The following is a 253,495-nucleotide window of genomic DNA, read 5'->3' on the forward strand; positions in this document are numbered from 1 at the left end:
GGAGACATCTATTTGACATCTGCATTTACATCTGCAAGACGTATTTTTAGAGTGTTTGCTCATCTGCAATACGTCTATAGGACGTTTCCTTTTAGATGTCAAAAAGATGTCTATTTGATGTCTTTACGACGTTTATGATTTAGAATGTATGAAAAACTGACATCTGAAAGACGTCTGTAGACAGCAGATGCTTTCCAGATCAAGAGATCTTTAACAGACATCTTGCAGACGTACGTGTGCTATTTGAGCGTAGGACGTGCACTCTAATGTAAACATTCACTAACATTAGCAAATAATAAATGAAAAACTGACCATGAAAACAGCATTTTCCAGTCAAGATGTTGAACGGATAATATTTTTACCAAGTTCAAGGGGATACTTATATGTTTGGAGTGTTTGGAAATGTGTTATTTAAATCATCATCGCACCACTACTCACAAACAAGGATGCCACAGTTGCACTTGCCTAAAATTTCAAAGGTAAAATGCATTGTCAACAAAAGCTTTTTGCCAAATGCATGACAGAAATGTTTGCACTGAACTATGTTCTTAGGGTTTCCACGGGTCCTTAAGTCTTCAGTTAAATCATTTAAATTTAAGGCCATGTAAACTCTAAATTGATACAGAAAGTCTTAATTATAAGAGGTCTTAAATTTGGGAACAGAAAGACAAGAATTGCAATATAGATTAGTATGTAGATTAAACTTCAAAAGGCTATGATTTCACTGAATAAACCTGAGCGCTGCACGTTTCAAAATCAGGTGCGCTGCTTTGTTCTGCGGTTACCAGGGAAAATGATAATTCCGAAAGTGAAACCTACTGACAGAGAACGAATGTGCTTTTTCAATAAGCCCGTCTGCTATTTTTGCTACATATTTTTAAATGTGAAAAAGTGTATCGACAAAAGCAAATGCATTATAAAAATAGAAATAATTAAGACACTAAGATATATTTATGTAATTTAATATAATTGACTAATAATAGCCTAATTGATTAAATTAATATAATAATTGATACTTTTGACTCTTCCCTTTTCTTAAAAACTGTTTAAAGGCTGAAATGTGAAGTGCAGGTCTTAAAAGGTCTTTAAATTTTAATTTAAAAAATCCTGTTTTTATTGAACACAAAACAATGTAATAAGGTGGGAATTACTGTGCGCCGGGTTTGATAAAGTGCTGAAGGTGCAGAGTAGATCTGTGGTTTTCCAGTGTTGGAAGAGCAGTGCTGATCGGTCAATCCTTGCTTGACTCTGAAGGAGCAGAGACAAAGAGAACATACTCTATTAGCATTTCTTGCAGTGGAGAACTAACTCACCCTTTCCTTCTCTTGCTCTGCTTATATTCTCCCTTCTTAACGAAACACAGGTGTGGCCGATTAAAAAAAAGCAAGGCCGTCAATTCTGGGTCCGAATCTTCATCCTCGGAGGATGATAGCCCATCCCCCGATGTTGCGATCGACATCCGATCATCCGGCGGTCAGAGGTGTCAAGTAACGAAGTACAAATACTTTGTTACCTTACTTAAGTAGAAATTTTGGGTATCTATACTTTACTGGAGTAATTATTTTTCAGCCGACTTTTTACTTCTACTCCTTACATTTTCACGCGATTATCTGTACTTTCTACTCCTTACATTTTAAAAATAGGTTCGTTACTGCTATTTCATTTCGCCTTGTTTTCATTCCAGCTTGTCATCAATAAAAAAAAAAAAAAAAAAACTAAAAAAACAGACAAAAAAAAACATATCCAGATAAATCGCGCTATACGGATGAAGTGAATTTGATTGTGGTTGGATGAGAAGTATAAACATACCATTCCGACACCCTATTGGTTTGTACGTGATCCATCGAGAAGTGTCTGGCTGATTTGTGTCGACTGCAAGTGACGTCGCAGGTAGCTGAGAGTGCGAGTGGCGATTGCAAGCGACTTTGTAATTTAGTTTATTTTTTCTTGTCTTCAACACCTGGCTGCTGTTGTAAAATGTTGAGAGATTCAAACAAAAAATTATAATTAAATAGAACAAAATATAAAATAAAGACTGCAAGTGATGTCACTAGCGGAAATGCAAGTGTCTGAGAGTGCAAGTCTGAGAGTGCAAGTGCAAGTCTGCAGCCAGACCCTCTTGGATCCATCGCACCTGCACATGACACAAATCACATCACACTCCAGCAAGGACATAGCCAGGGTTGGGTTCGTTTATCAAAAAATATATTTCTTAAAAGTTATTATTTCTCACTACTGGCTCGTTTATCAAATGGTAGGTACTGTAGGTAGTTCGGTAGCGAGACGTTTGAATAAATTAGCATTTGCGATTGACAATGTTGTGATAAGTAGGCTATACCAACTTTGTAACTCGTCCCCCCCCCAACACTGGACATAGCAGACGTATGTAGTGAATACAGGAAGCTATCAATCAAGAAGGTATTAGGATTATGAGTTATTTTTCATTTTTATTTTTTGATTAATCACTTGGATTAATCATACATTTTGACAGCACTAATGTTTATTGTATATATAGACAACCATACGAGGGTAATTACTAAGCCTGCCCTGGGTACACCAAATTTCTTGTCCATTGTCCTTGCAGATTCCTGCAGCTAAGCTTGGATGTACATTTACATTCCATTAAAGGTTATTGATGACATGTCTCTGAAGTTTGACTTTTTGCACCATTACAATACTTATAGGCAACTAGTCATCATATCTCTAGTTCTTTAATGTATTTGCATTGTACTAAAGTGCGTTCATTTTCAATGGGCATATATGCAGCTGAAACAGGTAGCCTAGTGCATCCCAAATTTTTCAACATGAACATTTTAATATAACATTATAGTCATTATGGCCTATGGCCTTTAGAAAAATGTTTTTTTGAGGAGGTCGGGTAGTGCACAATAGGCCCCTGTGGCGCGACTTAAGCTTTTGTTCTTAATGGCATTTTTTTCCCCTTACATTACTTTTACTTTTATACTTTGAGTAGTTTTGAAACCAGTACTTTTACACTTTTACTTGAGTAAAAAGCTTGAGTTGATACTTCAACTTCTACAAAAGTCTTTTTAACCCTAGTATCTATACTTCTAATTGAGTAATGAATGTGAATACTTTTAACACCAGTGCCGGCAGTGCACCGAATGAAATGCTGGGACCATCACGAGCCGGGCCAGTGAAATCACTCAGTAGCTGCACGGGACATTCGCTGCTGGAGGAGTGAGAGGTCCGCAGGGAATTGGCCGGCAGAGATCTTGCCTCTCTCTCCTCACGGGGAATGGAGTGGCACCTTCGGTCTCTATCCATTCCAGTTTCCCTGTCAAAAGCAGGGGACCACTGGCTAGAGCTCTGGGAGATCTGAGGGTCACAGTGAGAGCTTCCCTGCCGGGAAATTCCCTGTGGACCTCTCACTCCTCCAGCAGCGAATGTCCCTAATATATATCTATATTAGGGCTGGGTAAAAGATATCGATATCTCGATTATAATCGGTTCTCATTTTTATGAAACTATGTCGATTCTTAAATCCCAAGAATCAATTAATCTAGCCTATTGTTATTTAATGGATGGAAAATTTAAGGGCAATGTTCAAATTCTGTTCATTGTATTGCAGTATTCAAACAATAAATGCCCTTTTGGCTCTATTTATAATCGCTGTAGCGATTTATATATAAAGATATATAATGTAGATTTATATATGTAATTTTATATATAAACAGCAAAGTGTGTTCAAGCGCTAGCAAAAGACAGTGTAAAAAAATACTCTTTGAGAGAAGCAGTTAGATCAGCGGAAGTTAAAAGCAGATCGTAAGTGTATTTATGTCTTTTCCCATTTGTGTTTTGCGCAGTTGTCATTGCTAGGAAACGCTTGTTTGTTTACTGTGTTGAGACGTGCTGCGTTTGGTCTCGTTCTCTATTGCATACCTTGTCAGTGTCTAGCTTAGACCTTTGTTGTGATAAACAGTAAGCGCTAGCAAAAGACAGTGTAAAGAAATACTCTTTGAGAGAAGCAGTTAAATCAGCGGAAGTTAAAAGCAGATCATACGTGTATTTATTTCTTGTCTCATACCATTTATATCACTTTTATATCAATTCCCTCCATTTTACTCATATTTAATCTGCTTTGGATAAAAGCGACTTCCAAATGAAAAAAGCATGCTTCTAAATGTAATGTGTGTGTGTGTGTGTGTGTGTGTGTGTGTGTGTGTGTGTATATATATATATATATATATATATATATATATATATATATATATATATATATATATATATATATATATATGTGTGTGGGTGTGGGTGTGTGTGTGTGTGTGTGTGTGTATGTATGTATGTATGTGTGTGTATATATACAAGTTAAATTGCTGACAACTCTGAGAAAAGAATTCTGCCATCTGCGTGAAAAGAACCAGTCTACTTGTAAGTGAGATGGCAATGCTGGATGTGTAGAGCAGTGACAAGTCACAATTAGCTTCAGTCACATCTCACCATCACTGACAGCGATGCACCTTATGGTTTCCTGCCCTCTCTTCAGCCTGGACCTGAAGGCAAGAAAAGGAAGGCAAAAGTGACAATGACTTTAAAGAAGGAATATTTCTTACTATAACCGCTATACAATTGCAGCTGTTGGATGCTACTTATTATAGATGCTCTCATTATTTGACTAATTATTTTTCTTAAAAAATAAAAAAATAATCCCAAATCATTTCAAACTATTTGCCCGATCCAAAATTATTTCTTCTCACCACTGCACAGTACTTTCAAGGAAATGAAAACTTAATAATTCTGGAAAATGAAGGCTGTCTGATCTTCTATTATATGCTGTCTTTCATTCTCTTCCAAGTTCTCTTACTCCTGATGACTAAGGCTGAAGTGACAAAGATGTTACCGGATTACAATGAAGGGCAATGGATATCTCTTCTGAATGAATAGCTCAGTCTATTGTTCTGTATCTTAGCACCAATCCACCAGTAAGATTTATTCAATATATACAGTAGAGTGACAAAGTGGGCAAAATCCCCTCTCTTTTTTCATCCATTTAAAATTCATGCTCCATTTTCCTTTAATGTTCCATTTCTAGTTTTATGTTCAAAGCATATGGAAAACAATTTACCTTTATTCATCAACAAGCAACCAATGCTTTAATATGTTTGTGTTAACATGTTTATTGTTAAAAACACGGTGAAGTTAGTACAAACTGTATAATGTAATTTAAGTATAACAAATATAATATAACTGTATAATATAACATCAGTTTTTATTCTTTTTCATTGTATCCATTTTAACTTCCTGTGTTCATTTCCTGAGTTTGTTACAGTTACCAATTAGTTTCACCTTTGTTCTTGCTTAGTTCCTTGTTCACTATGTGTATTTATGTGGAAATGTTGTAATTACATGAATGTTCACGAATGACCATGAAAAGTGACATTGAGTTAAAATGACGGTTTAAAGTTAAAACGCTTAATAATGGATTTATTTCTTAAAGGGTGGCTCATACTGCTCATAATGCCACAAATAACAACAATATATATGTAAAGAATGATATACTGTATATATAATGTTCAAGAAGGAGAAGGTGGTAGAGAGAAGTAGTAAAAGGAAAGATAGGAAGTGGAGTGAAGTGGAGACCACAAAAGAGCCATGAAACGGACTGTAGAGTCATATCAGGAAGCACAGGGAAGTCAATAGAAGATCTTTCTGGCCATGACAGGGATCTCGGGGCAAACTCCTTGATCATGTCATAGATCTTGGTGACGACCACCTCAGTCATGTCTTGGAACTCAGAGACAACCTCTGTGGATGTGATGAGGAGTTCAGAAGCAGATTCCACCACCTCAGAGAAAGATGCAGTGACACTGCCACTTGAGGGAAAGGTAAAGAGGAGTACAGCACAGAAATGTGTGTAGAATTCTCAGGACCACCAAAGCAGTAACCACCAAACTAGGGATCTCCGGGATCACCAGATTAGGGACTACCTAGTCTTGCATAGCCAGACCTTTGCCTGACAACAAAAGGTCTGGGTGTTAACATGTTAACAAATCTAATTTAAAACCAACTACATACAAAATGCTTTTTGAAAAGTTGTGAACCTCGGGAAAAAAAATTTTACATTTTTTTTTTTTTACAGTAGTTGCTCCTCTAAAGCGCTCACTGATACAGTCCTGGAACTTGCTTTTGATTCCTGGTGGACTGTTTACCGCACAACAGGCTCCCTGAAAATCTGTAAAATTCAGCCAGTTAAATTTGTTTCCACATTAGTTTTCCATATGCATTAGATGCTCAGTAAAAAGAGTGTGGTCAGCCCATTAAAGTAACGCCTGAGACTTAGGGATCAGCAGGCTAGGAACTCCAGGACCACCAGAGCAGGGACCTCAAGACTTTTCAAAATTTAATGGTTAAAGATACTGATTTAGTTATTGCTTTGATATGACTACTGAAACTAAGGTCTGACTCCAGAATCACACCAAGATTCCTGACTTGAATTTTAGTTGTTTGACCCCTAGAGTCAAAGCATGCATTCACTTTGTGAACTTCATCTTTGTTTCCAAATGCAATGACTTCAGTTTTCTCCTTGTTTAACTGAAGAAAGTTTTGGCACATCCAACTGTTAATTTCATCAATGCATTGGCAGAGGGAGTCAATGGGTCTGTAGTCATTTGGCGATAATGCTAGGTAAACCTGGCATGCATGGTGGCGGTACTGTTGTGAATGGGCACAGAAGACTGACACGGAAGAGAAGAAATTGTTGAATAAAGTCATTATTTTTGTTTTCTTTGTGCACAAAAAGTTTTCTTGTATAGCTTCATTACATTACGGTTGAGCCACTGATGTCACATGGACAGCTTGGACATTTTGCTAAACTTCTCATTTTGTGTTCAGCTGAAGAAATAAAGTAATACTGGTTTGGAAAAACTGTAAGGAAGTGATGACAGAATTTTCCCATTTGTGGGTGAACTATCCCTTGAAAGTTTATTCATGCCAAAACTCATTGTATTCAGAACCATGGACAGCATTTGTTTAAAGCTGTCAAAATGCAAGCGCAAACAAAAGACTCCAAGATAAGTCCCCCAATGATATTAACATATAAATCAGAAAATAAATAAAGAAAATAATTAAAAGAAGTACACTTTAGCATACTTTTCAAAAGAGTGCTTATTACAGAAATTATATACTTGAACTAGATGAGGGGGTCACCAAACTTAATCTTGGAGGGCTGGTGTCCCGCAGAGTTTAACTCCAACTTGTAAGACCTTGATTAGCTAGTTCAGGTGTGTTTATTTAGGGTTGGAGCTAAACTGTGCAGGACACACAGTCAGGTGACCCCTGAACTTAGATGAACCTAAGAGTGCCTTTTTGAACCACTGATGTAGGACTTAAGTGCATCTTTATATGAATTTATTTATTTAGTTATTATTATTATTATTTTTTTACATAATTCTCTTTTCATAAATACTTATCTTTGAAATACGGCTACAAAATTCCATTTTTAAAAGTGAAAAGTGTTTTAAGAAACATATTCATGAAAGTTCATTCATTCATATTATATTATTATCTGCTAGTACAGTTATTTTTCTTTTGAAACTTTTTTTGAAATACACTATAAGAGCACATTCATTACATTTAAGCACATTTCTTTTTCACAAGGGCATGACCTAGAATGTTTTCTTTGTTCCCCACATTCTTTTGTACACCTGATTGGGTCTAGTGACATGTCAGTTGTAATTTGTCCTTGACCTCAGCCAATACAAAACATATGTTGAAAGCACCCAGGTTAAACAGGGGATGTCAAAGTTTCAGAAGAATAGAAATACATGGTTCAAGTCAAAATGTCTTCATTATCACTAAAGGTGAAGTGAATATACTGAATGATCCACTGAACTGTTTCAGACTTGGTCAGACAATTTATTTTCGGTATTAGTATAAAACCTTTTAATTTTTTTAAATGATTTAATTTAATTTAATTTAATTTAATTTAATTTAATTTAATTTAATTTAATTTAATTTAATTTAATTTAATTTGACATTTAAGATGATATCAGACATTTATGCAGATGTGTACTGTCACTGAAAGGAAAAATAAATGATTGAACAAACTACTGTGGAATACTAAATTTGATATGATAGACATGGAACAACTAATAGCTAATAAAATCCCTGCATAATTGTTGCCTATTAAGTGTCTTATCATAATGGACAGTTGTATGGCTTTTTTTTATGGTTTTTCCTTAGATGAGAAAGGCTGAAATAAACAGCACAAATGCAAATAATTATGTGATTTCAAAACATGCAGGTGCCACTGTGAACTCTATTTAAAAAATATGTTTGGTAATAGTTTTTAGAATAATAGCTTCAAAGGAATCTGAAAAATGAAAATTTGCTGAAAAATTACTGACTCTCAGATTATCCAAGATGTAGTTAGGCTATCCAAGATGTAGAGAGCTAATAAAACAGCTAATCAAAACATCACAATAATCCACGAGTAATCCACGAGTAATCCACACAACTCATCAGTCAACCTTTTGTGGAGTGAAAAGCTGTCTATTTGTAAGAAACAAAACCATTGTTAAGGTGTTTTTAACTTCAAACCATTGGTTTTTGAGGCCTACAATGTTTCTTTCTCCTGTGAAAAAGTTGTCTCATCTGAATTAGAAGAGAAACATGCACAGATCAAGCACCTTGTACTGTTCAAGAGTACTGTTCATTCTATGTATGGGGGTGAATTTTGATGTAAGAAGACAATGGTTGTTTTTTTTTTTTCACTGGAAGAAGTGTTATTTCGGATTACGGATTTGTATTGTGGCCAGAAGTAATAGCTTTTTATACTTGGGTCGCATTGTACAATACTTAATCTTTGAGAGTTCATTCTTGAGTTGCCATACTGAAGTAATTCCCATGATAACACTACTGTCTACATGATGTATTACATTCTATTTATCTGGATTCTTTCTTTTTCCAGTTTCAAAACAGTAACGTGTAGTCAATCTCTGGCTGAACTGCTGAAAATGACTGGAAGACCTCAGAAAAAGATAATCATGGATCGTGTCACTGGAAATGGAAACCTTCTCAATCAGTAAAGCATGTTTGTTTTTAGTGTTATTTAGATAAATTTTGACTCTTAAAGGGGTCATATGACATTGCTAAAAATAACATTATGTTGTGTATTTGGTGTAATGCAATGTGTTTGTGTGGTTTAAGGTTAAAAAAAAACACATTATTTTCCACGTAATGTACAATATTGTTGCCCCTCCATTCTGAAACACGTTGATTTTTACAAAGCTCATCATTCTGAAAAGTGAGGTGTACGCTGATTGGCCAGCTATCCAGTACGTTGTGATTGGCTGAATACCTTAAGAGTGTGACGGAAATGTTAAGACCTGTTAAGATAATGTTAAGATACTGTGATGCCCTATGTCTTAACGTACTGTGTGATGCCAAGACAAAAACAATAAAGCCCATTATAAACAAGGCATTTGTTGCATCCAGTGGGGACAAAATTACTGATTATAATGACTTATACTGTCTTTTTTACACGTTTTGTTGCGTATCGCGCTTTGCAAACATAAAACCATGTCTGGAGAAACGACAAACAACACGCGCTACTCTACACTGCTCAAAACTCGCGTTTGAATCATCATAATTCTTTAAATATAAAAAATGTACTTACAGGTTGTGAGTCAGAAGTGCCAGACTGTCACAAAGTTGGAAATTCCCCACTTTATAGAAACAGTCTTCATCCTCCGCAAAATGTGCTGCACATATCTAACTATTTGGGTTTAACTGTTCTGGAACAGTGTTGTAAATACAACTTAAACACTGATTTCTAGTTGTGACCTCTTTTGGAAGGCCAAACAAAGTAGTTTCACTTTCACGATGAAACACGATGATCCGGCGATTCACAGCGCAAAGTTGATATATTTCCTCAGTGACCAGCACGGATCAGCTGAGGATGAAGCAGATATCATCCTCTTTTGGAAGGCCAAACAAAGTAGTTTCGCTTTTGTAAGGGTGGTTTCCCTACAGTGGTTCAGGCTGTAGGATTGCCGAAGGACTAAAGAAACGTTATCAGCACGATGGTATAAAACTGTACATTTCTAGTCTGTTACCACCCCACTGCCACTTATACCAACGACGGAAATAAGCGCAGTTACAATAGCTAAATATGTGGGAGAGCGTTGCTATTAAGTGACTATATTGTATTGCAATAGGTAGCACTTCAAAGTTAATATTGAATCAAGATTAGTTAGCACATAATTAATAATTGAAATGGTTTAATTACAATATTTTGTTATGGTTACACTTGAATTGGTTACAAAATAGATGAAGGATAGTAAAACATATGGTTAATTGTACCTAACATGTATGTAAAATATTACCTGAGAGAGAGAGAAGAGAGAGGGGGAAGATGGAGAGAGGGAGAAAAAAGAGGGAGAGAGGGGGCAGAGGGCAGAGCCCTGAGAAGAGAGCTCCAGCAAAGGAAAGCCAGCAGAGAGAAAGAGACAGAGCAACATTTACAGTCTTCTTTTATCCCTTCCTTGACCATGTGACTGAAACCCAAATGTGAGACATTCAAACTGACCAATCAGCAGACTACAGCTTCACCCAAAAGGTGTGACAATTAGCAGACCCCCGATGTATAAACATGTTGGCCTACAGGCCTTGATCGATATCAGCAATTCTGTGCCTTCAGGAATGCCAAATGGCCCTTTTGTTACTCAAGATAGTTTGGGACAGGAAAACAGAAGTCTTTGATAATTTTTGACCCTACACTTTCAAAATGAAACACACAGCATCTCCACAATGGCAGCAGCAGCAGCAACAATACTACAGCGAGAATCAAAGTTATGCCTCCTTTCTTTGTGTGAACATTTGGGCGGTGTTCTTTGGATTTGAGACTTTAGTCTTTGCAATTTCACAGATCTTCTTTATGCACCAGCATCTTGTAACACTCCAAAGAGAAAGATTTTTTTTTTTCTACAGCAAGTAAACAGATTGTGTAAGTAGGCAGATAAAGATATGGTTCAAAACTGGTGACACTTTTCAGTTAAATCTTACACTAGAAATATGTAGCGAAGTGTTTGAAAAAAAAACAAATACAGGTCCTTCTCAAAAAATTAGCATATTGTGAAAAAGTTCATTATTTTCCATAATGTAATGATAAAAATTAAACTTTCATATGTTTTAGATTCATTGCACACCAACTGAAATATTTCAGGTCTTTTATTGTTTTAATACTGATGATTTTTGGCATACAGCTCATGAAAACCCCAAAATTCCTATCTCAAAAAATTAGCATATCATGAAAAGGTTTCTCTAAACGAGCTATTAATCTAATCATCTGAATCAACTAATTAACTCTAAACACCTGCAAAAGATTCCTGAGGCTTTTAAAAACTCCCAGCCTGGTTCATTACTCAAAACCGCAATCATGGGTAAGACTGCCGACCTGACTGCTGTCCAGAAGGCCATCATTGACACCCTCAAGCGAGAGGGTAAGACACAGAAAGAAATTTCTGAACGAATAGGCTGTTCCCAGAGTGCTGTATCAAGGCACCTCAGTGGGAAGTCTGTGGGAAGGAAAAAGTGTGGCAAAAAACGCTGCACAACGAGAAGAGGTGACCGGACCCTGAGGAAGATTGTGGAGAAGGACCGATTCCAGACCTTGGGGGACCTGCGGAAGCAGTGGACTGAGTATGGAGTAGAAACATCCAGAGCCACCGTGCACAGGCGTGTGCTTTTGAACCAGAAACAGCGGCAGAAGCCTGACCTGGGCTACAGAGAAGCAGCACTGGACTGTTGCTCAGTGGTCCAAAGTACTTTTTTCGGATGAAAGCAAATTTTGCATGTCATTCGGAAATCTAGGTGCCAGAGTCTGGAGGAAGACTGGGCAGAAGGAAATGCCAAAATGCCTGAACTCCAGTGTCAAGTACCCACAGTCAGTGATGGTCTGGGGTGCCATGTCAGCTGCTGGTGTTGGTCCACCCTGTTTTATCAAGGGCAGGGTCAATGCAGCTAGCTATCAGGAGATTTTGGAGCACTTCATGCTTCCATCTGCTGAAAAGCTTTGCTGGCACCTGCTCACAGTGCCAAAACCACTGGAAAATGGTTTACTGACCATAGTATTACTGTGCTCAATTGGCCTGCCAACTCTCCTGACCTGAACCCCATAGAGAATCTGTGGGATATTGTGAAGAGAAAGTTGAGAGACGCAAGACCCAACACTCTGGATGAGCTTAAGGCCGCTTTCGAAGCATCCTGGGCCTCCATAACACCTCAGCAGTGCCACAGGCTGATTGCCTCCATGCCACGCTGCATTGAAGCAGTCATTTCTGCAAAAGGATTCCCGACCAAGTATTGAGTGCATAATTGAACATAATTATTTGAAGGTTGACTTTTTTGTATTAAAAACCACTTTTCTTTTTATTGGTCGGATGAAATATGCTAATTTTTTTTAGATAGGAATTTTGGGGTTTTCATGAGCTGTATGCCAAAATCATCAGTATTAAAACAATAAAAGACTTGAAATATTTCAGTTGGTGTGCAATGAATCTAAAATATATGAAAGTTTAGTTTTTATCATTACATTATGGAAAATAATGAACTTTTTCACAATATGCTAATTTTTTGAGAAGGACCTGTATAACCTTTGATTACTGAACTGTGGGGGAATAAACTCAAGGACAGAGTGAATGCACCAACAAATGTTGTATTAAGAGTAAATTTATCATGAATCTCTCAGCTCTTGGTTTTCCTTTGTGGATCATTTCTCATCTGTTGGAACGAGAATCATATTGTATTAGAGCTAATGAAACATATGTGGTATAAGTTGACATGTCTCTCCATTTGAAATGACAGCTTGACATAGGCAAAAACTGTAATAACCAAGACTTCACAGCATTCTGACCATGAGGGACAAAACAACAGGTGTCACAGTATCACTCAGATTGTAGTTTTGCCAATTTAATTTATTTCAGTAATAACTGTGAAGGAACTATTTATATGTTATTCAGTTTTGAATACAGAAAAGCATTTGAATAGGCTTTTTGTGACTGACCATCTTTCTATTCTATATATATAATCACCAAGAAAAATGGTCAGTGACACACACACACACAGATTCCAAAACTGGCTTGTGCTTTTACTGAATGTATTTAAATATTAACATTAAATGCACAGTATATAAACAGTGTGATGTGACCATAATGAGAAATCTACATATATTAGCTGACTCTTAAGTATTATGAATAGGATAGGTGCTTTACAGGGACCTTCACAGAACACATTATTTTAATAACATCAATATGTCCTAGAAAAACAACAAGATAATTACAGTAATTATAATAAAAACAGGCAGCGGAACAAGAACAGGAACAAGTCAGAGATGGGGTGACAGCAGACCATCACACATTAAAGGGAAGAGTGAGTCATTTAATAAGTGTGACATTTAAAAAAATAATGCTAATTACAAAGTTTGCAGTTATTAATACTAAAACATGTCATATTAAATTGAAGTATGAAGATCTTTTTACTTTCATGTCATGAGTCATGACAAGTTATTTTGCTTAGAGCTGGTATATTTTAATATGGCCTTTTAAAGACATTTCATGGACTGAAACAACTAGTTCTCCTGCAAACTTTGATGTATTTAACTGTGTGTTGCTAATTTCCTGTTAAAGTTCCTGAGATCAGGCTGCTGGAACCAGCCTCACAACTTCTATCTGTCTGTATTCTCTCTGGTCTATTTGTCAAAACGAAGCATCCCTGACATGAATAAAAGGGTGTCTTGGTATGCACTGTCTGGTGTTTAGAATCACCACTGGGGATTCTTCAAAATGGGGCAGAACAGAAATGACACAAGATCCCACTGTACATTACAAGTACAACAGAGCAACAGGCAACCACACATTTCAAGGTGTTTAGAAAGAAACCAAAAACAATGTTTTTATAAACTAGCCTTTTACAAGCAGCACTAGTCAATTTCTCGGAATTAAACATATTTTAGGCCTATATGTGAAGTGTCATGTCCCATCTGAATATTCAGAGACCATAATGAAACAAATAAACTTTTCATAGACTGATTCCCTGATAATTATAAACACTGTGGCCCAATCAGACATCGCACTGTTTGTTTGAGCATCAATCTAGACTGACAGAGCAATATTAACTTAACCGATGGTGTGAGTTTTGGAGCAGCACTATCTTCACGAATTTCCAAACAGCAGTGACTTACTGGTTTATTGCTCATTTGCATTAGCCTGAAGCCAGGCTTCAAGGTGCAATTGGTTTAATAACAACAACAATAATAATATACTAATATGATAATTTATTCTCCAGCATTCAACTTAATTTCTTCATCCAAGTCATGATCATCATCAGGTTTTTGACCTTGAGTGTAATAGATTTTTGAAAGAGCTGAAAACAGAGCCATAGAGAATGCAAAGTTCTGCAGAGAACAAAAAAAATAACTTTTCCTGTTTTCGATCCCCTTGGCAGACAGTTTTAACCGATTTTGTTTCCAGAGCATATTTATTCCTATCCCAATCGATAGACCTCTGAAAATGGTATATGGAAATGAAAGTCAGACATCACTGCTTAAAAATGTGAAGAACACATTTTAAAATGCAAGTTGTTTTGACAGATTATACACTTCTCTCTCTGTCTATACAACTTGACCCTGAGGTCAAATAAACAAGGAATGTCATTAGAGCAGTGATATAAAAACAACATGTTTGCTTATTTTTACTTTTTTTACTTTGCTTATTTTTTTTTTTATTTCCTATTTGTTTTGCATTCATTGCATGACATTCATTCATACATTCATTTACTTATTATTTTTATTTATTTTGTTTTGTTTTGTGAATGACAGTATTATATCAGAGCTACCTATTGAGAAACACATTGAGAAACTTCAAGGATTAATACACTATTGCGGGTGTTCCCCAAATGTTTATAGACTTAACCAAAAGACAAAAATGAAGACACTGTGACAGTAGCATAGGTGATAATGTAACAACACTCTTAACTCAACATGTATAATTTCCATAAGTGTGACAGGATGTGAATGGTAAATCTTCTGTAACACATCCGTGTAATATATTTACTGTTTCCCTTAAAGTGTCCTGCAAGCTATTGTATGTTGCCCTTCAAAACAGCAAAGGCTACTCCACTCAAAGAGCAGATCAATCATGTCGGACAGCAGCAGCTCAGGGAATATCTTAGAACAAAAAAAGCAGCTGTGTCTAAGATGGTTAATACAAGGTAAAGACTCCTTGGCTGTAGTTCAGCTTGATGTAATGACAGGTAAAGAGCAAAATGAGATATTGTTGTTGATAGATCTGGATGACGGCTGGAGTAAATCTTGGGCGTTTTGTTAATAGAGAACATCGACGAGTAAGTGATGATGAACAAAGATAACCTCAGCCTTGTCAGTAAGCTCATTGTTGAGCCAGAGAGAAACCTGAATGGAGATAAATTCAAAGACATGAATTCAGATCTGAATAAAGTAAAAAAAACAAACAAAAAAAAAAAAACAAAGTCAGAATTAAATTAAAAGTACGTTTATTTTCTGACATTTATGCCATTTCAATATGCTGTTGTGTTCCACAGAAAAAAAAATTGAAGAATTTTCAAGCCTCACACAGAGGATGTGCCTTATTTAAATGTATTTATATGAACATTTAAAGAAGAAAATGAAGATTCAGCTGCATTAAAATTACAAATTTAATACAAGAGGAAGTTGTGGCTAAATGGTTAGTTACTGTATGTTTAGGGTAAATGGGGTAGGTTTAAGGGATCTAAAATATGGTTATGCAGGATAAGGCATTAATATGTGCCTTAGAAGTACTAATTAACCACCAATATGCTAGTAATATGTATGTTTATAAGCAACTAGTTAATAGTGTATAGTGTTTCCTAATCTAAAGTGTTACCTGACTGCTAAACAGCTATATGAATATGGGCTGCTTGGTAAAATATATATATATATTTGTTTGTTTTCCATCCTATATTGGAATGAAAAACAAGCAACACATTAAACAGTCTAAAGCTTTACTAGACTACACTAGACGAAAGACGGCAAGTTTAACAAATGGAAAAATCAGCTTATAAAAGTCAGCCAGCATGATTTAAAAAAAACATCCCTGACTATGGAATAAAATAAATTGGACAAAACACAGACATAGACGGTAAGAAAGTGGTACAATTTATATGTATAGACAGTGATCTTTTTCTGCTTTTAAATTGGTTTGAAATACAGTTGCTAAATCTCATAAAATAAAACAGCTCTTCACTTACTGCTTGCATAAAATAGATTGCACAGTTGTAATAGGCCTACTGTGTGAAAAAGCTCTTTTGGATTCTCCGCACAGGCCGTGGCTGGAACATCTGGCCTGGGGAACATTATCAGATACTCACTGAGCCCTCCATAATGAAAGGCATTATCTGTTGATCACAACATGTTCTGGATGGAGGGACAGCGCCTACACATACCCCATTTCTCAGGGTGTCTTAGCAACTGGGATTGCATCCAAATCACATGACAGTTTTTTTTAAAAAGGTAGTGGGGTGATGTCATTCGTCCAGACAACATCAGCTGCACAGCTTGAAAACCAGGATCTTCTTTAAATATTTAAAAAAGTTTTAGGATTATCAAAGTTTTCCTTAATTCTCTTAAGCTCCTTACTGTCAACATTAACAATATAACAGCAATGTTTACTTGGTTTTGCTCACACATTCTTGGCTTTGTTGCAAATCCTTTATATAATTTTTCACATTTTCTACCCACTATGACAAATTTGACTCCAAGTGTTTGATAACTGGAGAAGAACAAATGCAAGTTTCATGCTGACTGGGCCACAATCATGTTACCTTTTTTCACCCAGTGTTATTTGATTGGATAAAATGTTAAGACAGTTTCAGATTCTTACATATTTCTGTTTATAACATTTTTGAATGAAACCTGTAACCCCCATAAAACCGTATTGCCATAATGCAAAAAAACATCATTCCCATTACTGCAGTGTAAGAAGAAATAGTATTATATGTATTTTTTGTTGTTTATTTTTAGTGCTGTCAAATGATTAACAGCGATTAATTGCATCCAAAATAAAAGTTTTTGTTTACATGACATATGTTTGTGTACTGTGTTTATGTATATATAAATTTACACACATACTGAATATATTTTGAAAATATTTTCATGTATGTACATGTATATTATTTATATTATTATATTTGTTATTTTATATAAATATATGATCTATAAAACTAACATATTTTTTCTTAAATATATACATGCATGTGTTTGTATTTATATATACATAATAAATATACACAGCACACACTCATATATTATGTAAACTAAAAAATATTTTGGATGCGATTAATTGTGATTAATCATTTGACGGGACTAATTTAATATATATATATATATATATATATATATATATATATATATATATATATATATATATATATATATATATATATATATATATACATATATATAATAGCAGTATTTCTGTATTTATTATTCTGCCTTTAATTCATGCCGATTTTTTACTGTGATTTTACTCCTAATAATCCTAAAATTATAATTTTATTTATGCAAAATATAATTTCTTTTCACTTATTTCTATGTAATTCTTATTTTGGGGTACATTTTTATGAGGCATTTCCAGTACAATAGAGTTGCTTTTTCACTGCAAAAACATTTGAATATAAACTACTGGAGAGTTTTAGAATCTGGATAATACACAATTTGATGTTTCATATTTCACAGACAATGTGGCTTTGTGTCATTAAAAAGTTAAACTCTTATTATTATCAGTAACTGTCCACTCAGGCAAATTAACATAATGAAGTCAGCTGGAATGAGAGGTTATGACTCAGCATTAACTTTCCTACTGTTCACCTTCCATAGCATGTGTTGCCCCAACCAAAATTAACGGGAACACATCAGGACTAGGTACAGAGGTGAGAAAATGTGGAGACAGCACCAGGCCAAAGGTCATGTTATAAGCAGATAGTTTACTCCCAACTCACACAGCACAGTGTGAACATAACTTTATTAAACTACTTTAATCATTGTCATCAAAGTGATGAGTCAATATACAAGGACAGGCACCTAGGATGCATGCTAAGGATAGATGAATCAGCAGGAGCTGCATAGGGACAGCTTATTGGAGCATATTGTTCTGAAATTTTTATCATGATTGTTAACACTCTTATCTCATTTTGATTTTCATGGAATTACAAAGAGCTGCCAAACAGCTGCTGTTTTGTTTTCAATTTACTTTGCAGTCATCAAGAAAACTCTCCAGGAAACACTTTAATTGACTTAGAAGTTTGTTTTGGCTAAGGAGAGCTTATTTACTGCTTTGCAGTTGCAGATTATTCATGTTGTTCTCTCAAAGCCAAAACACAAAAGTGTCCACTGTGAATTAATGAAGATTTTTATATGATACATATCCTGGAACTCAGAGATATTCAAGCCAAGATGAATGCTGACTATAAACCAGACCAAGCAGGATAGCTACAAGAACACTGGGGTTCCCTTTCAAGGGAACTTCGAACTGCATCCTCTAGGGGTCGCTATGGGGAACACCTTCAGTGTGACTATAGTATAAATAGATGTCGGGAGAACACGTCATCCTCTTCTTCATCTTCAAACTGACCGTTTGTTTATGTTAGCGTTAAGCTAAACACGACTAGGAGTGCATGTTTCTCGCCAGAAGCTTTGCTCTAATACCTGCAGTTTCACATGGCTCGCGTGCTGTGTGTGGTGAAGAGCAGCTCTCGAGGGAGTTGGATGCTCTCAGCATTCATTGCTTATTTCTTGTGAGGGATAAGCATGAATTGAACACGCTTGTCTCACGAGGAGACAGCCTGTGCTCATTGTGACTGTCTGAAATTTCTACTGGACTACTGAGGGGGATGTGAGTATTTCACCATTTACCCAAGTTTGTAGATAGTGTTTGCATGAGTGTGTCCAGAGGTAATCTAGCAGTTGGGCGGAGCGTGTTTAGCTCCCGCGGGAGCTGAATGCATGCTGCGCGTTGCATCGTGGCCTAATGGTTAGAGAGTCGGACTCGCAATCCAAGGGTTGTGAGTTCGAGTCTTGGGCCGGCAGGAATTGTAGGTGGGGGGAGTGCATGTACAGTGCTCTCTTCACTCTAAATACCACGACTGAGGTGCCCTTGAGCAAGGCATCGAACCCCCAACTGCTCCCCGGGCGACGCAGCATAAATGGCTGCCCACTGCTCCGGGTGTGTGTTCACGCTGTGTATGTGCACTTTGGATGGGTTAAAAGCAGAGCACCAATTCCGAGTATGGGTCACCATACTTGGCTGTATGTCACGTCACTTTCACTTTTTTTTCACTTTTTTATCATGGAAAGAACCTAACAGGAAATTTCTCCCTATCAATAATTTCCTTTTGTTTATATAGGAAATGTGTAGTGTGGATATGTCTGCAGTTTTTGAACAGATGGTTCATGTCCTGCTCTGATAACCACATTATACTGCACTCTGGCTTGAAAAAGAAAAATCCATTCTTGTCCCACATTCATAGATTCCAGTATACTAGTTATGCAAACATCATGGGGATGCGTGAGAATGGTCCTGAGAAGATGTCACCTGTTGAAGAGACGCTGGCCAGTTATCTCTCCACGGCGGAGACATCATCTCTTAAGGCAGCAGCAGGTCAGGGTGCAGTCTCGTTGCACACCATGGTGGTGCTTCAGGCTTTTCAGTCTGATCTGCTGAAAGACCTGGATAAAGGCAGGGTCTATCCCCTGATGGGGTGGCTGATTCCGTCGCACCAAAAAAAAAGGCAGCCATGGTGGTTATAGAGAGACATCTGTGGGTGAGTCTGGTGGTTATTGGGTTGGGTTGGGTTCTTCTTGATGCACCGGGTTCCCCTTCTGAGCTTTTCGGCATTTCCGTCAAGACGGTGGTCATGAGGTTTAAGGAGGCCAAGATATACTCGTCAGCCTTTATATCATTCATTTCACAAGTTATCCAGGCTTCGGACTTCGCCTCCAGCCTTGCCTTCAGCCTTCGCCTCATTTGCTTGAGTCATGTGCGGGAGCCATGGTTGGTGAGTACGATCTATTTTTATCTACTCTACTGCTAGTTCTTGTGTATTTGATGCTAGCCTTTCTCTGCAGTGCTGCTCTGACCTGTTCTGTTTTTCTGACTTTAGGTTGACCCACCTGCTAAGTTAGGACCTCCTGCTGTTGACCAATTACAGTGATGATTCACCCATCAGTTCTGGTTCCGGGCTGGTGATAGCCCTCATCTTCGGCTTGGACATGCAGCCTGGGCTTCCGAGGAAGTCTCCCAGCATCAGGTCCCCAGTATAACGCTGTAACCTCAGGACCTGTGGGTCCTTCTCGTGGACGAGTACTCTTCTGAGTACATGCTTTGCGACATGCATCCTCCGGCCAGGTACAAACTACTCATTTATCACCCTTAGAGGTCTCCAGAGATTAGAATTGTTTCTTAACCTTCATGCATGTTCTCTGAGCTAGAACTCCTCTTGCTGACACGTTGAGTCTTGGGTCCTCACTGTCACACTGCCTTTACAGTCCTGATTTTTCTTCAGATTCTATCGTGTCTGGATATACAGGACCCACGCTCCCTATCAAGATGGCTGCTGGGTTACCCCTTCTAATCTAGCGAAGCCCCCCCACTGGTTGAGAAAAAAAAGTGCTCCTCTCTCTGTGATGGTTAGCTATAAGTCACTCCGTGGCAGTGACATCAGGTATTTGGGCCGCTTACTGCTTCCCTGATAATTCAATTCAATTCAAGTTTATTTGTATAGCGCTTTTCACGATACAAATCATTGCAAAGCAACTTTACAGAAAATTAAATTTCTACAATATTTAGTAGTAGCTTATCAGGGGTGACTGTTAGTTTAATTGCATATGGCAGAAATGTTCGGAAAAATCAATAAAAGACTTAAACAGACGATTAACACTATTAACAGCAATTATGCAATCAAACTTATAGCAAAATGTGGTAGTTATGTATGTTGTCTCTGGGTTAGCATCATCTGAGGTCCTCTAAGGGATTGGCATCATCTCTTCTCAGGTGTTCTGGATCCAGACTGGAGCTTGTGTAAATCCTAGTTACCATGTAAATCCCGTGGCAAAACAGAGAAACAAATAGAGACATAATTAGCATAGCCGCTGTTCCAGCCAGGTAAAATTAATTAGTTTAACCCAAGCTAAACAATAATAATGCACATTTGATCAGATATAACTGCAGTCCAAAATTATGAGATGCATTATATGAATGCTTGGCCAAAGAGGTGTGTTTTTAATCTAGATTTAAACAGAGAAAGTGTGTCTGAACCCCAAACATTATCAGGAAGGCTATTCCAGAGTTTGGGAGCTAAATGCAAAAAAGATCTCTCCTTTAGTGGACTTTGCTATCCTAGGTACTATCAAAAGTCCAGCGTTTTGTGACCTTAGGGAGTTTGATGGATTGTAGCGGGGTAGAAGACTAGTTAGATACGCAGGAGCTAAACCATTAAGGGCCTTATAAGTAAGTTATAATATTTTGTACCTGATAAGGAACTTAATAGGTAGTCAGTGCAGAGACTGTAAAATTAAGGTAATATAATCATATTTTCTTGACCTGGTAGCTTGTTTATTGAGGAAGCAGGACAACCACCTAGCAGTGCATTACAATAGTCCAGTCTAGAGGTCATGAATACATGAACTAGCTTTTCTGCATCAGAAACAGGTAACATGTTTCGTAGCTTGGCAATGTCTCTAAGATGGAAGAATGCTGTTTTTGTAACATGGGAAATATGATTTTCAAAAGACAAGTTACTGTCTAATATAACACCCAGATTTTTGACAGTATAGGAAGTAACAGTACATCCGTCTAACTGCAAATTGTAATCTATGAGATTCTGTGTAATGTTTTTTGGTCCAATAAGTAATATCTCTGTCTTATCTGAATTTAATAGGAGAAAATTATTGGTCATCCAATCTTTTACATTTTTAACACACTCTGTTAGCTTAGATAATTTAGAAGTTTCATCTGATCTCGTTGAGATGTATAGTTGAGTATCATCAGCATAACAGTGGAAACTAATCCCGTATTTTCTAATGATATTACCAAGGGGCAAATGTATATTGAAAATAGCAGAGGACCTAGGACAGATCCTTGTGGCACTCCATATTTTACTGGTGATAAATGAGATGACTCCCCATTTAAATATACAAAGTGGTAGCGATCGGACAGGTAGGATCGAAACCATCTTAAAGCCTGTCCTTGAATACCTGTATAGTTTTGTAATCTATCTATGAGTACTGTATGTTGTGATCTATGGTGTCGAACGCAGCACTAAGATCAAGTAAAACTAGCAATGAGATGCAGCCTTGGTCTGATGCAAGAAGCAAGTCATTTGTAATTTTAACAAGTGCAGTTTCTGTGCTATGATGGGGCCTGAAACCCGATATTTTTTTTGCAGGAAGGAGCACAACTGAGCAGACACAACTTTTTCTAAAATATTAGACACAAAATGGGTCTGTAATTTGCCAATTCACTAGGATCTAGTTGTGGTTTCTTAATAAGAGGCTTAATAACCGCCAGCTTGAATGGTTTTTGGATGTGACCTAAAGATAACGACGAGTTAATAATATTGAGAAGCGGTTCTATGGCTACAGGTAACAACTCTATCAGTAATTTAGTGGGTACAGGATCTAATAAACATGTTGTTGGTTTAGATGCAGTGATAAGTTTATTTAGCTCTTCCTGTCCTATAGTTGTAAAGCACTGCAGTTTATCTTTGTCTGCGATGGATAAAACTAAAGTATAAGACGCTGTAGAATTGTAACGACGAGGCCAAGGTAGTATGAGAATCCATTTGCAGGAGTTTATTAAGGGAAGATCTTACAGGCAGAGTCGTGAAACCAGGCAAATAGTCAGTACCGTAATGGCAGTCCGATCTTTCAACATACACAGGGGCAATCCAAGAGGCAGAGACGAGTAGGCAGGCAAATAGGTCGAACACAAACATCAGTATAATCAGGCAGTAAATCCAATGGGGCAACCCAAGAGATGTGAACGAGGAAACAGGCAGAATCGTAAACAAAGCTGTGGCCTAATGGTTTAAGAGTTGGACTTGTAACCAGAAGGTCGCAGGTTTGAGTCTCGGTGCTGGCAGGAGTTGTAGGTGGGAGGGAGTGAATGAACAGCACTCTCTTCCACCCTCAATACCCATGGCTGAGGGCTCCCCGGGTGCTGGATATAGCTGCCCACTGCTCCGGGTGTGTGTTCACGGTGTGTTCACTTCTCACTACTGTGTGTGTGCACTTGGATGGGTTAAATGCAGAGCACCAATTCTGAGTATGGGTTACCATACTTGGCAAATGTCGCGACTTTCACTTTCACTTTTTCACTTTCACTTTCACTTTTCACTTTTCACTTCAAACAGGCAGTCAGAATAATAACAAGGAAAACGCTCGGTAAGGCAGGTAAACTGGCAATACTTCGCAGTGAAGTAACATGCTGACTTATGTAAAATAGTCCTCAACAGGAAATGACTGTAGAAGCAGAGGGAGCGGTGAACAGTCAATACTCAGGTGATGGCTCCCTCTGCTGGCATGGCATTACAGAATGCCCCTCCCTAGGAGTGCCTCCTGGCACTCGGCGTGGACGTCCCTGTGGTCGTGGCACTGGTCGATCGGGTCTGGCTCGCTAAAAGTCCTCCATGAGAGACGGATCCAGAATGTCGCTGGCGGCTACCCATGACCTCTCCTTAAGTCCATAGCCCTCCCAGTCCACCAAATACTGGAGCTGACCCCTCTCTTTCTAGAGTCCAGTAATTCCTTGACCTTGTAGGCTGCTGCTCCATCAATGTCCAGTGGCGGTGGTGGCTCTTGAGCCTAATGATTGGGGTCAGTATCCGGGTGGACCGGTTTAAGCAGAGACACATGGAAGGAGGGAGAGATACGGTAGTTAGCAGGAAGCTCCAATTGGTAAGTGACCTCATTTATTCTTCGTAGAATTTTGAATGGACCAACATACCTTGGGCTGAGCTTCCTGCTTGGTAGCCGCAACTTGAGGTCCCATGTAGAGAGCCAGACCCGTTGTCCTGGTTGGTAGGGAGGGTGTGGCTGGCGTCGCTTGTTAGCCTGGAGTTCCTGTACTCTTACAGCTCGTTGAAGGCGGACATGAGCACTGTCCCACACCCTCTCACTACGACGAATCCAGTCATCCACAGCGGGGACTGATGATAGTTCGCCAGACCACGGGAACATAGGGGGTTGATATGCGAGGACGCACTGGAAAGGGGTCAGACCTGTTGATGAATGAGTCAGTGAGTTTTGTGCATACTCTGCCCATGGGAGGAATTCTGACCATCGATGTTGTTCTCTGCTGCAATAGAATCGTAAGTATCTGCCTAGCTCTTGATTTAATCTCTCCACCTGACCATTAGCTTGTGGATGATAACCTGATATGAGACTGACATTAATATCCAGTTGTTTGCAGAACGCTCTCCAGACCTGGGATGTGAACTGGGTTCCTCTGTCACTGACAATATCCTCCGGGATTCCATAGTTCCTGAAAACGTGGTGGAACATAGCTTGTGCAGTCTCCATGGCTGTGGGGAGTCCTTTCAAGGGGACCAACCGGCATGACTTGGAGAACCGGTCTATGATAACTAGGATTGCCGTGAAACCATTGGACAGTGGTAAGTCTGTAACAAAGTCTATTGAGAGGTGAGACCCTGGGCATTGTGGAATGGGCAGAGGTTGCAGGAGTCCGGATGGTAATTCCTTGGGGGTCTTGGATTGAGCACAGACTTGACAGGCTTTGACGTAATTAGTGACATCCTTGGACATTGAAGGCCACCAGAACGAGTTACGTAACAGGTATAGAGTGCGGGAGATACCTGGGTGGCCAGAGCTGACTGAGGTGTGGACCCAATGAATTACCCTGGGACGCAGACTTTGTGGAACGTAATGAGTGTTGGGGGGCAGTTGGTAGGAGCTGGTTCTTGGATCTGTTCCCGTTGGATCTCCTCCATAATATCCCAGGTAATTGGGGCAATGATTACTGATGGAGGAAGAGTGCATTCTGGGATATGATTGTCAATGAGAAGATCATACTGCCTGGAAAGAGCATCTGCCTTACTGTTTTTACTTTCTGGGCGATAAGTCACTGTGAATTGGAAGCGCGTGAAAAAGAGGGACCAGCGAGTTTGGCGTGGGTTGAGTCGTTTTGCACTTTTAATATATTCGAGGTTTTTGTGATCAGTAATCACCTGGAACGGGTGGACTGCTCCCTTGAGGCAGTATCTCCATTGTTCTATAGCTACTTTCATCGACAGGAGTTCCTTATTCCCTACATCATAGTTTTGTTCAGCTGCCGTTAACTTCCTTGAAAAGAATGCACAAGGATACAGTTTACCCGGTTGACCGTGGTGCTGGGAGAGTACGGCTCCAATTCCCGATGTCAAAGGTGAAGCAACCATGCTGTAGTTTCTAATAAATCGTCTGTAAAAGTTTGCAAATCCCAGGAATCTCTGAAGTTCCTTGACGGTGGATGGTTGGGGCCATTCCGTTACTGCCTTGACCTTGGCTTCGTCCATCTTGACACCCTGATGACTAATGTGATAACCCAGGAAGGAGGTCTGCTTGACGTGAAACTCACATTTCTCTGCCTTGACGTACAATTGATTCTTCAGGAGCCGAGTGAGTATGGTCTTGACATGGTTAATGTGTTCTGCTTCAGACTTGGAGTAGATGAGAATGTCATTAATGTAGGCAATTACATACTGATTCAGTAAGTCACAGAAGATCTCATTTATGAAGGACTGAAAAACAGCTGGTGCGTTTGCAAGTCCATACGGCATGACCTGATACTCATAGTTCCCTCTAGTGGTGAGGAAGGCAGTCTTCCATTCGTCGCCTTCCTTGATTCAAATTTAATTGTATGCACTTCGTAGATCGAGTTTGGTGTATATCCTTGCTTCACGGAGCTGTTCCAGAGCTGAAGGAACCAATGGCAGGGGTAGCGGAATTTTACTGTGACATTGTTTAACCCTCTGGAGTCTAAGGGTATTTTTGGGGCCTGGAGAAGTTTTGTCATGCCCTGACATTTGTGCTTTTTTCAGTTTCTTATAAATATCTAAATGGCTAAAGTCTAATCTAACTGTAATCAGCACAAACTAGGCTATAATAATATGTGAGCAGCATGTATGTACATGATTGTGTTTTTGAGAAAACAAAAATGTTATGCGTGGTTAGTGAAAAATTGAAAATGTTAAATCACTTGAATAAGGCAATAAAACACATACAGAAAATTGGTTCCCGGGACTTTTGAGAACAGGAGCTTGTAGCCTAGAATTTTTTTTTTTCTAAATGATGTGAAAATCATCTTGTTTACTCACAGAAAACAATATATTGATTTAAATTTTCTAAGACACTTTTTGTTGGTAAAAGTCATATGCGAGTAGGCGTCAACTATCATGAATTCACACCTGAGAAGACAAAGACCTGCATAATGAGCTGCATAATGAGCCATTCAGTCAGCTGTGTCACTGAGAGGGATGAGTTACAAGAAAGAATGTGAGGACAAAATAAATGTATATAAATTTTATGTTTGTAGTTTATTTAGAATATATTTAAATATCCCACAACATAATTTAATATTCACTTGTGAGTGCAGTTAAACAGTTTATTAGGAACAATCAAAAATGACTTTCAAACTGAATTTTTTGCATCATTACTCCAGTCACAGAATCCTTCAGAAATCCTTTTAACAATCTTATTTTCTACAAAAAAACATTTATTGTTATTATTATTATCATTATTATTATTATTATTATTATTATTATTATTAATGTTGAAAAGAGCTGAGAATATTTTTTTCAGGTTTTTTTAGCGGGGATAAATTGAAAGAACAGCAATCTTTGCTACATTTGTTACAGTTACATTTATTGTTACATTTATATTATTTACATCAAGCTTTTGAATGGTATGGTAGTGTATACTGTTATTGAAACTTCATAATATTTCACTTGAATATACATTTAGTCAGGAATTATAGTTTGGAAAAAGTCTAACTAGTAAAATGTTTACACGTTATGTGAAAACTAGTACAAGTATATAAATAAATAAAAAGAGATCTCTGCTGATTATGATCTCTGCTGAATAAAGTGCTTCATTCTTTTTTTCTGAGGAAATCCAAAACTCAAATACTCAACCACATCACATCTCTTTGTGCAAACAGTAAAATAAAAAAAACTTGAAGAACAGTCTCGCTGTTGTCTTCTGTTGTGTGGGCGTATTCAAAAGCCGCGCGCTTCAGCGAAACATTTGAATCTCAAAAGCGCGCTCGGCGCGAGGGCGTGGTCGCATTAGAAGATAATGAAGGGAAACGTGAAAAACGGACATCGCGTTGTTTTCATATGGATTACTTTATCAAAGAATATTTGTTTTCGGCAGCACTTGTTTAGTTTAAAAAGTAGACATGTCAGGCTTTCTATAGATATCTCTCTCATGTCTCTGTGTTGAGTATTCACTGAGTTACAGTTCATTTTAATGAAGCGTTTGTAACTGAAGATCAGCGCAGACAAAGGCTGCAGACAGCACTCCTTGTTTGTTATCTTTATTTTATAAGTGCACAAAGTTTTGTTGTTATTATGTCTGTATACAAAAAACAGTAGACCCTTTACAGATTCGATTGATGTATTGCTCTTATCTGTACTGTAAGGGAAACAGGTCAATTTAGCTCAAAGGGAATCATTTAAGATTTTAAAGGGAATTTGAACAGAATCACTGTTTCACGGCTGATCACTGAGACGGCCAGCGATTCACTGAACGAGCCGTTTAACATCAAATCTGCGCTGGATATTAATATCCAAAGTATAGTGAAAACACTATTAATTAGCACAGTAACAAGATCGGCAGTTTAAGACATTAACTTGTGAGCACAAAACACAAGATACTTCTCTTTTCAATATGAATAAGGCTTTATAAGATAAATCTAAGACATATAAACTAATCTAACACATAAGCACACGCAGTCACACATTCACACAAGTTGCAGGAAGATAGAAAGTTAGGAAAGAATGAGTTTAAGAGGATGAGAATGTGAAATCCCAAGTTTACAGCAATACGTGAAATTGCATAGACATGAACAACCATTAATCACTTAATTAACCCTCGCACTGAGTTCCTCAATGAGGTTAAAATTATATCAGATAACACCAGTACAGATGTGAGTCTGGAGGTTACTTGCGTTCCCTGTTTAACGGGGTTCCCTTTGTTGTCGCTGAAAAGGGGGTTTCCCGAAGTTGCTGATTGGCTGGAAGTTCAGTAGTCGTTGAAGTGACGTCTTGGGAAGCCCGTGGTTGGGCGTTGGCTGACGATGCGGAGTTGTGGGCTGGCTGAAGTTGAACGGGCACTCGAGGTCAGACTCGGAGACACGGCGTTACAAAACTTAACTCAGAACACGAAACTCTCAAACGGAAAAGGAAAGAAACCAAAGGCAAAGAACAGAAGTAAAGTTTGACGAGACTAGGTGGTGTTTCTTCTCATTGTGGCTAAGTAGCAGCAGGCGTGCAGGCCGAAGCACGCTGGAACGGCGCTCGAAGAACGAAAAAAATGACAAAAAATCACTAAAAGCAGGCTAAAAGCCGGCATGACTGATAGCAAAAGGTAAACGCAAGCTCAAAGCTAAAAAGCAAAATTTGATGGTGTCCTGAGTATTTAACCTGGCCTTTTGGCCACACCTCAAATGTTGTCTTGACCAATTAGATATTGTGTTTTCTCGGTGTGTTGCGATATTTGTCCCACCCATTCATAAATCATATGTTATCTTATCAAGCACGAGGTCCGAATTTTCCCGCTCTTGCAGGGTATAATTTGGACATGATTCCTATAACAAGAATATGATACATTTGACAAATAACTGATGGTCAGAAACCTTTCAAGCAAGAATATTCGAAAACACACATACTAAACATGAATATGATCCCTTAAGCTATTCAAGAGTTATTTAAAAAGACATACACAATAAGTGAGTTAGAAACATTATAATCAAATGTGTGGGTTCATGTATGATATGGAGTTGAGCAATGGACTGATATCCATTTAGAAGTCTTTTTTGAGTTCATTTTGGTGCATATATGCATTGGAAGGCATTCTCTGTGCCATTCTGGGGAGTAAAGATATGTCCTGTGAAGACCAGAGGGGTTAACAGGTCTCCTTAGGAATTTCAGTCTGGTTCTGCTAGGTGGGGGGAAGTCAATCCAACGATCTTGTTTACTCTCATGGCTTTACATGTGAGGGTCAGACTGTCCATCTCTTCGATTACTTGCCCCAAATTAGACAATCTCTTCTTCGAATTGAAATTGTCAATAATTGTTCTAATGGTGTTAATGTTGAAAGCTGTTCTGTGAAAGAGTTGGTTGGTTATCAGACTGTGGTGCTAGGAGTTGATTTACAACATCCTGCCTTTCTGTGGAATTCGGCTCATGTTTCAACCAGGCTCCCGATCGAATCTTTAATTTGTCTGGTTCACGCTACAGTATGATCAAAACTGAAAGTGTAATTTAAGTTCTTTTCGGGGTTATCAGGAGAAAATACCCCAAAACGCGTATACGCGTTAATCGACTTGAGAGGGTTAATCCTCTATAATCAATACAGGGCCTGAGTCCTCCATCCTTTTTCTCCACAAAGAAGAATCCTGCTGCCGCTGGAGAAGTAGAAGGTCGGAAGAATTCTGAACTTAGAGCTTCTTCAATGTAATCCTCCATGGCTTGGGATTCAGTTCGAGACAACGGGTAAACACGACTCTTGGGAGGCATGGCATTGGGGAGTAAATCAATACTACAGTCCTAGGGATGGTGAGGGGGTAGTTGTGTGGCCTTAGTTTTACTAAAGACCTCTGCTAGGTCATCATAACAGGGGGGAATATTGACACTTGGCACTGATGGGACTTTCCACACTAGTAGTATAGCATGGTTGGGGAACTGACGAGAAACAGTGACTTTTACAAAAGGCAGACCACTTGGTCAACTCACCCTGATGTTAAGATATGACTGGGTCGTGAACGGACAGGAAATCCTAGGATGACTTCATGCTTAGGTGAGTTAACGACGTAGAGGGATATGGACTCTTGGTGAAATAATCCCACTTGCAGTGTAAGTGTCTTGGTTTGATGAATTATTCCAGTTCCGATTGCAGTGTCGTTGATGGCCTTAATCTTAATGGGTGGGTTACATGGTTGGACGGGTAAGTTGTACTTCCTGATGATATCCGCATGGATGAGATTTAATGCAGCTCAAGAGTCGATCATTGCCGTAAATGATATGGACAGTTCTTCAGTTTTCAAGGTAAGAGGAAGTTTGAATGCTTGATTACTAGGCAATGAGAAGCAGTGATGGAGTACTCGAGTCCTGGACTCGGACTCGAGTCCGACTCGAGACTCCATTCTCTGGACTCGTGACTCGACTTGGACTCGCGGACTGATGACTCGTACTTGGACTCGGACTCGAGGATATATAAAATCGGACTTGAGCATTCATCACGTTGTTTTTGACTAAATATGTTATAAAAAATTATATAAGGTGTTACACTTTTCCTGTTTCGTGCCCAAGACCGGCCGGGATATATTTTTCGTTCTCTTTGCTTGACATCACACTCACTGACGTCACTCACTTTATGCTCGTGCATGATTCGCAGGCTAAATATTCACATTTGGAAAATGCAGAAAGATGTGCCCCGGATCGTGAAATTCGCCTTCGCGAATTTTGCATCAAATGCTGGAAAGAGCAGCGCTAAATGTTGTGTGTGTAATCGTACAATTGAAGAAAAGACTGGGACAACTTCAAACTTTAACAGACACCTGTCACGGATGCACCCAGAAAAGTAAGTAAAATGCTTTCAATTGGAACGTTAGCTTTTAAAAAAAACTATTATTGACTAATGCATATATGATAATAAACAGAAGAAGCTAGGGTTGGACGATGTTTGACAATTTGGCATCAGACGTCGACGATTTCTAATATCTGGTTCAGATTACACAATTTTTTTGTCTCTCTCTCTCTCGGCATATCGTATTGATTTTTTACGTTTTAAGTATCTTTAAAATACAGTGTCCTGTAAAATGCACGTTTCTTTTTTTCGCTGAGTGTATTTCTGTAATACAGTGTTAAAGGATTAGTTCACACAAAAATGAAAATTTCCTAATCATTTACTCCTCCCAATGCCATCCAGGATATCCATGGCTTTTTTTCTTCAGTGGAAAATAAATTATGTTTTTTAAGGAAAACATTTCAGGATGTTTTCTTCATATAATGGACTTCAATGCCCACCAACTCAGTTGGTTGCTATTGTTTCCTCAAAAAACTTAAAATCTTTTCCACTGAAGAAAGAAAGACATGGATATCTTAGATGACATCAGGGTGAGTAAATTATTAGGGAATTTTCATTTTGAGGTGAACTAATCCTTTAATGTTACTTATAAAAAAATATTTAAACAAATAAATATAATCGTGCCACAGCTAGTTAACCATGATTTGAACAAAGGTCAAAGACAATTCTAGTGATATCATACACATTTCTAGCTGCAAGAAAGAGTGCCTGAAAAAATGTTGCTTGATTTGGCTTAATTGTATATAATTTCTCCCACTAGGTACCAACAATACTGTGCCTCCGTTGCATCACATGCTTCAGGTCAGAGTGCTATTACATCATTTTTCCATGCTGGACCACAAGGGATCTATGACACTAAACATCCACGTCAAAAGGCTATAAGTGATGCCCTTGTGAAAGATGTTATCATTAGCTGTTGCTTGCCTCTCTCCATGGTTGACAATGAGGACTTCAGGCACTTCCTTCATGTCCTGGACCCTCAGTATAGGCCTATAGCAAGATCCACTATCTCGTCTGTGACCATTCCAGGAATGGTAAAAGTTCAAAAGGAATGGATAAAGTGCCAGCTGGCTGAAGCATCGAGTGTTGCTGTTACTACAGATATTTGGAGTGATTGCAAGATGCGGTCATTCCTTGGAGTGACAGCACACACAGTGACTGAGGTAAACCATGTACTCAGCCTTCAGTCATATCTTCTTACCTGCGAAAGAGTCCATGGCAAACACACCGGAGAAAAGATTGCAATGATGTTTGAATGCTGTGCTGAAGAGTATCTGATTAAGAATAAGATCAACTTTGTCATCACTGATAATGCGTCCAATATGAGGAAAGCATTCCAGGCCAGATTTCTGCCAGAGGAAGATGAGGCTGCAGAGCCAGAGCCGGAGGATGAAATCTGCCAAGATCTGACACCAGAAGATCAAGAGGCAGTCAATGCTACTTTGGATGAAAACTGTAAGATGCAGAGACTGTCGTGCTTCACACATTCACTGCAGTTGGTCATAAAAGATGGTTTGAAAGAAGCCAGTGGGCTGTCAGGCACCCTATCCAAGCTGTCCCGTGCAGCCAACCTCCTCCACAGTGGCACCTCGTTTAAAGACTACTTTGACGCAAACTTTGGTGATGCAACGATTCCAACAGCAAATGCTACGCGATGGAATTCTACTTTGAAGCAAGTGAAGGCATATGTGAATTTTGACATACAAATGCTAGCATATGTGTTGGACTCAGAGGGGCACAAAAGTCTAATCCTTTCACAGCGAGAATATGCTCAGCTTAAAGAACTGATCAAAGTAGAAGCAACCAACCTGACTCAGGGAGAGAAAACTCTCATTGTCAGTGTTGTTGTGCCCTGTGTCCTCACTCTGCACAGTCATCTGCAGGAAATAAGAGAAAGAGTCAGATACTGTGGGCCGCTGGTGAGAGCTCTGGAGAACTCCATGAAAGCAAGGTTCACAGAGATCTTCAGTGCAGTGATGATGCCAGGATGTGAGCCAGATGAAGGAAGAGGTCCCACCAAATTTCCTTTCACCATTGCCTACTTTGTAGCATCCGTGTTGGACCCAGCATTTGGTTTCCAGTGGCTAGAACATGATGTGCAGCTGGACAATAGCATTAAAGGGCAACTAAAGAGTCAAATAAAAGGTGAGAAATGTTTTTTTTTATTTATGCAGACAAGTGAGTTAAAAACCTTTATGAGTTTTATGTCCACATTTAATATGTAAGCCTATTTAATAACATATTTATAAAATACCAGCACAAAGTCAAGTTCCCTGCACTCTATCAGCTTGCCACACAGGTATTCTGTATTCCTGCCACCAGTGCACCCATTGAAAGGGTATTTAGCCATGGAGGCATTTTGATGAGGCCTCACCGTGCAAGGTTGAGCAGTACCATGCTTTCAAATCTGATGCTTTTAAAATGCAACATGAAAACGCAGCATGATTAAACATGCAGTTTGTAAATTTTCTACGGTAGTTCTCAATCACAAGTTCACAACAATGGAAGTAAACACATGCTTTTGATGGTGTCGTAAAGTTGCAAAGTGTGTTGCAAAGTGTATATGTCAAATCAGTAAATAAACTCCCTTTGCAATCGTGACAATGGTGTCATTTTTATTTAATGTAGAACCTCTTTAATACATTTTATCAGTTCTTTGAAGGTCCCAGAGTGGAGACATGTAGGCACTGGGAGCTCAAGACTCGACTCAGACTCAAATACGGGATTTGACACTCGACTTGGACTCAAATACGGGACTCGAGACTCGACTTGGACTCGAACACTGGGGACTCGAGACTCGACTCGGACTCGAACTCTGGTAATGGTGACTCGACTTGGACTCGACTCGGACTCTTCTTTGGTGACTCGGACTTGGACTCGGACTCGAACACTGGGACTTGAGACTCGACTTGGACTCGACAGTTGGTGACTCGACTACAACACTGATGAGAAGTGTTCCATATTTACCATAATGGGGTTCTGGGCTTTGTGTGGGCATCTCTGGCAGCGATGGCCTGGTTCCCGCAGTAGAGACAGAGATGAAGTTGGAGTCGCCTTGCTCGTTCAATCTCGGAGAGCTTGGTAAGGTTTACTTGCATGGGTTCTCCAAGGAACTTGACGGTATCGGTAGGTATGGCTTGAGTCATCTTTGGGGTAACAGGCGGTATCTCACTCACATACCTTCCTCGAGGAGTTTGTCTCATTAAATTATCCATCTTGATTGCAAGCATGACAAAGTTGGTAAACGATACATTTTCTCCCTTACAAACCAATTCTGCCTGAAGGTCAGTGTTGAGGCTCCTCTGGAACACAGCTTGTAGAGAAACATTCCAACCACTCTGAGCCGTGAGGGTGCGAAACAAGATGGCGTATTCAGCAGCTGTTCTGTTACCTTGGGATATTTGTAGAAGTTGAGTCGATATATCCTTGCCCCCTGCGGGATATTCGAATACTTCTTGAAGTTGTTGTATGAAGTAATCAAACGATCGTCTAAATTGCATGTCAGTGTCCCAAACAGCTGCAGCTCAGTCGATCGCCTTCCCAGACAACTATGACATCATGACGGCACTTTTCTGATCATCAGAATTAAACTTGTCGTCCTGGTTGTCTAAATAAATCTTCACTTGTCGAACAAAGCCTCTTCATCGATCAGCTGAACCATCAAACTTATGGGGTAGTGCAAAACTCACTGCTCTCTGCATGGCTGATGGAAGAGAATGGATGTAGTTCGTCAAGTGCTCGTTGACAGCTTGAAGTTTACCCAATTGATCTTGGTACCCCTTTAATACGTCACTTTGATAAGCGAATGCCGCTTGCATGTCGGTAACTTCTGCTGGATTTAGTTGATGCAAAGTATTCTGTAACGACGAGGCCGAGGCAGTATGAGAATCCATTTGCAGGAGTTTATTAAGGGAAGATCTTACAGGCAGAGTCGTGAAACCAGGCAAATAGTCAGTATCGTAATGGAACTCCGATCTTTCAACATACACAGGGGCAATCCAAGAGGCAGAGACGAGTAGGCAGGCAAATAGGTCGAACACAAACATCAGTATAATCAGGCAGTAAATCCAATGGGGCAATCCAAGAGACATGAACGAGGAAACAGACAGAATCGTAAACAAACAGGCAGTCAGAATAATAACAAGGAAACCGCTCGGTAAAGCAGGTAAACTGGCAATACTTCGCAGTGACGTAACATGCTGACTCATGTTAAATAGTCCGCAACAGGAAATGACTGTAGAAGCAGAGGGAGCGGTGAACAGTCAATACTCAGGTGATGGCTCCCTCTGCTGGCGGGGCGTTACAAGAATCTACATTTGTTATTGTATTTCTGATGTTATCTATTTTATCAGTGAAGAAATTCATAAAGTCATTACTATTTAACTGTGAGGGAATATTTAGATTGGATGGCGTCTGGATATTTGTTAATCTAGCCACTGTGCTAAATAAAAACCTTGGATTGTTTTGGTTGTTTTCTGTGAGTTTGTGGATATGCTCGGCCCTGGCAGTTTTGAGAGACGGTCTACAGCTAGACATACTGTTTTTCCACGCAATTCTAAAAACTTCCAAGTTAGTTTTTCTCCATTTGCGCTCAAGACTACGAGTTTCTTTCTTGAGAGAGTGGGTATTACTGTTGTACCATGGCACAGTACGTTTTTCTCTAACCTTTTTCAATTTGATGAGGGCAACAGCTTCTAAAGTATTAGAGAAGATAGTGCCCATATTGCCAGTCATTTTGTCTAGTTCATGTGTATTTATGGGTACACAGAGCAGTTGAGATTAATCAGGCAGGTTATTTGCGAATCAGTCTTTGGTAGCTGGAACAATAGTTCTGCCCGGACGATAACGCGAATCCATATAGTTTTTATCATCAATACGCAGAATGCATGATACAAGGAAAATGGTCAGTAACATCATCACTTTGAGGTATGATATCTATATCAGTAAGATCGATTCCATGCGATATAATTAGATCGAGCGTATGATTAAAACGATGAGTGGGCCCGGTGATATTTTGCTTTACTCCAAAAAAGTCTAATAAGTCAGTAAACGCAAGTCCTAATGCATCATTTGTACTATCAATGTGAAAATCTCCGAAAATTAGCACTTTATCAGTGGTAACCAACAGGTTTGAGAGGAACTCTCCAAATTCTTTTAGGAATTCTGTATACGGCCCTGGTGGTCTATACACAGTAGCCAGAGCAAGAGATACGATAGATTTCTTTTGGATATCTGACAGTGTAACATTAAGCAAAAGTATTTCGAATCATTTAAACCTGTATCCTGTTTTCCGGGAAACATTGAGAATATCACTATATATTGTTCCAACACCTCCCCCACGACCAGTCTGACGGGGCTCATGTTTATAACAGCAGTTTGGTGGAGTAGACTCATTTAGACCAATATAATCATTTGGTTTTAGCCAGGTTTCAGTCAAGCAGAGTACATCAAAACTATTATCTGTGATCATTTCATTTACAAAAACTGCTTTGGGTGTGAGTGATCTAATGTTTATGAGCCCAAACTTTAGAAATAGTTTTTGTTCATTTATTTTACGTTTTTCTGGTTTAATCACGATAAGATTTTTTCTAGATCCTACATTAAATTTATATTTTGACCTCACTATTCGGGGAACAGACACAGTCATAACCCTTTCGCATGTGAGTTTAAAATATTCAAGCTGAGACTCCGGCGTGAGTTCTTTTTCAGGTGACCGTTATTTAGAGTGTACCGCCTTATTGTTTCCATGTGACACACCAAAGGCAAAATAGATCTGTATGACACATGGATCGCTTTTATTTCGTTTTCCCTGTTTTATTCAAAATATTCACAAACATGCTCACTATATTATGGTATATCTGATATTCCGATTCTGAAATATGTGCAAGTAAATATATTTGGTAGTTTAAACACTTTTATATCGACCGTGTTAGTTAATCTATACCGGGTGATGGGCGCCGCCATGTTAGTTCGCGCTGAATCCGAGCTGTGGGATTTACAGCACGCAAATTCATCCTTTCCTCCAGAAAAACGTTAAAGTAGGTCTCTGCTAAACTGGGAGAAGGGCAGAGTAAACTTTATAGTTACCTACACAATCTCTATATGATATCAATAAAAACGTAGTCAGATTATATTTGTAAGGGTCATTATTGCCTTTTCCCATAGACATCAGCGTGTATTTTACAAACTGCAAATGTATTTTTTTGCTAGTACTTATGTGTTTTTTAAATATCTGAAACCTAAAATAAGCATTATATGGTTGAAAACACTGAATATTTGTGATAATATGTCCAGCGCTCAGCGCGTCTGATCTGGCTCTGCGCCAGCCAAAGCGCGAAAGCGGATTTAAATTCAGCAGTTGATGACGTGACGCACTGAAAGTTCTAATCACACCGATGTGATCGTACACTTCAGGGACCAGCCAAGACTGATCACACCGGTGTGATGGTACGCGCTAAAGGGTTAATAGATTGGACAGTGCAAGTACTTCTAACATTTAAGCGGGTAGAACAAAAGCCATCATAGCAGTTATTTGAGAATTGGCTTACTAGTCAAATGGAGTGTAGAGTCCTGGAGATGTTGTCCGACAGGAGTTCTGCTCCGACTCTGCTGGGGTGAAGGCCATCAGCGCGAAAAAGCCTAGGACACTCCCAGAAATGATTCCAATTATTAACAAAGAGCAGTTTCTGTTCTTTACACCATGACAATAACCATTCATTTAGAGCAAAAAGTCTACTGAACCTTTCGTGTCCTCATCGATACATGGGCAGTGGTCCTGACATGATGACTGTCACCGCGGGCGTCGTGCTGCGAACCATCTCGATCAGGCTCCTGAAGTCCCTCTTCAGCGTCTCCGTCTGCAGCTGCGTGGTGTTGTTAACCCCGGCGTGAAGCATGACCGCTCTGGGGCTCTCATCGGCCTTCAGGATCGTGGGTATCTGCACAGAAACATCGAGAAAACGAGCACCAGGGAAACAGTGAGTGTGAGCGTGTGGAGATCTCGAAGACCAGAGGGGGAGTGGTCGTCGCCCAGGGCCTGGCTCATGTCCTCCACTGTGGATGCACCCAGGGTCCGTGGTGTCCCGGTGCCAGAGTGAAGGACATCTGGGCAGATCGCATCCTGGGTGCACCGGGCCTGCGCAGAGAAACACAAAGGGTAGAGGTGGTGGGACTGATAGTAGCGCACTGCATACTTACCCTGGACTTGTGAGCATCAGCCCGGGAGGTTTCCAGCGCGGCTCTCCACTCTCTAAGCTGGGCCTGCCTCAGCTCCAGGACCCAAATCTGCTTGTCCATGGCCTCCAGCTCGAACGTGTCGTCACCTGCACTCAAAGGTAGACATACATCCGCCATTAAAGCAAGTAACAGTGAGTAAATCAATTGTAATGTGTGTGAATAGAGTATTAGCAATGCATGCGGGTTTAGCGACAACCACGCTGGCAATTCTAATGGGCTATAAGCTACTAGCGGACTCGGGAAATCAAAATAAAACTAGTGATAACAAGGTGCTCTGATTGTTTTTGTTGTAGAATATGATAGAAGATATATTCACACACTATAGAAATGAAAATGATGGTGTATAAAATAGATTTCAATAATAAAAAAAAATAGACGATAAAGAAATAACGTGACGGAGCTCAAACTAGAGGCATACGGCAGCAACAAACAGGAAGTGAAACAAGAGTAGCCGAGTGAATAAATGAATGGCATGCCTCTATTCGGGGTCAAGTCAGGCAATGCTCCCCTCACCTCAGAGGTTTGTCTTTGAGCCTGTCGCTCCCGATTGAGTGGCTGTGGACTTCTGAGCATCTGTGAGCAGATCTCTATAAAATCCATACTATGGTAAGTGCACACGATAAGCTTCTGTGCACTTTCTAAAATCCACATGGTTTTAAGTGTGCACGCAAAGAACTGCACATTTTCTAAAATCCACATGGTGGTAAGTGTGCATGCATAGAACTCTGTGCACTGGCTAAAATCCTGTATGGTAAGGGTTATGCGTTATTAGCCTCGTTCCCTATCTCTGAGGTGTCTTAGACCCCGGTGCTCGCCTTGGGTTCCACTCAACTAGAGTGTCTCTGTTGACACACTTTTAAAACATCGCTCCCCTCACTGTTGAGGGTTATTTATGAGCATGTTGCTTTTTTCCGAGCATTCAGGTTTTCTCCCCTTCGGAGGAGTTAAATTTCCCATTCGAGCTAGGCCCTTCTTCTGCCTCCCTGATGCTCTGAGTTTTTTGGCTAAGCTTGCAGTACGCTTACCCTTCTGATTTCTAACGAGCATGCTGTAGGTTGAGCCCCCTCTCTGCTGAGAGCTGGGTGTTATGCTCCCTCAGCTAGGTAACTTACTGCTAGCCATTCCAGCATTATACCATAGATCGAGTTGATGACTTTTCTCAAACATATTGTGCTTGGAATGCACGATTTCCATCTATGGGCTGCTCTTCCAGAGTGCCACGAGGGCCCCCTAGAATGGTATCTTTAAAATCCATGTTATGGTAAGCGTGCATGCGAAGTCCCTGTGCACTTTCTAAAATCCACACTGTGCTAAGTTCACACACTAAGCATTTGCGTTCTTTCTAAAATCCTGTATGGCAAGGGCTACGCGTGGCGGCTTCGTGCCCTTTCTTGAGTTGGTTAAACAGGGAGGATTATGTCACAATCTGTTGGTCTTTTGTTCCAATTTTCCAGCTTGTAGCCTTGTTTCTTTCTTGAGAAACAGGCCGACAGACCAACTCACAACTGGAAAATTTTGCGATTGACTTAGTTATGTTGCATACTGAAGTCTAACATTTAAAATTGACTTGTATAATAAAGTATTTAAAAAATTGTATCTATCATTCTCACCAATTTTAACCTCCTTGGACAGTCCTAAGCAAGGACAAGTCCAGATGTGAAGATGCAAAACATGGTGTCCCATGAGAAGCATTAACAGTCTCTAAATTAGAGTGACACATTAAATGACATTGACTCATCCAAAATTACCATGAACTTGTTTTCCTCTCTTGATGCCGAACAACCTTGAACAGTTTTAGCATCTGACAGGAGTCTCATTCATCTTTTAATCTGATACGATACAAGGTTAATTTTGAAGCTATTTTTCTCCACACAAAATTGCACTCAAGCTAATATTCCAGCTGCGGGCAAACTGTTACTATAGTAGAAAAGTTTGACCCTGAAGCCTGTTTTGTGACGTGAATATCATGGGTGTCATGCTGTGAATATTATTATGGTGATCTTTTCAGACCTGGCTTAATAAATAAATTAAAATGGTCTTTTGGTATATATGCCAGAGTCTCTGTATAATCTCCTTTATAATCAGCAAGCTAAAAGCGATAACAGAAAATAAAAACTTTCTGAGATGTTATGCAGATGAGCAAGAAACATCAGAGTATCTGAGACAATTAAGTAGCCTATTTACAGTAAAAAAAAAAAAAAAGGGATAATGTAATTAATTATTACCTTCTGGCAGTACTGCAGTATGTAATACTGAATAGTATTTTTCTTTTCGGATAAAAGGTTATCAGATATAGCAAGAACAAAGAACAACAATTTCAGTGATCTATGGAGTGCTTCAGGGGATGTTATATGACTTGGGTACATAATACGCACATACTATGAATTTTGCATGATAGATGGGAACACTGCATGAGCCCTGATTACATTCCGGACATACTGTGGATGAATACAATCAAAATGTATTCAGCAATCATCCTACACAATACCACATTCCATGAATGCAAAGTGCGCTCTCTCGATGTGATATAATCACCAGTGCACCTTTGTCAAAGCAGACATGGGGCTGTTTTTATGGTGTTGTCTCCAACACCCTCCTCAAAGTGCTGTACCTCCACCTGTCTGTTGATAGCTAGACCACAATATGAATGAATCACATTTTTTTTGTGTGTGCATGTTATGGAAGGTATTGACAGTATGTTATGGGTATGTTATGGAAGGTATTGATCACATGGGGGTGTACTGCTGACTGTGAGAACTGATTCACAGCCCCTTAAGTCAAAGCAATTATGTGGGTCAAGGGGAGGAAATTGTTCTAAAGGTAGGCAGTTGCACAAAGAGTGATGATGACAATAAAATGCCATCACATCATTTCAAGAAGCACTACGCACATGTACACATTCACATTTCTGCATGGAGACAGTAACACTATCCAGGCCCGGTTCTACGGTGCTAAGCACCCTCAAACGAAATCAATAGCACCTTCAGTTAAAGCTGTAATAATGGTATTTCATTGTAAATTTGGCAAACTATCCAATCAGTGTGTTATGATTTGCACTTTAGGAGAACATTTAGCAATGTTAATCACAGACATATATGCTTATTTTATATTACCTGCTTATTATCAGTTTGAATTACCGTTTAAGTTTCAATCCCCTCACCACTGAAATCGCTGGAGTTTTTGTTCACGGGGTTGTGTTCAGTACAAATCAGCACCCTCACTAATTTAAGAAGCACCCTCAGTGATTTGATTCTGGAGCCGGACCTGACTTCTGTCTGTGATCAGTGTTTAGATACCTGATGATCTGAAAATAAGTTGACTGTTACAGTTTTTTTAAACTGTTTACACTCAAAATCATTTTTGTCAAACAGTTTCTGAAACCTGACACTCCAAAACCTGCAAAACCATACACTAATTCTCAGCCTTTGACTCAGTTTTCATTATCATATAACACTTTTTGCAAAATACAACACACAATTCTATATGTAACACACAAAAATCTAACAGGAAGTATCTTTCCTTTTTGAAACACAACCAATCAAAATGCAACATTAATTCATCAGTGCCTCACACTAACTCCTCACATGTGCTTTACTTAATACTAACCAATCATGGCTTTAGAATAGGCCTATAAATACACATCTGCACAACAACATCGATTTATTTTCATTCAAAAAATGTTTGTATTCAATCTTGCTTTCATGTGTACTGTGAATTTTTCAACATCTCTAATTACTATCAATCTTGTACAGAAATGTACATAGGAGCTCATAGGTTTTGTACATACGAGCTTTAGGTTTTGAATAACTGTGTATATATGATATGAGATGTGGTGCATTTTGCATTTTGCGTGTGCAATTCTCAGATTTGTATGTAAAGTTTTGAAAAAAAGATGCAAAGTTTTGAAAATGTGTGTAAGCAGTTGAAAGAAAACTGTAAAAAATAATAGTTCATAAAATATAGTTTAAATTGTTTCTGCCTTGAGTTATTATTTTGGAATAAATGTAAAATGTAAATTTAAATGCCTAAAATGCTAACGTAATGAGATTTATACTTGATTTTAATAAATAGAACATTAAAAACATAATTACATGTAAAAATACAAAATGGAATTGTATTTGGTTTCTTTCTCTCTCTTTTCTGATAGTTTTAGTAATTGTATGTGTGTGTGTGTGCGTGTGTGTGTGTGTGTGTGTGTGTGTACTTGTTTATGGTACATTGTGGGGACCAAATGTCCCCACAAGGATAGTAAAACCTGAAATTGTTTGACATAGTGGAGACATAGTGACATAGTGACCTTTTTTTTTTTTTTTTTTTTTTTTTTTTTTTAATAGTAAATTATGTTTATCTGAAAGTGTAACAATGCAAACATGTTTTCTGTAAGGGTTTGGGGTTAGGGGATAAAATATCATTTGGTTAGTATAAAAGTAATAGAAGTCTATGGAAAGTCCCCACAATTAACAGAAACAAACATGTGTGTGTGTACCTGGTATTTATCACGTTACGGGGGCCAAATGTCCATGGACTTTTTTAGGTCCCCATGAGGAAACAAACAAACAAATCATATACATATACAGTTTTTTTTGAAAATCTAAAAACGTTTCCTGTGAGGGGTAGGTTTAGGTGTAGGGCAATAGAAAATACAGTTTGTACAATTACCCCTATGGAATGTCTCCATAAAACATGGAAACACGACGTGTGTGTGCCTTATTTGCATAAATGGTAGCGTCATTATTTCCCAGAGTGTAGAAAAGTGGGTGTGTTTGTACTATTACAACAGCTGTCACTTAGTTTGATTTGACCTAATGACATTCATGCATAGCATTTTATGTGTATCTTAGCTGTCCGAGAAATGTTGAAGGGACACTGTACAATTTACTGAATTATTTATTTATTTCCGGAACCGGGTTTGTATTGTACTTTGTGTTTGTCTGTCATTGGATAATCTGGGCATTTCTACACGCGCTCGTGTTGAGATCAGTCAACTCCGCCTCTTACCTGCCACGCGCTCGCAGTTACTGCTGGATCAGAGAGCGGCGCTGCACCCGGCATTCGCGCTCTTCTGCTGACAGCACGCACTTCATGTAACTATTGCAAACTGGCTTTTAAGTTAGATGTAAGACTAGTAATCTAATATACTTTGGCCAGTATAAGAAAGACACTCACGTTTCACGATCCACGATTCAGTCAGTGAAATTCTTTAGCATCGTGAACACTGAACGCTCTGGCACAAACGAGTATGGACAGTTTGAGACTGTGCTGGGAAAAGATGCTAAACATCAAGAAGTTGTGGATATAAACGGACAGAAGAACAGAGCTCATTCTAAATATCCTATGGCTTGAAGGTGAGGTGCATGTTTTAAACAAATTTATTCAGTTGATTTTCCTCTTAAACAAGCTCTGCTTGAATTAAATTATCAGAGAGATTAATTACCAGGTTGTTTAGCTGGTTGCCAGAAATTCAGATATTGTTATTTGGCATTTGGTGCCTGTATATTTTAAGGTTCACAATGTTACTGTTCATATTTCAACCAACTCGAACAACAAAAATTATGTTCGTATTTTAAAATACACAGTAAACACAGTAATAACAGCATAAAAATAATGTAATGAAGACCAAATTAACTTTAGAAAATGTAACAAACACCCCAATATAAAAATATTACAATTTTAATTTTCTATTTATTGTCTTTTAATCTAATGTTTCACAAACACAAACACACACACACACACACACACACACACACACACACACACACACACACACACACACACACAAAAACACAGTATTTTGTATTTAATCATGTATTATGCACATACTGTAGAAGGATGACTGAGGTGTTGAGTAAATGGATGTGTGAGAAGAGCATAGATTAAACATTGTTTAATAAACAGAGAGTTAAAGAGCAGTTTATGTGAACCCAGACATTATTCCAGAGGGAAAAACACATTCTGAAGTCTGCTGTTCATTGATTTATTCAATTACATAATCACTTGTTAATTATCTCTTGGAATAAGTCACAAACACGCAACTGAAGCACCATTTTAGTTTTTTTTTTTTTTTCACATTTTGGACCCTTTACTAGAGTACATGGAAAGACAATCAATGTGTCTTGATATCCTTCTTTTACTAATCAACCAAGTCACTTAATCTTAGACAGTTGGCAAAGTGAGTCCATTGGCTGCCCAGAATAATCTGTGCTAAATCATTAACATCCAGTCAGGAGGGATGGCGTTCATATGTTTATAGAGTGCTGTTCTGTGTACAGATCGTAATAGTGTTCTGTAGAACCTGCTGATTTTCTGTAATATTCATCTCTGCAAGAGTGGAATGTGTGAAACTGACTTGGTTTGACATGAGGAAGAAAATATGATGAATGCAATTTTTTGCCTCTGCTACAAAAATTGATCTCTCGGTTAGAAAGCCCTGCATTGTAGAATTCAGTGTAAGCATAAAGCACATGAGAAATACTGTGCTTTTATGTGGAAAAATAAAAGTGACCGAAAATATCTATGGGAGACTTTCTCCCCTGGGGCTTCTTGCGTGGAGAGGTGTGGCTCTAAGAGCATTTTCTTGACATTTTCATGGAGGAAGAGGCAGACACCACAGACTGCCCTTTTGTTATTTAACAGAGCCTGATTTAGGGGCTTGTAGAACAGGGGACAGTGTTTTACAACAGCTTTAAACAAGATCATTTTAAACCACTGAGAACAAGAAACAGGCAATGAAACCCATCAATCTGACAATTAGTTATATTGATCAAAAATGTTCCTGGCGTTGATGTAAGATTCAGCTAGAATTAAAGACACGGCAACAGATATCAGAGGCTGATGGCCATGTTGTGTATCTCCATGCCAGATGCTGGGCTCTGACAGCAACATTTAGTATTGGGTTTTAGTGCACAGACTGAAAATACACCCATGGAGGAAAGCAAATAAAATCTCTAATTTTATGTTTTTTTTCTTTGGAAGAAGTGAACTCAGACAGCCTATTGTTTAACACAGCACATTAAGGTCTAAATATATTTGGTAGCAGATGGTGGAATAGACATTAGAAATGCTGAACACAAGGCATCTCAGAAAATTGGTGTCCTGGAAATGTCACTGCTGTGATTTTGGTTATAACTGTACAGTTCAAAGTAGGTTGCAATTTAAGGACTAAAATGAACAAGGGTCACAGTGTTATGTAAGACTATATACCTTTATACTTCTGAGTATGACATCTAACTCATAGGAAAACCCATTTTAATAAGTAATTTTTGACTCAGACTAAATCATTCATGACATTTCTAGCTTTATGTTTACCTTGCTGTCTACTATGTGATTTTGTTTAATTTAGAGGGCAGGGCAGAGACCATGACTAATGTTATGGATCATAACCATGGGCAAACTTAAATTCTGTCTCTAAAATGTGCATGCTTCAGCAAGTGCAGACCCAGCTGAAGAGTCATTCAGACATTTTACAGCCATGTTAAACTTAAAACTAAGATGCACATTTCTGGAAGAAACTTCTCCACAGTTCAGGTCTAGGATAACAACTCACAAGTTGCATCGGAGGAAATTTTGAATTCAAAATAAAGTATGATTACTATTTCAATTAAAACTATAACTATTAGAAGTATTTAATAGCGTGATATATGTCATTTAAGAAAAATTGAATATGTCATTTACATAAGTGACATATGACATCAGTGCAAATTTTCAGTGAATACTGTAGCTATTGAAATGTCATGCTGTTAAGGCCCGTTCACACCAAGGATGATATCTATAAAAATAATGATAAAGATATAGTTCTAAAAATCATTCTCCGTATAAAAGAATAGCAGAGTCCACACCACAGCTATAACGATAGAGGCACAGAGAAATTATATCATAACTAGGGCTGTGCGATATGGGGAAAATATCTAATTGCGATTTTTTTGACAGATATTGCGATTGCGATTTGATTTGCGATTTTAAATTTGCAAAGTCAAGCTTCAGCTCAATATTGTCAATTACCCTGCTGAAAATAAAGCATAAATTTTTACAGTTTCCATTAAACCATTACAAAATTTCTTTTTGTTTTTGGCATTATCCCAATAGGAATTACTGTTGTTCTATTGGTTGCCATCTACCATATTACCTCCCACCAACAGAATCCATCAAATAGACACCAATATAGTTTACATTAAAACCAATACAATTCCCATTATAACCCTGAAATCCATTCAATGTCAATTGTGTTGGGGGGGGGGGGGGGTCCTATATTTTTATTTATTTATTTATTTTTAGCAGACAAGATTATAATGGTATAACTACTTTTACAGAATTAACCTAATTACTGAATTTCACTGGAAAGATTTTTTTTTGTTTATTTTTTTTTTTGTAAATAAAGAACTGTATTTCTTTAGTCAATTATTAAAGTATTACATATGTTACATTTTATTTGGGATTTTAAGAAAAAGTGGAAAATGTGCTGAATGTTTCATTTCATTTAAGTGAAATTAGCAAGTTAGACTGCATCTACATTCGTTTTAAACGCGGAGCCAGGCGCTAGTCGACGCAGATTGCGCGTGTGCGTCAAGCCTCATCCATACTGCCAGATGCGCTCGTGGAGCCGCGCGCAAATATAACCGTGCGTTACGAAACAGGCTGCGTGAGTGCGGCAAGTGTAAACGGCTCGTCCGTGACGCAGCATTCGTGCAGCGTGGGGCAGAGAGGAGCGAGTATGAGAAGCATTCAGAGACATAGATTGTGTGTGCGGTCTTCTGAATTGGGAATAGGGAACATGCAATAAGGGATGCTCTTGATATGCATTGTGACCGAGTGGCAACCTCCCGCTCTCTCTCGTGGAGCCAACAAGGAAGTGACTTAAACTGCAATTCATCGACTGGCCGCTTGAGGCTGGCTGCAAAAGAAAGTCAATCCCATAGACTCCCCATGTTAAAATGCCCAACTTTACAGCAGAAAAAAACATATTTACAGCCTGGTGCAAAAAAATGATTTTGTTCTATATAGCAAATTTTGCCCTTCATGACAACTGTGAGGGGGTAATTTTTTTTTATAACTCATCCGTTTAAATTATATTAAGCCTTAAAGGTCTGCATAATTAAGGGCGTGGCCATTTGAGTGACAGGTTGCCGCTGCTGACAATGCCGTCTCGCTAGGTGGGTGTGGCTTCAGCAACCAGCTCCCACCTTTTTGCCCATTTTCGATTATCCAGGAGAGTCGTGCGGTGATGCGCAGCCCGCTCTGCACACTTTGAGCTTCAAAAACGCTCTTCAGGAGTCTATGGGTGACGTCACGGATACTACGTCCATGTTTTTATACAGTCTATGATTGTGACGCAGCTTTTGCAAGTTACCTTTTTTGTTCGTTGTCTGTCGTTTCGAAGCTTAAGTTACATAACGTTTTTCTTTAGTTTTAATTTGCCTAACTATTGATCTGACCCTGTAGACGCCGTAATCTTACTCTGTCTCTCTCCTGCTGTCTGGTTTTTTTTTTTTTTTATGGTAGGCCTTTACGCAGTTGGCTAGAGCAGAGCTGATTGGGGAGAACGGAGGTGCGCTCACTCTATTGGTTAGTAAGACTGTCATTCAAGGCTGGCAGTCATGCATATGTTCTGGAACAGAGTAATATCGCATCCACATCGCAGGCTTTTGCGATTTGCAAATCGTAACGTCTCAACTCGCGATTTCGATTAATCGCACAGCCCTAATCATAACTATTTTTTTTTCCAGATAATGAAAGAGGGCAAACATTGACAGCCAATCAGAATCCATCCTGCTGTCACGAGCTGGAGAATTTGAAGCAAGGCTGAGTGTGCACTGAGAATAAACAGACAATATCGTCCGCTGGTGTGGACGCTAATATTGTTATCTTTATAGTTATTGTTCTTGGTGTGAATGGGGCTTTACTCACAAAAAGCTATAATATGAACTCAGATGACTCGAAATGCTGTGTATAAGTCATATTGACTACTTATATGATGCTTTTTTGTCATTTTTAAAGCTCAATAGGTACAGTCACTATGAGATGAAATTACAGAAAATAATATAGTACATTTGTATAAAGGCATTTTTATAAAATTAAAAAAATTGCAAATGTCTTGCAGTATTTAAAGATGCAGGTACTGTATGCACTGAGGCTTTTCATATTTCTGAAATTATACATTACAACTGCTATGTTCTATCTCTGAAGAGAGAAAAGATTTCCATCGTGCAACTGTACTTAACTGTACTTACTAACTTTGAACTAATTTCATGAAGTGTTTCAAGAGATTTGACAAATATGGAAAATCTAAAGAAAAAAAAAATCCTTAATTAATCTCTGAGGATTCATATTTAATGGGAATTTGGGGTAAATATCCCTTAATCCAAGACTTCATTCATCATTCTAATACAAATTTAGATATTTTAAGATAATATTCTCTCATCCCCTCTATTGTATGTAATCAACATTTTCAAACTTCCAAAAGTACACTAAGGCATCATAAAAATAATCAATTGAGCAGCTTTATTTAACTGTACTGAAGAAACAAGATCAATTTATATAATTTAAAATATTTATATTAGGATTTTGTTCACAAGAACACTGATCAACACACATACATAGAGCACATTGAATATGGTAAACAGAAGCATAAGCATGCATAACATGCAAAAATAAACCTCATTGGTTTTGACGAAACTAAAGTCATCGGAACCAAATGAGGGTGAGAAAATAATGACAGAATTTTCATTTTTTGGTGAACTATGTCTTTAAGGGTCAACTTTTTTTTATTGTTATTATTATTGTTACTCACCCTCAGGTGAAAACTGCATTTATTCCACTTTTTACTTCCTGATTTATCAATCAGGAAGTGGATGCAAATAAACAAGTTGTTTGGTCTTTTGGTAAGTCGTTAAGGAAAGCACTGATGAGATTTGAATATGACCTTTAACTAACAAGCTTGACAGAAGAAAAATGCTTCATACATATGTGTCCACTAAACACTTGATTAATGCGTCACATCTGTTACATGTTAATGGCATGTAGCTAATTACCTTAGGGTGCATTCATCATCATGTCCTCATGTTTTTAATATGGATGAACTTTACACACTGCCTGCCCTGGATGAATAAACGCTGCCTTTCGGCCTTGATAATTTAGCATGCTGTACAAAAATAGTTCCCTACCGATACTTCACTCGGAAAATTCCTTTTTCTCTGAATACTGAAGCCTTTTCAATAACGCAGAGTAACTGCATGGCCATTGGTTCGTGCAGTGAATACAAAAACAAACCATTGGCTCGGCAGTGGAGCCTATGGCAACAAAGCCCGCAAGAATGGGCGGGGCATCTGGCTATATAAGTGGGCATTTTACCATAGGATCCTCAGATTTCTTCTCCTTCAGCGATGACTGCAAGAGCTTCGCTTTACAAGACTCGAAGCCTTCATGGTGAACAAGCCTCGCAGTGGATCAAGACCCCTTCCTGCTCGGCTGACTTCGCTGCTCTTCTGCCCTCAGCGTCTGCAGCAGCTGTGGTCTTCATTTCCTCTGCTCTTATAGGAATCCAGTGATTCCTATAAGAGCAAATTTCTGAGCAAATTTCCGGCGTTGTTTCAAATGCCGCACCGCTACTGTTGCTTGTGCAGAGCTCGACAACATACAGTATTGAGCCATAAAATTACATGATTTACAGCTCAGATAAAGGTTTTCACAAAAAAAACAACAAAAAACCTTATACCTTATACAACAGCATTTTAGACCATTTTTATGAAATGGGATAAATCAAGCATATAAATTATTGTAAATTTAAAATGTATAAATATTACTGTCTTAATTGTTTAGATTTTTAGAAGGCACATTAACTTCTTTCTCATTTACAACTCTATGTGTTTGCTGCATAAAAACATGAGATGATATTTGCATTGATCTGACCATAAACAGCAAGAAAGGCTTGTTGGAAATGCAAATTGTTTTCTGCCAAAAGGTGGCGCTTTAGGAGCGCTGAAATATTGTGATTTCCCCGGTAATGGCTGTACACAAAGCACCTCCATGCTCATAAATGCTGCTTTATCAGGAATTATAGGTGAAATTAAATAAAAACGTCATGTTTCTGAAGACAGTTGGTTACCTTCAGATGTATTCAAATAAAGACATCCGCGCCGCGTTTTGACTTGAAACGTGCAGCACTCATATTTTTTTTCGAAGACATTGCTTTTTGAAGTTAATCCAGCTGTATCGCGACCCTTGTCTTTCCATCCCCGACTGTAAGACCTCTTGAAATTATAATTAAGACATTTCTTATACTCTTTAATATATTTAAATCTTTTTATGACCTTAAGTTTGATACTACTCACTTATTAAGTTATTAAGGAGACGCGGGAGATCTGCATTAGATAGCCCGTCGGGCAGAGAGGTGATAAATTTTGGTAGCCCGGCTGGAAAACACAATTGCCCTGGGACGTTGGGCTAGCGATTTTGCGAGCCCTGATATGCAAAACATGCCCGAGGACAAAGGGTCATAAACTTTCCCTCCAAAGCTACCATTCCTCATTGGCTTACTCAAGTCCTGAGGGTGTGACATTGTCAGATCACTGATCACCAGATCAGAGAAGTTTTTGAGATGCAGAAACTCCAGGGCAAGATGCAGAGCTAAGAGTGCTCAAGAACCCAACCTAAGCTTGTGCCTGGCTTTCAGCCTAGTCTTTCCACTTCAAGATCCTCTGACTCAAACTGGTTCTTTTTCATCAACCAACTTCAGCAAAGATCAGCTTAAGTCTTCAGATTGCATCAGGACTCCCTTTCAGACAGACAAGATGTGCAAGTATCAAACTCAGTCTTATTAATTGATACAATAAGTATAATTTGCACCTTTTTACAAAGGTGTGTTTGAACTAAGAAACTTATGTTTCCTTCAGGCTGTAGATCTGCTGAATATCAAATTGTACCGTAGCTTCATGTTTTTATTTCTGGGGAGCGCTGTGCGATGGCAAACCGGCTTTCGGCCATTGGTTGAAAGAGGAGAGTTGGCTTCACATCAACTGCCTGGAAATGCTGGCAGTATATTTAGGCCTTTGCACCTTTCTGCCAGACCTAAAGGGACACCATGTGCAAGTCTCTCATCAAACGCCTCTTCATTCTGGTAGAGCACCTCCTGGAATGGGCTCAGCTAAACTTGCGTTCGCTAAGAGCAGCACATGTGCCAGGCAGGAGGAGTGGATGCTCCACCCACATACGGTTCAGAGAATCTGGGAGATCTTCGGCTAGGCAGAGGTCGACCTCTTCGCCTCAGAAGGCAAATCTGCCCAATTTACTTTTCGAAGGACAGGGATGCATTTGCCCATGACTGGCTCAACCTCCACGTTTATGCTTCGTCCCCTGATGCTAAAAACTGCTCTGCTACTGGCATTAGCATTTGTAAAGCATATGGGACATCTGCAGGCGCTCTCTGTGAACCCCAACTGTCTTGAATTCAGGCCCAATGACTCCAAGGTCGTCCTGAAGCCGGGGCATGTATGTACTTAAAGTGGGACTGTGCTATATAGCTGCATTGCTGTCCATGCTATATAGCTGCACGACTCAGTCGTCGCTTCAGTCGAAGTAGCCTGAGGATATTATGGCGAAGTGCTTATATAGCCAGATGCCCCACCCATTGTGGCGAGCTCTGGCAGGCTTTGTCACCATAGGCTCGTGAACCTCCGCTGTCGAGCCATTGTTTCATTTTTTTATTCACTGCACGAACCAATGGCCGTGCAGTTACACTGCGATATTGAAAAGGCTTCTGTATTCAGAGAAAAATGAGTTTTCCCATAGCATCTTAGGAGATGCAGTACCCGTTCCCATATCTCAGGGAACCGAGGTTACATTAGTAACCAAGTACATTTTTATAAATAGATCACATTTACATTTATGCACTTAGCAGACGCTTTTATCCAAAGCAACTTACAGTGCATTCAGGCTAACATGTGTTCCCCTGGGAATCAAACCCACAACCTTTGCGCTGCTAACGCAATGCTCTACCACTGAGCCACAAGAACATCAAGTTTCTTTATCCATGAAAAAAAATAATAAAAAAAGACAAAAACCTTCCTAAAACACTGGCCAGGAAGTTGTCAGGGGGGCTCCAGCCTCATATCATCATTCGTTTCATGCTGTTTCCCATACTCTGTAGCAAGAGAGCAAGAGAGGTCTTGCTTGACCCTTGAGGCTAGAAGACACCCTCCTATATAGGAAACAGGCAGAAGCTGTTCGAGACATGGTTGTTAGGATACAGCATAGGTACACAGTCCTAATGAGCTCATCTGAGGCTTGTTATAGTGCTTTTCCACTGCTGCTCTCCAAGAAGCAGACATATCTACAGTTTCCCTAATGGTTGAATGAGTGCTGGTCAGAACTGGAACACTGGAATAATGTAGGTTTGACACACATTGATGTTATCTAACAAACACAGCATTGGTCTGTGTGTTAATTTAATTCAGATTATGCCTCCTTCGTTCTATTAAACCTTTGATTACTTGAGGGTGGTGCAGACACTGTGGCCTTTGGGATAAATTGATTTTTTCATCATGAAATGCCAAAGTAGTAATTGTAGACCAAAGCATAAAAATTAAATCACAAAACCTTGAAAGTTAATTTTCAATTATGTCCAAATATAATTGAATAAAAATAAATATAATAATTGAATAAAAATAAACATTGAGCTCTGAATTGAGTTTTTGTGTCACTATAAACCGCAAATGTTTCTTTAAATATGATTTCTTAAAGATTAAAGTAATTTATAGGATTTATCAAATTGTGTAGCATATATCAAATTGAGCCTAATTGAGTTAATCAGGGCTATAACCACTATAATTAATAGACACATACAACATGTAACTTAAAATTACTTTATCAGCCGCATCATTTAAATATCTTTTCATGTTAGTGTGTTAGAGAAAAATCTGTGTTTTAAATTGATGGTGCCCTGCTAATGTATTTTTATATATATTTTTTTTTCAATGCATGATAATATTACTGCACAATAACCATTATCATAATCTCATGCTTCCAACAGCCTGTTTAATGAAAAGACATTTATTTTAACCTCTATGTCAAGGTTTCTGGACTGAATCTGGCAAAGCACTATATTTTCTGTGCTAGTAACTTAAACCAGCTAGTACATACAGGGGGAACGGTGTGGTCAGTGTTTTTTATTTTATTTTTTCTCAGAAGCACTCTGCTGCCCATACAGTATTTATATTGAAGTTTTTAAACTCAGAAATGAAGAAAATTGTTTACTGATTTGTATTTTTCAGCATTACAGTGCATGTTTATCTAGCTTGCATGCTTTTTAAAGATAAACTGACAACATGAAGTTTAGAAGGTCAGTTGTACAGTTATAGAAATGCAGTTTAGTATGTGACTTAGCAGGGTTGTTAACAGAGAGATTAAGTAGAAATTGAAATATTATGTAAAATCACTGAGCCAACCTATATACATCAATTTTATCAGTAGTCAGCTGATCTTTAATGTATTAAATCAGGTAGCTTTTAAGGTAACAATACTACTTTTTTAGTACTTTTAACAGCGTAGTTTATTTGGGGAAAATATGTGTTTTTTAAAGTATTATTAAAACCCTTGAATAGGTGTACAGTTAAGAATTGATGGTGCCTCACTGATGTATTTATTTATTTAAATGCATGTGAATATCATGGCACGGTGCTCATTATTATAATATTATACTTCCAACAGCTTGTTAAATGAAAAATCCATTTACATTAACCTTCTGTGTTGAGGTTGCTGGGGTGTATCTGGCAATTTCTGAACCATTTAAGAAAACAATTCACCTCAAGATCCCATGAAATCAGAGAACTGGAGAGTCATTATGTCTCAGTGTAACGTGCAGGGTCAGCAGCAGAGGTGACTTCTTTTATATTGAATGAAACTGACTGGTTGCGGTTAAATGTCAAGAGATTTCCACCTTTTCACACAGGTCATTGTGCTCCATTGTAGATTCAGGTGCATCTCCTTGTTCAACAGTAGAGTGAGAGAGAGATTTGGAATATGTCTATAGGATGAATTCATCCAGCAGCTTGAATGCAGCCATACTTCTTGCACAGATGCCAATAGGTATGATCTGATGTCAGAGGTGCAGGTGGTTTTTCAAGTTTAATTTCAGTACCAATAGGCTGAAAGGAGCCATTGTCAATATCCATTTCTATTGTAGTGTGTCTCATCATATATTGCTAGTAAGGTTGCAGTATATTTTATCTTTTTCTTGAAATGTAAGACCTCTCACGTTTTCTAATTTTCTTGTTTTTGAAGTCTGTATCCATATGTTTCTTTTTTGCACACAGACTTTTGGAGTGAATTCATGTATCTTTGTACAGAATTTTTTTATATAGCTCTGTGTGTTTGTGTGTTTGAGGTACAAAGTGTATCAGCAAAACGCAGGAAAACCCATCACTCCTGATCCCTCATCAAGGTTTACCTAGTACCTGCAGATTTATCTGCGTGTCTTGAATTGAACAGTGAATTTTGCAAAGCCTTGTCATTTCAATGGGAAAGACTGTCAGTCAAGAGCCTTGGAAATTGAATGGACTGGTAACTTAATCCACCATTGGACATACAGGGAAAATAGTGCTGTCAGTTGTTTTTCAGAAATTCTACACTTACCATACACAATTTATAAGGATGGTTTTATACTCAAAGATTAAGAAAATTGCTTATTGATTTTGATTTTGTAGTACTTATAGCCCCCATTCATATCTAGCTTTATGGAAAATTTAAATTGAGATTGAAGTCATTTTGTTATGGTGTAAATAGCTTTCTTTTGTCAGAAAAACACAAAATGTGAAGTCTAGCAGAATGCTTATGCTGCTCTTTTCCATATAAAGATGGTGAACGGGGTCTGTCAAGCTTGTAATCATTATTGTCACATTATTCCATTATTATCCTGTTATACTAATCTAAATGTCTGCTGCTTTAATAACTAGCACCTGGTTATTAATTAAAAACATTTAAAACCAGATACAACGGAACCAAATAAACTCAAATTATGCGTCTTAAAACATGCAATGACAGAAAATCTGTGGCAATATCAGGGTAAAAGAAAAAGAAGTTGTTGCGTATTGTGACATATATCCGAGAGTAACGGATTATCAAAAAATAGAAAGAAATGTAGGGTGAAGACTTGGTTCTGTACACCAGTTGTTGATTGGGTGTTGACTGTAGGCAGTTCCTCTTCAGGAACTCGAGCTGCGTCGGAGACGCTTTGGGGAACGCCTCCATCGTGACATCTCTGAATCATGTGTGTAATCAGTCCAATGGATGGGCGAGACGTCATAGGCGGGTGACGTCAGAGACCAGGAAGCATAAAAGCACGAGCGGCGAAGCAGGTATCCAGCCTTCTGTCTTCAGCAAGCACTCTGTGTGTGTGTACTGTTCAACATTTACGTTTGTGAGTCTTATTTAGTGTTGTTTGTCATCCCAAAAAGTATGTCAAAAGCACCCTCCAAGACCAAACACAAAACGAGCGAAGGCAAGCAGCGTTTCAGACTGTGTGTTCCTCCCTGTCCGTGCTACATCTCAGACGAGGTTACACACAGTTTGTGCGTTTTTTGCCTGGGGGTGGAGCATGCAGAGTTGGCTCTTGAGGGGGCCGACTGCCCGCATTGCGAGCGGCTTGCCCTGCATGTTCTCCGCTCCCGGAAGGCTCTCTTCACCGAGGGGGCCTTCACTAGCATTCCTCGTGGCGCTGGTCCCACTTCCGCCGAGGCGGAGTGGCAATCTCGCTTGTGGGTTTCGCAGTTGGATTTGGCAGAGGGAATGGAGACGGGTGAGTCCCTATCTTCTTCCTCACCTGCCAGATCCAGCGCCCGCTCTCAGGGATCGGAAGCGCACTCCGGCGCTACTTCTCCCTGGGGAGCGGGAGAGACAAATCAGGGGTCCTCCTGAGTTCGGTGATATCCTCAGATCTCACGGAACTCAGGAGGACCGCTGATTTGTCTCTCCGCACTACCAAGGAGACCGCTCATGCTATTGGGCGGTCTATGGCAGGAATGGTGGCAGCAGAGAGACATTTGTGGCTCACCCTGTCCGACATGAGAGAAAAGGACAGGGTCTGTCTCATGGATGCCCTGCTTGTGTCCTTGGGCCTGTTCGGCGACGCTGGTAATTCTGTCGTCGATAGATACCAGGAGGCTCGTAAGCAGGCGGCAGCGTTCCAGCGGTTCCTCCCACATCGCTCTCTAAATCTGGAGGCTGCTGGGCGGGGGCAGCCTCCACCGAGTACCAGCTCCTCATACAGGGAGCCACAGAAACAGAGCGTCGCCTCACGTGCTCCCCCAGCTAGGCGGAGCCGTGGGTCCAGACGACGCTCTGGGTCGGGGGTTTCTAAGTCTAAGCCGGATCTGCGGACTGTACTTAAGGCTAAGAGGTCCTCGGCCAATAAGCCCTGACGCCACTGGCCTGGGGCTTATGAGGGCAGTCCCCTTTGTGGTGCAGCGGGTCACACCGCATTACACGGTGTCCGTCTCACCTCAGTGCCATCAGGAGATTGGTCTGCCAACCCTGCCGGAGTTACAGGGCGCAGCAGTCTCCTGCGAGCACCACTCTCAGTTACCGCCCAGAAACGTAGCAGTGCTGAGAGGCTTGCCACCTCCGCGGAGGTCTCTAGAACAATTAGTTCGGCCGTCTCCTGCCGGTCCGCCGTTACAGGGCACCGGTCTAGCTGATCTGATTACACCAGAGGTCAGTCTCGAGAGACTGATTCCCTTAGTAGACCATTTAGCAGCGTGGAAACTACTGCCAAATGTGTCTCAATGGGTACTGCACCCTGTAGAAAAAGGCTACAGAATCCAGTTTGGTTCTCCTCCGCCTCGGTTCAACGGGATTACTCCCACCCTGGTGGGCCTCGAGCAGGCTCTGGTTATGAAACAGGAAGTGCTCACTCTCCTGAGGAAGGAGGCCATCGAGGTTGTCCCCCTTCTCATGACAGAGGGTCCGGGTTCTACAGCCGGTATTACGGCCTTGACATGCGAGCCACTCCAGGCTCTTCTGTTCTCTCGCCATAGCTGTGCAGTTTCCCACACTAGGCAGAGATTTGTAAGTCTGGCGGCGTGGACATTCTCGTTCCCCAACGCGTCTCCAACACAGCTCGAATTCCTGAAGAGGAACATATGTAACCGTGGTTCCTCGAAGGAACGAGACGCTGCATCTCAGTGCCACACTTCCGGCATCTCTGGCCGGCGCTTGCTTCATCCTTTGAGGCTGGATACCGGCTTCACCGCTCGTGCTTTTATGCTTCCTGGTCTCTGACGCCACCCGCCTATGACGTCTCGCCCATCCATTGGACTGATTACACACATGATGGAGGGTTGCGTCCCATATTAGATCTGCGTCTGTTGAACCGCTCAGTCAAGCGGCTGAAGTTCAGGATGCTCACTCTCAAACAGGTCGTGTCTCAGATCAGGTCCGAGGACTGGTTTGTCACGATAGATCTAAAAGTCGCATACTTCCATATCTCCATCCTTCCCAATCACAGGAAGTTCCTGATGTTCGCTTTTGGGGGCAAAGCGTACCAATATCGGGTTCTTCCCTTTGGCCTTGCACTCTCACCCGGCACTTTCACGAAGTGTGTGGATGCAGCTCTGGCTCCTTTGCGACTCCAGGGCATCCGCATACTAAACTATATCGATGATTGGTTGATTTTAGCTCAGTCAGAGCAGGAGGCGGTTCGGCATCGAGATGTCGTTCTCACCCATATGAAAGAGCTGGGGTTAAGAATAAACGCCAAGAAAAGTGTGCTTTCTCCATTACCGAGGACCACTTATCTGGGCGTGGTGTGGGATTAGACCACGATGCAGGCACGTATGTCACCTGCTCGGATCGAGTAAATCCTCACCGCAGTCACGAGAGTGAGAGAAGGTCGGTCACTCACTGTCAAGCAGTTTCAAAAATTGCTGGGTCTGATGGCAGCTGCATCCAACGTGATACCTATTGGCCTGCTGTACATGAGACCCCTACAGTGGTGGCTCAAGACCAAGGGGGTCTCCCCGAGGGGAAACCCACTTCGCAAGATCAAGGTCACGCGGCGCTGCCTACGTGCCTTGGCCATGTGGAGGAAACCTTGGTTCTTGTCTCAGGGCCCGGTGCTGGGAGCTCCTTGTCGCCGCGTGATGCTAGCGATGGATGCATCCCTCACTGGCTGGGGTGCGGTCAGGAGTGGCCACCCTGCCCGCGGTCTGTGGAGTGGTCGCCATCTGACATGGCACATAAACTGCCTGGAGATGCTGGCCGTGCTTCGCGCACTAAAACATTTTCGCCCAGACCTAAGAGGTCACCATGTGTTGGTGCGCATCGACAACACAGCGGTGGTCTATTACATCAACCACCAAGGAGGTCTGCGCTCACGCCGTTTGTACAAACTAGCGTACCAGATCCTTGTGTGGTCCCAGGACGAACTTCTCTCGCTGAGAGCAGTTCACATTCCTGGGCATCTCAATATTCAATGCTACTGGTAGCCCCATTCTGGCCGGGCCGAGTATGGTTCTCAGACCTGATTTCCCTCCTCGACGGCTCTCCATGGGAGATTCCCGTCAGGAGGGATCTCCTCTCACAGTCAGAGGGCACTATAGTCCATCCCTGCCCGGAGCTGTGGAAGTTATGGGTGTGGCCTCTGAGGGGGCACAACTCGTAGCTTCTGGTCTCTCAACCGAGGTTGTTGAGACCATCTTCCAATCCAGAGCTCCCTAAACGAGGAAACTGTACGCCTTGAAGTGGAAGTTCTTCACTTCTTGGTGCGGAGACCGCCAGCTCGACCCAGTTAACTGCCCGATTGGTACAGTGCTGGAGATCCTGGAGGCCCGATTCTCCGTAGGGTTGACCCACTCCACCTCGAAGGTCTACGTGGTGGCCATTGCGGCCTACCACGCCCCTCTCGGTGGCCAGTCAGTGGGCAGACACCCCCTGGTTACACGTTTCCTCCGCAGTGCGCTGAGGCTGAGGCCTCCGGTACGTTCTCGTGTCCCCACGTGGGACCTGGCTGTGGTGTTAGAAGCTCTCTGTAATCCTCCATTCGAGCCAATTGAGGAGATTTCTGATCGCCTTCTTACTATATCTTACTAATCTGTTTTCTTGCTAGCGATATCTTCTCTCAAGAGAGTTGGGGACCTACAGGCCCTTTCCTTGGCCCCGTCCTACATTGATTTTGCGCCCGGTCTGGCCAAAGCTTTTCTTTACCCTCGAGTGGGGTAAGTCCCCAAGGTCCCCTCCTCTACACCACGACCTGTTGTACTCCAGGCCTTCAGTCCTCCTCCCTTTAGGGAGCCAGACCAGCAGAAGCTTAATCGTATGTAGAGCTGCCCTGTGGAGAAGGGCGGACCAGTTGTTTGTTTGCTGTGGTCCCCCTAAGAGAGGTCTTCCAACTACTAAACAGACCCTCAGTCAGTGGATATTAGATGCCATTGCCTTGGCTTATGAGTCCTCTGGCCTCCCCTCCCCCTTGGGGGTCAAGGCTCACTCCACCAGAGGTGTTGCGGCCTCCAAGGCCTTCCTAGCAGATGTCTCTATGCGGGACATCTGCGATGCTGCGGGTTGGTCCACGCCCTTGACCTTTGTGAGGTTTTACGGCCTTGACATGCTAGCCACTCCAGGCTCTTCTGTTCTCTCGCCATAGCTGTGCAGTTTCCCACACTAGGCAGAGATTTGTAAGTCTGGCAGCGTGGGCATTCTTGTTCCCCAAAGTGTCTCCAACGCAGCTCGAGTTCCTGAAGAGGAACATATGTAACCGTGGTTCCTCGAAGGAACGAGACGCTGCATCGCAGTGCCACACTTCCGGCATCTCTGGCCGGCGCTTGCTTCATCCTTTGAGGCTGGATACCGGCTCGCTGCTCTGATGTCACCCGCCTATGACATCTCGCCCATCCATTGGACTGATTACACACATGATTCAGAGACGTCATGCTGGAGGAGTTCCCCAAAGCGTCTCCGACGCAGCGTCTCGTTCCTTTCATTCTGTATATTCAGACTTTCATTCCATATATATTCAGACTTTCATTCTATATATTCAGACTTTCATTCTATATATATTCAGACTTTCATTCTATATATATTCAGACTTTCATTCTATATATATTCAGACTTTCATTCTATATATTCAGACTTTCATTCTATATATATTCAGACTTTCATTCTATAAATATTCAGACTTTCATTCTATATATATTCAGACTTTCATTCTATATATTCAGACTTTCATTCTATATATATTCAGACTTTCATTCTATATATTCAGACTTTCATTCTATATATTCAGACTTTCATTCCAATATATTCAGACTTCATATTATAAAATATAATTATTTCCTGAACGGCTTTGCCATAATATACACATATACATATATATATATATATATATATATATATATATATATATATATATATATATATATATATATATATATATATATATATATATATATACACACACACACACACACACATACATATATATATATATATATATATATATATATATATATATATATATATATATATATATATAAATAGTAAAATAAAAAAAAATATTACAATGGTTTTAATATGGTACCAATGTTGGTATCAACAACTGTGTAATTTTACAGGTATTTGTATTCAGATTGTACAAAACAAAGGACATATAATTTCTTAACATATACATTGAGACTATGACTAGTGAATCTGGGGTAGACTCAGTGCAGATTACTAGATATCACTAATACAGAACCTGACAATGTCAACACTGATATAACTTAAGGCACACTGAAATGGCCAGAGTCAAGGTTAATCTGTTTGGCGACCTTCTATATAAGGATACCTTCTTGATGAGGTAAAATGTTGTGTGTCGGACAAGGTGACATATACTACGGATCAATTTTTACTATTATGGGGAAATACATAAAATACATTGCTGCAGTTTTCATATGAAATGACAACTATTAGTGCTGAGGAAACTGAGAAAAACTCTTATTGAGATTATCAAGATTAAGGGAAGATTTTTAGTTTATAACTTTGTATAATAATAGAAAAAGTAAACTCTGACAATACTCAACACAAAGCTATCATATGGATTCAGAAGACCTGGAAATAGCATGCAAGTCATATGAAAAAGAGCAGCCTAAGGGTGACCAGATGATAGTGTGAACTATTCTCGTATACATATGTTGTTGTGAACCTTTAAGGGCATCCTGTAGCTTTACTAATGGAGCATAGCACTACCAACAACAAGGCCATGACTTTGACTCCCAGATCACAGAATGAACCTTAAATGCTCTGTAAGTGGCTTAAATGCATCAGAAAATGCTGTGCTCTCCTCTGATGTTGAATTTCAGACCTAAAATTAGATTTGAATCCAGGTAGGGATAGGTTTAGGGGGCCAGACCTAGATAAAAATGCATTTCTGTTGGTTGATTTAAAAGTCGATAGAAAATTATTTGGAGACAGGTTCAACTTTTTAACCTTATTAAAGCCTTATCTGTATTGCAAAAAATAAAACTAACCTGGAAACTGCAGCAATTTTTAATGGCAAAATATTTCAGGTTTTGCAAAAACATGTATGTGGTCATATTTTCCCATGATAATTTGTTGGAAAAAGCACAATAGTCTGAGATTAGTTTACAGGATTCACAGCAAGTTTCACTTTACTGATCCATCTTTTGCTGACAACTTCCAACCTAACAGTAATAGTTTTTTCTGGCTGTTAGAGCGAAAATTAAACACAGTCTGCAGAGATCGGTGGAGTGTTAGTTGAGTTGTTATATTATAGGATGGTTGTGATTCCCAGAATGTCAATCTAAACCTAATTTACAATCGAAGATTAGTTGTTTATGCTGCCCTTCAGTATTTCTCATCTGGGTCTGAACATTTTAGTGCACCTCCTGTGAAACAGGGATTGTCAGTAAATTGCCTGCCTGAATATATTTGTGCTAAATTACCTGGCTAGGTTTTAAAGGGAAAATCGCCTCTTTGGTTAAACATATAAAGTGTGATTCTTGATGGTACTTCATTACTTTAAGTTCATGTAAGACCAGCTTGCTCTGGCTTTTTGAATTCAGGCTATATAAAAGTAATTAATCAGGCTTCCTGAGGATGTGTTGTGTGAAACAACCACCAAAAAAGCCAGCAAACTCTCATTGATACCACTTATGTTCAAAACGGCTTTAGTCGTGCAGAAAAAATACACCTCAAAGAGGGACTCTTCTCTTCTCTTCTCTTCTCTTCTCTTCTCTTCTCTTCTCTTCTCTTCTCTTCTCTTCTCTTCTCTTCTCTCTCTTCTCTTCTCTTCTCTTCTCTTCTCTTCTCTTCTCTTCTCTTCTCTTCTCTTCTGGACCACATAGCAGAATTGCAACATTTGTACAAAGCAATTAAATAGTACCTAACTTTCAATAAATATTAGTAAAAAAAAAGACCTTAATGGTAATCCACCCACTCATTGTTTTATAATCCTAATAAAACATAATCAGTCTCTCCACACTAGCAGTTCCAGATTTCTCACTATTATGACGATATAGTCGGGGAAAGTCCCACCCATTTGTGACGCTCTCTGCCCTATTAGGATATACACAGCCCTGAGTGAGAAACAGCAGTCCGAGATTACTGTTTTCTTGCTGTAGCTGTTGGAGGTACAATGTCAGCGTCAAAGAGCCATTAAAAGTGTCGTGTGTTGGGATGCACCAATGAACATTGTAGTCTCCATGGAAAGCTGAGGACACAGTGGTTAAATTTCATTGTCGAAGGAAATGTCCCAGAAAAAAAAAAAAAGGAAAAGTCCTTTACATTTGTGTTAATATTTTACGCCGAACTGCCTCACAAACGAGGGTCAGTTCAGCACTGGAGTTGTGGAAAGATTGCTTCTGAAAGAGGGATCGATACCAGCGCTTTGTGCGCAAACGTCCAGACTCCAGACAAAGTAAGCATCACACCTCATATTTTGTTTTACAAAAGCTAGTGCTGGGCGGTTTGAACAAAGATTTATATCAAGGTTTTTTTTTTTCTAAATTATGCCGGTTTCCTGGTTTATGACGATTTTTTTTTTTTTTCATGCATAATCAGGTGTACAATGCATTTTCTGCTGGTTGATATTCCAAGACGTGCTTTTAGCCCGACAGCACTTGCATAAAATGGTTGTTTGGTCGACAACAACAGACCAGGCTCCTCTTTTTGGCACTAGTTCTTCTGTGTCATGTTCTACTAGTTCTGCAGCATCTTCCCTGTAACGCCTGTTTCACACATACTCCATCTGCAGTGCATATGCAGTTCCGCAGCACGTACTCATTGTGCTTTCACACAACAGACTTGCAGATCTGCGTCTGTTTAGTCCACAAACACAACATTTGTTCACTGTATTGATTTCATATCATGTTAAAAAATAAAAAGAAATAAATAAATAAAAAATTATATATATATTTTTTTTTTTCAGCATTGTGAGTCTTTTATCACAGAACAGTAACAATCTTTCATAGTTATAGACATTAGTTTAAACTGAATAAATATAAACAACGCATTATTTATGAATTTTACTTCTAGGTTTGTAATAATAAGCTGCTCAAGCAAGCAGCAAAGATTTAAACACAATAATTAGCCTACTTTTCTTGTTAAAATATTTAAAATTAAAACACCACAGACAGAAACAGTCTCGTGCCTTTTGCATTTAAATCTTTATCACAAGCAATCCCACGGGTCTTAATGAACTTTGTTTTTCTGCCTCCATAAAAGTGAATATATATATTGTTTTCCCTTGTTTATCTAAAAGTGCACTTTTTCTTGTTTTAAACCTAGCCAAAAACCCATGTGTTGCATGTGAAACAGCTTTAATTAGTATACGTTTATTGTGAAATTACTGCATTTCCATGTCAATCCATGTTAATTTTTCCCGTGAACAATGCGCTTTCACTTTAATTCAGCGCCTGCAGCACAGCAAAAATAGACTCGGTACGTAAACGATCACTGCACTGCTCCACGCAACCGCGTGAACGCTGGAATCCGTTAACATGGGGGCGTAAAAAAACAAAACGCAACGCATATGCACTGCAGACGAAGTATGTGTGAAACAGGCGTTATAACGTAACACCAGAGCACTACTGTGTTTACCCTCACCACGCCTCGCAGTCGCTGCTTAGAAGTGCAACATTGTTAAGGGTCCGTCTGAAACAGTGTCCCGCAGCCGCGGCGCAGCATAACGTTCTGAACGTTGAGTAATTAAATACATCGGTATGACGGTATATTAAAAATTAATATCGTAACTAAAATATACACAGATTATCTAAAAAAACTATAAAACCCCTCAGCACTAACAAAAGCTTCTTGGCTCTCTGTATGGCTAATGTTGCTAAAGCTAACATTGTCTCTGCCTGTTTTCACTAATGCTGCCTGCACGTGCTACCAGAATGATCGTAAATAGGAATGTGGTAGTTAAAAATTGCATTTGGAAGCAATGTGAGGATCAGTAACACGGTCACCACCAGTTAAACTGTAACACCGGTATGCTCACGAGCATGAGCTCTTGAAGCTCCACACTCATCTGAAAAGGGAGGCGGGAGCACCAGCTCATTTTCATAAAGGGGACAAACACGAAAAACTAAAAGTTTAGCGGTGAGTGTAGTAGTTGGGGATGAGAATGTTTTATCGCCGTTGCGAATGAACAACGCGGTTGTTTTGTTTGTTAAGATGATCGAACTGGCGAACTTCTTAGTGGAGAATGGTGTAGAGATTGGTGGTATTTTTACCTTTCTATGCCTTCAAAGAGAGTAACACTATCTAATGTGCCGCCATTTATTAAGAACGAGGTTCTATTTGGTATGCTCTCTAGGTATGGAAAACTGGTCTCTTCAATAAAGATGATTCCAATCGGAAGCAAGTCTTCTTTGTTGAAACGTGGTTTCTTTCAGACGTTATGTCTGTATGATACTGAAAGATAACATGGAGGAACTTGATTTGACTCTTAATTTTCATCGTGATGAATTTAATTATGTGGTTTATGCCACAACAAATACAATGAAGTGTTTTGGCTGCGGTGAAAATAGACACCTTATTTGTAGTTGTCCAAAAAGAGTGGAAAATGCAAATGCATCAATTGTTGCTTCAGAAAATGTAGCCAAAATGCAGAATGATATCACTGCAGTTGTTGAGGAGAAAATTTCTCCAAGATCAGAACGAACACCAGGTGAATCAGATTAATCATAAGGTGGCAACAGTGAAGATGAGGCTATGGTAAATCCAGAAGATGGAAGTTCTGTGTTGGAAGATAAAGGAAGGTTTTTTTTTTTTTTTTAATCCCCCAAGAAAGAAAGTTGTTGGAATGCCATGCTGATAAACAAGCAAAAAGAACAGATGGTATTAATTTGAGCCAGAGTGACACAGAGAGCGATAATGTCACTGATGGGAAACAGGTGAGGTTCAATAATGAGTTCCTAGCCAGGGGTTTATGGGAAATGAAGTCCAGGGTGTACTGTGTCATGTGAAAGTCTGTGTGGTGAACAAACGGATGTGCAGTGACCAGATCATGACAACATCCTTTGTGTTTTTTGTTTTGTTTCTTTTGGTCTTTTATCCTTAATGGGGGAAATAAATCTTACTTCCTTGAATGTTAATGGAGTAAGAGATTTTAAGAAAAGAGCTCAAGCATTTGAATTAATGAAACATAAGAAAAATTATGTATTGTTTATACAAGAGACTCATAGCGATGTATCTAATGCTGTAGTTTAGGCTAAAGAATTTGATGGTAAGTGATTTTAAGCCTTGAGTGGTGGAGTTGCTGTGTTATTTTCAAAGAAATTTACTCCATATTCCTTTAATGCAGAAGAAATAATTAAAGGAAGGGTGTTGAAATTTACAGCTGTATTTGAAAATAATTCTTTAGTTTTTATCTGTGTATATGCTCCAACTATGGCAATTGAAAAAAAAAATTTTTTTTTGAACACTTTGGATGATGTTTTAAATGATTGTAACAATGGTGATAACTTAATGCTCGGAGGAGATTTTAATTGCACTGAAAATGTTATGGACTGGAATCACGTTAAACCACACATGCAATCAAGGAAGAGGTTAATTCAAATAATAAAGTCTCATAGCATTACTGATATATGGAGGAATTTCCATGGTTTACAGAAACAGTACACTTCGGCTCATGCTCATGATAATCAGATATTGTTGGCAAGGCTTGATCGTTTTATGGTTTTAAGCATCATGTAAGTATGTTTAGAGAATGTTCAATACTTCCGGCATGTTTTTCTGATCACAGTTTGATAAAATGTGTTGTGGCAAAAAAAATATGGAAAATCAAAAAGCGCCTATTGGGATTTTATTAACAATTTACTGTGTGATTCTCTTTTTAGAGACATTTTTAAAGAGTTTTGGAAATGCTAAAGGTATGAAATCTTCTTTTTCAACATTACAGCAGTGGTGGGATTTTGTCAAGGTACAAATAAAACAATTGTGTCTGCAATATACTCACAATGCCAGAAGAGAAATTAATAGCTCAATGAGTGTGTTACAAGAAGATTTAATAAAGTTAGAAGAGTTATCAGAGTCCACAAAAGATGCAACCTATATGGAGAACATAAACAGAAAATAGTTTATTAGCTGATATGCTAGGTTTGACAACCAGAGGGGCTATAATTAGATCCCATTTTCAAAATGCAGAATTAATGGATGCTCCTTCAAAATTCTTTTTCAGTAAAAAAATAAAAATGTATTCATGGCTTGCGGTCTAAGAGGGGGTATTTTTTGACTAACCCCTTAGATATTAGAAAAGGATCTGCACAGTTTTACAAAGATTTGTACAAAAGTGAAATTTCAGGAGAACAAGATGGTAATTTTGATTTTTTTTTTTTTTTTTGAAAATTTACCACAGATAACTAAAGATGCTAATGAGAAAATTAGTAAAGCCTTGAGCTTAAGTGAACTTGAAGCCTTTAAAAAATGTCAAATGGAAGAACACCAGGTATTGATGGTTTCACTATTGAATTTTATAAATCTTTTTGGGTGGAAGTGGGTCCAGAATTAGTATCTGTTCTTAATGAAAATCTGGTAAATGGACAATTGCCCACAAGCTGCCGAAGAGCAATCATTACCTTATTGCCAAAAAAATAAAAAATAAAAGGAGATTTAAATGAAATAAAAAATTGGAGACCAGTGAGTTTATTATGCAATGATTATAAAATACTGTCTAAAGCCTTAGCAATTATACTTGTTGAAGTCCTTGAATCTATTATTCATCCAGATCAGTCATTTTGTGTGCCAGGAAGAAGATTTGATAATGTCTCTTTTATAAGAGACATTTTAGACTGTGGAAAACTTTTTGATTTAGATTTCGGGCTGATTTTAATTGATCAGATGGCTTTTGGCAGAATCGAATATATGTATTCATGGAGTGTTTTAAATGCTTTTGGATTTAATTCTGATTTCATTTCATACATTGACAATATATTAAAGATTAATGGTGACTTATGCTCTCAGTTTAGGGTGTATGGGGTGTCAGACAGGGATGTGCGCTGTCAGGCATGTTACCTTAGCCATAGAACCCCTGTTAAATAAATTAAGAAATGATGTGCGTGGATTATGTTTACCAAATTGTGTTTATACATTAAAGCTATCAGCGTATGCTGATGATGTCATCATTATAATCAGTGAATCCAATGATGTCAATGTGATTTTAACCATTTTGGATGATTTTAAAACTCTTTCTTCTGCTAAGGTATACTGGAAAAAAATGAAGCCATTTTAGTTTAAATATTGTTAAATGGTGTACCAAGGCTTCCTGATGGTCTAAAATGGACCAGGGATGGTTTTAAATATCTAAGTGTCTTTTTAGGAAATGAAAAAGTTTGTAAAAAAAATAATTTTGGAGGCACTGTTGAAAAATTAAAAGGGCGACTGGATAAGTGAACATTTTTACTTCCTAAAATGTCTTATAAAGGATGTATTCTGATCATTAATAATCTAGTAGCCTCTGCACTTTGGCACCACTTAGCCTGTATAGATCCTCCAGCTGATGATCTAATGAAAATTCAGTCAATTTTAATAGATTTTTTTTTTCTGGGACAGATTATACTGGGGCCAAAAAGTGTTTTGTGTTTGCCAAAAGATGAAGGAGGACTTGGATTGGTACACTTGCAGAGCAGAATGGCTGTGTTTAGTCTGCAATATGTTCAAAGACTTTTAAGGTGCTCTGCATGGTCAGGTTGGACCAGGGCAGCTTGTGCAATTTCTTTGATGCATTGAAGGCCTAAGACTAGACAAAGCCTTATTTTAGTTGGACCTTCAAAGATTAAAACTGTGTGATTCTCCAGTTATTATCATAAATTGTTCAAAGTCTGGTCTTTATTTAAGACAAACAGGGAAATTAATACTTACCTCTTTTGGTTATTACAAGAGTGAGTGAGATGTCTTTTGCCAAACCGGAAAGAACTTTGCGTAATGTCCACCTGACAACAATCGGTCATCTACATCAAATAGCAGGAACTGCTTTTAAAAATGTGACCGCAATTACTGAGGGGTCAGAAATTAAATCATACAGCATAGTGGCAAAAGCACTTGAAAAATGGAGATCAGCCCTTACTGGTGAAAAAAAAAAAAAAAAAAAAAAACTGAATTGTTGGATCAGTACTCGAAATGTTCTATAAATTTTTGATTGTAAAGACCCTTTTCCAAACTTGAGTATAACCCCCTTTTTGGGTGAGTGCAATGGTATGCTGTTGGATTGTAAAGAATTGATGATTGTGGGTTCAAATTCTGTATTTGGCAAAGATTTGTATAAGAGTTGTGTTAACAAGAAATCTTTGAATAATAAGTGTGATACACCATGGCGAATCTTGATATCAATGAAAAACCAGAATGGAGAGCTTTGTGCAAGTCACCATTGGTCAAAAAAATAAAAATAAATAAATAAACCCGGGATTTACAGTGGAGAGTGTTGCATGGTGCCATCGCAGTTAATGCATTTGTCTCTTTGATCAATTCTGACATTACTGAAATTTTTTTGTCTTTTTTGTTTGCATAAAGAGACTATTTTTCATGAGTTCATGCATTGTGAGAGGTTAAAGCCTGTATTTGATATCTTGAAGAAGATTTTTTATTCTTTTGATGTGACTTTTTCAATTAAAATATTTATTTTGTGGTTATAGATATGTGAAAAAAAGTCGGAAGAAGTCTGAATTGTTGAACTTCTTGTTAGGTCAAGCAAAAATAATGATTTATGCTACAAGAAAAGAAAAAAAAATTGAACAAAATGTTTGCAGTAGTTTAGAAGCTGTTTTTGTAACATTTGTAAAATCTAGGATTTTGATCGATTATCATTACTATAGATTAATGCATGATCTTGTATCTTTTGAAGTAACTTGGTGTTTAAGTGGGATTCTTTGTGAAATTGTTGAAAAAGAGTTGTATTTTTCTTTTTAATCTCAATATTTAATTAGTGTTTGGTAATTTGTTGTATTGGTTTTTGGCATAAACTGTAATAAAAGGGGTTTTGAAAATCAAAAATCTCTCCTTGTCTTTCGGCTTATTCCCTTTATCAGGGGTCATCACAGCAGAGTGATCCACACAACTGATTTGGCACGGATTTATTGATGAGGAACTGCTTGTTTTAAATTTGTTTAAAGTTTTTTGGGGGATGAGGCGGTAGTGGTATTAGTGCTCTGGCCATAGAGGCCGAGGCAGGGGCTGGGGCCGAGGCCTCGGAGGCTGCTCTGTCATGGCCTCTCGAGCCTCCTGATCCAATGATATGCAATCATGTGATCATGGGTTTGATCAAAGAGAATGCACATGCTCACGAAATGTATATGCACTGTAAATCACGATTTTGCATGATTTCTGTGAGGGTAGGCTTAGAGATGGTGTTAGGTGTGGTCATTCGTACAAATTTGTATAATTTATCCATCTAGTAAAATATGTACGAATTGCCATAAGATTGGGTTGGACCATGTAAAAGTCCACACATTGCATTTAAATAAACACGCATTTTGATTGGTGATGTAAGTCATACGTCAATTCAAACTCAACGGTGAACATCTGGAAACACACTTATCACAACTATGCAGTGTTCTTAAGCACATAATGCATATTTTAGGTTTCAGACATTTAAATACACATAAGCACTAGTAAAACAATACATTTAGAGTTTGAAAAATACACACGTCTATTGAAGCAACAATAACAATCCATTCAAATTTAATTTGCCGATGTGTTTTATTTATATCAGATACAAATAGTGTAAGTAACTATAAAGTTCACTCTATTCTTCACCCAGTTCACTGGCCACTTATTACTTGTATTCTGGGAGAAATGATGAATTCATGTGCTGTAAATCCGACTAACAGGATTGACTGGTATTTAAGTTTGTGAATATTTGAAATAAAAAATGTTAAACGAAATAAAAGCGATCCATCTGTCATACAGTTTTATTGTTTATCACATGACAAGCCTGATGCATCGCCAAACAGTAGGAGGAAATGTTCTAAAATAATGGTCGCCTTAAAAAAACACTCTGGGGGGACCACTAGAATATTTTAAACTCACCACTGAAAAGGTTAAATAATCAGGACAGGAACAGGAAGACAATAAGGACATAAACATAAAATGGAGCACGTGGGGGAAGAAAACATACACAGACACGGAACAGAGTCTGACAGTTATCACTTTGCTGATAGAAAAAAATCATCACTGCTGCAAAGTTGCATTTTCCAGTTGTCAAATATGTTAATGTAGTTAATGTAGTGATTACTTCCATTTCTGGTGCTATGGCATTTCTGCACGGTGCCGGAGATGTTAGTGCGTCTCTAAGATTGGCCATCATAATCCCTGCACAATCTTATGTGTAGTATCTTATTAACTCACTGTCATGCATTGTGTGAAACACATTTCTTCTCCCTCTTCATGTTTTGTCCATTTTCACAGAGCTGATGTATGGATGTATTGGTTTTAATGGAAACAGCAATGGTGCCTGTTGGTCTCTACTGGTAATTGGTCGCCTTCTGTTGATGGATTTGTTAAAACCACTAAATCCTAATGTGATATGTGCCAAATCACACTTCAGGAAACCATTATGTAATGGTTTAAATAGTTAAAAGTTGATGGTTTGTAATGTTTGTAAATGTATTTGTAGTGGAAATCATTAGAATTTCTGTTGTTTTTGTCTGCAGGGTCACATTGGGTTTTGTGATGTTAATTGCCATAAATGAGATAGGATTGCTGTAATATTGTGAGATAGTAGTGACTGTTTGTATTTGTGGTGGGTCTTTTTGGGAGAAAATCCAGGGCCATTTTTTACTCCCAGTCCATCCCTGGATATTCAAGATTTTAGATAGAGAATATATAAACAGCAGTGAAATGTGAGTATTATTATAAATACCTTATTATAAATGTGAGACAATTCTCAGGGGCATTGTCTTGAATGAAAGTTGCAGACTGTTTCGCAGATGAAAACAGGGAAGGAACCACATGTTGCTGAAGGAGGTACTGATAAACATTTGCATTCACCCTGCAATGTATCTGTATAAGAGGCCCAACTCCTGCTGCAGAAAATATTGCCCAAACCATGACACTTCCTTTCACTGACTTTTTTTGTGCATTCTTGGTTCAGTCTTTCCCCAGTTTGAACCAAAAAAATAAAACTTGATCTCATCACTAAATTGAACCTTGGACTAGTTCTTCTCTCTCCACACAACATGCTCTTCAGCAAAGGTGAGCTTAGCATTTAGATTTTTTTATTTATTTATTTTTTCTGATGAGAGGCTTCATCACTGCAGAGTGCACTCTTAGTCCAACTTCTCTTAAACATGATCATGAGACAGATCCATACACTGTTCATTGCTGAACTGACAAGAAATTCCAGCTGCAGTGTTGAACTGATTCCCAGTTGACTTGATACCAAGAGGACTTGAATGTACTAGTATCATTGTAAACCTACAATATTCAAGAAATCGGATTTGGAATGACCAACTTTTATTGCAGTGACTGAAAGTGTCATCCCTTTGGCCTTAAATCTGGACCACTTCAGTCATCTGGACCACCTGGTTTCAGTGCCTTTAGAGTGGCCTGCCATCTTGCAGTCTCAGTTAAAATTAGAGGAATGCTGCCAGTTAAATAGGGTTTGTCATATAATTAAGGAAATTAGCACTAGGTGCCAAATTAACACCAATAGGTATCTACTGAGTTCTTTTTCAAATATCTCATTTAAGGTTTTTATACTGTGCTTTAGAATATATTTCATTTATGAAATACACTTTAAAAACTGCCCTTCTACTACTGTTACAGCATTTTGGAGAAATTACAATGTGGAGAAATCTTCTGACTGAATGAACAACATCTTGGAGTAAAGTGTATACACCAGTTGCATACTGCATGATGACATTATTAAAAAATTAACAGCTTTCTGATATTTGAGATAAATGAACAGTAATAGTCTGACATTAATTGCAAAGTTAAATCAATTAATAATAAAAATGTATTACTCCACCACCTGCGTGTTACGTCAATAACAACAGTTCTATATTGTTGAACCAACACGGTTCCAAAAAAATAAATAAAAAATAAAAACCATGTTACTATTGTTTTGCGAAACAGTCGCAGCTAACGTTCTCCAACAATTGCACCCCAGAATGATAAGATTGCGTGTAAAGTAGTGTTACTTGTCAAATTTAGTCTTTATTTCAGTTTTCAAATTACTCTGTTTGAGAATTCTTGCTCATGCTTTGGTGGTTTGGCAAGGACTTTTAATGGGTTTTGAACAACCCATTAATTACCGGTTCACACATAATGTGTCATTTAAGATGGCACATCAAGAAGACTCTGCCTTCTTTTGAATTCATTTGCACTGCAGTTTTCCATTTGAAAAGGCTACTTTTGTAGGCTAATATTTGTTTAAAACCAAAAACATGTTATGTGTGAACAGCCCCTAAAATTATCCCACTATCGACATGATTCATACCTCAAATCGTGTAACTTGTTGAGAAGAGGTGTGCTATTACTTTTCTGACTTTACCCAGCCTTAACAAGCCTAGCAACCCACAACATCCTTGCACGTCACCATGACCTAACAAACTGGCATGTTTACATGATACATTAAGTGATAAACTGAGTGCCATTAATGCAAACAGACCCTGGGAAGCTGTCAGCTGATTCCTTCAAGTATTAAGTGTGATTTTCCCCTCATAATTATGTCAAATGAGATAAGATTCAAATGCAGGACTGCATTCTCCAGGTCTAAGTGCCATTTTGTAGTTATCTAAGATCAGCTTTTCTTCTGTGTTGACCTTAACGGTTCTGAGAAAAATATAAAAACCGCTCTCCACTGCAGATTGCACATCTTCATATACTTCTGGCACATACTATAGATCCTAAGATAAGCAAAGGTCACTGCGTCATTATACAGATTTGCCCTTTAAACAGCAAGTACAGCACTTAACAAATTGTGCTGTGAGCTTGGTTTACCATTTAAAATAAACTTAAAATAACATTTTTATACTATTTATACAATGACTAATTTTCTTCAAAAAGTTTTTTCAACTTTCAGGTTCAACTGAGTTCTCTCTCTACAATGCCAAGTGTAAATGGAGCACAACATTAGTTTTTACTGTGTACTCAAACAGAAACTCCTGAAGTTCTGATTTTTTCTTTAGAAAGTTGTATCTGGGTGTTTTACACTTCCAAATAAAATTTTGTCTACATATTCCCTAAGCAAGTTTTTCGCATTTATTACAATATTGTTATAGGCGCTTTTCAGTGAAAAACAGGTCCATTTAGTTTACTAACAATATAGATGTGTTCAAAAAACATATAGGAAATAAAGAAAATGAAATCAGTTTTATATAAAAACAATACAGTAAAAAAGTGACTTTTTTTCAGAGAAATATATTTTCAATCTGAGTATAAACAACAGTGCAAATGATTCACAAACTACACACAAAAGGAGTGAGAAATAAACAAAGTGCTACAGAAAAAAATTGTGAAAATTATCTTTATGAACTATATAAGAATTACTTACATAATATACATAATATAAATGATCGATCCGCTGGCTGTAATCTGCGTCAGAATTGTGTTTTATCCGATATGTACCACTGTTTCATCCTTGTTTTTGGTTTGTTTTATGTCAAACTACTCAGTCGTGCATTTTTCTGGGCTTTTTCAAAGAGTTCTCTCATGTAAATGTGTTATTTTGTGTTTGATTTCATGCACACACGACATACTTTACTTTCACTTTGTGTTTGTTCAAATTTACAATGAAAAATCCTAAATGGTTGTTCAAAAGACCAAAATCTGTGTTTATTGGTTGAATATGGGACAGTTTGAACCAATCTGGGCTAGGGGGTGGGACTAAGAATCAACAATCGTTCCTGTTTGGCTCAGAGGAACGAAATGCATTAGTTTCTTCTGACAAATCAACGTTGTCAAAATGTGATGACGTAATCACGTACACTATGGAGCCTCTAAAGATCCAAAAAAAGACAAACAATATCCAAATAAGACAAGAGAATCTCTGCTTTACAACACTTTTTAAAGCTTTCAAATAGGATTAGTGGTTCAAAAGTTATTAAACATTTAAGAACAATAGTTATTTTTAGCCGCGGACGGCTGTCTCAGTCTTTGAGGGTTAAGTATTTTTATATTGGTTTAACCATGGTTTCCGGTTTAAAGCTGTTTAGTTTATTTGAAACATGACAACTCTCTGAAGATTTTAGCATGTTGATGGATATGACAATGTTAATGTATTTGGTCTTGGCAGAATAGATCTGCTACGCTGCTGCTGAATTGCTGCTGCTGTTGGTTAGGGTTGGCTGAGGGTTTCAGAAAAACTCTGAAAGCGTGCTGCAGGAATCTCAAGTGAATGCTAGCCAGCCATATAAATGCAAGGCAGTAAGCTCATTGGCTGCATATGCAGCATGAACCAATCAGCTTGTGCCAAGTCGTTTTGGCTTGAGAGGTGATGTACAGAGCACATACTGGCTAGCTGTACTGTCTGCAGGAATTATTGTGGGTATTGATAATTTTGGTTCTTTTTTTTCTTCTATTTTTAGTACACAACAGGAAATGCTGTATGTCTATATTAAAGATATCACATTAAACATGGTGTTTTTGGAGTATAAAGTCTAAGTCAAATAAATTAAACATTGACTAACAATTTACTTTTTTAATCTTAAATCCAAATTCTCCTTTTATATTATAGCTAATTTGACATTTGTTTATGGTGAAGTTGTAAGATGGCAAATTACTGTATTGAATTACTTTAAGTAACGTTTGGGCTTATATCTATGCTATATACAATAAATAATCATTTTGCTTTGTATGAATGTTTTATTTATGGGAAAATAAATATTTTTGATTAAATGTTTTTTGTTGTTTTTTTTTTTTTTTTTGCAATGTATCGTTATTTTTTATTATTATTCTATTTATTTATTTTTTCATGTATTGTACAATTAATTTAGGCAATTTTTTTATGTAGTTGATTGCATTCAATCCGATTTAATTTACAGTATCAAAAACTACCCTAAATCCTTATGGTCCTCCTCTAAATCTACACATTAGCAGCATCATTTATTGTGGAGTCCTGCACAGACTTCCAAATAGCAGTCCACTGTGGAGTCAGCATCTGTGCAGGTTTGGCAAAGGATGTATCAAGGATGCCAGCAACCACAAAAGAGATTTTGAGCACCCTTCTGAAACCAGAAAGAATGAGAGTGGGATGCCCTATGGTCATCCTAGGGGCATAGACGCACACAGACAGTATACATCACAAGTCTGTACACATCACGTGCACCATGTGGGACAGGGGTTTTCAAACTGGGAGCTGCAAAGGGAATCATTACAACTATATATTCACTAAAAGTTATTTAGTTTAGGATGTTATTTTTACTGTTTTATTCTGATCTCTACAGACCAGTCGAAATCACGTTCTGTAACCTCACACACACACACACACACACACACACACATACACACACACACACACACACACAGGGACGGACTGGGAGTGAAAAACGGCCCTGGATTTTCAACCATATAGGCCCACCAAAATTACAAACAGTCGCTTCTATCTCACAATATTACAGCAATTCTGTCACATTTATGGCAAATAACATCACAATACCCATGGTGACCCTGCTGACAATCATCATCAGAAATTCTAATGATTTCCACTACAAACTACAAATACCACTACAAACCATCAACTTTTAACCATTAAAACCATTAAATAATGGTATCATATAGTGTGATATATATATATATATATATATATATATATATATATATATATATATATATATATACTCACCTAAAGGATTATTAGGAACACCTGTTCAATTTCTCATTAATGCAATTATCTAATCAACTAATCACATGGCAGTTGCTTCAATGCATTTAGGGGTGTGGTCCTGGTCAAGACAATCCCCTGAACTCCAAACTGAATGTCAGAATGGGAAAGAAAGGTGATTTCAGCAATTTTGAGCGTGGCATGGTTGTTGGTGCCAGACGGGGCGGTCTGAGTATTTCACAATCTGCTCAGTTACTGGGATTTTCACGCACAACCATTTCTAGGGTTTACAAAGAATGGTGTGAAAAGGGAAAAAACATCCAGTATGTGGCAGTCCTCTGGGCAAAAATGCCTTGTTGATGCTAGAGGTCAGATGAGAAATGGGCCGACTGATTCAAGCTGATAGAAGAGCAACTTTGACTGAAATAACCACTCGTTACAACCAAGGTTTGCAGCAAAGCATTTGTGAAGCCACAACATGCACAACCTTGAGGCGGCTGGGCTACAACAGCAGAAGACCCCACCGGGTACCACTCATCTCCACTACAAATAGGAAAAAGAGGCTACAATTTGCACGAGCTCACCAAAATTGGAAAGTTGAAGACTGGAAAAATGTTGCCTGGTCTGATGAGTCTCCATTTCTGTTGAGACATTCAGATGGTAGAACATGGATCCATCATGCCTTGTTACCACTGTGCAGGCTGGTGGTGTAATGGTGTGGGGGATGTTTTCTTGGCACACTTTAGGCCCCTTAGTGCCAATTGGGCATCGTTTAAATGCCACGGCCTACCTGAGCATTGTTTTCTGACCATGTCCATCCCTTTATGACCACCATGTACCCATCCTCTGATGGCTACTTCCAGCAGGATAATGCACCATGTCACAAAGTTTGAATCATTTCAAATTGGTTTCTTGAACATGACAATGAGTTCACTGTACTAAAATGGCCCCCACAGTCACCAGATCTCAACCCAATAGAGCATCTTTGGGATGTGGTGAAACGGGAGCTTCGTGCCCTGGATGTGCATCCCACAAATCTCCATCAACTGCAAGATGCTATCCTATCAATATGGGCCAACATTTCTAAAGAATGCTTTCAGCACCTTGTTGAATCAATGCCACGTAGAATTAAGGCAGTTCTGAAGGCGAAAGGGGATCAAACACAGTATTAGTATGGTGTTCCTAATAATCCTTTAGGTGAGTGTATATATATATATATATATATATATATATATATATATATATATATATATATATATATTATTATTATTATTATTATTATATATATATTTGGGGCCATATTACAATTAGGATTTAATGGTTTTAACAAAAGCCACCAACAAAAAGCGACCAATTAATAGTAGACAAAAAAAGGCCCCCTTTACAGTTTCCATTAAAAGCAATAGAATTTCATTATAACCAATAAAACCATTACAAATTATGTGATGGTTTCTATTTATTTATTTATTTATTTATTTATTTTCAGTAGGGGATTGAAATAAATGTATTATTGTATGAATTAAAATACTTTGAATCTATAGAAAAATAGCAGAATACAAAATGTATAATATGACATTAATATGCATAAACCTAGAATCTAGAAACCTGAAACAACAGAATTCTTCAATTTGAGTATTCACATGTCTCTCTCTCTCTCTCTCTCTGTGTGTGTGTGTGTGTGTGTGTGTGTGTGTGTGTGTGTGTGTGTGTGTGTGTCATGTTAATCTGACTTGTCACCTTATCGGCGATTTCATTTACTCTATTTTCCAACTCAATAGGCCTATCTCTCGAACGTAACCCATTGTAGAATCGCTGCTGTCTCTTTATGAATGAATGGAATATTCATGTCAGACAATGCAAAGTAATAAATAGCAGTGAACATTCAGACTAGGGGTCTCCTTGAATTTTAATATACTGCCCATAGGCTATAAGCTCTATAGCAGGGATGGGCGATTTTGATAGTGATGAGGGCCAGCATTTTTTTCTCCTTTATACCAAGGGGCCAGATTACTTATACACACCTTTTACATCGTCTTACTCAATTTCCTTTTTATTGAAGGAAATTACAGTATAATTAATGTAATTTGTTTTTAAAGATTTTATTACCTATAAAACTTGTGCAGTTAAGCTAATTCAGAAGGAAAACTTTGCTGTCAAGTGGAAAGCAATATCACCCCAGCAAATAAACATCTCAGTTTCATTGTTTGTAAATTTGCAACAAGCATCTCAATTTCATTGTCTGTAAATTTGCAACAAACAAATGTACAGAGGTCCTATTTTTTTATTACAGAACATTCTCAAAACAACATAAGAGGACAGTTAAAAAGGGCTTATTAAAAATTAATGAATAAATAAATAGTTATTCCAAATGGTTCCATAAAATAACTGGGTAACTACAGGATTTTTAAAATAAAATTTAAGAGCTTTAAAGACCTTTTAAGATCTGCACTTCACATTTCAGCCTTTAAACAATTTTTAAGAAAAGGGAACAAACAAAATAATCAATTATTATATTAATTTAAACAATTAGGCTATTATTAATCAATTATTATATTAAATTACATAAATATATCTTAGTGTCTTAATTGTTTCGATTTTTAATTTGCATTAGCTTTTTGTCAATCCGCTGGTTCACATTTAAAAATATGTTGCAAAAGTAGCAGACGGGCTTATTGAAAAAGCAAATTTGTTCTCTGCCAGTAGGTTTCACTTTCGGAACTAGCAGTTTCCCCGGTAACGGCAGTACAAAGCAGCACGCCTGACTTTGAAATGGGCAGCGCTCAAGTTTATTCAGTGAAATCATAGCCTTTTGAAGTTTAATCTACATACTAGTCTACACTGAACAAAATTATAAATGCAAGACTTTTGTTTTTGCCCCCATTTTTCATGAGCTGAACTCAAAGATCTAAGACTTCTTCTATGTACACAAAAGGCCTATTTCTCTCAAATATTGTTCACAAATCTGTCTAAATCTGTGTTAGTGAGCACTTCACCTCACAGGTGTGGGATATCAAGATGCTGATTAGACAGCATGATTATTGCACAGGTGTGCCATAGGCTGGCCACAATAAAAGGTCACTCTACGGAAGCGTCACACAACTTCCGTTCTGACTCGAAGTGTATTCTTACTTCCGCTGGCACAGTAAAGTGCTATCGCTATAAGCATGGAGTTCACCCAGACACTTATACATTTGCCACACATACGATTAGAGGATGACTGCAGCTGTGTTCTCGCCCTCATTCAAGGAGCGGCGTCTGGCATTTCAAACGAACTTATCAAATACCAATTGCCGAGACTTACTGCTTGAAGTCGAGGGAAGAGTTAAAAACGGTGCAGTCTTACTTTCTGATTGTGTGGCTCTCGCGAAGTGTTTTGCTGTCTTTATTGGAGATGAACAAAAGTTTTAGATATTTACATGTGGTAAAATAAAGCCTTTTCATTCAATAATAATCTTGAGAGTGGTTTGTAACAATATACAAACTTCATAATCACGGGAAGAAGGAGGCGGGAACCGGCGAACATTCAAATAAAACTTTAATAACCAAATGAACATTTAAATAGCGGACGACTTGCGCGCACAAACAAAAACCAAACACAAAATAAAATCCAGGCCTGGTCGTCGCTCCTCTTTTGTATCCTTCCAATCTCCTCCGTGGGACTCGAAACCGGTGAGTGGAGCAGGTGTCGCTCATTTCCCAATCTCTCCACCGGCCTCGCTCCGTTCCCACGGCTCTCGGCCCCGCCCCACTCGTCACATGGTTCTTCTTGCATTGTTTCAATATAAAGCCATTTTTTTCTTAACTGGATGATATTGGGTTTCTTTTCAAATTTATGGATGTGAAACTTGCCTTTATATGAGAGTATTTAATATTAAAAATATGACTTGTGTCCATGTAATTTTTTCCCATATTAAAAATTCACAACCTTTGACTTTTTTATTTGCAGAACAACTACACTTTCATGTAAATATAAAATAACAGAGAATTTACAGTGTGCTTAGTATTACAATCATCACAGCGACAACTGAAATAAATCAAATAAATTATCCAGGGAATGACATAAACCAACCATACAAATCTGAAAGCAAGTCTATAATATTGCTACAGTTGCAGCAAGCTAGCCTCCCAACCATCAAAAATAGACGTAAAATATTGTTTACAAAAGAACCCGACTGTATATACATTAATTTTATTATTAACTCATAATGTACACCTTTATATTTCAAGTTTTTCCTGCATTTTCCCAAGAAATCTCCAGTGTAAAGCTATAACAGAAGTACGGTACAGATACACTCCTTTGCGGAAAACCGGAAGTAAGCTGAAGTCATTGTGAAAAGGGTTTATTGACTAATTATAAAGTAAGTAAACCACTTTCCCGCTTAGATACCTCTACTTTGTGTCACGTCAAAATAAAACTTGAAATGGTCTGAAAACATGACGACTGTGTCAGTTTTTAGTGAGCATTCAGCATGAAATGAAAGATACATCTTCATGTCTGTGGCAGTGTTTACATAGCTTTTATGACGATGACCTGAAATAAGTTGACTATTAAAAAGAACAGCTGAACATCAGTTCACAAATAAAAAATATTGGTAACATTTTACAATAAGTTGTCATTTAATGTCTTAACTAATATGAACAAACAATGAACATTTATTACAGTATTTATTAATTTTTGTTTACATTAGTTAATACTAATAATGTTGTTCATTGTTAGTTTATATTACTTCACAGTGCAAAAACTAATGTTAACAAACACAACGTTTGATTTTAATAATGCATTAGTCAATGTTGAAATTAATATTAACTAAGATTAATAAATGCTGTAGAAGTAGGCTATTGGTTATTCTTAGTTCATGTTAAAGTACAGTGGTTAACTAATGTTAAGTAATGAAACATTATTGAAACTTTCCAAAATATTGTTCAAATTGTTACAGCCTTTAGTTATTATTTTGGAATAAATATAAAAATGCACAAAACACAATGAAATGTATAATTAGTGTTTAAAATATAAAAAATAAACAGTTTTAATAAAATACAAAATAGAATTATACTTGTTCTGTTTTTATGTAAAATTTATTAAAACAGGAAAATGTGCCAACATTAAGTGTAACGGACATATATAGGCCTATATATATATATATATATATATATATATATATATATATATATATATATATATATATATATATATATATATATATATATATATATATATATATATACAGGTGCTGGTCATATAATTAAAATATCATCAAAAAGTTGATTTCACTAATTTGGGATTGTAATTAAAACTCATATATAATAATCAAAAATAAAACAAAGACTGATATATTTCAAATGTTTATTTCTTTAAATTTTGATTATTATAACTGACAACTAAGGAAAATCCCAAATTCAGTATCTCAGAAAATAAGAATATTGTGAAAAGGTTCAATATTGAAGACACCTGGTGCCACATCTAAACAGCTAATTAACCCAAAACACCTGCAAAGGCATTTAAATGGTCTCTCAGTCTAGTTCTGTAGACTACACAATCATGGGGAAGTCTGCTGACTTGACAGTTGTCCAAAAGACGACCATTGACACCTTGCACAAGGAGGGCAAGACACAAGTGCTTCAAGAACCACTACGCACAGACATATGCAAGACATGGGTTTCAGCTGTCGGATTCCTTGTGTCAAGCCACTCTTGAACAACAGACAGCATGAGAAGCGTCTCGCTTCAAAAAGGACTGGACTGCTGCTGAGTGGTCCAAAGTTATGTTCTCTGATGAAAGTAAATTTTGCATTACCTTTGGAAATCAGGGTCCCAGAGTCTGGAGGAAGAGAGTAGAGGCACACAATCCACGTTGCTTGATGTCCAGTGTAAAGTTTCCACAGTCATGCATTTTTATATTTGATGGTTTGGGGTGCCATGTCATCTGCTGGTGTTGGTCCACTGTGTTTTCTGAGGTCCAAGGTCAATGCAGCCGTATACCAGGAAGTTTTAGAGCACTTCATGCTTCCTGCTGCTGTGACCAACTTTATGGAGATGCAGATTTCATTTTCCAACAGGACTTGGCACCTGCACACAGTGCCAAAGCTACCAGTACCTGGTTTAAGGACCATGGTATTCCTGTTCTTAATTGGCCTGGAAACTCACCTGACCTTAACCCCATAGAAAATCTATGGGGTATTGTGAAGAGAAAGACGCGATATGCCAGACCCAAGAATACAGAAGAGCTGAAGGCCACTATCAGAGCAACCTGGGCTCTCATAACACCTGAGCAGTGCCACAGACTGATCGACTCCATGCCATGTCGTATTGCTGCAATAATTCAGGCAAAAGGAGCCCCAACTATTGAGTGCTGTACATGCTCATACTTTTCAGTTGGCCAAGATTTCTAAATATCCTTTCTTTGAATTGGTCTTAAGTAATATTCAAATTTTCTGATATACTGAATTTGGGATTTTCCTTAGTTGTCAGTTATAATCATCAAAATTAAAAGAAAAAAAAATTTGAAATATATCAGCCTGTGTGTAATGAATGAATATAATATACAAGTTTCACTTTTTTAATGGAATTAGTGAAATAAATCAACTTTTTGATGATATTCTAATTATATGACCAGCACCTGTATATATAACTGCCTCCTCATTTTAAAACACCACCACACCACACAGAGACAAACACAGAGAGACACACACATGCAACAATTGGCCAGTTTGCTTCCTGTTTATCATTAAGTGGTGGAGAATAATTTTCTCAAGTAAATTTTAGGGCTGGGCAAGTTAACTCATTATTATCGAACGCATTATGTAAGGGATAATGTAGCGGAGGGGATGGGTCTTGATTAGCCTGAAGGTGTTTATTCTGCGAGAACAACCGGCTGGATGTACATTATCCCACTTATTACATGGCTACTTGCCACATAAGTAAATAATTAGATGTGAAATATTGATTTGAGTTGAAATATTTAAACGCAAATCTTCCGTGAAGTCAGCAGTTGCGAGCAAGCGGCAAATTCAAACTAAATGGACATTTAAGGGAAACGGTGCAGGAAAATCACGTATTACGCAACATTTCACCACAAAATAATTAAGGAAATAAAATAACTAAGACGAAAATGTTTTAAAACCTTACCAGTTTGTTAGTTCTCTTATAATCCATTACAGCGTACAAAACAATCGTAGCAAAATGGCAGCAGCTGCATTTGTAAGAAACAAGAGTGAGTCCGCGATACCAGGATGACATAATTAAACAATTGTAAACCATTTTGAATCGAGTTTTAATATTTTATTAGCTAAACAAATGGAAAGCTTCCACCAAGAACAAAAATAGTTCAAGCAAGAGTACTGCTCCGACTGCTGTTACCCGGATGAGTCTGTGTTATTAGCTTTTACAGGTTGTTATCCAGGGATAACATACCTCGGAATGTCGCAACTGACCAATTTAGAATCAAGTATTCCACAGAGCTGTGTAATAATATCATGTTAACACATTAATTAATGCATTAACACAGTTTTTATTATTATTATTATTATTATTATTATTATTATTATTATTATTATTATTATTATTTTGAAATTCCGTTGATCACTGGCTCTGCATACACCTATAGACAAAAAATGGGTCACAGGAGGGGTGGGATGTTGCTAAGTACTTGCTTGGGATGAGTGTCATCACACGTCTCAACCAATGAGAGCATTTGGGGGGGGGGGGGCTTAAGACTGCAGCAACGCTCACATAAACGCTCCCGATATAAAATAATTTAGGCTAAGCATTAACATTCACAAACCACTGTTCACTGTTATTTTTAACAGAAAAGAATGCAACATGCTCGTAATCACGACTTCATAAGTGGGAAACAGGGAGTTTCCGATAGCACATGAAGACAGCAGAGAAACGCTCACGCTCAGCAAATTGGAGTGCATCATTTTGTTAACTTTGTGGTTTATTATTTTGAGTCGTTTGGGACGCGGTAACGCACAGCCCTCTCACAATATATTGTTATTGAGTCCACCCTTATTCTCCCGCATCTCATACACTTTTTAAGTCTGACTTCACGCGTCACCGCTTCCAGGTCCAAACACTCTTTCAGATGCCACGAGAAAACAACAAACGGTGCTAATATACACTCACAATGTGATATAATACTACCAAAAAAATTATAATCCTACCCTTTAGCTCGATACCGAAATCCCAGATAGCCAGACATATAAATATAAATGAATTAATTAATTTGTGTTTGGGATGCTGAGAGCATGGAGACTGTAGTGTACACTTTAAGTTTGAAAACATTTACCTTAAATATTTAATATGAATAAACATTGCTCATAAAGGGCTGTTGAGATAGTATTCTCAAGTGAAATGAGTTGAGGCTTGGACCCAGAAACAGCATTTGTTAGACACATTATGTCACCCCTTAACAAGTGAATAATTTTATGATCAAGGCTCTGGACTCTGAGCATAACTTGTTTTTCTATAACAAACTATAAAATATTTTATATAAAAACATTAATGCCGTGGCAGTGGCAAATAGCTTTGCTTTTATATTTAATTTGATTATATGAATGTTTAAGTTGAGATTTACAATAAATATTTTATCTGCTACTATGTAAAAGGAATACTGCTGTTAAAAAAGTAGTTAACGTGTTTGCAAACCAAATGTTATTGCACTTTTGTTCATATATAGCAGTACTTTTAAATGAAAAATATGTGCAATAAACACTGCACATATTAATCGCATTGCACATATTAACAATGCGATAAGTAAATTAATCGTTCGCCAGCACTTGTAAATATATATTCCAGATGGGATTTTTAAGAATAGTAATTTATTTACAGCCTTTGTATGGTATAATTTAATTATCATAGAAGCTTGACAGGCAATATCAAGAGTAAAACATTCCCCTTGTCACAGTGTTTTCTGCTTAAAGGCTGCTTAGTAATGCTTATATTGGGTAGAAAAGACTTCTGACTGAATGCAAATGTCATATCCATTTAAACAGAAGGGGCTTTTGAATGCAGCTTTCAACAGACTAAAAAAAAAAAAATTTACTTTCAATTCCATGATTATTGCAGGTGCAAAATAGATAGTCTCCCAAAGTTGTTGTCTTTTAGAAGAGGTAAAGTTCTCCATACTTGGGTTTGGGGGATTTTTTTTTTTAGGGGGGGATTCTGTTCTCATGTAAAAAAAAAAAAAAAAAAAAAAAAAACATGGTCACATTTCACTAATTCATTTTGATTTAATTAAATGAGGGAATGAATTAATAAAACAAGATAATTAAAGGGGTCACAAGCTCTTGGTGCATAAAGAAGATCTGTTAATATGCAAAGACTAAAGTCTCAAATCCAAAGAGATATTCTTTATAAAAGTTAAGAGTCAACCACGCCTACCTAAAACGGCTCATTCTAACACCCCCCAGCATGTCTACGTCACGATGTGGGAAGATTTGCATAACACCACCCAAAGAAGTCGTAACTTTTATTCTCGCTGTTGCTGCCGGTGCCATGTCGTGGAGACGCTGTTTGTTTCCTTGTGAAAGCGAAACTACTTTGTTTGGCCTTCCAAAAGAGGACACAACACTTTACAACACTGCTCCACAACAGTTCAACCCAAATATTCAGATGTGTGGAGTGCATTTTAAGGAGGACTGTTTCCTGATCATGGGAGCAGACTACAATGCCGGCTGTTCTGACTCACAGTCTGTAAGTACGTTTACATATTTAAAGAATTTGCCACTGATAATTCAAACAAGAGTTTTGAGCAGTGTAGAGTAGCGCTTGTTGTTTCTCCGATCACAAATGCAGATATGGTTTTATGTTTACGCAGCGCGATGCAACGCAACGCGTAAAAAGACAGTATAAGTCAGCGGTTCTCAATTCCAGTCCTCACGCCCCCCTGCTCTGCACATTTTATATGTTTCTCTTATTGCTTCAGACGTTTGTTCTATTCGAACGTAAGTGCCCTGCGAAGTGGACATCACAGGATATTCCACCATGATTCCAGTTCGAAGCGAACATATATGTTCCATTCAAAGTGCATTGAAGTGTGCGAGACGTGAATTTAAATTGTATTTATTTACAGAGGTAAATGTTGTCACACTTGTCCATGTGTGAAGACGTTGTGCAGCGCAAATCTGTGAATGAATGTTCCGAAGTGAAGTAAACTTCAACAGATTTCCCCTGCTCAGGGAGTAGGGAGCAATAAAACTGTGTAGGGACTGTGTCAATCGGAACACAGTTCATGTACAGAGCTCACATCTAACAAGCTGAATATCTGAATCAGGTGTGTTAACAAAGAGAGACATGCAAAATATGAAGAGCTGGGGGGTGCGAGGACTGGATTTGAGAACCGCTGGTATTGTCATTATAATCTGCAATTATGTCCCCACTGGATGCAACAATTGCCTCGTTTATAATGGGTTTTAATGTTTTTGTCTCCACACTCCGGGACACACAGCATCACAGTATAGTCAGGGGCGTAACATTTCCATCACACGCTTAAGGCATTCAGCCAATCACAACGCACTGGATAGCTGGCCATTTAGAGCACACCTTGCTTTTCAGAATGATGAGCTTTGTAAAAATCAACGCGTTTCAGAAAGGCGGGGCATAGAGGAGAAACAATAATGTACAGTATGTAGAAAATAAAGATTTTTATTTATTTTTTTAACTTAAACCACATAAACCCATTTCATTACACCAAATACACAAAATAATGTTTTTTTTTTAGCAACATCATATGACCCCTTTAATTCTTAATTTGGGACCACAATAAATACAATTCATGTGTGGGGCTCCGAAAATCAGTCCAGAATTTTACTAAATATTATAATTATTTATTTATTTATTTGTTTGTTTTGTAAAAATTACTTTTGCCAATCTACCAAAATCACTATGTCTCTAATCTGTATCTCAGGTGTGGCACATTTCTTTGAAGGACCTCAGAGAACAGTCACTGATTCACAAAATGTCACTGTCATCTTTGTGATACCAGTATTTGTGTTATTTATTTATTTTTTTTCAATAAGCTACAAAATATGTGGAAGCCTGATTCAATGCAGGACTTTTAAGCCTAATATTCTCAATATTCTGGAATAGTGACAGTAAATGTTTTAATACTGTACTATAAGTTTATTCAAAATACTTGGATATGTTTTTGCAAAATCATGGATTAAGTAGTTTTTCAATAGGGATTTTGTTGTTATGTATTTTTTTTTTTCATATCTGCTGAGGGCTTTAGCAATAACCATCTATTAACAGCCTTGCAGCTCACAGTAGGTATGCCTTTAAAGATTGTGAAGTTATTGTTAAAAATAAACTCCCCTATAAAGAAAATGAATGCCGTTTTACTTCCCAAATGTGACTGTTGCACTCTATTGCATAAAAGAGGGATCATCATATCTTGGGGCCCTTGGCATCAAACAGTTTGAAAACCCTTGATCTAAGTAACACATAGGAACAAATCTGTAACTTCTGTGTTAGCACCTTAAAGGTGCTGTATGTAGGACTGACAACTAGTTGTTGAACTAGGTATTGCAGTCCAAATTCAAAATATTGGAGAGGGTTGTTTTTTTTTTTTTTCACCCTGCCCCTCCTCCTCAGACTTAACATACGCAGGTTGTCAGATTGATGACACCAACAGGAACAAGCGCACATGACGATGAATGAAATGAAATATGCAGTGTTTTCCGCCAACTGGCAACCCGGGTTGCTGAAATACAATTGGGTAAACCGGCAGTGGGTGGCTTACACAGACCAAAACAAAGACACTGCGTCCCGGAACGCACATTTTCAAAGGAGAATAACTGACAGTAGCATAGTTTATTTTTATTTATTTATTTTCAGATAAACAAGTATGTTAACTTAGCATGTTTTTTAAATATCTGCAAAATAGTTCAAGTGACTAAACTATATCAACACACAAAAAGATCTTCACTCTGGGGCTTTGAAAAGAAACCTTCTCGGTTAATATTCCAACCTAATATATCTCCATTCGCTACATCACTCCTGCAATATAATATCCCTCCTCCTCCCAGTGCCACAGACTGCACATATTGGTTGCTGTGAGATAGAGTTGAATGATGCTTTGCCTGCAGAAATTGCAATTCTATCTTTTCCCCCCATCATATGTTCAAGTGCGTATCACGAAAAGACCACTTTTACTGTGGGTGGGGACAGATATGAAGAAAATGACACTGAAATTGCTTTTTCTCTCTCTGTAGTTTCCACACTGTCCTATTGCCGGATCTAGTCCCACTGTGTTTTGTGGTATCTTAACATCCACTGGTTTGTCTGGGGGGGTCGGTTCTCATTTATGCGATCACAATCATGCACTGTCAGAAACAGGGCTCTCTGGCCATGAAAAAACATGTCAAATACTGTATCCAACTAGACTAAGATGTATTGGACAACTAATCAGGGAGCAACGGAATGTTAGAGATCCTCTGCTGCAGGAAACCAGCCTTCATTCAGTCAAATCAAAGTGTCACATGCTATTGATTGGTGAAAGATGTTTGAGGTTAATTGTGACCTAGCAGAAGCAGAAATCAACATTTTCTTCCCCAGCATTAAATTTGATTCAAGCTTAATCCATCTCTGCCTTCGCCTAGATTTCCCAAGAGGCAAAGTGCAGACAGGCAGTAGTCGGACCCTGATAACAGATGTACTTTAGGCCCGGAGCACTGATATACAAGGGCCAGTCAGTCATACTTTAGATAAAGGATGGATTAGCATGGATTAGCATATACATGTGTATTATTAATGTAAACAGTTGTTACATCGATAATGTGTCCATTTTTAACTGTATACATTAGATAGTTACTTTAAAAATCTGTATTTCTATTTTAAATACATACTGTTCTTTTGAACTTTCTATTCATCAAAAAATCCTGTTAGATTTATCATGGTTTTTAACATTGTTAATACAGGCATTGATATTCCATAAAGAGTGCAGAATATTGCAGAAAAGTAACACCTCTTACACCTCAACAAAATATAAAATGAAAAAAGGAATGGCAGACATTTTGGCCAAAAGTGGGCGAAGATAAAAATCCTTGTCATTATTATATCTTTGTTATTAGAAAATAAGAACACAGATAAACATAAAAATACACATAATATACAAATAAAACAAACAGTGCTTCATTTTTCAGGTACAGTGTTTAGCAGTAACATTCAAGAAATTGAATAAACAAATATTAAAATAAAACACTATATACATCAATTATACTTTTTAAAAGCAGCTGTATTAAAGTTCATCAGTCAAGTGCAGTGAGTCAGTGAGTTTTATAAACATTAAAATAATAGTTCACCCAGTATGAAAATTCTGTCAGTTCTTTCATAGTGTTTTATTTTATACCATCATTTACTCACTCTGTAGTTGTTTTAATCCTGAATTATTGTGTTATATTATTATATATATTATGGTGTATTTTATTATGTATTCGCTCAATCAAATGCAAAGCATAACTTAGTCCAGTAATCAGGCACTGTTTGACAGGCTTTAGTGTGCATGCGCTCAGAAAAAGTGCACGTCAGAACTGCATGTGAATTAAAAGTTTAACCGGCAAGGCTTTAAAGCACGTGCAAATAATGTACTTTTGTGTATAAGTGCAGTGTCCCGTGAGTATAACTCTGCTGCTGAGTTAGAACTGCAGCTGATATATGTGTGCTGTAGCACAATACTACGATATTTCTCCAAAAAGCAGATCGTGTAGACAATTTAATCATCCATGATCAAAAATCGTCATATCGCACACCCCCACCAAACAAGTCACACACACACAAACAAGCACAACAAAATCACTTCACACTATTAAGCGGCTGTGTAATGAACACACAAAAATGTATCGCACATAATATATAGGGAAGACTTTAATATAGGGATTATAGGGACCAATTCTGACAATTAACTATTTGTTTTGGTCTATTTGTCTTCTCTGCGCTTTGCTTCTTTTTGCTGTACTTTTCTCTGATTTTTCTAAGATTTTTACTTCAGCAGATCAGCACAGTGCTCAAACAACATATTTTTGGCACAAACACTAAAACAAAAAACTCTTTGGACTGGAATAATACTACAAAAAGAAGACTTTGTCTCCCACTGCCAGCAGCTTACATTCCGGAGACGGGAAAAGAACTGCCTACATTCAAACAGAAGAGAGAGAAAATGCCTCCTGTTGAATATACTCGTTGCATGAACTGCTGCAAACTTCTACAAAGGATTGTGGTTCTTGAAACAAAGTTATTGCTGGACTTCCAAAACAGGCGGAACACTCAGCAGACCGTCGTCATGGACCCTCTCAGCATACAGCTGGTGAGTCCCATGAATCTTCTGAACAGTTTATACCAAGTGTAGAGGAACAAGCCGAAACTGATCGCCACACTAATCGATAGCACAAACAAGGAGCGAGACCCAAAGGAACACGAGACATCAGATTGTCACGAGTTTCTCGTATTGCTGCCGTAGCATCCTCTACCCCAGATTCGACTATGACAAGGCTTGTGAATACTGGTATTCTACCACCCCCTATACACAATGGCGCGGGAAGGGGGGTGCTGCGGGGGCTGCAGCCCCCCCCCGTCATAGCATCAGCCCCCCCTGGTGGGGGGCTGTGGACTAACCTAATATTGTACTTAAAAACGTGAAAAAAATAAAAATAAAAAAATAAAAAACAGACATAACAATGTGTTTAATGTGGGATTAAGATATAGTGTATAAGATATAAACTAATGATTAATTATTTTAATATTTCGTTGATAAAAGACTAACCTAGCCTCCTCAGGAATGCTTCCGTCACCGTCAGAATAATTGGCTTCCGTCAGAATAATGGGCGTTTACTAGCCGCTCTCAAGCGCACGACCGCATGCATAATTTTGCCACAAAGAACCGGCTGAAGAAATGATTATGAATTTGTCAAAAAATAGCAAGGAGACATTTAATTGTTTATTAATAAAATGGTGTTTTCTTTGTCGCTGCAAAGACGATGCGGACTCGCCATGAACGCCAGAGAGAAATGCACATTTCATATGGATTAGGCCTACATATTCAGAGAGTAGCCTATTTATTTTCATTTTGAATATTTTCGTTTAAAAGTAGACATTTTTAAGCTTTCTATAATAGATAGCCTATATTTCTCAAAACTGTCTGTGAGGCACAAGCTGAGTTTCTGCGCCCTCCAGTTCACGTGCAATACAAGTGATGTGCCGGCACCTTATTACATTGTCTGCTAATATATTTGCTTGTTTATTAAATACAGGCAATGGGTTGATAAAATATTGATCAAAATTAAGATACAATTTATACAAAACGAAAATCTTTTTTAAACAGAGTCTTTCTACAAAACAAAACTCAATAAAGTGGTCAAAATCATGTCTTACCCACTCCATGTCTCATAGGCTATTGCGCATGATATGTTATATCTTTCTCATGCTGCATGCTCACTTTCATAATAAACATTGATTAAATAAATAAAAAAATTACATTAGCCTATAATATTTAAACAAATATGAAACCAAATATGTTTTCTTTAATGGCTACAACACATAGCCTAAACAGTACAGAGATTTCTTTTTTATTATTTTTTTATTTATTTATTTTTATTAAACATCAAAGTACAAGTACATCAAGTACAATTTTTGTGTATAAAACAGTAACAATCACGCCAGGGGAGAAGACTAGTTGAGAAATTTCATGTCGTCAGTCACAACATAATGACGTCACATATTTTTCCAACCCAGCCCTCAGCCCCCCCCGCATGAAACAGCTTCCAGCGCGCCTGCCTATACATCTTGAGAACAGATTTGAAGCATTAATAAATGCGGGTGAGGAATCCCCAAATGTGATTAAACATGGATCGGATCGGCCAGCAGTAAACACTGCTACTAACAGGCACTCAAGGTCGGGCAGACAGCGGCGTTCAGCTCAGAGCGCAGCCGAGCCCAGGACTCTGATAGTGCATGACTCTATTATCAGAAACATTAGTAGCAGAAATAGAACAACATGCTGCCTTCCTCAAACAATGGTCTCTGATGTAAACAAGGAACTTCAGAACATTCTGATGAAGCACAATCTAGATCTGTCTCTGTCAGAAGGAGATGCATAAACAAGAACACTAGTGTGCTGTTTATAGAGGCTATATCTTTAACACAAAGCATTTCTGCAGACTCTGTTGATATTCTCCTTTATTCCTTTAACTCAAAAGTTAAGAATGTTATTGATGATATTGCTTCAATAATAGCCAGTAAGAAAACAAATAGACAGAAATCAGTTTGGAAAAGATCAACAGCAGTTCAGACTATGAAAAGACAATGCAGAAAAGCCAAGTGGATGTGGTGGAAGACGAAACTTGAAATTCACTATAGCATCTATAAAGACAGCCTTCATGCTTTTAATGTAAAACTAGCCACAGCTAGACAGAATTTCTTCTCAAAACTTATAAACAGTAACTTACCCTTACGAAAAAGAAGTTTATTCAAGTGTGCTATTAGTATACTTCTTTTAAACGAAAAATAGGAAAGTATGCTTTTAGTTTACTTTTTATGTACTTCTCAGAAATGGGCTTTATGTACTCCTCAGAAATATACTTAAAATGACATTTAAGTATACTTACAAAAAGTCTAAATATACTTGAACTATACTTAAGTATACTTAATAAAATAAACTTGAAGTATACTACTTTTTGGTAAGGGTAAACAACACTCATACTCTTTTTGCCACTGTTGAGAGACTGACAAATCCCCCAAGTCAGATTCCCAGTGAAATGCTCTCAAACAGCATCTTTTCTGAGAAGATCATCAATATCAGGAAGGAGATTAGCACATCCTCAAGTAATGCAGAGGTCAGACAGATTTGGCCGCAATATCAAAAAGATACTATGTCTATTTTTGAAGTAATTGCAAGCAAAATTTTGGAAGAAATAGTGCAACCTGCTATCTTGACACACTTCCCACATCTTTTTTCAAAAGTGTGCTTAACTGTTTAGAAGCAGACCTCTTAGAAGTGGTGAATGCCTCACTTCTTTCTGGGACATTTCCAAATTCCCTGAAAACTGCAGTTGTTAAGCCCCTTCTGAAAAAGAGCAATCTTGATAACACCATTTTGAGCAATTATAGACCAATATCAAATCTTCCTTTTATAGGCAAAATTATAGAAAAGGTAGTCCTTAATCAGCTGAACAAATACTTAAACTCAAATGGATACCTGGACAATTTTCAATCTGGTTTCCGACCGCATCACAGCACAGAGACAGCAGTCATTAAGATAATAAATTATATTTGCTTAAATTCTGACTCTGGCAAAATATCAATGCTGGTATTGCTAGATCTCAGTGTTGCGTTTGACACTGTTGATCATAACATACCACTAGAGAGACTGGAAAACTGGGTCGGGCTTTCTGGGATGGTACTCAAATGGTTCAGGTCATACTTAGAAGGGAGAGGTTATTATGTGAGTATAGGAGAGCATAAGTCTAAGTGGACGTCCATGACATGCGGAGTCCCACAAGGCTCAATTCTTGCACCGCTCTTGTTTAGCCAGTATATGCTCCCACTAAGTCAAATAATGAGAAAGAACCAAATTGCCTATCAAAGCTATGCTGATGATACACAGATTTACCTAGCCTTATCGCCAAATGACTGCAGCCCCATTGACTCCCTCTACAAATGTATTGGATGAAATTAATAGTTGGATGTGCCAGAACTTTCTTAATTTAAACAAGGAAAAAACTGAAGTCATTGCATTTGGAAACAAAGATGAAGTTTTCAAGGTGAATGCATACCTTGACTCTAGGGGTCAAACAAGTCAGGAATCTTGGTGTGACTCTGGAGACAGACCATAGTTTCAGTAGTCATGTAAAAGCAGTAACTAAATCAGCATACTATCATCTAAAAAACATTGCAAGAATTAGATGTTTTGTTTCCAGTCAAGACTCGGAGAAACTTGTTCATGCCTTTATCACCAGCAGGGTGGACTATTGTAATGTTCCCCTCACCGGCCTTCCCAAAAAGACCATTAGACAGCTGCAGCTAATCCAGAACGCTGCTGCCAGGATTATGACTAGAACCAGGAAATCTGAGCATATCACACCAGTTCTCAGGTCCTTACACTGGCTTCCAGTTACATTTAGGATTGATTTTAAAGTACTTTTACTCGTTTATAAATCACTCAATGATCTAGGACCAAAATATATCGCAGATATGCTCACTGAATATAAACCTAACAGACCACTCAGATCATTAGGATCGAGTCAGTTAGAAATACCAAGGGTTCACACAAAACAAGGGGAGTCCGCTTTTAGTTACTATGCCGCCCGCAGTTGGAATCAGCTTCCAGAAGAGATCAGTCACATTTAAATCTAGACTCAAAACTCATCTGTTTAGCTGTGCATTTATTGAATGAGCACTGTGCGATGTCCGAACTGAACTCACTGTATCTTACATATTCACAGTATTTTATGTAAAATCATTTTCTATTTTAACTGTTTTAAATTCATTTTAAATAAGTCAACTTTTAAATCATTTTCAAAGTTTTAAAATTGCTTGTTTTTTTTTTGTTTTTTAATTATTTTTCTTCATGATTATTTTACTTTATGTAAAGCACTTTGAATTACCATTGTGTACGAAATATGCTATATAAATAAACTTGCCTTGCCTTGCCTTGCCAATAATGCAAAATGACAATAGTAAACACTAATTTTTCAGTTAAAGGCAGTTCATCATTGAATTCAGTGATGTCATAATCCAGCGCAGTTTAGTTTAAATAGTATCTGTGCAATAAGGTCAACAATATCGCTGGAAATGAAGTTTCCCCAACTAAGCAAGCCAGAGGCGACAGCTTCAAGGAACCAAAACTCCATCTGTGACAGAATGGAGAAAAAACCTTGGCAGAAACCAGGCTCAGTCGGGGGGGTTAGTTCTCCTCTGGCCAGACGAAACCAGCAGATAAATTCCAGGCTGCAGCAAAGTCACATTGTGCAGAGGCCTCAACTGGTTCCTGTAGTCTTGTCCCGGTGGCAGTCTGAGACAAGGTCTTTACGGGGAATCTGGGGCTCATCTAGTTTTCCTGCTCTCCGCTGACTTTTGGGGCTGTAGAGGTCCTCTCTTGGTGCTGATCCATCATCTGGGCTGGATACTTATTGGATCCGGGTAACTGCAGTGACCATCTGATCTGAATACATACTGGATCTGGTGGCTACGGTGACCTCGGAATAAGAGAGAAACGGAGTAATATGAGCGTAGATGCCATTTTTCTAATTATGTAGCAAGTACATCGGGTGTTATGAGAAGTGTTCCCGGTTCTGGTTGACCTAATTAATGCAGCCTAAAAATCCTGTATTGGATTTGAATATTAGAAATGTGTTAGTATGTTCTGTGTAAGCCAGGTTAAAGAGATGGGTCTTTAATTTATATTTAAACTGACAGAGTGTGTCTGCCTCCCGAACAATGTTAGGTAGGTTATTCCAGAGTTACGAGTTATTTTACGATCATTCCTTATTGTTTCACGTGCGTTTCCCAAAATTGCACTTAAAGCAATCGCACGTAGCTGTGCTTTAAGTGCAACTTAGGAGTCACTATCCATTTGTCAAGTGCTGAAATGTCACCTTATAGAATGGTTCGTAATTGTAGTACACGATGGTTTATTGAAATGTTAACCTAATGCTGCGTTCCAGACAACTCGGATATTATATTATATTATATTATATTATATTATATTATATTATAGCCTTATATTATATTATATTATACAATATTACATTATAGCCTACTTTACGTAATAATATATAATATGCTTTATGTATGTATGTATGTATATATAACAATTAATTTTAATTCTAAAACAAACAGGAAGCCAGTGAAGTGAGGCCAATACTGGTGAAATGTGTTCACGTTTTTTGGTCCCGGTTAAAAGTCAAGCTGCTGCGTTCTGCACTTACTGTAGCCGTCGGAGTGATGACTGATCCAAACCGGCATACAAAGATTTACAGTAGTCTAATCGCGACGCAATAATAAAGCATGTATGACTCTTTCAAAGTCTTTGCGTAGTATGTATTGCTTGACCTTAGCCAGAAGTCTCAAGTGGAAGAAGCTAGTTTTAACAACTGAACTAATTTGTTTGTCAAATTTAAAAGCACTGTCAAAAATTACACCCAGATTCCTGGTAAAAGGTCAAATATGGGAACAGAGTACCAAGAGCATCTGCACAATCACTTAAATGTCCCGCATGACCAAACACAACAATTTCAGTCTTTTTATCATTGAGACATAGAAAATTCTGATCCAACCAAATTTTGAGATCACTCAAGCAGTCTAACAAAGGGTTGATGATGTTCTTCTCATTGTTTTTTTACAGGCAAATAGATTTGTACATTATCTGCAAAACAGTGGAAAGAAATGTTATGTTTTTTAAAAAATGGACCCTAAGGGCAGCATGTACAAGGAAAAGAGCATGGGTCCCAGAATGGAACCTTGGGGAACCCCACAAGAAAGAGGTGCAACAGATAAAGAGCAATTCCCAAGGTGGAAAGCAAAACTCCTATCTGTCAAATATGATTTAAACCATATCAGGGCCGTACCCGTAACGCCAACACTTTGTTCGAGTCGGATAAGAGGATAGAGTGGTTGACAATGTCGAAGGCAGAAGTCAAATCTAAAAGGACTAAAACAGCTGATTTTCCTGAATCAACTGCTAAGAGAAGATCGTTATATACTCTTAGAAGGGCGGTTTCAGTACTGTTTAAAACCAGACTGGAACTTTTCATTAATGCAAAAATCATCTAGAAATGATTGCAGTTGAAGATTGAAGTCTCCAAGACTTTAGATAAAAATGGGAGTTTAGAAATGGGTCTAAAATTAGATAAAACCGAATGATCCAAAGTTTTCTTTTTTAAGAGCGGTTGCATGATTGCATGTTTAAAAGCTACGGGAACACACCCTGAGCTGAGAGATGCGTTAACCAAGCTTAAAATACTGGAACCAACAATGTTAAAAACATCTTTGAGTAATCGGGCAGGGATACTATCCAGCAGGCAGTTTGTAAGATGGAGCTGCTTAACTATGTCAAAGAGAACATGTAATGTGACTGGCTCAAACTGTTGGAGGGCAGCTTGGCATAAAGTTGGAATCGAGGGGTCACTAGTAAATGTAGGTGATGAAAAACTCAGGCCAGCAATTTTATCTATGAAATGTTTCAGAAAATTTTCACACAACAAAGTGGATGCCACAACACAATCTGTTTCACAAGGGTTAACAAGAGAGTTAAACACTTTAAAAAGAACCTGAGGCCTCTGATTATTATTAGCAACCAGGTGAGATAAAAAAAAATGTTTTTGCGGATTTAACCACTCCCTGGTATTTATGTAATGTGTTCTTTAAAATTTTAAAAATGACACTTGAAGTTTGTCCTTTATCCACTTTCTCTCAGCCATTCTACAGGCACGTCTGAGAGCGCGGGTATGGTCATTTAACCAAGGTTCAGATAGCGTTTTAGTGTGTTTTTTGCCCTTAGTGGGGCAACAAAATCTAGTATTTCAGTACAGGTAGAGTCAAAGAGGTTTGTGAGTTCATCCATATCAAAAATACAATCTTCAAGATTGTACAGCACTGAGTCTTTAAAAGCAACAGAAAACTGTGAGGCAGTTAGAGGGTTAATAGAACGCACACTGTGGGAGCAACATTCAAAGTGTCCGGGCAGGGAACAACTATAGTAAAAACAATGGGTAGATGATCCGACATACCGGTGTCACATATTTCACTAACGGCAACATCTAAGCCATATGACAGTATGACGTCCAAAGTATGACCTTTTTCGTGTGTTGGACCAGTGACAGACTGCATAAGATTAAAAGAATCAATAAGATTAATAAAATCCTTAGACATCGGTCTGGATTCACAGCATACATATATATTAAAATCACCAACAATTACAACAACATCTGTCGTTTCGAAGCTTAAGTTACATACGTTTTTCCTTTAGTTTTAATTTGCATTTTGATCTGACCCTTTTGAAGCCATAATCCCACTCTGTCTCTCTCCCGTTTTCTGTTTGTTTTTTTTGTTTTTTTTAATGGTGGGCAAACAAGAGTTGAATATAAAGGGTGACTAACGATCTAAAACAGTTGTTAACCCTAACAAGATAATAAAGTAACAAGAGGGGTGGGTTAACAATAGACAATAGAGCACATGGCAAACAAATACCAACTGACAGCCATATGCTCCAGACAGACCAGGACACGAGATAGAGTCAAGTCAAGTCAAGTCTGCTTTATTGTCAATTCTTCCACATGTACAGTACATACATACAGAGAATCGAAATTGCGTTACTCTCAGACCCACAATGCATACAGATAACACTAACAGTAGAGCCTAAAAATCTAGATCAATATAAAATATAAGATGTAAGGGAATATAAGGGAATGTAAAAAAGACATATAATAAAAAATAAAAATAATGTTAAATATGTCCTCCCTGATGGCAGCAGACTGAAGAAGCTGTGTGACGGGTGGGTGAGGTCACCTGCGATGCAGAGTGCTTTGCGAGTGAGACGCGTTCCGTAAATGTCCTGGAGGGTGGGGAGAGAGACACCAATGATCTTTTCAGCTGCTCTCACTATGCGTTGAAGAGTCTTCCAGCAGGACGCATTGCAGGCGCCATACCACACAGTGATGCAGCTAGTCAGGATGCTCTCGATGGTGCCTCTGTAGAAGGTTCACATGATGGAGGGTGGGGCTCTGGCTCTCCTCAGTTTGCGGAGGAAGTAGAGACACTATTGTGATTTCTTGGCCAGTGCTGTGGTGTTGTCTGTCCAGGAGAGGTCCTCTGTGATGTGCACACCCAGGAACTTGGTGCTGCTCACTCTCTCCACAGTCGCACCGTTGATGGTCAGAGGAAGATGCTGAGTGTGCGCTCTCCTGAAGTCAACAACAATCTCCTTCACCTTCTCCACGTTCAGAGAGAGATTGTTGTCACTGCACCACCCGGCCAGGCGGCTCACCTCGCTCCTGTAGTTTGTCTCATCTCTGTTGCTAATGAGACCCACCACAGTTGTGTCATCGCAAACTTAATGAAGAGGTTGGAGTTAAGTCACGGTGTGCAGTCGTGGGTCAGCAGAGTGAAGAGGAGGGGGCTCAGCACACATCCTTGGGGGGCCCCAGTGTTCAGTGTGATGGTGGTGGATGTGTTGCTGCCGACCCATACTGCCTGAGGTCTTCCAGTCAGAAAGTCCAACAGCCAGTTGCACAGCGAAGTGCTGAGCCCCAGCTCGATCAGTTTGTGAATGAGCTGTTGAGGGATGATTGTGTTGAATGCTGAACTAAAGTCTATGAACAGCATTCTGACGTATGACTCTTTTTTCTCTAGATGTGTTAGTGCTGAGTGGAGGGTAGTTGAGATGGCATCATCGGTCGAGCGGTTGGACCGATATGCAAACTGGAATGGGTCCGGGGGGGGGGCAGACTTGATGTGGTGCATGACTAGCCGTTCAAAGCACTTCATGAGGATGGGAGTAAGTGCAACAGGACGGTAGTCATTGAAGCAGGATGGAGATGGCTTCCTCGGGACTGGAATGATGGTGGTAGTTTTGAAATATATGGGAACAACAGACTGACTAAGTGAGATGTTGAAAATGTCTGTGAAGACATCAGTGAGTTCTGCTGCACAGTCTCTCAGTACACGCCCAGGAATGTTGTCAGGACCCGGAGCTTTGCATGCATTGATCCTGCTGAAGAATCTCCTCATGCTGTCCGGGGTCAGCATCATCGCCTGGTCACCGGGAGGAGGTGGAGTCTTCTGTGCATTGGAGCTGTTTTGTGCCTCAAAGCGAGCGAAGAAGGTGTTCAGCTCGTTCAGCAGAGAGATGTTGCTGTCACAGGTCCGTGGTGGGGGTTTGTAGTCCGTAATGGTCTGTATCCCCTGCCACAGGCTCCGAGTTTCTCTGGTGTCGCTGAATTGATGGGCTATTCTCCTGGAGTACTGTCTCTTAGCTTCTCTGATGCCGCGGGATAGGTTGGCCCTGGCTGTTCTCAGGTCCACCTCATCTCCAGCTCTGAATGCAACGTTCCGTGTCTCCAGGAGTCTGTAGACCTCCCCTGTCATCCACAGCTTCTGGTTAGCCCGAACAGTGATGGTTTTCTGTGACTGTTACATCCCCAATACACTTGTTGATGTAGGCAGTGACAGTCTCTGAGTACTCTTGGAGGTCAGTGGTGTTATTGTAAGTGGCAGCCTGCTTAAACATATTTCAGTCTGTTGTATCAAAGCAGTCTTGAAGAGTGTCTGACGACCCTCCTGGCCACACTTGAATCTGTTTCTGAACTGGTTTGGCGACTTTAACGAGCGGTCTGTATGCAGGCATTAGCATGACAGTGATGTGGTCTGAGGCACCAAGGTGGGGGAGGGGGAGGGCTTTTTAAGCTCCTATCTGTGTGGTGTAAACAAAGTCTAAAATGTTTTTACCCCCTGTTGGAAAATGAATGTGTTGGTTTATTTTTGGAAACACACTCTTTAAGTCTGCATGGTTGAAATCCCCATCCAAGATGAGAAAAGCATCAGGGTGTGCTGTCTGCTGCTCACTGATGTGCTGGTGCAGTTCATTTAGTGCATCGTTCCTGTTGCTGTTGTTGTTGTTCGGGGGAATGTAAACCGAAACGAGCAGTGCGGCAGTATATTCCCTCGGCAGATAGAACGGCCGGCACTTAATAATCATAAACTCCACCAGGGGTGAGCAGTGTTTGCAGATCACAACAGCATCATGGCACCACGCATCATTGATGTAAACACAAAGCCTGCTGCCACGGGTTTTTCCTCCCGCGACGAGAGCTCTGTCTGCTTGATAGCACGTCAGCTGGTCGAGCTGAATAGCGCAGTCTGGAACGCTGTTGCTAAGCCATGTTTCCGTGAACACAAAAACACAACAGTCTCTTACAGTCCTTTGAGTTGAACATAGGAATTTCTATGTAGTCCAGTTTACTGCCAAAGAGCGTACGTTAGCCAGTACGATGGTGGGGATAGACGGCTTGTGTGGGTTAGCCGTTAGCCTAGCCCGGATACCTCCACGCTTACTCCTCTTCTGCTTCCTCTCACGCCGCTTGTGGCGCCTCCGCTGTGGGCGAGATGCAGCAGTGGGGGTCGGTGATGATGTAGGCCTCTGGAGCAGACCGAGGGCCCGCAGCTGTTCCGCATGCATGGAGTTTAACTCTAAAAATGCGGTTTTGCCGACATCCAGCAGAAACTCACGACTGTATGCGCGCTTAAAGACAGGTAGACGCGATGACGACGTACAAAAACACTGCGACTCACTAGACAAAAAACACGAAAACACCGTTCTGTCGGAACAGTGAAAAGCCGCTGCGTGTGGACGTGCCGCCATCCTAAACAAACCCAGATCAGGCCGGCGCCTTGACACCTTTATTGGACTTTGCTATCCTAGGTACTACCAAAAGTCCAGAGTTTTGTGACATGAGGGACATGATGGATTGTAGCGTGGTAGAAGACTACTTAGGTATGCAGGAGCTAAACCATTAAGGGCCTTATAGGTAAGTAATAATATTTTGTAACTGATACAGAACTTAATAGGTAGCCAGTGCAGAGACTGTAGAATTAGGGTAATATGTTCATATTTCCGTGACCTGGTAAGGACTCTAACCACTGCATTTTGGACTACCTGTAGCTTGTTTATTGAAGATGCAGTTCAACCACCTAGCAGTGCATTACAATAGTAAAGTCTAGAGGTCATGAATGCATGAACTAGCTTTTCTGCATCAGAAACAGGTAACATGTTTCGTAGCCTGGCAGTGTTTCTGAGATGGAAGAATGCTGTTTTTGTAACATGGAAAATATGGTTTTCAAAAGACAAGTTGCTGTCTAATATAACACCCAGATTTTTGACTGTAGAGGAAGTAACAGTACATCCATCTAGTTGCAAATTTTAATCTACGAGATTCTGTGTACTGTTTTTTTGGTCTAATAAGTAATATCTCGGTCTTATCCAAATTTAATAGGAGAAAATTATTGGTCATCCAATCTTTTAAATTTTTTAACATACTCTGTTACTTTAGATAATTTAGAAGTTTCATCTGGTCTTGTTGAGATATATAGTTGAGTATCATCAGCATAACAGTGAAAACTAATCCTGCATTTTCTAATAATATTACCAAGGGGCAACATGTGTATTGAAAATAGCAGAGGACCTAGGACATATCCATGTGGCACTCCATATTTTACTGGTGATAAATGAGATGACTCCCCATTTAAATAAACAATGTGGTAGCGATTGGACAGGTAGGATCTAAACCATCTTAAAGCCTGTCCTTGAATACCTGTATAGTTTTGTAATCAATCTATGAGTATGTCATGATCTATGGTGTCGAACGCAGCACTAAGATCAAGTAAAACTAGCAATGAGATGCAGCCTTGGTCTGACGCAAGAAGCAAATCATTTGTAATTTTAACAAGTGTATTTTCTTCATAGAGATCTTTTTTTATTTTTTATTTTTTTGCAGGAAGGTGCAAAATTGAGCAGACACAACCTTTTCTAAAATTTTAGACATAAATGGAAGATTTGAAATGGGTTTGTAATTTGCCAGTTCACTAGGATCTAGTTGTGGTTTCTTAATAAGAGGCTTAATTACCGCCAGCTTGAATGGTTTTGGGACGTGACCTAAAGATAACAACGAGTTAATAATATTGAGAAGTGGATCTTCTGCTACAGGTAACAACTCTTTCAGTAATTTAGCGGGTACAGGATCTAATAAGCATGTTGTTAGTTTAGATGCAGTGATAAGTTTATTTAGCTCTTCCTGTCCTATAGTTGTAAAGCACTGCAGTTTATTTTTGGGTGCAATGAATAAAGCAGAAGTATTTGACACTGTAGAATCTACATTTGTTATTGTAACAAATGTCATTGTTTCTGATCTTATCTATTTTATCAGTGAAGAAATTTATGAAGTCATTACTATTAAACTGTGAGGGAATATTTAGATCGGTTGGCCTCTGATTATTTGTTAATCTAGCCACTGTGCTAAATAAAAACCTTGAATTGTTTTGGTTATTTTCTATGAGTTTGTGGTTTTTAGAGCCTGTCTATAGCTGGACATACTGTTTTTCCATGCAATTCTAAAAACTTCCAAGTTAGTTTTTTTCCATTTTTCTCCACTACTACAAGTTTCTTTCTTTAGAGAGTGGGTATTACTGTTGTACCATGGCACAGTACGTTTTTCTCTAATCTTTTTTCAGTTTGATGGGGGCAACAGCTTCAAATGTATTAGAGAAGATAGTGCCCATGTTGCCAGTGATTTTGTCTAGTTCATTTGTATTTATGGGTACACAGAGTAGTTGAGATAAATCAGGCAGGTTATTTGTGAATCTGTCTTTCGTGGCTGGAAAAATAGTTCTGCCTATACGATAACGCAGAGCCATATAGTTAATATCAGTAATACGCAGAATGCACGATACAAGGAAATGGTCAGAAGTATCATCACTTTGAGGTACGATATTTATATCAGTAAGATCGATTCCATGGGATATAATTAAATCTAGCATATGATTAAAACAATGAGTGGGCCCGGTGACATTTTGCTTGACTCCAAAAGAGTTTATTAGGTCGTAAACGCAAGTCATAATGCATCATTTGTATTATTAACGTGAATGTTAAAATCTCTGATAGTTAGCGCTTTATCAGCGTAACCAATAGGTCTGAGAGGAAATCTGCTAATTCTTTTAGGAATTCTGTATATGGCCTTGGTGGTCTATACACAGTAGCCAGACCAAGAGATATAATAGATTTCTTTAGCATATCTGACAGCGTAACATTATGCAGAAGTATTTCAAATGAGTTAAACCTGTATCCTGTTTTCTGGTTAACATTGAGAATATCACTATATATTGTTGCAACACCTCCAAGCAGAGTACATCAGAACTATTATCTGTGATCATTTCATTTACAATAACTGCTTTGGGTGTGAGTGATCTAATGTTTATGAGCCCAAATTTTAAATATAGTTTTTGTTCATTTATTTTACATTTTTCTGGTTTAATCACGATCAGATTTTTCTATATTTTGACCTCACTATTCGGGGAACAGACACAGTCTTAATAGATTGGACAGCGCAAGTACTTCTATCATTTAATCCCTGGTGAAAAACAAGTTAAAGAGAATAGGATAAACACACATCCTTGTTTCACCCCATTTGAAATGTCAAACAAAAGTGAAATGTTGCCATTTGAGAGGACAAATCTCTTCATCCTATCATGGAAAAGGCAGATCAGGTTTATGAACTTTCTGGGGCACCGAAACTTTGTGAGAATTGCTATTCACAGTGTCAAAGGCCTTTGTAAGGTCAATAAAAATAGCATAAAGATCCATATGCTGCTCAGTGCATTTTTCTTGAACCTGTCTGACTGTGAAGATCATATTGACAGTGCTACGGCCAGGTCTAAACCCACACTGAGCCTCTGGTAGGGACTTTTCTGAGATTAGGTCGATCAGTCTGTTGAGAATGATTCTTGCAAGAATCTTCCCAGCAACTGATAGAAGTGAGATACCTCTGTAGTTGCCACAGTCAGCCTTTCTGCCCTTTTTCTTAAAGAAGGATAACACTGTGGCATCTTTGAATTCTTGTGGCATAATTTCCTCATCCCATATGCTGGTGAGGACATTTTGAACATTGTTTTCCGTCGAATAGACAACAGCGAGCGACATCAAAGGTGCAGAATCAGACATGTACCTGCCACTCACAGCTGGGAGACAGTGGTAGCTCTCTGGCTATTGTTGCCTCCAGAAGTGGATGTGGTGCCAGAGTTGATGCTGTCAGGTGGTGTGCTGTGGTGATGTAAGCTGTAGCAAGGTGCGGGTCCTCAAGCTTGTGCAGCAGGTGTCGAGGCAGTGTCACCTGTCATCCTGAAGTGAGTTGGTATGAGTCAGATGGTTGTTTTTAGGTGTTGTTAACCAGTAGGCTATCCGTGGTACCCGCAGTGTGGAAAAGCCAGGTTAAACTCTCACTGGTAAAAGTGCAGGTGGTTCCAGGGGTCGCAGGGAATTGTTCTAGAGTTTTTTTAGTGTGAAGAGAGTTTCAGACTGACCTAGTGATGATGGCAGGAGGGCAGCAGGTGGTTGTTAGTCACCAGAAGTCTGTTGTTTGCGGTGTCACTTTGCTCTTGTGGTGGCAATGACTTGAGCTTGTCTGAGTTGTAACTCAAAAAATAGGTGTGTCCAGCTGTCCTTGTCCAGGCACCTGTGGGAAGGATGTGGACGAGGATGTTGTGGGGGACTGTCATTGGACATATCTTGGTGTTTTCGCAGGGTGAGGATGCTGTTTTCCATGGCTTCTGCCAGTGGTTGGTCTGGAACTTGGGACGGTTGCCATAGTGACAGCTCTGTCCTTTGCTGGCTAGTGTCTTACTGTAGAAGGGCCTTGCATTGTGGCAATGCTTGGTGCCTTCTGGTGCCTGCTTTGGATTCTGGGTTGTGAAGTTCAGAATCGGTGGGGTCTTAAAAACACTTTTGGTGGAGGCCTTGTGCTTGTTAAAGGCCTTCTCTGTCAGGTCTCGCCGTTGTTGAATAGGCATTGATTTGGGATAGGGCATAATGCCACATAAATGATGACTTACAGTAGGGTGGAGGTTTCGGAGAAAAAGGTTTTTGAAGCTGGTGTCCTCCTTTAGAGAGAGAGGATTACACTTATACGTATCTTGAGTGTTACTTGGATGCTAACAGCTAAATGTTTAGATGAAGGGCTTAGCTTATTTGCCTGTATGGCTGCTAAAGAGTAAGCTTTGGATACACTCAGTTGTTTATTTACACAAGGGTCTGTGACGTGTGTGCTGTTATCATATTGAACCAGAAGAGGCTGCTCTCAACTTCCAGGGTATGAAGTTGCTAAGAGACCAATGTGAGCTTACAACACATGCAAGTGCAGCAGAACTTGTGCTGCTGTAAACATGCATGCCAGTTATGACCTATCGCATACAACTTCATTCACACATCAAAACAGCACATTCACTTCACAGACAATGGCAAATTACTAGTTAGCTAGGCTAGCATTACAACATTAATTCACAATTCAATTGCATCACTTCAATGACTACAATGATATGTGATGGTTACAAGAAGGCCTTAATTCTGGGATATAACTAGTCTAAACAAACAAATGAATGAACATACACTCAACGTACATACAAAGGGGAGCTAAAGCGGATGAATGAAGCCATTATAGAAACTAGAGAATGCAGTTATGGAAAATGAGTCAGAACTACCTGAGAACCATCAATGCAATTTTACAATGGGGTCTACAGCTAAAACTAAACCTCTGTTTCATTTAGTTAAATGTACAATACTTGCATTGCTTTGTTTGTTGAATGAGTGTCCAGATGCAGTCTCGGATGAAAATATTGATGGTTTCAAGGTTTGGACTTGCTATCACATTCTTCTGGGTTTGAAGAATTATGAACACAGACTGAGCTGTGTCAAGGCCTGCCAGGAACGGCAGCTCCGGCTCTAGGACTTAGCAACCAGAACATGGGAGTGTGATGAGAGATGAGTAAAGAGACTAAAAGCTAGGTAGGTCACTGAAGTGAGGCCTTTTAAGTTCTGTGGAGGTCACACCTCTCGGGGGTCATAGAGCCAATGGTGATTTGCACTACTGGAGGAAAAGTTTACAACTTTTTGTCTCTGAACATGGTAATTTGATATGTAACTACATTAGATGTTGATGCAAAGACTACAAAAGATTCTTAGAACACTAATAAGATGCGTGGGTATAAACATATAATATACACTTTCAATTAGATCATCTGAAGCTGAATTCATGACCAAACATGGTATAGGTAAGATCACGTGAATGAGTGGTTCTATGATAAGCATGCAAAAAACAGTATACAATACAAAAGACAACATACAAGAACAGTAATAATATACTCAATGACCTGAGGATATGTGATTGGAATGTCAAAGAAAGGTTGGTCTGTGAATGAGAGTCCCTTTATATGGCATTGTGTGTCTTTCCTATGGGTAAATGAATTGAGAGTTGTTCTGCCCGCATTCCTTTGGGCAATAAAACCAGTGTTATCAGCATTGGTTGTCATGGAACCAGAGGCCTGTTCTGCCTTTCTTAGGTGTTAGATGCATTTCGGGGGAAGGGTCCATAGACCCTCATTGTTGGCTTGTTGATTGAGGGGTGTTACAGAATATTTGTTAAATATAACAAAAAATGCGTGTGTCTGATTGGTTCAGACACTACAGCTATCCTCCATACTGGCAGCTTTACCATTACTAGTCTGATTGATTGCCTTCCTTACTTCCTCCATATTTGGGGGTAGATCAAGGTTATTCATTGTAGACTTCTGTGGGATGGATTTCAATGCCAAGGGGGCAACTGTAGAGGGCCTATTGAGCAAGTCTGAGAAATGTTCCCTCCACTGATTGATAATACTTGTCTTATCTTTCAGTAGGGTGTTGCCATCGGCATAAAGTAGCAACTGGAATCCAAGGGTTTCTTTTGCTGACTTGCTCACCGTCTGCTTATACTGGTTCCACTTCTCAGTTGGATCTCCATAATCAGTAGTATGCCACTGCTTGGATTTAGGGTGCTTCCATGACGTCTTATATTTGTTAGCCATTCTGAATAGTGTGTTGGTAATTGTGAGTGAATTTTCTGTGCACAGCATCAACAGCAATAATCCATTCCTATTCATCCTGCCAAGTCCATGAGGACCAAACATGCCTTCCCAACTGCTGTGGTCATTTCCCACCCTTACATTGAAGCCACCAAGAATTACTAACTTGTCAGTCATTGGTGTAGACTTCACGATAGAACTAAAAAGAACATTATTTTGTGTATTTGGTGTAATGCAATGTGTTTATGCAGTTTAAGGTAAAAAAAAAAAAAACACATTATTTTCCACATACAGTACATTATTGTTTCTCCTCTATGCCCCGCCTTTCTGAAACACGTTGATTTTTACAAAGCTCATCATTCTGAAAAGCAATGTGTACGCTGATTGGCCAGCTATCCAGTGTGTTGTGGTTGGCTGAATGCCTCAAGCATGTGAAGGAAATGTTAAGTCTCTTACCATACTGTGAATGCCGTCTCTCAGCACGATAAGACAAAACCAATAAAACCTAGTTTTAGCTGTTTTAGGAGGGTGTGGTTGACTCTTAACTTGTTTTGAGTTTTTTTTAGTCTTTGCCAATTTACTGATCTTGTAAATCTGCCAAGAGCCTGTAACACTCCAAAGAGAAAGGAAAAATTGAAATCGCATCATATGACCCCTTTCAAATACAGTGTGACCAATATTTTTGGGGTCAGTAACTTACTCTGAGAAATATTAAAATTAACAAGAAATAACTACTCTGTAAACATCACTGACTGAAAATGACTGAATAACTTTATTTTCTTCTAATAACAGACACTATTGAAATTAAAATACAAATAACATCCTAGTCATTTAGGTTTAGTTAGACAAGCAATTCAGATAAACAATCCTGAGCAAAGGGAAGACACTCAGTCATTTGAAGTGATTCATTGATTCTTGTTGGGTCATAGCTGGATGGAGGATCCTCCCTGCTGTGTTTGACACAGACATCATTTTGTCAAACAGTTTGCATCAATCAGCAGCCCTTACTTGCTCCATTGAATCTGTGGCACCAGCGTCACAAACACATTCACAGAGGTGATGATGGGTAAGGGCGGAGGGCAACAAATATAGATTGTTGCTATAAAAGGACCAGGGAGACTGTTTCTAAAAGGCCATTTGTTTTATTCTCTGTTTTTTGTTCTTTGTTTGTAGTTTTGTCTAAATTTTTCTCTCTATGGGAATGAAAAGGATGAAGGACTAATATATATATATATATATATGTGTGTGTGTGTGTGTGTGTGTGTGTGTGTGTGTGTGTGTGTGTGTGTGTGTGTGTGTGTGTGTGTGTGTGTGTTTTTTTTTTTTTTGCCTAGATGCTTGAACATTTGTGTTTTTCTTGGTTCATTAGACTTTGCTATTGTCATTTCTGAGTGTCTTATAGTACAACATATGGTTCAACTATGCACTGACTTGACATCACAAGAAAGTGTTTATTGATTTGACTATGTTTAACAAGATAAAATTATGACTCTCTTTAGGATTCAGTGCTTTAATCAGAATCCGAATAGTCTAAAGCTCAACAGCAATATGCTAGACTTAAAGGGGGCAAATGTTAGAAAACCTGTGTAACAGAGTGGATGAGTGCGAGGAGGTTAGTGACATGCTGGATTAGATAAACTGTCATTCACAAGTCCTAAGCATTTGATTGAGGATGAACACAGATCAGACTTAATTTCCACACCAAAATACATGTCTCAGGGCTCCAAACAAAAAACAACAACAACAACAACAACAACAACAAAAAAAATGAATAAGGAGCCATTGACTCCTATAAGAAAAAAAGCAGGCACCAAATTATTTTTTAGGTGCCATGAACGTTTTATTTATTATTATTATTATTATTATTATTATTATTATTATTATTATTATAACATTTCAATCACACTATCATGTGTTTTTGCCTCATCCTTTCTTGACTTTATCAGTATTTCAATCCATCTTGTAGATGACCTGGAAACTAAGGTTCACTTAAAGTGGGAACTAAATTTTTTTTCCAATTGAATTGGAATATACAGTCACAAAGAATTGTTCATTATCTGTACCAGTATCATGGACCATAAGCATAATTTGGCCACTGAGTGTAGTTTGGGCTCCTCAATGCATCCTGTAAATGTTATCATTCACTTAAAAATAAAGGTGCTTCACGGTGCCGTAGAAGAACCTTTTTTTGTCAAAATGGTTTCATAAAGAACCTTTAACATCTGAAGAACCTTTACGTTTCACAAAATGTCCTTTGAGGCGAAAGAAGGTTCTTCAGATTATAAAAAGTTGAGAAAGAGATGATACTTTAAAGAACCTTTGACTGAATGGTTCTTTGTGGAACCTTTTAAGCACCTTTATTTTTAAGAGTGTATGTCTTTCACACATTCAGTCTGTTTTTCTTAATTAGTAAAATGCAATTTTAAAGGAGTTGAATCATGTAGACAACAGGTCAAGTAAAAATATTAAAATGTTTATATAGCAATTAAAATATTAAAATAAATATAGCAAAATGCTCCTCTTTATAGTTGTTTTTCTAGCTGACTGATGAGCTTATGGACACCAAATGGTTATTCTGAGGTAAATGTATTTTACGTTGCAATGGTAAGGCTTCAAGCTTTACACGTTTTCCACTGTTTGAAACACTGAATGAGCTTTTACATAAGACATTTTAGAAAGTTGTACTGTAGGCTCTCTTATAAAATAGCTGTTAATTGCTGTTAATTCATGATCATTATGTACTACAGTAGTAATGAAAAAGATTAAATGGGTTCAATTGCCGCTTGAACTGAGGTGCTAAAGGGACCGCGCATGCCGCATTAAAGAGTGCTAAAAAAATTATTTATTGTTTGTATTTCATTATGAATTTTGAATAATTTTAAAGCTGATAATTTGTTATTAAATAGTAAGAAATCTTTTAGCGATTACTGGACGGCAAGTTCACGCATTAACAGAACACAGCATACACCTAAGATCTTAAGAAGAAGCCATATTATTAATGATTATAAACGAGAATTGTTAACGATATTGCCAATATCCACACAGCTGACAGCTTTACCTGTTGTAGTTTTTTCAAGCTGTGCACGAAATAGATGCTGCTTTTCCTCACGTTCACTTCGCATGTCTCCGTCATTTCAATCTCTCTCGCACTGCACATCTGAGCTGTGTTTATCAGGTGTGTATCAGAGCTTCTGCGCAGCAGAGATGAGGACTGTTTGAAATGCTTTTTCCACTAAAACTTTGATGTGCGTCGTCTCAGTTTAATACGTGAACATAGCAAATGATACTATCGCAAAACAATCAGGAAAAAAAGGCATTACATACAAATTTTTAAGTTATAACATGCAAATACATAGGCCTAGTCGCCAGTGGTGACCTTAGCAAAAAATTCACTGGCAATTTAATATCTTTGGTCGCAAATGTGACCGTTTTAGTTGCAGTTTGTAGCCCTGGACTGTCTAATTCAGGAGAGTGGTGTGTGATGGTTTACACCTAAACCATTAGTGTAGTTTCATACTTTTTGTAGTCCAATGCATATTTCTCATCATTGGTCTATTTTTGAAATTCAAGAAAGAAAAAGTTAATTAAACATTCATCGACACATTCACAGTAGTGTTTTGTGTCTATATGGCGTATGGTTGGGCGTATTGATAGTCTGTTATAGGCTTTTCAGCAAAATATACAGAAATTGTGATGGAATAATTTTTCCTCATATTAGTGAAAATTGTCCTTGAACCTTTAGTTAAAATCCTTTATTATATGTGACCCTGGACCACAAAACCAGTCTTAAATCGCAGGGGTATATTTGAAGCAATAGGCAAAAATACAGTTGTATGGGTAAAAATTATGCCAAAAATCATTAGGATATTAAGTAAAGATCATGTTCCATGAAGATATTTTGTAAATTTCCTACTGTAAATATATTAAAACTTAATTTTTTATTAGTAATATGCATGGCTAAGAACTTCATTTGGACAACTTTAAAGGTAATTTTCTCAATATTTTGAGTTTTTTGTACCCTCAGATTCCAAAAATTCAAATAGTTGTATCCCGGGCCAAATTTTACTTATTTATTCAGCTTTCAGATGATGTATAAATCTCAATTTTGAACAGTTTACCCTTATGACTGGTTTTGTGGTCCATGGTCACATATAGTTGTCTCTTTTCTAATGAATACTAGTGTTTTGTTGTGTTCATGTTATTTAATTTGATAGAAAAATAAGACAATACTGTAATTTTATATTTAGATTTGAGCAAATATTTTGCCGAAATTTACTAGTGCATTTACATTTGCTAGTTTAAAAACTAGATTTTCAAAACCAACTTACAAAAGAACTGCTAGAGAAAGCAAGAATCTGTTTATTTGGATTTCTGACTTTATAAATACTTAATATAAATATAAATACTGAGATGTAAATACTTATAATAAATATGATATATTTTTAATATATATGATAATTCTCCCTAAGATTTAGTAGCTTGTATTCTCAGCCTTGCTGCTATTTCCTGTTGGTTTGAGATTATTTTTTTATTCGAGCAGGAACAGATCTTGCTGTGTAAATTCCAAATCAATAAAAGACAGCTATTATGCCACTATTCACACAGAAAAATCAATCATGTTACAGCAGCTGCCCAATGTTATGGAGCTTAGAGGAGAAATTGGAGAAAAGATAGAAGATATTTTCTGTAATGTGTGTGTCTCAAATTTTGTACATAGGAAATGAAGATGGGTGTGATTGTGTGAGTGTCAGGTTGTGCTGATTTTTCATTTACAATGCTCAGTGTCATCCACAGTGTGCAAGAGTGCTCATGATTCCCCGTTCTCATTAATTTTCTTTTCCTCAGCGTCTCGCCTCTTTTGTAACTGTATCAATTTGAATCTGTCCTCATACAGTCACAAAATATTTTGTTTGAATATGAATGACCTCTCATTAAACAAATGTTTAATCCATTAATTCTGTTAAGTTTAGTTCTGCTCTCATTCCACGATTTAAACAGAGATTCCAGTAGGGGGGTTTCATACCTCAATTATTTCTCCTATATATAGACACAGTGTGATTCAATGCAAATCAAGACTTTTGTTTCTCATTTTTGTCATGAGAAAAAGACTCCAGAAATATTATGCCTTCTTTTTTAAGGGATTTTGACAACATCACAAACTTGAAATGCTATGATGCTATTACAGATGCTATTACAAGTCTGAGATGTGTACAGTATATAAACTCAAACCTTTCTTAAATTAAGAAAGGTAATTGCAACTTTAAAAACTCAGATAAATAAATAAATGTGATAAGTAAATTCTAAATTGTGAGATAAAAAGGTGCAATTGCTATTTTTGGCAACACTTTATTTTGATTGTCCACTTTAGACATTCTACTAACAGTGCAACTTTGCAACTAGCAGTCATCAGATTATTAGTAGACTGTCTGCTTAATAGCTTCTAACACTTTATTTTGATAGGTCCACAACATACAACATACAACGACTATAAGAATCTTTGCAAGTATATAACTTATTCTACTAACCCTAAACCTAACCTAACAGTCTACTCTGAGAATTAGTTGGCATGTAGTTTCAAAGTTACTTATAGTTAGTAGAATGGACTAGTTAGTAGTGGACTATAAAAAGAAAGTGTAAACCTATTTTTTTATTCTGTGGCAGAAACTGAAAAAAGCAGACTTTCAAGATGTAAACTATTGTGAGATGTAAGTTCAGAATTGCAAATAAATAATAAATAAATAAATAAATAAATAAATAAATAAATAAATAAATAAATAAATAAATAAAAAAATAAAAATAAAAAAATAAAGAGAGAATTTTCAGTTCAATATCTCACACTTAAGACTTCAGGAGTGTTTGGGAAATCTGTTTGAAAACAATCCAAATTAAGGTTCTATTTGGTGATGAACATGGGCTATAAATTAGCAAGTACAGACATTTGCTATAAATGACACATAACCGAAAACTCTGCTGAGATATGATAGAGCAACCTCTGATTAATAACATTTTCCTTTGTGTTGGCGTACTGCTGCTTGGTTTCATTACATGTCTGCAGCTTCACTGACATTGAATTATGTCTCTCAGTTTCAGGCTTCTTCCCTGGCCACAGCTCATGGATTTCCTCACGGAGTATCCCTACAATGACACTTATTATGACAACGGGACCGGGGTTCTCAACAGCACAAGTTGTGAGGCCAAGCATCAGTATAACTACTATGCCATGCTCCTGACTCTCCTCATCTTTGTCATTGTCTTTGGCAATGTGTTGGTGTGTATAGCAGTCTCCCGAGAGAAAGCGCTGCAGACGACCACTAATTACCTCATTGTCAGCCTGGCGGTGGCAGATCTTCTTGTGGCCACATTAGTTATGCCCTGGGTGGTGTACCTTGAGGTAAGAAACATTAATTGTGTCATATGGAGCCATGTTTCTGGGTTACTGGATGTTGAAAATAACCTAAGGCTGTCAAAAAATGAGCCTCAACCTTGAATTTTAAACACTTTAAGGATATGAGGCATGATTCAAAGTGCCTCACTATTGTTTAAATATGTGCTGTTGAATTAATTTAATTGGATAACCAGGTAACAACACCTTCGGGACATGTCCCAAGGGTTTCTGTAAGCTGGTGCCTTACAGCTTTCGGGTTTATAATGCACTCGGCACCACATGGCTTCTGTGTCGGCTGTGTGATTTCCAGCTCCCAGATAGCCAATTGATCTGTCCTTTGTCCTTGAAACATATTGCACCTCAGACCATAATTTGTAGCCCCACAAAGGTTCCATAGGAACTAGAGGAGCTGAAGCAATGCATCAATAGGGTAATTTCACATTTTCTCTATTTCCTTATTCTTATGTTACAGTCTGTATAAGACCACAAATAGAACCCTGCAAGTGCTATTTTGGAATTTTGATGCAGTGAATAATATGAATGATTTTAAGGTTTGTACATATGGACACAGATTTAACTGCCGTGACATACAGTGTTGGCCAAAATTATAAAAAACAGTGATATTTTCATCAGCTAAATAATGGTTTTAAGTCAGTAATTTCTGTCTTTTGCTGTAATGTGTCAGTAGGAAATATCAGTTTACATTTCTAAACATTCAATTTGCCATTCATTTAATAATGCAGTGAGATTATTGTTTGCACAAGCCACAAGGAGTCTGACAACAGCCAGTGCTCCACACAGAGATCTGATCTCATTATCATCAAGTCTGTCTGGAATGACATGAAGAAACAGAACAAACTGAGACAGACTAAATCCAGAAGAACTGTGGCAATGTCTCCAAGATGCTTCAAGAAACCTACCTGCAAAGCTACCTGAAAAACTATGTGCAAGTGTACCTAGAGCAAAATTTGCTTCAAATGCAAAAGATGTTTACACCAAATGTTTATTTTACTTTATACATTATTTTTGACAGCATCCTTATTTTACAGCATTTTTACACAAGTGTCGAAACTTTTAACAATACTGTAGCTTTGCAGGTAGGTTTCTTGAAGCATATATAAATATTTATATGTATGTCACAGTTTGCTGGAGCAAGGGAACGAGGAAACGAGGAGAAGAGGAGTAATCTTCACAATCTTTAATGGAAAAAAAGCAGGGAACATCGAGAACACTGGAAACAAGGAATGATATAAGACACCAGATGCTAGACACAGGCAGACACAGGGTTAAGTAACCAAGAACTAATGAGGATAATTAATACACACTTGTATCTAATAGAACTCAAATGGAAACAGGAACAGGCACACCAAATATTAGCTTGGAAACACATGGGGAGCAAAACAGACACAAAACACAGAACAGAGTCTGACAATATAGTGATGACAAAGTGACAGATATATACATATATATAGTATTGAAAACTAATATTGTCTAAATATAATTTATCCATGCATGCTGGGAGCTTAACCATTAACAAATCAGTAGCATTGTTGAATATAAAAATTAGGCAAGTTGGGCCACCATCAATTAAAATAATATTGTTAGTCTACCATGCATAGATGTGATATTAGTTTTCCTCTATGACACAAAATTAGAGTCTCTGCCATGGTTTAAAGTATAAAGCAGGCATACAAAAGGTTGACTTATGGACATGTTTATGTGATGTTTGTAAGTCTAAATAGGCTAATTGCTAGCACTTTCTTGCTAAACAGTATGACGTCCGTCCCTTCCCAGATGGATTGCTACTGCAGGTCATTTGATAATGATATATTAACCTTCATTGATAGATTTATCGAATGACTTTCTGTGGCATAAAATTATAACAAATTGACAAATCTTTTGTCATTATGTTGTTTTTGTTGTTCAAGCACCCCTGTATTTGCATTTGCTTTAATCAGGCAGACAGTAGTTATTTTAGTATCATAGAGATAATATTACAGTTTTGATTGGCATTATTGTTTTTATTTTCATGTTTTCTGTTTCCATTTTAATTTTAATTATTTTTCATAATTTTGATATTTTTATTATTCAATTAATATGTCTATAAGGTTTTTATAAAATTTTATTTCAATTTAGTTTTAGTAAAATGTTGCCTTTGCAAAAAGCTTAATTTTTATTAATATTATTAATTTATTTTTATTTTATAAAGTATATTTTATTTTGACAAACACATTTTTATGATTTAAGTTTTAGGTTGGCAGAGACCTGATGGCTCTTGATGTTTGTAGCTGAAGCCAACTGTTGCATTTATTCAAATTCAGTTAGTGCTCAGGGCAATATTATCTCCAAAGCCTACAATTCCACTGCTAAAGCGCAACAGGCATTCTCTGTTGAATTGCTCTTTAGTTGCACCATTAACCAGAAATAATGATAATAGTGCTGAGAATGTAGGGAATGTGTGCTTTTGGTTGCACAAATGGAGAATTTTAATGTACTGTCTTTGAGTCCATTTCTTATTATTGAGATATCAATGAAACAAACATCAGGCATTCTGCTATACAGAAAAGACAAAAAAAAAAAAAAAAAAAACTTACAAACACTCCACAGAAATTTTCATGGGGACATGAAATATCACCCATATCAAGTTTCAGGGTAACCTCAGATGTGCAAAAACCTCATTGGTAGCGCAGCATTATTAAAGAAGCCTTATCATGGTTAAAATAAAAGCATGCTGACATTTTCATTCAGTGGTAACTTTGAAATTCTGTGGCTCTGCACAATTCATGTACGGCAGGTCAGGAGAAAAGGAGAGACCCACTTGGCGTCATTGCCATGTCTCTTGCCAATGTCCATCTCACTCCGCATCAGTCTGTGGAACTTGCCTTTGGCTGCAATTCGCAGGGTCAGCTCAGCTGCTCTTTCAAGCTCCTTGAAAAAATGTGGCCACCGTATTGCTCACGGTGAATGATTAGATGGGTTTATGCAATAAGTTCTGTTACTATAAAGTAGCTCACAACTCAGATCAGAAACATGAATGATGTTATCCACCATTCTTGAACAGAAAACTCTATTCACTTATATAAAAAAAGCTATTTAAATTATAATACACAAAGAGGACTAGAAAGGACTGTATAACATTCTGACGTGTCAGCATGTTTATTGTCTTCAGTTGTCTTAAGAGAGCCAATTTAATTATAAAACCACTTGAAATGCCCAAACTTTTGGCCCAACAGAAATTATTGAACTAGCAAACACCTTTTGTCTGTATGTTGATGATTTTGGCTGCTGTAGTAAGAGTGTCTTTAGGAGGCAGAGAGTGTTTCGTAATAATGTATTATGGTTTTTTACGATCGCTATGACAATTTTTTCAATACTTTTAAAAATTTTCCTAAACTCTTAACACAGTTAGCACAACATCCATCTGTGTAGGCTATACAGTTAACACATTTCTTGTTGCTTTAACACAAAATTCATACAGTTAACACAAATTTAAAATGCTTGAACTTATTTTACACACAAGCTCAACCAAGAACAAAACAATGTAATTGTACTGCCAAATTTTCAAATGCTTCCACACTGTATGTCAGATCAAATAACATCATGTTCTAAAACTAACTTATAGGCTAAAGTCAAAGTGAACAGCTGTTCATATTGTGAATTGAAATGAGGTTTTATTAACAAAGTTTGGGAGGAGCACGTGCAGATAATTAACACAGGTGGAGAGCACTCAGCAATCAATGGTAAGCAATCAATTCATTTGACAGTCTCGCAGCAGTTAGTAGCTTTTTGGTCTCAGCTCTGCTACCATGTCTAAATTAAGCTCTTCATCCGATGAGGACGTAAACATCACCATGGATGCACCTTTCGCAAAATGAACAAAGCGGAGCTGTATGATCTGTACGTTTCCCTACAGTCAACTCCCAAAACGACCCACAGGCAGCGCAAAGCCCGCAGAGCCCAAAATTCGCCTGCCCAGCCACCACCATCGTGTTCCCGCACAGGATCCGGCTCGCTTCGCCCATCGAGCCGCAGCAACAGGCCTTCAGCGAGCCTGGGCCGTGCCCCAGATTCCGCCATGGCAGGTCCACACCCACCTCTTGATGAGGCCCAGCCCTCCACCACGGTTTCTGCTGCCACAGTGCCGCATGCAGCCGGGCCCAGCAGCCTCCCCACAGCCACTCAGTTTTATACTCCTGCTGTTCATAACCCTTTTTCTTTTCAGTGGCCTACAACCCCCGTTGGAGACACTAGCGTGAGGCCATCGCTGCTAGCAGCACAGGCCCAAGAATATCAACAATTCTATCCACCAGGTTATAACCCCGCCCACTTCCAGTGGCCTGCAGCTCCAGTAGCTCAAACAAGCGCAGGCCTGCCTCCACTTGCAGCTCAAGCCCATACTTCATCCTATAATCCTTCCTTTTCGTCATACCCTCCAACTAACTTTCCTTTTCAAGCCACAGCGGATCATCTAAGCGTGAGGCTGCCGCCGATATTCGCAGCCCCGGATTATACCCTTCCCAGCTCTCTCATACAAACTAAATCACCATATTCTCTCAGCAACTCCGATGCCTGTTCCGTCCAACGCAGTTGCCATGGAACCACCACCAGTATCCCAAAGTATCCGTGCACAGATCCTATCAGGTGCGGATGTAGACCTTTCCTCTCTTCTCCCTCTACTCCCCGCAGCGGAACCAGACCGCCGACTAGATTGCGGTGATTTCTCAGTTACCCTGAAAAACACAAACACTCACTTATCTCGTGTTCTTTCATTTTCTGAATTTGCAATTGCTTTTTCCTGTTTCACTGAAATCATCTGTTCAGCTTTCCCCCACAGGCGGCGCAAACTGAACGATTATCAAGCAATCATAGCCGAGCTCGCACTGTCCTATGGGGGTGGGCACTTCTACACGTACCATAAACTTTTTTCAGCAAAAAGTGCAGTGCGAGTCGCACAGTGGAATCAGCACACATACTGGGGCGCACTCGACTCAGATCTCCACACCAGAGTGTTTTTAGTTTGCAAAAACATTACTTGCGCAGTTTGCAGGTCAGTGACGCACTCAACTGCATCGTTCCCGCAGGTTAACCCTTCCTCTCTTCCCTACGCGGGAACAAACACCGCTAAATCCACCAGCTACATGCCTCAGGCAGCAACCACCCACGCAAACCAGGACTCTCCTTTCGACGAAAGCCGACAGCCCTGTATTAACAATGGTAAATGTAACAGACTGCGCTGCCGGTTTATGCACATCTGTAGTTTCTGTGGCGGCGCTCATGCCCGCATCGTATGTCCAGTTTATAAATCTGTGAATAAAAAAATCAAAAAATTATTTGGCGACTCCTGTAAATATTTCGCGCATGCACTTCGAACTAGCTCATCACCCGGACGCTGAATTTACTCATTATCTGATGTCAGGCCTAAAAAATGGCTTTAAACCCGGCTTAGAATGCACACTCTCCCCCAAAACATCACATGTAATAATCTTTAATCTGCCCTCATAGAACCTGAAGTCGTAAACAAACTGATCAAAAAAGAAGTTGAGCCGGCCTTCATGATCGGCCCGTTTGACAGTCCTCCATTTGATCTGTTTCGTATTAGACCCATTGGAGTGGCTACATGAAAATTCTCGGGTAAAAAATGCCTAATAATCGATCTGTCAGCCCCGCACAATTCCCCGTTCCCAAGCATAAACAGCTTGATCCCTCTCGATGAATTTTCGCTTAAATACCACGACATAGATTAGGCTATCGACATAAACAAAATCGTAGGTCGGGTGCTTGGCTTGCAAAAATTGACATTACATCTGCTTTCAAAGTAATGCCCATCCATCCAGATTCATGGCACCTATTTGGAGTTCGCTGGCTCGGGAAATATTATTTTGCAGTGTGTTTAACTTTCGGATGCAAAAGCAGCCCTAAAATTTTCGGCATGCTATCAGAAGCCGTCTGCTGGATTTTGGCGAACAAATACGCCATTCCCCACCTCATTCACTTGCTAGACGATTTTTTAATAATCTCGCCCCCCAATGCCATCCCAGCTGCGCACATCCTCACAGTCCAAAACATTTTTTCTGAGCTAGGAATTCCTATCGCAGAGGAAAAAACCATGGGCCCTGCAACATCCATTGAGTTCCTAGGAATTCATTTGGATTCAGACAAATTCCAAGCATCCCTGCCCAAAGAGAAAATTGACCGAATAATTCTCGTCTCTTCTGCTTTCCTTGAAAAATCAAATTGTTCAAAACGCGAACTCCTATCCCTGCTCGGACATTTAAACTTCGCAATGCGCATCATTCCGCAGGGCCGCCCCTTCATATCGCATCTCCTCTCACTCGTGTCCTCCGTTCATTTGCTAGAGGAACTCATTTCCATAACTCAAGCATGTCGCGATGAACTCAGGCTATGGTTAACATTTCTAAACCAGTGGAACGGCCTATCCTTTTTCTATAACAACTTGGTTTCGTCCCCGACCGATATCCAGCTGTACACAGACGCCGCCCCCTCAATCGGTTTCGGGGGATTTTTTCAAGGTCGTTGGTTTGCGGCTCCATGGCCACCGCAGCTCCAGGACATATCTCAATCCTCAGCTCTATTCGAGCTCTACCCTCTCGTAGTAGCAGCTTTTCTGTGGGGGAAAGAATGGGCCGCTAGTAGCATTTTAGTGCATTGCGACAACGACGCAACAGTGCATTGCATTAACAAAGGCCGTTCCCATTCACCTGCTCTGATGCCACTGTTAAGGCGTCTCACCTGGATTTCAGCTTGCGACCAATTCATCATAATTGCTAAACACATCCCTGGATCAGAAAACCAAATCACTGACTCCCTGTCTCGTTTTCTGTTTCAGAAATTCAGGATGCTGGCTCCAGAGGCGGATCAATTCCCAACTATTCAGTACCTCGCTATTCAGAACTAATATTCCCATAACCCACCCATTAAAACCCCTGCTTGACGCATCGCTCGACACTATCCTCCATGCAGTTTCTCCCAGAACCCTCCAATCCTACGTGACTGCTTGGAGATGTTTCAAAACATTCCATGTCTCTTATAACATGCCTTTCCCTGATTTTTCTCTTCTTTCAGTCACCTCTTTTATTTCCTACCTTAATAGCATTAAGGGCCTTCAAATCGGGTCCATCAAAGGTTACTTGAGCGGCATCCAGTTTTTCCATAAATTGATGTACGGCGCTCCTTCCCCTGAGATAAACGACTCACAAACCTCCCTCCTGATCAAAGGGATTCAAAGATCCCAGCCCACCCAACCTTACGCTAAACAACCCATAACCCTAGACATTCTCACCAAATGTATTCACGCCCTCCGCACAGGCTACCAGCCCATCAGTACCGCTCGCACACTCGACGCTATGTTTATCCTAGCCTTTTTTGGTTTTCTCAGATGCTCGGAACTCGCCATCACTTCCAAATTCGACACAAAAATCCACCCCACCATCTCAGATTTATCAGTAATAGATGGTGAATCAATTTCATATTTGATTAAACAAAGTAAGACCGACCAAACCAAAAAAGGTCATTTCATATACATTTTTAATCTCTCATCGCCAATCCAACCATACCAGTCAATTCTGGCATATTCGCAATGAAGAAGCTCTCAGGCTAAATCTCCTCTAGAACCCCTATTCATAGACGAATCCAAAAAACCTGTGACACGTTTTGGTTCCAGAAACACCTCAAAGCCGTTCTCCAACAGTCAGGCATTCTAGTAAAGAATTTTTCAAGTCACTCATTCCGTATTGGGGCAGCAACTTCAGCAGCCCAAAAAGGCCTCTCCCAACAGCAGATCCAAGACCTTGGGAGATGGTCCTCAGATGCTTTCCATAGCTATATCAGGACCAACCGATTCCACATTAAAAAAGCTCACCAAACCCTTATTTAATGAGAAGGGGGAGAAGAAGAAGAAGAGAGGAGGAGGAGGAGAAAGAAAAAAAAACTTTCCCGGTAGAGCTCTTACGTTTTCTCTTTCGTCCAGTGAGCATTGGGTCTCACAGCGGACGCAGTGTGAGAAAATCTCCCAGTCAAGCTCTCATTTTCCTCTTTCCTGTTTTCTCTTTCTGTCCAGCGAGCATTTGGTCTCACAGCGGACGCAGCGAGAACTTTCCCGGTAGAGCACTTACATTTTCTCTTTCGTCCAGCGAGCACTGGGTCTCACAGCGGACGCAGTGTGAGGAAAATCTCCAGGTCAAGCTCTCATTTTCCTCTTTCCTGTTTTCTCTTTCGTCCAGTGAGCATTTGGTCTCACAGCGGACGCAGCGAGAACTTTCCCGGTGGAGCACTTACGTTTTCTCTTTCGTCCAGCGAGCATGGACGCAGTGTGAGAAAATCTCCCGGTCAAGCTCTCATTTATTTTATTTTTTTTCTCTCTTTCCTGTTTTCTCTTTCTGTCCAGCGAGCATTGGGTCTCACAGAGGACGCAGTGTGAAGAAAATCTCCCGGTCAAGCTCTCATTTCCCTCTTTCCTGTTTTCTCTTTCTGTCCAGCGAGCATTTGGTCTCACAGTGGACGCTGTGAGAACCTTCCCGGTAGAGCACTTACTTTTTCTCTTCCGTCCAGCGAGCATTGGGTCTCACAGCGGACGCAGTGTGAGAAAATCTCCCGGTCAAGCTCTCATTTCCCTCTTTCCCGTTTTCTCATTCTGTCCAGCGAGCATTTGGTCTCACAGCGGACGCAGTGAGAACTTTCCCGGTAGAGCACTTACATTTTCTCTTTCGTCCAGCGAGCACTGGGTCTCACAGAGGACGCAGTGTGAAGAAAATCTCCCGGTCAAGCTCTCATTTTCCTCTTTCCTGTTTTCTCTTTCTGTCCAGCGACGCGGCACTCATTTGGGGGGGTCTTTAGTTCGGCGGCTGTCCTCTGCTTTTTAGCTTTTTGGGGGGAGTACTCTGGGTTCGGGCCGAACTCTGAGCTCGGAGCCCTCCCTCCAGACAGCACGCCAAATACGCATTAAACTTTACCCCCTCAATTGTATGTAAGTGTAAACTCGTGAAATGAGGTTTTATTAACAAAGTTCGGGAGGAGCACGTGCAGATAATTAACACAGGTGGAGAGCACTCAGCAATCAATGGTAAGAGGTATATATACAGCAGTCTCACCGCAATTCATTTGACAGTCTCGCAGCATCCCCCCACCACCCCTTCTCCACACTTTTAGTCCTAAACCACTTACATAGGGGGGAGTACTCTGGGTTCGGGCCGAACTCCGAGCTCAGAGCCCTCCCTCCGGACAGCACACCAAATACGCATTAAACTTTACCCCCTCAATTGTATGTAAGTGTGAACTCGTGAAACACAAATATGTCTCCTGTATTTTATGCTAATGAGAAACAGCTGATTGAAATGATGCAAATACAAATTATGCAAATTACATCTTATTCCCATCTAGAAAACACACTCAGGTGTTGAGGTTCTTTCAATCGCATGACCAGCATGCCCCTTACTCCCCTTTCCTCAACCCCATTGAGTAGTTTTACTGAGCCTAGAGATTTGGTTTTTCACCATTGTCCCTCCAGATGTCCCTCCAGGATGCAGTGCATGCTGAATGCCAAGACATCACAGCTGAACAATACAAGGAAAGATAAGGCATACCAAAAGATTCTTCCCAAGATGCCTTGCCAGAGAGGATATCAGGTGTGATGAGGACAAGAACATGTGACCAAACGCAGAAGACCATGCAGATTAGATAACATTTATGTATTTATTTTTCTTCTTTGGCTTTTTCTGTTTGTATATTTTGTTTTTGTTTTTTTCACATTATAAATGACAGCTATATTGTATTTGTTTTCTTTTTAGTTTTTTTTTTCTTTTTTTTCCTAATGTCCTGTTGCAAATAAAGCCTTTACTACAGCAATTCTGTCTCTGTCCCCCTCCCCCCTCATGCATTTACTAAACCCAAAAAGAAATGATCAAAGTAATACATTGTCTATATTGTGTTTTTATGACTTTGTGTTATGATTGACTAAATGTTCCTGTTGGAAGAGAACATGTGTTAGTGTTTTGGAATAATAATTCGATTTTGAGACATTTTTGCAGTGTTTTGGTAGATGAAGTGTATTGTGTTAGGGTATTATTGTCATTTGAAAATTAGTGTTGGAGTTTAGTTTGCAATGTGTGATTTTGAGCAGGCAGTTAACTGTTTTGTCAATTGTGTGTTTTAGGTGTGTTTGCATTAAGAGTTTAGGAAAAATGTTAGAAGTATTGAAAAAAAAATGTCATAGCGATCATAAAACACTGTAAACCAGACAGCAACTACATACTACCCAAAAGCACCATGATACTCCTTGTCTTTTATAGACATGAATGAATATATTAATCATTCAGTATCATGGCGAAAGTACCATGTCATTACTATCTGATGCCATTATAACACTGCCTTAAAATGCACAAAGTAATGACAGTTTCAGAAGATCACAACAAAATTGTAAATAATATTGTTTCTAATACACTGAAATATGATATAGTCTAAGAATGCAGGTAAAGATGATAAATGTCAATCAAATTAATCATTCCACCTCCACTCCACTCCAATCGTATAGTATCATATTAATGTTTTTACTTAATTTATGATCCTTACAAAATTGATGTACACAGTCATAGAATTGTATGTGACATTTTAATTTTACTGAATAAGGGACGACCAATGAAATTAAAAAGTTAGCTTCTTAACTTTTAGCTTTAGTTGAAGTTAACTTAATGTTATATATTTTTTAATATAATTTAATTATATTTATATTTTTGCATTCTTTTAAAAAATAGTTTGAGAAAAAAAATTAATTGGCGGGCCCCCTGTAGTACTACCCCGGACCCCCTGTCGAAGAGCCTGAATTAGGCATGTACAATGAATGTGGTTACTGCGGCAGCTACTTTAAGACTTAAAGGCAGACAGATCTTAGATCACTGTAGAGTTTCCTGACAGTGTTGCAGACACACTGTATTGAGCTGTCGACCGAGATAGAGTCTGGCCATGTAAAAGAAGTGTTGTCTTGTCACCGTTTACCTGTAAATAAAGAATAGCTTTATAAAGATGTGCTCAGGCAGACATGCTCTCACTGTGATTTCTGCATCTAATGATGGAGAGGATAGAGAAAGGAAAGGCTGATGAATTATGCCAGCACTGATTTATAAAAAACTAAGTCAAGTTAATAGGATCTGTGTTGAGAAGAACCAAAGATATAGTGACGAGGGAAATAACATTGAGCGAATTTATGCTGAGTTATGTTGACAGTTCCAGCTGACAGGACATGATTTAGTAGGATTTGAAAATATACTGATGATATTGCACAAAGTGTTCATTGTTGGAAGTGCATTTTCATAGTAGGGATTTGTAAGTGGCTAGGCTGAAGCAGTGAGATAACACCACATCAATGACTACTCCCAAGTGAAAACCTTCATCCTTCATTTCCTTCGTGCAGAAAGGGACATTCATAACAATTAATTTTACTGAATGAGGGAGGACCAATGAAACTAAAATGATAGTTTCTTAACTTTTAGCTTTAGTTGAAGTTAACTTAATGTTATATATTTTTTTCTATTACATATTTTTGTATTCTTTTAAAAAATAGTTTGAGATCAAAAAATAATTGGCGGGCACCCTGTAGTACCACCACGGACCCCCTGTCGAAGAGCCTGAATTAGGCCAAGCATACAATCAATGTGGTTACTGCGGCAGCTACTTTAAGGCTTAAAAGTAGACAGATCTTCAGTCACTGTAGAGTTTCCTGACAGTGTTGCAGACACACTGTATTGAGCTGTCGACCGAGATAGAGTCTGGCAATGTAAAGGAAGTGTTGTCTTGTCACCGTTTACCTGTAAATAATGAAAAGCTTTATAAAGATGTGCTCAGGCAGACATGCTCTCACTGTGATTTCTGCATCTAATGATGGAGATGATGGAGAAAGGAAAGGCTGATGAATTATGCTAGCACTGATTTATAAAAAACTAAGTCAAGTTAATAGGATCTGTGTTGAGAAGAATCAAAGATATAGTGATGAGGGAAAGAATATTGAGCGAATTTGTGCTGAGTTATGTTGGCAGTTCCAGCTGACAGGACATGATTTAGTATGATTTGAAAATAGACTGATGATACTGCACAAAGTGTTCATTGTTGGAAGTGTGTTTTCATAGTAGGGATTTGTAAGTGGCTAGGCTGAAGCAGTGAGAACACCAAATCAATTACTACTCCCAAGTGAAAAATTTAATTCGCTTTGTGCAGAAAGCGACATCCATAACAGTTATTTCTCTATAGAGTTTATGAAGGTCATGAAAAATGAGTTAATATGACAATATAAGAATATTCATAGCAGTGTCAAAAAAAAAAAGGCCCATGTTTCCTGCAGCTACAGTTTTGCAAGACAATACAATGACTACAGTTTTTTCAATTGCTAGCAAGCATTTACCAATACTTAAAGTATTTTGTCTAAACTCTTAACACAGCAACACACTTACATCACACAATTAGCCAAATAGTAAATTTTCTGGCCAAAACCACAATTTGTTAAATAAAGACAAACTCTACATTTCAAAATGCTGAATACCCTTTTCTACATATACTTTTATATGTGTCAGATCTGCCCTTACAATACTATACTGTATTGATCATAAATTGTGTGTTGCAGGTTGTTTTTTTCTGTTGTTGTTGTTTTTTTTTTGGAAGCCTCCCTACATTTTTGTTTCAGTGGGTTTGGTGAATGCATGCATTTTGTTTATTTTGCTACAAAAATTCAATACACATCCCCTTTCTGGCACCAGTCATGTCTTCAAAAATCTCACATTTATGCAGGAGTGCACTTTTCCAGACAAGATCAACCCAAAGAGCTCCTCTTTTACTGTATAGTGTATGGTGATGTGATTGAAAGAACCTCCAACACCTGAGTTTGTTTCCTAGATGGGAATCAGCTGTTATTTATATATTTGCATAACATTATATATTTGCAAGCAGCTGTTTCTCATTAATGAATAAAAAATGGGATATATTTGTGTTTCAAATTCACAATTTGAACAGCTGTTCACTTTGACTTTAGCTTATAAGTTAGGTTTAGAAAATGATGTTATCTGTTCTGACATATAGTGTGAAAGCATTTGTAAATTTGGCAGTAAAATTACATTGTTTTGGTCTTTGTTGAGCTTGTGTGTAAAAGAAGTTAAAACATTTTAAATTTGTGTTAAAATTGCATTAATTGTAAAGCCTATGCAGATGGATGTTGTGCTAATTGCACTACAGTTTTTTTTTTCAATTGCTAACAAGCATTTACCAATACTTAAAGTACTTTTTCTAAACTCTTAACACAGCAACACACCTACATCACACAATTAGCCAAATAGTTAATTTTCTGGCCAAAACCACATTTTTGTTAAATAAATACAAACTCTACATTTCAAAATGCTGAATATTTTCCACATATACTGACTCTATCAAAACCAAGCAAACCTGATTCATAAAAAATTCATTCATTCGAAAAAAAAACAATAACTACCTTTCTAGGCACAGTGACTGTCAAAATACTAACAGTTGATGGCTTTACAAAAACTGCATTACTTTCTTTTACATGTTTGACATACATGTTTCAGTTCTACCTGCATATAGACAATATAAAAATCCATTGTTTAGTTTAGTTACCTTCAACTGAAAACAATTTAAAATTTTTAAGTGTTGAATGTGTTCATTCTTGGCAACATACTGTGTAAAACTGAACGAGTCAATACTTTATGGAATGTACAATAGAAAAAAATAGCGTCATCTATGTAGTAATTCAGTTGGAACCTTGATTGAAATTGCTCTCCAGTGGGTAGGGGTTGGATGTGGATGGTGCCCCTATGGTAGCTGATGCCAGTGATCAACAAAAATTACAACATACATGGCCTTTGGTTACTATGCAAGCTTGTTTCCGTCACAGGATACATTTGGAATTTGCGAGTTTACATCTTGCAATTCAGATTTTATCAGAATTGTGAGATAAATTCACAACTGCAAAAACTAAAAGTCAGAACTGTGAGGTGAAAAAAAGTCACAATTACCCTTTACCCTCTATATTCCATGGCAGAAATAAGCTTTCATAGGTTCCACATGTGAAATAGGGAAAAACAAACATAAAAATGCACAGTCCAGCACACATTCTTACCCCTCCCTTACCTCTACTTCTCCCTTACCTATCTTCTTCTGATCTAACTATTCCTCTCCCTCTCCCAGAAATTATTTTTTCTCTCTCTGATTCTTTGTGTTGTTCTGCACCCACAAAATCAATTCAAAGAGGACTTTTTTACTCTATGTTGATGTAATTGAAAGAGCATCAACACCTGACTATTCCTCCAACTGAGACTGGAATCAGCTATTTCTAAATATTTTAGTGATATGTTACTTAAAAATGCTTATCAATTGTTAAAATATTTTATATAAAGATATTTTTCAATACTTTTGAGTTGCTGTTGTTTCAGAAGTAGAGGCTTTACACTATATTTAAAGTTTGGAACATTAGGTCTAAATTTCTTTTTAGCATTTGTAAAAAAGATAAGATTTATGATTTTGGTATGGGGTAAGCTTATATGAAAAGAAAATTTAAGCATTTTAGAAACGTGTTAATTTACTGAATATTGTGTGAAAACAACATGAATTGTGTTAAAGGTATGGTCACAACAGACTGATGTTGTGCTAATTGTGTATAGTGTTTTGAAAATGTGACTACAGATTGGACAAAAGGATGTTAGCAATTGAAAAAAACTGTCATTTACAACAACAGTTGTGTCACTACTGCATGTGTGGTAGAAAAAAAAAATGTATTCACTACCGATCACAATCGGCCGATAATTGCTTTGGGATGATTGATTGGCAGTCTCTTAAAAGGGCGATCTCATAAAGCCGATCTCAAGCTGATGACACGCCTGCCGTGAGAGGTTTGGCATGGCAAGCAGCGGCACCGTCTCGGTCTCTGTCCAGCGCAGGTGAAATAATTACAACACTCTCTTTCTCTCTCAAAATGCAAATGGCTTCAAATCACATTGCGTCTGCTCTATAAGCGAGCTGCATGCTGTACATTTAACACAGGAATTGTCACAAGGCAGTGTCGCATCGTCACTAAAGTTTATAAATTGCATTTTTTTCTTTTTAATTCTTGCCAGTGTTTAAACCATTCAACGTTCACACGCTTTCCTGAAGACAGTGCACTCATGAACACTTGCAGCACACACACACAATAATGGAAGGTTCACAGTTTGCAGTGCGTATGTGGTGTGTATTTTTTCCTCGCTTATGTTAATGTATTAAAGCGTTCACACTGCAAAAACAGTTGTGGTCTGGCACTGCGTTTAGGAGCGGTGTGTCTGCAGCAGTGTAGAGATCATTTCTAGATTAGATTCGAGTCTAAAGTAACAGCGCATTGTTTGTGGCAAATATGAACATGCATTGACAAAAAATTTAGTAATTACACCATATATGCATATAATTAAAGTCTACTGTGTTTCACAGCCAACACATAGGCTATGGTTTTTTGGCTAGCTTTAAAGGAAAAGAGCACTTTAAGATAAAAAAGGCAATCATTTTAAAGTTCTTATTTAAAGTTCTTTATGAACTGAAGGATTGCTTTTAATAAAGATTTAAATGCAAAAGAAAAGGCAGTAGAGCTGACTGTTTCTGTCAATGGTACGTTTTATTTTAGAATGTTTGTGATAACGCAAGAAAAGCCACTCGCTTGAGATATTTTAGCAACTTAATATATAAATCTAAAAGTAAATGCAAAAGTAAAAACCATTGAATAATTGATGAAAGATTGTATTACTGTATACACTGTTTTACTGTGTAAAAGAACCACAATGTTGAAAAAGCATTTTAAGTAACAATGTTTGGATTTAAAATCAAAATAATGGATAAATGTTGTTTATGGTAAACAGCCATGGAGCAGGAGCAGACTCCTGTGTGAAAGCACAGTCCGTGCTGCTTCTGTACCACTACATACGCACTGCAAGAGTATGTGTGAAACTCACATACAGCTCACAAAATCAGGCCTGCGCTGTGTAAGCTATTGTGCAACAATTACACGATTGTAAAAACAAAAATATAGTGCATGATCAAACATATAGGTGAGATAAATATATATTTTTGAAAAAATGGCCCCCTCCACCCACTTAAATAAAAAACAAAACAAACAAACAAAAAAAAACCCTCCTAGTCACCTAAGAGAGGAATTAAGTTTTAAAAATTAAATTCAAGCCCAGAATAAATGTTTAAAAATCTTGATTGGATCATCATTATAAATAATTCTACATGATAAAAAGAAGACTTTAAAAAGATCAGTATCAGTGATCGGATCGCCAGATACTGCTTTCTGTGATCAGTCGATCGATGATTGGCCTCAAAAATCCTGATAGGAGCACCACTAGTATTCACTAACCACACACAAACCATGAGCTGTATGCATTTTAAGTCAGAATTGGCTCCTAAAAAATTTCAAGAAATTGTAGGATGTTCTTCCACCCTGGTCTACAAAAGTTTTTTTTTTTTTTAAATATGATGAAATGTATAAAATAAATATTTTCTAAGGCTACCAATCCATCCATCAATGGCCAATAAAACAAGGTTGTCAAGTCAACATTCAAATTTGCGTTGTCTTTGAATTTCAATTTATAAAAAAAAAAAAAAAAAAAAAAAAAACCTTAAAATTCAAATTCAACATCCTGTTTACTACCTGTATTTAAAGTTAATTCTGTTCAGTTTTGGATGCTGCACAAATTGAGGTAGTCTGCTGAATTCACTCCAAAGAGCTTTGCATGAGTTATGATCCTCTTTTCATTCATATGCATGTCTCTAAAAGTACAAAAGTTTGCAGACAAAAAGTACATGAGGACTATAATGAAGTCAACTGTCAATTCCAAAGATTCCTTTCATTTTTGCTATCTATTGTCGGTGGAAATGACAGGTAGATCAGATATGACAGGCTGCAGTGATAAGAGGTGGATAATTATTCTTTATGTCTCCTGAGATAAAGAAGAAAGCAGACCGACTTAGAGGACTCTCATTGTTACTCTATAGAGTTGTTTTGGAAAATCTTTCTACTAGCTCACTCAGTCTTGTTCCCTTGGTACCAGCTACTGCTGGCTAATGTGATGCCACATGAGTAATAATACGTTCTCAGTTGTAAAGGGCATCTAACTCTATTAAGAAAACACTTTCTGAGGAGGATAATTAATTAATATAAGAAAAAATAAATTTTTAGAATAACCTACACAATTTGATTTGTATGGCCAGATTTGTTTTATGTGACATGAGGGAAGCTAATGCTACTGTCATTTAGGGGAGCGCGGGGTTAGTTGTAACACACATGGTTTCAATATTTCCACACATTCTAGAATAACAAAATTACACTATACACAAAATTTATAAACACTATACAGAGGAAAAAGGTGCGCCAAAATTCTAAAATCTTTTGAAGATATTGCTGAACATTTATTTTACCATAGTAAATATAAATGTCTGGCTTAAGTAAATTTCGCATCGTTTTTAGTATTTATTTAAAATGGGAAATTGATGCTATTATTTTAATCTCCAATCTGTTATTTATCAGTTTAGATAACTAGCAGAAGACACTAACCAGTTTTAAATTCCAGTTGCGCAGACGGGGAATGTTGTAACACTGTGTTACAATGTGCCCCGCTATTATTACACTATTCTATTATATTATTATCACGCTATTCTATTACATTAGCTATGTAATTTACACTGTTTGCTTTAATGCATTTTAATGAGAAACTACGAGAAACAGGTGAAAAAAGACTGACAGACAATGTTAATGTTCAGAAATTATTATTTCAAGAAATGTAAAGCATTTTGGCTCATTTATGAGCCGTACCAAGCATGGTTGCAATGTGTTGACTGTCAAACTCCAAAATCAGATTATTTGTCATTCTTAAACTTAAACTCCATTATTTTATTTAAAAAGTTTTATTTAAAAAATTTATTTTATTGACAAAATAATTTAGTTTTTTTTTTTTTTTTTTTTTCGTTCGTTAGATCATATAACATTTTTAAGCTGTTATGTGGTCATGTTACAACATGCCCCTCAGATGTTACAATGTCCACCACCTACGGGGCATCACGGTCACATTTCACTTTCATTTTTGAGGGTAGATAAAGAAAAACATATACGCTGTAATTATGAAACAAAGTGACATATTTGTACTAGACAAGTGTGAAATTACTGTGGATAAATAATATATACTCTGAACCCCGTGTGGATTTACACAAACTGAGAAAGTCAAAAAGTGTTAGGTTGTTCCCCACTCTCCCCTGCTGCACTAGGTATTAGAATTGAGGAACATGTAGGCAATTTAGCATTATTCTTCATTTTATATTTCTAAGAATAAAAACCTCCAGTAGCTGATTACTCTAGGGACACAAGTCTTTGACTATATAGTTTATAGACTATATAGTTTGACTTTGATTTATAGTTCAAATAAAATGGAAAGTGAAAAGTAAAAAATAATTAAAGAAATATGCAATACACAATGAGCCCGAAAAATACACATATAGTAATTAATGTATTATCACTTTTCATTCTAAGTATACATCAAATACAGTTAAGTACCTCTTTACTTATTCATACTAAGAGCTTAAGAGCATGACTTAAAGCTTGTTGAATACACTTGAATGGAAAGATGGTGGACTTTCAAGCATATATTAAGAGATAAATTGTACAATCAAAGCTTAGCAACCATAGAATGAGTTCTTCTTTCTTTTTTATTCAAATAACTGAGTGTATGATTGAGAAAATAGCCTTTCATACATTAATAAGGCATGAATATATCTCCCACTTCTCAAATGCTATTAGCCTTTTTACATTTCTGTGAGCTATCGTTTCATCTCTTGCTTTGCAAAACTGCTAACTTGAATATTTCATAGAAATGATGCTGTTTGTCGTCACACTGATTTGTGTGTATTAATGGCTTCTCAGCAGTATTGCTAAGTCTCTGTGGGATGTTATAAATCTCTCCATAAAAAAGCGCAAGTAGGTTCTAAATGAAAGGTTTTGTGAAAAACAACTGGATATTCCTTACATAATATGAAAAAGTCAACAGTGTTTTTCAATCATGTGTAATTTTATTTGAAAAGCTTTTTAAAATACTGTTGTTTTTAGATGATCACAAACAAAGAAAAGGTTCCTCAATATTACACCACTATTACAGTTTTTCTCAGTTGCTTTGGTGCATTTCTCGAATCATCCTTAATATTTGCCAATAAATATGTGCATTTCTCAAAACAGTTTGTACAAACAGCACCACACAATGGATTACCTGCAAAAGCTTGGATTACTCAAAATCTTTAGTCAATCTCCCAAAAGCAAGTATTTATGTCAATGAACATATCAGTGCCATCAGAATGAAAAGTCCTTGTGTCATTGTTCACAAATAAGATCAAAATGCTTAGTCATGTTGTCAATATAACAGTGCAATTTGTTAGTATTACCTGATGACAGTTTCTGTATTGAACAGTATGCCATATGCTTATGTATGTCATGTATCCATTTCAAAAGTACAAATTTACACATTACTGTATGTGGGATATTGATTGAAAGAGGTTGGACAGAATTCCCAGTTACACTTTTACTAGTGGTCTGACCAAAAAAAAGAAGAAAAAAAAAACCTTTACAATGTCATTGTGATATAAAAAAGGAAAAAGAAATATGGGCACAAAGATGAAAATAAAAAATAAGTCCACTGTCAGAATTTGTAACTCTTGTGTTGTCCTCTGTCTATACAGTATATGCTTTCCAGCTGAAGATTCGTGAGATGAACCTTTGAGCTATTTCAGAGAAATGGTTTATCATTGGTTGATCTACATTCTCTTCATTAGTCAAGATTCACTTGCACAATTCATGCCAAATTTACAAAAAGACTAATAATAATGTGCAAATAAAAAAATGAACAAAAAAAATGTGCTTGGCAGTATATGACAACTAGATGAACCATTTTGCATTTAATGACTCATACGATGAACTAAAGACTACTTGTTTTGAGGGGTAAGACTATTGCACAGAAAACTATATAATACATTTTGAGCAACATGACATTAGCAACTGATAATGTTGGAAATCGCAGATAAATGTACATAATCAATTGCATGAATGTACCAAAGCAATTACAACAAGCAGTTTTGAGAAGTTCATTTCTGATTCGAGAAATGCACCAAAGTGACTGAGAAAAACTGTAATCTAAAACAGTGTAGTTATGCTCTTTTTTTTTCACTAGCAGTATACAGTACATACAGACAGACAGACAGACAGACAGACAGAGAAACTAGATAGATAGATAGATAGATAGATAGATAGATAGATAGATAGATAGATAGATAGATAGATAGATAGATAGATAGATAGATAGATAGATAGATAGACTGGGTACGGAAAGTATTCAGAACCCCTTGCATGTTTCACTCTTTGTTATATTGCAGCCATTTGCTAAAATCATTTAAGTTCATTTTTTCCTCATAAATGTACACACAGCACCCTATACTGACAGAAAAACACAGAATTGTTGACATTTTTGCAGATTTATTAAAAAAGAAAAACTGAAATATCACACGGTCCTAAGTATTCAGACCCTTTGCTGTGACACTCATATATTTAACTCAGGTGCTGTCCATTTCTTCTGATCATCCTTGAGATGGACTGCAACAGACTGAAGCCTCCGTGTGAATTCAGCGCGCCTTACATTCAGCTAATAAAAGAAATATGCTGCAATTTTCTGTTGTTTGAGTTATTTTATGATTGTTTGGGCAGTCTCAAGCTTTAGCTTAAACTTTTCAAAATACAGTCAGCTTCAGATTTTAATCTATGCAAAAAAAAAAAAAAAACCTTGTCTTTATCTAATTCTGACTGGGTGGGCAAGACAGTCATTTGGGTGGCCTCAGCCCACCCCTGCCTATGTCTGGATATTTTGTTTATATCTTTATTTGATTTAATCCATCTGATCGCACAGGCGCCTCGTGCACACACAAACAACATTAGTTCTAGCGTTGTCTGACATTTCAACCATTCATCATCAAACTAAAATGCAGTCAACCAAACATAAAATTTGCAGTGTTTAATTCAAAATGTCCACTGTAAAATCAGCATGCAGCGCCCAAACAAAAATTTTTGCACATGCAAAGATTTTACACAGATATTAAAACATGAGTGTAGTATGAATGTTTAGGCTACATAATGAATAATAGTTATGCAAAATGTTACAAATATGGCAAAAATGGAAACTTTTTTTTGATTTGAATTTGGATTCTTGTGGTATGAGACAGGCTCGTAAGCCCAATGCCATTTCAGTTTTGCTTGACATTTGTATGCTGTTATAATGAATGCCACTATAGCCTAATTTGTGTTTTATTATATAGTTTAATATATAATTTTATAACTACTTATTTTGCATTCTTCGTTCTATTCTGAATACCGTTAAATTTAAAATATTTGTTGTAGGGTGAGGGGAACTAAATAGGCTGTTTATATTTACCAGTATTTTAATACAGGCTACATATAAATTACATAAATTACTGTAGTCTAATTGTTTACAATTGCAAGGTTAATGGGTGTTTTTGGAGTAAGATCAATTTCTCTTTCATGAGAGTACTTCCTCTTTTTGGCCGGGTTTCGTTTCTCCGTGTCGTAAACTCTAGGGGTGAGGCTTCTAAACCGGGGTGTTTTTAGGGGCATGATATTCAAATGACGATTGTTTTCTGCCACCACATTTATCAACATGCGATCATTCATACGATGAGATTGGCGGCATACGAATGATTCATGAATCACATGTGAACTTCAACGTAAGTTGATTTGTGCGCACAGATCTGCGCTTATTTCTACGTTAGATTGATAAATTAGGCCCATTATGTGTTTTCCCTCCATGTGTTCCATGTCCTATGTTGATTTTATCATTCCATGCACCTGTGTTCCCCCAATTATCTTGTTCATAAACCCATGTCCATTCAGTTCAGTTTTGTTGGAGATTGTATGTCTATCTCTGTGTTTCCTGTGCTCCTTTCTGCCCCGTATATCCCTGTGGATTATTTAATTAAAAGAAGATTGTTCCGTGCATTCCTGGTTTCCTCGTTCCTCGCTCCTCGCTACACATAGGGTGACAGAATCTCTGACACCAACAGTTTAAATTGTGTGTCTACCCTCCATTTGTTTTCTGGTTTTCCTCAGTCCTTTTGTTTCCGTTGTGTTGCTATGGATCCCCTCCTTCCTGGTCCCGTCCAGCCCTCCTTTGTCCATGGTTCCCTCGTCCAGCCCTGAGGGGGCTTCCGATTCTCCAGTGCCTGCTCCTAGAAAGTATCCTCCAGTGCCTGCTCCTAGAACATACCCTCCACTGCCTGCTCCTTGAAAATGACCGCCCTCTACCCACTCCAGCCTCCTCCACCGCTGTCATCTAGCAGCCCATCTGCTCGCCCTCAGCCCACCATAATTGTGGTGCAAACCCTGCGGGATTGCCATCCTCCAGTGTCTCCCTCACTTCCGCCTACATGGATTCCGCCTCTGCCCCTTGACCCGTCGGCTCCACCATGGCTCCTAGCTCCCTCCTCTCTATTGTGGCCCGGCAGTCCACAAGCTCCGCCTCGGCTCCACCTCAGTCCTCTGTCACTCCGGCTCCACCGCGGCCTCCCGGATCCACATCTCTGCATCGGTTGGAGGACCTCCGGATCCTCCCCGTCACCCTGGCTCTTCGGCTCTCTGTCTCTGCCTCCGGCTCCTCCACCACCTGCTCCACCTCCGTTGGTTGGCCCCCTGGAGTCAGCGGCCATTCCTCCTCCATGGCTCCTCCCTCCATCGGCTTCACCGTGGGTCGAAGTCATGACTGTGGCCTGGGTCCAGCTGGGCTCCTCCTGCTCCAAGCTCCTCCGTCATCTCCTCCCTGGCTCCTCCCTCTTGGGTCTCTGTCTGCCGGCCCCCTCCGTTCTCCACCGGAACCTCCTCCTTGGTTCCCACCCATACCCCCCCCCCACCGCTGTTCCACGGTGCGAGGTCACACCTTCCGGGAGGGGGGAGTAATGTCACACCCCTGGACTCATTATGTGTTTTCCCTCCATGTGTTCCATGTCCCACATTTATATCATACCATTCAACTCACCTCCCACAATCACAAATTATCCATATTACAATCCCAATTCAATTCATCAGCATTTTCATAGAATACAGTACGTCCATATGTGTGTTTCCTGTGCTCCTGTCTGCCCCGTGTATTCCTGTGGATAATTTGAATTTAAAGAAGAATGTTCCGTGTATTCCTGGTTTCCTCATTCCTCACTCCTTGCTACACATAGTGTGACACAAACATTAACGAACAATAAGCAATATATTTTTGTAGAATTGAATAATCTTTGTTACAGTTTTTCTCAGTTGCTTTGGTGCATTTCTCAGATCAGAAATGAAATTATTAAAACTACTTGTTCAACCTCCACATCAATTAGTCATTTGTGCACATCAAAAAAGGAGTTTCTTATTCTTTTGAACAAGATGTGATTGCTTTGGTACATTCATGCAGTTGATTATGTACATTTGTCGGCAGTTTTCTACATTATCAGTTGCTAATGTCATGTAGCTCAAAATGTACTATAAAGTTCCCTATGAAACAGTCGTACACCCCAAAACATCTAGTCATCTAGTTCATCATATAAGTCATTAAATGCAAAATGGTTGATCTAGTTGTCATAAACTGTCAAACATATTTTCTATACATTTCTATTAGACTTTTTGTAAATTTGCCATGAATTATGCAGGTGAATCTTGACTTTCACTAATGAAGAGAGTGTAGATCAGCTAATGATAAACCAGTTCACTGAAATAGCTCAAAAGTGCATCTCCATGAACCTTCAATTGGAAAGCATAGGCTATATAGACAGAGGACAACACAAGAGTTACAAATTCTGACTATGGATTTTTCCTCCCCATTAACATTTCAACCACACCTTCTGCTTTTGGTCAGGTTGAAGCCTCATCCACATATATGAAGTTGTGAGATAGTTCACTTGATTCCAATTCCATGTTGCATTGCGAGGGAAGATATTCATTGTGATGTACTCTCAGCAGAATCACTCAACAGCCACACAGGACAAGTGCTGTGGAAGGGGTGAGAGGTCCGTGGGGCATGGCCTGTCGGAGAAGCTCTCACTGTGATCCTTAAATCTCCCAGAGCACTAGCCGGCGGTCCTCTGCTCTTGGCAGAGAAACTGGGATGCTTAGTGACAGAGGGGTCTGATCCTTTCCCTTAAAGAATGGAGAGACGCAATCGCAGCATTACCATGGTCACACGTGCGGTCATGGTTCAGGCATGAACCATCCACAAACACGTCTTCAGTGTGCAGAATGCCCAAACTTTTTTTGCTTTTTTAGGAAATTTTCTCTTTTAGATGAAGCGCCAAGGGAATCGCTGAAAGGGACACTGCTGTTTGTGGCATACTGCCAACAAGAACAGCTTCCCAACACACAGCCGATGAATGACTTTGTGAAGTATAACAGCTTTTGATACAACCATTCGGCTCCAAAGCAAAAATCTAATTAGTGAATGCGGGCTGCCACCTTATATACCCGTAGGCACAGGGAGTGGCTCAGCATGCAAAATCCACTAGCCAATTTTCATTGCTGTTTTATCTTAAACTCAGAGATGATTGGCCTCCCAAGTGAGACCCCATATTTTGTTCGATATTTTGTTCGATGGTGACCGTGATTTCACCAAGTACAAAATGTTCCTGGATCAACATCCTTTTTGATCCTGGAACAACATTCCAATCAACCGATCAGAATTGAGAGGATAACTTTTCAGGAAATATCTGTTTTAGGCTTATGATTGGGCTTAGGTGCTTCTACACCCTTGTTAATAAGCTATCATTTCACACTGATTTTAGGAAAAAAATTATGGGTAGTGTTAGGTTTTGGGGTAGGGATTGGGTTAAATCTGTATTTTTGGACAGTAATGTTGATCCAGGATCAACAAAAGAAAAAGTCTTTCTTGGTAAAATCATGGCGACCGTCATTCGACATAACTTGTAGTGACCGACAGATAACCAAGGTTAACGAATGAAACCTTAATATAAAGCGTTACATTTTTATATGATACTTCTTTTTCCAGAACTAATTTTGTATTCCGTTTTTATTTTATTCCTTTTATTCAGTGCATTCTATTTCTATAACCCTCATTATTTATTTATTTATTTATTTATTTATTTATTATTTAATCTGCCAGTAAAGTCTTATTTTTGCCCACAGTAAATAACTGAACTTTGTTTGTGCATGTGTTGCAGGTGGTGGGGGAGTGGCGTTTCAGTAAAATCCATTGTGACGTGTTCGTCACCCTGGACGTCATGATGTGTACAGCCAGCATTCTTAATCTGTGTGCCATTAGTATTGACAGGTAGGTTCTGCTGTCAGTTCAGGAAAAGTGTAATAATTATTTTAAATGGCAAAAATACCATAGATAAATCAATCACATTTTTGTGGGCAGTGGAACATTGAGATGTTATACCATATGAAATAAGCATCTTGTTGTTTATACAGTTGTGTTAGTATCGAAAAATAATTTAAACCCATTTGTTAGAAACAAGGAGGGAAAATTGAAAGACAAAGAAAAGGGGTAGTTAACTCAAAAATTAAAATTCTGCCTCATGTTGTTCCAAACCTATTTGACTTAATTGATTTTATCTTTCTTTCTTCTTTCTTTCTTTCATTTATTTATAAAGCACATTTTAAAACACCCACGGGTTGACCAAAATGCTGTACATAGTTAATAGGATAAAATACACAAAAACAGTCAAGTAAAAATTTAGCCCAGCACACATTTTTCAAATAAATACAATTTAAGCGTTGATTTAAAAACAAACAAAGAAGGTGCTGTTCGAATGGCGATAGGGAGATTGTAACAAAAAGGGTTGGCCCAGCAATAGCAAAAGCTCAGTCACCACGATGTGATTTTAATGAAAGTCAAAGGTCACCAAAACTTTTTGGTTACTAACATTCTTCAAAATATCATCTTTTGTGTTCTGCAGAAGAAATTAAGTCACACAGTTTTGGAATGTCATGAGGGTGAATAAATGATGTAAATAAATGATATAAATGAAATAATTTTTTGGGTGAAGGTGCAGAACCTTATTCACTAACCACATGTAATTCAGTTTAATCAGGTGCTAAATTGCCTTCTGCAATTAAAATTGCTATTCCCATCAACAGGTGGTATACTGAATATTAGTTTAAAAAGATATGTTTATCTATTTTTTTTTTTTGATCATGGCAGCAAAAGTTCATCAAATGACCATTTGATGGAGAAGAACATTATGAATGGGTAATTTTGGCATTCTGAAGAGTCCCAGTAGAGTATGTCAGATTACAATAGTCCGCTGCAAAGAACAGATAGTTCAGTCATGATTTCAGTACTAAAACAACGCAGACATCACTAAAAAAAATCACATTCAGTGCAATTCATGCTTAGTGAAGTCCCCCATAATGTAAAAGATTTTTGTGAGAGTATAAGACCCCTGACAGCTTTGGAATTGATAGTGATGATCATGACGAAGTTTAGCTTTATTACACTTACAAAAGAGAGATGATGGCACAATAATGGCAGCTGGTATCAGAGGTAGCTGGTCAGGTGTGACCATCATTGTTTCCTTCTCTGTTTGTCTGCCTGAATGCAAATCCACCCCAACCCATCCACCCCCTCTTCATCTCCTTCCCTCTGGGCTTCTCGTGCAGGTACACGGCTGTTGCTATGCCGATGTTGTACAACACACGCTACAGCTCCAAGAGACGAGTCACGGTAATGATCTCGGTGGTTTGGGTGCTTTCATTCGCTATTTCCTGCCCCTTGTTGTTTGGATTAAATAACACAGGTAAATGTCCAAGTTTTTTTCCTAATATTCATAAAGCAATAGTTCACATTATTAAAAATTAACATTAGATTATGTAAACACCATCATAGCATTCCGAAGCAATATGCTGTGTTTTTGTTATGTTTTTTTTGTTTTTATACATATATTCTTAAAGAATAAACAAAAGAGACAAAAACACCACAATGACAGATAATATTTTTATGGTATTCATGACATATCACTAGGAACTTTTCACATGTATTCCACAATAAAACAACAACATAGAGATTCACTGAAAATGGAGATTTGCCATCACAGTAAAAAAAAAAAAAAAAAAAATAATAATAATAATAATATTGAAATTAACAATTCAATAAAGAATTTTTGTATTAAAATGTATTAAATTAAAATAGACAACAATGGCCATTTTATTGTAAGCATTGTTTTTATTTAATAATTTGATGGCCAAAGTAGTCGAACACAATGCAATACAATTTCAGCAACAAGCAAATTATTATTATTAAAAATAATAATAATAATAATAATAATAATAATAATAATAATAATAATAATCTTATAATAACTAATAATTTTATCCCAAGCCTCCTTTGCTAATTTCAAAAAGAAAGAAAATGCGCTTTCCATAGATAATAAAATGTAATTTAATGGACAAATCATGTTAAGTTTGTCATTTTTATCCTGATGCTTGTTATTTAGTTGTTTGGTCAATGTCTTTGCAGGTTTTGGTCCTATTGCTGCAGTAGATTGAAAGGACCTTTGAATTAACTGAAATCATTTGGCGAAGTTGAACTGTAATGCTGTCAAGTCCTGCATTAAACTACTTTAAGCTGTGTGTTCTCTAAACAATAATTGCACTTCTTAGAACATTCATCAGCCAGTCTGACTCAAGCATTCAAAAGCTCCATAGTAAATACATAATTGCTTGAAATTAAGACTAAACATAACCTCAAACCTAAACCTATAGTAAATACGTTTTAGTTAATATTACCCAGTACTTTATGTAATTACACTGTATCAATGACATAACCAAATATAAAAAATCTTGCTATTCAAACTTTTTTAAATTTTACATTTATACATATACTTCTATGTACTAATATATACTTCATTTTCCAGTATAGCATTTGTATTAAGTTTTGAGTTCACTCAACATTGTTGTCATACTGTTATACATTTTCCAGTATGGTTCTAATGTAATTATAGTCTAGAGCTTACTTGCAATTGTTAGGGGAAATATGCCATACAAGCATTTACCAGTGTCTCAATGAACTAATTAGTTTTACAGCCATAATTAGTTGTGTAACCATATTTTACTCTCTCTCTCTCTCTCATAGCTACACGGGACGATGCCATATGTGAAATCGCCAACCCCGCTTTTGTTGTCTACTCCTCCATCATGTCATTCTACGTGCCCTTCATCATCACCCTTCTCGTGTATGTGCAGATCTATGTGGTTCTTCGTAAGCGTCGAAAACGGGTCAACACTAAACGGAGCTGCCAGAAGACAGACGCTGATGCTCAGCCCCCTCACAAGGTGATATGCATCATGTGAGACAGTAGCCTTAGGGAAAATACCCAGCATTCCCCACTGGACAAGACATGGTGTCAGTGTTGTTTTACAAAAGGAGTTGCCCTCTTTCTAGAAAATATGGGGAGTAGCTTTCAGTGTTAATTATAGAATTTGTGGGGTAATGCCAGGACCTGCAGGACACTGCTGGAAATACAGTGACCCCAAAATCTTCACTCACCCCTTTAATCAGCATTATCTTACAGTGTTGTTAGATTCATGCTTGAGTGTGGCTACTGGCAGGCAGAAGTCTTAATAATGATACTGATGACAATTAATGGTGGTTTTATCTTTAGACAGTCTGATTCCAGTATCTCCACTGTGTATTTGGTATCTTGTTATGGGGGTATTGCCTTAACCTTTGTTGAATATGCACAACCCACTGGACACTGTGAAAGTAAAGCCGTTAAAGCAAAAGAAGCCATTGCCATTTTTCCTGAGCTGTAAGGTTTTTAAACATAATTCCCTGTGCAATTTGTGTGTCAGAGCAGATTGTGAATATGATATACCGGTTACCCTTTATTCATATTCTATTTTCATCGCAATACAGAAGAGCTACAAATTATTTCTTTCTTCTGACCTTTGTGCTTGTTCATCATTGATTTCTTGAACCAGCTGTTTTTAATGGCCACTTTGGATCAATGGGTTCAGCTGTCTAGTTTTAAAGGGTCCCAAGGACTTTTTGTGGTACTTACAAATTACTGAAGCAATCTCTTTTTCATTCGGCTTTTAGTGCTAGAAAGGCTATTTTGTGTTTGGTGGATTTATTTGCATTGTGTGTCAACAAGAGACACCAAATATACCTATGAATGATTTTCAAGGCTCCATACTGTCTTTGGAATTTAATGTTGATCACATGCTAAATCAAATTCTTATTACCTTTGCCACAGGAAAAGTGCACAAATCCTGAAGATGTGAAACTGTGCACAGTTATCATTAAGACCAACGGAGGTTTACCTGCCAAAAACAAGAAAGCAGTAAGTGTGCTTTACTTATAAAACAAGTCATGAAAATGATATAAAATATGTTATTCTCTAGATTCAATATATGTATGCAGCTGCCTCTACATTTATACCATTACATCCAATATAGCTACATGTTTTTTTACCTTATTATGTGGAGAGAAGTGCTAAAACAAGTCATAAAACAAAATCTGTCCAGAAAAAGGAGCTGATTGTATGGAAGTCTACATACCACATAGCTTTTGTTTATGAATTCAGTTTACATAAAAATAAATAAATAATAATAAGTAAATAAAAATGTATCCCCGCTTAATATACAAAGACAATTAAATCAAAATACATGCCTATGTCGAACTTTTTGCAAAAATCAAACTTAATATGACTCAAATACCATAAAAACTAATTAGCAAACTTAATACAAACAAAAAACCATAAATAATCCAAATCCATATTACATTCACACACTAAACAGTATTTTATTAACAAAGTTTGGGAGGAGCACGTTCAGATAATTAACCCGGCCAATTCATCATCAGCAATTACACCATCTATTCTTCTATAAATAGCCCAAGCCATCTTACCTTCATTCTCTCTACAGTATTTCAGCATTCGGTTTGCTCCTTTTGCCATTTTTATCGCAGACCCAATTTTTCCAGTCCATCGACAAGAGACCTATGCTGGGGATTTTTCTGGAATCTCCTCCGCAATTTGCCGGCCCCAGGATCACTCCTTCTCCCACAGACACCACCGCCCAGCACCAGTCTTCATCACGGCCGCCGCTCAGTGCAACCAGCCACACGCATTCCACAATGCCGAGGCTTAACCTCGCCTCCACTGCAGAAACTTCAAACTTCTCCAGCATCCTCGTATTGTTCGGCCAAGCAAACAATTCCTCCGATCAGAAAGCGGACAGTATTTAAGCCCGAAGCAAACACTGATTAATTCCGATGCACCATTCTTGCAGAGGGTAAACAAAGTGGATCTGTACAATCTATTCGTCACCCTACAAATCAGCCTTCGGTACTCCAAAATCCAAAGTGGCCAAAGCCCCAAACTCGCCTCGCTCGACACCACTATCGTCCCGCACAAAACCCGGCTCTTCTTGAGCACCAGGTCGCAGCAGGCCTTTAACGAGCATGGGCCGCCTCTCAGTTGTCACTGCAGCAAAGCCTCACTTGCGTCCCACTTCAGCTCAGCTTTTCAGCGTGGCTCTTCTGGCTGCAGCACTGCAGCTCTCGTAGCAAACGCTAGTGCTAGGCTGCCTCCGCTAGCAGCGCAGGCCACATTGCAAATTAATACATTTTGAGGTGAAGTCGCTTAAAGCAGGTTTCGTGGCTAAAAGTTTGTTAAATGACATAATGACATAAACGGATGTTGATGCCATTTGTAACCATGATAAACCAGGCATTTTTTTTTCAGAAACTTCTGAAAGCGTTACATTCACCTTACTTTGCATGTATAAAACCTCACTGAGATTATACAAATGGAACAGACATAATAAGTTTCATGCAATTCTTCTGGCAGGATCATTTCATTTACGGGATTCTCTCTCATCATTCACTGACATGCCCACAGTGTGCTCACTTACGCTGGATCTAAAACGCAACTGCCCTGGTGTTTTGCTGCAGGACAGTAATAGTGAGTACATTTTCTGTTGTTTTTAGGACTGTAATATGAAGAGTGTGCAAAGTAAATATTTTTAGCAACAGTGTGAAAGTGAATAGCACATAACTGCACAATTAACGTTACCAGTATAACAGATGTCTATCGGTACAATATGCATTACATGACTAAACATGCGCCATCGTTTTCAAAAGCTTCGATTTTCACTGCCAATACAACAACGTGAAAAGAGCGTTTTCAAATTTTTCCTGGACTCCTTGTCTTAGTGTGGATGGAAGGCCAAAATGAGAGAGAAAGATGCGTTTTCAACAGAAACGTATTAGCGTGGACAAGGCCTGAGAAATGGCCAAATCCAGAGCTCTCTACTTCATTAAAAATCTCAATATTCTCTTTTCATTGCAACATGACTCAAGCTGGTGGCGCGTCCACATGCAGCGGCTTCTCTCGCTCCCGTTTGAACACAGTGTTTTCAGGTTTTTTGTCTTGTGAGTTGCAGTGTTTTTGTACGTATTCATCGCATCTACCTGTCTTTAAGCGTGCATACAGTCGTGAGTTTCTGCTCAATGTTGGCAAAACCACTTTTTTAGAGTTAAACTCCACGCATGCCGAAGAGCTCCATCACCAACCCCCACTGCTGTGTCTCGCCCACAGCAGAGGAGCCACAAGCGGCGTGAGAGGAAGCAGAAGAGGGGTAAGCGTGGAGGTATCCAGGCTAGGCTAACAGCTAACCCACACAAGCCAGCTATCCCCAACATCGTACTTGCTAAGGTACGCTCTTTGGACAATAAACTGGACTACATCTGATTACTACGCTCAACTCAGAGAACTGTAAGAGACTGTTGTGTTTTTGTGTTCACGGAAACATGGCTCAGCAACAGCGTTCCAGACTGTCCCATTCAGCTCGATCAGCTGACATGCTATCGAGTGGAAAGAGTCCTCATCGCGGGAGGTAAATCACGCGGCGGCGGGCTTTGTGTTTACATCAATGATGCATGGTGCCGAGATGCTGTTGTGGTCTGCAAAGACTGCTCACCCCTGGTCCTGACAACATTCCAGGGCATGTACTGAGAGACTGTGCAGTGGAACTCACTGATGTCTTCACAGACATTTTCAACATCTCACTTAGTCAGGCTGTTTTCCCACATGCTTCAAAGCTACCACCATCATTCCAGTCCTGAAGAAACCATCTCCATCCTGCTTCAATGACTACCGTCCAGTTGCACTTACCCCTATTCTCATGAAGTGCTTTTAACGGCTATTCATGCACACATCAAGTCTGCCCTCCGCCCCTCCCTGGACCCCTTCCAGTTTGCATATCAGTCCAACGGCTCGACCGATGATGCCATCGCCACTACCCTCCACTCAGCACTCACATCTAGAGAAAAAAGACTCATACGTCAGAATGCTGTTCATAGACTTCAGTTCAGCATTCAACACAATCACACAATGATCAACTTTTCAGTTTTTTTTTTTTTTTTTTTTCAGATGACCCATTCACTAAGCAGATACACAAGTCAACCAGCCGGTTGACTTGCCCATTTAGGGTAACTCGGCATGAACTAAAAATTATGATGCATTAATGGAATTTTTCATTTGTGCAACTGATGTATTTTTTATTTATTTATTTTTTTTTTTTTGTATAAAAACATTACAGACAGTAGAATATGATAACAAAACCCATGATTATATATATAAATATATATACAGTATTGTTCAAAATAATAGCAGTACAATGTGACTAACCAGAATAATCAAGGTTTTTAGTATATTTTTTATTGCTACGTGGCAAACAAGTTACCAGTAGGTTCAGTAGATTCTCAGAAAACAAACAAGACCCAGCATTCATGATATGCACGCTCTTAAGGCTGTGCAATTGGGCAATTAGTTGAAAGGGGTGTGTTCAAAAAAATAGCAGTGTCTACCTTTGACTGTACAAACTCAAAACTATTTTGTACAAACATTTTTTTTTCTAGGATTTAGCAATCCTATGAATCACTAAAATAATATTTAGTTTGTATGACCACAGTTTTTTAAAACTGCTTGACATCTGTGTGGCATGGAGTCAACCAACTTGTGGCACCTCTCAGCTGTTATTCCACTCCATGATTCTTTAACAACATTCCACAATTCATTCACATTTCTTGGTTTTGCTTCAGAAACAGCATTTTTGATATCACCCCACAAGTTCTCAATTGGATTAAGGTCTGGAGATTGGGGCTGGCCACTCCATAACATTAATTTTGTTGGTTTGGAACCAAGACTTTGCCCGTTTTACTAGTGTGTTTTGGGTCATTGTCTTGTTGAAACAACCATTTCAAGGGCATGTCCTCTTCAGCATAGGGCAACATGACCTCTTCAAGTATTTTAACATATGCAAACTGATCCATGATCCCTGGTATGCGATAAATAGGCCCAACACCATAGTAGGAGAAAACATGCCCATATCATGATGCTTGCACCCTCCATGCTTCACTGTCTTCACTGTGTACTGTGGCTTGAATTCAGAGTTTGGGGGTCGTCTCACAAACTGCCTGTGGCCCTTGGACCCAAAAAGAACAATTTTACTCTCATCAGTCCACAAAATGTTCCTCCATTTCTCTTTAGGCCAGTCGATGTGTTCTTTGGCAAATTGTAACCTCTTCTGCACATGCCTTTTTTTTTTTACAGAGGTACTTTGCGGGGGATTCTTGAAAATAGATTAGCTTCACGAAGATGTCTTCTAACTGTCACAGTACTTACAGGTAACTCCAGACTGTCTTTGATCATCCTGGAGCTGATCATTGGCTGAGCCTTTGCCATTCTGGTTATTCTTCTATCCATTTTGATGGTTGTCTTCCGTTTTCTTCCACGTCTCTCTGGTTTTGCTCTCCATTTTAAGGCATTGGAGATCATTTTAGCTGAACAGCCTATCATTCTTTTGCACCTCTTTATAGGTTTTCCCCTCTCTAATCAACTTTTTAATCAAAGTACGCTGTTCTTCTGAACAATGTCTTGAACGACCCATTTTCCTCAGCTTTCAAATGCATGTTCAACAAGTGTTGGCTTCATCCTTAAATAGGGGCCACCTGACTCACACCTGTTTCTTCACAAAATTGATGACTCAGTGATTGAATGCCACACTGCTATTTTTTTGAACACACCCCTTTCAACTAATTCAACTAATTGCCCAATTGCACAGCCTTAAGAGCGTGCATATCATGAATGCTGGGTCTCATTTGTTTTCTGAGAATCTACTGAACCTACTGGTAACTTGTTTGCCACGTAGCAATAAAAAAATATACGAAAAGTGTGTATGTTTGATTTGATTTTATTTAAAAAAAAAAATATTAGTACATGTTGCAGTATATAAAGATATATATATATATATATAATATATATATATATATATATATATATATATATAATATATAATATATATATATATATATATATATATATAATATATATATATATATATAAACCTGTTCTTATTATAACAGAAATCCACTATACAAAAAAAATATATGTATAGAAATCTAATAATTTAAAGTAAATAAGCAAATACATCAAACCAAAATAATAATACAAACAATAAATAAAAATAATAATTAAATTACATTACAACTAATAAATAATGGATCTACGTAGTAACAATCTATATAAAATGTAAGGTAAAAGGCAAATAGTCAATGTAATATAATATAAATATAATAGAATAAATTATTGATATGACGTTCTGTGATATGCAACAAAGCATTGGTTTTTGTTCAGACAAAGGAACAACTTCATCTATGATCTTGCGCAGTGCTATTCCAAGTTATGATCGCGTTGCTGAGTATAGCTTGCATTCAGTTTATTTTACCCTAACTGGGCAACTCACATTTTCTAAGGTAAAAAAAAGATAAACATTTTATCACCATGTTTCTGCCATTTAACTAAATTTACTGTTAGGAGGTCTAGAGCATGAAATCCGATTAATTGTTATAATTTAAATTTGTGACGTTACTTGCAGTTAGTGTTTGAAGAGAGGTGTCACGTCAATACATTCCGGTTTTGTCGCGGCTTTTCAGCGACAATAAATTTTTGCTGCAGTGCCACCCAGTGGATAAAATTGCCATTACACACTCTATTCAATGAGAGGTTTAAGGACAAACGGCCAAAAATGGGGTTTGGCGAGTTTTAATTACAGTAATTTGATCACAAAAAAGGTAAACCATGCGGTTACAAGGGTTAAGAAACTGGTCCAGCTGGGGCTCAACACTTCGCTGTGCAACTGGCTGTTAGACTTTCTGACTGGAAGACCTTAGGCAGTACAGGTCAGCAGCAACACATCCAGCACCATCACACTGAACACTGGAGCCCCACAAGGATGTGTGCTGACCCCCCCTCCTCTTCACTCTGCTGACCCACGACTGCACACTTTCACACAACTCCAACCTCTTTATTAAGGATGCGGATGACACGACTGTGGTGGGTCTCATTAGCAACAGAGATGAGACAAACTACAGGAGCGAGGTGAGCCGCCTGGCCGGGTGGTGCCGTGACAACAATCTCTCTCTGAACGTGGAGAAGACAAAGGAGATTGTTGTTGACTTCAGGAGAGTGCACACTCAGCATGCTCCTCCGACCATCAACGGTGCGACTGTGGAGAGAGTGAGCAGCACCAAGATCCTGGGTGTGCACATCTCAGAGCACCTCTCCTGGACCGACAACACCACAGCACTGGCCAAGAAATCACAGCAGCATCTCTACTTCCTCCGCAAACTGAGAAGAGCCAGAGCCCTGGCCCGCATCATGTGCACCTTCTACAGAGGCACCATCGAGAGCATCCTGACTAGCTGCATGACTGTGTGGTATGGCACCTGCAACACATCCTGCCGGAAGACTCTTTAACACATAGTGAGAGCAGTTGAGAAGATCGTTGGTGTCTCCCCCCCCTCCCTCCAGGACATGGAACCCGTCTTACCCGTAAAGCCCTCTGCATCGCAGGTGATTTCATTCACCCGTCACACAGCTTCTTCAGTCTGCTACCATCAGGGAGGAGACTGCGGAGTCTCCAGGCCAGGATAAGCAAACTGAAGGACAGCTTCATTCATCAGGCTGTCAGGAAGCTGAACTCCCTCCCAACCTTTCCCCCCTCCCCTCTTTTTCCCAATGCACCACTGAACTCTGAACCCCACCCCCCCCCCCCCCGTTTTACTTATCTTTCTTTTTACATGACCTATTTGTATAGTTGTATAGTTGTATTTTATATTTTATTGTCTGTATTTAATGTTCTAATGTTAGTGTTATCTGTCCGCACCAACGGTCTACTTCATTTATATTTTCAACCTCCAATAACCCAGACTCCCTTATCAAGCCCTCCTATCCTACCTTCAGCTCAGGAAATCACAGACTAAACTTTCATCCATCCCTCTTTTCACAGACAACTCCAATCGTCCCATTACTCGTTTTTAGTTTTAAAGCACTTTAAGTCTGTTTTGCTCCTATCCAGTACCCCAGCCAATAACTTTTCCAGACATTCATTCCGAATAGGCGCGGTAACCACAGCGGCCCAAAAAGGCCTCTCCCAGTACAGAAGCCACATTATCTTTCCACCGCAATGATTCTACTCAAAGCGACATCCAGCACCCCTCCAACCTTAAGCTCTGCAAGTTTTGGGGGGTTATCAACGCCCCACTCTGGCTGCTGTCCCACGCTAATTGCATCTTTTGCGGGGGGTGCTTTGGGTCCGGGCTAAATGCCGACCTCGGACCCCTCTCCCCAGACATGTGGAGTACCCCCAGGTTCGGGAGAAATTACCAAGCTCAGAGCCCTCTCCCCAGACAGACTGCCAAATACGCATACCATTCATCGTGCTTTATTATCTGTAAGGCGAACTCATGAAATTTCAGGAGGAGCATGTTCAGATAATTGACCCGGTCAATTCACCATCAGCAATTACAACATCTAGCCTATCAGAGGAACTTCTATAAATAGCCCAAGCTAAATTCTCTCTACAGTATTTCAGCATCCCTCCACCACCCTGAATCCTCACCATCAGCCCGTTCCTACCCCAGATTGGTGGGGAGCACTGGGGGGGGGGGGGGGGGGGGTGCTCTGGGTCCAGGCTAAATGCCGAGCTCGGACCCCCCTCCTGGGACAGGGAGAGTACCCCGGGTTCGGGTGGAAATACCTGCTTTATTATCTGTAAGGCGACATTTTCCACTGAGCCTGGGTTGTAAGCCAGCCTTTTGATTTCCATAAAATAAAAATAAATAAATAAATACAAATATTCCATTTTCACACCTGGTATATTAATGCAAATACCTGTTATTCACTAACTATACTTAGGTAATCAACAGCTGCACTGCATTTTTTTTTTTTTTTTTTTTGCTAAAATTGCAAACAGACCTATGTTTTATGTTTATTAGACTCATTATAGACTGCACTTCATTCACAAAAGTTACACAATTTCTATTAGCTTTTGCTACTAAATGAAAACAGGTGGTTAATAAACATAGCCTAGACTATTTATAAAAAGATGTTTGAGTGCATTTCATAGGTCAATTTTATTGCACTTATAAAATAAATTAAATTGTTAACAGTATCAATTTTTTTAACAAACCCATTTACCATTATATAATTTTTTTTTTCTGTGATTACTAAAAACTGGAAACAGTACTAATTTGCATGCATATGACAGTAAACACACATGCATGCAGATTAGTAAATGAGTGAAATATATTATTATGTTACACATCATGTTGCACTTATTTCATACTTACTAAATAATTACATGATAATTAAAATAAGTTTACTTTTATTAATCTTGTCTGTATTTAATGCATTAAAATGCATTAAAATGCACTTTATTTCTCCATCATTTACTAATTTTACATAACTAGATTTATATTTAAGGTGCTGCTCATCTTGTGTATACAGAGCCCCTAAGGGGACGTGGTGATGGGAAAAATTTGAGATGGAAGAAAAAATTATATTTCAATACATTTGCTCAGAAGTTTTATTTGAATGAATGCAGAATTTCTCTGGGGAACGTAAAACTTTTTTGAATGAATGCAAACGAATCAAAACATTTTCTCCAAACTCATATTTTTTTCCATCACCGTGTTCCCTTAGGGACTTCATACTAAAGTGCAAAAATGTATTTGTACACTTTATGTTTGAATACTTATAGCTAACATCACTCTGGTTATGCAAAGCACACATATTATTAACCACTAGATACATCCATTCTTAGTGTCAATGAAAGTCTTTAAAATTGCAGTTAAAAAGAGCATTGCTCATTACATTAGGAATGTAATGCAGAATGTAGAAATAGAATAGTAGGAACAACATGGAGAAACAAGTTTCAGCAGAAGACAACAGTTGAGTCAAGGTTGTATTTATTTCATGTTAATTGAGTTAATGTGGCATTGATATTTTCTTTTTCATTTATAATTTCATTAAATATATTTAGCTTGTTCTTTCTTTAACTATAATGATTAAAATAGGTAAATAAATGTAAGTGAATAAATACAATAGGAAAACTATGTGGATTCTTCTCTTTCACAAACTGAATTTTTATTACAGTTGGATTACTGTTAGTCATATATCACATCAGATGGATTATAGCTTGATTACTTTGTCAAACATCCATGCTGACAGCCTGCCTGTGTTAAACAAGCGTTGATTTAGCAACTACTTTAAATGTGAATAGTTAAGGTCACCATTTAATGCTCTCAGGAACTGTAAGGTTTGTGCAAATAAGCTTGAATACCCTTTTTATTTTCACACGTAACATCATTTTCACTATTGCTTTGTGTGTACTGCACTGTGTACTTTTTTCCCATGCTGGTCTAGGCTTTATCTAAAATTATAATTGAGTCTGTTAAGGTGCCTCAGGTGTCAACAACAAAATTATTGGGAGTTTGTTGACAAGAGTTTGAGTTGGAGAAAACAAACTTATTAGGTTAGCAGCAGGGGCATAAATTTTGAACAAAAAATTTCTCAAAAAAAAAACATAAAAAAGCATTTGAGAAAATTTTGAAGTGGACACAGATAATACAGCTAAAATTGTACGTGTAAGGATGTGTATACACAGAGGAAAGCCTTTCTACTATTAGTGCAGCAGGGAGACTGTGTCAATTTGGCCACGTTCACACAGCAGCAGAATACGGTTGTCAGTCCTGTTTTTGAGTCCTTAATATGGTTACGTTCACACACAGTTCGGTTATTTATGGGCGTGACAACTGAATTCTGTAACCAACCTCACACCATAAATTTTCAGGACTCACAACCACATTCTCGGAACATACGTGCTGTGTGAATGGAACAGGACTGGACAACTAGTTGTCTTTCACATCATACAGTGCAAGAGAGAGCCGCACTGCCACGCAAATGCGTGTCTACTGTGTGTTATGTGTTTTCATTATGTTTTCGGTAACTTACAGTGACGGAGAAAACAGTTGCATGTCATCTGAAAGTTTTAGATCCAGTCAGCTTTCCACCGGAGACGCTCCCGTCAGTTTTGTGTTCTGCACGCGAATCAAATGCTCCGCTCTCCACCCAAATATAAAAGCTGCTGTCAGTTAATGAAGATTTGACGAAAGAACTAGCGGCTCGATTGGACTCTTGTCATGTCAGAAAATTATAAGACTTTCAGTTTTATGCACGTCGCCATTTTTTATTTTACTTTGGTCACTGTCGCTATGGTTACTAGTAAGGAATATGGGCTTGACTCCCATTGCACATTCATACAGACAGTATTCTAAACACAACTGTAAGCTGCTGTGTGAATGGGACATTTAGAGACTGACACCTGTAAAGAAAATCCAGTTGTCAGCCCCAAAACTAACAGTGTGAACATAGCCTCAGACAACTTTAAGCTGTTGTGGTCACTCCGCGACAGTGGTTGTGCTCGATGCAAACTACTTACTATCTGTCACAGTGTTGCCAAGTCAATGCTTTTCCCATGGAATTGGGCTACTTTATCACTGTTGCAGCGGGTCAAAGCGACCCAATAATGTGATATTTATCCTCTGGAACGTGATTTTTATCGGGGGACCCTCTCGAAACATGGTTAGTTTGGGCTAGTTTTGAGTAGCAATTGGGTGGGTTTTCTTGTGAAAATTTGGCAACCCTTTCCATCAAGCAAGTAACGTTATTATTGCTATCATAGCGACTCATTGAAAAATACATTGGCTTCATCTGTATTAAAGATAAAATAATCACTTCATCTGATGTTTAAGTGAATAAAATAGCTTTGACAGCCTTGGAGTTCCACAACTATTGACTTTGTTCTCTCTCACCGGACTTTTGTGTGTGTGTAGGTGATGTAAAAGTGGAAAGTAGGCATTTGGACCGAAGCACTGTAAGGCAAGGGAGGTTGAGACTCAAAATATTTCTAAACTTAAAACTCATGTTTGCCCCGTTTGTGTTGTTTTACTACCTACACATTTATTTAAATTATAAAACGTTGTTTACAATACACAGAGTGGTTTTTAACCATATTGTGAGTGGGACAACCCTCAGATAGGGGATGTCCTGTCCCCCCCAACCAATTTAAGCAATTTAAGACTTATTTAAACTCACAGGTTAATTGTCATATACACTGTAAAAAAATATATGCCTCTCCAACATAAAAATGTCTAGTGACCCGTTGCACCTAAAATTTTTAGTTTGCCCGATTTAAGTTGCGGAAACCAACTTTTTTGTGTTGTGCTGACTACCCCTGCATGTAGACTGAACTTGAAATAGAATGTTGTGTCAATTAAATATTTCTGTTGACTAAACATAGCTTGTTGGGCCAACAAGCAGACTCAAATTGAAATAAAATGTTGTATTAAATATTTAATGTTGGCCAATAAGTCTATTTTTCATTAATGTTGACCAAAATAGTCTATTTTTCATTATTTCAAATAAATTACACACTATGCTTTGATAAAGAACATTTTTATGTATTTATTTAAGTGCATATGAACTTGCCTGTTAGGCTCAAGTAAAATATTACACAAGTATTCAACCAGTGCCGAAACAAGATCTGAGAGTTCAAGAAAGCATGACATATCACTCTTAGTCAATAGCTGTACTGGAAAAACAAATATCTGCTTTACAAAATGAAATTCAGTAAAACTTCCTCCTCCAGTACTACAGCCACATTGACCACTGTGGGATATGGTCCTGAGTTGGTAGAACTGTCAGTCACTTCCAGGATCCCCATTTTCATGGCATTTGTGTGTGGCCCCAGTGCCTCAGTATCCTGTGAAACACAATAAAAGACTTTTAGTGTCAAACTGAAAGCATAATGTCTTATGCAATCACTACTGCATCACAAACAGTAATACCATAATAAAGATATTCAAATTTATTACCTTAATAGTCTTTGAAATTGAAGCTGGCTCTCTCAAGTACAGGGGAAGACAACGAAGAACAGCAGACCTTCTATAAGTTAGATCTGTGGTCTGCCAAAAAGACAGGTCATCAATAAGACATTATTAAGTCACTTAATTAACAAAGAGGTTACACATCTACTCTACCGACAGTTTAGGATCAACTACTCTTTTCACCATCGGGCTTCATTACAACCAACTTCATGAAATAGTTACCTGAAATACATTAAGATTACAATCTGAGAGGGATAATCAGCTAACAAGTGCAGCAAGTCTGCAGATCCCTTAAAGAGATACTCCACCGAAAAATGAAAGTTCTGTCATCATATACTCACCCTCATGTTGTTTCAAACCTGTATGAATTTCTTTCTTCTGCTGAACAGAAAGTAAGATATTTAGAAGAATGTCAGTACAAAATGCAAATGGAATTTGAAAATATTGACCATTAAAAATATTAAACTGGAACATGTCATGCTTAACCGTTAGGGTCAACATTAAAATCACATGCCAGTTGGAAAGGAATGCTAAGCTATATGAGTTAAACGTGATTTTCCAGCACTGCTAATCACTGTAGGTACTCACAATAAAGCTATTTCAAACTTTGTTGACAGACAATAGATATATTCTTAACCTAAATTTGCTCATTAACCTCGCAGCACAAAGCACTCACCACTGCAATGTCGTGACTCGTGGTGGGGGAAATTCCAGGAGGCGCCTGATAGAACTCCTTTGCGCATGCTCAGATGATTGACGCTGTTCCCTCTTGCTCGGCCAACATAATATTTTTTGTGCAACGTTAAAAGTTCTGTCAACACAATTATTTATTTTCTCTTGATGAACATTTTGTAGTACAGTCATGGAAATCATGCAATCATTGACCAAACATATTTTTCTTTTTTGACACAACCATTATGTTGAGCCAACATTTATTTCCTCATTTGTACAACTTTTTGCATCAGTAATTTTTTACAGTGTACAGTAACTTGTAAATTATCTAATTTTAGGCAAACCACTAACATGCTAATAATATGCATGCTAATAAGCAACTGGCTAATAGTGAGAACTGGTCCCTAAACTAAAGTGTTGCAATATGTTCGTCTTTAATATGTTCTTAAAGATGTTTAAAAGACCTTTTCATTGTAGCCTTATGATCTCGTTTCCTTATTTTTATTAATTAATTAATTTTTTTGTTTATGTAATTCATGTATCTTGTAATGTTTGTTCATAGTTTATAGTATCTTTGGTTGTTGATTCTGTTATTCATTTTGGCACAGCAATATACATATATATATATGTATATTTGTATGTTAATTTAGGTCTTTTTTTTTCTTCATAAATTCTTTAAGTAGAGGCTTTAAATAAGCCCTTATGAGCTTTCTGCTTCTCCCTGCATTGTACATGATTTTTATTTATTTGCTTTTTGTCATATATATTTTGTACACTCTAAAAAATGCTGGGTTAAAAACAACCCAACTTAGGTTATTTGGCAACCCAGCGAGGGGTAAATATTGGACAGAACACATGCTGGGTTATTTTGACCCAGCTGGTTGGGTTAAATGTTTTTACCAAACTTACTGGGTTGTTTTATTTAAGTCGTCTATTGTTTGAAAACTGTTATATTGCTGGCTTAAAATGGACTGGAAATAAATAAATAAATCACACAGAAAATTACTAGAGGCAACAGCAAAAATCAAAAGATGAACATTTATTATTAAGCAATAACACATGGACAAATACAAGACAAATTGAATTTATTTGGGTAAATACAGCACAGTTTACAATATTACACACATTTAAACTCGTTTAACGAGCATTTTAGACATAAAAATGTAACATTCAAAAGTAGCATTTTAATTTAAGTATATACAACCATTCTCAGTAATTGCTTTTCACCAAAATACTGCTAATTCTCATGCCTGTGTGTTGCCGAAATCTGATCCGGTGAAGGGCTGCTGTTCGTGGGAGAACTGTGAACTTCAGACCACGGGCTCACTTTTCACTAGTAACTGAAAGATGCCATAACTGACTCCAAAACCTGCTCATAAACAAAAAGTACTGAGATTAGAGAAAATATTTTAACATTAGATTAACTTAAAGGCGACCTATTATGCCAAATTCACTTACAAATGTTGTTTGGACATAAAAGTGTGTTGGCAGTGTGTGTACACAACCACCCTATGATAAAAAGTAACAAGCAGTGTCTCCCAGATTAATTAAACAAATAAGTAACAAGCAGTGTCTCCCAACGACCTGTTTTCAGCATTGCTGCTAATGTGATGTCACATTAGCCACAGGCCCCGCCCACGAAAGTTGACTGACACTGCCATTTTAACATAGAACTGCCCTGAGCAAGTTCACAGTGAGCTGTATACAGTCCCTCATTGCTGCACTGACGAGAATGTCTCCCAAGCGCTTTAGGTGTTCTGTAGCTGGATGTATGAATCCACATAGCTCATTTGCTCCCAAAATCTGAGCCACTGAAGATGAGGTGGAATAATTTTGTTTTTTAAGAAAATGCTCCCTCAACTCTTCCGAAATTTGTTTATGTCTGTGCAAATCATTTACACCGGACTGCTTTGTGAACGAGGGTCAGTATAAAGCAGGTTGCTCAAAAGTTGCTCCTGAAGGATGGAGCAGTGCTAATTGTTCGTGATCCAGCTATACCTCCAGAAGAAGTAAGTATTACACGTTAGTTTTCCGAATTACCTTTCTGAAAGAGCTTCTTGGCACTCTGTAAGGCTAGTGTTGCTAAAGCTACCATTGTCTGTCTGTTTTCACTGATGCTGCCTTCATGTGCTACCAGAATGATTGTGAATAGGAAAGTGGGAGTTAAAATTGCATATGAAAGAAATGTGAAGTCAACCGCTGGAATTCATCAAACTCATAGTAACAAGTAGGGCTTATAAATTTTGTAATAGCATGAGATGGCACCATGGGTTATTTTTAATCGCACGTGTTCCCGTCTGTGTAATTCATAAAGTGCATTTTTTTATGCACAGTACAATCAGATGACTGACTTTTAAACCGATTGCGTTTTCTGTAAAGATAACAGGCTTGTACTAAAAGTGGAGTGTTTATTTGCAAAGGCTAGCGCTGTTATTGCCGGAGCTTGAGCTCTTGAAAATCTGCCCTCTTCCCCAGTGCACAAGCTCATTCGCATTTAAAGGGAAAGACATGAAAATGGTGCGTTTTGGCTCATACCCTAAAAGTGGCAATTTTAACAAACTATAAAAAATTATCTGTAAGGTATTTCGAGTTAAAACTTCACATACACACTGTGGGGACATCAGAGACTTATTTTACATCTTGTGAAAAGGGGCATAATAGGTCTACTTTAAACAGTACTATAACTAATAAAATCCATTTATTTTCCAGCTGACTGACATCTCATCCTTATGTTGTGTTACGTAAAATAATACAATTTACAGCACAGTAAAGACTTTATAAATTAAAAAATGTATACAAACCTTTATTTCACTGAAGAAGAGCACCAAATCTGTGGCGCTGAGAACCGCTCTCTCCTGTATTGGACTCAGAAAGCCCGCTCTCTGACTGTAACTCAGCAGCTGGGTTGTTTCATCGGAGACAAGCTCAACCCAGTGGTTGGGTATAAAAAATAACCCAGCATAAAAAAGGACCCAGCAATTTATTTACATAAAAACTGCCCAACACCTGGGTAAAATATTAAAAACAACCCAATAAAACGGGCTGAACCCAGCATTTTTTAGAATGTATATTTTGCAAATATAAACTAAAACTAAACATAAAAAAAAAAAACGGAACTAGTTCATGACAAAGTGTCCTTATACAACTAATGATAATGTCTTCAACAGCAATTAATAAAGGAAGTCCTGCACCAGGGTGGTGATGTGAGGGTGGACATTACGCCAGGCACAAGACCTCCAGAGAAAAAGAAACTGGCATCCACTCTGGTTGTCGACTTGCTGGCCAACCCAAGCCCCATCCATGGCTCTCCCTCCCATGGAGAATGTCAGTCAAATGGAGATGATAAAAATGGGCATGCCAAGGAGGTCCAGACCCCTAAAGAAGCCAAACCTGTTGAAACTCAGGCACTGCCGAATGGCAAAACCCGAACTACAGTGACCAAAACCATGAGCAAGAGAAAGATGTACCAGCATAAAGAAAAGAAGGCTACTCAAATGCTGGCTATTGTTCTAGGTAAGGTCACGATGCTGTCATTTTATAGAAGTATTCCTCAGCCGTATGCCGAACACAAGTTACATAAAAGTCCTAGATTGAGTTCTTGTCCTCTGAATACTTCAGCTTTATTTTCTCTGTTGCAGGTGTTTTCATTATTTGCTGGCTGCCCTTTTTTATTACTCACATTTTGAAAACTCACTGTACAAGCTGCGTGGTGCCACTGGAAATGTACAATGCCTTCACTTGGCTGGGATATGTGAACAGTGCCGTCAACCCCATCATATATACCACTTTCAATGTGGAGTTCAGAAAGGCTTTCATAAAGATATTGCACTGCTGAGGACATTATTCACTACATGCATAGAGGAGGAGAGATGGAGGATTTCACAAGAGGTTAGTGCCATCTTTCACCGCAATGTGAAATGAGGGATATACAAAGCCATGCTTTTAGGGCAGAGCAGACAAACTCATTACAGAAAATTGAGGTTCAAATGAATGTACAATAGAGTTTTATTTGTGTGTCTCCATTATTTCTGGCAGTGGAGTGCACGTGCGAACGTGTTTATTAATTGTAAAATTTGAGATGATCGGTAATTGGATCTTACCACAGAGACTTTTATGCAAGCAGGGACCTGAATGTCGTAATTACATCGTTATATCAATTTAGTGGTGAGCAACTGGTTACAAAATGCTTACATCTCTGTTTGAAGTATTTATTTAATCAACAATCTATTTATTTGTTTGAAAACTTGTTAATAAAGAGTTAGCTATTGTAAAGACAAATACATAAGGTGAAAATGCCATTTACGGTTTTATAAAGCCACAACACAAAGATACTAGAGGTGTACTCAGTAATGTTTTGTTTATGCTGCACTGGTCATTTTAAACATACACTGACACCCGGGAGCCTGGATAGCAGAATTATGCAATTTAAAAGAACAGTTCATCCAAAAATTAACATTTGCTGAAAATTTACTCACACTCAGGCTATCCAAGATGTATTTGAATTTGTTTCTTTATTGGAATAGATTTGGGGAAGTGTATTAGCATTAAATCACTAGCTCATCAATGGATCCTCTGCCGTGAATGGGTGCCATCGGAATGAGAGTATAAAAAGCTTACAAAAACTTCATGATAATCCAAAGCACTAATCCAGTTCATCAATTAATGTCTTGTGAAGTGAAAGGCATTTACAAAAGGCCAAAATACAATAATCTATGATAATACTTTGTTCAGTTAAAAAGTCTATCCCCTGTTGTCCTCTTATATCAAAATCCACTGCCTGTTTTGGACTGTTTTTGCTTGATTTGTGCATATTTCTCTCCTGATTTTTTTTTTATAACTTTTATAACTTTTTCACTGGAGAAAGCTACAGTTTTATGCAAAAATTTGGGCAAATTATCATAATTTCAATTTATAATCTGGTAGGCTTTCAAAGCTGCAACTTCATTTGTATATAATTCATACCTTATGGATACATTAACATTTCAATTCTGAAATAACATTTATTGAATCAACAGAAATGATGCAATGTTGAATCACAACAAAAACAGACAGGTGCAAAAATTTGGGCACCCAAATGGAATAATCACATCAGTATTTAGTAGAGCCACCTTTTGCTGAAATAACAGCCTGTGGATGCTTCTTATTGCCACTAATAAGTCCCTGAATTCTGACTGCAGGTATTCTGACTATTCTTCCTTGCAAAATGTCTGCCGGTTTGATGGCTGCCGAGTGTGGACAACCTGCTTTAAGTCAATCCATAGATGTTTGATGATATTCAAGTCTGGGGACTGTGATGGCCATTCTAGAACATTGTATCTGGTCCTGTGCATGAATTCCTTGGTAGATTTGGAGCAATGCTTTAGGTCATTGTCCTGCTGAAACAACCAACCCCAGCGTAACATCAACCTCTTGACTGATTCTTGAACATTGAACGTTCTTAAGAATCTGCTGATACTGGGTGGAATCCATGCAACTCTCAACTCTGATAAGGTTTCTAGTACCTGTGCCTGCCACAAAGGTTGGCCAGATGAGCCTTTGCATACCTTAAACAACTCTGCTTGTTGGCAGTACACAGAAAAGGCTTTTATTGTGTCACCCTTCCATTGAGCTGTTTCTTGTGCAAAGTCCGCTGGATTGTGGAATGATGTACAATGACATCATCAGCTGCGAGGTGTTCTTGGAACTGGAACTGGTCTGTGGTTTGTCTGTGACCATTCTAACCATTCTTCGCTGTTGCCTTTTAGATATTTTTTTCAGCCAACCACATCTTTCTTTGACGAGGACTGTTCCTGTGGCCTTTCATTTTCTAACTATATTTCTGACTGCGGAGAAAGAGATCTTAAACTTTTGTGAAAATTTTTGTATCCTTCTCCTAATTCATATTGACAAATTATCCTAGTTTTTAGTTCATTATGGAGTTCTTTTGAGTTTCCCATGTTGCTACATTCCAGTAGAGAATCAAGGAGAAGCACAACTAGCAATTAGCTATCTTAAATATCATTTCCCACAATGGGTTGCACCTTAGTTTGCAGAGCCAATCAAATCAATATTGTGTTGTAATTAATCAGCAATAAGAGACTACAGGTATTAAAATCAACACAATTTTGCATAGCCTATTTTTCACAATTGACTTTATTCCATACAACACAGTACTGCTACACTAAGAATTTCTGTCTGAAAAACATCGCATTATGCAGCGTTCTCTAGAAGCTAAATGGCATATCACTATAATATTTTCTTATAAAGAAAGAGCTAATTATTATGCAGCCTCAGAGGGGTGCCCAAACTTTTGAATAAAACTGTATATCATGGATAGAGAACTCATATTTTAGCCAGAAGCAATGGTTTAAAGTTATAACATCTTAATTATGTTTTTTTGTTTGTTTGTTTTTATCAGTAAGAATGGTCATGCACCCAGTCACTGCACAGGATCCAATGGTGAGCAAGTGATTTATTAAAATCTGTTGTGATGCAGTAACTCATCCACCATTTGGATGGCATGTGTACTGTCCTCCCTTCATGTTTAACCTTTCTGAAGTTTGACAGCAAGTTAAACTCCATCCATTATAAAGCTCAGAAGTGCAAGTTTCAAGTCCAACATTTATTACAGCTTGGATGAACTCTACAATGGGCCAGAGTGAAACTAAAGGAAAAATCACAATCTCCAATTAGTCTCATAACCAAAACATGTTTAAACAATACAAATTACAATACACAGGTTACAAGAATGTTGTCAATCCCACACACATTTGCATATCAAGCTACTTTCTATACATTTCCAAGAACATTTAAGATCTGCACTGAAAAAGCTGCAGACAACATGCCATGTATACAAATGACAACATCTTATCTATTTTACACATTAATTTCAAATATATATATATATATATATATATATATATATATATATATATATATATATATATATATATCACCCAAAACAAAGAAGAAATTTACAGCTATTGCTCTTCAAAAACTCTTCAAAGCAAGGATTAAATGAGGATTACCCAAAAAGCACCCCATCTAATGACATACATCAGCCATGCCTTCAGCTGTTCACTTCCTGATTTATACGTCATCTGCAGTTTCTCAAAGAGTCCACTAGATGGCAGTTCCACAACAAAACTAAAGTTCATTTTAAAGTTCATTAAACGGGGCACAGAACACTCCCTACCTGATGTCATTAGACATCACCGTAAATAATTACATTTTAGTCCTTTTTTTAAAGAAGCAAAATGACCTGTGAGATTGGTCTGTAAAACCTTTTGCTGTACCTTGAAAGGTTGTCTTTAAAGGGGTCATATGACGTTGTTAAAAAAAGAACATTATTTTGTGTATTTGGTGTAATGCAATGTGTTTATGCGGTTTAAGTTTCAAAAATCATTATTTTCCACATACTGTACATTATTGTTTCTCCTCTATACCCCGCCTTTCTGAAACATGTCGATTTTTAAAAAGCTCATCGTCCTGAAAAGCGAGTTGTACGCTGATTGGCAAGCTATCCAGTGCGTTATGATTGGCTGAATACTTCAAGCGTATGATGGAAATGTTACGCCCCTTACCGTATTGTGATGCCATGTCCCGTCACAACGAGACAAAAAAAAAACCTTATAAACGAGCCATTTGTTGCATCCAGTGGGGACATGATTACTGATTATAATGACTTATACTGTCTTTTTATGCATTGCGTTGCTTCGCGCCGCGTAAACATAAAACCATGTCTGCATTTGTGATCAGAGAAATGACAAACAACTAGCGCTACTCTACACTGCTCAAAACTCATGTTTGAATCATCGGTGGCAAATTCTTTAAATATGAAAACATACTTACAGGCTGTGAGTCAGAACACCCGGCATTGTAGGCTACTGTCCCAGGTTCAGGAAGAAGTCCTCCGTAAAATGCGTTGCACACACATAAATATTAGGTTTGAACTGTTCTTGAACAGTGTTGTAAATACAAGTTATAAATAACCACTGATTTCTAGTTGTGTCCTCTTTTAGAAGGCCAAACAAAGTATTTTCGCTTTCGCAACAAAACACAGCATCTCCACAACATGGTGGCGGCAGCAACAATACTACAGCGAGAATAAAAGTTATGCCTTCTTTCTTTGCGTGAACATTTGGGTGGTGTTATGCAAATCTTCCCACACAGTGATGTAGACATGTGGGGGCATGTTTAAATGAGGCGCTTTAGGAGGGCATGGATGAGTCTTAACTTTTATCAAGAATATCTCTTTGGGTTTGAGACTTTAGTCTTTGCAACTTTAGGGATCTTATCTATTCACAAACAGCTTGTAACACTTGTGGAATTTATGGTCTGTCAAGAAGAGTTATTTGCATGTGGTGACAAATTTTTTTCCACAATCGGATCTCAGAAGCAAATCCCTAACAACTTGCACCGAGTTGTATGGCAATAAAGTATTGAATCCTGAATCCAGTTGTTTGGCTGGTGCCCTTATAGCAAAGAAGCAACGTAGTGCACTCTTACAGCTGGATGTATCCATGGACTCGATCACTACCATATGTACTGCTCTAGTGCTCATGCACGTAAAAAGTTTTGCCCAACATTTACTGTTTGCAGAGCCCCCATTTGTGCATCGAGTCAAAATGGTCCATGGGCCAAATATGTCCAAACCCACATAAGAAATAGAAGGAGACATGTCAAGATGCTTTAGTGGAAGATCTGCAATTCTCTGTTGTGCAAATCTACCCCTTAGTTTTCATCAGGTAACATAGTGATACAAGATGGAGCTGATGAACCTTTTGCCATTTACAATCCACAAGCCTGCAGTCCTTATTGCTCCTTCCGTTAATTGACAACCTTGGTGTTTCACTTCTTGATGGTAGTGTTTCACCAACAGGGTTGTGACATGGTTTTTCTTGGGAATGATAATCGTATTCTTCTCATGCTGATCTAGAGAAGCATTTTCCAGATGTCCACCTATTCTCAGTAAGTCAAATCTTAAATTTGAGGATTTCGTTTCTTAAGTACACTGCTTCTTGGGATGTTCTTCTGTTCCACTAAGGCACTGATGTCATCTCTGTACGTTTCTTTCTGCACAGATTTGAGAACAACACGCTTGGCTGACAAAAGCTGTTCAGGAGTTTTGGCCCTTTTGCATAAGTGCCAGCCTTTGCATTTGTTTGAGTGAGTATTCAAGTTTGACTTAAATGAACGAACTATTTGGATTAGCAGTGCAATTGATTTCAGGAGTGCTTTCCAAGAAGAGAAACATTTAAAGTGTTCTGCAAAGCTTGTGACATGGGGCCGGATTTCTTCATCTAGTTCTCGTTACTAACTCAAATGTCTTTTGCGTCTCTTGATGAGTTTAGGGGGGTCTGTGCAGAAAGTCTGGACCAGTAAACCATTGCATGTCAGCAAGCCGAGATGTAGACACTGACCTGGTGGCAATATCAGCTGGGTTTTGGTTTGATGGTATAAAGTTCTGGAACTGTACTTTGACGAATTCGCTGCACTCTGTTATGTACTTACACAAAGAAATATCTGGTCTCATTGAATATGTAGCCCAAAACTACCTTACTGTCACAGTAGAAATTGACTGCATCTGGTTTGAAATCAGTTTCCTTGAGTATTGTTTCTGCCATTCCTTCAGCCAATACTGCAGTGCACAATTCAAGGCGTGGAATGGTGGGCTGTAGACGAGGGGCCAGTTAAGCCTTGCCAAAAACGAATCCCACATGACTTGATGACATGACATGATAACTCGAAGATAGGCCACAGCAGCTATAGTAATGTTGGATTTGTCTGAGAATAGACATAACTCTGTGTATTTCGAATTGTAAAGTGAGAATGGGACATAAATACATGCTATATGGAGATTCTCCAGACCTTGTAAGGAATTTTTCCATACTTCCCATTCCTTTTCTTTGGCTTCAGGGAGTGGTATGTCCCTGTCGCTAATGTCATGAGATATAAAGCTCTTCCTCTTATGGTCACTGGTGTTACTAAACCGAGTGGGTTATAAAGGCTGTTGACGACAGACTACACTCCATGATGAGTGAAAGGTTTCTCAGAGTTTGTGACTTATCAGACTCCATATCCCAGCATAGTCCGAGACTCCTTTGGTTTGGGAGAGTTTCTTTGGTAAGATCTAGATCTTTTATGCCTTTGGTTAGATCCACTGCAAGAAATGCATTCATCACTGTTGTTGATTTTTAAGTGATTTTGTGGAGTTTTATATTTGACTGTGCGATAGCTTTCTGGGTACATTTGAGTAGACTGACGGCGTCCACTTCATTTGAAAGAGAAATCAGACCATCATCCACGTAAAAATGTCTCTCAACAAATTGTCTGACCCATGTTCCTGTTCACCTTCCTCTGCACCACATCTCAGACCATAAATTGCACTGGCTAGGAATGGGCTGTTTCCAAAGACATAAACGTGCATCTGATACTCTGTAATCTCCTTTGACATGTCATTGTCTCTGTGCCACAAGAACCTCGGGTACTTCCTGTGATTCTCCCATACCAAAAAGCAATAGAACATTTGCTGAATGTTAGCAGTCACCGCTATTGGTTCTTTTCGGCAGCGTAACAACACTCCAAGAAGGGAATTGTTCAAGTCAGTTCCTGTGAGAAGGACACTGTTCAAAGAAATACTATGATACCGTGCATTGGAATCGAAGACTACCCTTATGTGGTTTGGTATTCATGGATGATAGACTCCAAAGGTTGGCAGATACCATGATTCCTCATTCTCTTTGAGTGAAGGAGATAGTTCAGCTGCTTGTTCTTTAACATCTTCCCCATGAACTCTAGAAAGTTTTCTCTTATCTCCGATCTTTTGACTAGAGTGCACTTCAAGGAAAGAAGCCGTGAGAGTGCTTGATCTCGTTTGTTAGGGAGAAGTTGTCAGGGTGAATTTGAAAGGTAGAGGAGCGACCCAGAAGTTTGCCTCATCTTTGTGAAAGTCTTTCTCCATGTAGGAGACTTGGTCTTCAAAGGAGAGAGCACACTTGTTGTCATCTTTAGTTCTTTCGAACACTGTGTGACCAATGTCATTAGATGACTTATGGACCTTTGTGGGTGTATTTGGTCGAAAATGTTGGTTGGACTCCCCGCTATGCTTTCCCTTTTCTCTCAAAGAAATGTGACTTGCACAAGGAGTAAGGAAGGAAGGTCTGCCATTTTCTAGCACATTTGTCCTAAAGCTGTTAATGTTAGGCTTATGTGCATTACTGAGGCAGACGTCACTGATCAGGGCCCAGCCTAGATCAAGTTTTTGGGCGAAAAGGGAATTGTGAGGACCACTAATTTGATGCCTGACTTTGTGCACTCTGACGAGATCTCTTCCCAACAGAAGCAGGATTTAAGCATTCAAATCTAATTTTGGAATAAATGTTACAATATGTTTTAAGTGAGGATGACAAAGTGCTACCCCTGGAGTTGGTATTTCCGACCTGTTGTTGAAGATTTCATTGCATTCAATGAGTGGAGAAAGATCAATGCTCACGCCTCCGCTAGATGCTTTTATCTGGAATCATTGCGCTTTCCTCCCTATCATCTCCATGATGCCTGCAAAGGTTTCTTAGTGAGTAAGGATGTGGGCTGCTTTGAATGCATTCCTCAATGGACTTTGCTCTGAATCCTCTGCAATTGGCAATGGGGTGGGGTTTGTTATGGATAGGACAGATTTTGGTTAGATCATCTCTTTTCTCTTTTTTATCAGTTTGAGATTCCAGCGAAGTGGTTATGTCTGTCTTGTGTGCAGATATGAAACCTTTCAATGTTGTGTTCCTAAGTGAGGGCTTCTCATAGCTGGGAATTTGGGATTCAGCTGGTTTTGTGACCTCACCCGTCTTTGTCTGTTCATCAGTTACAGCGAATGGAGTGGTGTCATTGTTGCGTGAATGATTCACCTGAGTGACATCGTGTTGCTGACTTCTATGGATGCTGCCTATGGTAATCCATTTGCTTTGATCCTCAACATACTAATTTGTTCACTTGTAGACAATTATAGGTGTGACAGAACTGCTTTTGGACTCGCTTTGATATTCAGCCACCTCTGCTGCAGCCTCTAGAATTTCAGCCTCAGCCTGCGCAGCTGCCGCCTCCTTTTCTGCTTGTTATGCTTCCAATGTAGCCTCCAATGTGGCTTTCTCTGCTTCCAACCTTGCTTTTTTTCTTTTCATGGCCAGCTCAATCTCTGTGAATGATGCATGTACCAAAGTATAAAAAAGTTGCGCACATCCCACAAACCCACACAGCGCTCAGGTGCAGGACAAAAAAGTCAAACTATAACAAAATAACAAACGTATTGTGCGTGTGCGGACAATACGTTTGTTCTTTTGTTATGTATACAAATGACAACATCTTATCTATTTTACACATTAATATCAAATACACCCAAAACAAATAGAAGAAAATTACACCTATTGCTCTTCAAAAACTCTTCAAAGCAAGGATTAATTGAGGATTACCCAAAAAAGCACCCCATCTAATTACATACATTGGCCATGCTTTCAGCTGCTCACTTCCTGATTTATACGTCATCTGCAGTTTCTTAAAGAGTCCAATAGATGGCAGTTCCACAACAAAATTAACTAAAGTACTATTAAACGCAGCACAGAACAGCCCGAGGGTGAGTGAATTTTAAGTAAATTTTCGTCAGTTTTGGGGTGAACTATTCTAATTTATTTAGGAAATATGTTAATGATATGATGATAACAGCCAAAATATATTGGTCAGTATTGGTCTGGTCATGTGATTTCAACATGTCTGCCCCATTAGGCATCCCACTCCACTGTAAACGGCATTTATGAGATCATATATTTCATCATTTATCAATTATTACTTTGTGTAAAGAAAAAAAAAAAAAACATTTATTTAAAAGAGCAAACAAAACTGAGAGCACCTTTAAGCAAATAGAATTGAATGCCTTTGACTTACCGACTATGAAGAACAATGTAAATATGAATTAAATAATACATTTTATTGAAGCCCATGACAAAAATGATCATGCATGGTTACATTGGTACTTCACATAACATTGCAGCCAATGTATGTCTATAGTATTTTTTGTGTACATCACCTGTACACAAACTTATCTGAGCTGTACAAAGTTGTGTATCGTATTTTTGTTTTATTTTTTTATTTTATTTTTTTGTCTAGTATGTTCACTGAAGTAGGTGTTTGATTTGAAATGTGACAGTTCATTTTTGTGGTTGGAAAAACATAAAGCAGAATTCATTTGTGGAAAAAAGAAAAATCTCCAGAAATAAAAGTGTTACATTTTAAACTTGCCCATAGATATCCACTGCTGTATCATCTCTGAATAATCAAAATTAAAAAAAAAAATAATAATAATAAACAAATAAATAAAAAATAAAAATAAATTATGCTTTTGGAAGAAAAATCTTATTTTTCACACATAGTTTCAGCACAGAGTGCTTTATTATACAGCATGAGAATGACCATTTACTATGTTGCAGGTGAAGGTAATAATTGCACTATGATTGAGTTTCCTTTTTTTCTTTCTGTTGTCAAAGATGTCATTACTGGTGTGATTTAAAATATTTTATCCAGCTTAACCCCATTTTCTTTCTCAGTGATCATTTGAGAAGCAGTCAGCAAAAAGAAAAGGATATGGTTCAAAATTTTTTTGACTTTAATAGTACAGTATTTATAGCTTGATGACCCCTTTTATAGGCCTACTTGCTTAGTTTATATTTATTTTTATTTTATTTTGTGCTTTAGTTCTATATTATTTCAGTCATTTGCTGTTCATCAAGTCACTAACAATCCCCATTTCTTTCGTGATGTGCAGTATGTTGTTTTACAGCTTTTTTTTAAAGAATGACCTCTGTTTCTGATCAGAAATGAATACTTTTATCATTTGCTCATGCAAATATAATGGAATGTAAATGCTGTACAGTTTTTAATCCCAATAACTCCTGCTGTATGTGTTTTTCAACATGGTCCAGTCCTTGTACATCAAGTCCTAGCAACTTCGGCTTTAAAAAAAAAAAAAAAGTTCATGGTATGTCAGTTATTTTGTTATAGCGATGTAAATATTGAATGAATAAAAATATATGTCAGGCATTGTGAACTGTGATCTTTTTGTTCAAAAAAGTCTGCTACATATCTTCTACACTGATATTTAAGTCAAAGGAAATGAGTGTTATTTGTAGGAGTGGGTATTAATAGGCTTCTAATAAAGTTTGAAGGGGCAATCTGTCCTACATTGATCATATGCTGGCTCTTAAATGGTGTGACATTACTTTAAAATAAAGCTAATGCAAGAAAAGGTCAATGTTTGACAGAGAGTGGGGATGAAAAGCAACTGGCATTCTGGGTAATCTGCAAACACAGTGGCAGAAAGCCTTTTATTAACCCAGTGAATTCAGGGCATCTTTGGGAAATGCACATTAGATCGTGTAAGCTGCTTCAAGGTTGGTGTTTTTTTTTTTTTTTTTTTTTTTTTTTTTTTTTTTGTTTGTTTGTTTTTGGGGTTTTTTGTCTGACTTTTTTTCTGACTTTTTTTCTTCTTCTTCTTTTTATTTTATCTAATTTTTATTTTAATTATAATCAGAACCTTATTGATTAAAAAAAAGGTTTTTAAGGATAAGGGGTTATAATTATAAATGAATGTGCAGTACAGTATAAACGTGAGTGTGGTCACAGAGTCTTGTATGAGGGCAGGTGGGAGTTTTGGAAGCTCAGCTATGATTAGATTGTGAGATGCGACAAGTCACTGAGACAGCTCATAATTACGGCCCACCATCTAAAAGTACACACTTGCTTCCATGATGGATTGAAGCTTATTACAGTGGAGGCCTTGAAACTAAAACTGCTTTCAGTCACTGATTATTCTCACTGATTACTGACCACTTTGGGACATTGGGATCAACAATGTGTATTTGCAGATCTTTGATAAATTTAATCATTGAATCAAAAGAGTCAAAGCTAACACAGAAGGGTTTAATTAGCATATAAAGTGTCAATTTGCTAATTAAATATTTTCATATTTTAGTTCTTTTGAAGGAAAAGGATGGCTCTCTTGTATTTGTTGCTTGCTAGTGGTGTTTGCAAGTATTACATTATTGTTATTAGGAACAGAACCCCATTACCCTACATATTGTTTACTCACTCTCACATCATCCAATGTTTTTTTTTTTTATTTATTTTTTTAAGAAGAATGAATGGAAAAAATGTGCAAAAATTGTACCTTTAGGGGAACAAAAGCTTGTCACTGGTACAGCACCCTCAAAATGACACCTTTGTACCTTTTTTACCCCTAATGGTTTACAATAGTACCATAAGAGAACATATTAATTCCTTTACTACCCATATTACTATTCTAAGGTTCTAATATGCACCCTTTAGGGGTATGAGTTAGGGGTTGATTTGTCTGTAACAAATTTAAAAGTATCAATTTTTAAGTGCAGTAAGTGGTTTTTCCATCTCAAATCAAACCAAATCACTGATCAACTGTATTTATAGAGCACATATCAAATATGGCTACTCATCAATAACATAAGACAACATTGATTCTCGAGTGTCATTTGACTTGACATCATGGCACAAGCACATAGACCCAAGCCATATATAGAGATCAGAATATCAATCACACAATTTATTTATTTATTTGTTTAAATCTAGGCCAGGAAGTAATGAAACCAGAAACACTTTAACAACTGCAAAGAAACATCCTGACAACCACCCACAATACCCTAGCATAATGGAGGCAAAATTTTTATTGGAAAAGTAAAACGTCTGAATATCACAATGTTGAGTACAGTATGTCCAATAATACGCCAAAACCAGATTATCCTCTTGAGCATCCAAACTGTAGTCTACCCTCACAGACTCAAGCTGAAAAATGCAGCCAGAAATAAAAGTGATTATAGTGTGCAGTTCCACATATCAAATTGTCACTGCACAGAAGACAATTAAACTCCCCCACATGCATGTCTATGGCACAACTTACACATGATGGTCTGATGAAGGTCTGAGACATATGCTTCCTGCACTTGGATTGCCAAGCTGTCCATCCCTGAACTTGTCATATCATTCAGATTAAAGCTCAGATGAATGCCTCGGAAATAGACAGATTGAGAGGTGAATAAATGGATTCTATGCACGCCCCACTGTCTAAGTATTTCCACTAAAATCTCAGTTGTACCCAAGAAAATGGATTCACTATATCTGACGTGAGGATTTTAATATCACTCTTAACACAAGAGTCTGCAGTCATCACTACAAGAGTGATGATTTGATCGAGCCATCGACTCCCGCAGGACACCGGCTACTGAAGAAAGGTGCAGTGCCCACTTTGAGTGAAACAACTAATCCACTTCAGCACCAAGGCACACCGGAGCATGGCAGAGGAGTGACGTTTCCCCTACACTGTATGAAGATTCTGTGCCTATGGACCTCCAGCATCAAGAGCATGATTATGGTTCATCTCCAATTCCTGCAGCTATCGATCTTTTTTTTAGATCAGACTGAAGATATCTAAAAGGAAGTGGAACAACTGAGGAAATGGGTGGAAGAACTGTCTGTCCTTCAGAGATTTTGCTTGGGCAGATTTGCTGCAGCAGACGATGACATATGGTTCTACACTAGGTAAGATTTAAGACTTATAAAGTGTTGGGGATAACGTATTACAAGTAACGCAAGTTATGTAATCAGATTACTTTTTTAAAGTAACTAGTAAAGTAATGTATAACTTTTTAATTTAGAAGGAAATATCTGAGTTACTTTTTCACTAGTTACTTTGTTTCCCATGTCTTTACTGACAGCTCTTGTTGATGTTGAGAGAAATCGCAAGTGCAAAGGCGTTGTGTGTGCAGTGATGTCACTATAGTTGTGGACTAAATATGAAAATTATTTACTCTTCTCAACAGATTCAGTATTCCTCAAAATGAATAAAAACAGTCAAATGCAAACTCAGAATATTATATAATTCTGCAATAATTAAATATATTAAAAAGGCGGTTCATGCTCGAAAACCCTCCCATGTGGCTGAATTACAACAATCCTGCATAGATGAGTGGACCAAAATTCCTCCACAGCGCTGTAACAGACTGATTGCAAGTTATCACAAATGCTTGATTCCAGTTGTTGCTGCGAAGGGTTGCACAACCAGTTATTAGATTTAGGGGGCAAACACTTTTTCACACAGGGCCATTTAGTTTTGGATTTTGTTTTCCCTTAATAATAAAAACCATTTTCATTTAAAAACTGCATGTTGTGTTCACTTGTGTTATCTTTTACTAATATTTAAATGTGTTTGATGATCTGAAACATTAAAGTGTGACAAACATGCAAAAAAATAAAAAATCAGGAAAGGGGCCAACAATTTTTCACACCACTGTATATATCTCTTGTATAGACACTGTCTGCCCCTTGCCTTCCAGGCCAGCTCGTACCATCTCTTCTGCCCCTTGGGTATCTGATGTTCTCTGTGAGCATCGTTCTAAGCTCAGAGCTGCAGAAAGAGTGTGGCGCAAATCACAAAATCCTACTGACCTTAATGTATATCGATCGCTCCTCTCTTCATTCTCTGCTAATGTCTCCACTGCAAAAAGGACATACTATCACAACAAAATTAACAATTCGCATAACTCTTGCATGTGCTTTAAAACATTTTTCTCCCTCCTTTGTCCTCCTTCATCAACTCTAACACAGCTGACAACTTTGCCACATTCTTCATTAATAAAATTACAAACCTCAGTGCATTGTTTGCTACACCACAAACTGTCAAACACAACTTACCAGCAAACATACACTTGCTTTCATTCTTCTCTCCACTCTCTGAGGCAGAAGTCTCTAAACTCATCCTTTCCAATCATCCTACTACTTGTGCGCTTGATCCTATTCCATCTCATCTCCTTTAAGCCATTTCTCCTGCTGTTGTACCTGCACTCACGTCATTAACACATCCCTTCACACAGGTGTTTTTCCCTGAACATTTAAACAGGCTCGTATAACCCCACTTCTTAAGAAACCTACTATTAAACAAGCTCTTTTAGAGAACTACAGACCGGTTTCCCTTCTACCTTTCATTGCAAAAACACTTGAACGAGTTGTGTTCAAACAAGTCTCTGCCTCTCTCACACAGAACAATCTAATGGACAGCAAAAAATCTGGATTCAGAAGTGGACAATCGACCGAGAGTGCCTTGCTCTCAGGTTTTGAAGCCCTAAGACTGGCAAGAGCGGCTTCCAAATCTTATATACTTATCTTGCTGGATCTGTCCGCTGCTTATGATACTGTGAACTGCCAGATTCTCCTGTCAACCCTATTGTAAAATGGCATCTCAGGAACTGCACACCAGTGTTTTGAGTCTTACCTCTTAGATAGGTCCTTCAAAGTATCTTGGAGAGGTGAGGTGTCCAAGTCACAACATCTAGCTACTGGGGTGCCTCAGGGCTCAGTTCTTGTACCACTTCTCTTCTCTGTCTACATGGCATCACTAGGTTCTGTCATTCAGAAAACATGGTTTTCATTTCACTGCTATGCTGATGACACTAAACTCTACCTGTCATTCCATCCTGATGATCTGACGTAGCTGTTTACGTCACTACTTTATGCAAGTAGCTGCTTGCATAAAATTCAAGGCATTAAAATCTGCCTACCAAACCACCACAGACTCTGCACCCTTTACCTAAATTAGTTACTTCAGAGTTATGTGCCCTCGAGAAGCTTGCTTTCTGCAAGTGAACGATGCATTATTGTGCCATCTCAAAGAGGCACAAAATCACTTTCACAGACTTTTTCATTAACAGTTCCCTCCTGTTGGAATGACCTGCCCAACTCAATCCGAGCAGCTTAGCCATCTTCAAGAAATGACTAAAAACAAATCTATTCCATCTTTATTTGTCCCTAGCACTTTCTATTTTATTTTAATTCAACTTTATCTATCTTCTTTTTTATAGAAAAAAAAAAAAAAAAACATTTATTTGTGTGTGTATATACCCTTATGAAAAAGTAGTATACTTCAAGTTTATTTTATTAAGTATACTTAATTAAAGTTTAAGAATATTTGAAGTATACTTTATGTAGCAAGAATACAAATATCAGTATTCTAGTAGTATACTTGTAAGTGTACTGTTTCAATATTCCTTGGGACTAAATTGGCCCACTTTCTAGTATATAAAAGTATACTTTTAAGTATACTTTAAGTATAACAGTAGCAAACTTTGAGTACACAAATAGTTAACCTCTGTGTTTGTAGTTTGTTCTGCAATTATACTAAAATTGAACTTTTAGGTATACTGACAGTTTACTAATTAAATACATTGAACACTTTGAAGTATAGTCTCTGTGAGGGACCGAGAAGTCAAGAACAAAGAACACCAGCTTTCCACTGAAAGATGGGACTTTTATTTGTACCCACCCAACAAAATATCTTTACAAACTCAAATCTGATCACACACAAAAAAAAAACAATAAAACAACAACAAAAAGAAAGTAAGGTTAAACATTCAGACAGAAACCAAACCAAACCAAAAAAAAAACAACTCACCCCCGAATGAACGAAGCAACAGTTTATAAAGGAGAAGAATCACATATGTGAGGGACCAAGAAGTCAAGAACAAGGAACACCAGCTTTCCACTGAAAGATGGGACTTTTATTTGTACCCACCCAACAAAACAGCTTTACAAACTCAAATCTGATCACACAAAAAAATAAACCAACAACAAAAAGAAAATAAGGTTAAACATTCACACAACAAACAAACAAAGAAAAAAAAAAAAAAAAAAAAAAAAAAAAACTCACCCCCAAATGAACGAAGCAACAGTTTATAAAGGAGAAGATAGGCCCATTACAAATTAAGAGGGAATCCAATGAAACATCACATTCAACACATAACATTAAATAAATCAAAACCAAATCAAATAGAAACATTAAATCAAAATAAAGAAAAAAATTTTTTAATTAAGTACCATAAATGTACAAACAACAAAATCAACTAATCAAAAGACATCAGCTTTTCCTCATCCTCCTGGCAACCTCAACGAATGGTATATCCGGGCAGAACCATTACTGCCTAAATTCTCTGCTCCTGGTCGGACTCTAATGATACGTAAACCAGGGAAAGATTGCGCAAATCCAGAAAATTATAGACCAATAGCTTTGACATCTAATGTCTGTAAAATAATGGAAAAAATTATAAATGAAAGGTTAATGTATTATGTGGAAAATAATAAATATTTATCCAAATATCAGAGTGGTTTTAGGAGTGGGAGAAATACCATGGATCCAGCTGTATGTTTAGAACATGATATAAGAAAAGCACAAATAAATAGAGAGAGTGTTGTGGCTGTTTTCTTTGATATAGAGAAAGCATAAGACATGATGTGGAGAGAAGGGCTGTTAATCAAATTAGGTAAGTTAGGTATTAAAGGTCAAATGTATAGATGGATTAAGGAATTTTTATTAGGGAGAGCAATAAAAGTTAGAATAGGAAACAGTTATTCAGAGAAATTTATGATAGAAAATGGAACTCCTCAAGGAAGTATAGTTAGTCCTTTATTATTTTCGATAATGATAAATGATGTGTTTGAGGATCTGGAAAATGGATTGGGGTTCTCACTTTTCGCTGATGATGGGGCAATCTGGAAAAGGGGAAGGAACATTGATTGTATTGTTAAAAAACAGGAGGCTATTAAAGTAGTTGAAGAATGGTCATATAGGTGGGGTTTTAAATTTTCAGTAGATAAGACAAAGATAATGTTTTTTACAAGGAAAAAAGTTGGAGGTGAGGTAAATCTAAAATTATATAATCAAGTACTGGAAAGAGTGAAAAGTTTTAAGTTTTTAGGGTTGTGGTTTGACGAAAGAGTTACATGGGCGATGCATATCCAGAAAATATTGGACAAATGTAAGAAAGTGTTACATATAATGAGGTGTTTAGTAGGAAGTGAATGAATAAAATATAATAAATCATTAAAACCCATAAATAATATTCTCATTAAATAAATATCATATTATTGGTTGTGTGGTGTATGGATCAGCAGCAGATACATCACTTAGAAAGTTAGACAGTATTCAGCATCAGGTATTGAGATTATGTACGGGAGCTATAAAAACTACACCAATCGTAGCACTACAGGTAGAAATTGGGGGAATGTCTTTAGAAATGAGAAGGATACAGTTATCATTGAGTTATTGGGCTAATTTATAAGGCCACAGTCAAGAGCATCCTATGACACTTTAAAGCCCTGTTGGGAAAAAGAGAGGAGAAAAACTAAAAGTTTCGGATGGACAGTAATACAGAAAGCAATAGAATTCAAAGTTAATCAATTAATAGTTAGTCCAACTATTCCGCTACCAGTAATAAAACCATGGTTACTCTCAGATGCTACAGTAGATTTTACATTGTTAGAAAAGAAAAACAGGGACAAAGAATGGAGTTCATGTAATGTGCAGAAATATATTAATGATTACCACAGCTGTGTTCAGATATATACAGACGCATCAAAGAATATAGACAATAGGATAGGAGTCGCTTTTATTGTTCCAGAGTTTCAGTTAGCAATAAGGAAAAGGATTAGTGATGAGTTATCGGTTTATACAGGGGAAATGATTGCAATATTATTAGCAATACAGTGGATAGAGGAGATAAGACCTTTAAAATCAGTTGTTTGTTCGGACTCAAGTTTTCATTGGCTAGAATACAGTACAGTCATTCGAAAAGTAGACCAGATATTTTAATAGAAATACAGCAAACATAATACAGAATACAAATGATGGGACTTACAGTGAATTTTTTATGGGTACCTGCACATATTGGTATCCAAGGAAATGAAATGGCAGATAAGGCAGCAAAGGAAGCCATTAAAAATAATGGAATTAACTTAAGTGTTAGTATAAGTAAGAATGAAATTAAGAGTATTATTAAGGAAAGGTTGAAGGTAAGGTGGCAAAAACCAATGGGATATGGAGAAGAAAGGGTCGATGGTTTTACAGAATTCAAAGGAAAGTGGGAGAGATGAGAAGTGCAGGAAAAAACAGGAGAGATGAGATAGTAATATCAAGGATGAGATTTGGACATACAAGATTAAACGGTACACTTTATAAAATGGGTAAACATGATACAGGAAGGTGTACATTTTGTGGGCAAGAAGAAACTGTGGAACATGTTATGATATACTGTCAGAAATACGAGTTTGAAAGAAGGATTTTAATAGAAAAATTAAGAAAAATAAAAATGTGATTTATACTAGGGGATATTTTACAAAATAAATCTGGAAATTAATGTTATAGTTTTATTTTTCAATATCTTAGAAAAAATAATTTGTATGAAAGGATATAAAATGTTATTTTGATCCACACTCCATACCAGTTGGTGGCGGTAATAACGTCACTGACAGGCGACTGCACTGCCCCAAAACACTAATAAGAAGAAGAAGAAGGACTCTAATGATCGTCACACCAGGATGCAGCTGCAGCAGACCATGCCGGAAGATCCTCACCACACACACACACACACACACCGCCAATAAACTTAAACTCAAAATAGAAACAAATGTGAGTAACAGATACAAAGTAAATAATTTGTGTGCACTCCAAATCAGCAACAATGTATATAAAGAGCAGTTATGAATGTAAACATATGCAAACCTAACAAAAAAGAATTAATGAATATTGTTTGTTTTGGGTGGTTATTATAAACTAAAACCAAATGAATGCAAATGACAAACAGAGACATTTAAATAAAGATTAACCTTAAATAAATAAATAAATGTTTTTCATATAGATGCGTGTGGTGTGTAAGTAAGGGATGATACATCTAGATTACCACTCTTGGTAATTACCCACCACTGGAGCCGTCACATTTCCCCCCTCTTCAGGAATCTCACCAGCAGAGCGGGAGAGATAGTCAGCAGTAATGTTGACTTTACCAGACACATACTGAATCTTAAATCTAAAGGGCTGTAGGGCGAGATACCATCTTGTAATTCTTCCATTAGAATCCTTCATTTTTTCCAACCACTGCAACGCTTTATGATCAGTCTCCAAGGTAAATTCACGGCCTAACTGATAGTATCTTAAGGAATCCAAGGCCCATTTTATGGCCAAACACTCCTTTTCTACCGTTGAATAACGTACCTCTCTTGGAAAGTTTACGACTGATATAAGCCACTGGCTGTCGGCTCTCTGGTGGTCCCTGCAATAGGACGGCTCCCACTCCCCGCTCAGAGGCATCAGTCTGTACAACGAAGGGTCGATTAAAGTCAGGATTGTGTAGCACAGTGTCAGTTGTCAATGCTCCCTGGATATCCCTGAAGGCTTTCAATCTCTCCTCGGTCCACTGCAATCGGTTTGGGCAACGTGCCCCCACCATGTCTGTTAGTGGAGCAGCCCTGCTGGAAAAGTTACGGACAAAGCGATGGTAAAAGCCAGCCATACCCAAAAAAGAGCAAAGGTCCTTGCATGTCTGAGGCACCACACACTTTTCCAACACTTGAAGTTTCTTCACCTGTGGTCGCACCACACCCTGGCCAATGACATAACCCAGGTATTCAGTCTCTTGTTTAGCTACAGCACACTTATTGGGGTTGACAGTGAGGCCGGCCCCCTGAAGACCCTGTAAGACTTCCCGGAGATGCTGCACATGTTAAAACACAGATTCTAGGAGCACAAGTATAGCTCAAATATATTTAGACTTTTTGTAAGTATAAGTCAAGTACATAAAGGAGTACATCTGAGGAGTACATAAAGCCCATTTCTGAGAAGCATATAAAAAGTAAACTAAAAGCATACTTTCCTATTTTTAGTTTAAAAGAAGTATACTAATAGCACACTTGAATAAACTAATTTTTCGTAAGGGTATGTGTGTGTGTGTGTGTGTGTGTGTGTGTGTGTGTGTGTGTGTGTGTGTGTGTTTGTATATATATGCTACGTGTACTGTGTTAGGCTAACCGAGACTTGCACTTACAAATTGTTGCACTTACTCATTTGCACTTACAAATTGTTGCTCTTTTGTTAGTTTTGATTGCTTCTGTTGTCCTCATTTGTAAGTCACTTTGGATAAAAGCGTCTGCTAAATTACTAAATGTTAATGTTAATATAATTTCACTATCTTTTAAAGTGCTAAACTTATTTACTGATAAGTAAATTACTATGTCTGCATTTCTAAACTTACTGAAAAAAAATTAATAGAAATTTAATTTTTAAAAAGTTTAGAAAATTTATAAACATTATTTTAAAATATGAAAAAATAAATCCATCCTTTATTTCTCTAGTTTTGTCTCCCTACTCTCAAACTATGTGACTTCTCAGTCTTCATCATAGATCGGAAACAAGTCGCCCTTACGCTGATCTCTCCTGTCACCTGATCCTTTTCAGAAACTGAAAAAAATTACATTTAGCTTTAAAGTGTCACACAGATCGTATTAACATAATAACATAAATGAAACTATAAAAACAGAAGATATTAAAAAGGTTAAGTAAACAACACACAAAAAAGGTTAAGTAAACAAAACACAGACTATAAGAGTATGCACTGTCACAAACTAAGCTAGCTAGTGTTAGCTTGAAAATATGCTCCTTCAAAGTTGTCAATATAACATGAAACATACAATTTGAAGCCATTCTCCTTTTTACTTGTGACCGGTGCTTATCTTACAATTTGATTGACATCGTTCACTGTAATCTGTGGAAGTTCTTGCAAGCAGCGAGTGTAAAATGCCATGCTGAGAGCTCTCACTGAGAGCTCTCAATCACTGTAGGTAAAAACCGTTTCCGCCGCAGCACCGGAAGTTGCGGATCAACTGAGACGAAATGCGGAAGTAGTCATGCATAGAGTTTATTGAGGCTTGACTGGAAGATACGCTTCTGCACCATTAAAAGATTATGTCAAGTTCAACTAATATTCCCCAGTCAATATTTCAGGGCACTAACCATTTGAGGCCACATGCTCTGATCTAATCCTTTAGTAATTCAGCCAAGCCTTCTCAAACAGCCCACAAGTCAATGGCAACAGCAGACCGTAATCTTTATAAGCCTCTTGGCAAAGAGAGACCTGAGACTCTACTAAACAGAATAGTATATTTTTAAACTTCTTTGTGAGATATGTTCTGCTTTACCACTCAGTGATTTCTCTTAAGGAAGAAAAATCACAAATGCAATATTTTTATTATCTTAATTGTGTCTCCAAGACAGCATTGAGATGGGGCACTAATGACCTTTAAGGACAAATGGCATGGTGCTAATTTTTGTCCCATTCATTCATTTAAAAATACCTTAATGTGCAATTCAAACATAAAATGTCTTGAGCATGGTTCTATGAGCATAATTTCAGAATTAAAATTCATTTTGATATTTTTAGAGGGCATGATATAAATAAGATATAAAGAAGCTAAAGTCCACATTTAAAAATAAACAAATAAATAAAAATTATTGAGAGTGAAACCCTTTTTAAGTAGTTTGGTATAATTTAGAAATAAATTCAATGTTATGTGGTATAACCAATATTCACTCACAAACAAATAAAACAATCAATAAATAAATGACTCTTTCAGGGTCAGTAAGTCATTTGAGATATTGGATAAATTGGCCTTTTAATGTAAATATAAGGTTAATTTAAGTGGTAAAATGTAAGGTGGTGCTCCCAACAACTCTATTTTAAAGATTGGTTTAAATTTAGAAAAGGCTGACATTTCAAAAAGAAATTGCCATTTTGTATAAGCAAGTTAAAATATTTCAGTGTCAGTTTTGGTGGTGAGGCTGCTGAGCACTGAGCATGCTCAGTTTGATCGCTAATTATGCATTTGCATAATTTGAGTTTTGCATTTGGACTTGTGATGGCAAATATTTGTTATTCAGAATTAATAGATGTTTTAGCTTTATGTAGTGTTTTTACTGGGGTGAGTAGTCTTCTCTTCTGTGAATTTTTTTCTTTTTCTTTTAGTTTTGGTGAACAGAAGAAACTGTTAACAATCTTTTCTCTGTTCAACAAACTCATACACAGGTTAGACAAACTAAAAAAGTTTAACATCACTACTATGTAACATTAATTCTGAGATGAACTTTGAATGCACGCTTAGTGAAATCCGATCCACAATTATTTTTAAGCTTATGTTGCAATGTTACAATACATACTCAAATTTCCCAAGGTACCAAAGTCTGCAATCAAATGCAAGATATCTCAATATAAATTCAAACATTTCTCAATAAATTCTCCTGAGACCAAACACGTACAACAGTGTCATCATTATGAAAAACAAACAAACAAATGTGTTTTTGTGAACCACCCATCTGTTCTCTCCTGGTTTGGAGGTTGTGATTCAGTTGAGCATCATAAATCTTATGATTTTGATCCTTGGGCAATCTTGTTTTGTTGATTAATTTTTTAAATTTTATTTTATTTTATTTTATTTTTTTCAAAACACCACTTGTAGTTTTTTCTTTGCTTTATAAAAGGACTATAAATTCAGGATTCAAATATTGGAGTGAAACAATTTTTATATAAAGAACTGTTTAATATCCTGCCTGCTGCTGCTGCAAGAAGAGCGATTTTTTAACCATATAACTGAAATCTTTACTGTGGTGGCTGATGGAATGTGAGTGAGTGTGTTTGTGTCAACATGTGACAAAAGAACAGAGAGATAAAGAGAAAAATATGGGAAGGGTAGTCAGAGTTGTCACAGAAGTTCACCTGTGGGGGGGGGGATTATGGATGGTCCCCTAGCATATGCCATTTATTATAGCAGAAATTTGAAGCATTAAATAGACATTATAAACAGTGGCTTAATATTATTAAGTTTTGTTGTTATTAAGTTAAGTAGTGTGCTTCATATTGTGCAGTTGTGACTTTGTGAAAAAATGTTGTGCTATATAACTTGAAAGTTTTCTCATTTTATACACACACACACACACACTTAATTTCTTGCAGTTGCGACAACAGTTGTTGACTCAACATGCATTTTGGCTGTTCTCTTACACAACTTTTTGGAGGCCTGAAAACAAACTTTTTTGCAAATTATACTTTTATGATCGGCATGTAAACTCTGAAAACACGAATTCGTGAAAATGTTGACATTGCCAACTATTTGATGGGCTTGCAAAATACAGCGTTGTAACCATATAAAAACTTCACAATCACATTCCCACGGCTCTCGGCCCCAACCCCACTTGTCACAAGCGTTTTTAGTTGTTTTCGTGGATTAGTATGAACAGAGATTGTTTTAGCAACACTGTTGTCTGTATGCAACAATTTCAAAAGTGCAAAGGAAAAACTTTTCCATTTCTAGTACATTGTTGTTACGTAAACATATCCTAAACTCACAACTGCACCTTTTTTCTGATAATTACAAAATTACCTCTCACAATAATAACCTTATTTTTTTTTTACAATTTTTCTTTTACAATTTTCCACAGTTTTAACTTTAAATCTCACCATGTGATTTTATTTGATTTCACAATGATGTCTTATTTTTAGCTCGGAAACGGTGGAAAGGGGAACAGAACTTTAGAGGCGGCAACAGGACTTCCATACAAAAACATGCTAAATTAACTGACAACCTAGTCTTTTTCCTGTTGTCTTCATGGTGCAATGCATTTTGTAGAAGGCATCGGTACCCCTCTCAGCATGCGTTCATCCATCAGCAGGTTCTCGTTTGTTCCCTACATGCTTCATTGTGGGGATGCCAAGATGCTCAGTAAAACAAAGCATCCTTACAGCTCTTTCTTCAGAAATAATTAAACACTGCTCTCCTGGCTAAAAATACCAGTGTGCATTCTTTCAGTCCTGTTATAATTATCAGCCTTCAAGTAATGTGGAGCATATTGTGCTTGTTACAGAGAGACTACCAAGACATGTCATGCACTGTTTTATGAGGAACATTAATCATTTATTACTTGTGCTTAATTTTTTACAGATCACTGTAAACTAGTATTCGAATTCTCCTCTGTTTTCTGTCTTTTATTGTTAAGTATTCATTGGCCATGACATAAAGGGGTTTAACTGTGGATATACTGTAATCCCACTGGAGCATATTAACATCAACATCCTGGTAAAGGGCAATATGTCTTGCTGAAATATATTTATATTATTTTTAATCCTTTAGAAAAGGATTTCCCTTTACCCTGTAAAAAAAAATAAAAATAAATAAAATTTTAAAAAAGCAAAATTAATATACTTACAGTATTCAGACCCCCTTAAATTTTTCACTCTTTGTTATATTGTAGCCATTTGCTAAAATAATTTAAGTTCATTTTTTCCCTCATTAATGTACACACAGCACCCCATATTGACAGAAAAACACAGAATTGTTGACATTTTTTGCAGATTTATTAAAAAGAAAAAAACTGAAATATCACATGGTCCTAAGTATTCAGACCCTTTGCTGTGACACTCATATATTTAACTCAGGTGCTGTACATTTCTTCTGATCATCCTTGAGATGGTTCCTACACCTTCATTTGAGTCCATCTGTGTTTGATTATACTGACTGGACTTGATTAGGAAAGCCACACACCTGTCTATATAAGACCTTACAGCTCACAGTGCATGTCAGAGCAAATGAGAATCATGGAGGTCAAAGGAACTGCCTGAAGACCTCAGAGACAGAATTGTGGCAAGGCACAGATCTGGCCAAGGTTACAAAAAAATTTCTGCTGCACTTAAGGTTCCTAAGAGCACAGTGGCCTCCATAATCCTTAAATGGAAGATGTTTGGGATGACCAGAACCCTTCCTAGAGCTATCGGGGGAGAAGAGCCTTGGTGAGAGAGGTAAAGAAAAACCCAAAGATCACTGTGGCTGAGCTCCAGAGATGCAGTCGGGAGATGGGAGAAAGTTGTAGAAAGTCAACAGAGAAATAAGATTCAACAGAAAAGTTGTAGAAAGTCAACAGAGAAATAAGATTCTCTGGTCTGATGAGACCAAAATATAACTTTTTGGCCTTATTTCTAAGCGGTATGTGTGGAGAAAACCAGGCACTGCTCATCACCTGTCCAATACAGTCCCAACAGTGAAGCATGGTGGTGGCAGCATCATGCTGTGGGGGTGTTTTTTTAGCTGCAGGGACAGGACGACTGGTTTGCAATCGAGGGAAAGATGAATGTGGCCAAGTACAGGGGATATCCTGGACAAAAACCTTCTCCAGAGTGCTCAGGACCTCAGACTGGGCCGAAGGTTCACCTTCCAACAAGACTATGACCCTAAGCACACAGCTAAAATAACAAAGGAGTGGCTTCACAACAGCTCCGTGACTGTTCTTGAATGGCCCAGCCAGAGCCCTGACTTAAACCCAATTGAGCATCTCTGGAGAGACCTGAAAATGGCTGTCCTCCAACGTTTACCATCCAACCTGACAGAACTGGAGAGGGTCTACAAGGAGGAATCGCAGAGGATCCCCAAATCCAGGTGTGAAAAACTTGTTGCATCTTTCCCAAAAAGACTCATGGCTGTATTAGATCAAAAGGGTGCTTCTACTAAATACTGAGCAAAGGGTCTAAATACTTAGGACCATGTGATATTTCAGTTTTTCTTTTCTAATAAATGTGCAAAAATGTCAACAATTCTGTGTTTTTCTGTCAATATGGGGTGCTGTGTGTGTGTGTACGTTAATGAGGGGGAAAAAATTTACTTAAATGATTTTAGCAAATGGCTGCAATATAACAAAGAGTTAAAAGGGGGTCTGAATACTTTCCGTACCAACTGTAAGTATAAACTGAGTGTAATGTTTACATTTATATTCAAATTTAATGTAATGTTTATGTAAATGTAAAGTTTAATGTCATTACTACTAAAATTTGTGTCAAAAATATTTCTAAGAACACATTTGTAATGATGAAGCTACAATGTAGTACATTTAAAATATAATAACTTTAAATGTAATATCAAATAAATATACAATAAAGTTAAAATTATAATGAAGTACTCTACATATGCTTTAGTACTGTGTGTTATTCAGCACATCACAATAATTGTAAATGCATACAAAAACACAACAAAAGATTATTAAAACAATTAATTAAAATGTATTTACAGTAAAACTTAGTATGACAATATTGCAAAGTGTATTTTGTTAATGTAATTAAACATTTATGAAAGCGTATAATATTCTTTAGATTAATTTATGTAATAAAATAATTACTAAAATGTTACTAAAAGTTATGGTGTGTGTGTGTGTGTGTGTGTGTGTGTGTGTGTGTGTGTGTGTGTGTGTGTGTGTGTGTGTGTGTGTGTGTGTGTGTGTGTGTTAAAGGCTAAAGCATTAAGCATTTCTCATAACCTTTACCAATTACTTAAACATGACAATGTAGTTCTTAGCTGACCATTTAGAGCATATTAATATCAAGCGATATCATGTAATAAGGGCAATGCTGTTTGACAAAACCCATGTTGTCACTTCAGTTTCTATTACCATAATATAAGATGTTTGTTCAGATTAGGTTGTTAATCATGTCATTTCTTCCTCTGTGCTCTCCAGTGGAGTGGCCCTGCAACAACAAAATAACAGTTAAATACCATGCACGCAGAAGTCTGATTGCTTTCCCTGCGTATATCCTGTTTAAAATGTCAGCCCCAGATTTCACTAAATTCTAATCAGGGCTTTAGAGGAACACAAATGCAATAAAGCTACAGCATTTAGCTTCAATTAACATCCATGCTCTTTGAAAATGGCGATAGAAAATGGCATTTAAATTGGATAATGAATGATTAAAGCATCTCGCCATGCAAGTGGTTATTTGTATTGAGCGATATGCCAAAGTTTAGGCCTTGGAAATATAAAAATTAGCTTTGTTTGAGAGCTAGTAATGCAACTGAGGGAAGCACAACACTCAGATTAAGAGAGTGATGACCTTTAAAACCCACAATGCAATTTGCTAAATTTATTTTTTTTAACCAAAGGTTTTATGAGGCAACAAAACTGGACATTCACATTTGGCAGCTGGACACAGAATAGATAAGTCTTGCTGTGCAATAATTCTGATAAATGTTTGTCTGTTTGTGGTTTGAGGATCAATTGAAGTCAAATGTCTGGCTGGTATGTATTTTTATGCATGAATACCAGGCTGTATGCATACATAAAGTCCTGTCATGAACGTCTAGATGGCACACTCTGATAGGTCCTTAAGTCAATCTGCTAGTAATCACACTGTTATCTACAAATGCCATCAAATCCATTTTTCCAGGATTTAAATTTACATGTGACGAGCTTGAATTGTTCCTGTGGGTTTTACAAGTAACTTTTCCATAAACTGAGGTAAATAACAGGTAAAAAAAAAAAAAAAAAAAAAACAGAAGGTGCACAGTGTCATGCACACAAAGAAACACCATCATGGTAACACACAACACTAAAATAATTCGGTAAACATTAATTTAACAACATAAGTTGTAACATAAAACTACATACATAACTGTTAAGGAAAAACTGTGAAGAAATGAAAAACCATTACATTTTAGAGGTGACAGAGAATTCTGGGGTTATCAATATATGTTTTTTTTTTCTTCTTTTTTTTCTTTCTTTTTTTCTTTATTTACTTCCTAAATGTCACAGTATATTACTGAAAAATTACATTAAATTTCCCATTAGACCTATCAGTTTTTAACCATATCACAACTGATTGATTATTTATATACTTTAAAATTAAAACAAATACAACATTTTAAAATAAAAAAAAAAAAAAATTCTCAAAGTAATACATTTTTAGTCAATTCAATTTCTGGTGGTTGCTGTATTGGTCAAAGTGGGCATTACTATTCCTGGTTTCCATAGAGTTATTGGTGGACTGAAACCATTGTGAGAACGTCCCTTAAAGCACCTGTTGGTAATGCAACAAATGTTTAGCGTTGAGAGTTTTATGTAAATGGTCTTTCCTTTCTGACATCCATGCATGCAGCACAGAGGTCATGTTATGTGCTGATTCCCATGCACAAAAAGTATAAAATGGTGAGTGTTATGACAACAGCAGAGTAGCACTGATAAGAAATAACAAGTGTAATAATAAATTCAAAATTAACTACAGCTATATAATTTAATGTGTATTATGTGCACACCTTTCATGGGTACTTATTTATTGCATTGCAGAGTAATTTGCACTACAGAACTGGAGAACTGTTCTATTATGTACTTGTATATGACTGAAATTACATGACTGGAATAAATTTAATTTGCCATGGCTTAAAATTTATCATTTCTATCTTATTCTGTTGGCTCAAGCACTGGTATTTCATTCTAAAAATGTAAATTGACTTTTTACCACTATAAACATCATCATAAGCAGTATACTCCTGTCTTCTAAATTATTATTTTGCCACAACTTGAGCTAATACACACTTAAGTGTGTGATTTTCTTATGAGAGTGGGGCTGTAACCCATAAAAATAAACACAGAGATTTAAAAGGTATTTTTAAATCTGGAAGTGTAGCACAAATATCCCCAAACGTGCTCTACAGGAGGTCACAGGTGGTCGTCCTTTAAATTCCAACATCCTGGAAATTCCAAATGCAGATACTCTGTGTCCTACACTTCCCCCCGGCAGAAAGATACCTGTCACTTAAATACCATACTCAGGGTTAATTGTACCTCATGGCCAATGCTTCAATTGATTTCACACCACTCCTCTTCAATAAATCCCCTCATGCTAAAACTCACTCAAAGCAACTGAATAGAGATCTTGGATGCAGTCCTGAAGAGAGGGAGCTGTGGATGGCTTGACTGAAATTTTCTTCCTCACCAGTCCGCTACATGGTTTGATTTATTACCCCTGGTCTCCCTTCCTCTTTATCACCCACCTCCCCCATGCAATCTTATCCCAGCAGCTTAACCATATTTGTTTGGAGCCCATCTGTACAGCCACTTGACGCACTCCCTTTGCCTCTTGTCCATATGAATCCAGTAAGCTGACAGCGTTCTTGCAGGCAAGGTATCAAGGACGCCATAATTAGGTACTCTCTATTGTTTTCCTCACCTGCTCTTAGCCGACAGATCCCCGCAAAAGGGTGTTTGGGCTGTTCTGATTAAAAAAGGTTGAGAGGAAAGGACAAGAGAGGTACAGCAAAATGCACTTCAAAAAAGGGTGCTACTAAATTTGAGAGGGTCAAAAGGTGGCATCACATGGAGATACTGAACCTCTCAATTATTCTCTAAAACACTGCATTGTCAATAATACAAAAAAAAATTCCATTATTATTGAGAAAGCTGTCTTCTAGTAAAATACAATTACATGAAATTCTGCAGCATATTCCAACCATGATACATATATGAACAAGATTCTCAAGAAAATGTGCTAGGGTGCTTGGTTGTTACTATGTTATACAGAGTGGTTGCTAGGAGGTAGCTCAAGTCAAAAGAGCCCACCCTCAAATCCCTGTAACAGTTGTATCATAATTTAATGAACAGCTTTCACGTTACTTCTATTTACTGTACAAAATTAGAGCCTTTATATTGGATTAGTAAAGGTAACCTTATGCCTACACATTACTACAGCTAGGTCTAGCCCTAAAGGGACAGTTCACACAAATATGAAAACATTTACTCACACTCATGTTGTTTCAAACCTTTATGACTTACTTGCTTCTGCAGAACACTAAAGAAGATGTATAAAATTGTTAAAAAATATCTTTGTTTCCTACCCATATACAAGCAATAGTAAATCCCTAATAAGACTGAAGAATGCCAGAACCTAGCAAGTCATTTAGTTTTCCTTTGTTTGCCTGAAAACTTTGTCTAAATGGAGACTGCCACTGTATTATCATATGCAGGATCAAATTGGTGTGAAAAAAAAGCTAATTTATGGACTGGATAATGCAGAATAACAGAAATACACTCATAAAGCCTGGATGCTACACTTTTTTGCTCAGTATGGAACATGTAGATGAGGTCAGTGTATAAATAGCAGTGGTTTCCCTGCTGTCCCCTTTCCACATAATTACAGGGACAAATGCAAAGCTCATTTAGTGGCAACAGTCCTAATGAACTGCAAAGCTTCTTACAAGAATTAAGAGTCCAAACACTTTTTAACCTTGTTCTGTCAATTGACACATTGAGCATGAATTCACAACTTTTAATTTTCCCACTCAATATGAAGCATAATTTGAAGACATGGGTGGGTAAATGTATTTCAGGTTGCACATAATCTGCAGAAGGATTAATTTGAATGCTGAATTTTGTCAAAATAAGATTAATGACAGCATGCACATTTAAAGAAGGCTTTTAACTCTTATTCGCAACTTAGGCTCATTGGAAAAAAACATGCCTGTGGTTATGAATATAACTATGGTTCTGTGAGACCTAAGGATGACTGTCAACACTCTTAAAAATAAAGGTGCTTCGTGATGCCATAGAAAAACTTTTTTTGTCTAAATAGTTCCATTAAGAACCTTTAACATCTGAATAACCTTTCTGTTTTACAAAAGGTTCTTTGTGGCGAAAGAAGGTTCTTCAGATTATAAAAAAGTTAGAAAGAGATGGTTCTTTAAGGAACCTTTGACTGAATGTTTCTTTGTGGAACCAAAAATGGTTCTTCTATGCCATCGCTCTGAAGAAACTTTTAAGTATCTTTATTTTTAAGAATGAATGCAGTGTTAAAAAAAAAGGATAATATTTGTTCCCCCTTCACCTGAGACTTCATTTCAGGGCTGTGAAATTCAGTTCCTGGAGAGCCACTGTCCTGCAGAGTTTGGCTCCAACCCTAATTAAATACTCCTGAACCAGCTAATTAAGGTCTTCAGGATTACTAGAGACTTCCAGGCAGGTGTTTTGGGGCTGGTTGGAGCTACACTTCAGGACAGTGGCCCTCCAGGTCCAGAGTTTGACACAAAAAGTCATGCCCATGACCCTCTAAGGTAAAGGTTCCAGTGATATAAAATGGGCTGAACGTCTGGTTGATCCTCTAACATTCTGAGCACCAAGAATAGGTCTAAATAGGATAACTTGTACCAAAGGGGTCTAGGAACAGAAAAATCTGCATTATCTACACCTAATTGGGCAATTGACATCAGAACTGCAGTGCTCACAGGTGTTGCACAGGTCACATAAAATCTTGCAAATGTTCATGTAGACCCTGATGCTGCAGCACAATCTCCCACAGGAACTCTCATCAGTGCAGCCTCTGAAGTAGCTACACTTCTTGTAGAGTGGACTTGTATTCCTGTAGGTACCGGAAACTCTTTTTCACTTAGGCATGGGAGATAAAATTAAAGGTGACAACATAAAAATTATATTTTTTCTGTGTATAAGTGCTATAAGTGGCTCTCTGACACATCTACCAATCCAGAAAATATAAAAAAAGAACAACACAGTAATTTATTTTTTATTTATTTATTTATTTTTATTATTTTTTTTTGAAAGCCTTTCTCTGCAAGAACTTTCTCTCCACATCGAAAGTTTGAGCAAAGCATGCTAACTGTTCTGACTTTGGCTGCACTGACAAGCACAGAGAAGACAAGAGAGAAGCGGATTTATTGATTTATTCACTGTATATTATGTTGCTGCCACACAGATCTAATATAAACATGCAATTTCTTTCCCAGCTGTTTACCTTCACAGACATAACTGACTGTTTATGTAACTTTTTGTTTTAACATAAACTTGTGTGTATTTGACAGTTTAAGCACAATAAGACATGAAAGACCCACATAGCAAACGGACTTGGCCCAAATGTGGCCTCAAGCTGGCACTGCTGGCCTCCTGTCGGCAATGGCATGTACCCTTTCAGCCAGAGCTGGGCCATGTGTGGCAATGACGGCAGGGCGGGGATCCGGCAAACAATATGAGGCCGATTGTTGGTGGGAGGAGTGTGGCCCAGATCAGTCAGGTGATATGTGGCCCAAATCAGGCTATGATCTGGCAGCATATTATGTGACCCATGATAAACAAGATGCATGATAAGGGTTAAATGATCACATATATTTTTAACGAAGTGTAGTATTGTTAATATGTAGTCTTTGAAATGGCAAGTCAAAACAGAATGAAACATTATCATTTCAAAATTAAGCAAATTAGTCAGTGCATTAAACTGCACTTAATTAAAATTTTATTAAATTTTATATTATTATTCTTGTGTATAAATAATCTTAGAATCCTTACATGAAAAGAGAGCGAGAGAGAGAGAGAGAGAGAGTGAGAGAGAGATCATTTAACCATCATGTAATAATTATTTGGTTTACCATGATCGAGGCACATCATTATTATTAGTATGCTGTCATGCACAAGCATTAAATAAAATGATCATGAAAGTATTTTATTTTTTATTTAAATCCTCTGTATCCATGTGATGCTTTTGTGTGAGGAACAGAACAGATCCAAATTCAAACCGCATTCATCGGCGATATGTATCTCCTTCCTCTGTAGCTATAGTAACAATTGAAAAATGTGCGGTTAATAAGTTTTACAACAAGTTTTACAGCAGCGACATCAAATGCTCATTGGCTCTCGCCGGTTTCGTCATAGATTGCGACATGCCGTGTTTCCGGTGATGCGTGTTTTGAATGACGGAGTGGATCGAGATAGTATTTTCAGCGTTTAACAATTTAGATTATTCCCTGCTCCTCGCACTACTATTATATTCTGCCAGAGAGGACTGCAACTGCAATGTATCGTCATTTGGACTACTGTGGTACTGCTCTTTGACACACCTGTAATAAATTATTATGATTAAGTTACATGTGTCTATCTGTTACGTTTCTCTTATAGAATGCATTCTTTATATACTCACTCTTTATTGGTTGATTTGTTCTTTATAAAAATAAATAGAAAAATCAAAAAAAAAAAATTTTTTTTTTTTTTTTTTTTTGGTTTTTTTTTAATTGCACATTTACATGATGTGTGAGTTTTAAGTCTGATTTTCTATTCAGTTTAATGTACTTTATTGAAATAAACTCAACTTAAATTAATGTACAGATGTGGGCCGGATCTGGGCCAACATTATGTTGCTGTCTGGTTTACCAAAGGCATGTCACAAAATGAATAATTGTGATTATAGTAATATACAAGGCAATAATCTGAAATATTAAGATTCTGTATTCCCAGACAGCAATATAGTGTTGGTCCAGATCTGGCCCGCATGAAATCCAACAAACTGCTTGCTGTCTGGGTTGGGTCTGGGCTATATAAGGCTCAGGTGTGGCTCAGATTTGGGGATTCTGGTTTACTTAAGGCTGAGAATTGGCACCAATAATAAAACCTGTTTTGGCCCAGTTCAGGGTGATTAACTGGCTGAGATTCGGCCCGGTTATGGCCCATGTGTGGCCCTTGTCTGTAATCCAGTTCTGGGCCACTTCAGGGCCGTCATTCTTTCCGGCACTTGGGCCGAGGGAAAAGTGATTGTGTGGCCCGGATCTGGGCCAGAAGACATTTGCTATGTGGGGAGAACTTATTTTAGTAGGCACATGCCGTATGACTGCCAATTTCTGGGCACGTCCTATGGATGTGTGTGTTTAGAAAACTGTATATCAGAAGTTTAAACAAATATGGATTAAGAGACACAATAATCAAAACCAAACGTATTTTTTTTAGCAGAGTATCTAGGGAACAAGCTGATAAGGCACAGCTGTTTTCTGAAAAAGGGGACAGAGAGCAGCAGCTCATTTGCAATTAAAGAGACATGTATGAAAACTGTGTGTTATAATAAATGAACTGTGGGCTACTTTGAGCTGAAACTTCACAGACACATTCTGGGCACAACTGAGACTTATATTACATATTGTAAAAAGGGGCATAATAGATTTCCTTTAACCAACCAATATGACAACCGCTGAAACAGAGTTAAAATCAAACTACTTCCACTAGCCTAATTGATTCTCAAACTGCGGATTAAACACCTTTGGTAAAAAAGCAGGGTTAGGCCAAAGTGACACCCCATGACATCTACCTTTCACCATAAGCAGTCTTCATAAGCACGTTTTCCATCCAACGAGTCAATGTGAACAAAATCTGGCACTTAATGGGCCTCATTTACGAAATGAACGTACGACAGAAAATTAGGCGTACGGTCGTTTCAACGCAAAACTTGGAATTTATCAATATGAAAGCTGAGCAGTGGCTACGATCAAATTTGACTTCTGGTCTCAGCTCATGTACGCAAGTTTTTGAGTTACCTGTACTTGCGTAGTAAATATGGTGGAGAATTGTAGAACGACAGCATTTTGTTTATTTTTATTTTCCTGACTGCCAAACAAAGCTCATTAGTCGATCGTTAACCAGTAAGATTATAATGTCTTTTTTTTTTTGGGGGGGGGGGGTATTCAGGGCTTTAGCTTTATAATCCCGAATAGCACGAAAACCACAGACCATGAAAAAAAAAAAACACTGCAACAAGTATAGGCTATGCTCGTTTTTGTGACAATGCATTTTATTTCTTTTCTTTATATCTTTATTTGATTTAATTCATCTGATCGCAGTCAACCAAATGCAGTCAACCAAACATAAAATTTGCACTGTTTCATTTAAAAGGTCCACTGTAAAATCAGCGTGCAGTGCTCAAACAAATATTTTTGCGCATGCAAGGATTTTACACAGATATTAAAACATGAGTGAAGTTAAGCTACATAATAGTTATGCAAACAAATGTCACAAATATTGCAAAAATGGAAACATTTGGATTCTTATGGTATGAGACAGGTTAGTGAGCCAAATGCCGTTTCAGTTTTGCTTGACATTTGTATGCTGTTTATAATAAATGCCACTATAGCCTAATTTGTGTTTTATTTTATAGTTTAATATATAATTTTATAACTACTTATTTTTCATTCTTCGTTCTGTTCTGAATACCGTTAAATTTAAAATATATGTTGCAGGGTGAGAGGAACTAAATAGGCTGTTTATATTTAGGCTACCAGTATTTTAATATACATATAAATTACAGAAATTAATGTAGCCTAATTGTTTCCAATTACAGGGTTAACAGGTGTTTTTGGAGTAAGATCAATTTCAAAGGGCATGATATTCAAATGCGACAGTGCAGAAGCGACAGACGTCACTTCCTCAAGTCCCACTCACGGCATTATTTAATGATTAGGAAAACTGCATTTCCTGTCTTAAATGTATGATTAAGCGAATAAAATAGTAGGCTACATAAAAGTTTGTGATTTGTGTAAAACATTTTTTTTTTTTCAGATATTTTAAAGTATTGGTTGGTTGTATTAACTATTGTGAAAACATTTGAGAATTTTGTGCACATTATTTTGAGAAAATTATTTGCATGATTTGTAATTTGTATAAAATGAAAGAACACATACAATATGTTTAGGACAGTTACAAAGTATTCAGATCACTGTGTTAACCTTTGTGAGAACAGTGACCTGAGTTTGGAGACTTGTCAAATCGATTGAGAAAAACTATATTAGGAAAGGCGATTTGCAAAGATAAAAAAAATAAAAAAAACACTTATACTCACTTCTTCTGTAGATTTCTTCTGTAGATGAAGCTGGATCAAGAATGATTTGCGCGAACATTAACACATTTAGGCAGATCAGGGATCAGCACATTCCCTTCAAAAATCAAAGTAACATTAATTATCTGCATCTTCAGCGGTTCAGATGTCGGGAGTAAAAGACGACTGCTATGTTCATTATTACATCCAACAACAATACACCTCAATCTCTTAATCATAGACATTCTTGTCTTCCCCTGCACCAGAGTCGACACAATGGCGGTCAGCTCACAGCTCACTCAGTGCAGGTCTAAGGTAAGATGGCCTTGTCAATCAACTATCATGGGAGCAGCCTGTGCAGAACTACGTCATTCTGACAGGAATCTCAGAACGGCCCGACTTGAGAAAGGGTGGATGTGTACACACACTTCCAACACACATTTATGTTCAAACAACTTATAAAGTGAATTTTGCATCCGATGACCCCTTTAATGTCGATTGTTCTGAATCTTCCTCCTCTCAGCCCATCTGATGTGCACACAGACCCCGCCGGCAAGTTTTTAAAGATTATTAAAGATGACACAGAAATGCGCACTGCTGCTTCAACTGGGTGGTTCGGATGTGCAAGATATATTTCTGACAATGGAAGACACAGGCGATGATAAAGATTATGAAGTAGCATTGACAAAGCTGAATGATTATTTCACCCCAAAGGCAAACATTCCATATAAGAGGCATATTTTTCGACAAGCAGTACAAGAGCAGGGTGAATCAGTGAACTCAATTGTAAGCAGATTGAAGCAGTTGGCTGTGACGTGCGATTTTTGCAATCACAAAGATTATTTCATTCATGATCAAGTCATTGACAAGTGCATCTCTACTGCTCTCAGGAGAAGACTGTTGCGTGAGAAGGAACTCACATTGTCTATTTTGCAAGATATTGCCAGAACTATGGAAGCTGCAGACCAACAAGCTGCAAAAATGGAAAAACTCACTATTAATGCTGCTGGAAAAGGCAAAATTTTGCATGTGAGCACACAGTCTACTGAGGGCAAGCCAGAATCAAAATACAAATCATCTGCATTTTCACCACAAAACATGCACACAACTAACATGCCATCGTTGTGGCCGAATAGGACATTACGGGAAAGTGTGTACTGTTGGAAAAGGGAAACAGTGTCACTCATGTGGCAAAGAGGGCCACTTTGCAGTGGTTTGCCATATCAAAACAGGACTAAAAGTAAACCAAGTGACAAATAAAGCACCACAAAACAAAGGGTCAGTGGACATCTTGGGAGAAGATGATGATCCTGAATGTGTGTTCGTTCTGCAAGGGGACACAAATTATGCTGAAATGTCAATACTGGTGGATGGGATGCCAGTGACCATCCTAATAGACTCGGGTGCAAGTTGTAACATTGTCAGTTCAAATGTGTTCCAAGTACTGCATAACAACAGTAATACACAGTATTACAGGCAGAAGGACCTACTCCATGGGTATCACCTCTCGTGGTAGTACATAAGAAAGGTGGAGACATCAGTATGTCTATGGATATGCGTAGAGTCAATGAAGCTGTTGTGCGTGAGCGATACCCCATCCCCACCATCGATGAAATTCTGGAGAACATGACAGGTGCAGAGTAGTTCTCTAAGTTGGAGTTGAAATGGGGATATCACCAAATTGAGTTGGAACATGAATCACGAGCATTGACTTCATTTGTCACGCACACTGGCCTATGGAGATACAGAAAACTCATGTTTGGCATCTCTTCCGCTCCTGAAATGTACCAACACGTAATTTGTCAAGTTTTGCAGGACATTGATGGAGTCCATAACATCTCAGATGACATTGTAGTATTTGGAAAGACTGTGCAGGAGCATGACACACGCTTGCATCAAGTGCTGAAATCCTTGCAAGAGAAACAGCTGACACTAAACAAGGATAAATGTGTCTTCAGGATGACAGAGATGGAATTCATGGAACGTGCTTTCAAAGAACGGAGTTGGGGCAGCACAATCTAAAGTGGAGGCAGTGCAAAACACTCGACAGCATTCAAGGCATTGAAAGTGGCACTGGTAAATTCACAAACGATGGCTTATACCAGTCCAGTAGGGCTCAGAGTGATCTTCACCCAAGCACAAGCTGATGGTGCATACAAGCCAGTCTACTATGCCAGCCGTGCTTTGACAGTTGCATTGGGCTTTAAGACTACATCCCTAAAAATTCAAAGTGATTTACAAACCTGGCCCACAGAATGCAGCCGACTCACTTTCTCATCTCACTGTGAACCCACCACCAGTTGCAGCAGGTGACGACAAGCACATTTACTTTGTTGCAAAGCATGCTGTCCTGAAAGCTTTTACATCTTGTGAATAAAAGGATATAGCAGCAGCAGATGAAACTCTGCGCAGTTTGAGGAAATCTATCCAACAGAGTTGTTGGAGCTTGTGTAGTCTTGTGCAGCCAGGTACCATACTCTGGGTATTGTAAAAATCAAACAGCACCTTCGTACAAAGGTATGGTGGCCGGGAATTGATAAAGATGCAGAACAACTTGTCAGGTCCTGCACTGCATGTCAAATAAATGGGGCATCTCCCAGACCTGTTCCAGTCACACACACTGAACTGCCACAGAAACCATGGCAAATTGTTGCCATTGATGCATGTGGGCCGTTCCCTTCAGGCGAGCATTTGCTGGTCATAACTGACTATTACTCAAGATGGGTGGAGGTGAGTGTGCTTCACTGCATCACTGCTTGCAACATCATCAAGTGTTTGACTCGAATATTTGCCACTCATGGATTTCCAGAGACAATTGTTTCTGACAACACCACACAGTTTACAGTGGTGGAATTCAGAGAACTCTTTACAATTCAGCATAGATGCAGCACACCATACTGGCCTCAAGCAAATGGCAAGGTCGAGAGACAGAAAAGAACACTGTGACAAGCCATATGAGCAGCTCATTCTGAAGGTAAAGACTTGCGTTAGGAAATGTACACATTCTCAACATTCCACACTCTGTTACTAGTTGCAGCCCTGCTAAGTTGTTGTTCAGTCGGTAACTTCGTACTAAGTTGCCAGAGGTAAGCGGTATAATTTCATCTACAGTGGGAGATGCTGCAGTGAGACAGAGAGATTTAGTTTAAAAGGAAAAGGGTAGACAGGTGGCTCACAAAATATGAGCAGCAGTGGACAGCATGATCCAAACAGGCGATTATGTTCTGTTCAATCAACTGAAACAGAACAAGTTGACCACAACATTCGAGCCTGAGCTGTACCGTGTTGTGGAGAGGAAAGGATCAACTGTCATTCTGGGAAAAAAAAAAAAAAAAGAAAGAAAATGGTGTGAAGTGCATGAGATTTGTTTCTTCTGTCAAGAGATGGGTTTCACCACAAATTCAGAGTGCTGACATGGAAGATGCCTGGATGGGACCAAACCATGTGTCTAAAGAACTGTCTGGACATATGCCTGTGAGAGTAAATGAAAGAAGTATGTTCACCCAGTGTGCATCTGCAAATGTGTATATCTGATAAGATAAACATTACATGCATAGAGGAAATTATTCAGCAAAATCATTTCCATCTCCCATTGTACGCATTAACCCTTTTTAAGTCAGTAACAACCTCAAGCTAGTTTAAAAAAAATAATAATTTTAATTTTTGAAATTTGGTGTTTCCATCAATCATTTCTGATGCAATATTTTAAAATGCTCATAAAAAAGGGTGATGGAAACTTAGCTAGTGATAGGCTCATATGGGGACTTGAAATAAAGTCCGATATGAGAGGCAAGTCCCAGTTTGGTGCCTAAAATATGTAGCATGGATGTGCATGCTTCATAAACTGACACACTAAGAGATATCAACCCAATGGCAGGCCATTGGCCCCTCTATTAAAATGCAAAAATAGATGAGGTATAAACCCTAATTGTGCTGGCTACATTGCCTTGATCCAACTGAGACTACAGAAAGTGAAGTATAAGTGGTACAGAACAGACTACTGGGTCTGAAAAGATTCCCCACCTTAGGGAGTAATTAGCTTGAGTAGGTGGAGCTCTAGCATTGGTCAATGTGTCACATACAATCTCATCTAATTGTTGAGAGATAGACTCTGCAGAGGCCAGACGCAAAAAAGCAAAAAAGTAAGGGTTTGGATGCCATGATGCCAGATGGGCAACCCTTTGCAACAAAGTTAGTAATTATGGTAAGAAAGAGGCAGAAACCAGCAGACGTTTAACAAATTTAATAATAAAATAAAGAACAAAAGTAAAGCGACAGACGACTGCTGCATCAAAATAAAACAACAACATAAATAGTCCAGGCCTGGTCCTCTCTTGACCTTCACTGTCATCACTCCTACTTTTATCCTTCCGGAGCTCCTCCATGGGACTCGAGACTGGTGGGTGGCACAGGTTTCAATCATTATTATTTACTCCACCAGCATTGTTTTGTTCCTACAGCTCCCAGGCCCACCCTACTTGTCACACCTGTTCACGTAAATCAGTTAAATCATGTCTGGAAACCATGGCTTTCCTGGCCAGCGTGGAGCTACAAGCAGAACTGTGTAATGACCCTTCCTGACCCTCTGGCGGACTTGAGGAATAAGAGGAAAAGGAGAGACGCATACAACAAGCTTGTCGGTCACTCTCGTGACAGATCATCTAGGCCAAAGCTGCCCTCCTGCACCATGAGATAGTACCATTCCCAGGAATGGGATGTTTCCCTGGATGAAAACTTGACCTTATAGAGCAAAGCTGAGAAAGGGTCTGTGTTCTGGACCAATCAGGTTTGTGGAAATATGCATCCTTCAAATTGAGAAATGTAAACCACTCTCCAGTATTTTACTACTGCATTACTATTTTTGTGTGAACCCGTGGTACCCGTTAGTTACTGTGCACAAAACCCAAGGGTCTGATACCATATAAGTATTGCTTATATGAGCTGCACATACAGCAGCATTAAAATAGCATATTCTACTGGTGGCATGTCCCCTAGTCCAGTTTCTACCAGGTAACAGGTAGCTAACCATCGACAGCCTGCGTAACATTGACGCTTTTAAAAGGTTTCTTCCATACTGTCCTCAGCACTGAAATGTAATCATCTGCTACTAGGATGGAATGTTGGGAATTAGATATGCCCTCTGAGATATGCCTTCCCAGACACCTTCCAGAGGAAACGGGGCACAGGGGCTGCAAACTGCACTAAATAATCTATTAAGAAGAGTATTTGCAGAAAACTCCCCAAATACTGCTGATTCTTCGTCCACTTCTACTATATCTGAAAGAGAATCCCCCCATTGGCTCTCCCATTGGAACTGCTGTGCACAAAAATATTTACTATGATTCCACTAATGGATAATCTGAAAGAAAACAGAAATTACCATCAACACTGTATAACTAGTGTGCTAGAAACTAGATTTGTCAATAAAGAAAGCATACTCGATTACTAACATAACCACGGTTCCCTGAGAGATGGGAATGGGTACTGCTCGCTTAATGCAATGGGGAAAACTTATTTTTCTACGATTGTGTTTTATTTTGTCCGCTATTGCAGTGGTTAGTTTCATGGGCACACAAACAGGCCCAGTACTCACAATGTCTCCGGCACCAAGAACTAACAGGGTGTTTGGAGGCATAAACAAGGATGTTTGGGGGTTGATCTGGCTGCAGCAAGACTTAGCCCCTTCCTCTTCCTGTCTGCTAGATAGTACTTTGCGGAGCGAGAGCACTGCCGAGGCTCTGGCTTTGAAGAAGGCTGAGTAGCCAAAGGCGTAGGCTTTGCGGGCTGCTGAGTCGGCGAAGACCTGGGACAACTACAAGCAGCTGCAGCATTAGTATAACTGGGCAGAAAATGTTGCAGCTTTTAAAATGTAGCTGGGTCCGGTCCAGACTCATCCATGGAAAGAAAGAGTTTGGCCTGAAAGACCTGGAGGACGGCCATGGAGTGCAATGCTGAGATGGCTGACGTTGTCCTACAGGGCTAAGAAGGATGGGCGACTTTCGCTTATCATCCCATGGCAGTGGGTGGGCAGAGATGCTCGGCCACCAACTCATCCAGCGGAGGCAGCTTCTCGTAGCCCTTTTCTTCAGTGTCATCGACTGTGGTGAGGGAGGATAAAGCAGACATGTGCATGACTTAGTAAGCTCCTCATGTACTTCTGGAAAGAATGGAGAAGCTTGCTGATGAGGGGCCTGGCAGCACTCCTCCGGAGTAGACCATTCTAAACCCAGCCCCTCAACTGCATTAGAAAGGACACGGAAAACAGGGCAGGGTCGTTCATCGAGCCTGTCTAATCCTCGGCATCTGAGGCTGCTAATGACATGCTGTCATCTAAGGGATTGTCTTCAGACCCCCGAACAAGACCAAGTCACTCGAGATGGCAGAGGGATGCTGGTCTTGGTGGGTGAAAAAAACAGGAGAAGCCTCTCTGTGTGGAGAGAGTGAGCTCACTGGTATGCGAGCACTGACATACTCTGCCCTGCTGTTTTTTCCTCACAGGCTCCTGGGAGGAAGAAAATGGGAGGGTGCAAGGGGCGCTGAAAAGAAAAGGGTGCATTTTTTCTGAAAAGAAAGCGATCTGTGAGCGTAGAAAGGTGAGACTCATGTTCCTGCAATGAGAATAATCCATCCTCGTGACCACGGCTTCCGCATGGGATTTCCCCACTCACTGTGGCCATCATCAGCATGCACGGGCACCCTGCACGAGCCACAATAGCTGTGCAGCATTTGAATCAACACAGCATTTGAAATTTGCTCTTAGATATTTGCTCTTTTAAACTCGTCGGATGGTGGCAGGGGATGCGCTGAAGCAGCAGCTATCAGACACTGATGGTGGCTTATGAATGGCTGGAAGACGTGGAGTAGCAACAACTGAAGCAGAGCAGATCGATGAGTCAGCTCGATCCACTGCGAGGTGTGCCAACGGCGAGAAGGCTTCAAGTCTCATAGAGCTTTGGAGAGAAAATTGTTGTCGCTGAAGGAGAATAACCTGAGGATCCTATGCCAGAATGCCATCTTATATAGCCAATAACATGCTACCTATATCACACCCTACCCTAAACCTAACTTGTTAACAAAAGAAAACATGAATTGAAAATGCATTTGTTGAAGCAGCCATGCTATTTTCTACTAATTTTTAATAGTGACTTGTGCTTCACAGGACTCCTGCCTGAGTGCTCTTTATTAGAAGAACAGTGCTGTACCAGGTGAGCTATCAAGCAAGTTTATTTTGTCATACATATGGAGCTACAGTAAGTGATGCAAATGTCAAAATGTATTAGTTTACAAATCATGCATAACAAGGGTTATTCAATGGCATCAGACTGTACAAATGCCTAAACAAGAACATAGACATTTAAGTTACAATCAGTTAGAATATAAATTCCATATTAACAAATAAAGAATTTTAATGCTAAGCAAATTCTGAGCATGTATTAAAGTCAGGAGACCTGACTGAAATTGTCTGAGTTGTAGGAGTTTTACAGGGGAATCAGTATAATTTATTTGGTGGAGAAAATGCAGCTCACATACAAGATAAAGATGTCCAAGTACTGTACCTTTTTTGCAAAATATGCACTTTCTTCCATATTGTGATGTACACTGAAGTGTAACACATTCTAAAAAAAAAAAAAAAAAAAAATTTAAATAGCGCAGGTTCTATCCATGGGTTGTTGATTTTGAGATTTGGCTGTTACACTTAAAAATTAATGGAGCTTTTTGTCGATTATGAGAGGGCAGGGTTAACTCGAAGTAAATGATTGGAGAATATACAAACCCGATTCCAAAAAAGTTGTGACACTGTACAAATTGTGAGTAAAAAAGGAATGGAATAATTTACAAATCTCATAAACTTATATTTTATTCACAATAGAATATAGATAACATATCATGTGAAAGTGAGACATTTTGAAATCTCGTGCTAAATATTGGCTCATTTTGGATTTCATGAGAGCTACACATTCCAAAAAAGTTGGGACAGGTAGCAATAAGAGGCCGGAAAAGTTAAATGTACATATAAGGAACAGCTGGAGGACCATTTTGCAATTTATTGGGTCAATTGGCAACATGATTGGGTATAAAAAGAGCCTCTCAGAGTGGCAGTGTCTCTCAGAAGTCAAGATGGGTAAAGGATCACCAATTCCCCCAATGCTGCAGCGAAAAATAGTGGAGCAATATCAGAAAGGAGTTTCTCAGAGAAAAATTGCAAAGAGTTTGAAGTTATCATCATCTACAGTGCATAATATTATCCAAAGATTCAGAGAATCTGGAACAATCTCTGTGCGTAAGGGTCATTTTTTACAATTACACATCTCATTTAAGACTTTAGTTCATACATTGAGGTGATTTTCAGCTTCCTTACCAGCCAGGACATCACTTTTGGCCATTACTTGAAAGTTTGTCTTTAAACTGAAATGTAAAAAAAAAAATAAGAAAAAAAAGAGAGAAAATTGCTAAAACACACAAAAAATAATAACACCTGATATTGTGTGTAAAATATTTTTTCACATTTAAATTTTTTGTTTGATTTTTTTTTTTTTTTTTTTTTTTTAAACAAAAGGCATTATTTAAAGCAGCTGGAGTGTGGCACACATACATTTAAGATCCTTGAAGATATGTAGCCTGTCTCAAGCATCAGTCATGCATGCAGCACTGCTTTGGTGTGAGGGGTTGCAATCTACCACATATTGCTGAACTTAGAGCCTTCTCTGCCTGCATCAGCTCCAATTTACCATTAGCATCTTAACAGCTAAAATGCACCCCTCTTCACGACAGGAACTACCTGCAGTTATGCTATTTTTTGAGCATGTTTAAAATTGGGGTGGAATTTTGAAAGGATGTGCTGTCTCTATTAATGTCAGAACTCAGCTGGGTAAAACATCTGAGACAAGATCTTCCCCCACTGAGGAAGACACGTAGAAAAATATTTAACTTTGAGATTTTTAATTTACCTTGATGCACTGCTGCATTGTACAAGGTCAGCTCACGTATAGTTAATATTCAGCAAAGGCAGTCCTTAAAATAATTGACCTGAAATTCTGAAAAGCTTTTGTTACGAGTTTGGTAAGAAAAAAAGTCAGTAGCAGAAATGCTTTCTTTCAAACAGTCTTCTTTTTTTAAAATTCGGGGTCAGTATGATTTTTTTTTTTTTTTTAAGAAGTCGCTAATGCTCACAATGATTGCATTTATTTGATGAAAATACAGTAAAATATTGTGAAATACTGTGCAATATTTTTTTAAATTTAAAATAAAAGTTTTCTATTTTAATATTTTAAAATGTAATTTATTCATATGATGTTATCATCATATCAAATGTAATCATTCTATGCTGATGTGGTGCTTAAAAACATTTCTTTTTATTATCAATGTTGAAAAAGTTTGTGTTGCCTTATTTTTTGTCATGCACTCATATCAGGATTCTTTGATTAGCAGAAAGTTTTTAATTGTTGTTTTTGTAAAAATGTAAAAGTGTCTACTGAATAAAATAATACTGTATAAAAGTAATAATTTGTTTAAAAATAGTACTTGCAATTAATATATCAATTTCAGTGTTTCAGTGATCAAAATGTATATCTAAGATAATTATTTTATTTTTTAATAAAAATGAAAAGGCTATTATTCCTTTAATTTACTGGAATTAACAATTAAACAACAACAAAATAAAAATTAGCACCAGAGATATACAAAATGAGTTGAAAATCACTGGTTTTGTGATTTAACTATAACGTATAGTGAGCAACGCTGGAACATGCCTGAGAAATGTGAGTAGGAAATAACCTACCATTAATAACTTTAAAACATATTAACAAGACTTTATTTCTTTAAAGCTGATGTGTCACCAAATTAAATTCCAAAAATGAATGTTTACAACTCTGCAATGTGCCCAGAATCCTTGGTGACTTCACCGGCCACATCCCAAATTTGTTGAGTTGGGATGTGCAAATCAAGGTTACATTGATTATTAGGAAGTCAGCTGAGCATCTGCTATTGAGATTAATGGCTAACAGAGTTGTCTCATACTGGGAAATCAACCTACAAAATATTTTAGTTACTTAGATAAGAGAAAGTAAAAAAAAATATATATATATATATATATATATATATATATATATATATTATTTAGCAAAAAAATAAACAATTATTATTTTTTTATTTTTTTGGAAATTCAATTGTAAAAAGAGCACGTGGGAAACTGCACATCATCCAGAATGAGTCATATTTGACCTACTTGCTCTCTCTCTCTCTCTCTCTCTCTCACACACACACACACACACACACACACACACACACACACACACACACACTTGTCTAATATTAGCAAGATATCAGTGTTATAATAGAGCAAAGCAGCTAATTATTTACAGTGCTGCTACAGCTCATAAAACACATTAAAAATGTCCCTGTGCTAACGAACAGCTGCATGTGACTTGATTGTTAATAAAAAAGCCTTCGCAACATTCCGGTGATGCCTTTGTATACAATAACAATAGGGACTGATATATGATATTTACACAAAATTTGTTCTTACTTAGATTGTTTACAACCACACTCTCATCTTTCAAAAGATGGCATTTCACTAATTAACTTCATAAAACACACCTGTCTATATAAGACCTTACAGCTCACAGTGCATGTCAGAGCAAATGCGAATCATGAGGTCAAAGGAACTGCCTGAAGAGTTCAGAGACAGAATTGTGGAAAGGCACAGATCTGGCCATGGTTACAAAAACATTTCTGCTGCACTTAAGGTTCCTAAGAGCACAGTGGCCTCCATAATCCTTAAATGGAAGACGTTTGGGATGACCAGAACCCTTCCCAGAGCTGGCCGTCCGGCCAAACTGAGCTATCGGGGGAGAAGAGCCTTTGTGAGAGAGGCAAAGAAGAACCCAAAGATCACTGTGGCTGAGCTCCAGAGATGCAGTCGGGAGATGGGAGAAAGTTGTAGAAAGTCAACCATCACTGCAGCCCTCCACCAGTTGGGGCTTTATGGCAGAGTGGCCCGACGGAAGCCTCTCCTCAGTGCAAGACACATGAAAAAACACCTGAAGACCCAAGATGGTGAGAAATAAGATTCTCTGGTCTGATGAGACCAAGATAGAACTTTTTGGCCTTAATTCTAAGCGGTATGTGTGGAGAAAACCAGGCACTGCTCATCACCTGTTTTTCAGCTGCAGGGACAGGACAACTGGTTGCAATCGAGGGAAAGATGAATGCGAGTACAGGGATATCCTGGACGAAAACCTTCTTCAGAGTGCTCAGGACCTCAGACTGGGCCGAAGGTTCACCTTCCAACAAGACTATGACACTAAGCACACAGCTAAAATAATGAAGGAGTGGCTTCACAACAACTCCGTGACTGTTCTTGAATGGCCCAGCCAGAGCCCTGGCTTAAACCCAATTGAGCATCTCTGGAAAGACCTGAAAATGGCTGTCCACCAACGTTTACCATCCAACCTGAGAGAACTGGAGAGGATCTGCAAGGAAAAATGGCAGAGGATCCCCAAATCCAGGTGTGAAAAACTTGTTGCATCTTTCCCAAAAAGACTCATGGCTGTATTAGATCAAAAGGGTGCTTCTACTAAATACTGAGCAAAGGGTCTGAATACTTAGGACCATGTGATATTTCAGTTTTTATTTTAATAAATCTGCAAAAATATCAACAATTCTGTGTTTTTCTGTCAATATGGGATGCTGTGTGTACATTAATGAGTAAAAAATGAACTTAAATGATTTTATCAAATCATTATATATTGCAATATAACAAAGAGTGAAAAATTTAAGGGGGTCTGAACACTTTCCGTACCCACTGTATATATATATATATATTTTTTTTTTTACTTTTTTTTTTTTTTTTTTACTTTTTTTAGCAATGTATTGCACTGTTATCTTGCCTCAAAGTATGTCTAAAGAATCTATCATATTAATGTTTTTACATTTGTATCAAATTTTGGTATCTTGGCAAATATGAGCACAGTTTGTGATGCTGTTAAGATCTCTAAATGTAAAGGTGTAACATACAGTTAGATTACTAGAAAAATTTGAGAAGCAGGAGACAGAAAACTGTCCCCATCGCCACAGACCTCAAGTCTCATTCAAAAAGATTGACAGTATCACATGCAAGAGCCAATTATATTGCTAAAAGCTTTCTGAGGCAAAAGAGAAGACTTTTCATGGAAAAATTACTTAACTTTCCATCTGTTTAGGGTGTTCAGAGTGTGTGTGTGTGTGTGTATATATATATATACACATACACACACACACACTCCCCTCCAAAAGTATTGGAACAGTGAGGCCAATTCCTTTTTTTTTCTGTAGACCGAAAACATTTGGGTTTTACATAAAAAGATGAATATGAGACTAGAGATAAATATTTCAGCTTTTATTTCCAGGTATTTTCATCTGGATCTGATGAACACAACTTAGATGATAGCACCTTTTGTTTGAACCCACCCACTGCTCATGTGACCAATAGTAGTGGAACAGATTGACTTAAACTAGATTAAAGTGAATAAGATTTAATATTTAGTTGCAAATTCTTTGCTTGCAATAACTGCATCATGCCTGTGACCCATTGTCATCACCAAACTTTTGCATTCTTCTTTTGTGATGCTTTTCAAGGCTTTCACTGCAGCCTCTTTCAGTTTTGGGGGTTACTCCCTTCAGTCTCTTTTCTTTAGCAGGTAAAACACATACTCTATAGGGTTGAAGTCTGGAGATTGACTCCACTTCTTGCCCCTGATGAACTCCTTTGTTACTTTGGCTTTGTTTTGGGTCATTATCTTGCTGTATGATGATGGATGCCCCAATCAGTTTGGTTGCATCTTTCTGTAAACTGGCAGACAAAATTTTTCTGTAAACTTCTGAGTTCATTTTCATCAGTTAAGATTAATGAGCCTGTCCCATAAGCAATGAAAGCCCAAGCCATGACATTACCTCCACTGTTTCTTCATGCTTGTCATGTGACAGCAGCCACGATAGTACTGTAGGCTATAACTGATATAGGCTTATGTTTTATTTTTATTTATTTTTTTCCCTTTTTATTTAAAAAAAAAGCATATACTATATCAGGAAATATCCCGATTCTCAATCTTGTGTAAGTAAATGCACCAGATTGTTATTTGATCTATAATGGGTGATAGGCAAAGTAGAGTAATAGTTTAATCTATTAACTTCACCTAAAAACCTATAGGCCTAACATTTTCATTTTACAGAGAGCAAAGAACATTTACACTATCAAAGAACATTTTCACTTAAGTCTAGCCAGAGTTCAAGCACTCTCAAAAACTCCCATTTAAATCACTGAAGCTGTTTACACTGTGAAATGAATATGTTACATTCCTACACACATCGGCACAGTCAGTGAGCAAGTGAACAAAACACTGTGTTTCAGCGATGTCTCATCTGATCGTCTCTGATTGACCATTGCATTCATAAGCTCAAAAGAATTGTGTGAGATTGGTTATAATGCAGCGCTGTACAAACGTGTCTGTCTCTGGCTCAGCGTCAGCCAAAGTGCGAACGCTGATTTGAATTTAGCAGCTGATGCTGTGCCGCACTGAACAATCTAATCACACCGGTGTGATTGTATCAAAAATAAAAACTATTATTTGGCCATTTTTTGTCCTTTAGAAGCTGCATTTAAAATCCACTTGTCTCAGAAATCTGAGGAGGCACGTGCCCCCTCACTTTGAATGGGCATGACGCTTCTGAGCTTGTAGTTTGGGATCATGAGCAGGTCCTTTTTTTCCTCCAAACTTTAGCCTTTCCATTACTTTGGTAAAGGTTAATCTTTGTTTCATCAGTCCATTAACTCATCAGTCCCAGATTTTTTGAGGCTTGTCTCCTATTCTTGTTAATGAGTGTTTTACATCTTATTTGTCAATGAAGTTTTCTGCAAACAGTAGATTGTTATATCTTTACTCCTCCCCTCTCGAGGTTGTTGCTGATGTCACTAACAGTTGTTTTAGGGTCTTTCTTTACAGCTGTCACAATGTTTCTGTCATCAACTGCTGATGTTTTCTTTGGTCTACCTGTTCTAGGTCTGTTACTTAGTACACCAGTGGTTTCTTTCTTCCTCAGGACATTCCAAATGGTTGTACTGGCCATGGCCAATGTTTGTGCATTAAGCAATGCATTCAAACAATCCGTCCAAAACAGCGCTATTATAAAGGAAACCAGGCTGATTATATCAGAGATTGCAGAGAGAACAAAGACTTGTGTTGCGTTTTCAGTGAATTATTCATTCCAGTGTGTTTTGCTTTAAAACACGAGCTCTGTCATATTCTGTGTGTTTCTGTGATTGTCTCTGAAGAGCACAAGCCCTCACACGTCGCGCTGTGTGAAGTACAGACTGAACGGATTGTCAACACATCCCACTGCATATGGCCAGATGAGACGCAAACTACGTTTTATCGACTGGATAACCAGACTTGCTAGTAAAGTTTTGATGGATGAAGATTGCAATCAAGGTAAAGACTATTGCGGTGGCGTACAGGAGTCATACAGTAAGCACGCAGGAGTCAGTTATAATAATGCATGAATGAGTGCTCTTGACGCACTGATTGCACATTGTATTTATGCACAGGCATTTCCGAATATTCATGTTGTTTCCACACACTTTCACGATAATGTTTTGATTTGTCATGTTTATATTGCTGTGTTTAGTTATACTGAATGGATCCGTGTACTGTAGTAGATATATGCAGTCAGCAGGTGTTTGGTAAATTTTTTTTTTTTTTTTTTGTCATCTCCATGTGGTCCTGTTCAGTATCGCAACTTGACTTCTCTAAAATGTAAAAAAGCTCTTTTTTTTTTTTTCATATGTGATTATATGGGCTCCTTATATCATTTAGTTCTTTGGTCTCCTTTTGGAGTTTCTAAGTGTCCTTTTTTGGAAAGACATCTAAACTTCCGAATTATGCTACCATCTGTTTTCGCAACGAAACACACAGCCTATTCACAACATGGTGATGGCGGTGGCAGCAACAATAAAGTTATGCCTTCTTTCTTTGCGTGAACATTTAGGTGGTGTTATGCAAATCTTCCCACCCAGTGATGTAGAAAGGTGGGAGCATGTATGAACAAGCCATTTTAGGAGGGGGTGGATGAGTCTTAACTTTTATAAAGAATATCTTGTTGGGTGTGAGACTTTAGTCTTTGTAACTTTACAGATCTTCTTTATGCACCAAGAGCTTGTAAAACTCCAAAGAGAAATGAAAAATTGAAATTGCATCATATGACCCCTTTGAAAGAATTTTTTACAATTACCAGTTTTTTTTTTTGTTTTTTTGTTTTTTGACATTTGGCTAAAATGACTGCACCTTTAAACAGCACTCGCCAACACTAATCAAAACACCAAAGAGGAATATCTTTTGGAAGAATGGAGTTGCATCCCTCTATTTGAGTTCCAAAGAACTTGTAGTGTCAATGCCAAGGTGTACTGAAGCTGTACTGGTGGCAGATGTTGGCCCAGTGTTATGAATAATACAACTTTTTGCCAGCAGATTGTGTAGTTATAGCATCTACCAGCAGGGGCTAATAGAGCCATATTAACCAGTCCAACCTTGACTCCACTAATTTATCCATGCATGGACACCTGCATAGCATTTTATTTCTTTTTTATTGAAATGAAATGATATAGCATTTATTCAAATGTGGTAGATAATACTGCTTCTTTTATGCTCCTGAAATACCTTAAAAATACATTTTTTTTTTCTGAATAAATCAGAATCAAGACAAATGATGTGGTATATATAAAAATAATAATGCTTATGAGAAGTCATTATCAATATTCACTGAGCCAGGAGATAGCAGCAGCAGTGCATATGATAAGTGCAAATGTAAAAAGAGAAAATGGGAGTAGCAGCAGAGTGCTATTGCCTGAAGCCTGAAGGTGGTAAAAAGAAAAAAAGAAAAAGAAAAAATCAAAAGGTATTCTTTAGATATATCAAACCAGCAGCTCTCAGTGAAAGGAATTCTAGTTCAGTGCTGCCCCAGGTATTAGGCCTGTCCTGTCTGATTGCAGTGGAACTAGCAGAGTAAGCACACTCGTTCATCATCGGCCTGTGACAAATGGAGGAACAAGCTTTGTCTGACAGCCAGCAGAGTAGCGGTCAGGCACTTCCTCGGTCCTCAGGCTATCCACAGGCGTCACAAGCACTAAACTTGACTGCGGTGGGAAAGTAATGGGCTACTCCATTTGAAAGCCATTTGCAGGCTGCTCTGAACTAAATGCTATGAGTCATCCTGAAGGACATTTCTCTGTCTGTGAAATTTTATGCAAACAGCAGAGACAGAGAAATGTGTCTTAAAACCAAGGTTGTTATGCTGAATTAAGAGTCGCATTATTAATTTGTTTTCATGTCTACTTAATAAGGGTGTGACGAGACACTTATCCCACAAGACGAGACGAGACACGAGACTGGGTTCACGAGAATGAGACAAGACGAGAAAAAATGTAGGAGCATTTTGAAATCAACATGTGCTTTATGAAATAAAATTTCTATTATATCTATATAATATAATATATCCATTATATACAGCAATAAACAACATGTAAACTAGAGCTGCACAATTCTGGATGAATTGAGAATCATGTTTTATATATATATATATATATATATATATATATATATATATATATATATATATATATATATATATATATATATATATATATATAAATTATCTTACAATTCTGAAGAAAAAAAAGATTAGAAAACTAAACAAAATAACATAATTTACTAGTGGTTTTGAGAAAATGTTCATTGCTTAAGTCTTTAAAAATATATATTCATTTGAACAAAAAATAAATAAATAAATAAGTGAAGGAGCCAGTGTCTCAATTCATATAGACTTGTTTCACTATTGGAATCTCATGAATAAATGATTCAATTACAAATACTTTTTGTCGCCACCTGCTGGCGGAAAAGTGTAAGCGTTACAATACATACACGTGATACTTTCGTTTTGAACGCTACTGTAGAGAATAAATGTACTCAAGTTTATACTCAAACTATAAACTTTTATCCCAGTTCTTAATATGTTAATTAAATGTCTGTAACACAGAAATAATGATGTATGGTTGAAAATACTTTTTGTGTTGCTCTTTCTGGATCGGCAGCAGCCTAAATGGTTCATTAACCTGGTCAGCGACAAAACGTGCTTTTCACGGTCCACTGACACTCGTGGAACAGTTGTAACAGACATAGCTGAATCGTTGTCTTTCATGAATAAGATTGTGTATGTTTGAATCGAGATCTTACGGAGCCCCGCACATGGCATGCAGGAAAAAATTAGTAGACTAAATCGTGCGCACGATTTACTAATTCGTTCCCTCAATGTACTAAAACGTGCACACGATTACTATTGCGTTCCCTCGATTTACTATTTCGTTCACTCGATTTATAAATTGTGCGCACGGTTTACTAATTCGTTCCCTCGATTTGCTAAATCGTGCGCACGATTTAGCAAATCGAGGGAACGCGATATTAAATCGAGGGAACGCAGTATCGTGTGCACGTTTTAGTACATCGAGGGAACGAATTAGTAAATCGTGCGCACACTTTATTTATTTTTTCTTACATGTCATGTGCGGGGCTCCGTAAGAAACGATTAATTGTGCAGCTCTAATGAAAACTGCAAATTAGGCTTGTTTGAGATGAGCAAAATCTGTGCAGAACCGATCACCGCGAGATGCATGCCGGTTAGAAAAGTGTCCTAGTTACGTCCGCCTTGCTCTGATGTCATGCTGATGTGTGCCAAAAAACTCTCGCGACAGCAAGGCGCAGTTGCTCTCCACCGACTGCGCCGATCAAAAGCATGATGGGAAACGACTGAGTGAAGACACAGCTTCATGCTCATTAGCTGAGAATGTCAACTGATACATTTTCTCTTTATTCTAAGAATTAGATTACCCATTTATGTATTTATATTTACATGCGAACTAAACAAAAACAAAACACGCCTACTGAAGTTAATAATTAGGACATGTGTTTATTTAAATTTTTCCCTTAATTAGAATTCTTCCTTGTAATTTTTACTTTATTCTTTTGTATGTTTGTGTGAATTAATAAATCAATCCATTAAAAATATACATGCACACATACATATCTAAATGGACTGTTTAGCCATTATGCCTCATATCTTTGTGTGGTTTCATCTGAGAACTGAGAAGTGTCAGGGTCTGGCTTAAAACAACAAATACAAAAGGAGTAACGTGTAACAACAGTCTAACCTCCAAGTATCAAGAACAGATAATGCAATAAGTTGAAGTTAAATGGAAAAACAATTAAATTCTGAATTTAAAGGGAAGGGATTTTAATCTAAATTAAAGGGAAGAAATTCTGAAGAATGTTTGCTACAAAACAGCTTTGACTTGCATAGTATGGAAAAATATGGACGTGAAATGGTGGCAGAAACCTGCTTGTTTGCAAACATTCTTCTAAATGTCCTCCTTTGTGTTCAGCAGAACAAAGGAATTGATGCACATGGTGACAAAACAGTGTTACTTATGGATAGAGGGCTTAGTTGTTTATTACAAATATAGCTTTATGTTAATTGATGGACTGGAATCATGTGGATTACTCATGGAGGTTACTCTTTATTTTGATAATCCCCTTTAGATATTCTGTTGACTGTAAGTAACTTTGTAACAATGCATCAACTAATTGTCAGAGTATTAGTAGAGTATTAGTAGACTGTTAGGTTAGGGTTAGTAGAATAAGTTGACATGTACTTGCAAAGATACTTACATTCAATAGAATATCTGTTGGGGGTCCATCAAAATAGTGTTAGCAGATATTAAGCAAACATTAATATGTTTTAATCCACACTTTAAAACATATTAATTGATGGACTGGAGTTGTGTGGATTACTTGTGGAATATTGTAATGTTTTTATAAGTTGTTCAATAACTTCGGGACAATAACTTCTCCCCTCCAGGCTGTCACTCACATGGGATCACAGCAATGGCAGAACAACAACAGTACAATGATTCAGTGAATTCCTGATTGACAAAATCCTGCACTATATTTTTTTCTCACTTGAGAAGCCATGTAACTCATATAAATGTCCCAATAGGAAAGAAAACGTCATTTCAACTTCCATTTCTTACCAACATTAGAGGGTTAGATCCAGGGACGTGCACAGGCATTTTGAGGGGCAGGGGCTCAAGTGGAAAAAAAGGGCACTTATTTATTTTATTTACTTATTCCTCCCCCCCCCGCCCCCCCAAAAAAAAAAAAACGTTAAATATATTAGGGGTGTGCGATATTGACAAAAATTATATCTCAATATTGTCTACGATAACGATAATTAGACCATGTTTTGCTGAGTGTGTTATTGTGCTGATATCTTAAAGCGATAGTTCCCCAAAAATGAAAATTTGATGTTTATCTGCTTACCCCCAAGGCATCTAAGATGTAGGTGACTTTGTTTCTTCAGTAGAACAAATTATATCGTTTTTTTTTACCTCTGATTCACGCAGACTTATAAGTGCATTACCGCCACCTATCTCTCAAATGGACCATTAACACTCTATCTACAATCTCAATCGGGAGTGTCAATGGTCCACTAGAGAGATAGGTGGCGGTAATGCACGTATAAATCTGCGATCTGCCATAAAGCCACAAGATGATGATGATGCAGGCTGCTGTAAAGCGCGTTCACAAGAGTTCTAACAGTTCGGACATTGTGTGAATGGTAAAAAATGATATATATATATACTGTTCAGTTTCTTGCACAGACCGATCGTTTTGTGTCTTTACGCATCAATGTATAGTCACGAGCAGCAGGGTTTAATTTGGATTTTTCTGTGCATGTATGTTTTTTTTTTTCTCATAGATTCGCAATCACTGTGTTCTTGTTAGCAATGGTTACCTCCAAAGAAACATGTGCAGCCATCATCACTTTGCATCAAAATCGCCTCACATGCAAGGAAATTGCTACAAAGAATATTGCACTTGAAAGAACCATTTACCGGATCATCCAGAACTTCAAGGAGAGAGGTTGGACTGCAGTCTTCAGTACATCCCAGAGGTATGGAATCGATGTGATATTTCCATCCTGGTTACTGTGTGTACGCATGTACAGTAGGTGGCCATCCAAAACGTTGGTTCTACCGCCGCTCATACCCATAGACAGTAAAAGAAATGGACACAGTGACCCCGTTGGATTCAACGGAGACAAATGAAGTCAAGTAGAAGCACGCACTTCGATCCTGGGGGTCGAGCGTACTGTGCAGATTCAAACTGAGCTTGATGACGTCTGACAATTGTAAGTCTTCTAATTGCTGTGCCAAGAGAAATCTGAGTCACCCACCGAATCTTGCAGACGTTGTAGAATAATTTTGTCCCGCCTCCTTTCAATAACTCTCTATGGGCTTCTCCCTTGACTTCATGCCTCCACGTCCCCCCGATAGCCTCAAAGACAGTAAAAGATTGCCTGCGAGCTTCTCCTCCTGTCCATACGGTAATTTCTCTACTGTGCGACAGAGAGTCGCAGGTTATGACGCAATCGTTAGCCTATTTTTTACAAAAACTGCTTCTACGGGGCCATAACGTAAGATACAAGGTAATGGGGCCTTTTATACATTTTCGTGTTTCTTTAGAAATAATGAATGGACAAATGGAGTCTTTAAACGCCTCAGATGTAAAGTTATTCGCTGACAAAGTGACGCCAAAATGAATGGGAGTCAATGGAATGCTAACAGCAGGTGGGGGTCCGCTAGCCAATGGCGGCGCCCAGGGATGCTTCAGTAAAATATGAAACCCTGCCCCGCTGCTCGTACCGCCGCCGCGGCGTCGGCAAAGTGCATTTGCAGCTTTTGACCGCTGAGTGGCGCTTTAATCACAAGTTTTCAAACAAGCGCACCAAAGCACATTTTCGCAAATAGACGTCAGCTTTGCCTAACCAATGTGTTATATTTGACTGCAGTCGGGGAAAATGAAAGAAAAAATATTTAATATTCACAGATGAAAGTTTAGTCCTTATGAAGATATGTGTGTTTCTTAGAACGAATTCAAGCAGGATAAATATCAAGTCTATGAGCCTGTGCTTATATTTTCTCTACACTATATTTTAGATTTGACACATTTAAATAGTGTGCAGTATTATTTATATAATATGAATTATGTGTTATATTATTCAAAAGAAATTGTGGTTTACTTTGCATTGGAGCATTAAAACATGTAAATTTAATATAAACCTGCAATTAGTTGAATAATGACAAATGAACGACTAGTAACTAGAAAAATCTTACGTGGGAGGCAGATCTATTAAATACCCTCTAGACATCTCTGTTAAAGTTTTTAAAGCATTTTATACGCGTTTGCATAAATTCTTCTTTTAGAACGGTCCGTAATGGAGAGATGCTTTTAATAACACTGATTTTTCCTCTGAAACACAAAAATGAAAATTGAAATAAAATTGATATTTTATGTTTTGAGAATGGCCAGCCCTTCTCTGCAGATATTGTGCTTCTGGTTTGTGCATTTTAAATCACATAAAGTCTACAAAATATATAAAAACTCTTGTGTTTTTTGTCACGTCTGTAAAAAAAGCCTATAAAAGGTTCATAAACGGATACTTTACTGATGTCTGGACTCTGTTTGGGATTTAAAAAAAACTTCAATATATTGTTCATGAATAGGCTACAATCTGTGAAAATTTATATTTCACACTCTAAAAAATATTGTATGGACGCAACAAAATAAAACGGCCGATGCTTCACTCAGGGCTAGTTCTGATTGGGCTCAACCCTCCTCCGTGCGTCTGAGACACGCTGCCGAGCAGACTCAGAGTATGAGCAGTGCGGTGTTATTCTGACTGGAGCAAGGAGAGGATTTTTTAAAAGTCACTTTTCACTCGCTCCAGCACAGCTCCATTACGAGTACAATTCATGCCAACGGCCCGTTATATAACTGCATATTTAGCAAGAATTCACATGATAAACATATTTAGCTATAGCTTGATACACATAATCTCTCCGATCAGAAGACTATAATGACGGCAATAGTCGAGCGTTACAGGCTAGTTCTCAAGGAGTTTGTCTTCCTTTTACTGATTATTTTCCGGTTAAAGCATGATTTAAACAGATACAGCACATTCACATGTAATCGCTGTCGCAATAATGCTTTCAAACTAATGTAATTTTACAGTGCTGCTTCATCTGTAACTGATTTTGAAATCTGTAAGAAATGCATCGATCTGTAGATAAAATAATTGAAGAAAATGTACTGTTATTTTCATCACAAACAAAATTTGCACAGCAGAAAGCAGCAATTATACTTTTTCATGCTGACAATGTTATTAGTTTGGCGTTTGGTAGGAAAAAAAAGTTTGCACACAATAGCCTAATCCCCTTTGAAACTCTCCTGTTATTTTATTTTTTTGTTTATTTTTTTATTTTATTTTTATAGGCTATGTTATGAACATAACATTTCAACTTTATCCACAGAGCGAGTGCGGAGCGGTGTTTCTGGTATCAGTGAGCACTGAGCGATTATTAAATGCTCGGAGTGCGGAGGGAAATTGTTGCTGCTCCACTCTCACATACTCTAAACGTCTTTCCAGCATTAGCTTTTTTTAATCATTTTGTTTCAGTTATAAATTTGACTGGTAAATGATAAAGAATTATATTAAAACTTGTTTTGAACAATTTATTTGTCATTTGAATATTGATTTTAAGTAGGGAGGCAAACTAATCGATTTAAATCGTAAATCAGATTTTTTTGGGGAAAAAAAACGGAGATTTTTTTAGGCCTATCGGCCAGCCCTAATGTACGGAAGAGGATTAGGGCCAAGCAATAATAAAAAAATAAAACCATCTCGAGATTCAAAGTCATTATATTGCGAGATTAAACTCGTTAAATTTCGAGAAAAAAAGTCGAAATACAATCTTGAGAATAAACTCATTACATTACACGCCATTAATGGCAATGCCGTACGGTTTTAATTTATCATAGCTGTCCAAGCTGTCCATTTGGGTGAAGCCAGCGATAACGTTGCATTTGTCCTCTGGTTGTCATTTCATGTTGGACAAAAGCGAGTAGTAATTTGCGAGTAGCAAATTGGACTGTTTTTTTTCTTCTAAAAAGACCTAGCCGCTTGCAAATTATCTTTAAAGTTTGTGTGCTAATTATTATTGTGTCATAATTAGCTAAAGTTGATAGTATTTCTTTGTTACTGAAAGAAAGTCTAAAATATAGCTTGACTAAGTTATCCAACTCTGCCATGTCCTCTATAGGCTATGCAATGAACACTGATCGAATGCGTTATTCTCTACATTTCATTTCGACTTTTTTTTTCAAAACACAACAACTTTATTCTCGAAATTAAATGAGTTTATTCTCACGATTATTTCGACTATTTTTCTCGAAATTTAACGAGGTTTTTTTCTCGAAACACAACGACTTTATTCTCGAAATTTAATGGGTTTATTCTCAAGATTGTATTTCGACTTTTTTTCTCGAAATTTAACGAGTTTTTTCTCGCAACACAACGACTTTATTCTTGAAATTTAATGAGTTTATTCTCAAGATTGTATTTCGACTTTTTTTTCTCGAAATTTAACGAGTTTAATCTCGCAATATAATGACTTTAATCTCGAGATGGTTTTATTTTTTTATTATTGCTTGGCCCTAATCCTCTTCCGTACTAATGCAACAGTTTTTCTTTTTTTTTTTTTTTTTTTTTTTAGTTAAGGCAACTTCCTCTGAAATTAAGTTATAATAACTAATAAACTGTATTGCACAATACAGTAGTCAACATTTGAAGTGGAACAAACCTTTCTTTAAAGTTGTTTTAAAACTTATATATCCTAAAAACCTGTTCTGCAAGTTAGAAACCCTCATAAGACACTGTGCATATGAAAGACCAAGAGATTCACACCTTTATCTCGACCCCCACAAGCTATACAGAACTACCAAAACCCCAACTCCCTCCAGCTGAACTGAACTCGGTCTGTTTTGGGGCTGTGAGGAGCGGTGTGTTACTGGGTTGAAACATGCCTGCACTCACATCAGCCCTACTCTTTTTAGTCATTATTTTCTCGCAGCCCATATTATTATTATCACTAGACCATAATAATAACAAATTATCAATTGATAATTAATCATTATTTTTGAGAAAATCGTAGACGTTTGTGAACGTAGCCGTTTGAGGCAGGCTTTAAGACCAAGCGAAATCCTCTGTCAGCTGCTCCCGCTTCACAGCGCGCGTCTCGCGCTCACTGACCCAGCTTCACCGTCCACGTTTGGATTTTTTAAAATCAGTTTGAGGCCAATACAACTTACTGATCATGAGCCCAACATTTAGCAAGGCAGGAAGACATTCAACCTACCTGAAGAAAGACGTATTTCATTGAGCTAATGCTGTTAAATAGAGAGTAAAAAAAAAAAAAAAAAAACCTGTAGGCTATTCTTAAACTTGGAGCTCATTATGTTGAAGTACAAATCCAAACACCAGAAGCAACCTACACTCTCAGCGGTCTTTCATTGAAAAGTATGCATTTTATTTATTCACAGGTTATACTGAAATAATATTTTAGTTGAAAACTTGAAGTGCCATTGTTTAAAAAAATGCATCATAGAAATGTTTCATACCTTCAGTTGTTATGCTTTAAAATCCAATGGACAGACATAGGCCTATATTATTGTACATTACAAATATTTGGATCGTCCCTTATTTTCTTAAAGAGTAAATACTTATTTTCTTCAAGAATAAACATTATAAATAAAGAATAAAAGAAAGAACCTCTATTAGCCCTTATTTTCCATACTGAAGTTAATTTGCAACTCTAATGATGATGTGACTCCCCTGACAGTGGCACGTTCCTCAAAAAAATAAATAAAAATAAAATAAAACCTTGTTAGAGCTATGTGAGCGATTAATTGTTTTAAAAAAGAAAAAAAATGGTATGCTTGGTTTCCGAAATGGAAAACGAATTCAGCTCGTAAAAAATGATATGATAAAAAAGTCATGATAACATATTATTAATTCATAGAAATAATTTAAGCAATTAAAACCTTTTTTTTTTAAAATACCATATTCAACTTGAATTATAATACTATTAAACTGACTTTAAAATCTTAAGGAGTTTATAAGTTGAAACGGTAAAATGTCACAGTGCATGTTAAATAGCCTAAATGAAATTGCATCTTGTATAGTATCTGAAGACCTTGATTGCATGTTAGCATGAAACTAACAATATATTTTGACTTTTTTTTTAAAATGAACAATTCCTGTATATAATATGTGACAGCAACCTTTAGTATCAAACACAGCTGAGCATCGCGGGAGGCAGCTTGAGCGCGCGGAGTGAATGCGCATGCACGAGTCATTTTTGGATGCAATGGAAAAATAAAGCTGGATAAAATTATAGCTACACAAAACTTGTAAATAGTTAACAACATAGCTTAGATTAGGCCCGTACTCTGTTCCTAAGTATATAATGTAAATTTGTTAACCCACAATAACACATTTTAACAGATTAATCGCCTGTTTTCGTTTGCTGCAATTTTTTTTTAAACACGCTAAAAAAATAAATTCAATTTGTGAGAGTTGCATTTTATTACATTCAGAAATAATAACGGCAGGGCTAATAATGCTATAGGCTAATGTACCCACAGGATTTTTTAGTTCCATACCCTTTACAACAAATCCTTTAAATTTAACAAATTTATCAGAACAGAACAAGAATTACAAATATATAATTCTAATGGATAAATATAATTGCAGTATATAATAATATAGGCTTATAAACAAAACAAAAATAATAATTAAAAATAATTAAAGCGATACATAAGGTAAGGTTGGGCTTATCTCTCTCAATCGGGACAAATCCAAACATGTTGCCCATTTGAAGCTAAACTCTTATTCATTAGGTAAAATAGGCTTTGGATTTCACACGTGTTTCAGTATCGACGGAAAAAAAATCATAATGAGCAAAAATATGCCAAAGTGGACCGCTGCTCACGCCATTTGCATGACTCGTGAACGACTGCTGTTTCCAATGAATATGTGCGCGTGAGGCACCAGCGCGATCAAAATCACAATTCACAATTTTTGGTCACACAGTAAAGGCATAATTCAAAAATGCAAAGTGTTAGCATTGAAGGTCTTTCTTCAAATTTTTGATGAAATTTTTGCATCATTACTCCAGTCACACAATCCTTCAGAAATCCTTTTAACAATCTGAAAAAAAAACATTTATTGTTATTATTGTTATTATTATTATTATTATTATTATTATTATTATTAATGTTGAAAAGAGCTGAGAATATTTTTTTTTAGGTTTTTTAGGGGGGATAAATTGAAAGAACAGCAATGATTGTTACATTTGTTACAGTTACATTTATTGTTACATTTATATTATTTACATCAAGCTTTTGAATGGTATAGTAGTGTATATTGTTATTGAAACTACATAATATTTCACTTGATTATACATTTAGTCAGGAATTATAGTTTGGAAAAAGTCTTTGGAAAAAGTCTAACTAGTAAAATGTTTACACGTTATGTGAAAACTAGTACAAGTATATAAATAAATAAAAAGAGACTTAAGGCCCGTTCACACCAAGAACGATAACTATAAAGATAACTATAAAGATAACGATATTAGCGTCCACACCAGCGAACGATATCTTCTGTTTATTCTAAGCGCACGCTCTTCTGCCGCTTTAAATTCTCGAGCGCGTTACAGCAGGATGGATTCTGATTGGCTGTCAATTTTTTATCGTTCATCAGCTGGAAAAAAATCGTTTTGAAAGTGATTCCAACGATATCGTTTTTCTTTGTCTTTATCATTATAGTTGTGGTGTGGACTCTGCTGTTCTTTAATACTGAAAACTATTTTTAGAACTATATCTTTATCGTTATCTTTTTAGTTATCGTCCTTGGTGTGAACGGGCCTTTATGATCTCTGCTGAATAAAGTGCTTCATTCTTTTTTCTGAGGAAATCCAAATCTCAAATCCTCAACCACATCACATCTTTTTGGGGTGAATTATGTCTTATTCTTCTCATCGCGAAGCAAACAGTAAAATAAAAAAAACTTGAAGAACAGTCTCACTGCGTTGTCTTCTGTTGTGTGTGGCGTATTCAAGCCGCGCGCTTAAGTGAAACATTTGAATCTCAATAGCGCACTCGGCGCCGGGGCGTGGTCGCATTAGAAGATAATGAAGGGAGACGTGAAAAACGGACATCGCGTTATTTTCATATGGATTACTTTATCACAGAATATTTGTTTTCAGCAGTACTTTTTTAGTTTAAAAGTAGACATGTCAGGCTTTCTATAGATATCTCTCTCATGTCTCTTCGTTGAGTATTCACTGAGTTACAGTTCATTTTAATGACGCATTTGTAACTGAAGATCAGCGCAGACAAAGGCTGCAGACAGCACTCCTTGTTTGTTATCTTTATTTTATAAGTGCACAAAGTTTTGTTGTCATTATGTCTGTATACAAAAAAAAAGTAGACCCTTTACAGATTCGATTGATGTATTGCTCTTATCTGTACGATCAAAACTGAAAGTGTAATTTAAGTTCTTTTCGGGGTTATCAGGAGAAAATACCCCAAAACGCGTATACCCGCTAAACGAAAACACACATACAATACCATCCAGAGTGTTGGGTCTTGCATCTCTCAACTTTCTCTTCACAATATCCCACAGATTCTCTATGGGGTTCAGGTCAGGAGAGTTGGCAGGCCAATTGAGCACAGTAATACCATGGTCAGTAAACCATTTACCAGTGGTTTTGGCACTGTGAGCAGGTGCCAATCTTCATCTCCATAAAGCTTTTCAGCAGATGGAAGCATGAAGTGCTCCAAAATCTCCTGATAGCTAGCTGCATTGACCCTGCCCTTGATAAAACACAGTGGACCAACACCAGCAGCTGACATGGCACCCCCAGACCATCACTGACTGTGGGTACTTGACACTGGACTTCAGGCATTTTGGCATTTCCTTCTCCCAAGTCTTCCTCCAGACTCTGGCACCTTGATTTCCGAATGACATGCAAAATTTGCTTTCATCCGAAAAAAGTACTTTGGACCACTGAGCAAACAGTCCAGTGCTGCTTCTCTGTAGCCCAGGTCAGGCGCTTCTTCTGCCTCTGTTTCTGGTTCAAAAGCACATGCCTGTGCACGGTGGCTCTGGATGGTTTCTACTCCAGACTCAGTCCACTGCTTCCGCAGGTCCCCCAAGGTCTGGAATCGGTCCTTCTCCACAATCTTCCTCAGGGTCCGGTCACCTCTTCTCGTTGTGCAGCGTTTTTTGCCACACTTTTTCCTTCCCACAGACTTCCCACTGAGGTGCCTTGATACAGCACTCTGGGAACAGCCTATTCGTTCAGAAATTTCTTTCTGTGTCTTACCCTCTCGCTTGAGGGTGTCAATGATGGCCTTCTGGACAGCAGTCAGGTCGGCAGTCTTACCCATGATTGCGGTTTTGAGTAATGAACCAGGCTGGGGGTTTTTAAAAGCCTCAGGAATCTTTTGCAGGTGTTTAGAGTTAACCCTTTAGCGCGTACGATCAAACCGGTGTGATCAGTCTTGGCTGGTCCCTGAAGCGTACGATCACACCGGTGTGATTAGAACTTTCAGTGCATCACGTCATCAACTGCTGAATTTAAATCCGCTTTCGCGCTTTGCCTGGCCCAGAGCCAGATCGGACGCGCTGAGCACTGGACATATTATCACAAATATTCAGTGTTTTCAACCATATAATGCTTTTTTTAGGTTTCAGATATTTAAAAACACAGAAGTACCAGCAAAAACATACACGCTGATGTCTATGGAAACGGCAATAATGACCCTTACAAATATAATCTGACTACATGTTTTTATTGATATCATATGCAGATTGTGTAGGTAACTATAAAGTTTATTCTGCCTTTCTCCGAGTTTACCGGAGACCTACTTTAACGTGTTTCGGGAGGAAAGGATGAATTTGCATGCTGTAAATCCCACAGCTCGGATTCAGCGCGAACTAACATGGCGGCGCCCATCACCCGGTATAGATCAACTAACACGGTCGATATAAAAGTGTTTAAACTACCAAATATATTTAATTGCACATGCTTCAGAATCGGAATATCAGATATACCATAATATAGTGAGTATGTTTGTGAATATTTTGAATAAAACAGGAAAAACGAAATAAAAGCGGTCCATGTGTCATACAGATCTATTTTGGCTTTGGTGTGTCACATGACAAGCATGACGCGTCGCCATGGAAACAATAAGGCGGTACACTCTAAATAACGGTCGCCTGAAAAAGAACTCACGCCGGGGTCTCAGCTTGAATATTTTAAACTCACGTGCAAAAGGGTTAATTAGTTGATTCAGATGATTAGGTTAATAGCTCGTTTAGAGAACCTTTTCATGATATGCTAATTTTTTGAGATAGGAATTTTGGGTTTTCATGAGCTATATGCCAAAATCATCAGTATTAAAAACAATAAAAGACCTGAAATATTTCAGTTGGTGTGCAATGGATCTAAAATATATGAAAGTTTAATTTTTATCATTACATTATGGAAAATAATGAACTTTTATCACAATATGCTAATTTTCTGAGAAGGACCTGTATATTATAATGTTATTGTTGTTTTACGTCTTCCTTTGATTTTACAATTACATTCATTTCGCAATCCGTCGCTTTGCGCCACCTGGCGGTAGTTTCGCAAATTATTTTAACACGCGACTGACTTGCAGTTAACGCTGCGTCCCTGCGGCGGCGGTATTACCCATTTTGGTTGTCTACCTACTGTAGAGTGGGGGATATTCAAATATTCTTTGTTTACGTAATTTTTGATTTTCAAAAAGTTCTGTTCGTAGACTTTATTTGAAAAATAATTAATGGGTGGTGAGTCGTCACAAAACTACATGTCAATGGTTTTTGTTCATTTTCAAAGAAAACCAAGAAGTTCATGTTAAATAAATTGGACTTCAACTTCAGGTGGTAGTAATATGCTGTTATTCGAAGAGTGCTGTTCGCAGACTTTGAAAGATAATTAATAACCCTCTGGGGCCGACTAACGCAAATATGCGTTTTGAGGCATTTTCTCCTGATAACACCAAAAAGAACTTAAATTACACTTTCAGTTTTGATCGTACAGATAAGAGCAATACATCAATCGAATCTGTAAAGGGTCTACTTTTATTTGTATCCACACATAATAACAACAAAACTTTGTGCATTTATAAAATAAAGAAAATAAACAGCGAGCGCTGTCTGCAGCCTCGGTCTGCGGTGATCTTCATTTAGAAACGCGTAATTAAAATGAACTGTAACTCAGTGAATACTCAACACAGAGACATGAGATATATCTATAGAAAGCTTGACATGTCTACTTTTAAACTAAGCAAGTGCTACCAAAAACAAATATTCTGTGATAAAGTAATCCATATGAAACCAACGCGATGTCCGTCTTTCACGTCTCCCTTGATTATATCTAATGTGACCACGCCCACGTGCCGAGCGCACTATTGGCATTATAATGGTCGCGGTGGGTAAACGCCCCATAACAACAAACAAAGCTGCAAGGTTTTTTTTTACATTTTACTTTGCACTTCGCGCTGAGAGGAATGAGACTGAATTCACCGCAGAAAAGAATAAGAAATAAGAAAGAATTCACCTCAAGACTTTAGCCATTTGTATTTTTATAAGCAACTGAAAAAAACACAAATATCGGGGCGTCAAAACTTCTCTAGGCCCCCAAAACACCCTCAGGCCTCAGAGGGTTAATGAACAGTGATTCATCACAGTTTATTTGTGTTGACATGAGTCATTCAAAATGTTGATTTTGATAAGGCTGATATGCACCCACGAGATGGACATAGAGAATGCCCATCCTGTTTGGGTATGCAGCATTTACTTTACGATATTGAGAAACCCTGTGTAGTGGCAGTAGGGTTAACATTACAGGAAAGGGTGCAGAGAGCCAGACACTCAACTGGTAGTAGGAAAGAAGTAGCTTCTAAAAGCCCCTTAGTAGAGGAACATCCTTGTAAGCGTAAGAGGAATCATACCCTTGACAATTCTACTAGGTCCTCACGTTCTGACATACCTCAGAATAAACATGGGAGGGCCACAGTAGTACAGGAACCCAAGAAGGATACTCATTTACAGATTTTAGCAGCGTTACGTGATTAAGCTGGTAAATTTGGAACACGTACAACTGCAGTGAGCACACAACCTTGTACCCGCCTGTCTGCAGCCTCTTTGGGTGATGAGTTATCACACCAGGAGGGAAAGGATGATTCAGTGTAAATCATTTCACTGCATTTCACTACTTTATGGTAGTGAGGGGAAGGATGAAGAGGATGACGAGGATGAATCAAGGTCTGGTGCTTCAGAGGAGGGGAGCCAACACTCTGACATTCTTTCTCACATTTTAAGTGCAGCAAAAATCTTGGGTCTTGATACCAAAGAAGAAGCTACAGTTTCATCTCCCCAGCAAGGGCTGTGGGCAAGTATTTCTCATTGTCAGCCCCCTGTGTCTATTCCTGTGGCTGAAGATTATTCTCAGATGTTGAGGAAAGCATGGAATATTCCAAAAGCGACACCCCAATTTAATGCAGGGTGTAGGCGATTCCCCTTCAGGAACTCGAGCTGCGTCAAGAATCGCTTTGGGAACGCCCCTGCGTGACCACGTTCTGAAGTAAAATGAGTCTAATGGAGCAGCTAGATGTCACGAGCAGGGTGACATGATCACCAGGAAGTATAAAAGCGCATCCGGCAGAGTGAAAGTTAGCTTCTGCTCTTCAGTAGCACTCTGTGTATGTATCAGTCTTATTTACTGTTGTCTGTCAGTCCACAAGCATTCAAAAGAAAGTAAAAATGTCAAAGTCTAAGCAGAAATCTGTCGCGAGCGAATGGCATTACAGATGTTGTTTTCCTCCCTGCCCACAATATCTGGCAGCGGGGGATACACACGATCTGTGTGTTGTTTGTTTAGGAGCGGAGCATGCACGGTCAGCTCTTTTTTTTTTTTTTTTATTAGGAGTGCAGAAACATACCTCATAGGGTGAACAAAAAACACAACAACAAAACACAAAAACATCAATAAAACAGCAATGATAGTAACAGCAATGAAAAATAAGCAGAAATGACAAATGAGTAATAGTAGAAGTATTTAAATAGTAATGGCATGTATAATAATAATGATAATAATATTTTGTGATGACGGCAACAGTAATAACAGTAACAATAATAACAGTAGTGATAGTAAAGATGGTGATGATAATATTTTGTGTTGACGGAAATAGTAATATCAATAATAATAATAATAATAATAATAACATTTATATCAATAATAATAGTAACAGTAATAACAGTAATAATAATAATAATAATAATAATAATAACAATAGTAATACTAAATATGGTGATGATAATATTTTGTATTGACAGCAATAGTAATATCAATAATAATATAATAACATTATTAACAACAACAATAAAAATAATAATAACAGTAATAATAATAATAATAACAATAGTAATGCTAAAGATGGCGATAATGATAATATTTTGTGTTGACGGCAACAGTAATATCAATAATAATAACAGTAATAATAATAATAATAATAATAATAATAATGATAAAATGACAATAGTAATAGTAGTAATGAAATAATGACACATACCTAACAGATACCACACCTCTACTAGTTTCTGCGTCAGGGTTTTTTTTTTGGATGGTCAGCTCTTGAGGGGGCTGATTGTCATGACTGCAAGTTGTTCTCGCTGCGTGTGCTCCGCTGCCGCTGGCCGTGTTTGATGAGAGCGGCCAGGCTCGCGATCCCCCTGGCGGCAGTCCCCCAGCAGACTGTTGTCATTGGGATCGCAGGTGAATTTAGCGGAGAGATCCGAGACGGGCTGGTCCTCTGCACAATCTGACTTTTGCTGCAGCCTGAAATTGAACTGCTGGTTTCGTCTGGCCAGAAGAGAACTGGACCCCGACTGAGCCTGGTTTATCCCAAGGTTTTTTCTCCATTCTGTCACCGATGGTTCCTTGCCACTGTTGCCTCTGGCTTGCTTAGTTGGGGACATGTAGCCAAATTAAATATTGATTGGCCAGCCGAGAAACAGGACACTCGTACTAAAAGTAAATTAGATGAATGTTTTCTGAGGTCCAGATCACAGTCTTCAAGATGGGGCTTTCTGTTTTTCCCCCGATCTTCATGCCAAGGTGTCAAGATCATGGGAGAAACCATATTTATCCCATATCTACAGCCCCACAGTATCAAATTATTTTAACATCGTGGAGCTGAATGAGAAGGGATATGGGGCGATGCCAATGGTGGAGCAGACGCTTGCGAGCTATCTCTCCCCATCCTCAGCATCGTCCCTGATGTCCCGTTAAGCTGACATCTAGTCCAGTTGGAAAAGCTTATACAGCGACAGATCAGGCTGGTGCATGCTTGCACACTATGGCAGTGTTACAAGCATACCAGTCTGACCTGCTCAGGGACCAGGATTACAGGAAGATGGAATCTGACATGGTAGCCGAACTGCGTCAGGCCACAGATTTGTCTCTCCGAGCCACCAAAAAAACGGCCAGAGCCATCTGCACTTCAATGGCAGCAATGGTGGCCATGGAGCAGCAATTGTGGTTGAATCTGTCTGAAATGCAAGATAAGGACAGATTCTTCCTCCTAGATGCCCCCGCTCTCGCCCTCTGGCCTTTTCGGCGACGCAGTCAACACTGTCGTCGATAGGTTTCAGGAGGCGAAGAAACAAGCGGTGGCGTTCCAACCTTTCCTCCCTCGCCATTCCCGGGCCCAAGTTCCTCGTACTGCCAGTCTCAAAAGCAGAGCGTTGCAACCCGCACCCCTCCACAGAAAGATTGGAGGTTGGGGCGAAGCTCTCAGTCAGGGTCTTCTAGACCGAAAACGGATCTTCGACCATTATTTTGACAAAGAGGACCTCGACTAAGCGGTCCTGATGCCACAATCGTCAGACCTCTGGGGGCAGCCCCACCTTGGGAGGAAAGGATAACACCTCAGTATACGGTGCCCGATCCTCCCCAGTCCCCTCACGGAGATTTACTGATACCCCTGCCACCTTCAGTGCTCAGTGAGCGCCGATGAGTGAAATTCCCGGCTACCGCCCAGCGACAGTATGGCTCAGGAGAACTCATTTCCTCAAGTGAGGGTGTTACAGCAGTCAAGTCGGTCATTCCCTGCCAGTCATCCGCTTCAGGGCACCGAACTGGCTCCTCTAATAACACCAGAGGCCAGCCTCAAGAGGCTGGTTCCGTTAGTGGATTTTTTTGGCAGCGTGTAAACTTCTACCAAATGTGTCAAAATGGGTCCTGCAGATTGTAGAAAAAGGTTACAGAATCCAGTTCGGTTCTCATCCGCCTCATTTCAACGGGGTCATTCCCACATCAGTGGGCACCAAGCAGGCTCTGGTAATGGAACAAGAAGTAGATACCCTCTTGGGGAATGGGGCCATAGAACATCTAAGAGCATCCAGGTTCTACAGCCGTTACTTCGTCATTCCGAAGAAGGATTGGGCTTTGCGCCCGATCTTAGATCTCCGTCTTTTGTACCGCGCTATCAAACGGCTTTGGTTTAAGAAGCTCACGATCAAGCAGATAGTATCTTAGAATCAGTCTGAGGACTGGTTTGTTACAATAGATCTCAAAGACGCTTATTTCCATGTTTCCATACTTCCACGTATGTCTCCAGCTCGTTTCGAGAAAATCTTCAAGACAGTCAAGAGAGTAAGAGAAGCCCAGTCACTTATTGTCAAACAGTTTCAGAGGCTGTTGGGTTTGATGGCAGCGGCGTCCAATGTGATACCTTTTGGCCTGCTGTACATGAGACCCTTGCAGTGGTGGCTCAGGACCAATGGATTTTCCCCAAAGGGGGAATCCGCTTCCCATGATCAAGGTCATGCAGCAATGCTTACGTGCCTTGGACATGTGAAAGAAACGCTGGTTCCTGGTTCAAGGCCCAACGTTAGGGGCTCCTTGTTGTCATGTAACACTAACGACAGATGCCTCTCTCATGGGCTGGGGAGCGGTCATGAGTGGCTGCTCTGCCCAGGGTCTGTGGGAAGGCCATCATCTCACTTGGCACATCAACTGCCTGGAGATACTGGCCGAGTTTCTAGCTCTGACACACTTCCCTCCAGACCTAAGGGGACATCATGTACTTGTCCACACAGACAACACATCGGTGGTCTCCTATATCAATCAGCGGGGGGTCTGCGTTTGCACCTCTTGTCCAAGCTGGCGCGCCAGATCCTTCTATGGGGTCAGGGGAAGCTCCTCTCACTAAGAGCAGTCTACATCCCTGGGTATCTCAATCAGGGGGCAGATATCCTGTCGAGACAGGGGGTGAGGGCCGGGGAATGGAGACTCCACCCCAAGGTGGTGGAGCTCCTTTGGAGGGAATTTGGCCAGGCAAAAGTGGATCTATTTGCGTCCCAGGAAACGACACACTGTCTGCTCTGGTTCTCCCTCATGCACCCAGCTCCACTGGGGCTGGATGCCATGGTGCAGATGTGGCCGAGGCTTCATCTGTATGCTTTTTCCCTGATCGTTCTGCTACCGGGAATTCTGGAGAGAGTACGCCAGGATGGGGTCTGTCTTTTGCTAGTAGCCCCATTCTGGCCGGCCCGAGTGTGGTTCTCTGACCTGATGTCCCTCCACGACAGCTCTCCACTGGAGATTCCGATCAGGAGGGACCTCCTCTCTCAGGTGGGGGGCACCATTCTTCACCCCTGCCCAGAGTTATAGAAGTTGTGGGCGTGGCCCCTGAGGGGGCACAGCTCCTAGCATCTGGTCTCTCAACTGAGGTTGTTGAGACTCTACTCCAGTCCAGAGCTCCCCCCACTAGGAAACAGTATGCCTTCAACTGGAAGCTTTTCACTTTATGGTGCAGACAGTGACTGCAAGACCCAGTCAACTGCCCAATTGGTACAGTTCTGGAGTTTCTGCAGGAGCGATTTTCTGCAGGGTTATCTCCCTCTACTCTGAAGGTATACATGGTGGCCTTAGCTGCTTACCACACCCTTCTGGTGGGTCAATCATTGGAAAGACACCCGTTAGTTACACGTTTCCTCCGTGGCACCCTGAGGCTGAGGCTGGTATAGCACACTAAGGTGCCCTGATGGGACCTGGCTGTGGTTCTGGAGGGCTTATGCAATGCTCCCTTTGAACCCATAGAAGTTTCAGTCAAGTTTCTAATGCTCAAGACTATCGTTCTCCTCGCTATTTCCTCACTTAAAAGGATCGGGGATCTTCAGGCACTTTCTGTTTCGTGCATGGAATTTGCTCCAGGCATGGTTAGGGTATTCCTTTACCCGAGGGTCGGGTATGTCTCTAAGCTGCCTACTTCTTCACCAGGGACCATAGTACTTCAGGCATTCTGATAGTCTTGGCTGTTTTAAAAAAAGTGATCAGTTCAGAAGATTGTGATGTTATGAATCTGGTTGATGCAGCACTCATCACACATTCAGAGCTTACCAGAGATATTGGTGCATCTATGTCCAATCTTAGCCCAAAGACAGATTTGGTTAGCTCAGACATGCCGGAAACTATTTGGAAGGAATTGTCGAATATGCCAGTAATTCCTGATAGAGTGTTTCACCCTGACTCTCAGTACTTGTTAGAAACTCCTACAGACATTTGGTCATGTTGGGCCTACTAGATATGGCCGTAAGAGTTTTCAGCCCTCTGACTTTCCTCTTTCAGAACCTTGGGAGTATGACAGAAAACAAACTAGGGGTTATCAGTCCCATGATAGGCAAGGCAAGGCAAGTTTATTTATATAGCACATTTCATATACAATGGTAATTCAAAGTGCTTTACATAACAGAAATGACAATAATAATAAAAAAAATCAAAACTATAAAACAAGGAATTTAAAAACTTTGAAAATTATTTAAAAATTCATTTAAAAGGTTTAAAATGAATTTAAAACAGTAAAGAATAGAAAATGATTATACATGAAATATAGTGCTCAGTGGTCATTCAATAAATGCACAGCTAAACAGATGAGTTTTGAGTCTGCATTTAAATGTGACTATTGTTTTAGCACATCTAATCTCTTACTAATAATAACTAAAAGCAGACTCCCCTTGTTTTGTGTGAACCCTTAATATTTCTAACTGACTCAATCAAAATGATCTGAGTGGTCTGTTAGATTTATATTCAGTGAACATATCTGCTATATATTTAGGTCCTAGGCCATTGAGTGATTTATAAACAAGTAAAAGTACTTTAAAATCAATCCTAAATGTAACTGAAAGCCAGTGTAAGTACCTGAGGACTGGTGTGATATGCTCAGATTTTCTGGTTCTAGTCAGAATTCTGGAGGCAGCGTTTTGGATGAGCTGCAGCTGTCTAATGGTCTTCTTGGGAAGGCCGGTGAGGAGACCATTACAATAGTCCACCCTGCTGGTGATAAAGGCATGAACAAGTTTCTCCAAGTCTTGACTGTAAACAAAACATCTAATTCTTGCAATGTTTCTTAGATGATAGTATGCTGATTTAGTTACTGCTTTGACATGACTACTGAAACTAAGGTCTATTTCCAGAATCACACCAAGATTCCTGACTTGATTTTTATTTGTTAGACCCCTAGAGTCAAGGTATGCATTCATCTTGAGAACTTCATCTTTGTTTCCATATGCAATTATTTCAGTTTTCTCCTTGTTTAACTGAAGAAAGTTCTGGCACATCTAATTGTTAATTTCATCAATGCACTGACAGAGGGAGTCAATTGGGCTATAGTCATTTGGCGATAAGGCTAGGTAAATCTGGGTATCATCAGCATAGCTATGATAGGCAATTTGGTTCTTTCTCATTATTTGACTTAGTGGGAACATATACAGACTAAACAAGAGCGGTGAAAGAAATGAGCGTTGAGGGACTCCGCATGTCATGGACATCCACTTAGACTTATGCTCTCCTATACTAACATAATAACCTCTCCCTTCTATGTATGATCTGAACCATTTGATTACCATTCCAGAAAGCCCGACCCAGTTTTCTAGTCTGTCTAGTAGTATATTATGATCAACAGTGTCAAACACAGCACTGAGATCTAGTAGTACCAGCACTGATATTTTGCCAGAATCAGAATTTAAGCGAATAAATGATAGGGGCACCAGACAATTTTATCATGCTCCCCAATCTGACCAGTCTCCCACTCCAGCTAGGGGAGGATCCCTGAGGAAGCATACTCCCAGGGGTCCTAGATATAATCAAGAAAGGATACAGGATACAGTTCCAGCGGCGTCCTCCTACTTTTTCAGGAGTTCATATGACCATAGTCAAAGACCCAGTCCAGGCACAAATTTTAGCCAACAAGATTACAATTCTCTTGCAGAAAAAGGCAATTGTTCAGATAAGGACCAGCGAACAGCTCACTCGACTATAGAACCAGCAGAATGGTTCACTTCAATAGACTTAAAGGATGCATATTTCCATGTGCCCATCTGTCAAGATCATCACCCATTTCTTCGCTTTGCTTTTCAAGATCTCAATTTCAGGGTCCTACCATTTGGCCTTTCACTGTCTCCAAGGGTCTTCACCAGGGTCGTTTCAGCAGCCCTTCATCCTCTTCAGTGTGCAGGAATAAAAATTCTAGCATACCTGGACGACTGGTTAATCTGTGCTCCTTCTCGCTGTCAAGTCATGAAGGACACGGAAATGGCAATTCAACATGTCCAAGCTCTCTGTCTCAAAGTAAACTGGGACAAGAGCAGTCTAAATCCTTGGTAACAGACAGTGTTTGTGGGGATTTCACTGGATTCCAAAATAACGATGACATCTTTATCTCCTCAGAGGGTGATAAGATTGTCCAGTCTTAGACAAACCTGAGGATGCGGGTTACACAGAGGTGTATCCAGATGTTATGCCCTTGGAAGAACAAAAATTTACTGTCACAAGGGGTTCCTTTAGGGAACATTCCAGCGATGTGTTCTGTGATAACAACAGATACCTCTCTGACGGGATGGGGAGCAGTTTGGGAAGGCCGGTCTGTCAGAGGTTTCTGGGAACCTCCCCGGACCTTAGAGCACATCAGTGTGCTGGAGCTCAGGGCAGTTTACCTCTCTCTGAGGACTTTTCTCCTGTTATTTCAAAACAAACATGTTTCGATAAGGACTTACAATATGTCCGCAATGTATCACATCAATCACCAGGGTGGCACCAGATCAGCACGATGTCTCCAGGTGACAAAGAAACTACTTTCATGGTTGTCTCTGAAACTCCTGTCTCTCAGGACAGTAAACATAACGTGAGTTGCGAACAAAGCAGCAGACCTGCTGTCTCAAACTGGACCTTTTCCGGGAGAGTGGTGTCTCTATCCCGAAGTGGTAAGACTTGTATGGGGATATTTGCAACGGCAGAGACAGCTCATTGCAATCGATGGTATTCCCTGAACAATCAAGAATGGCCGGAAGAGTTGTTGTATGCTTTTCTTCCTCTACCTTTGATTCCCTTTGTGCTCAGGAGAACAAAGTTTTGCTTGTGACCCCCAGATGGCCGAAGAAACACTGGTTCCCGACGCTTGTGCGTTTGGTTCAAGGTCATCCTTTGCAGCTACCAAGGAGAGCCGATCTCCTATCTCAGGCAGAGGGGCAAATTTGGCACCCATGGCCAGAGATTATAAAATTGTGGGTATGGACTCTGCTCATTCCCTCCCTACAGACTTAAGTGAAGCTGTACTGAGAATAATAAATAGTTCTAAAGCACCCTATACTTGGAGAGACTATTCTAGCAAGTGGCGGGTATTCTCAGTGTCATATCAAGACCATCAGCTAGATGCTACCAATTGCTACACTAGTTTTGTTCTCCGGCTTCTTCGGTCATTGTTGGATTCGGGGAAATCAGTTAATATTATAAAGGTCTATATTGCAGCCATATCACACTTCCATTCATTAGTGGATGGTGTAAGTGTTGGTTAACACTCTTTGGTGTCTCAGTTCCTGAAGGGTGTACACCCTTTGTGCCCAGGGAAGGTTATGATGTCACCCGCTTGGGATCTTACTATTGTTTTGCGTTCACTGGTCAAAGCACCTTTTGAACCCTTGGACCAGACCAATCTAAAGTTCCTGACATGGAAGACAGTCTTCCTCCTGGCAATATGTTCAGCCAAGAGGGATAGTGAATTGCACTCTTTATCAGTCAGTGAGGACTGTTTGAGATGGAAGGCGGAAAATGCAGGGGTTTATCTTTGGCCAAATCAGTCATTCCTACCTAAGGTCCTTAGGCCTCATATGATAAATTAGGTGACTGAGCTTGATGCTTTTCTCCCAGACCCCCCTTGTTTATGTACTGGTTTGGATAGCTCTTCTTTATGTCCTGTCAGAGCACTGCATACATACAGTGAGTATAATGGTCCATTGCGACAGTCACAAACACAGCTATTTGAATGTTTTGACAATAAGTGTGCAGGCAAGCCTGTGTCCAAGCAATGATTGTCTCACTGGATAGTGGATATAATTTCACAAGCATATTCCAATCAAAATCTACCTGTTCCTGGTGATCACCCACTCTACCAGGAGTAAGGCCACTTCTTGGGTGGCACTTAAGGGGGTAGCACTTTCAGACATATGTGCCGCGGCCTTTTGGAGCACCCATGCACATTCACAAGGTTTTATAGGATTAATGTTACAAATCCAAGTCCTTTGGAGTCTGCTGTTTTATCTGCTGTTAAGTTACCAGAGAAGGGACTTGATAGTGGTCCCTCATGACTCTGTTGGTATTAGTCATCCAGGATAGATTGTAAGCTTTGTCCATAACTATGGATCTATGAGACTGAACGATGACCATCACCATCTCTTGTCACTTGGGACGAGCTGAGGCATCCCAGACAGGATGAAGTGGTTGGTCCATCCGGATGTAATATAACAGCCAACCCCTAAGGTCAGTCACCTGACATTGTTGTTATTAGGTCTCGAGGATAGGCAGAGGAATGGCGTCATTCAGGATATGACAGTGGTGATGGTCATCGTTCGGTCTCATAGATCCATAGTTATGGACATAACTTACGTTCCCTCAACAAAAAGCCAATGGGATTTTTGCATAGGCTTTTGGATTATCGCAAAAATAACATCATGGTTCATTTTATCCATCAAGATAATCTTCGCAATATAACTTTTATGAATTTCGAGGCCAAAATAAAAGCGCCAGAACTTAAACCCTAAACTTAGGCTATAAACAAACTACACTTCCACAGTCGCTCGCCTTCAACGTCACCACCACCATGCTCCCGACAACTTTTTCAAGCGAAAAAGAATATACCCTGTATATGAATTTTAATCTATGCTACAGGAACCTTTCTATATAAACTGGAATAATACAAAACTAGAGTCAAACTAAAACTGAAATGAGACGTTAGTAATAAATAGTATAGTAAATAAGTTAAATAATCATGCCTAAATGACATATGAAAGCACGTATTTCTATAAATTTCAAAATAAGGTGCATTAAAAGTGAATAAATCTTTGAATAATATTAATAATTTAATTAAAAACATGTCTCCACATACCATTCAGTAAAATTCTAGTGCATTTAATCTATTAAATAAAAGCAGAGTGAGCGAGTTTTTGGATGTGGTAATATTAAACTTATTTTATTGAATAAAGTACCACATTTCAGCTATCATTTTGTTATGGTGGGTACACAAAATGTTATTTAATCCTTGCTTCTTAAATCTTCAATCTATATGCTTTCTAACAGCTGCTTGTGGCAGTAAACATTTCATTTTAACGTGGCTTTAAGCACAATGCATTGTTAAAGTTTCACTTTCACCGCGACTAAGCTGGTAAATGTGGTGTTTACATGGAATAATCATATGAGTTTACCTTATGGTCCGAACCCAGGGTCTCCGCTGGAATACATCTGGGGCACGTCGCTAACTCAGTTAGCTGGATTTGATTGTTGACGATTTGGCATGATCTTGGATTATTTGGTTGTTTGAAGCTCATCCTGGACTTGCTGTCATACCAACAGGTCCGTAAACTTAAACCTGCTCAGGAGCAGGGTTATTTCATGTAAACAGGATTAGATTGTGTTTTTTTAAGTGGAACTGATATTTAAAATCTATCCCAGCCACAGCTACTCTATTGCAAGAGTAATCTACTAATCCAGGGACAATCATTTAAAATAATAATAATTAAAAAATGTATTAGAAAATAACATTATAATGTTGTGTAATCTATAATACTGTAAACAGCAACTTTTACTCATTGAAAGATTTATTTGTGATAAAATAAGTACTTTATAATTGTATTAAAGTCTTACACACATGCTATACAGTTAATCTGAGTAGTGCATTAATTTGAGTGCTGACAGATATTATGGGAGTGGCTTGATGAGATGCAGATAACTTCATCTTGACCCTTAAGAAACTTTAATTAATGCTGCTTCAAAGATAAAATTACATGAATTGCTAATTACAACATTGAACTAAAAATATAAAGCCTGTACAAATACTAGTAATTGTGAAAGTAAAATAAAAACATTCCATTTATCTGTTATAATATTTATGCAGTTTTGTTCACTTGGCTGTTTCCTTATAAAGGTCCAGAAATTCGTCAAGCTTTTCGTCAGGTATTTATATATATATATATATATATATATATATATATATATATATATATATATATATATATATATATATATATATATATATATATATATATATATTTATGTCAGTATGTTGCTGTCTTGTCGCCAGCCAATGGCTGCATTGCTGATCATGGTTTTGAGTATCGGTACATTTGTCCTGCACGGGGAACACGAGAACGGGCAACTTAATCCAGATATTTTAATAAAATCTGCAAATTTGTTTGAAAAAACAAATTTGCCAGACATCAGTTATCACGATTAGAAGTTCTGGCATCTTTCAAATCATCTCAGATGTATTAAGTGAGGTATGAAAAACGGACCCCAGAACTGTTTTGAGAAGGTGCTTTGAGCCATGTTTTATTACTATGAATGAATTAGGCTACTACTACTACATATCGACTGCCATGATTTCTAAATATTGGCATCGGCCAGAGAAAAACCCTTATCGGTCAACCTCCATTGCTGACACTTAAATTGTTTTGCCACTTTTGCACTTGTTATTAATGTATTTTGAATGCAAAGGGCACTTTATTTTTTCAAAAAATCATTGTTTATTTGTTATGAATGTTATGTATGTTTTTTAAAAACAAGTTTTGTAATAACCACTTGTTCTGGTCCGGACCTTTGACACTGATGAAATTTCAGATTTGGACCTTTGAATGTAGACTTTGAGAACCCCTAATCTAGACAATAGTGAACACCTGTTTCAAGGTCTATTTCTGACCTTTCGTCTTCTTCTAATAAAAATATAGTGGTCTTATAAAGAGATGATCAACATAGTATACCTATGAGTTTATTTATTTTTTGATTAAAGGGATAGGTCACCCCAAAATATAATAAATTCTGAAAATCTTGATTTCCAAACATTTACGACCTTCTTTTCCAGTAAAACATAAAAGAAGACACTTAGGATGTATTAAAATATCACTTTTTCCAGTAATATTGTCCCTGTGGAACCATTTATCACCCACTTAAAATGCAGCTGAAAAAAATGCTTTCATAATGGCTCTTAATAATGGTTGGCCTTAGAGCTAAAATCTGATGTTGCTATGATGGTGTGGGTGACAGAAATGTTATGTGTACATTCTTTACAGATAGAGATATACCTACATGATCAATCTATCCCCATGAACAAATGGTACTGGAGTATAATTCACTTCACTGTGAGGGGGAAAAAAGGGGGGGAAAACAGCTTTTGTAATTTTTAGAGTTTTTGAGAAATGATTTTTGTATATGCACTACAGAGCTGTTATACACACTCTTGACATATCTTTCTACTTTTTTCTCACTCAGCGAGTCCACCATATAACAAAACACTGCACTTCTGAAGGTTTTAATCAATCTGCAAGAATAAAGACTCGCCAACTTGCCAACATTAGAAAAAGCTTCAAATATAGCTGCTAAAAAGTTGATACATACTGCTAACTCACTTAGAAACCAAACTTGCACATTTAACAAGGGGTAAATTATCCACATATGTACAGGCAATAGTGTATGTTCTCTGTAAAGCTCTACAAAGCAGTTTCTGTACAAGATGACAACTAATAGAGGTAATTTAGTCATTTTCTGCCTATGTTTCTAGTGAAAAGTATATTATTTCAAACAGAAATTGCTATACAGGCCAGTAGATTAGCCATGTTGAAATGAATAGAAATTGTCTTTCATCTTCATCTGTTTTAAACTCTCACATGGTTGATTTTCAACAGGAACACAGATAGAGTAAATACTTCAGATTTGACAAACAATGTTCTGCACTGTGTATTCCCTAACCGGAAACATCTCCTCTTCAGATGCATGTTAAACACACAGCTCAAGCCTCAGTGGGACAGTGTGTAATCGTGAAGATCAAGATATCGTGACACAAAAACACTGCAGTAAACAAGATTCCCAAACACAGAGAGGCCTCAGATCATAGACCACCAACAGTCCAGCAGTTTTTTTTGTTTTTTGTTTTTACTTTTTTTTTCTTCTCCCTTTGTAATCACAGATGTATTTTTTCATGCAAACAGCATTAAAAAAAACAAATCATACAGTGGTTGGTTGCTTTTGTTCCTGTCTAAGTAGGTGGTTCTTGGCAGAACAAGCTGCAGTGTAAACAACACTTTTTGCAAGCAGGTCAAATATTAGCAACATAAGGCCGGGCATACACTGTGGGATTTCTGTGCGATTTCATCAAGGTACCAACTCACACTGTACGAGCAGATCGCATGCGATGTAAAGTCAAAGCTTATGATTTACGTGCTCACACTGTACTGTCCGACTGTTGAGCACGATTTATGTGCTTACACAATTCGTGGGAAAAACTCAAGATGCACAGACAGTGACACTGTGTGTATGGACTATAGCCAGAGATATCTTAAAAAAACATCAGGTGATAGAGAGGATTTGTCATTTCCAATTAATGTATTAAATTATTACCATTGTTATTATTATTATTATTATTATTATTATTATTATGGTAGCCTACTTTCATTATTTTATTTGTAGGTCTACTATAATTCATTTGCCCCACAAAAATTTCATAGCTTATTACCACACAACTGATGTGTGGATAATAAATGATTAAATTAGCTTACTCCTCACTGAAAATGGTTTAAAACATGTAGATATATTACATAATGAATAGGCCTATAATTAAAATTCTGTCTAAAGTAGCATATGTCAGAACACTCAGATAATCAGTCAATGAAAATATAAAGCTTGTTTAACACGAAATACTTCAATTCTGATGTTGTTATTTTTTCACTACGTAGGCCCTATATCAGGTATAAGACTTTTTTTAAATAAATTAAGACAATACCCAATATGTTTCTTGTCTATCAGATGCCGACAGCTTGGTCAGTTTTTACTTTCACTTTCTGTAGCTTAATGAATTGACTGGAGTTTAAAACTTATTTGCGGGCATAACGCTCATGCACATTGTTTGTGTGGCATGCACTGGCTCCCCTTCATGGTTTAAAACTGAAATATTTATAATGTTGTGATGTGTTTTTTTTTTCACTTATTGCAAAATGATGGATAATGGTTCACATTTCCCATGATAATAACATTATTTTATCAAAAGATTTCCTTCTTTTGGTTTTCTTTCTTGATGTATTAAAGATTAAATAGTTAAAGTTCTATTTTCATGCAGGCGCAGTTTAGGGCAGTCAGTTCGTAGCTCTACTTCAACTGTGTGATACCCTCTCGATGGCCAACCAAAATTTCTGACATGTCAGAAATGAATCCGACCATCCAATTGCCTGTCGGGAGAGACTTATCACTTCTCGTTTCCCCCTGTACACTGCACAACAAATGACACACGACAGCTGAAATTCGGCCCGACTCAAAAAAAGAGACAAGCCAAAATTCTGCTCAAAATCAGACGAAAATCACACAGTGTATACTGAGCTTTAGACAGAGATCCTATCAAGGACAATGTGTTCGAGGGAGCTTCAAAATGTACCTTTCTGAATATGGTTGGTCATTCACTCTCATTCATCTGACTGTCATTCATCTAAAGCCTGGCTCACACTACAGGATTTTTGGCTGGATTTTGCTGTCGAGGACAGATTTCCACAGTCTGCGACAAAAACCCCAGATCGTGACCAAATCAGTGCTCGTTGTGGTCACCAAAGCTCGTTAAGTATAAGCAGGTCAGCAATTTTATCCGAACCTGTCTTGAGCTATCTTTTTCAAACCTGTTTGATATTATCGCCACGTGATCTCGTAATGTGAGCGACACAATGACAAGGTGGAACTAATCCAGCCAATCACAGTGCAGATGGTATAAACAGTCTTATCATGCATCTTTATGAACAAAAACAAAAAAACACAAATTAATCAAATCAAATAACTAGAAATATATTTAACAAATGCATAGATTTCTTCCACATCTGGCAGAATCAGATTCTGAGTCTTTAGCTAGGCCTTTATCACTTATTGAATTAGAATCATCGATTAGTTATGAGTAAGGGGAAATCCCCAGGCCTAGATGGCATACCAGTTGAATTCTACTTGACCTTTTGGTCCGATTTGGGGCCACTTATGCTAGATATGATGCAGTACTCGATTGATCAAGGTTGCTTCTCACAAAATATGAACATGGCCATTATATCTCTCCTATTAAAAAAAGATAAAGACTCTACTTTATGTTCTAGTTACTGCCCACTTTCTCTAATTGGTACAGATATAAAAATTTATGCAAAAGTTTTAGCCAGTCGTCTAGAAGGCTTGTTAATCATGTTAACTTGTTAATCATGACCAAACAGGGTTTATTAAGTCTCGTTCTGCTTCAGATGATCTGAGAAGACTACTTCACATAATCTCTTCATCTGATCAGTTGATTTCTCCCTCTGCTATACTCTCTTTAGATGCAATGAAAGCATTTGACCATTTGGAGTGGAACCTCTTGCTCAAGCTGTACGCCAGTCAGAACTTATACGTCCTATCTCTGTTAAGAACACGTTACATTACATATCTTTATTTGCAGATGACATTGCTATTTTTAGATAATCCAGCTCTATCAGTCTCCCATGTTTTAAGTTTATTTAACCAGTTTAGTAATTTATCAGGGTACAAAATTAATTAGACAAAGTCATATTTGCTCCCTCTTAATTTTTGTGTTGGGTCTGCTACATTTTTTGGTTTTATTCCAGTGGTGCATTCTTTCACACACCTAGGTATAGATATTTATCCATCCTTGCAGGGTATTGTCTATAATCAAAGAATTTGAATAAAAACTTGGCTAAAATTACCTCAGATCTGGCAAATTGGACACATCTTCCTACTTCTTTCCATGCAAGAATATCTGTTGTCAAAATGAACATCCTTTCTCGTGTTAATTTCTATTCTTCTATGATTCCTCTACCCCGACCTGCTGGCTATTGGAAAAAACTTGATTCAGTAATCTCTCAATATATTTGGAATGGTAAATGCCCCCGAATTAAATTATCTACTCTACAGCGTAACAGGTCAGATGGTGGCTGGTCATTTCCAAATTTTAAATTATATGCTGATTCCTTTACTCTTCGTGCACTGTCAGCCTGGTTTAAACCAAATGTGTCAACCTCATGGTGGGCTATTGAAGAATCTCTTGTTTCTCCACACAGTATAGAACATTTGGTTTTTGCTGGTGTCTCACTCAGACAATGTAAACTTCATTTTGGCCCTATCATAACACATTTTATCTCTACTTGGAGAATGGTGACCAGGAAGATAGAGCCAAACTTGAGGTGGCATCGTCACTCACCCTTGTTTCATAATAATAATTTTTTATCAGGCAAAAACCCATTTTACTGTCCACAATGTATTAAATGTAAAGTAATTTCCTTTGGTGACATTTTGACGACAAAGGTCTGAAATCATTTCAAGATATTAAGACTCTTTTTAATCTACCAGGTACCTCCTTTTTCATGTATCTTCGCATTAGGTCGGCGCTTCGAGCGTATGGAGTTCCCTGGGATGCACAATTGCCTGTACATCCCTTGCGAAAAGTTATTCTCCCCACTGATAATTCTATTATTTCTGCTTCAGTTATTTACTCTTTTCTCCTCAAACAAACATATAAACCATTATCCATAACAACTATCTGGTCTAATTACGTCAGTGGTGACTTACAAACTTTATTTTCTGATCAAATCTGGGAGACAATCATATCATCCTCAAAAAATCCAAATCATCAGATGATCCATTGGAAATTATTACACAGACACTATCTATCCCCTTTAAAATGCTTCTATATGCATGTGTCACCTTCCCCAAATTGCAATTTATGTCCACAAGGGGTATTCGGTACATATTTACATTTTTTTGGGGAATGCTCTGCACTTTCTTCTTTCCGGTCTCTGCTTGCTCATGATATAGCATTCCTATTAGAAAAGGATGTGGTTTTGACTCCAGATCTTTTCTTTTTAAATAATTTTTCAACATTGTCACTGTCTCCGCAACAGAGAAACTTACTTTTAGCTGCTCTTACTGCTGCAAAAAAAATGTTAGTTAGTCACTGGGTTCCTCCCCATTCAGTGACCAGACATGTATGGGGCTTATCTCTGCTTGACATTGTTTCTATGGAACTATCTACAGCTCGTATTCATGGAGCAATGACAAAAAACCTGGAGTGTTATCTTTGACATTGTTAAATCTTTTGTATCTTCTTTTTGATGTATAATTTGATGTATAATTTATTTATTTATTTATTTATATTTTAATTTTTTGTGCTTGAGTATTGCACTTTGAACTTTTCGCCACTGCAGTGTCTTGTTTCTCTCGGCACAGTGTGGGTCTGCCTGGTGGGTTGGTGGGTGGGGGGTATGGCCTCAGTCTAGATTGGTGTCTCATATTTTGTAATGTACTGAAATGTCTGCTTGATAAAAACAATTGTTCACAAAAAAACAAATGCATATATTGTATATATAATACCACATTTCATTGTACTGTTTAATTACCTCCTGACAGTACTGATAGTCTTTGTTGTCCATGTCTTCCAAGCCATTGTTTCTGCTATATTCTCTTTTGTCATGGTTTCTTCTTTCTTTCGGATAAAATAATTGCACAGACCAATTGAAGGTCCAGTTGATCGTCCATGCTAGAAGTTATGGCCTATAATCGCTGTAATTTCTTACAAGAATTTATTTGAGAAAACACATTTTCGCTGATGGTTGGGAACGCCTCTTCACTGAATGTTTAGTGTTGTGTTGTGTAGTATGCACGCAGCCATGACAAGACAACGACAGATGAGAAGAAATCTTGTTGTGTAGTGTGAGCAACAGTGATTTGGCTAGTCTTTCAATCATGTAGTGTGAGCTTTCCATAACTGTCACATGACTTTATCTTGCAGCACAGCTGGTAGTAATTGGCACTATGTCTAAACTGCCCAGTTAGGGAAAGTGAGAGAAGTCTAGTATGGAATTTATTTTGATTACCTTGTTTCCCCCCCATTCAAGAATCTATAACATTTGAATGACCCCTTCAATCACTGCTGCATTGCATATGTACATGATGAAGCACACAAAATTTTAAAGTCCCATTTTATGTTTGTTGTAGCTGTAATTCTCTCCACTCGTCATTTATTTTACATTTCTTTATGTATCGTTCTCCTTCTTCAGTGTCCCCTACCGCATTGGTTAAGGCTGTCACAAGGGAATGCAGTGATGGTGGTGGATAGTAGCCACTCTGCCATCGAGGGTAGCTGGGTTGGAGGAAGATGAGTGTCTTCTGGCCGAAAAAAGGGTCCGTCTATGACTTCGTCAGCTGCACTTCCCGGGAAGAAATGAAGCGTGGTCAGAGCATGATCATGAGCTACACTTCACGCCGAAAAACTAATCATCCAGCCGGCATGCACACCTCCAGCCCAATGCTCGGGGCTGCCCAGGAAAGCATGGCCATCACTTCCAGGTCCAATTTGGCGGTGGCGACAACACCCAAGAGGGGCATCCCCGCCAATTCTTCATCCTCGGAGGATGATAGCCCATCCCCTGATGCTGCGATCAAAATCTGATCTTCCAGCGGTGCAACGGAATGATATAGTGAGACCGTCACAAGACGGGCCAGCAAAAACATTCGGGAGCTGCATGAGACAGCCGCTGCGGGAGGATTAAGAGTTCTGGTTCTGGTAGTATTTAAGGGAAAACTCACATGTGAGACTCTGATGCTTTGCACTAGAACTCACATACTGCTGTGTGTCTCTCTCCTGTCAGGTATGCATTTCATTTTTTATGCAAAGTGTAATTGTGTTAAACACATTGTGCCCATAGAGCACACTGTATAGCTGTTTGTGCTACTACATGTGCACATAGGCTAGTTAAGTTTATTCTCTAAAACATATGATTGCTTTGTTGTAAGTGCTCTTTGAAATACTTAGGTAAAAGGTTATAAATGCTATGCATTTTAGGCAGTGTATCTTGTGTGAAATTAGGATAACTGTTGCATGTGTGACTATGTAAAATTTGTTTGTCTGCTAAGTGGATCAATTGGCTATTCCCCATATACTGTTTAGTTAATCTTATACCGACCTACAGGCAGAAACTGAATTCACCTAAACCTGTGTTAAGGACTGTAAAAAGATGGACTAATTAAGCAGAGAGGGATTTACAAACCTGTTTCGACCTCACTGATTGGAATGTTTTTTGAAGATGCTGCCATCGATCTGGACAAGCTCACAGAGACTAACTTCTTCTTTCAGTTTCTGTGAAGACGTGCATTCCTACCAGGACTCATTTAACCTACAATAATGACAAACCATGGTTCACTGCAAAACTCAGACAGCTCCGTCAGGCCAATGAAGATGCTCGCAGGAATGGGGACAGATTCTTCTATAAACAGGCCAAATACACACTGAAAAATGAGATCAGAGTGGCAAAGAGTAATTATTCTGGAAAGCTAAGGAACCAATCCTCTTCCAGTGACCCTGCTTCAGTGTGGAAAGGTCTGAAAGACATCACCAATTACAAGACACCTGGCAGATCATCTGAATGAGTTTTATTGCAGGCATAAAAAAAGAATGAGTTTTATTGCAGGTTTGAAAAAACACCATTCACACCTCCTGCAACCCCACCCGAATCAGTGAAGATGATGTGCATCAGGTCTTCAGAAAGAGCTGGCTATCTGGTGCAGTGGAGCTTAACACGCTCAAAACTGTGGAGATGATAGTGGACTTCAGGAGAAACCCCCCTGCTCTCCCCCCACTCACCATCATGGGCACCACTGTAACAACAGTCATTCAGGTTCCTGGGCACCACAGTCTCTCAGAACCTGAAGTGGGACAATCACATTGAGTCCATTGTTAAAAAGGCCCAGCAGAGGCTGTACTTCCTTCACAAGCTGAGGAAGTTCAACCTGCCACAGGAGCTGCTGAAACAGTTCTACTCCGCCATAACTGAATCTGTCCTCTGCACTTCAATAATTGCCTGGTTCATCTCAGCTACCAAATCTGACCTCAGAAGACTACAGAGGATAGTCCGGACTGCTGAGCGAATCATTGGTACAAACCTCCCTGCTTTACAAGAACTGTACTCATCCAGAGTGAGCAAAAGGGCTGGCAAAATCACTCTGGACCCCTCACATCCAGCACACTCCCTTTGAACTGTTGCCATCTGGTTGGCGCTACAGAGCACAGAGCACCAGAACGGCCAGACAAAGGAACAGTTTCTTCCCTCAGGCAATCCATCTCATGAACATTTAACAATAAACGTGGAACATACAACACCATTATGCATTATTTATTTAACACACATACTTATTACATTTCAAATTTGCATGTCATACCTGTACATATATAATTGTCTATATTATATATTGTGTTTTTGCTATTTTGTACATTGTCTATTTTCAAATCAATTATCTTTATTGTCACACATCGTGTATACAAGTGTAACGATGGGGAAATTCTTGGGTACAAGACTCTGTGCCATGGCAGTACAAGCAACAAGATATGAAAAATTAACAGTATACATGACAATATACACATTTTACACAATATACACATTTTTCACAATATACAATAGACAACTGTACACAGTATACAATATACACATTTCCATTATATACACATAGTACACAGTATACTCAAGAGACTTATAAATGTATATGTAACTAAGTCAATGATCGGTAGGAAGGAAGAGGACGGGGTCTGAGAGACTGCTTCTGGTGAACTTTATTAGGTACTCAATAAACAAACAAAACATTGCGCTACCAGTGCTCAATATAGCACAAATTTGTATACAACAATTTCACAGGGCTCTCCAGAGCAGGCATCGTCTTCCCACCAGATAGCAGTCCATCTCTCTCTCTCCACCAGCTCACTCCCAGGCTCTTATGTGGTCTCTCCACGCCATTACTGGAATCAGACACAGGTGTTTGTCATTTCCATTTGACCCACTTACTCACCGCTCATCTCCCAACTCTCACTCCCGCTGCAAACCTTGCTGAACCACGCCCCCATCGCCACATACCCCCACCTCCCGACTCTAGCCTGCAGCCCCACCCCCCCCATTCCTGGAGAGGAAGTTGGCCACAGCCATCTGTACACCTGGAACTTAAAAGGCTGTAAAACCAGATACCAACAAGTGATCCACGCCTTGGTATCCTTCATGCGGTGGAGCCACTGCAGAGGGGCGTGGTCCGAACAGAGAGTGAATTCTCATCCCAAGAGATAATATCAGAGGGTGAAGACAGCCCACCTGATGGCCAAACACTCCTTCTCTATGGTGCTGTACTTAGTCTTTCTAAGTCTCTCCAGCCCTCTGTCTGATGAGTCAGTCTGCAACAAGAAGGGGAGAGAAAAGTCAGGAGAATGTAAGAGCGGTCTGTCACACAGAGCAGCCTTTACTTGGGTAAAAGCCTGCTGACACAGCCCTTTCCACTGGACCGGATCTGGTACTTCCTTTTTACTGAGATCAGTCAGAGTGCTGGTGAGGTCCGAATAATTAGGCACAAACCTTCTATAATATCCCACCAGCCCTAGGAACTGTCTCACCTCCTTTTTGGTCTTGGGTCTCGGGCAAGTTGAAATCCCTGCCGTCTTATTAATTTGGGGACGCATCTCCCGTGACGCAAGTGGAAGCCCAGATACCTGACCTCCACACGCCCAACCGCACACTTCTTCGGGTTGGCCGTGAGTCCGGCCACTCTCAGCATTCTCAGAACAGCCCTCAAATGCTCCATATGACGCTGCCAGTCATTGCTATAGATGATGATGTCATCTAAATAGGCAGCGACTTATGCAGCATTGGGGCCGAAGAATACGGTCCATGAGACGCTGAAAAGTGGCCGGCGCCCCAAACAAGCCGAACGGAAGCGTAACCAGTTGGTGCAATCCAAGCGGCGTTGTGAAAGCTGTCTTTTCTTTAGATACTGGCGATAAGGGGATCTGCCAATACCCCTTTGTTAAATCCAGTGTTGAATAAAAATGAGCTGTGCCCAGTCGGTCAAGCAATTCGTCAATCCGCGGCATTGGATACGTGTCGAATTTTGACACAGCATTTACTTTGCGATAATCCACACAGAACCGAACAGATCCATCCGTTTTAGGACCGTTTTTAACCACTTTTTTCTTGTGTTCAGGCAAACGATACGGCCGACTGCGCACTACCACGCCTGTCTCTGTCTCAATATGGTGCTGAATGAGATCCGTTCGACCAGGTAGGGGCGAGAACACATCAGCAAACTCTGCCTGCAACTTAGCTACATCAGTGAGCTGGGAGGGCGAGAGATGATCTCCTCACAGGGCCAGAGCAAGAGATTGAGATTTAGTGCTCACCTCTGGCCCGAGATCATCTTCTCCACTCACTACCATCGCCAGAATCACTGACTCCGCCTAACTTCATTTTTTTTTTAGGAGGTTGAGGTGGTAAATCTGACGTGCCCCGCTCCTATCTGTTCGAACCACCTCATAATCGAGATCCCCAACTTGCCGTGTGACCTCGAACAGTCCTTGCCACTTTGCAAGTAATTTAGAACTCGAAGTTGGGAGTAATACAAGTACTTTCTCTCCCGGTGAAAATTTTCGTAAGTGGGTTCCCCTGCTTTGTTTGTCCTGAGCCTGTAACAAATTCTCCATAGATAGCCGCCCCAAAGTGTGGAGTTTTGTTCTCAGGTCCATTACATATTGAATTTCATTTTTACTTAAGGTCCGTCCTCCAAAGTTTCTTTTAGGATGTCTACACCCCCTCAGGGCTGACGTCCATAAAGAAGCTCGAAGGGGGAAACCCCGTGGAGGCTTGTGGAACCTCTCGCACAACGAACAAGAGGGGTTCCAACCATTTGTCCCAATTTTTGGTGTCCTCGTGAACAAACTTACGAAAAATGGTTTTCAAAGTGCGATTAAATCATTCCACCAGCCCGTCCGTTTGTGGGTGATAGACGCTGATGCGAATCGACTTAATGCCCAATAATTCATACAGCTTGCGTAATGTACGTGACATAAACGCCGTGCCTTGTTCAGTGAGGATCTCTTTCAGGATCCCCACTCAGGCGATTAATTGAAACAGTGTGTCCGCAACACTCTTGGCGGACATGCTGCGGAGAGCCACTGCCTCAGGATATTGTATTACATAGTTGCCAGCACTAATGCAAAACGATGCTCTCTTGCGGATCGCTCTAATGGCCCGAAGAGGTCCATCCCAATTCTTTCGAAGGGGACCTGCATTAGCGGTAGAGGGTGCAATGGCGCTTTTGGGGAGGCCGGTGGATTTACCAGCTGACATTCACGACAGGACGCGCACCACCTGCGCACATTCTCATGAATGCCCGGCCAAAAGAACCAGGCCATGAGACGATTTCTACAGGAGTGGACTGAGAACGCAGCCCTGTGGGGCTCCAGTGTTGAGGGTCAGCGGGGAGGAGATGTTGCTGTCAACTCTGACCACCTGCCGTCTGCCTGTCAAGAAGTCCAGGATCCAGCTGCATATAGAACTGTTCAGACCCAGATCCTGGAGTTTCACCACAAACCACATCCACTACAGACACAGAGAGTGGACGAGCCTCAGCAGTCTCGACCGCAGGAGCGCTCTGTGTGGGGGAGGAGCCGCTGACTTCGAAGTGAGCATAGAAGGCACTGAGCTCGTCAGGCAGTGAGGAAGCGGTGTTGGTAGCGAGGTGTTTGCAATCCTTGTAATCCGTGATGTTGAGGAGTCCATGTCTCTGTAGTTGGAAGTGGTGAACTGTGCTTCAATTTTATCTTTGATTTGCCTACAGGTGGGCGGGGAGGGAGCATTCTGAAAGGGGAAGTAACAGTGGTCCAGAATCTGATCTCCACATGTGTTGCATGATATGTGTTGGAAGAATTTTGGTGCAGGTCAGGAGAACAAAGAGACTGTATAAGATGTACATTCTTCCGATAGCACCATGAGTTGTTGATCATGAAGAATACACCTCCTCCTTTGCTTTTCCCTGAGAGACCCGGTATTCTATCCGCGCAATGCACAGAGAATCCCGTGGGATTCAGTTCACACTCTCAGTTCACAGAGTTTATTGTCCAGGGACTGGACGTTAGCCAGTAGTATACTTGGGAGTGGTGGTCTGTCTTCACGGCATCTTAATCTGATGAGGACGCAGGCTCTTTTTCCTCTCCTCTGGCTCTGTTTTCGACGTCGCAGTCGAACAAAGGGCTCCACAGTGTTGTTTGTAAACAACGGGTCATGTTGAGGAATTTAAAGTCCAGTTTGCAGTGAGTAATTGTAGAACCAATATCCAGAAGTGTTTGTCTGTTGTAATTGGGGAGACAACATCCAGAACAAGAAACATCCAAATTACATACAAAACAAACAAAAAGCTGCCAGTTTGGGTCGGAGATTGTCACTGTCATTCTGTTGCACTTCTGTCACTAAAACAATTTCCTTGTGTGTGTGTAAACATACCTGGCAATAAAGCTCATTCTGATTCTGATATAGCTACAGTATCTATGTACAGGAGCAGGGTTGCCACACAGCTACAATGTGATTTTGAGATAATCAAATATCTAAATTAAAACATAATCAACGTTTGTGATCCGTTTTTAATTAGAAACATTGCCTAAATTTAGTGATCACTTTAAATTGGAGTCAGATTGAACAGCTAGACTAAAATTTAAACTAAATCCTGATAAATTCAGAAGCGCAAGTAAAAGACCGAATACACATTAAACCTTCAACCTGGCCGCTGGACCCTGCTTTTTGTGCCGGAGGGTGGATTCTTACATACCCGTATGTACAGGGAGTGGCTCAGCCTGCAGAATCCACAAGCCAAATTTCATTGACATTTTCTCAGAGATGGTTGGGGCTCCCAAGTAAACCCCTAATGTTGTCACAACATAACTCGTAGTGACAAACAGATAGGGAACTACAGCACTTCGTTATTCTTCTTGTTATTTTCCTCCAGCAGCTAATGAACCAGAAGTCTCGCACATTACCAGAAAACAGCCTACTTCCGCATTGAATAATAAGGTGGGTACATATGTTTGCGCTAAATCTGTATTCAACTGAATCCCTATAATTCCCCCAACTGAAAAAAAACCTCTATGTGTTAATAAAAACATGTTAATAAAACTATATTTATCAGGGAAGGTTTTTTTTTTTTTATAACTGATCTGCCAGCTCTCTGACAAGACACACGGCTGCACGTTATTACTTAATACAGCAGCCATTCATAATAAAATCTTAGCTATGACTTATAAAGTGTTGTGTATTTAAATACATAACATTTTATAATAAAATACTTCATATTTGAACAATATAATAATTATATTAGGATATGAACAGCTTTATGCATTAACCCAGTATTCACCTTATTGAAAAGTGGCTTCATATTCACCGATTATTATTATAGCTCTAACATGCACATCTTGTAATTACAAAAGCCTGCTCAGTTTTTTCAGTAAAAACGGATCAGAACATATCAAAATTTTAAAATATTAAAACATTTTTTGTTTTTATTCATTTTAAAGCATGTTGGAGTCCAACTGTCAATTTTCCTATTCATTTTAATATTTTTGCATGTTGTTGGACCTGTTTAAAATAACATACAGTATTACATTTGTTATGCATTTTTATTTCTATTAAATAAATAAATGCAACTAAATAATTAATGATTGAAATGTAAAAGGGCAGGTTTGACATTTTGATTACTTTTAAGCTCTATAGTGGAAAAAAATATATTTTGGAGTGATATGAGGCCTGGTGGATGATGAAAGAATTTTAAGTTTAAAACAAATGATCTGTCGAAGGTGCAACATGACTGGACCAAACAAATATAAATGTGATGATTTCTCTCTCTCTCTCTCTCTCTCTCTCTCTCTCTCTCTCTCTCTGTGTGTGTGTGTGTGTTACATACACACACACACACACACATTCACGCTTTTTGTCCCTTTTGGTCGGGTAATGTTAAATCTTAAGAAATAAAAAAAAAACCATACAGTTGTGAAACACTGCCCTTCATTGTTCTTGATCAGGACACTGCATTGTCCTTGTATCGGTGAGTCGCATTTACATTCTGGTAGAATGGCATTGGTGACTTTTATGACTGATGTTAGTTTAGAGGCCTGGAGAATTTCTTGTCACCACTTCCAGAGGTGAATCTTCTAGCTTTCAGAGCTCAATATCTCATCCACACAAATCAAAGTGCTTAAGGAAGAAGAGATGCTAAAATTAGAGCTCAATAGAGGCTTGACAGTGAAAGTGTCAGGTTCACACTTCAAGTTAATCTGGCATGTCTTTGGTGTCTGGATTTGTGTGCTCAGCATTTTGATTTAAGATCTATTTACACCAAATTTGGAACAAAAATGTGAAATGAACTGATGGGCC

At 38.3% G+C, this 253,495-nt stretch overlaps 2 protein-coding genes across 2 annotated transcripts; one reads left to right on the top strand and one right to left on the bottom strand.

Annotated features, from left to right (window-relative positions):
* The first annotated feature begins 43,112 nt into the window (after positions 1-43,112).
* Positions 43,113-163,234, top strand: LOC109105188 (D(2)-like dopamine receptor). The gene is made up of 8 exons (XM_042724947.1): positions 43,113-43,458; positions 114,021-114,327; positions 139,597-139,706; positions 141,041-141,177; positions 142,512-142,711; positions 143,635-143,721; positions 159,512-159,857; positions 159,983-163,234. Exons 2-8 carry the CDS (start codon positions 114,049-114,051, stop codon positions 160,177-160,179), a joined length of 1,356 nt encoding a protein of 451 aa, XP_042580881.1. The 5' UTR covers positions 43,113-43,458; positions 114,021-114,048; the 3' UTR covers positions 160,180-163,234.
* A 13,670-nt stretch (positions 163,235-176,904) lies between these two features.
* LOC122137357 (uncharacterized mitochondrial protein AtMg00860-like) lies at positions 176,905-180,044 on the bottom strand. Its single transcript, XM_042723404.1, has 3 exons — positions 180,021-180,044; positions 179,428-179,926; positions 176,905-176,930 (listed from the first exon to the last, which is right to left on the bottom strand). Exons 1-3 carry the CDS (start codon positions 180,042-180,044, stop codon positions 176,905-176,907), a joined length of 549 nt encoding a protein of 182 aa, XP_042579338.1.
* Between the last annotated feature and the right edge of the window lie 73,451 nt (positions 180,045-253,495).

This window comes from Cyprinus carpio, chromosome B5 (genome assembly GCF_018340385.1).
Source record: "Cyprinus carpio isolate SPL01 chromosome B5, ASM1834038v1, whole genome shotgun sequence".
In the NCBI taxonomy this organism is placed as follows: domain Eukaryota; kingdom Metazoa; phylum Chordata; class Actinopteri; order Cypriniformes; family Cyprinidae; genus Cyprinus; species Cyprinus carpio.

Bases quoted from the DNA above. Each gene is read 5' to 3' on its own strand.
- LOC122137357 (XM_042723404.1), bottom strand. From the start codon at position 180,044: ATGGGCTTTATGTACTCCTCAGAT. The intron at 179,927-180,020 runs GTACTCCTTTAT...TAACATGTGCAG, and splicing joins GCTTTATGTACTCCTCAGAT to CATCTCCGGGAAGTCTTACA. The intron at 176,931-179,427 runs GTACGTTATTCA...CCCCTTTTCCAG, and splicing joins TCGTAAACTTTCCAAGAGAG to ATTGCCCCATCATCAGCGAA.
- LOC109105188 (XM_042724947.1), top strand. From the start codon at position 114,049: ATGGATTTCCTCACGGAGTATCCCTACAATGACACTTATTATGACAAC. The intron at 139,707-141,040 runs GTAGGTTCTGCT...CTTCTCGTGCAG, and splicing joins TGTGCCATTAGTATTGACAG to GTACACGGCTGTTGCTATGC. The intron at 143,722-159,511 runs GTAAGTGTGCTT...TGTCTTCAACAG, and splicing joins CTGCCAAAAACAAGAAAGCA to CAATTAATAAAGGAAGTCCT.